Below are 288,358 nucleotides of genomic sequence, written 5' to 3' on the forward strand. Positions count from 1 at the left end.
AAGCGTGGGAACTGTTGATGTGCAATTAATTTTGTTCATAATGGGACAAAACAGAAGCCTACAGGATTGTTCCTGGGAGCTGAAGATTTCCCTTCCATTTAGTAAAATGTTATAAATATTATTTTAACACAAGCCTAAATTCGTGAAAAAGCTTTGTTTTCATATTTTAATTATTTACAGGTCGTTCTGTGCCATATAAAGAAAGGTAGAGAAGAAAAGCTGTTTTGGAATCACTGAGACACACACTTAACTGAGGTCTTTTTGCATAGTAACAAGATATACCCATCCGCTATATCTGGGGAGTTTGCTTCAGGAACTCTAATGATATAAAGTCCTCAGGACTCTAGGCTAAGATAACAGAACACTGCTTATAAGCTATGCAAGATAAGCTCTTGTATATTTTATTTATATTCATGTGTGTCTGCACACAGATCTGTACAGGTAAGTTCAGAGGCTAGGGAAGGGCATAGTATGATTTGCTCCTTCACTCCCTAATTTATCTGCTTTTGATAGGGTTTCCTGCTGAGCTAATAGTGAGGCTGGCTTTCGGGAAGTCATATTCATCTTCCTGTCTCTGCCGCTCCCAAAATCCTAAGCACTGGTGTTGTAAGTAAATGAACACAGGCATGAATTTGCCCCTGGGCCATCACCTCTGATCCTTCTTTATTTTAAATAATTTCTAGATTACTTTTGCCCTTAATGTAATGAAACTACTATACAAGGGTTTGTTATTTAGGAGATGGAAATATAAGTCGTCTGTATATGTTCAGTACAGACATTATATATTAAGAACTACATTCATTAATTCCTTGAGAAATTCATACAATGTATTTTGATGGAATTTATTTTTCAGTTCTCTTAATAACTACTCCCGGACCAAAACCAGATCCATTCCCACCTTAATCCTCCTTCCAACTTCATGTCTCCTTTTCTCCCCTTTGATACAACCCATTCAAATCAATTGTGTTGCCCATAAACTCTTGGACATGGTGCCTGGCTAACCTATAACCTTCAAAGGGCATACCTTTGATGAAAACTGACTCTCCATCTTTCATTAACTGTCCATACCTTCTCAGATGGGGATGATGGATAGTGAGAACCTACCACTCATTGATGGAAGGCAGACTGGCCTGATTTTGTGCAGATAGAGACATACAGTTTCTCAATGAGCTCTCTGCCTTACAAGATTTCCACTATCTCTTCATTGAGGGATCCTAAGACTCAGCTCCTCTACTTCTTGCCTCTTTCTGTGAGTATGTGTGTGTGTACAAGTGTGTCTATATTATAGATGTCTCATTTTACATCCAAGTCAACGCATAGTGGGGTTTGCAATCAACTGCTGGCACTATTTCACACTAGGCAATATGCTGTGATGCAGATGGTGGGACTAAATACCACACTGAAACTGGAGATGGCTAGAAATCATCACAGTTGGTTGTAGTATAGGTGAAATTTACACTTTTGACCTAAACTTCTGGGTCCAACCTATGGCTTTAAGATGGAGGGATGTGGGATCAAGAACATTAACTTGCATTGCATTTTCCTTCTTCTTGAACTCATATTTTAAAATACCTCATGGAGGTGATGATTCTGTTGTCCTGGACGTTTTGCTTTTGTAACTGCTATACAGAGATATCCTTAAAGAGACAGATAGATCCTATCACTTTTTGTAACATAAAGAATTGTGTGGTGAAATGGGTTTGCAATGTCAGTCGTGGGTTTTGATGAAGGTTTTGGCCCCAAGTACAATGTTCAAAGATAGAACACTATACACAATCTGAAAAGTGATTGGACCCTGAGGGGTTTAATCAATGAGTTAATTGATTGATGGGTGTGCATTGAAGGGGTGAGACACTTGTAAAGGAACTTGGTCATTTGGGACATGTCTTGGAAGTTATTTATTGTCTTTGGTCGCTTCCTGTGTTGATGCTTACTGGGTAATAATAAGTTGGACAACTGTTCTCCTTCATGCCCCTTTCATACTCTTGTGACTATGGACCTGTTTTCCTTGTTGCTAGGCATATCGGAACAGTGATGAAAATTATTTACATGAATGTGTCTCACTAGTGATACTGACTTTTCTGGTCCATTGTAACCATGCCTTAATTCTTTAAGCTTTTTTCTAGAAGAATCATGCTAACATTACACCGAAAGTTACTAAGTAGTTGTACCTGGAAGATTCTGCCAGTGTATCTGTTGTCTTAGTAATAAAGAACTTTGATTCTTCCCACACTGTTTTTTCCGCTGTATTCACTACTGTATTTTAATAGATTGCAATATCATATGAAGTAGCAGAAAATGAGGGGAAAATGGAAGGGAGATAAAAATGTGTTAGAATCATTAAATTACACACTTAAAAATAAAGAAATCAATGTATTTTTTATTATAGAAAGGATACTACAAAAAAAGCTGCTGAAAAGGTTTGACCAACTCATGGGAGATGGTATTTGTCATAACTCCTGTGATGTAGCTGTAAATAGTAGTGGGTTTATTACAGATGAATCAGACACCAATATAAGCATGAAGGGATAATACTCAGTTGCCTCAGGAGAAAGAAATCAAGTAAAATTCATTAGATTTCTTTATGAGGAGTTTTTTTTTGTCATAGCTTTGGTGGCATAAAATTGGACAGATTGGCAAGTCTCCCAGTAAGTGTAACACACAGTAGAATTTCGGGGTTGTGAGGCTATAGGAAATATTCAGCTCATGTCACCTATTATTGAGTATCCTTGCTGATGGAGGTAGTCACCCTTCACTTATGCCATACATGGAAGTGTGTCTATGCAGGGGCAGAATGCAATAGATGGTGTTGAGTAATGTTTTTGTAGGTTATGGTGTAAGTTAAACATTACTGTGATGGGATATTATTTTTTTTCCAATTTTGACAATCCACAGTTACCTGAGAAGAGAGAACAATTGAAGATCAGTCTCTATTCACTTACTTGTTCATTAGGTAAGTCTATGGGATATTCTCTTGGCTAATGATTGATGTGGGAGGGCCCATCACTGTGGCTAAGCTCATCAGCAGTCCTTAATAAATGGGAGCCTTTTAGGCTGTATTTTAAAAAAAAATAGCTGAACGAGCCATGGGAAAAGTGGTGGTTTGAATAATAAAGTCACCTATAGACACATATATATGAATATTTAGTCACCAGAAAGTGGCAGTGAGTTTAAATTTAGAAGGAATAAGAGAAGGTGTGGCTTCATTGGAGAAAGTGGGCGTATCAACAAGGATGGGTATGAGTTTTCAAGAAGCCAATGCAATGGCAGAATCTATCTCTTTGCCTAAGGATCAATAGTTCTCTATTGCTCCAGTGATGGGGTCCCTCTCGTGATGATTGTCCAATCATCTGAAAATGTAAGCAAGCCTCTAGTTAAATGCCCTGTTTTCTTCTTTTTCTTTTTTTTCCCATTTTTTTTATTAGGTATTTAGCTCATTTACATTTCCAATGCTATACCAAAAGTCTCCCATACCCACCCACCCCCACTCCCCTACCCGCCCACTCCCCCTTTTTGGCCCTGGCATTCCCCTGTACTGGGGCATATAAAGTTTGCTTGTCCAATGGGCCTCTCTTTCCAGTGATGGCCGACTAGGCCATCTCTTGATACATATGCAGCTAGAATCAAGAGCTCTGGTGTACTGGTTAGTTCATAATGTTGTTCCACCTATAGGGTTGCAGATCCCTTTAGCTCCCTGGGTACTTTATCTAGCTCCTCCATTGGGAGCTCTGTGATCCATCCATTAGCTGACAGTGAGCATCCACTTCTGTGTTTGCTAGGCTCCGCATAGTCTCACAAGAGACAGCTACATCTGGGTCCTTTCGATAAAATCTTGCTAGTGTATGCAATGGTGTCAGCTTTTGGATGCTGATTATGTGGAGGATCCCTGAATATGGCAGTCTCTACATGGTTCATCCTTTCATCTCAGCTCCAAACTTTGTCTCTGCAACTCCTTCCATGGGTGTTTTGTTCCCACTTCTAAGGAGAGGCATAGTGTCCACACTTCAGTCTTCATTTTTCTTGAGTTTCATGTGTTTAGGAAATTGTATCTTATATCTTGGGTATCCTAGGTTTTGGGCTAATATCCACTTATCAGTGAGTACATATTGTGTGAGTTCCTTTGTGAATGTGTTACCTCATTCAGGATGATGCCTTCCAGGTCCATCCATTTGGCTAGGAATTTCATAAATTCGTTCTTTTTAATAGCTGAGTAGTACTCCATTGTGTAGATGTACCACATTTTCTGTATCCATTCCTCTGTTGAGGGGTATCTGAGTTCTTTCCAGCTTCTGACTATTATAAATAAGGTGGCGATGAACATAGTGGAGCATGTGTCCTTCTTAGCAGTTGGGACATCTTCTGGATATATGCCCAGGAGAGGTATTGCTGGATCCTCCGGTAGTACTATGACCAATTTTCTGAGGAACCACCAGACTGATTTCCAGAGTGGTTGTACAAGCCTGCAATCCCACCAACAATGGAGGAGTGTTCCTCTTTCTCCACATCCACGCCAGCATCTGCTGTCACCTGAATTTTTGATCTTAGCCATTCTGACTGGTGTGAGGTGGAATCTCAGGGTTGTTTTGATTTGCATTTCCCTGATGATTAAGGATGTTGAACATTTTTTCAGGTGCTTCTCTGCCATTCGGTATTCCTCAGGTGAGAATTCTTTGTTCAGTTCTGAGCCCCATTTTTTAATGGGGTTATTTGATTTTCTGAAGTCCACCTTCTTGAGTTCTTTATATATGTTGGATATTAGTCCCCTATCTGATTTAGGATAGGTAAAGATCCTTTCCCAATCTGTTGGTGGTCTTTTTGTCTTATTGACGGTGCCTTTTGCCTTGCAGAAACTTTGGAGTTTCACTAGGTCCCGTTTGTCAATTTTCGATCTTACAGCACAAGCCATTGCTGTTCCGTTCAGGAATTTATCCCCTGTGCCCATATCTTCAAGGCTTTTCCCCACTTTCTCCTCTATAAGTTTCAGTGTCTCTGGTTTTATGTGAGGTTCCTTGATCCACTTAGATTTGACCTTACTACAAGGAGATATGTATGGATCGATTCACATTCTTCTACATGATAACAACCAGTTGTGCCAGCACCAATTGTTGAAAATGCTGTCTTTCTTCCACTGGATGGTTTTAGCTCTCTTGTCGAAGATCAAGTGACCATAGGTGTGTGGGTCCATTTCTGGGTCTTCAATTCTGTTCCATTGGTCTACTTGTCTGTCTCTATACCAGTATCATGCAGTTTTTATCACAATTGCTCTGTAGCTTTAGATCAGGCATGGTGATTCCACCAGAGGTTCTTTTATCCTTGAGAAGAGTTTTTGTTATCCTAGGTTTTTTGTTATTCCAGATGAATTTCCAAATTGTTCTTTCTAATTCGTTGAAGAATTGAGTTGGAATTTTGATGGGGATTGCATTGAATCTGTAGATTGATTTTGGCAAGATAGCCATTTTTACAATGTTGATCATGCCAATCCATGAGCATGGGAGATCTTTCCATCTTCTGAGATCTTCTTTAATTTCTTTCTACAGAGACTTGAAGTTTTTATCACACAGATCTTTCACTTCTTTAGTTAGAGTCACGCCGAGATATTTATTAATATTTGTGACTATTGAGAAGGGTGTTGTTTCCCTAATTTCTTTCTCATCCTGTTTATTACATAGTACTTGAAGAATGAGCCAGAGCAATTCGACAACAAAAGGAGATCAAGTGGATATAAATTGGAAAAGAGGAAGTAAAAATATCACTTTTTGCAGATGATATGATAGTATATATAAGTGACCCTAAAAATTCCTCCAGAGAACACCAAAACCTGATAAACAGCTTTGGTGAAGTAGCTGGATATAAAATTAACTCAAACAAGTCAATGGCCTTTCTCTACACAAAGAATGCCTTGTTTTCTAATAGTTGCCATCACCATATGTGTCTCTTCATAGCAATAGAACAGTGGCTAAGACAGTGGCAAGCCAATAAGCAGTGTTTGCTGTTACTGACTCAACTTCCTGTTTTGTCTTCCTCAGTGACAATCTGTATTCTTTTTATTTCCAAGTTATTTTTTATTGTAGTATTCTACATGGTGAGAAAGAAGAAAACTAGAACAATTACATCTCAGGTAGGTACATGAGTATAGCTTATCTCTAAGTAAAAATAAAATGTCTACACATTGACATTGGCACTGTTAGACATTTTTTTCCCTAAGAATACCTTACTGTTTTTTATTGTTGTAAGGATTCACCATGTCAAAGAGCAAATTCCATAGCAAAGGTTTTATTCAGCTTATACTTCCACATTGCTGTTTATCACCAAAGAAGTTGGGACAGAAACTGAAACAACACAGGATCCTGGAATCAGAGGCTCATTCATAGGCTATGGAGTGGTGATGCTTATTGTCTTGCTCCTCTAATCTTGCTTAACTTGCTTTCTTAAAGAACCCAGGACTACCACCACAAGGATGTCAACACCCACAATGGAGTGGGTGCTCTCCCATCAATTAAGAAAATTCCTAACAGCTGGATTTTATGGAGGCATCTTCTCAACTGAGGCTCCTTCTCTTTGAAGACTCTAGATCTTGTCAAGTTGCTATGAAACCAGTGTGGCATTCTAAATATAGTTGGCCTATGAGGAGGTGTGTCCTTGTAGGAATAGGTCTGGCCTTGCTGGAGGAAGCATATCACTCTGGGGCTTTAAAGCTCTACCAGTGTGGAAGAGACCCTACCTGTATGCAAAATACATAGTTTTTCCTCGAAGCATTTGGATGAAGGTGCATAATTCTAAACTTCCTCTCCACCACCATGTCTGCCTAGACAGTGCCATATTTTCTGCCTTGATGATCATGGAGTGAACCTCTGAACGTGTAATGAAATGTAGAAAAGCCCTAATGAAATGAGTCTCTTATGAGTGGCCTTGGTTATGGTGTCTTTTCACAGCAACTAATCTCTAACTAATAGAATCAGTTACTGCAGAAACTCACAGATATTAAAATAAATCAACAATCGAGATTATTATCAAGTGCTAAAGCATGCAAACTTATTCTAGAGAGAAAAACTGTTATGAATGAGTCTATGGCATGACTCTCTCAAAAAAGAAAAAGAAAAAAAAGTAAGAAGGACCATTTCACAGTCATATCATCAATATTGATTGCCTCACTGTGTGAAATAGACAAGAAATGGATTAACATTAGATGTCAACCACTGGATGAATGGCTTAAAACGAGAGCGAGACAGAGAGGGAGAGAGAGAGAGGGTGAGAGAGAGAGAGAGTGAGAGAGAGAGAGAGGGTGATAGAGAGAGAAAAAGAGAGAAAGAGAGAGAGAGAAAGAGAGAGAATGAGGAGAGAGAAAAATGAGATGAAAGAATGAGAAAGAGAAAGAAAGAATGAGAGAGAGATAGCCTGATGGGTTTTTGATACTTCAAGCCTCAGTGGCCAATATCCTCAGAAAATTACAAGCTGATAAGGAATTAGTTGAAGAACAATACCTTTTGGGTCATTTTCAAACTTCTGTATCTCCATGGAATACCCCATTTTTTTTTTTTATCAGAATGATGCATTTTCAATTAAAAGTACCTTCCTTGAAATTTTGATCTTATTTTTGGTACAAAGGACTCATAATCTAATTTTTTAAAAGAATCATATTTCCAAGTGGTGGTGGCAAACACCTTTAATCCCAGCACTCGAAAAGCAGAGACAGGTGAATTTCTAAGTTCGAGGCCAACCTGGTCTACAGGGTGATTTCCAGAACAACCATGGCTACACAGAGAAACACTGTCTTGAAAACTCAAAGAGAGAGAGAGAGAGAGAGAGAGAGAGAGAGAGAGAGAGAGAGAGAGAGAGAGAGAGAGAGAGAGAGAGAGAGAGAGAGAGAGTTTCTATACAGAGAACAAATATAAATATGAAAGGTTTTCAAACTGACTTTCATTTTCCAAGTATGGTAAGAACCCTAGAGTTAGTAACAAAGAACACAGAACACAACACATAGCAGACAAAAGTACAAAGCACACTCAAATAGAAAGAAAGGCATCAAAATAGTGAATGTGAGTACCTTTTTAATGGAGCACAAACACTCTCCCATTCTCCATGAGAACCCAATAAAATCCCTGTTGTCTCCAAAGACTTTGAGTAGGAATTCATCCAGTATCCTTTCTCTTCTATTTGGTTAGAGCTGACTCAAACCTGCAAGGTCCAGGACAGAAAAAATAGACTCCCTCATCCAATTTGGTATGTGTGTTTCCAGGTAGTGTTACAGATCCTCACATGCTTAGACCACTAAAATAGAGCACATCTATTCTACCACAGTTACGGAAGGCAACATTGTAAAAATCAAGGGGCTGGCTAGTTTTCCTAGTTGCTGGCACTGTGGTTGGCAACCTGTAGGTTGCTAGTCCTTGTGACAAATTTCACAGGAGTTGTCCTAGACTATCTGTATGTCAGAAATGTATGTTATAATTCATATCAGTAGGACATTTCAGTTATGAAGCAGCAAAAAATATTTTTACGGTTGGGGCACCACACAGCATAAGGAAGTATATATATGAAGGAACCGCAGTATTAAAAAGGTGGAGAACCACTCTCTGGAACTTTGAAAACTGAAGCATGGTGTGCCTCCCAGACTGTCTTTGACATGAGTCTGAGATATACTTCTGACTCTGATCTTCTTGTTACCTTTTGTTTCTTGTGATCATATGGGGTTAACCTAGAAAGTATATTCAAATGCCCTATGTGAGATCATGTTCAGAATTCATTTTGTGAAGCAATGTGCTCTAGTATATTTAGGACAGAGCTGTCTTTGGGACCAGTCCTCTTCTGTATGCCTGTGTGTCATTCATTTTCTCTTTGTTTATTGTTTTTTGTTTTTTCGAGGCAGGGATTCTCTGTTTAGCCCTGGTTGTCATGGAATTCAATCTGGAGTTCAGGCTGGCCTTGAACTCATAAATTTGCCTGCCCCTGCCTCTGCCTACCAAGAGCAGGGATAAAAGGTATGCACCACTACACTGTCTTCTTTTATTTATCATTCTGCTATTAACTTATTGTGTCTAGGTGGTTGTTTTCAATCTATTTTGTTTTATTTTATTTTATTTTATGAGGCATTTTCTTTATTTTCATTTCAAATGTTATCCCCTTCCCTGGTTTCCCCTCTGAAAACCCACTATGCCATCCCTCCTCTCAGTAATCAACAAAATACCCACTCCTACTTCCTAGTCCTGACATTCCCTTACACTGGGGTATAGAGCCTTCTCCTGAACAGGAGCTTCACCTCTTACTGGTGTCCAAATAGGCCATTCTCTGCTACATATGAAGCTGCAGCCATGGGCCCCGCCCTATGTGCTCTTTGGTTGGTCTTTTTTTAATTGTATATTTTCTTTATATACATTTCAAATAATGTCCGTTTTCAGTTTCCCACCCTTCCAGAAACCCTCTATCCCATCCCCTCCCCACTGCTTTCAAGAGGGTCTTCCTTCATCTGGATACCCATTCCCACATCGCATTGTGGTGGCTAGCAAGGTTACCTCTCTGTCTCCTCATCATTCTACAGCATATTGGTGATCCTGTGGATGATGGGGAAAAGAACACTGGATTCTGACCATTGCAGAGTACCATCCAGTACATCAATCTCAAGCCACACGTGGGTACATCTTCCTCAAAAGTATCTTGTCCTGTTCATAGCAGCTAGTTGGATATTTTGTGTACCTGGGCCAAGATTGAGGTGTCTGCTACCTGCACAAGCACTTCCCAATACACTTTGGGGATCATCTGTGCCAGGAAGTCAGGGTTGAACTCCACAGGGTTTTTGAGGATTTAAGTGGCCTGTAGGCTCAGACAGAACACTTGCATGCCCACACCCCACACATGTGAGTTTAGCAGGTTGTAGATTAGCAGTTTCACACTGTCACATTGGAGTTCTTGACAGGACTTATTTTTTTCATCATTAATTTAGTTATCTATTTACAATTTAAATGATAACTTCCTTCACAGTTTCCCATCAACAAATCCCCATTCCAATCCCCCTCTCCTCCCTTCTCTTTTTAAAAAGATTAGTTTGTGTTATTCTTCCACATCACACTCCATCACTCAGTGAAATCAGGGCAGGAACCCATGTAGGATTATAGGCAGGGTACATGGAGCAAGATTGCTTATTGGCTTGTTTCTCAACACAGTTTTCTCAGCTTTTCTACTTACAAAATTTAAAAATGCCTTTTAACTTTTATTTTAATAACATATATGTATATATAAAAATGTTTTGTTTGCGTGAATGCCTGTGGGCCTTTTTTGTCCAGGGTTCACAGAGTCCATAAGAGGGAGCTTGGTCCCTTGATATTGGAGCTTAATGAGGCTGTGAGCTGCCACCTGAGTTCTGTGATTCAAATCCTGACCTTCTAAGAGAGCAGCCAGTTCTCTTAAACACTGAGCCATTTTTCAAACACTACCCTCAGGTTGCTTTCTTATATATTTTATCACCATCTTTGCAGAGATAGCACCACTCAATGAGTACTGGATCCTCTCCCATCAACTGTTAATCAGCTGTCTCATGTGAGACTATGCCAGGGCCTAGCAAACACAGACGTGGATACTCACAGTCAGCTATTATATGGATCACAGGGCTCCCAATGGAGGAGATAGAGAAAGTACACAAGAAGCTAAAGGAATCTGCAACCCTACAGATGGAACCACATTATTAACTTATCAGTACCTCGGAGCTCTGGACTCTAGCTACATTTGTATCAAAAGATGACCTAGTCAGCCATCACTGGAAAGAGAGGCCCATTGGACAACCAAACTTTATATGCCCCAGTACAGGGCAATGCTAGAGCCAAAAAATAAATGGGAATTGGTGGGTAGGGAAGTGGGGAGGAGGGTATGGGGAACCTTTGGTGTAGCATTGGAAATGTAATTGAGGAAAACACGTAATAAAAATATTTTTTAAAAAAGAAGGACTGAAGTATCTAAAAAAAAAAAAGGGGGGGAAATATCCAACAGTCAAATCAGACCCAGAATGACACAATTTGGATGTTTTCACCTATGTATGGAGTTAGCTTGTAAGGTTTATATATGTTTGTTTTTCATTTAGGGTAACAGAGATGAGCTATCTAGTAAGGAACCATAAAGAAGGAGGAGTTCTTCCAAGGAAGGGGAAGTAGAATATAGTGGTATAAAGGAATGAAGAAGACACTAAAATAGGAGGGTTAAATGTGGAGGGAAATATCAGGCCAAGCATCTGAGACTAGAAAGGTCATAAAACACTAAGTGAAAATCTGCCGTCATAAATTTTGTTAAATAACCACAGCAGTAAAATGACTTCTCATGAATCCTAATGGCTCCACCCATATGTTAGTATATATGCCTCAGCCTTCATCAGAGGTGAGTTTCCTACAAAACTGGTAATAATCACAGAAAGACACAACTGGACAATGCACAGAGAGTGAGAGACTCAGAGAATTAAAGATTAAAGAGGATGCCTTTATCGAGCTCTCTCCTTCAAGAATCAGGAATCTATGCAAAGAAAAGTCAGAAAAATAATCCTGACCAGAGGTAGAGATAATGGATAGTATCAATGAATTGTATCATGGGAATTCCATGGGTTTTTTTTTGCCTAATATACACTTAAGAATGAGTGCATATTATGTGTGTTCTTGTTTTTGGGTGATGTTCTATAAGTATCTGTTAAATTCGTTTGGCCCATAACTTCTGTTAGTTTCACTGTGTCTCTGAGTTCGATGGTAGGAGGATAAACAGGGAGATGGATACTTTCAGGTCACATAAGATGGAAAATTTAAAGAAAATTTTCTAAGAAAACAAATAAACATGGCTATAGCCTCATCTAATGTAGACAGATCCAATTTGAGGTTCCCTCTTCCCAGGTGACTTTAGCTTCATGTTAAGAAGGCAAATACTTACTAGCACACACAGGTTAACATAAAAGCATTTACAGCCATGTATAAAAACATCACACAAATGAACTAAGATATTATGTGGACGTTCCATGGCATAAATTTCAGAAAGACATATTTTTTTTACAGTTTATCTCAGCTTTAAAGTGTAAATCCTCAAAGGAGGGCCATGGTCCAGTGCTGTTCTCAATAGACAGCTCCTGATTTTCTAGACTCACCTCTTATATTAATCTGTGAAGTCACCTCACAATCTCACATTTCTTCTGCACAGCATTAGAGATGCCAATTAAAACTAGACTTTGGAAGTATATTAATAAGTTGGCCTTATCTTCATATTCCCTGCCCTTAATCATGGGAAACTCGCCCAGACTAGATGTCTCAGCCATTCTCACCGACAGTTTTCCTGGTAAATAGGTGGTTGAGAGAAAGAAATTTTTTAAGACCCAACCAGTTTAGTTTATCAGGATATTGGAAATGAAGCTGACATCATTTGGCACAAAAAATAAAGAGAGTCTCCTGTTTTGTGGAGAACTGAGAGAGAATTAGGGACTGGGGCCATGAGGGTAAGTGACTATCCTTAAGGAGAGTCAGTCCAGACCTAGAGGCTGGGTCTGACAGCATGCAGAGGAGTGCAGTTCAATTCCCTGCAGCTTCCTGGAAGGAGCACTGTTTCTCTTCAAATTGTGACAGGGATGGCACCCACAAGGGGGCAGAATGCAGTGGTGTTCTAGACTTCTTTTGAGCCATCATGGTACTGATTACCACTCTTTCACTTGCTATTACAGATGAGCAAACTCAATAGGGTGACAAGTATGATCTGCTGACTTCAGAATCTCTAATTGCAAAACCCTTACAGGGCATGCCATTTTCCCTCCATGCTTGGAATAAAAAGAAAGGATTGGGCTCACAGGACTAAGCATCCTCTGACTAGCTTTTAGAGAAGAGGTTGCACTGAAGTCCAAAATTGAGACTTTGGTGTTTACTGAGAGTTTAAAAGCTAAGAACCTGTAACATTTGCTCTGTGGTACTGAAAAATATTGTTCTGAAAAGTGTATGAGAACATAAAGATGAACATGTAGCTTAAGGAGCACCATTACTCTGATAGAACATCAGGCACCTGACATTCATTTAATACATTGAAATAACCACCAAATCCCAAAAAAAACCCTCCTCAAGTGTACATTACAAGTTTCTGCTCCGGCTTAAGATACAAGTCTTCAAGAAAACACAATATGGCACTAGTCAGAAAAAGAAGTCATTTATTGATCAAGTTGCCTTATTAACAAAAAATATCAGCAATGGGTTGACGTTGCTTAGCACCTACATAAATTTGGAATAAATGGAAATAAAATTTCAGTAACAGATCAGGAGTACAATAAAAACATTATAATGTTACAGTAATATGGAGAGAAATAACTAGTGTTAAAGAATTCAAATCCCTGTCTAAGCTAGAGATGTGACTCGATGGTAGTGTTTGATTTGCATACATGCTAAACCCACCACCAGAAAAGAAAAACAAAACAGACACCAAAAAAAGAAGATACTCACAATTCAGTTTATCTGTTTGTTGTGAGTAAATCCACAGCAAATATGAATGGTTAACAACACAGGAAGGTATTATGCAAAGGAAGTCACACACACTCACCCTCATGCACACACACACACACACACACAAGGAAAAAGAACACAGAAGAAAAAAGAACAGTCCAGTCAGGAAGCTATTGAAGAGAGTCCTTTAAAACTTATGATAAAGAAGATAAAGTGTATTTCTTCACAATTGGTGGTTTCTGGTGGACAGTAATTAAGGATTCATTTTTATAGTTGGTGTTTGATATTTTCTAGGATCTTCTTTTTATAACCCCTAACGCTAGATAGGACAGAAATAAGGGTATATTAGAGAGAGGAATTAGAAAATCTCTGAATTTAATTTCTTTCCTTGTTCTTCTCCTTTAATTATGGCTACTAACAAACCACAACCAACTTGTGTAACCAACCACCAACCACCAGACTAAAAGTACCAGTTTTGACAATAAATCTTGTGCAAAGTTAATGCAGCAGGAGTTCTTCACTAATGGATGTTGTGAGTATGTAAATATAGTATTCCACCAAAGACTTACTAACTCTGATTTCTATACTTCTTGCAGTCAGCTGTTTACTATTTTAATATTAGTCATACCTGTTCTATGCAGTGCCATGTGTGTTGATGAAAATAATTTTCATCTCGGGAACACAAATGAAATGCAAATATTGTGTGTAAATCTCTGTTAGTGTTGCTTCATGAACATGATTTATCCATGGAGTTACAGTACTAATGGTCTGTGCATGCAGTATACTGTGTCTGTGATGATAAAGAGTCTCACCGGCGAGAACACACACACACAGGACACACTCAGATCCTTCTGCAGCATAGCTTTAATCCATCTCAAGAGAAAGATGATTAGCTTTTGGGCGAGGAGGCTTAGAACACAGGAAACTCGGTCCTTAAATAGACCACAAGAAGTGTTAGAGACATATTTCACCCTAAGGGCTGCTCACTATCAGCCCATATGACGCCACAGAACAGGAAGGGCACAAAGAATGGAAAAATACCCCAGCACATACACAGACTATTTCTTTACCAGTTAGAACAACGGATGTCAGCGCCATCTTGTAATGGAGATTGAAAGGGCAGCTCCTCACAGTATACATTCAGTGTACATAGCTAGATATTCCTATTTAGTATTTTATGATATACTATATATAACATACAGTGTATACTTAGAAGATGAATCCAGTACAGGATTAGGATTTTTAAAAAGTTGTGTGAGAGCTTTGTGATAATATATATATATATATATATATATATATATATATATATATATATATATATCTTAATAGACTTGGCTGAGTTTCTGGAGCCATTTATGTGTTCTTTTCCAATGAATCATAATTTCCTTTTATTCTGTGACTGGGAGAGACAGACTTATTATAAGAAAGAAAACCATTAGCCTGGGATCTCTCCTATTATAAGTATTCCTTGGGTCTGGGTGGTCAATTAGACAGAAACCATGTCTTGGTATACTGGTTGTAATCTGAGAAATTTGTTGCAACCAATCACCCCATCTCTGAGGACACTTGAGTAAATGTAACTTCCTAAAAGGTCTAAAAATTAGAAAGACACACACTAGGTACATGCACACCACACATTCTGACTCTGTCTCTGATTCTGAATCTCCCTTTGACTGTCCCTGTGACTCTGCCTGTCCTTCCTTTTCTCCTTCTTCATTCTCTATCTCAGCCTGTTTCTCAACCTCTGCATCTGTGTCTGCCTGTGTTTCTTCCTTTTCCTCTTCTTTTGCTTGTGCAGCTGCCTATTCATTAGTGCTGAGATATCATGCAGAATAATGTAGTTTTAGAACTGATCTACTGTGGAATTTGTTTTACATCAACACTAGGTGCCTGTCTACCTACTACTAAAACCATTTAATTGATTTTCAATCTTCAATATAATCAGAGATGTATCCAAATTCATAGGGCAACAATTGCTATGTAACTGTCTGATGCTCATCGGTCACTCCACTGTTTTGAACAAAGAGTTTTTTAGTCAGAAGTTTAAGCACAGGCAGATAACATTATTGCAAGCATACAGTCCTGTCTTGATTTCAATGAGATAAAAATTGGGACCCAAAACTACCAAATGATGTAATGGATTCTATCTGTTTTCAACTTTCAGGTTTTAAACTGTGTTATCTATGGAAGTCTGGACAACACCTTGATCAGAGCTGGTAAGTGGAGACAGGAACTGAAGCAAAGACTATGGAAGAACTCTGGCTTACTCTCCTCCAGGTCATTGGGATGTGGGGTCCTAGGTGGTGTAAAACAGAAAAGAAAGAAAAAATAAGTATCAAATATATCAAAATTTTTGACCTACATCCACATTTTGAGGTCCTCTCCTAATAGTATGTGTGATCATTTGGAAATCAAGTTTTATATGGCAATTGGTAAACTGTAGAATTTTCATTATTTCTATTTTATGAATGTTTTACCTGAAGGGGTGTGTCTGCTGCCTGTGCACTAAACTGGACCGTGTAGAGATCAGAAGTTAGATAGTATCAGATCCCCTGAAACAGCACTTACCTGTGGCTGTGACAAACAAGATGGGCCCTGGTAATTGAATCCTGTAACCTGTGCACAGGGGCCAATGATCTTATACTCTAAGCCATGTACCACCTCCCCATTTTCTCATGAGCGAAAAATGGTGTAGGAACACAATCTTTCTCAAAAGGTCCAAATTCATCTAAGAGTAAATTAATTCTTATAAGTCTTTCTTAAAAAATCACCACCACTACAACAAGAAAAAAATAGATAAAGAGAGAGAAATCTGAATAGGATGTTTGTGATCTGTGGTGAATTCTAACCAAGAGTAAGCTAATACACTATATAAAGCTGTACTGAGAAGCCTTAAGAAGGCAGGTATCTCACTCTGACCAGGGCTAAGGTTGTTTCGACTGTATTGGCTTTATTCTTCTGGAGATTCTTGTCAGGAATGGCGTCCTTTTACCAGACCACAACAGGAAACCTTCCATATGTCTCCTTTGGTGTCTCGGCATAGGATATGTGAGATGCATCAAGACTGATTAAAGGTCATGTTCTGGGATGTGAAACTGTTTCCAGGAATACGATGGTATACACAAGGTCAACTCCAGAATACATAGCATCAGGTCTTTCTTGGCCAATTCAAAATTGGAGCCAAAATCTCAAGAGACAATGTATGTGTTGACAGACTTGCTGCTATCACACAGGTCGTGGCTTCAATTTCCAGCAATTACATTGTGACTGTTTCTCTGTCTCTCTATCTGTCTCTCTGTCTCTCTGTCTCTCTGTCTCTCTGTCTCTCTGCCTCTCTCTCTTTCCTTCTAACTTCCCCACTCTCTGTATTGCTATCTCTCTGTATCTCAGTCTCAGTCTGTGTTTCTCTCTTTCCCTCTCACTCCCTGCCCCCCCTTTCTTTCTCATCCTCCCTGTAATTCCAGCAGCATATGCTGCTGTATCCTCTTCTGTCCTCTGATGTATTACATATAAGAAGTGTCCATGCAAACTGTAATGTTCACAAACAACCATATCTGCCTTCGCAGATTGAAAAAATAAATAAAAAAATAATGTCTAGATTAGGAGTCTCAATCATCTGTGAAAGGTAGGAGAGAGTGATCACTGTGTGTCACCTCATTTAGAAACAGAGTACCCAAGGAATAGAGCCTACTCCCCACACCCATGGAATGAACACCACATGCAAGAGGAGGGATTTTGGAAGAGGAACTCATTCCTGGTCTTTCCAAGAGGAGTGTTTTGGTGGGTGAGCACATCAACAGAACAGAATTCTCACAGCATGTAATTGCCCCCTCCCACCAGAAACCAAAGTCACCTTGGTGGGACCAGGAGCAGTTCACCTGCCTCTTCAGGTTGCTTTTGTTTAACTGCCTTTGGAGACAGCAGTTGGAGCTGCTGCTACCTGCTGGAAAGGTGGCTTCTAATGGGACAATTCATTGGTCTGTAGAATTCAAACAATTTTGGACCCTATGAAAGTAATGGATTGTCCAAATGCTCCCGGACTGAGAATCTTGGGGAAGCTCTAGGTTTTTTCTTAATCTGCAATGTCATTTAGACATTAGAGCAAGCAGAGATGATTTGCTCCTTCTCTTAGGCAATCAGATTTTATCCTGGAAGACAACCGTTGTGAGCCTTGAGAGGGTTTGCTGGAGGAGAAGGGATATTGACAGTGCTCTACCCAACCTGCAAGGCACACAGCTAGACCTTGTTCCCTCTGATGCATAGAAGTGTCTGATGGTATTAGATGGGATTCTTGATGAGGACAGAATCTGAGGAAAGGTTCCTGGTAGAGAAATGAAGTGCAGTTATACAACCTAGAAAGTATATACCATTGATCATTGTGAGCCTGAAACAGAAAGCACCCAAGCATTGGACCTAATGTATGATTGGTGAGACAGATTGAAGAGATTTTGTTTGTTTTGAATTCTCTGTATAGGTATGGATACATTGTCTCATGGGAAGGGGGAGTGTGGATTCCCTGTGGTTACTAAAATAGAAGAAGTTGTAAACAGCCTATGGAAATGTGGCAAGTCCAAGTGTATGCTGTGCATGAGCTGCCAGTGTTCAGAAATGCTGAGCCATCACTTCAGATTCAATAAGATATTTAAAGAAGAAAACCAGAAGAAAAAACTTAAGGGGACTGTTGTGAATTTTAATGAGACATTTTTAATTATTTTTACTGATTTATATAACATATGCCAAATGGTGTGTCCAGTCTTTTAAACATGGCTTGATTGTTCCTTTCAAAGTATCTTGATTATTATTCCCAGAGACAGGATTTACAATCTGTACATTCAAATTCTTACTTGTACTTCCCAATTCCTCCCTGTTTCTTTTGTTTTTCTTCTCTGGAACTGGATATTTCTGTATAGTCCTAGATTTCTGTGCTTTCCTGTGCAGATCAGCAGAGAATTCATCTCTACCTGGTTTTGATTCCCATATCCTGAGATTAAAGTCCTTTCTAAGCAGATCTCAACACCTTTTTTTAAAATTTTCTGTCTCACAGTTCTTGAAGAATAGATGGGGGAGCAGAGAAAATTTCACCCCAAAAAATTGGCAATTAGTGGCTGCAGGTGTGAGGGCCAGTTTTCTACATAGATTTGGCTCCTCAGAGGCTGCCCATGTTCCAGTGGATGTGTTTCCCTAACCCCACATATGTAGTCATCACTAAATTCACTCAGTGGTCTTTATTAAAATGTGCATGGAATTAAAGCTAAAAGTGATACAGGAGAAATGGAGAGCAATTCAAGGAGGAGAAGATGGGGATGGATTTACTCAAACTCATTATGTTTATGTACAAAGTTCTTCAGCAAAACATTTAAAACTAAGTAAGTAAGTAAATAAGTAAATAAGTAAGCAATAAGCAAGCAAGCAAGTAAGTAAAAAATAAATATATGTGTAAATAGACAAATATATTTTTATGCAATCTCACGTGCAATAGGCATGAAAGTGTGTGTGTGTATGTGTGTGTGTGTGTGTCTTTGTGTGTGTGTGCATACATGCATACAGGAGTGTTTGCAGGTATGTAGCAGTTTGATGATTAGAATACCCTTGGCCCATGGGAAGTGGCACTATTAGCAGATGTGGCCTTGATCATTGTGTAGGCTGGCTTTTATCTAGTGCTCAAACTCTGCCCAGTGATGAAGAGAGATGCTTTTCCTTGCTGCTTTGGCCACAAGCTTCCTCCTGTTTGCTTTCAGATTAAGATATAGAAAACTTCTTTCCTTCTACATCGCCCCTTTTACCTGGATGTTGCCATGCTTCCCACCATGATAATAATGTACTGACCTGACCCTCTAAAACTGTAAGAAACCTCTATTAAATTTTCCTTTATAAGAGTTGCTTGAGTCATGGTGTCTCTTCACAGCAATGAAACCCTATCAAACATAGGCAGAATCTTAGCCTGATTTTTAATGTTTTCAAGATGATTACAGCCAACATGCAAGCACAAAGTAAAGATGATGGAGTCTTATTTTCAATTGTTTCTGATGATTGTTTCTTGAATGAAAGCTGGGGATTGGAAGAATTGGAGAGTGATGGAAAGGAGAAAGTAAGAATGCAAAGACCTGTTGGGCTCCTGCCACTTGCTTTTGCATTCAATATTTCAAATTTTAAAACACAACCAACAACAATAACAAACAATGACAGGACGCCCATATAACAGACTCAGAGAGAAGAAACCAAAGGACATTACCTACTTGTACCTCACTTTCCAGCTAATGTCTGGTGTATTGAGCCGATGGATTTTGCTGTCAAACCCTGATGATTAATTCCTAGATTGGATCCACTAACACAATGATGAATGAAACTGTGGCCAATAGGGACAGACTATTGTTTTTTATCCTGTAAAATCAAACCAGTAGGAAAATAACAAGCACAACTCACATATATGTATATTTGTTTTTTCACACTTACAATTGGAATTGTTACTATATTTCCCGGTTCTTTGCATTTTATCTCCATTAGTGTGTTGTTTTCACTCCTTACTTGCTACATAGAAAACTGCTTCTTTTACACTATGTTTCATTTAGAGTGCACAATGGAAGCTAAAGACTAACTCCATCCATTACAAAGCAGGGCTCTCTGTCCTTTTTCCTGAATTGAAATGAAACTATTTTCAAAAAGTATTTTACACATGCCTGGTTCAGTTTCATTAAGATTGGGTGTGAAATTTTCCCACAGTATCAGGTGTCTCAAACTAGTGGAACAGTCTAGCAAGTTTGTGGAACATTTGGGACTGTTCCCTAGCAGAAATAGGTTACTTTGGCATAATTGAGGGAGCTGGCTATTTCTGACCTAACTCTTGGCTGCTTATTCCACAAAAGTATAAGAAGGCCCCATGCTGGCCCTCAATGAAACAGATCAACATTTTGTTTCCTGCCATGCTGTCCCAGTCATGACAGTTTGTCCCCGGTGAGTGTGTGCTCTAAATATCTCTTCTTGGACATTGATTGTATCAGGAGTTTTGACCCCTTGATATAAAAATAATTATTGTAATTGTAATCTCTGCTTGTGTGTTTTGTGACACATAGAAGGCTGTCAATTTTGCCTACATGAATTTTTACTGTGTGTTTTTTTCTTTCATATTTAAAATTGTTCTCAATTTTCATAAGAGTTTCAGCACAACCTTCACATTTATGGACACAATCTTCCAAATGGCTACTCCTCTGGATCTCAGTAAATGGGAATGTTCCATAGCTTCATGGCCTAAGTGAGAATTGTCAATTGTTTCTATTTCCATTTTTAAATCATGGATGGTTTTGTTCTGCTCCTTCACCTGTTTGATTGTGTTTTCCTGAATCTATTTAACAGATTTTTGTGTTTCCTCTTTAAGGACTTCTACATGTTTATCTGTGTTCTCCTGCATTTCGTTAAGAGAGTTACTAATGTCCTTCTTAAAGTCCTTCATCATCACTATGAGAAGTGACTTTAGATCCATGTCTTACTTTTAGGGTGTGTTGGGTTATCCACTTGATATGGTGCAAGTGTTGGGTTCTGATTATTCCAAATAACTTTGGTTTCTCCTGCTTATTAACTTATCCTTGCCTCTCACCATCTGGATATCTCAAGTGCTACATGCCCTGTCTACATCAGACTGTCCTTCCTGTGATATTGGTTGTGTCATAACTCTTCAAAGTCTAGCTGTCTCTGTGATCCTGTTATTATGGTATACTGTGATTATGAGATGCTGGGTGGGTCTGACATCCTGGGAGTCAAGCTGCTTTTGGAACCTTGAGATCCTGGTGTGACTAAGCTCCTAGGTTCCTGGGATCCTCTGACCCTGGCCATGTTAGATCTTCAGGTAGTGGAGCTTCCTCTGGGTGTTATGGGGCTGGCTGCTGAGTTTGCATCCAAGGACTGCTCAGGGCCCTGTCCCAGACAGAATGGATGCAATCCATACCACTGGTCTGGTGGAGTTCCTGCATGCCTGTGTCTTTCTGTTACCCTCTACTCAAGGTGTTGGGGAAAGATTTTGTGTCTTCCTCTTGTCTGATCATCGGATCCTATGAATGTTAGATGCCTGGCAGTGGAGTTGCCTCCGGGTGTTATAAGGCTAGCTACAGAGTTTGCATGCAAGGTCTACTCAAGGTTTTGGCTACAGAAATAAAATATTTTTTAAATGATGTTTCTTGTAAACTTACCTGTCTCCAAAAGTACCTGAAATATTTTTACAGGGATTGATTTAATCTCATAAATTGATTAAGGAAATATGACATCTTGATGATTTTGATATATCCTAACAGGAAAAAAATAATGGACATCTCCCACTAAGTAAAAAATATTTCGGAAGCCAGGTGGTGGTGGCACACACCTTTTATCTCAGTTTTTGGAAGGCAGAGGTAGGCAAATCTCAGTTTGAGGACATTCTAGTCTACAAAGTAAGTTTCAGAATTGCCATATATATTAATAATAATAAAATAAATGAAAAACAGAGTATTGAAAAGAAATGATAATTTTAAATTATGTACATATGTGCCACATGTCCCTGTGTACATATGTGAATACACTTAAGTTTTTTTTTTCAATTAGATGTTTTCTTCATTTAGATTTCAAATGCTATCCCAAAATTCCCCTGTATGTTCCCCCAACCCTTCCCCTTACCCACTCACTCTCCTGTCGTAGGCCTGGCATTCCCCTGTTCGAGAGCATCAATAATAATGGGAACAGAGAGAAGCGGCAGAGCCTGGAAACCAGAGAGGGGGCTAATCATGGCACTCAGTTAGCAGTTTAGTTTGTTTCAAGAAACAAATATACTTTCTATCAATGAGGTTTGTAAATGAACAGGAAATATTTTCATCTCTCAGACTGGAAAGTGTTTATTTTATAGTGTTTATAGATTTTTTGGGACTATTTTATTATAAGCAATTAAAGCCAGGTAAGTTTTTACATACCTGTAATGGTACTAGCATAGAATGCTGAACCTCAACACTCTAGACCTTCCTGGAGAATACAAAACATACTAACTGCCTATCTCAAAAATCAAATGAAATGAAATAAAATTAAACCAATGTACCTTTGGTATTTGTATATCATCCCTTTGGAAACTAATAAGATAATGAATCAAAAAATAAACTTCAATTATTTTATTAGTCATAAACATAATTAGAAATGATAAGAAGGTTAAAAAATCAATACAGATAGGGGAAGGGAGAGACCTGGGTGGGAAATGGGACAAGAAGGAGAATAGAGGAATTTTATCAGGTACTGTGGTTGTGGGAAACAGGACTGAATTGATGAAGACCAGCGAAAAGAATGGAAACAGGCAACTTTGTGAAGGAGGAAATGAGAAAACGCTCTAGAGTAAACCAGAGACCTGGGATGTGAGAGACTCTCAGGAATTAAAAAAATAAAAAAAAACATTAGATTAAATGCCCTCCAGTGGGGAGAGTGGAATTGTAGAGTTCTCCTCCCAGCAATCCTCTCCTGTATGTGTGTTGGAGGCCTCATATCAGCAGGTGCATTCTGTCTCTTTGTTGGGCCACAATTTCAGACATCTTGGGGGAACACTTTAATTGAGACAGGGATCCTACCACAGGGATGCCCTCTTCTTTAATATCTTTGACCTCATTAATTCAACAACAGGGGTCAGATGCTTCAATCCATTGATTGGGTGAAAATATCTGCATCTGAATCATAAAGCTGCTATTTGGGTCACTAGGAATATTTCTTAAACTTGTTGCAGTGGGTATAATAGCTAATAAATAAAAAAAAAATCTCTAAAAATATATATTGTATATTGTAACAGAGATATAATGTTGGTTCTAAGGCCCCTGTTTGCATTCAGTTCAAGATACAGGCATTAATTTGTGTTTCTCTGTATTTCTTATAATGATTGTGGGTAACCACAATAAGCTAAACCAAACCAAACCAAAAGAAACAAACGCATCTATACATTGTCTCTTCTACTGATTCACAAGTTGTTAAAGTCCATGCTCTTGGACGTAACTACAGTTTGGAATTGTCCTCCCCCTACTCTGACTCAGAATAACAGTTTGTATGAGCTCAGATACCTTACTTTGTAATCTGAGTGCATGTGTGATTTAGATATTAGTTGATTGCTAAGAGAAAGCACAAACTGTGTAGGAAAGTGAATGAATGTTGCAGATGACATGCCAATATCATCTCCATTATAGGAGAGAATATAAGAGAATTTTTATTCATACTAAGAGTTAGAGGAATATATATATTGAGAGAGAGAGAGAGAAAGAGAGAGAGAGATTTCATCACATAGAATAGAATATTGAAGAGCACTGATATCAATTTTAGTACTTATATTATATATTGCTTTTGCAGAAGACCTGCTTGCAGTACACAGCCTCTGTATGTTTCTGAATTCAGATACTTTTAATATGAATGCTAGGATGACTGTACTTATGAAGAAATAATGAGCAGGTGAAACAGTCAGATGCAGATGTATGCAAACAACCAATGGACAGAATCAACAGAACCATTGGTTTAATTTGAGAAAGACTGAAGGAGGCTGACAGGACCAGTTGTCTCAAATGCTATGGACCTAGAATTCTCCCAAATGCTAGACAACCAAACAGGCAGCATATATGAACTATCAGAAGGTCTCTAAAACATACACAGAAAAAAATCTGCTTGATCTCTATTCAATCAGAAATGATGCACCAAATTCTCAACAAACTAGAGACATCAAGGTGTTTAGAGATCCGGTAGGATGGGGACTTTCCCTTGGAGACAGGGAATGGGCAGTAGATATGGGATGTGGAACAGTAGGAAGGTGGACAATGAATGAACTAATTAATAAAAAATAATAGTGCCACATAATCAGGTCCCCTATACTCTAATTCTGCAATCGGAATCCAAGAAAACTCACATGAACCCATAATAACATACTCAAAAAAATTATATATATATAACTGAAATGTCATGATTTTCAACTTTATTTTACAAAGAAATTCACTGGAACAAAGATTTTCTTTGGTTGAACTCATTTACATGCATTTGCTCTCCTAGTGTACCGAAAATATAGGTTATTCTCAATATAAAAGGCCAAAAAATATACTAACATAGCTTTCATCTGGATACACTCCAAATTTATCTTTCATTAGAATGTAATCTGGATTCATTTGGACATAAATTAAATTTATATTTAAAATTCATTTAGTTGGTGTAAGGTGGAGGTAAGGTAAAATATCAGGGTCATGTTGGTTTTCATTTCTCTACTGATATGATCATTGATTTCAATAAACAATACCCTGCTGGGGGCTGGGAAGATGGCTCAGTGGAGTTCATGTATTCTCAGCACCTCTGTAAAATTCCAGGCATGACTATTCATATCTGCAACACTGTTGGGTGGAGACAGGTAGATATCCCAATAGTGTATTGACCAGTCAAACTAGTCAAAATGGTGAGAGGGTTTCACTCTAAGAGAGCAAGTGTTGAAGATATTCTACTCATTACTGAACATATGTGTATGTGTGACATCAGACTTGGGAACAGACACTGCACTCATATACAGACACTATTCACCCTACCATACCACCCATGAAACCTTGAGTTCCGCAGATCTATAACCCATGTGTCTCTATGAAATAGGAAATTTTATATTCTCATTGTCTTGTTAATCCTGTTTTCTGTCAAATGCTAGAAGCTAAACCAATGTATTCTCAGACTCTGGATGGTACGTCATAACTTTTGGTCTTTCTGGAATAGCAACCAACTATCAGCAGAGACACTTTTCAATTTACCCTGGCTTACAGGTTCAGAAATTCAGTCCATTATCATCAAGGTAGGAATATGGCAGGATCCTGGCAGGCATGTGCATTTGGAGCTGACAGTACTACATCTTCATCTGAAGGGTTCTAGGAAATGATTAGCTTTCAGGCACCTAGGCAGAGGGCATTAAAGTCCATGTTCACAAAGATAAATTTCTTTCAACAAGGCCAAACTTACTTCAACAAGGTTATTAGCTCCCAGTAGTGCCACTCCCTATGCCAAGAATAGTCAAAATATCAAATGTGTTTTTGAATGTTTGTGTTTGTGTTAGTTTGGGTTTTTTGCCATGAAGAGTCTACAGGATCACAGTAACTCTTGAACACTTTGTAACTTGTTTTCAGAGGTTTACTCCATTATTATCATGACTGGAAATATGGAAGCATTCAGACAGACACAATGCTAGAGAAGGTGCTGAGAGTTTTACATCTTGATACACAGGTAGAAGATAGAGACTGTGTGTCACACTGGGGACAGCTTAAGCATAGCCGACCTCAAAGTCCACAAGCACAGTATTACATTTCCTCCAACAAGGCCACATCTACTCCAACAGGGTCACACATACTTCAACAAGGCCACACCTCCTAACAGTGCCACTCCTACTGGCACTATTTGTTCAGTATCTTTAATAGTATTCTTAAAACTTTTCAATGGACAAAAGGTAACTTTAATGAAATAAATACAGAACGATTGAAAAAATTATCTGGAATATGGATGTCTTGGTTACTGTTCTAATGATGTGAGACATCATGACCACACCAAATTATAAGATGAAATATTTAATTGTGGTCTTAAAGTTTCAGAAGGCGACTCCAGGACATGATGGTAAACACCATGGCAACACTCAGGCACACATGTGTAGAGCAGTAGCTGAGAGCTCACAAGCAATACTACAGACAACAAACATAGACAGAGAAAGACAGAGAATGAAAGAGAGAGAGAGAGAGAGAGAGAGAGACAGAGATAGAGACAGAGACAGAGACAAAGAGACAGAGACAGAGAGAGAATGAGGAGAGAGTAAGAATGAGAGAGAGAGAGCCTGATGGATTTTTGATATTTCAAAGAATAGTGACAAATCTCCTTTAATAAAAATACAAATCCTAATTCTTTCTTAACATCTCACCACCTGGAAAACTAACACCTTTGAATATTTGAGCTTCTGTGGGCCACAATTTTTCAAACAACTAAAGTATGTAAAGGAAAATGAAATCTAGTAAGTGTCCATGTCACTTTGTAGTATATCTTATATCATTACTTGTCTTTTCTCAGAGGTAAGGGTTATTTGAATAACAAGAGACTAATCAGTCATCACTATCACATAAGCCAAAGGCATCCTAACCCTGCCAGATTTCTACTTGAATAATCACATTGACATTACTTATTTGTACGGAAACATAGCCCTTCTCCCTGATTTAGTTAAAAGTGTGGGACCTGTTGATGTGCAATTAATTTTGTTCACAATGGGACAAAACAGAAGCCTACAGCATTGACTGTATTGTTCCTGAGAGCTGAAGATTTCACTTCCATTTAATACAATGTTATACATATGATTTTAACACAAGCCTAAAATCTCAAAAAAAGCTTTGTTTTCATATTTTCATTATTTACAGATCATTCTATGCTATATAAAGGAACATAGAGGAGGAAAGCTGTTTGGAGTCACTGACACACACACTTAACTGAGGTTTCCTTTGCACAGTAAGAAGATATACCCATCATCTATATCTTGGGAGTTTGCTCCAGGAACTATAATGATATAAAGTCCTCAGGTTTCTAGTCTAAAACAACACTGCTTTTGAACATAAGCTATGCAAAATAACCTCTTGCATATTTTAATCATATTTATGTGAGTCTGCATAGAGAACTGTACAGGTAAGTTCAGAGGCTAGGGAAGGGTATAGTGTGGTCTACTCTTTTCCTCCATAACTTATCCCCTTGTGACTGGGTTTCTTGCTGAGCTGGTAGTGAGCCTGGCTTTCAGGAAGCCACAATCATCTTCCTGTCTCTGCCCCTCCCAAAATCTTAAGCACTGGTGTTGTAGGTGAATGTTTGAACACACTCCTGGCATTGTCTCTGGGCCATATCCCCTGATCCTTCTTTATTTTAAATAATCTCTGGATTACTTTTGCACTTAATGTAATGTAAGTGCTATAAAATGAGTTGCTATTTAGGAGATTGAAATATAAGTGGTCTGTATATGTTCAGTACAGACATTGTATATTAAGAACTACATTAATTAATTCCTTGAGAACTTCATACAATTTTTTTGATGGAATTCACTTTCCAATTCTCTTGATAACTCCTCCCAGACTAAAACCAGACCCATTCCCACCTTAATCCTCCTCCCAAGTTCAAGTCTACTTTTCTCCCCTTTGATACAACCCAATTCAAATCAATTGTGTTGCCCATAAACTCTTGGACATGGGGCTACTAGTAGAGCATGACAAACCTATCACATACAAAAGCCTTACCTTTGATGAAAACTGATTCTCTATCCTTCATCAATAGTCCATATATTCTCAGATGGGGATGATGGAAGGTGATACCATACCACTTAGGGATGCAAGGCAGACTGGCCTGATTTTGTGCAGTAGAGACATACAGTGTCTCAGTGACCTCTCTGCCTTACAAGATTTCTACCATCTCTTCCGTGAGAGTTCCTAAGACAAAGCTCCTCTACTGCTTGCCTCTTTCTGTGAGTATGTGTGTATGTACAAATATGTCTATATTATACATGTCTCATTTTACATGTAAGTCAACACATAGTGTTGTTTGCAATCAACTGCTGGCACTATTTCACACTAGGCAATATGCCTTGAGGCAGACTTGGTGGACTCCATAACAGACAGAACCTAGAGATGGCTAGAAATCATCCCAATTAGTTGTAGTATAGGTGCAATTTACACTTTTGACCTACATTTCTGTGTTCACCCTATGGTTTTAAGATGCAGAGATGGGGGACAAAGACCCTTAAATTGCATTGCAATTTCGCTCTTCTTGAACTCACATTTATAAAAGCTCCTCGAGGTGCTGATGCTGTTTAACTGAACATTTTCCTTTTGGAACTGCTTGATAGAGATACCCTTAAAGAGACAGATAGATCCTATCACTTTGTGTAGCATAAAGAATGCTGTGGTGAAATGGGTTTGAAATGTCTGTCCTGGGTCTTTGATGAAGGTTTTGGTCCGAAGTACAATGTTCATAGGTAGAACAATATACTCAATCTGAAAAGTGATTGGACACTGAGGGCTTTAATCTATGCGTTGATTGATGGGTGTGCATGGAAGGGGTGAGAAACTTGTAAAGGAACATGGTCATTGGGAACATGTCTTGGAAGGTGTTTATTGTATTTGGTCGCTTCCTGTGTTGATGTTTACTGGCTGCCAATAAGTTGGACAATTGTGCTCATTCATGCCCCTTTCATACTCTTGTGACCATGGACCTGTTTTCCTTGTTGCTAGGCATCTTGTAACAGTGATGAAAATGATTGACATGAATATGACTCATTAGTGATACTGAACTCTCTGGTCCAGAGGAACCATGGCTTAATTCTTTAAGTTTTTTTTTTCTAGAAATTTCATGCTAACAGTAGACCCAAAGTTACCAAAAAGTTGTACCTGGAATATTTAGACAGTGTATCTGTTGTTTTAGAAATAAAGAACTTTGCAGCTTCCCACACCGATCCTCCCTCTGCCTTCAGTACTGTATTTTAATAGATTGCAATATCATATGAAGAAGCAGAAAATGAGGGGAAAATGGAATGGAGGTGAAAATGTGTTAGAATCATTAAATTATACACTTAAAGAAATCAATTGATTTTTTAGTATACAAAGGAAACTTCAAAAAAGCACTGAAAAGGCTTGGCCAACTGTGCAGCTGCTCATGGGAGTTGGTATCTGTCATATCTCCTGTGATGTATCTATTAATAGTAGTGGTTTTATTACAGATGAATAAGACACCAATATATGCATGAAGGGATAACAATGAGTTGCCCCAGGAGAAAGAAATCAGGTAAAATTCATTGGATCTATTGATGAGGAGATTTTTTTTTCTCATAGCTGAGTTGGCAGGAAATTGGACAGATTGGGTTATACCCCAGTAAGTGTAACACACAGTAGAATGTGGGGGGTTGTGTGGCTATAGGACATATTCACATCATTTCACCTATTATTGAGTATCCATGCTGATGAAAGAAGTTATCCTTCACTTATGCCATGCATGGAAGTGGGTCTATGAAGGGGCAGAGAGGAGGAAATGCTGTTCAGTAATGTTTGGGTAGGTTGTTGAGTCAGTAAAATATTCCTGTAATGGGACTTTATTTTTTCCCAATCTTGACAATCAACGGATACCTGATCAGAGAGAGCAATTGAAGATCTGTCTCTATTCACTTGGTTATTAGGTAAGTCTATAGGATATTTTCTTGGGTAATGATTGATGTGGGAGGGCCCACCACTGTGGCTAAGCTCAACAGTAGTCATTTTAATTGGGAGCCTTTTAGACTGTACTAAAATAATAAAAGCTGATCAAGCCATAGAAAATTGGTAGTTTGAATAAGAAAGTTCTCTATAGACACATATATATGAATACTTAGTCACTGGGAAGTGGCAGTGAGTTTAAAGATTAGAAGGAATAAGAGAAGGTGAGGCTTCATTGGAGGATGTGGGTGTGTCAACAAGGATGGGTTTGAGTTTTCAAGAAGCCAAAGCAATGGCACAATCTCTCTCTTTGCTTAAGGATCAATAGTTCTCTATTGCTCCAGTGATGGGATCCCTCCCTTGGTGAATGACCAAACTTCTGAATATGTAAGCAAGCCTCTAGTTAAATGTTTTGTTTTCTAATAGTTGCCTTATCCATGGTATCTCTTCACATCAATAAAAGAGTGACTAAGACAGTGGCAAGCCAATAAGCAGTTTTTTGCTGTTACTGATACATCTTCCTGTTTATTCTTCCTCGGTGATAGACTATAACCCTTCTATTTCCAAGTTATTTTTGATTGTAGTATTCTACATAGTGAGAAAGAAGCAAACTAGAACATTTACATCTCAGGTAGGTACACGAGTATATCTTACCTTTAAATAAAAATAAAATGTCTACACACTATTATTTGTGGTTTTAAGATAAGTGGCATTGGCACTGTTAGACATTTTTCCGATGAAAGTCTTACTATGTTTATTGTTGTAAGGATCCACCATGTCCAAAGAGCAAATTCCATAGCAAAGGTTTTATTCAGCTTATACTTCCACATTGTTGTTAATTATCAAAGAAATTGGGACAGAAACTGAAACAACAAAGGATCCTGGAGCCAGGAGCTTATTCAGAGGCTATGGTGTGGTGATGCTTATTGTCTTGCTCCTCTATTCTTGCTTAGCTTGCTTTCTTAAAGAACCCAGGACTACTAATACAAGGATGTCAACACCCACAATGGAGTGGGTGCTCTCCCACCAATTATGAAATTTCCTAACAGCTGGATCTTGTGGAGGCATCTTCTCAACTGAGGCTCCTCCTCTTTGAAGAAGCTAGATCTTGTCAATTGCTATGAAACCAGTGTGGCATTCTAAATGTATTATGTCTATGAGGAGGTGTGGCCTTGTAGGAATAGGTCTGGCCTTGTTGGAGGAAGCATATCATTTTGGGGCTTTAAAGCTCTACCAGTGTGGAAGAGACCCTCCCTGCATACAGAATACATAGTTTTTCCTGGAAGCATTTGGATGAAGATGCATAATTCTAAACTTCCTCTCCACCACCATGTCTGCATAGACACAGCCATATTTTCTGCCTTGATGATTGTGGAGTAAATCTCTGAACGTGTAATGAAACATAGAAAAGCCCTAATGAAATGTTGTCTCTTATGAGTGGCCTTTGACATGGTGTCTTTTCACAGCAACTAATCCCTAAGAGAATCAGTTACTGCAGAAACTCTCCCAGATATTAAAATTAATCAACAATAGAGATTATTATCAAATGTTGAAGCATACAAACTTATTCTAGAGAGGAAAATTGTAATGACTGAGTCCATGGCATTCTTGCCTCAAAAAAGAAAAAAAAAAAAAAAAAAAAAACCTCTCAGAGTATAGATGGAACCCAGGCAGACATCCATGAAGTACATGGGCTCCTCAGGAAGTGACCCACAAAGTGGGCAAACTCATAACATTTGAAACCCATGACAACTGGTGTAGAAAAGAGGTCAGCATATATATGCATTGGTTACACCTTCAGTGTTTTCTGAGAATGAGGTCACATATAAGTAAAAGACTAGAATTTCCAGGCTATAGACAGGCTGAAGTTATACATAGGTATGTAGGGGGTCATGTGTTTAGAGGAGAGCTAGGTGGAACAGGCCACTGTGGGGCTTTTTATGGTTATCTGAGGATCTCATTGGAGACCTGCAAAAGATCACAGGATTCATCACAGGGAAAGAGTGCTCACGGAAGGAACTCAGGATCCATTCCAACCCAAAATTATCTCACAGCATATTCATTTTCTGTTTTACTTTACTTTTGGAACTGATTACACAAAATCAAGGTTTCTGTGATGATTTAGGGAGTCTCATAAATATAAACATTCACTAGTCTAGATTGCCTGTGTAAAAATGGACACACACACACACTCACAAACACACACACCCACACACACACACACAAACACACCCATCTGTAATGACAAGCTGGCTATTTGTTAAGAAAACAAAGAAGCCAATGTGGATATGGCCCAAGTTTGACTATTTCCTTAAAATTTCTCTTCTTCCTGTGTCTCCAGCTTAACTTTTTGAGAACTCCAACTTAGAATTCATTTGTCTCTCAGTGTCCTCTACTCCTTGTGTGTCCCTTATTACTTTTAATGGTCACCATCAATTAGAACTTTCTTATCTTCAATCTGGTCTGTTTTATGCATGTGAATTTTGGATTTCTTAAAAAAGATAACTTTGTGGGATTAGAGAGATGAATCAATGGTAACAAGCACTTTTGCACCACAAGAAAAATGGATTTGGTTTCTTGATTTCATATCCAATGGCAAATAATCATCTTTAATGGCAGCTCCAGAGGACCTGACAACGCATGTCTCTGTGTTCACCTGTACTCAAAAGCACATGCCATATCCCCACCCACATAAGTAAAGATAATAAATCTTAAAATGTGAGACAGGTTTCTTTAAGTGTCATTATTCAAAGAAAACCTGATTTTCTCTTATTTCTGAGTCTATTTCAATCAGTTTTCTGGGTTTCACCTTGTGCAACAAGGCCACATTCCTTTTAAATCTCCCACTTTCCCCAAATTTTTGTTTCTCCTTCAGTCTTCACATCAGAGGTTCTAACTATGTCCTGTCCTTCTCCCCTACTTCCTAAACATCCATCTTTTTCTGCCATCCCTGCTCCTCCAAGTTCCATCTCCAATTCCTTATTCTGCATGCAGACCAGAGAAGCTGTTCCTTTTAGCATGTATGATTTTAGGTGTATGTACTGTTCACCGCCTGAAATGAAACTTTCATCTTCATTTGATGTTCCTTCCACTGTAGGCCATCTCTTCCAGCAAATTGTTCACTTACAGCATGTCATGTCACACATTTACATTTTTAGAACAAAACACATTTTATTGGCAAAGATACTGGGATTGTCAAAGACCCTTATGTAGCTAACACAGTAAAAAAAAAAAAACTTTTTTTTTCTTCCAGTCCTATATGTTTACGTTTCTGTACTTTATGATTTTTCAACTTCAAGAATCTTTGGCACCATAGTATAGACATAGATATGGATGTCACCATGAAACTTGATAAAGTACATGGAAGGATTGGCTAGAAATTGGTAAACAACCTTTCCGAACTTTTTGGAACCATCTTTTCTGGTGTACTGCATCCAGTTACCTATCAACACATCACTGTCATCTCCTGATCTCTCCTCAGCCGGAGGAGTGTCTGGAATCATGTGGAGGTTACCTTCCTTGTAGTCATCCAGGAGCTGATAAGCATAGAGAGCTGGATCCTTCTTGTAGGTAATGTAAAACAAATCCTTCATGATTCACATGATCCTAAGACTCAGCTCCTCTACTTCTTGCCTCTTTCTGTGAGTATGTGTGTGTGTACAAGTGTGTCTATATTATAGATGTCTCCTTTTACATCCAAGTCAACACATAGTGGTTTTTGCAATAAACGGCTGGCATTATTTCACATTAGGCAATATGCCTTGATGTAGATGGTGGGACTAAATACCATACTGAAACTGGAGATGGCTAGAAATCATCACAGTTGTTTGTAGTATAGGTGAAATTTACACTTTTGACCTAAACTTCTGGGTCCACCCTATGGCTTTAAGCTGGATGGATAGGGGATCAAGACCCTTAACTTGCATTGCATTTTCCTTCTTCTTGAACTCATATTAAAAAAAAAAAAAGCTCATGGAGTTGATGATTCTGTTGGCCTGGACGTTCTGCTTTTGTAACTTCTAGACAGAGATACCCTTAAAGAGACAGATACATTCCATCACATTTTGTAACATAAAGAATTCTGTGGTGAAATGGGTTTGCAATGTCAGTCGTGGGTCTTTGATGAAGATTTTGTTCCGAAGTACAATGTTCAAAGGTAGAACAATATACACAATCTGAAAAGTGATTGGACACTGAGGGCTTTAATCAATGAGTTAATTGATTGATGGGTGTGCATGGAAGGGGTGAGGCACTTGTAAAGGAACATGGTCATTGGGAACATGTCTTGGAAGGTATTTATTGTCTTTGGTCACTTCCTGTGTTGTTGCTTACTGGCTGCTAATAAGTTGGACAACTGTGCTCCTTGATGCCTCTTTCATACTCTTGTGACCATGGACCTGTTTTCCTTGCTGCTAAGGCACATTGTAACAGTAATGAAAATGATTTACATGAATGTTTTTCACTAGTGATACTGACTTGTCTGGTCCAGAGTAACCATGGTTTAATTCTTTAAGCTTTTTTCTGGAAGAATCATGCTAACATTAGACACAAAGTTACCAAGCAGTTGTACCTGGAAGATTCTGGCAGTGTATCTGTTGTCTGAGAAATAAAGAAATTTGCTGCTTCACACACTGGTCCTTTCACTGTATTCACTACTATATTTTAATAGATTGCAATATCATATGAAGTAGCAGAAAATGATGGGAAAATGGAACGGAGGTGAAAATGTGTTAAAATCATTAAAGTACACACTTAAAAATAAAGGAATCAATGGATTTTTTAGTATAGAAAGGATACTTCAAAAAAGCTGCTGAAAAGGCTTGGCCAACTCATGGGAGATGGTATTTGTCATACCTCCTGTGATGTAGCTGTTAATAGTAGTGGGTTTATTACAGATGAATCAGACACTAATATAAGCATTAAGGGATAACTCTCAGTTGCCTCAGGAGAAAGAAATCAGGTAAAATTCATTGGATTTCCTGATGAGAATTTTTTTTTTGTCATAGCTTTGGTGGCAGGATATTGGACAGATTAGCAAGTCCCCCAATAAGTGTAACACACAGTAGAATTTGGGGGTTGTGAGGCTATAGGAAATATTCAGTTCATGGCACATATTATTGAGTATCCTTGCTGATGGAGGTAGTCACCCTTCACTTTGCCATACATGGAAAGTGTCTATGCAGGGGCAGAATGCAATAGATGGTGTTGAGTAATGTTTGTGTAGGTTATGGAGTAAGTTAAACATTACTGTGATGGAACATTATTTTTTTCCCAATCTTGACAATCTAGAGTTACCTGAGAAGAGAGAACAATTGAACATCTGTCTCCAATCACTTAGTCATTAGGTAAGTCTATGGGTTATTTTCTAGTCTAATGATTGATGTGGGAGGGCCCATCACTGTGGCTAAGCTCATAAGTAGTCCTTAATAAATAGGAGCCCTTTAGGTTATATTTTAAAAAAATAGCTGATCGAGCCATGGGAAAAGTGGTGGTTTGAATAATAAATCCCCTATAGACACATATATATGAATATTTCATTACCAGGAAGTGGCAGTGAGTTTAAAGATTAGAAGGAATACGAGAAGGTGTGGCTTCATTGGAGGATAGGTGTGTCAACAAGGATGAGTTTGAGTTTTCAAGAAGCCAATACAATGGCGGAATCTCTCTTTTTGCCTAAGGATCAATAGTTCTCTATTGCTCCAGTGATGGGGTACCTCACGTGATGATTGACCAATCTTCTGAAAATGTAACAAAGCCTCCAATTAAATGCTTTGTTTTCTAATAGTTGCCATAACAATGGTCAGGTGATTATGTTAGCCTCTATCAGCAGACCTCGGAGACTAGTTTTCTCCTGAGTTTCAGTGTTCAGAGTACTCTCTGCAGGCAAGATCTCCTCTTGCAGAGAAGGGTCCCAGATATCTGGTGTTCGAACCTTTCTCCTGGCAGATGTTGTAATCCACTCACTAGAGGTACTAAGATCCCATGGAGAGTCCTGTGGGGACCTTTGGGGTGTCCACAGACTCTGCCCCCATGGTGCCCGGTGCTGTAATGGATTGGAAGGGACTTGTGACCCTGGTCAGGCCGGTTTATCTGCTTCCCTAATAAATGCAGTCTCAGGTCCTGCATGATAGGATTGGAGCAGAAGTGGTTTTCCATTCACAAAGGTCTTAAGATCTCGTGGACGTTTCTGTGAGGACCTTGGGGCTGTCCTCAGACTCCGTCCAACAAGTTGCCCAGGTGCTGGCACAGACCAGAGGGACTTGTGACCATTGTCAGGCCAGTTTTTCTGCTTCCCTAATTAATGCAGTCTCAGATCCTGTGAGATTGGATTGGAGCAGAGGTTGTGTTCCATTCACCAGAGGTCTTATGATCCTATTGAGGGTCTTTTGGGGACGTTAAGCGTGTCTGCAGACTCAGAGCACAATATACCTTGTTGCTGGCTTGTCACTCTCTCTCTTATGGTACACTTTCTCTGACTCCTTAAACAGATGTTGTAAAGATAATATTTTCGGACTCTCTAGACACTGTAACCTTTTCCTAATGTAAGAAGGATACTGCCCAATGGAAGCCATGACACCTGTCACCTGCTGGCACGCCGAAGTAGGGTCAAAGGTAGTGTAACACCTCTATACCTTTCAGAGGTACTCTAAAAACACTGCTGGGGGCTCCTTTTTCTCTTGTAGGATCTCTCTTACCTTGGCCAAATTGGTGGGGCACCTGCCAGCTCCTTTCAGTCCTATTATCAGAGCCCAGCAGAAAATTGTAAATTGCTCCATATGGTCAGTCCTGTCAGGACATGTCAGAGGGAAGGCTGCATCCATTTCATTTAGAAGTTTTATGGGTAGTCAATTGGCCCCCAGCATGCTCTTTCTTTCCTCTCAGAATCCTCTCCTTCTCCTCTGTGGTGAAAGAATCTGTAGCTGCTGACAGTCATCCCAACTAGGCTGAAGAGAGAATATGAGAGATTCCATTAGATTAGGAGGCTAGAGGGGTTTTCAAAGAAGGGAGGTGTGATTTGCCTTCCAGTTATAGAGTTCAGAGGAGGAAAAGTGCCATTACTGAAGGGTCAGCAGTTGTCTGGGGCCTGCTGGAAGAGGGTCATAAGTACATAAAGGCAGTGCAATGGTTGAATCTGGTCACTCTGGGCTTCGAGCTCGCTGGCCTTGGGCTTTAGCAACTGGTCCCTCCCCAAATATCTAGTGGCACCCTGTTGAGAGTTCTTGGAGGGGACCAGTTGGGAATATGGGGGTGGGGTGCTATGCCATTTTGGAGGTTCTTCTAACTCTGGATAGATCTTGGGAGAAACCGAGGGCTGCAGTTCAACCTGTGGCAGTTTTAACTTTTTTTTCACCTCTGGGTGGCAGAGGGCCAGGACTGGGGAGCCTGGATTATTCTTTTTAACCCAAGGCTTTAAACAGGATGGGAGAGGGGGGATCCTGTGCTAAATTTTTCTAGATGAGAATGTAGGGCACGTAATCTGGCTGAGAACCTGGTCCCCTCTGTAAAACAACTTTAAGAGCTGAAAACAGAACCAAACAAAGAGTGCCCTCTAGTGGCCAACTATCATCAAAGATGGCCATTCTGTAGATCAGAAAGTTCTCTAAAATCTATTTCAGACATACACAGAGAGAATGTGAGTGTTAGTCTTAATTTCAGTCGAGTGATCAAGGGTCAGTCCAAGGGGCATGTTAATAGTCGGTCCCATCATCAGAGTCACATACAGGGAAAAAAATATATACACAAAATGATTACAATAACCAAGACCAGGCCCCAATAAGATGGCTGAGAGATCACACACTCACTTGGCACCCAGTAACAGAAACAGACAGCCGAGTGAGCACACTCTCACTTGGCACACTGATAGGAGATCTCCAGGTATCCCTGGAACTCCCTCAGAACTCCTGGGATGTCCCAAAGGGTGGCAGCCGGTTTCTCCTGACATGTCTGTCAGTAACCCTTTTCCATCTGAAAAAGGGAGTTCGTTGCTCTCACGAGCATTTACAACTGCACACGGAGAATAGTGAATTCAAACAGAGCTGGCACAAAAAGATAGAGACAAAGATAGAGGAAAGTTATAGAAAAAGATAGAGACAAAGATACAGACAAAGATAGAATCCTACCTCCAAGCAGGGTCTCTGAGAATTGGGGTAGGCCACAAATCATGGTGGAGAAGCCCCCAAATGTAAGACCTCAGAAGCTGGGCCTCCTCTCAAGTCCTGGAATGAGCTGGCCAGCACCCCAATGACCCAAGAGAAAACCACAACTGACGCAAACTGCAAGAGGTTTTACTATTAGCTGGCTGAGGACAAAGTCACTCTGCCTAGCAGGGCAGGGGAGTTTGACACCGAGCTGTGACAGTAAGGGGCTTTTAACAGCTAGCTGAGGAATTGGGAGGAGTTGGGAGGAGAGTTGGGAGGAGTTGGGAAATGTTTGTAGGGGAGTTCCTCTCTTCCTGGTGTTCTTGTTGAAATTTACAAGGCAGGAGTGGGGCGTGAGTCCTTTCTAAATTTTTATCACCTTGTCCTTGGCACAGGAAGGCAGGCATCTCTGGTTGAAAAGTATAGAAACAAAAAGCCTTTTTGCTGGCTATAGAGAACAAAGAGCTTCTTCCTAGCTGTATTTTCAGAGATCAGGGAAAACAAGCTTGGGGAACGTCTAGGGGATTTACCTTCCTGCGAGATACACTTTAAGTTGGAGTCTCACCATAGGACATTTTTTCTACCACACACAAAACTTTACACAGAAACTTATTTTAATTATTTTTAATAAATATATAATATTTGGTTTGAATCAAATGTCATATCCATATACAATACATGGTAGAATTCCAAAAAAAAACTTGTAATATTTACTTTAAACAATTCATACATTTACACCTCACAGCACTTCTTCATAACTGTACTACCATTGCTGAGATCCTTCTTCTTCGTAAATGGTCCTTCTCTTATTTTTATAATGGTTCTCCTTTTCTTTGTGTGTATATCTGGGAACATCTCATGCAGGTGGTTGTATTGTACTAGTTGCTATATTTTTGTGATCACAAGGTCTAAAGGACCACAATCTGGTCTTGAACTACACATATAAGAGCATCTGACCCTGAATTGCTCTTTTTCCTGAATCTACTTCTCCAGTTAAGTTTTCACAAACACTACTGTTGAAGTACTCTATCAAAATGGGAAAAAATGAAAATATTACACCGTATCTTCGTCTGTTTCTACCTGAGGTGATATATTCTCATCTTTGTCAAATGATGGGCTCTGTACTATATAGACAAAAAAAATGGAAACATAATATGCGATATTAGTAAAAGGGGATAAAGTATTAATCATTTGAATTTCTCAGGAAATACTGCCCAGGTGAATTTTTGAAACAGCTTTTAGAAATGACATAATTACGTACATGAAATCCGGCATAGGTATAGATGAGAAGTAAGGTTTCCAAATTATAGGGCTATTGAATATTTTTACCAATATTATAGAAAAAAATTCCCTAACTTAAAGAAAGATATGCTCATAAATAAACAAGGAGACTACAGAACGCCAAATTATTTGGACCGGAAAAAAAAATAATTTCTGCCATCATATAATAGTCAAAACACCAAATGCACAAAACAAAGAAAGAATATTAAAAGCAGTAAGGGAAAATGGTCAAGTAATATATAAAGCAAGATCTATCAGGATTACACATAACTTCTCCCCTGAGACTATGAAAGGAGAAAATCTAGGGCAGATGTCATACAGAATGTAAGAGAGCAGAAATGCCAGCCAAGACTACTATATGAAGCAAAACTCTTTTAACATAGCTTGGGAAAACAAGGTATTCTGTGACAAAACAATATTTACACAATATCTTCCAATGCATCCAGCACATCAAACGATAATAAAGGGAAAATTTCAATATAAAGAGGGAAATTACACTCAAGAAAAAAGAAGAAATTAAAGTTGAAGGAAACCTAAAAGAAGATAGCTACATGAACAAAATTCCAACTCTAATAACAAAAATAACAGGAAGCAACAAGAATTTTTCCTTAGTATCTCTTAATATCAGTGGACTCAGTTCACCAGTAAAAAGGCATAGAATAAAAAAAATGGATGTGTAAGCAATATTCAGCATACCAAAAACAAACACCAAGGACAAAGTCAGACATTATCTCAGACTAAAAGGCTGGAAAAGAACTTTCCAAGCAAATGATCCGAAGAAATAAGGTGGAGCAGCCATTCTAATATCAAATAAAATTGACTTTCAACCAAAAGTTATTAAAATAGGCAAGGCGGGAAACGTCATATTCATTAAAGTTAATATTTACCAAGATGGACTCCCAAATCTAAACATTTATACTCCAAATGCAATGACATCCACATTCATAAAAGAAACTTTAGTAAAGCTCAAAACTCACATTGTACCACACACAATAATATTGGAAGACTTCAACACCCCTCCCTCATTAATGGACAGATCCTGGAAACTAAAACTAAAAAGATACACGGTGAAACTTGTAGAATTTATGAATCAAATAAGTTTAGTTGATATCTATAGAATATTTTATCCTAAAACAAACGAATGTCCCTTCTTCTCAGGACTTCACGATGCCTTCTCCAAAATTGACCATACACTCAGTCACACAACATGCCTCAACAGATATAAAATTATTGAAATAATTTCCTGCTTCCTATCAGATCACCACAGACTAACTTCAACAATAATATAAATAATTGAAAACCCACATACACGTGGAATGTGTACAACAATCTAGTCAGTGACAAAACAGTCAAGGAAGAAATATAGAACTAAATTAAAGACTTTTCAGAGTTTAATGAAAATGTTGCTACAACATACTGCAAGTTATGGAACACAATGAAAATAGCCCTAAGAGGGACACTCATAGCTCTGTCTGAATGCCTCTAAAAGAAACCGGAGAGAGGATATAGGAGTAGGTTGACATCACACCTTAACACTATTTAACAAAAGGAAGCAAATTCACCCAAAAGGAGTTGAAGTCAGGAAATAATCAAACTCAGTGCTAAAATCAACCAAGTGGAAACAAAGGAACAATACAAAAATAATCAAACAAACTGGGAGCTTGTTCTTTGAGAAAATCAACAAGATAGATAAACCATTAGACAGACTAAATACAGAACACAAGAACAGTATCCAATTTAGCAAAATCAGAAATGAAAAGGGAGAAATAACACCAGAAATTTAGTAAATTTTAAATATCATCAGATCCTACTATTCAAGGCTGTACTCAACAAAACTTGAAAATCTGGATAAAATGGACACTTATTTAGACAGATATCAGGTACCAAATTCAAATCAGGATCAGAGAAACCCTGTAATTACTTCTACCACTGTGAGGAGCCGCCCTCACGGTCACCAATACAAGATGGCGCTGACAACACCATTGTCACCATTGCTCACGGTGAGTACGCTCAGGCGTCAGGGTATCTTTCCATTACCTGAGCCCTGCCTCTCCAATGGCGTCATCAGGCTGATGGTGGGCAGACAATTCCGGTGATTCACGTCTCCATCCGTATTTCTAACCATACTTTGCAACCTATATAAGGGAGGGATTTTCTGCTCTCTGGGTCTCCTGTCTTGAAGCTGTTCATCTATCTCTGGAGATGTATTAAAGCTTTACTGCAGAAAGATCTGAGTGTCCTGCATGTGTTCTTGCTGGCGAGATGGTAGCGCAGGTCATCCGGTGCCATAAACCCAGGATCAACATCACTGGCATTGACGAGAACCCCTGGAGATGGGGTGGATTCAGAACTGCAGGGAAAAGGTAAGTTTGGAGTGGTATGTCTCATCGTGACCCTCTTATCCCTATTGATTTCGGTCTTAATCTAGATGCACCCTAGGAAGGGGCAGTAGAAGCTCTAGTCTTGGTTGCCCTGGCCCTCATTCTGTTTCTTATTCTGTCCATCGAGGCTGGTGCTGAAAAATGAGGTGTTGTCAGTCCGACGTAGATAAGTGGCAACACTGAGGTATCTTCTAAGCCTTCCGTAGATAAGGGAGCAGAGCACTGTGTTTACTTTCGCTTTGCTTAAGGAGTACTATAAATGGGGTGTAGATCAAGAGCAGGGACTCACTCTATCATGGCCTCCTCAAAGTCAGTGATCACTGCATTACAGGCAGGTTGCCTCCAGTACACTGCAGAACTTTGTTAAGGAAGTGGATCGCATTTCTCCCTGGTTTTCTTGTTCGAGGTCTCTAACTGTAGCCTTATGTAGTAAGCTAGGAAGTGACCTTGACCTTAAGCATAAAGAGGGAGACTTACGCCTGGGCACCAAGGCATTTGCAAGCTAATATAAAACTGTCTAGAGGATAAAACCTGCCAAACAGCCAATGTGGAGGGACAGGGAATACTAGAAGAGGTTCAGGACAGTATGTCAGAAACCTAACAGAATGAGAGAATGGGAGCTTGAAAAAAGAAAGACATGTCTAAGAAAAAGGGCCCTCCCAGGGATTCAGAAGGAAGGGGAGAGAGAAAAGAGGGCAGTAAAACTGATCCCTCTACTAAGAAAAAGCCACACATGTAATTCAACATTGCCTTGAAGCTTGGGGACAAACCAAATTTCTTAGAACAGATAATGGACTAGCCTACACCTCTCAAAATTTTCAACAATTCTGTCTACAGAGGAATGTAACTTATTTAACTGGTTTGCCATACAGGGACAAGGCATTGTGGAACGTGCCCACCACACTGTTAAAACTTACCTTATCAAAAAGAAAGGGTGAGTCGATGAGGCTCTTACCCTTAACACTGAGAGTGGACATCTCCATGGTACTCTTTACTCTTAATTTTTTGAATATTGATGAGCAAGGCCACACTGCAACTGATCGTCACTGTTCAGAACCAAACAGATCTAGAGAAATTATCAAATGGAAAGTTGTCTTAACTGGAAAATGTAGAGGCCTGCATCCTATTTTAATAAGATCCAAAGGAGTTATTTGTGTCTTTCCACAGGAAGAAGACAATCCCCTTTGGGTTCCAGAATGCCTCATCTGAAAGATCTCCCCTTCAGAAGATGTGGACAAAAGAGGGAATTCTGGAAACAATGATGGATAATGACCCTTCTACTGGAGATCATGGTTCCTAGTATATCGGGGGAATTGTGTTGGGGTATTATGTCTAACATTCTGTTCATGCCTGTCATGCACATTGCACAAGTTTTTCCACATTTCTTTACTACTGATAGGGAGCTGGGACTTGCCTTTTTACCATTAGATGGACAAATTCAGGTTCTGATGGAAAACAGAACTTCTCCCTCAAAGGAAGCCTGTGCTTTGTAATGATCTCTGACTTGAAAGACCAACGCCAGTGTATATCCTTATAAAATCAATCAGTGGCCTGGTTGAAAGCAGCTGCTTGGGGAACCCACTCTGAAATAATAGCCAATGCCTTGATAATTCAAGGCTGGAGGCCTAGTCATAAATCCAGGAAAGCACTGCCCCAGCAACCCAGAACGGCACCCTTTTGTAAAGGAAGATCCTTAGAGGACTCCATGCTTCCTTGGACTGGGTGCCAGGCCAGAAAAACCTTTTGGGTGGTTGAAGGATTTTTTTTCCTTTTCCCCACATGTAAGTGTAGAGATTAATGAAATCCGTGCTGGACATGATTTTAACTTCATGGATTCTGATCGGGCAGATGCTAACCCTTTTGATCAATGGTTACTTTGTGGGGTTAATGAGAGCTGTACCGATCTTTCACCTATGGCAACGATTGGAGGTGGATATAGTGAAAAGGTCCAAATGGGTTTTGAGTGGTAGGGCACTTTGAGTGCTGGTTTGGGGTCTTTCGATTGGTCCTCCTCTAATACTAAATATAAATCATTTAAAAGGGTGAATTATACTGTCACCCCGGTTTGTGTTTGACCCCCTTTCTGTGGGTTGTAAGTAATAAAAGTTTAAATAATAATCAATTAGAATTAGATTGCTTGCTTAATGAAAGTTTCTATACCCTGTGTTGGGATGCTACTAAGTATTGCTTTGCTTTGGTTACTCATGTGCCTAGATTTTTTCCAGTTCCTGTGGAAGCATCTAGAATTTAAGCTTATTTAGAGAAAAGAAAGATTTTGGAATCTCTGCTATTATAGTTGGCTTGGTAGCAACAGCAGCAGTAGCTGCCTCTGTCACTGTTTCGACCCTGGCCTTGTCTGCTACGGTTCAGACAACGCAAACTATAAAATGACCTTTAGGCAAGAGTGACATTGGCCCTGAACAGCCAGGCAATGGCCAACTCCCAGATACAGAGAGGCCTCATGTTGGTAAACCAACGGATCGATCTGGTCCAAGAGCAGGTGTATATTCTTTGGCAAATGCCTCAGCTGGGTTGCAAACATAAGCTGCCTAGCGTCTGTATCACCTTACTACAATTTCAGAATTTTACAAGAGCAGCTAACCTGTAAAAGGCTTTGTCTTGTTATTTGTTACAGAATTGGACCATAGAATTTGAACAGACACTCCGGGAGCTGAGGATCACCATCTTATAAGTTGATTCGACATGTCTTGACCTGTCATTGATGGAAGGATTTTCTACCTGAATTTCTGCAGCATTCTCCTACTTCAAGCAATGGGTGGGGGTGGTTTGTTTGGAGTGGCTGTGTACAGTGGAGTACTGCTCCTACTATGGATGATCTGCAAACTTAAATCCCAAACAAGGAGGGACAGGATGGTAGTAACCCAGGCACTTGTTGTTTTGGAGCAGGGTGTTTCCCCCGATATATGAATATTGATGATGCTCAAGCAATAAGGTTGCTGGACATCCAGCTCCACAAAACCCTGAGGCGAGTCTTGCTGCATGGGTTGGAGCGGGTGTGCTTTAACAACCCAGGTGAGTTTTGTGGCTAAGCACTGCACTGGAATGGCGTTGTGGTGTAATTTGAGCTTCTTTCTGGGAGATATGTCATCTTTCAAGAAGGTTGAGTGTCCTAGTGTCCTTCCCCCCAGGAAAAACGACAGGGGAGCTGACCAAGACCCCTTTGGGTGACGAGCCTGGAAGGAGGTTTTGTGTAAGGCCCCTATGCTTGCACAGTGGGAATTTGACCTCTATCTCCACTCTCCATACTGTGTGGCCTGTTGCTTCTAACATAAAAGAAAAGGGTGAGATGTGAGGAGCCGTCCTCACGGCCACCATTACAAGATGGTGCTCACAACACCATTGTCACTATTGCTCGTGGTGAGTGTGCACAGGCATCGGGATATCTTTCCATTACCTGAGCCCTGTCTCTCCAATGGCGTCATCAGGCTGATGGTGGGCAGAAAATTCCGGTGGTGCAGGTCTCCAACCATACTTCTAACTGTACTTCACAGCCTATATAAGGGAGGGGTTTTCTGCTCTCTGGGTCTCCTGTCCTGAAGCTGATCATCTATCTCTCGAGATGCCTTAAAGCTTTACTGCAGAAGGATCCGAGTGTCCTGTGGGCATTCTTTCTGGCAAGACTGTAGTGTGGGTCATAACACCCCTAAAGAATTAGAAGCAATCGTTAATAGTCTCCCAACCAAAAATAAGCCCAGGGTCTGATGGGTTTAGTTCAGAATTCTATCAGATATTCATGGAGACCTAATACCAATACTCCTCAAACTATTATGCAAAATTAAAAGAGAAGGAACACTATTTAATATGTTCTATGAAGCAAGATTACAACTATACAAAACCTAATGAAGAAAGGAAACTTTATTACAATTTCCATTATGAATATCGATGCAAAAATACTAAATAAAATCCTTTCAAAACGAGTCCGAGAATACATCAAAAGGATAATCCATCATGACCTAGTTGGCCTCCTTCTTATGATTCAGGGAGAGTTTAATATCGAAAACCATCAATTAAATCCATTATAGAAAAAAAAAGAAAACAAAAACAAAAACAAAAAAAACTCAACTACAAAAACCACATGATTATTCGATTAGATGCATAGCAAATAGTTGGATAAATACAATGCCCATTCATAATAAGTCCAGAAAAGACCAAGAATTCAAGGCATACACCTAAAAAAAAAAAAAAAAAAAGAAGAAGAAGAAGAAAAGAAAAGAAAAGAAAAGAAAAGAAAAGAAAAGAAAAGAAAAGAAAAGAAAAGAAAAGAAAAGAAAAGAAAGCCCAGGATTTAACTTTAATCTAAATGGTCAGAAACCAGAAGGAGTCCCACTAAAATCTGGGACTGGACAAGGCTGCCCACTTTCTCCCTACCTATTCAATAGAGTACTTGAAATACTAGCCAGAGCAATTACACACATTAAAAAATAAAAAAAAACAAAAAACCAAAAACCGAAAACAGATGAATACAAATTGGAAAGGAAGAAATCAAAATTTCTCTATTTCCAGAAGATATGATAGCATGTATCTATGAACCCAAAAATTACAACAGAGAAAAGCTAATCCTGATACACATTTTCAGCTTAGGAGCTGAATTTAGAATTAATTTGAACATAACAGTGGAATTTCTCTGCAGAAAAGACAAATAGTATGAGAAAGAAATTAGGGAAAAACATGCTTCATAGTAGTCACAAATAATATAAAATTCCTTGGTGTGACTCTGAGAAAGTGAAATATGTGTATGATAAACACTTCAAGTTTCTTCAAGAAAGAAGTTAAAGAAGATCTCTGAAGATGGTAAAATCTCCCATGCTAATGATTTGGCAGGATTAATATAGTAAAAATGGCTATCTTTCAAAAAGCAATCTGATATGCATTGCAATCACCATCAAAACTCCAACTCATTTCTTCACTGAGTTAGAAAGGGCAATTTGCAAATTCATCTTGAAAAAAAAAAAACCTACTATATCCAAAACTATACTCAACAATAGAAGAATGTCTTTTGTAATCACCATGCCTGACCTCAAGCTGTACTACAGAACAATTATGATAAAAACTTCATGGTACAGGAATAGTGTTAGACAGGTAGATAAATGGAACAGAACTGAAGTCAGAGAAATGAACCCAAACTCATGAGGTCACTTGATCTTTTACAAAGGAGATAAAACCACCCAGTGGAAAGAAAATGGCATTTTCAAAAAATGGTGCTCGCTCAACTGGCAGTTAGCATATTGAAGAAAGCAAATTGATTTGTTCTCATCTCATTGTACAATGCTCAAGTCTAATTGGATCAAGGAACTGCACATAAAACCAGAGACACTGAAACTTATAGAGGAGAAAGTGTGGAAGAGCCTCGAAGACAAGGTTAAATGGGGAATATTCCTTAACAAAACAGCAATGGCTGTTATTATAAGATTAAAAATAGACAAATGGGACCTCAAAAATTGCAAAACTTCTGTAAGGCAAGGGGCACTATCATTAGAACAAAACGGGGAAAAAGTCTTTATCAATGCTAAATCAGATAAGGGACTAATATTCAATATATACAAAGAACTCAAGAAGCTGGATTCCAGAAAATTAGATAACATTATTTTAAAAAATGGGGATGGTTCTAAACAAAGAATTCCAAATTAAGAAACACTGAATGGCTGAGAAGCACCTCATAAATGTTCAAAATCCTTAATCATCAGGGAACAGAAAGTAAAAATAACCCTAAGATTCCACCTCACAGAGTCAGAATGGCTAAGATCTAAAACTCAGATGACAATAGTTGCTGGTGGGTATGTGGTGAAGAAGGAACACTCCTCCATTGCTTGTGGAATTGCAAGTTGGTACTACCACTCTGGAAAGCAGATGGGGTTTCCTCAGAAAAGTGGTAATAGTTCTACTGAAGATCCAGCAATAGTCCTCCTTGGCATATATCCAGAAGATATTCCAACTTGTAATAAGGATACATGCATCACTATGTTCATAGCATCCTTATTTATAATAGCAAGAAGCTGAAAATAAACCTGATGCCCGTCTTCAGAGGAATGAATACAGAAAATATAGTACATTTACATAATGAAATACTACATTACTATTAAAATCAATGAATTCATGAAATTCTTAGACAAATGGATGGATCTGGATGATATGTTCCTAAGTGAGATAACTCAATCACAAAAGAAAGCACATGATATATACTCACTGATAAGTGGATGTTATCCTTGAAGCTCAGAAAAAAAACAAGGTAAAATTTGCAAAACCCATGAAACTCAACAAGAAGGAAGACCAAAGTGTGGATATGTCGTTCCTTCTTAGAATTGGTAACAAAAGATCCATGGAAAGAGTTACAGAGAAAAAGTTTGGAACTAAGACTGAAGGAATCCAGACACTGCTTCATTCTGTGATCCATACCATAAACAACCACCAAACCCAGATTCTGTTGAAGAGCCAAACAAGAGCTTAGGGTCAGGAGACTGATATAGTTGTCTCCTGACACGATCTGCCATTTCCTGACAAATACAGAAGTGGATGCTCAAAGAAATCCATTGGACTGAGCACAGGGTCCCTAATTATGGAGCTAGAGAAAGTACACAAGGAACATTCTATGAGGAAAAACAACTAACAAGTACTCCCAGAGTTCCCTGAGATTAAATCTCCAATCAAAGTAAACATAAGTTGTGACTTATGCCTACAGCTGCATATGTAGCAGAGGATGGACTAGTATGTCATCAATGGGAGGAGAGACACTTGTTCTTGTAAAGTTCCTATGACCAAGTTTTGGGAATGCCTGGGCCAGGAATTGGGAGTAGGTGTGTTGGAAAGCAGGGATAAAGGGGAGAGGACTGGGATTTTTGGAGGGGAAAATAGAAAAGGGAATAACATTTGAAATGTAAAAAAAAAAAAAAAGAAAAAAAAAGAAAAGAAATAATAAAAAAGGAATGAAATAAATTATTTGTAATGTTCTTGAAATAAATTCAGGTTTTGCAAACATATTATTGGAACAATGTTCAGGTATTTTCCGGTGGCAAAATCATAACAAGTTATTTTTTATCAACATATTGTGACTACAATGTCAAGAGTAGTTATATGTGTTGCTAAAACTCGGGTATAAGAATATATAGATATAGATAGATAGGTAAAATTTCAAATGAACTATATAAAATCTCTGAGAAAAGACTTCTTCCTTTTCAGGTGACTAGGTAAAAGTCTAGTGAACTGCACAACACACAATTAATACCCAACACTGAATATGCAGTAACCTTCAGAAAGAGACTCCTCCGAAATATTTATGTCATCTTCTTCATCATCAAAGTCCAAAAGTAATAAGTAATCTTCCTTTGGAATCACCATCATTTTCTTAAGAGCCATTCTTCTCTTAAAAACTATAATGTCTTCTTAGTTAAAAAAAAAAATGGAAAAAAAGAGAAAAAAAAATATGATCTTCCTCCTTCATTTAACCCTCAGAAGCCGTAGGAAAAGGCAGATCGGGAGGTTTTTCCTCACATAGTGGCCTCTTGGGACTGAGATTTCTCTCCAGTCACACATCCTTTAACAGTCCAATAACCCTGATCAGAGCTGGTTATCTCTTCCAGGTCATTCAGAAGTGAACTCCTTCACAACCGCACCTTTCCTTGCTTGTCTGCTCAATGGGAAAAACAAACAAACAAACAAACAAACAAACAAACAAAACAAAGCAAAACAAAGACAAAAACAAAAAAAAGCAAAACAAAAACAAAGCAAAACAAAAACAAAAACCAAAAAAAAACAAAAAACAAAAATAAAACAAATAAAAAACAAAACAATAACAAAAATAAAAAACAAAACAAAATCAAACAAACAAACAAACAAATAAATAAAACGTTATCAGGAGAGACCCACATGTAATACTCTGAGGACCCTTTGTGATGCCAGATGGAGAAAACAGGTCTCATCCAGGGATTTCACCCTTTGGCTGAATATACCCTGTGTATGCTGTCATGGAGTACCAGGCACCATTGATTAGAAGGGAGGTCTCAGGAGGTGGAAATGAGCTACCATCTTTAAGACAAATGATTTCCAGTTTCTAGGTTGATAAGCATTTGCAGACTTGAAAAAACATGAACAAATGTGTAACATGAAAGTACTGGAAATGGCACTACTAATTTCAACTGTAATATTTTTTGTTATTTATTTATGTGCATAAAAATTAAAATGTGTGTACTTTTTCTGTATGTACATCCCACAACAGAACAGTCCATGCTGTCCTAATAGATCAGAAGAGAACATCCAGATTCACTACAATCCCTGGTAAACTCCCACCTCCACCTTCCTAGTACTGAGCTTGATTACAAGAGTGTGCTAGGATGTGCAGGCCCTCTCTCCCTCACTTATGTGCTTGGATGCCCAGCCCCTTTTTCTCCCTTATGTGCTAGAGTGCTCAGGAACTCTCTCTCTCACCTATGTGCTATGCCCTCTCTCACTTCTGTGCTAGTCTGCTCATGCCCTCTCTCTCTCACTTATGCCTCTATAGCCTACAGAAGCTAAAAGAGAGCAATGATTCTCTAAAACTGTAGCTGTGCATAAATTGTAAGCCACTATGTGGGTGCATTGTGCCCGGTCCTCTTCATAGAACAGGTGCTTTTTGTTTGTTTGTTTGTTTGTTTGTTTGTTTGTTTGTTTTTTGAGAGAGGGTTTCTCTGTGTAGACCTGGCTGTCTTGGAAATCACTCTGTATACCAAGCTTGTCTCAGACTCAGACATTCTTGGCCTCTGCCAACCAAGTGATGAGAATAAAGGCATAAAGCACCACTGCCCAAACAACAGTTGCTCTTATCAGCTAATTTTCCACTTTTCAACTAATCTAGTGTGTACTTCATGTATCTTTAGGGCATTTCTCCCATTTACTTTCAAGGTGGAGGGTGTTTCCACCAGAACAGGGACCCAAAGTGGGATCCGTGGCACCATGGCATGGGTGTTTATTGTTACATGCCAACATTGAGAAATCCATCAAGAATCATTGGAACAGACTTCAAATGAATCACTTGAAAGAATATAAACAAGAAAGGGGGGTAAACACAGACTGTGGGAGATGTATAATTAATCTGGTTTACCAAAGTTTTATTGAACCCAGTGATCTCTACTCTGATATTAGTATGTCCATAAGAGTCCTGGGAGGCATCATGTATTCCCCAGTGCTGAGCAAATCTTGAGATGCCAGTAAAAGAAGCCTTTACAAATGCTCCTCCCTGGATAAAAATCAAAGGATTGAAATCTGTACAATTGCCATTGACTCCCCAAAGCACCCACTTGTGAAAGGAATGCATTCTAAAGTCCTGAATGAAAAATCTCTTTTTCATAAAAAATTCATTCTTTGGGTCATCTGTCATGTTGGAAGAAAAGGAAAAAGTTTTACTCTGATCTGCCCAACAAGTGATGGAGGATCGACAATCAGACCAAGGCAGGATCAGACCTTCATCTTCCAAGACACAATGAGGGGCTATTTTTGGTTGGTGGGGACATTCTTTGTCTGAAAAGTTAGGTGGTACAAATGTACCATTAACCCAAATTGCCTCCTGCCAAAAGGTCCGGTTTGTAAAGTTATATCTACATTAGAATTATCTTGGGTTGTGTTCACCCAACCTCCTTGGTGCTCATTAAACCTCCCTAAAGCTCAGGCTGGGAGGTTGATACAATGTCCTTGTCCATTAATTTGAAAACATAAAAAACCCTGTTCTAGTAAGGAGTGATTTTCTCCTAATGATAATAACGAGTTGGATCATAGGGTAAATATGGCAAATCCACTGTTTTATTATTAGTAAAGAATTTTGGAAATTTGGAAAATTTGGAAAACTATAGTATCATGGCGAACTGACATTGGTTTAGGGAAAGTCGAGAGAATAGCACATATCTGTTCACCCATTATACTAGGAACCTGAGACAAGTTCAGCATTGTCAGGATCAGGAAAAGTCCTCAGGAGGTCAGCATTTTTGCACCATCCTTGATGAATATCCTGCGGGTGAGTCAATCCGGCAGCCAAAATGGGTTGTCTTCACTCTGTGGAAAAACACAAACAGCTCCCCGGGATCTGATTAAGATAGGATCCGGGCCTTTCCAGAGACCAGTTAAAACATCCTTCCGTTTGACCATTTCTTTTGGTCTATCAGGGTCTGAACTATGTCGCTCAGCTGCAAAACGTCCCTGCTCGTCAAGATTCAAAAAATTAAGTGTAAAGAGTGACATAGATACTGCTACTCTTGGCACTGAGGGCAGAGTCTCATCAACTCCCCCTTTTTGTTTTATAAGATAAGACTTGAGTGTGTGGTGGGCACATTCCACAATGCCTTGTCCTTGAGTATTATAAGGAAGGCCAGTCAAGTGAGTGACATCCATTTGATGACAACATTGCTAAAATTTAGTAGAAGTATATGCTACCCCATTATCCGTTTTAAGAATTGTGGCCTTGCCCCAGCACTCCACACTTCTAGGCAGTGCTGTATAACATGAGAGGTTTTTTCCCCTGTTAAAGGTGTGGCAAACATTACACCATTGCAGGTGTCAAAGGAAACATGTAAGTACTGATTTCTCCCAAAGGAGGAAATATGAGTGTCATCCATTTGCCAGACTTGTAATGGCCTGATGCCTCGAGTGTTTACCCCTACATGAGGTGTAGGCAAAAATTGACAACTACCTATGCACATAAGGCAGAGGTTCACTAGGACACTGAAGCCAACAATCCCGAGACCGAGCAGCAAGCTGGCTTTCACCAGTCGTTGTTGGACTTTTTCTGCACTGAGTAGCTTGTATTTTATCTTGCAGGTACCTTTCTCCCTTATAATGAACTGCTTCCTCCTCCAAGTCCGTTTCTTCAGAGGAGCTAAGCCCTTCATCAGATTCTGAGCTACTAAGAGCTAGCTGCTTAAACTCATCTAGTGGCAGGTAGAGGCTCCTTTCCTTATGTGCCTCTCCACCTGGATCTCCCTTCTTCTCTCCCTTTCCATCCCTTTTCTAATCTCTCCCAAGGCATTCTTTTCTTTTTATATCTTTTCCTCGGGATCAAGGCTCATGAAAAGGCCTAAATGACCCTAAGCAAGCATACCATGGTGCCACATTGTCTATCTCCCTGACAAATCCCTCTAAGGTATTAGTGGCACATTTTAGGCCACACTGCTTCTGGACCGAGTGTAAGGCCACTATTATAGAATGCGAGATTCTCATACTGCCGCTATACAGTCCTGACTGTGACTGAAAATGGATGCTGTCCAGGCACTGTCCAGTCCTGACCGTGACTGAAACTGGTCGCTGTCCAGGCGCTATCCAGGCCTGACCGTGACTAAGAACCAGTCAGCAGTGGAAGCAGTGGAAGAAAAACGAAACTGAAAGGAAAAGTGCAATCGCTGTGCAAACAATCAAAAGGGTGTCTAACTCTGGAGAAATTTCAAAACTGTATGTACCTTACAGAGCCTTTCATCCCGCAGTTCTGATTCCGCCCCGCGAACAAGGGATCTTCCTTGCACTGGTGTGATGGTATAAAGTTCCCGGGTTCCTCGGTGCCACTTATTGCATCCCACTCGACCGGCAAGAAAGATGCAACAAACCGGAATCTTCTGTGGCAAAAGATTTATTGCTTACTTATCAGGAAGACCATGATCCGGGAAAATGGCGCTGCTTATATAGCCAACAGCATGACGTTTCAGCACCTGATGTGACGTGACAGCTCCTGATTCGTTGCTTGCCCATCACCCCACTATTATGCCCCGAGAATGGACAGTGACTAGGAGTGAGTTCACTCTTGCACCTGCGTACAAGGCTTGTTTACTAGTTAGGCACAGGGGAGGCCATCACCATCTTATAATGGCGATTGCTTGTGGCACGCACGGCTCTTCTCAGTGATTGCTTGCGGCATGCACGCGATTTCTCAGGGCATGGCACTACACAGCCGTCTATATAAAAATGAAAATGTAATTAAGGATAAAAGTGATACAGGAGAAATGGGTAACAATTCAAGGAGGAGAAGATAGGGATGAATTTGCTAAAACTCATTTATGTGTATGTAGAAAGTTCTTACCCAACAAATTTAAAACAAAGTAAGTAAGTAAGTAAGTAAGTAAGTAAGTAAGTAAGTAAGTAAGTAGGTAAGTAAGTAAATAAATAGACAAATATATATGTATGCACGTGCATATCCGATTGGTGTGTGTGTGTGTGTGTGTGTGTGTGTGTGTGTGTGTGTGTGTGTGTTCATATAAGCTTGTAGGTATGTCGCACCTGTGACTAGAGGAATGCAATCATGCAGTATCTTTCTTTATGTCCTATGACGCAGTGTGTTGATTAGAATATCTTTTGCCCATGGTATGTGGCATTATTACAAGGTGTTGGCTTGTTAGAGGAAGTGTATCATTGTGTAGGCTTGCTTTTGTGTAGTGCTCAATCTCTGCTCAGAGACAAAAATCGATCCTCTTCCTTGCTACCTGTGGCCACAAGCTTCCTTCTGGTAGCCTTCAGACTAAGATATAGACCACTTAGTTCCTTCCCCAGCACCTCCTCTACCGGGGTGCTGCCATGCTTCCTACCAAGATAATAATGTACTGACCCTCTGAAACTGTAAGACAACCTCATTTAAATTTTCCTTATAAGAGTTGCCTGAGTCATGATGTCTCCTCACATCAATGAAACCCTATGGAACATAGGCAGTATGTTAGACTGATTTTTAATGCTTACAAGATAATTGCAACCAGCCTGCAAGCACAAAGTAAAGATGATGAATGAGTTGCTGTATTTTTTTTTCTCCATCTACCCAAGGGACTTCAGACACTCCCAGATATGCTGGACTGCACCTGAATCTTACTACATCACTAGAGGTGTCCCCATCATCTTTGAGATCTGAGCAAGGAACTGTGGGACCTTTCTCATCTAAAGCAACTAAATCCTAAGGAAACAACTGTAGGGTTTTCTGCATCTGCTCAGGGTACTAGGGGGCATTCCTTATCTGCACAAGACAATGTAGGAAAGCCAATGTCTGCAAAGCAGTCTGTGGGAACTTTGCCTCCCACTCCAGGACCTTTAGGGTCCACCCAAATCACTCGGATCTGATCAGAAGCCTCTGGGAATTTCTTCCTCTTCACCAGGAACTCTAGGCTCTTCTTCTTCCATAGAGCCTTCTGGACATTGCCTTTCTGACCAAGCGTCTTTAAATCTGTCCACAACTAGGCAAGGGAGTGTACAAACTGTGCCGTCTTCTCCAAAGACTGTGCAACATCCAACTTATTGCCAGAAATGTATGAGGTTTTCTCCGCTTTCTGAACCTTCTGGACAAAGATCCCCAGCTTCCTCAAGGGATATTGGGCCGTTACTACCTAGCCAGAAATCTCAAAAATCCATTTCATATTCACCAGCAGATGGGAATCACTCACCATCTGTACTAGGATCTCAGGAGCATCCTCTATCTAGTAAAGACTCTCAAGGATATGTGCTATCCTCTCAAAAGTGTAAGGACTTTTCCACAGCTGCAGAGGGGATTTTGCCTGTGCAAAGTTCTTTGTCATCCACACAAAGGAATCTAGAACCTTCCGTAGATTCCACAGGGATATTGCTCATGGGACAATGTAAACACACAGAGACTACCTCGGGTCCTTTGCCTCTAGTGAGGGAGAATACTGAATCTTCTACATATGCTTTGCCTACCCTAGGACCTTTGCCACCATCACCTCGAGAACCTGGTACACATTCATCTTTTACTCAAGGAGGTGCAGAAACATTCCCATCTAGTCCCGGGAACCTAGCACATTTGCAATCATCCCAGGGGCCTCTGACACATTCCATCTCAGCCCAGGCAATGACTCATATCTCTGGATCTGCTGAAGGGGCTCTACTGCATTCAGCTCCTTCCCCAGCAGTTTCAGAAACAAATGAATATTCTCCTTCTACCTGAGGGACTTCAGACACTTCCAGATGTGCTGAACTGCACCTGGATCATACTACATTATTACAGGTGTCACCATCATCTTTGAGATCTGAGCAAGGATCTCTGGGACCTTGCATACCTGAAGGGACTAAATCTAAGGAAACAACTGTAGGGTTTTATGCATCTTCTCAGGGCACTAGGGGTCATTCCTTATTGGCACAAGCCAAAACAGGGAAGTCCATGTCTGCAAGGTAGACAGTGGGAACTTTGCCTCCCACTCCAGGACATTTAGGGTCCACCCAAATCACTCGGGTGGTCTCAGAGTCTTTTCCATCTGATCAGAAGCCTCTGGGAATTTCTTCCTCTTTACCAGGAACTCTAAGCTCTTCATCTTCCATAGAGGCTTCTGGAAATTCCCTTTCTGACCAAGGGTCTCTAAAACTGTCCACAACTAAGCAAGGGAGTGTAAAAACTGTGCCATTTTCTCCAAAGACTGTGCAACATCCAACTTATTGCCAGAAAGGTATGAGATTTTCTCCCCTTTCTGAACCTTCTAGACAAAGATCCCAACTTTCCTCAAGGGAATTTGGGACATTACTACCTAGCCAGAAATCTCAAAAATCCATTCCATATTCACCAGCATATGTAACACATTCATCATCTGTACTAGGTTCTCAGGAGCATCCTCTATCTAGTAAAGACTCTCAAGGATATGTGCTAACCTCTCAAAAGTGTAAGGACTTTTCCACAGCTGCAGAGGGGACTTTGCCTGTGCTAAGTTCTTTGTCATCCACCCGAAGGAATCTAGAACCTTCGGCAGATTCCTCAGGAATATTGGGCTTGGGGCAATGTAATCACACAGAGACTACCTCGGGCCCTTTGCCTCTAGTGAGGGAGAATTCTGAATCTTCTACATATGTTTGTCTACTCTAGGACCTTTGCTACCATCACCTTGAGAACCTGGTACACATTCATCTTTTACTCAAGGAGGTGCAGAAACATTCCCATCTGGTCCTGGGAACCTAGCACATTTGCAATCAGCCCAGGGGCCTCTGACACTTTCAAGCTCAGCCCAGGCAATGACCCATATTCTGGATATGCTGAAGGGGCTCTACTGCAATCAACTCCTTCCCCAACAGTTTCAGAAACAAATGAATGTTCTCCATCTTCCCAAGGGACTTCAGACACTTTCAGATATGCTGAACTGCCCCTGGATCTTACTACATCACTACAGTTGTCACCATCATCTTTGAGATCTGAGCAAGGAACTCTAGGACCTTGTTCAACTGAAGAATGCCATCTAGAAGTGACTAAATCTAAAGAAACAACTCTAGGGTCTTCCACATCTGCTCAGGGCACTGAGGGGATTTTTTTATCTGCAGAAGCCACAGTAGGAAAGTCCCTGTCTGCAAAGGAGACTGTGGGAGCTTTGCTTCCCACTCCAGGACATCTGGGGTCTACCCAAAATACTCAGGTGCGACCAGAATCTGTGTCATCTGAGCAGATGTCTCTGGGAATTTGTTTATCTTCACAAGGAACCCTAGGTTCTTCATCTTTCCAAGATGCTTTCGGACATTTCTGTTTTTCCCAAGGGTATCTAAAAGCCCAATTTTAAACAGGGGAATACACAAAGTGTTTCATTTGCTCAAGATACTTTGCATCCTCCAACTTCTTGTCAGACAGAAGTAGAATTTTCTCCAACTACCCATCATTTTGCACAAAGATCCCCAGGTTTCCCAAGGGACACTCGATCTTTCCTACCTAGCCAGAAATCTCAAGAAACCTTTTATCCTACACCATCAGTACTGGGTGTTCAGGAACATCTTGTATCTACTCCAGAGGTTCTAGAAGCTTTGTCATCTTTTCAAAAACACAAGAAATTTTCCAGGGCACAAGAGGGAACTTTGCTCATGCAAAGTTCATTTTTCCCCAAACAAAGAAATCGAGAAAATTCAACAGATGCCACAGGGATATTTGCACAATATGAAGAGTCACACAGTGCTTTAGGCCTTTTTTCACAAGTGAGGCAGGCTGTAGCATCTTCTCAGTCTACTTCAGCAAATCTAGGAACATTGCCATCATCATCGCCAACACCTGGTAGACATTCCTGTTCTGACCAAGGAGGTTCAAAGACTTTCCCATTTGGTCAAGGGTATCTAGCACCTTTGCAATCTGCCCAGGGGCCTCTGAAACTTTCTATCTCAGCCCAGGCAATGATGAATACATCACAATGCTATGAATGTTCTCATAATCCTCTGGGTCTTTCATCCTCAGAACAAAGGACTCCAGGATCTTCTGATTCTGCTCAAGGAGGTGTGAGTCCCAGTCTCTGCACAAGGGGACCATACATCTGTCCACATGTCCACAAAGGTCTACCCAACATTCTACATCTTCCAAAAGGTTTTCAAGTCCTTCTTTACATACACAAGGTATAGGAACTCACTCCACATCTACACACTACACAGTAGCAGACTCACCATCTTTACCAGTGTGTCAGGGATATAACCACCCTGCTCAAAATACAGCAAGGATTTTGAGATCTGACCAGGGATCTCTGAGGATTTCAGCAAATACACAGGCTCTGTAGAAACATTGCTGCCTCCCCAGGGGGCTCTAGGATATTCATCATTTGCATGAGGAGCACAAAAATTTTCAACAGCTACCCCAGTACATGTGATATCCAATGACTCACCTCTGGAACTTGCAATTTCTGCCCAACTTAGATCCTCACTTTCTTCCCTAAGCCTTTTGGATCTTCCCTTTCCACAGAAGAGCCTTTTGACCTCTCTAAAGCTACAGAGGGACCTTTAACTTCATTCCAGGGACCAAATGAGTCTTTGAATTCTCTACAAGGGGTTCAACAAACAGATCCATCTGCTTCAGATCCTTCAGGATCTATGCATTCTTCCAAAGGACCCATGGTAATTTCTTTATCTGATCGAGGAACACTAGGATCTATATCATCTGCCCTAGAGCCTTTGACATTGTCCCTATCTGCTCAAGGGAATCCAGGACATTTGTTATCTGTTCAAGAAGCTGGAGGCTCTTGGCTGTCTTTATAGCGGAACCTGGAAGTTTGTACCTGTACACATGGCAATCCAGGAATATCCAATGCTTCATCACGAGCTTTGGAAATTTCAGCATCTACCATAGTGAGTCTAGGACCTTCTCCATCTGTCCAATTGGATTTGAAAGAGTAACATTCTGTCTTAATGTCTTGGAGACCTTCCATGTCTGCCCAAGGTGTACTAGAAACATCAATATCTTCCCAAGGGCTTACAGAAACTTCCTTGTTACCTCAAGAGCCTCCAGGACACTGGTTGGAAAAGGAGGCTTTAGGATATTTACCATCCAATCCAGAAGATCTTGGACTTTCTGATTCTTCCCAGGACACACTAGAAATATGGGCATGTATGCAAAATAGTACAGAAATACCATGTCACCCAAGAGGTCATAGAATCTTTGTCAGCCACACAAGATTCTCCCAAATTACCAGCTCCTTCACCACTTAGTCCAGAGACAGAAGAACCTCTGACATATACACAATCCATTTCTAAGAGTTCAGAATCTGTGCCAGGGACTCCAGAAGCTTTGGCATCTGTGTTAGGGTCTCTGTGTCTTTTGAAACCCAATGAAGGTGCTCTGGGCCCTTTAGTATCTGAACAAGGGATCCTGAGAACACCAGCATTTCCCCAGGAAAGTCTAGAACTTTCTCAACCTACCCAGGGGCCTCTAAAACCTGTGACATCTCACCAAGAAACCGTCGATACTTCCTTTTCAACAGAGTTTCAGGGACTGTCCCTTTGTGCAGAAGGGGATATTATTCCTACCCCTCCTCGTGAAGATGGATGGAGAAATTTCTCTTATCTCAAAAAGAACCCTAGACGTTTGAAATTTAACCAAAGGATATTGAAACATGTCCCAATTCCTGAAAGGGATATCAGATACTGCCTTTCAGAACTTGTTGCCTTAAAATGTATCTCTTCTGCCGTAAGTAGCCTCACATCTTCCAAGTATGCAGAAAAGGAATCCAGTCCTACCTCTATTCCTCAAAGGAGCATCTCCCCCTTAAAATCATCTCAATTGAGTTTCAGATCTAGTATTCTTTGTAAAAAAGGTCTCAGTCATTCTCCTCCTCCAGGAGATTGCCCCACACCTTCTAAATTGAGGAAAACAAGACCAAGCCCTTCCTCTGTAGATCAAGAGGGCCTGAAATATGAGCGCTCAAAACATGCGGGCTGGAAACACTGCCATTCTTCCAAAATTTGGGTAAGAGTTTGCAAATTTAAGAAAGAGGTGTAAAGCTTAAAACTATGACTAACATAAACTTCACCACTTCTGATTCTGCTAAAGGAGCCTGCAGATGCTCACCATCTCATGAGGTGGGCCTCAGAAGTCCCCTACCAAGCCAAGGCATTCACAGACCATCTAAGTCTCACTACACTGAATAGAATGTCAGAACTCTCCTAGGGCTAACATTGCCTTAGACCCTATTGGTCAAATGTCGCCTAAAACATGTATTATGCCTTATAAGGAATATTCCTAATCCTACCAATTGGCTCTCATATCCTGTGCCTCAAAAATGGTCATCAAAATGCACCATTCCTATCTCTTATTCACAGATGTGTGCAGCTGAACACAGCCTCGAGGAAACATCAATGCTTGCATAACTACTTATGCTGGGAGATTGTTGTGACCACTGACTGGACTCTCAGAGATGTTACACAGGGTATGCATATGGGGGAAATACTTGGAAGCTAGTGAGGCAGAGTCTGAACATTCCTCCAGTACCCAATGAAGCCTAGAAACTTACCCTGTTGACCATGGGTGAACTGGATATTTCTGACCTGCAAAATATGACTGGGGACCTCTACTTTAGGTACTAAGACATTCACGATTTCTTCTCTGTTGAAGGTGGTCTTGGAACTTACCATTCTGAGAAGAGGTTCTCATAACTCCTATGTTCCACAGATTCCTCTCACACTCCTTGTTTTTTGAAGTAGCCAAGAGAACTAACCTGGGTGAGGCTGAGTGAGGTTCAGTCTTTTCCTTCCCTCAAAATATGGCCTTGGATCTTGTCCATTTCTGCAAGGGAGGGGGGCATTAACCACTGTGTTTGACCAAAGGAAGGTCACACTATTCTTTATTCCTAAAATGCCATTAGATATGCTCTTTTGAATAATAATGCATGGTGCCTTGTATCCTCAAGCATTCACTTATGACTTTGAACTATATCAAATGTATATTCTCTAATTAAGTAAGATTCAAGCCTTTCCCTTTTATAAGGATGACAGGGGAAATATATTGTTTTTCTCTGGTTTGTGGTTCCAGGTCATATATATATATATAAGTATTGACTGGATCCTATGTTATGCTTTGCAATCCAATTGAATTGTTGTTGCCTATATATGTACATATTAAGACAAACTGAAGGTGGCAACCTAGCCAGGGACAGACATCCAGGCTGTTTGAAAAGGCTTGGAATGTTATCTGAACTCCCCCAGACTAAACACAGGATGTGGAACTTTTACCAACTAAGGAAGATTTGGAAGCTGAAGAGCAGTGGAGGGACTTCCTTTACTGATCAAGGTAAAAGGGACATTCATACATAACAGGATGTTGCATGGCACTTACCCCCTCTCCAAGGTTTTTCTAATGCATGCCATTGTACCAACCAGGTCTCATTATTTTCTCTTACTCCTAAGTGCCCAGTACTTCCTCTCTTCCCAAGTTACCTCAGTTCTTTGTTTTGTTTTGTTTTTCACTGAAGAGAATGTCAGACATTCCTCCTATGACTAAGCCTCCTGCAGACCTTCTCTATTTGCCCAAGATTGTCTAAAGTACTCATTTAGTAGAAATACCCTCAAACTTTCAGTTTCGTTGAATGTGGGACTCAGTCATTTCTCTTGTGACAAAAGATGTCCCAAACCACTGCCTGCCAAATACAAAAGTGGATGCCACAGTCATCCATTGGACAGAGCATAAGGTCCTCAATGAAGGAGCCAGAGAAATACCCAGGGACATGAAGGGGACTGAAGCCCCATAGAAGGAACATCAATATGAACTAACTAGTACCCCTCCCCCAGAGCTCCTTGGAACTATGCCACCAATCAAAGAAAACACATGGTGGAACTTGTGGCTCTAACCACAAGTGGAGCATAGGATGGCCTAGGAGTTCATCAATGGGAAGAGAGGACCTTGGTCCTGTGAAGGCTCTATTCCCCATTATAGGCAAATGCCAGGGCCAGGAAGCAGGAGTAGGTAGGTTGGGGAGCGGGGGGAGGGAGAAGGCACAGGAAATTTTCAGAAGGCAATCTAGGAAAGTAGATAATATTTGAAATGTAATTGAAAATATCTAATAAAAAAAAAAGATGCCCCAGACTAAGTAAGCTTTATGCCATTCCCACAAAAAAAGTAGAATGATGTCCACTCACATGCAGTTCATTGTAGTACAAAAGGGGGCTATAATTACCTCCTTCAACCTCAAGGAACATAGACATCTAATTGCTTGCCAAGGGTGTATGTGTCATGGAGCAATGATGACAGAGACCTCAGGTTTGGATCCTATGGCCAAGAGGGTCTCATTTATTATACCTGTAGTCATAGGAGTTTCAGATATAGCCTCTTGGGATGCCCAAGAGTATTCTTTCCAAGGGCACCTTAAACTTGACTTAAACTCATATTACCTCAGTGCCACTCTCTATTAGAAAGATTGCAAGGCAAACACAATTGCAACTTCTCAGTGGGCTCTCACATGTTTCTTAGTGTAGGGCAGAGGGCAGAACATAGAAAGAAAACTAATATGCATGTGATCTTCCTAGAGTTAGGTGTCAGAAATGGTGTGTTCCTGTCTCTCAGTTATAGATAGGTACAGACAAATACAACCTCAGGTCAGACAACCACTCTCCCTGTTGGAAGAGTGTGCTGATTGTTCCTTGTATTCTTCCCCAACAGTATATACAATATATGGATAATGGAAGGTGGGGAGACTAGATGGAAGCAAACTATGCACTACCATTCTGTTCTCCCTCTACCCAAGATAAACTAGATTTTTCCCTTTTGCACAATGTGGTGACTTGATCCTGCTACTTGGTTAATCATGGCCTGAAACTAACTAACTTACTCTCTCTCTCTCTCTCTCTCTCTCTCTCTCTCTCTCTCTCTCTCTCTCTCTCTCTCTCTCTCTCTCTCTCTCTCTCCCTTCCTTCCTTCCTTTCTTTCTTTTTCTTTCGTTCTCTCTCTCTTTCTTACTTTCTTTCTTTCTTACTTTCTTCCCTCCCTCCTTCCCTCCCTCCTTCCTTTCTTTCTTTCTTTCTTTCTTTCTTTCTTTCTTTCTTTCTTTCTTTCTTTCTTTCTTTCTTTCTTTCTTTCTTTCTTTTTTTTCACTCTCTCTTGCTTTCTGTCTCTTTCTTTCTATCTCTCTCTCTCTCTCTCTACCTCCTTCATTCTCTTTCTCTCCTTCTTTCTTTCTCTTTCTTTCTTTCTCTTTCTTTCTTTCATTCTTTCTTTCTTCCTTCCTTCATTTCTTCCCTCCTAAATTTCTTTCTCTTCTTTCCTTCTTCCTTCCTTCCTTCCTTCCTTCCTTCATTCCTTTGTTCCTTTCTTTTTTAAGTATTTATTTATTTATTATATATACAGTGTTCTCTATGCATGTGTGCCTGCACATTAGAAGATGGCACTGGATACCATTACAGATGTTTGTGAACTCAGGAGCCCTGGGAGAGCCGTCAGTGTTCTTAACCACTGAATCATCTCTCCAGCCCCAGGTTCTTTCTTTTTAAGCAAAATGGATCCGGAAGGTCATAGAAGTTGTAGGTATGAACACATGCTACTCAACCTGTTTTCAAGGTATCTCATACCATCACCTTTGGATGAAGGGTCATCAGAATTTCACTTGGGATAGGTGGCCTTCATGACCTACTGCTGTTACCAACAATACCCAAAACCTTCCATTTCTGCCCAAGGTCAGTTATAATTATGACTGTAGTTTACTATTGGAATCTCAGAATTTTCATTTTTCCCAAGGGTACCAAAATTCAGGTATCCTAAGAGCATCCTTACATACATATGAGCCTCAAATAAAACACTCCAATCATGAGCTTTAGATCATTTCCCTCCAACGATGGTCTCTAAGAAATTATACTTCACTTAATTCTGCCCTGCATTAACAGAGCCTGAAACTTAGGTCATCTATCCTTCGTACCATCCTTCATGCAAACACCCATATAACTGATGATAAGCTTCAAGAGTGCTTAGAGACTTACAGTCATGCCTGGTGCATAATACTTGTATTGCTGCCAGGCTTACCAAGGTGTATGTGAAGATGGGAATCTTCTAAGTTGTGAAGCAGTCCTACCTCTCCTGCTTAAGGTAGGCTAGGCCACTTCCTTAACCCTAAAGAGGTTGGGGACATTAAGCAGACTCTAATTCTGCTTTAATCTTCTACTCCTAAACATCAATACTTAGACCACTAATTTGTGTCCATTATATATCAAATGCACCCTCTGTATACATGAGGGTCCAATATCTGTCTTGTAAGCCTGACAGGCCTGAGATCATCTCTGCCTGCCCCAGGCCCCAAACTTCACGTCCAGTCCAAAAGGTCTTCAATAATTACCCTCTCTGATCAGAAAGAATTCCAAACTATTCTCTATCTGATGGAGGGCAAAAATTTCCATTTAACTGTGTCTCACATCGAACTCCTCATTTGAAAGGGGCACCAGAATGACTCTTTTTGTTCCAGTGGTTCTCAAATTCACATCCTCTGTCGAAGAGGTCTATAAATGTCATCCAGTCATACCAGGGCTTCAGTGCCTCTCCCTCTCCCTATGGGAGCCTCAGACACACCACATCTAGTCATAAATATTTCCTCTTCTCCCTGTGTCTATTGGGCAACAAAGCCTTCTCGAATGCCCATATTTGACTGAAATATTTCCTTTTTTTTTCAGTGGTGGACACATACCTACACTCTCTTGTAAAGTGTAAATAGATCTTGTCTTATTGACTATGTGTGCCTGCTATATTACAACTGTCTAAGATTACTTCCAAACTTTTTCCTGTTACAAATATTCGGAGACATTCCTCCATTCAAGAAAAGTGGCCTTGCTCTTATGTCATCTGACTAAAGGTTTCATAGACCAAAAATAACCATCCAACCTGTTGGAATACTGAAACAATTGCTGCCTGCTTTCCACACACTACATAAAATATGTGGATATCCTAAATTCTACAAAAAAAGATTTGTAAGCAAATCAAGCAATACTGGGACTCCCTCTTCTCCAGAAGGTATTTGCATTTTCACCAATGTGAAATGGTATTTCTTATTTATTGAAAATAGCCAGAGATTTTACCCTTCTTACAAGTAGGTTTAGAATTTCACACTTGCAAAGTGTCACAGAAATGCTGCTTATGACCAGAATGCTTCAACTTCCTTATTCTCATGAAGTTTGCCACATTACCTCTTTGATGAAGGGCACAACCATCCTACTTCTGTGCAAAACTGCCCAAGCTCCTCCCCTATCTTCCTTTAGGAAGATTTAGACATTCACAACAGAGAGTGCTCCAACCTCTGTGGAGCACAGTGTGTTTGAGGAAATCCCCCAGATTCTCCATCTTCCCAGTGTATGTCCTACGTATAACTTCTAATTTCCGTGGTCTGGGAAGCACTGTTCTGACCTAAGAGATTTCTGAACACTCTGGACTGAAATCCCAAACAGAAGAGTATCAAGGTAAGGGTAAATCAGTTTACTATCTTTGTTTTGTTACCTTAGACAGAGACATCCTGGCCTCCATGCAGAAGAATGTGTGGATGGACATATATTTAAGGAAGACACTAAACCAGAAAATACTACATTACACCCTCTTAAAAGACTTCTAAGATTGTTGTCATGCCTACCACTGACATTCAGATGATGTGTATTCTTGATTGTGATTTCATGTTTGGAGCTGATGAAGGTGTAAGTACCTGGAATGTCCTAGATTTCTCAAGGTATCAATCAGTGTTCAATTTCTGATCAATAGTGCTTCAGACATAGGAATAACAGGACAAAATTATTCTATACAATCCTATGAAGCTCCTATCACCATCCTCCTATTTTAGAGAATCTTAGATCTATCACCAATCCTGAGACGGGCAGAAACAATTCTTCTCCTGCACATAGGCATACTGCATATGTCTGTCCTTGCCCAAAGTATTCCAATTACTGTCTTTTTACTGAATTTGCTTTTAGACTATACCTGAAATATTCCACTTTTCACCAAAACATATACCAGCCCTCCCTGTTCTAATAGAGAGCTACCGTCCACCAATATCCAAAGGGTTCTCAGACATTCTAAATATGCCCCTGTGGGAGTAAACTTACTAAGTCTATTTAATTGGGCCTCAGATCCTTCTGCTTTGACCAAAAAGATTTCAATCTACTGACTCTGAGTTACCAGGGGCCTCAGATCTCATTTTCCCCAAGTGGTCATCAAATATGCCTTTCTGACCAATAATGACCTTGCAATGTTCTCCTCTAATGGAGACACTTAGTCACCCCCTCCTCTAATTTTAACTCCCAAATGGACCTCCAGACCACCCAAGCTTAAATTACCTGAGCCGAACATTAAGAAGTACAGCCCAGAACAAAAGCTCATTTCCTCAATGCAGAAACTAAAATGATGTATTCCTCACGATTCATACCTAGACCCAGGAGAAGAACATATGCCTGAGAAGAAGAACTAGTGTGGAATTGTCAGCCAGGTTTTTGGTGAGTGCTCAGACTGCTTCCTGATCCGGCACCACATTTACTACAGTGGACAGATGCTCTAGTCTCTGATGAGGAGTTGCTAGCTGTAAGGAAGTACCTGGAATGGGCTCCACTGCATGAGGTAGCCTGAGTCTTTGAGCTCATGTCAAGGAAAGAACATGCAAATTTAAACTCTACCCAACCAACATACTAGTTTACCTGTACAAAGGGGTTTTAGATTTCCAAATTCTCACAAAGATGCCCTCGTGTATTTCCCCTCTGACCATTGGGGTCCTATCTATTTTTCATGGCTCATAGGGTCTCATTTCTTCCCAATGTCCATTACCCACTCACCTCTGACCACTAGCCATACATCTCTGATTAGTGTTGGGGATGTTCTCGGTATGACAATAAGGCCTACAGTAGTGCCTACATGCCATTTTTGAATAATTGGATCTTAAATTCCACCTCTGTCCAAGGGTACTTCAGAAAGACCTTTCTCATTACATGGGGTCTCTATAGTAGCATCTTTATTCAACAGGCCTCTGGTTGTACCTTCTGGCCAAGCAGGTCTTACACTTCACTTAAAGAGATGCCACATTTACACAATGTAGACAAAAAGGATTTGAGCATTCTCATACTCATCAATATAACATTCCTCCCCTCAGGTTTGAAGTCTCCAGAGCAGCAAGGAGAGTGGGGAGTAGAACTCATCATCTTTAGGTCACTCATCCCCGATGGATTGTTCGCAACCTTAGTATACAGACATGGATAGTTGAACACAAACGTGTCAGGCTGACAACGCAATAGACATCTACTAAAGTCCTTGGAACCATGTTCAGAGTGCTGCACATCCTCCTGAAGATGCCACGGATGACATGGTTCCTTGTGATTGTTGTTCTCTTCTTGTTGTTGCTGTTTTCTTTTAACTTTTGAAGAGGATACATTATTAGTCTGTTGCTATGTTAGTCATCTCCTGGCATTAGAAACCAACATGCCACTGCTTAAATGTTTTACATTTCCTACTCTTTTTGGAAAGCACAATGTATGCACATCATTTTTTCCTATTGTTTCAAAGACATATCACTATGTAATTCAACTTTACAATTGTAATCATTTTGACCAATATTCACATGAATATAAATTTTATGTGTAAACTTCTTCCTGTGCTGTGTTATTTTCCACCAGGTGACAGTTTCATTTCAGGTCATTTGGAAGATCGTTTCTTACTATGTGTCTTTAAAAGATATATTTTGGAGCTGAGGGGTATGACTGAATATCTTCAGCACAATAAATACCTTCTGTAACGTTACTATCTAGTGGATTATAAGTATCAGGTTGTACACGGTAGTAACTAAAATAATGGACAAGTTTGAGAAAGATTTTAGGGTGTAATCTCTCATAATATACACAAAAAAGAAAATCCTAGATATTATTCAAATCTATGCACACCAAATGAACATTGTGAGTTTTGTGGATTTGTTTTTATATGTCTTTGTAGTTCGAATGTCCAACCTTTATGTCTTAATTGAGGATTGTAAATAATGCTCAGGGTGTGTGTGTGTGAGTTAAAGGGCACCATGTCTTTAGTGTTTAGATTAATATCACATATCATTATCTGTCTATCCATCATCTATATATGTATGTATGTATGTATGAAGTAATGATTGAATGTATTTATATAGATATGTATGCAACTATTTCTCTATCATCTACCAATCACTCTTTCTCTTTCTATTTCTCTCACCCTCTTTCTCTGTTTATCTCTTATGCATGAATATATGTATGCATGTAGCTAGGTAGGTGTGGTAGTTTTAATGTAATTGGTTCCCATCGGCCCATAGGCTGTATTCGGATGAGTAACCTTGTTGGACTAGGTGTTTCCTTGTTGGAGGAAGGGTGTCACTGGAAGAGGTGGGTGGTCTCATACATGTTCAAGTTATGCCCAGTAGGGTTCTGTGTGTTTGCTGTCTGTTTGCCTTTCCAAGAGTAGCTGTGATAGAGTGTTCAATGATTCAAGGAGGGGATGTTGGTTAGATGGCATATAAAGCAGGCAAGACACATTTACATACATGGTAGAAGAAGCAAGCTTTAAGAAGCACAAACTATCAGACACGCACACACACACACACACACACATTTGTTGGACAGTGCAAAGCTTCAACCACTTTCCATATATACTCACATTTGGTGGATAGAACAAAGCACCAACTTTATTTTTCTCACACTGCTTATATATCTCTGCACAATCTTTCAATTAGTATAAAATTTATACTGGTTACTTTCTATTTTCTTCTAGTGAATAATTATGAGAATATATAAGGAAAAGCATCTTCTCACTATACTTTTATGATGAGCTATTTATAAATTATGTTTATAAATATCCAATATTATCCCCAAGAACCAACACACATTTCTAACTAAAAAACTTGTTATAGATTAACAAGTTGTAAGCAAGTAAGGTATTTTTTTCAGCCAGTTTCTCTTACTGGTAGACTGAAATTTGCTGTTATACATAAAGGATTAGTTTTTATCTATCTCAAAAATTAATCCTTCAAAAATCTTAAAAGAATCACAAAACTAAACTTTTATGTAAAAACCTATCATCCCTTTCTACTTTGAATTCTCAGGGTGCACATCTGTACATTAACCATGTTTTTCTTATATCATATCAGGAATCAGAGGGAGGAAATAGGTACAAAGAAATAATAATCATCTGAACACCAGCCTGAATTTTGAAAAAAAAAAAGGCATGCTTTTTGTAGTAATTCTTTCCAAGATCGTGGTTGAAGTATTAATCTGCATCAGCTGCAATCCTTGAGAAAGTTAGATCTAACTAACACTGTGGGTGGCAATGATATTGCCCAGTGAAGGGCTGGAACCCACCTTAAATTTTCATACAATCCATAGATTATGAGGGATGTGATGTGAGGGCAGCAAGTAGAGAGAAACTCTACAACAGCATGAGTGGTAACAGAGTGGTACCAGCTTTTAAGTGTTTAAGAGTGGTAAGAGCTTTTAAGTGGTTCACCTCACCAAGAATCCATGAAACCCCAGTATTTTGGAGGTAAAATGTACATTCCTGGGATCCCCTCTGCCATGCTTAATATTCTAGTAAAATTAAAAATAATATTAACTTCTCATTTAATAGACCCTGCTTACAGTCCCCCCAAATTTTACTCCCCACGGTTCTTTCACTACCTCCCATCCTCTCCAGTTCCTACAACTTTCGGGCATCATTCACCAAATTCTTCTCTTTCAAATATCTCTTCCTGCATTTCCTTATTCAACCCCATCTCCCTCCCCTATGCCACCTGATCTTCTCTTTCTTGTCCACCTTTGTCCACTAATAAAATCCATTCTATATCCCCATACCATGGGCATCAATGTATGCACCCAAGTCCTTCCTCTATACCTAACTTCACTGGATCTACAGATTGTAGACAGGCCATCACATATGTAATGTAGAATGTGTTAATCTTTGTATTGCTGTCACCAAAAACTATAACCCAAGCACAAGTTGGGGAGGGTAGGACTTATTTGGTTTACACTTCTTCATTGCTATTCATCATCTGAAGACAGACAAAACAGGAACTGAAATGGGCCAGGTACCTAGAGGCAGGAGCTAATACAGAGACCATGGATGGGTACTGCTGCCACGCACACCAGTCGAGTCAGCTTGACAGGCCGAGAGGCATGGAAGCACTCATGAGGCAAAGAGTTTCACGGAAGCTCACCTTCTGGAGTTTTGGCCTTCTCATTAACCCATATACTCATCCCCTATTCCCGCGTTAGTCTGGTGTATGGATCTTTATGCTCTCTTTAGTGTTATCTTATTATAAGTTATTTTTAAGATTGAATTCTGATATAGCTAAGCTTTCGCCAGTGTTCCAATATCCTAGAAAGTCCTTGAGCTGACCATGGGCTTGGAATTCAGTAAGAATGTTGCCTATTCAGTGGCATTCAGAATTGCCTCTGATATTATACTACCACTTTGAATAAAAGCTAAGTCACTGCCCTACACAAGAATTTATCATCATCTAGGATGAAGGAAGTTTGAGACCTAAGGAGGAAGCAGAGTACATACTTAGAACTATAGATAGCTGAGTTCCACCCATATACACGTATTTACAATGGCCTAGGGGGAAGGTGGTCTATACAATAGACTAAAATAGGAACTATAGCAAGGGCACGAAGCCCTTGACCCTGGCTTCTAAGATTATGTGGATATTTGGTGGAGCTCTTTTTGATCCCAGTTGTTAACAGTGAATTTTATCCCAGGTGTTTCCTGTGAGAACTTCTGAGTTTGTATTCCTCCGTTTTCTGTAAGAATCCAGTAACCTCTTTGTACCTTGCTTGTGTGTCACCCAACTTTCCTATTCTCTTCTGTATAAAAAGTTTGATACTCAATTTGACACATTACATTCAGATTCTACACAACCTCTTCTCTGTGTATCTATCTATCATTTCATCCAACGCTTTGCCCACCTGTGACTAGAGATCCGTTCCACGCAGACAAAGGGGCCCAGAGTGTCTGCAGCATTCTGCTTAGTGGTTAGTTCCCCATGGTTTCATGCTTTCTCATAGAGAACTCAGAACCACAAGCACATGGATGGCAGTATCAACAATTGGCAGAAATCCTACCCATCAATCATTAATTAAGAAACTGCCCTGCAGTCCTGCCTGCACAGACCAATCTTATGGAGACATTTTCTCAATTGAGATTCCCTACTCTCAGGGGACTTTACTTTGTGACAAGTTGACAAAAAACTATCCAGCCCAGTCAATATCAACATATAAATCAACACATAGCATATTTATCTTCCTGGGACTGGGATACGTTATTCAGGTTATGTTTTTGTTTTTAGTTTTTTTTTTTCTGTTTCCATCCATTTCATAACAGCTGAGTAATGTTCCATTGTATAAATATAACATATATGTTATACATTCTTCAGTTTATGGACATGTAGGTTGTTTCCAGTTGCAGATAATTATGAATACAGCAGCAATTAATATGGTTGAGCAAGTGTGCTTCTAGGAGGAAGAAGCACTTTGCGAAACATTCTGACCTATCAGGTGTCTGTTGTTATGTCCCCCCATTTAATATCTGATTTTGCTAATTTGGATATTATCTTTTTTATTTTAGTTAACTTGAATAATAGTTTGTTTATCTTAGTGATCTTGTCAAAGAACCAATATTTGTTCCAAAAATTTATTTGTATTTTTCTTTCTATTTTTTTTCCACCCTGAGTTTTACTATTTCCTGCCACCACATCTTTTGGGTGTCATTTCTTCTTTGTGTTTGAGATCTTTAGGATGTGCTGTTAACGTGCTAATATAAGGTTTTGCTAATATTTTTAACTCATTTTTTATTAGATATTTTTCTTCATTTACATTTCAAATGCTATCCTGAACGTTTCCTATACCTTCCCCTACCCTGCTTGCCAACTCACCCACTCCTGCTTCCTGGCCCTGGCATTCCCCTGTACTTGGGTATATAATCTTCACAAGACCAAGTGACTCTCCTCTCTTTGATGGCTGACTAGGCCATCCTCTGGCACATATGCAACTAGATACATAGTTCAGGGGGTTACTGGTTAGTCCATATTGTTGATCCTCCTTTAAGGTTGCAGACCCTTTAGCTCCTTGGGTACTTTCTCTAGATTCCACATTAAGGGCCTTGTGTACCATCCAATAGATGACTGTGAGTATCTAATTCTGTATTTGCCAGGAACTGGCATAGCCTCACAAGAGATAGCTATTCCAGTGTCCTGTCAAAAAATTTTGCTGGCATATGCAATATTGTCTGGGTTTGGTGGTTGTCTATGGGATGAATCACCAGGTGGAGCAGTCTCTGGATGGTCGTTTCTTTTTTCTCACCTCCAAAAAGTCTCTGTAACTCCTTCCATGGGTATTTTGTTCCCATTATAAGAACCAATGAAGTATCCACACTTTGGTCTTCCTTCATCTCGAGTTTCATGCGTTTTGGAAATTGTATCTTGAGTAGTCTGTTTGGGGGCTAATATTGGCTTATAAGTTAGTACATATCATATGTGTTCTTTTGTGATTGGATTACCATACTCAGGATGATATCCTCCAGATACATGCTTTTGCCTAAGAAATTCATAAGTTCATTGTTTTTAACTGCTGAATAGTACTCCATTGTTTAAATGTACCAGAATTTCTGTATCCATTCTGTATCATATATTCTTCTGTTGAGCAACATCTGAGTTTTTTCGAGCAAATGGCTATTATAAATAATGCTGGTGACTGCTTCCAATTCTAAGAAGGGGCAAAGTGTCCACAATTTGGTCTTCATTCTTCAGTTTCATGTGTTTTGCAAATTGTATCTTATATCTCGGGTATGCTAAGTTTCCGGGCTAATATCCACTTATCAGTGTGTAAATACCATTTGAGTTCTTTTGTGATTGTGTTACCTCACTCAGGATGATGGCCTCCACATCCATCCATTTGCCTAGGAATTTCATAAATTCATTTTTTAATAGCTAAGTAGTACTCCACTGTGTAAATGTACCACATTTTTTGTATCCATTCCAATGTTGAGGGGCATCTGAGTTCTTTCCAGCCTCTGGCTATTATAAATAAGGCTGTTATGAACATAGTGGAGAAGGTTTCCTTCTTGCTGGTTGGGACATCTTCTGGATATATGCCCAGGAGAGGTATTGTGGGATCCTCTAGCAGTACCATGTCCAATTTTCTGAGGAACCGCCAGACTGTTACAGAGACAAAGTTTGGAGCTGAGACAAAAGGATGGACCATCTAGAGACTGCCATGTCCAGAGATCCATCCCATAATTAGCCTCCAAACGATGAAACCGTTGCATAAACTAGCAAGATTTTGCTGAAAAGACCCGGATATAGCTGTCTCTTGTGAGACAAGGCTGGGGCATAGCAAATACTTAAGTAGATGCTCAAAGTCAGCTATTGGATGGAGCACAGGATTCTCAATGGAAGAGCTAGAGAAAGTATCCAAGGAGCTAAAGAGATCTGCAACGCTGTAGGTCCAATAACATTATGAACTAACCAGTACCCCGGAATTCTTGACTGCATATGTATCAAAAGATGGCCTAGTAGGCCATCACAGGAAAGAGAGGCCCGTTGGACATGCAAACTTTATATGCCACAGTACAGGGGAATGCCAGAGACAAGAAATGGAAATGCGTGGTTAGGGAAGTGGGGGGTACGGTATGGGGGATTTTCTAAATGTACATTCTAAATGTAATTGAGGAAAATACGTAATAATAAAAAATATTAACAAAATAAATAAATAAGGCTGGTATGAACATCATAGAGAATGAATCCTTATTACACATCGGAACATCTTCTGAGTATTTGCCCAGGAGAAGTGTTGCTGGATCTTCTGGTAGTACTATGTCAATTTTCTGAAGAAGCACAAGACTGGTCCAGGTCCCTGCCAAGTGTATTCTGCAAAGGCCCCAGACATCGGGACACTTTCCGTACCAGAGTAAAGGGGGTCCGCCTGGTGCAGAAGTGCTTTGCCTGAGCATCAGCAACAGACATCTTGGTTCTAGGACCCCACCGGGTGTATTCTGCACAGGTGAGAGTACGGAATACAGAAGCCAAAAGCTTCTGGGAGAGGTGGGAGCCAAAGAGCTTCTAAGGAAGCCCACTTTTCGGGCCCAGACAACTGGCAAATGTCCAGGCCAGAGGAAAGGGGTCTGACCAGTGCGGGACTGCTTTGAGTGAGCATCGGCAGCAGATATCTTGGTTCCTGGACCCAGCCGAGAGTATTCTGCACAGGCTTCAGACATCTGGCCACTTTCCCAGCCAGAGGAAAGGGGTCTGCCCAGTGCAGGAGTGCTTTGCCTGAGCATCAGCTGCAGACATCTTGGTTCCAGGATTCCACAGAGTGTATTCTGGACGTGTGAGAGTGTAGAATACAGAAGCTAACACCTTCTGGGACAGGCCAAAGCAACTCAGCTTCAGGACAGGTCCTGTTTTGGGCCTTCTTCTTCGGCCAGGAGGGGGGTCTTAAGGCTATATATCTGTGCACCTTTCCCGTGAGAGGAGAGCTCGCCTGCAGAGAGTCCTCTGACAACTGAAACTCAGAGCAGAGATGTAGTCTACCAGGTCTGCTGATAGAGGCTAACAGAATCACCTGAGGAACAAGCTCTAACCAGAGACAACTATAACAACTAGCTCCAGAGATTACCAGATGGCCAAAGGCAAATGTAAGAATTGTACTAACAGAAATCAAGAACACAGCACTCCCACTCCACCTAGTCATGTGCACCCCAACAAAACCGAAAAGCTAGACCCGGATTTAAAAGCATATCTCATGAAGATGGTAGAAGACATCAAGAAGGACTTTAATAATTCACTTAAAGAAATACAGGAGAACACTGCTAAAGTGTTACAAGTCCTTAAAGAAAAACAGGAAAACACAACCAAACAGGTAGAATTCCTTAAAGAAAAACAGGAAAACACATCCGAACAGGTGATGGAAATGAACAAAACCATACTAGACCTAAAAATGGAAGTAGACACAATAAAGAAAACCCAAAGTGAGGCAACGCTGGAGATAGAAACCCTAGGAAAGATATCTGGAACCATAGATGCAAGCATCAGCAACAGAATACAAGTGATGGAAGAGAGAATGTCAGGTGTAGAAGATTCCATAGAGAACATCAGCACAACAATCAAAGAAAATGCAAAATGCAAAAGGATCCTAACTCAAAACATCCAGGAAATACAGGACACAATGAGAAGACCAAACCTACAGATAATAGGAGTTGATGAGAATGAAGATTTTCAACTTAAAGGGGCAGCAAATATCTTCAAAATAATTATAGAAGAAAACTTTTCAAACCTAAAGAAAGAGATGCCCATGAACATAAAAAAAAGCCTACAGAACTCCAAATAGACTTGACCAGAAAAGAAATTCCTCCCAACACATAATAATCAGAAAAACACATTCACTAAAAAAAGATAGAACATTATAAGCAGTAAGGGAGAATGGTCAAGTAACATATAAAGGCAGGCCTATCAGAATTACACCAGACTTTTCACCAGAGACTAGGAAAGCCAGAAGAGCCTGAACAGATGTTATACAGACACTAAGAGAACTCAAATGCCAACCCAGGCTACTATACCTGGCCAAAATCTCAATAACTATATGTGGAGAAATCGATGTATTCTATTTCTCCTTCCCTGTGTAATTTGTTGACAACTTTCTGAAGTATTATAACTATCTATCCTAAAATTTAACATTTTTTGTTTCATATTATTAATCAGTAGTTTGAAATATGAACTTATTATGGCACTACCCAATGCAGGTAGAAAATATTCATAATTATTATTTTTTAAACAATATTGTGTATTTATGTTTAGGTAGGCATGAAATTATTAAGACAAAGTATTCTGTCCTCGTTCTAAAATCAGTTCTAGGTAACAGTAAAATAGTTCCTATGATCTAGAAGTAAACACAGAAAAATAGACAACAGGAATATATTACTTTAAACCTAGATGATATATATATGTACACAGTATAATTCAAATGAGTCACTAATCTTGTTGTCAGGGATCACAGATGTGTAATATGCTTGATTAATTTCTCTGCTTGTAGCATAAACAGAACATTCTGCCACTATATAACAGCAAGCCCTAAGAATTAAATTTCAAGATTGTTTATAACTTTATTTATTCATGTTCTATTACTCGAGTATGTGGTTTCTTCAGAAAGTGTTGTAGTATCAAGTTTTGGACTGTAACCAAGAGTAATGCCACTTAAATGTAATATTTTAAATAAAATTCCTACAATGTGGCATTCCGTATGGGAATAACAGACATAATCCTATACTCATGCTTACCTAAACTTGTAATCTCTAATGTTTCCTCCTACTACTATGTTGCATGTGTTCTGTCATTCCCTCCTTCCATAAAGGCTTCATCCTTTATTCCATGCCATGTGCCACTTTGGGGTTCCTTATCTCCACAGATACTCCAAGTTAAACATAAAATCTAATAGTTGAAGCTAGACCAAATGTGATTACAGACTCGTAGCATTTCTCTTTATAGGCCTGACTTAACGCATTTACTATATAGTATTTTCAAATTCCATATACTCTCTAGCAAATTTAGTTAGAGCTGATTGCATCTCCTTTTTTGAAAACAAAATCAACAAAAATGACTGAGCAAGTATCAATAGATAACCATGCTATCTTTTCTACACTCAAGTGTGATATAGGTGAGTCACCAGTTAGTTCTATTTTTAGATATTTTTAGCAAATTCCACACTGATTTTATCCTGGATGTACCAACTTAAGCACCCACCAGCAGAACAGCTGTACTTTATTCCCACATCGCTAATGCTTCTTGACTTTTGTTTTCCTGATTGTACTCATTCTTTAAGGGATGAGCTAGAATTTAAGTTTGGAGAAAAAAAGAGCACCAGAAAATTTTTTTGTGGGAGCCATAGCTAGTGTTGAAAGATATAAGGAGTAATGTAATAAAGGGAATTGTTTCCTCGAGGTGAGTATCCACCAAGCTAATCCTGCAACTTGTGCAAAGAAATGTACCAAGGATTGATCTGTTTATAGCAGAAAAACAACATATCAAATTTATGAAAAAATATTCAAGGAAGCAGGCAGGTTCTATCTAAAGCAGGCAAAAGAACTTGGCAACATCCACCATGTAGTTCTTTCATCAGATTAATGAAGGATACAGAAGGAAAAGAGCCATGGAGTCTTCCTAAGTGGTTATGGAAAGCCACTGAGGGCATCCAGGTTGCAGCGAAGTCCCTGAATAGATGTCTAGAGAGGCTTTTTGTGAAGGTATGAAAGGGAAGCCTATATTGTGTTATAGCAATCAGGATGTAAGAAGGTCCACAGCTGTGCGATATCTCTCAAAGAAAGCTACACACAAAGAATGGAACCAGCCCAAGACAGAGAAATATATTGTAGTCATGAAACTAGATAGGAAGAGCTTTTTAAGCCACAATGTACATAAATTTAGGATTTGGGGTTTGTCTAGCTAGATTTGATCTTGATTTTCCCAATATTTCCTGTTTATGTTTCTTTTCCTCTTATTTTGAATGAGAATGTATAATCATGTCAGTGTACTTTGAAAGTAAACAATGCTTTGAATTTGATTTTATATGGTGTTACAATTAAGAAATTGTAATCTGTTCTAAAAGATTAAATATGATTGTAGTTGTATATGGAATTTTATCTCATGTTAAGCATGATTCTGCCCTGGAAATTCATATACTTTATTTGCAGTTGTATATTAGATATAGGATACTGTGCTAGGCATAACTATTGCTTTCCTTTGGAAATTAATATAATATAAGGAGATATGATTGTATGTCTTATTGACAAGAGGTATACTTATGAAGGCTAGTCTTGGTTGTAACCCTGATAATATTAGGAATTCACTAAAACTCTGGGAATTTGGGGCACCTGTGAGGAATTTTTTTTCCTGATTTGATTATGTGAAATAGGAAGACCAACCCCAAATGTAGATCGTTTGTTCTGTTGTAGAAACAACTGTAAAATATAAATTTCATTGATGTCAGTTTTTTTAATAAAAGTGTGTAGCTAGGACTAAATTCTAGTAGTTACAATCAAGATAGTTTTTATGATCCTACACTGTTTCTGTCTTTTATTACAGTGTTTCCTGAACACTGAGGTGGAGATTTGATGGTGACCTCCCTTGTAGGACTGAATGTTAGAAGGTCCCTCAGGCTTTGCATATTATCTGGCTGGTAGATTAGAAAGGAGATGGTTACAAGCAAAATTGGATGGATGAGCAGTTAGGCATTCCAAAGAGCAAATGGTGCTTGACTAACCTCGTAAGCTATCTCCCTCTATTCTCTGGGACTGGTTGTTGCTAGTCTATTTCTGTTTTTCCTTATATATCAGATTGATATTTCACAAGTGTTGTTCCTCCATGCCCAGAACCCTTATTTTTAGTCTTATACCTGAACAAGCTTCCTTTCATTTTCAGCTGATCTGCTCAGGTTTCAGTATTAGAGAGCATCTCAGCAGAGCTTGCAGCTCTATAACCCTGCCACTCCCACTGCTGCTGCTTTCCAACTAGCATTTCTGGACCCATCACGTGTTCACCTGCAACTTTACTCCAAGATGATTTGGCGGGAATCAGGTCCCTACCCCTGCTTCATAAATGAGTTTCAGAAATAGTAAAATTGAGCTTTGTTCAGAATTTTGCCTTAGCTACATCTTTCTCTTCTCTGCCTAGCTCCCTATTCTCTTCCAGGTTTCCAAGATTCCTTTCCAGATTAGAACCCAGACATGTGAGCTGCTGGCCAGACACAACACATTTGAATTGGTACTTGTGTGTGACTTACACATCTACATGCTCCTGAGGCTGTCAGGAGTATACTCTGTTTCACACTCAGCAACACTGAGTCTAGGAGGCTAAAGGCAAGGTAATGGTTAACAGAAAGAAGGTATTGAAACAAAGTTGCAGAGTGTTGAGTCCTGAAACAATGAAAGGCAGAGATGACCCTGCCTTAAGTGCTTCTCTCTCTGACAGGCAAATGCCAAACAAAAGTCAATTTATTTCTTGATCTCTTGAGGTTCTATGCCCCTTCAGGGTTCTCATTCTCTAAGCTCTGCATGCATGCCCGACATGACTAGGTCATGTTATATCTTCTGCTGATCAGAGGAAGGATTTGTCCTGCTTTAGAGCCCGGCCCCAGGAAGTTAGAACCCAATAAAAGCAGACTTAATGATTTATATGAACTCAGGCTGTGTCCTTTATTATCATAGCACAAGGAATGCTAAAATATGGATAGTTATGGTGAATTTGATCCTGGCTCATTGCCACAAGACTCTAGGTGTCTGTGTAAAGGTTTCTCTTGGCTGCATGAGCTTTGCCAATTTAGATATCTGAAGCCTTATGTCATGGACCTTGGCCCACAAAAATCCTGATTTCTTTTCTCCAGTTTTTTCCAGCATGAATCCTAGATACTGCTGAAATATTACTTCTGAGTCAGACATTGAGCAAAATTTTGTGTATGAGATCTTACAAGAGAGCTTTATACAATGCCCAAGTCTGCCTTCAAGATAAACAAGCCAGTTCAGAACTACCTTTACTGGGATGCTCCATATTCTCTACCCAGAAATCACTGTATTTTCCCCAGGACCACTTTTTCTTTTCTCAACTTGAAGTCTAGATTACTTCTGCCTCTCTCTGATTTCTATGCTCCCCATTCTCTCTCCCATGTAGATGCTTCAGGGATGAATCATCTCTATAGAAAGGGACTGACTGGTTTAAGAGAAGTTCAAGTTGCTACAACAGTAGTGGTATCAGAGTGGATGACCAGAATTCTCCAGGTTACAACAGACTATTCATAGAAGGGACTGCAGATATCGTGGTGAATTGTGGAGAGCCGGTACGTGCTGCAAGCAATTACGTGCGTGCCGCCAGTAATCTCTGAGAAGAGCCATGTGTGCCGTGAGCAATCACCATTATAAGATGGTGCGGGCCTCCACAGTGCCTAACTAGTAAACAAGCCTTGTACGCAGGTGCGAGAGTGAATTCACTCCTAGTCACTCCCATTCTCGGGGTGTAATAGTGGGGTGATGGGCAAGCAATGAATCAGGAGCTGTCATGCCATATCAGGTGCTGAAACGTCACACTGCTGGTTATAAAAGCAGTGCCATTTTCCCGGATCGGGATCTTCCTGAGAAGCAAGCAATAAAGCTCTTGCTGAGGAAGATTCTGGTTTGTTGCATCTTTCTTGCTGGTCGAGCTGGACGCAATAAGTGGTGCCAAAACCCGGGAACTGTCATCACACCAGCGCAAGGAAGATCCCTCATTCACGGGGCAGAATCAGAACTGTGGGACAAAAGGCTCTACAAGGTACGTACAATCTTGAAATTTCTCCAGAGTTAGAAGCCCTTTTGATTGTTTGCATGGCGATTACACTTTTCCTTTTGGTTTCGTTTTGTTTCCACCACTGGAACTGTTGACTGGTTCTTAGTCGCAGTCAGGCCTGGACAGCGCCTGGACAGCAACCAATTTCAGGCCCGGTCAGGCCTGGACAGCGGCAGTATGGGAATCTCCCATTCTATAGTAGTGGGCTTACGCTCAGTCCTGAAGCAGTGTGGCCAAAAAATCGCCACTAAGACCTAAGAGGGATTTGTCAGAGAGATAGACCGTGTTGCACCATGGTATGCTTGCTCATTGTCATTAACTGTCGCCTCTTGGGACAAACTGAAAGGAGATCTAGTTAGGGAACAGCAGAAAGGCAAACTTAAAGCAGGGATTATGCTGCTATGAAATTGGTGAAATCATGTTTAACAGATGAGGATTGTCAGCAAATGGTAGAAGCAGGGCAGAAAGTTCTGGACGAAATTCAAGAAAGTCTATCAGAGGTAGATCAGGGAGAGAGAGTAAAAATAGAGAGGAAACAAAGTGCACTGAAGAATTTAGGCCTTTCCATGAGCCTTGAGACCGAGGAAAAGAGAATGTCAGGGAAAATACCTGGGGAGAGATTAGAAAAAGGGATGGAAAGGGAGAGAAGAAGGGAGATCGAGCTGGAGAGGCACATAAGGAAATAAGCCTCTACCCACCACTAGATGAGTTTAAGCAGCTAGCTGTCAGTAGCTCAGAATCAGATAAGGAACCTAGCTCCTATGAGGAAACAGACTTAGAGAAGAAAGCGACAGGTTGTGAGGGAGAAAGATACCAGTCAGATGAAAGACGAGTTAATCAGTTACAGAATAACATGAAAGCAGCTAGAGACAAATGTCAAATCATTGCGCAGTCTTCGGATATGCAAATTCAGGGTTCTAGTGCACCTCCGCCTTATGTGCAGAGGCACCATTCTGAGCCTTATGTGCAGAGGTATCATTCAGACTCATTTATACCAAAAGAGGAACAGAGGAAGATACAACAGGCATTTCCAGTTTTTGAAAGAGCTGAGGGAGGGCGTGTTCACGCTCCAGTAGAATATATACAGATTAAGGAGCTTGCAGAAACAGTCCGTGATATGGAGTCAGAGCTAATTTCACTGTAGCACAAGTTGAAAGGCTTGCAACTCACACTATGTCTCCTGGTGATTGCCAGACTGTAGTAAAAGCTGCAGCCCCCAGTATGGGGATGTATCTTGAATGGAAAGTTTTGTGGCAGGACTCCTGTCAGACGCAGGCAAGGGCCAATGCCACCATGGAAGGAAACCAAAGGACATGGACATTTGAATTGCTTACAGGTCAGGGACAGCATGCTGCTAACCAAACAGATTATTATTGGGGAGCATACGCCCAGATCTCAGCTGCCGCTGTTAAGGCATATAAGGCACTCTCTAAGAAGGGAGAGGCAAGTGGGCATTTGACCAAGATCACTCAGGTCTACCAGGAGTCATACTCAATTTTTGTGGCTAGAATGACAGAGGCAGCAGGGAGAATATTTTGAGATACAAAAGCAGCTATGCCTTTAATTGAACAGTTGATATATGAACAGGCTACCTAGGAATGCAGGGCAGCTATTACACCTGGAAAAAGCAAGGGACTGCAGGACTGGTCGAAGGTTTGCCGTGAACTTGGTGGGCCACTCACTAATGCAGGTTTAGCAGCTGCCATTCTACAAGTGCAAAAATCCCCTGACATGGCTGAGCTCAAACTCTGCTATAATCGTGGCAAACCGGGACACTTAAAAAAGGACTGTAGAGCCCTTGATAAAAGGAGAGCACCAGGATTGTGCACTAAGTGTGGAAAAGGATATCATTGGGCTAGCGCTTGTCGTTCAATCAGGGACATTCGAGGCAGGCTCCTGCAGCCAGGATTCCCTCAAGCAGTAGATAATGACACCATTTCAAAAAACCAGTACAGGGCCCTCAGGTCTTAGGGCCCGAAGACATACGGGACCACGACAGGCGAAAGGTGGACCCCACAGTCCGCAGGGCAACAGAAGGCTCAGCTGGATTGGACCTCCGTACCACCACCCAATTCATGCTGATCCCTCAAATGGGAGAACAGCCTATTCCTACTGACTATAAAGGACCTCTGCCATCTGGGAGTGTCAGCCTAATATTGGGCAGGGCTTCCCTTACACTACAAGGTCTTATTGTTCACCCTGGAGATGTAGGTCAAGATTATGAAGGGGGACTTCAAGTTCTCTGTTCCTGTCCTCAGGGTGTCGTTTCTATTTCACAAGGAAATAGAATAGCTCAGTTAGTAATTCAGCCAAGCCTACATGGCTGTTTTCCCTCTTCTGGTGTCCCTCAAGCTACCAGAGGGATTGGTTCTACTGGAAATGATTCACTTATTTAATAATGCCTTTAGATTCCAGGCCTTCTTTAGAGTTAGTTATAGAAGGGAAACAATTTAAGGGGATTTTAGACACAGCAGCAGACAAAAGTATTATTTCTTCTCACTGGTGGCCGAAAACTTGGCCAGTTATTCAGTCATCACATTCTTTGCTAGGTTTCGGTTATCAGTCCTGTCCCACTATTAGTTCCCGTTCTTTGAGCTGGACAGCGCCTGAAGGTCAAATGGGACGATTCACTCCTTATGTCTTACCACTCCCAGTAAATCTCTGGGGGAAAGACATCTTACAGGCACTAGGACTGACCTTAACTAATGCATGCTCGCCACAAGCTGTTGGAATGTTTAAGAAAATATGCTATAAAGAAGGAAGGGGATTAGGAAAAGGAGAGCAGGGTAAACTTGAACCTATCCCTCAAAAAGGTAATAATGGGAGACAAGGTTTGGATTTTTTCTAGAGACAGCTGTTGAGGGTTCCATGCCCATACCATGGCTTACAGAGGAAGTTGTATGGGTTCCCCAATGGCCTCTCTCCTCTGAAAAATTAGAAGCAGCCACAAAACTAATTTCTGAACAGATACACTTGGGGCATTTAGAGCCTTCTAACTCACCCTGGAATACACCTATTTTCGTAATTAAGAAAAAATCTGGCAAATGGCGCTTATTACATGATCTTAGAGCAATTAATGCGCAAATGCATCTGTTTGGACCAGTTCAGCAAGGGCTACCATTACTTTCTGCCTTACCCAAAAATTGGGAAATTATAATCCTAGACATTAAAAATTGCTTTTTCTCTATACCTTTATGCCCTCAAGATAGGCAAAGATTTGCATTTACGATCCCAGCCATTAATTACTTAGAGCCAGATCAAAAATACCAATGGAAGGTCCTACCTCAGGGGATGGCGAATAGCCCCACCATGTGTCAACTGTATGTACAATTGGCACTTAAGTCAGTTAGAGAACATTTTCCATCATTACAGGTGATAATTTATATGGATGACATGTTGATTTGCCATAAAAATTCAGAGTTAATGCAAGATGCATACCTTATATTAATAAAAACATTAGGGCAATGGGGATTGCAGGTAGCCACCGAAAAGGTGCAAGTTGCTCGAATGGGAGCCTTCCTAGGGTCACTTATTTATCCTGACAAAATTGTTCCTCAAAAATTAGAGATTCGCAAAGATCAACTACATACCTTGAATGATTTTCAAAAATTGTTAGGAGATATTAATTGGCTGAGACTTTTTTTGAAAATTCCATCAGCAGAATTAAAGCCCTTATTTGACATATTAGAGGGAGATACCCATATCTCCTCCCACAGAGCACTTACCCCAGCTGCATGTCAAGCTTTACAAATTGTAGAAAAGGCCCTACAAGATGCTCAATTACAACGCATTGACGAGTCAAAGTCATTTGAATTGTGCATATTAAAAACTGCACAGTTACCAACAGTGGTCTTATGGCAAAATGGGCCCTTGTTGTGGGTCCATCCTAATGCTTCCCCTGCAAAAATCATTGAGTGGTATCCTAATGCAGTTGCTCAACTTGCACTTAGGGGGATAAAAGCAGCCATTACTTATTTCGGGTAAGAACCTTATATAGTAAGTGTACCTTATACTTCTGCTCAAGTTCAAACCCTGGCAGCAACAACCAACGATTGGGCAGTCTTGGTTGCCTCCTATTCAGGACAAATTGATAACCATTATCCAAAACATACAATTTTACAATTTGCCTTAAGCCAAGCTATAGTGTTTCCAATAATAACAGTCAAACACCCACTTCCGGATGGGGTAGTAGTGTATACAGATGGATCCAAATCTGGTATAGGTGCATATGTAGTAAATGGCCAAGTAAAATCTAAACAATATAATGATTCATCACCCCATGTTGTAGAGTGTTTGGTAGTTCTAGAAGTCCTTGAAACTTTCCTGGGACCGCTCAATATTGTATCTGATTCCTTATATGTGTTCAATGCAGTTAATATGCTTGAAGTTGCAGGCTTAATTAAACCAACTAGGAAGCTTGCTCACATTTTTCAAATGATTCAGTCAGCCTTGTTATACAGAAGACATCTTGTCTATATTACTCATGTTTGAGCTCATTCTGGCCTTCCTGGCCTCATGTCTCATGGAAATGACTTAGCAGACAAAGCCACTAGAATCGTGGCTGCTGCTTTGTCCTCACAGGCAGAGGCTGCAAGAGAATTTCATGAATGCTTTCATGTGACACCTGAGACATTACACCACCGTTTTACTTTAACCAGGAAAGAATCTCGTGACATTGTCACCCAATGTCAAAACTGTTGTCAATTTTTACCTACTCCTCATGTAGGGGTAAATCCTCGTGGCGTCAGGACATTACAGGTCTGGCAAATGGATGTCAGTCATATTTCCTCCTTTGGGAGAAATCAATATTTACATGTTTCTATTGACACCTGCTCTGGTGTAATATTTGCCACACCTTTAACAGGTGAAAAAGCCTCTCATGTTATACAGCACGGCCTAGAAGCGTGGAGTGTGTGGGGCAAGCCCACAATTCTATAAACAGATAATGGGTCAGCATATAATTCTACTTAATTTCAACAATTTTGTCATCAAATGGATGTCACTCACTTGACTGGCCTTCCTTATAATACTCAAGGACAAGGCATTGTGGAACGTGCCCACCCCAAACTCAAATCTTATAAAACAGAAAGGGGGAGTTGATGAGACTCTGACCTCAGTGCCAAGAGTAGCAGTATCTATGGCACTCTTTACACTTAATTTTTTGAATCTCGACGAGCAGGGACACTCTGCAGCTGAGCGACATAGCTCAGACCCTGATAGACCAAAAGAAATGGTCAAAGGGAAGGATGTTTTAACTGGTCAGTGGAAAGGCCCGGATCCTATCTTAATCAGATCCTGGGGAGCTGTTTGTGTTTTTTCACAGAGTGAAGACAACCCATTTTGGCTACCGGAATGACTCATCCCCAGGATATTCATCAAGGATGGTGCAGAAGATGCTGACCTCCCGAGGACTGTTCCTGATCCTGACAATGCTGAACTTGTCTCAGGTTCCTAGTATAATGGGCCAGCAGAGATGGGCTATTCTCTCAACTTTCCCTAAACCAATGCCAGTTCGCTATGATGCTATAGTTTTTCCAAAATTCTTTACTACTGATAAAACAGTGGATTTGCCATATTTACCCTATGATCCCAACCCGAGCACCATTAGGAGAAAATCGCACTTTACTAGAACAGGGTTCTTTATGTTTTCGAATTAATGGACCAGGAAATTGTATCAACCTCACAGCCCGAGCTTTGGGGAAGTTTAATGAGCATAGAGGAGGTTGCATGAGCACAACCCAAGATACTTCCAATGTAGAGATAACCTTTACAAATCGGACCTTTTGGCACGAGGTAAATTGGGTTAATGGTACATTTCTACCACCTAACTTTTCAGACAAAAAACGTCCACACCAACCAAAAATAGCCCCTCATTGTAGTTTGGAAGATGAAGGGCTGATCCTGCCTTGGTCTGATTGTCAATCCTCCATCACTCATTGGGCAGATCAGAGTAAAACCTTTTCCTTTTCTCCCAACATGATAGATAACCCAGAGAAGGAATTTGTTATGAAAAAGGGACTTTTCATACAGGACATTAGAATGCATCCCTTTCACAAGTGGGTGCTTTGTGGAGTCAATGGCAGTTGTACAGAACTCAATCCTTTGATCTTTATCCAGGGAGGAGCAGTTGGAAAGGCTTCTTTTACTGGCATCTCAAGATTTGCTCAGTATTGGGGAATACATGATGCCTCCCTGGACTCTTATGGATATAGTAATACCAGTGCAGAGATCACTGGGTTTAATAAAACTTTGGTAAACCAGATTAATTGTCCATCTACCACAGTCTGTGTTTACCCCGCTTTCTTGTTTATTCTTTCAAATGATTCATTTGAAATCTGTTCCAATGATAATTGTTGGATTTCTCAATGTTGGGATGTAACAAAGAACACCCGTGCCATGGTGGCACGGATCCCACGTTGGATCCCTGTTCTGGTGGATACACCCTCCATCTTATCTATGTTTTGAAAAAAGAGAGATTTTGGCATTACTGCTGCCGTGATCATAGCAATTTCAGCCAGTGCAGCTGCTGCTACAGCTGCAGGGTATGCTATGGTTAGTGCGGTTCAATCAGGCACAAAATTAAATCAGCTTTCAGCAGATCTGGCTGATGCCATCACTGTCCAAACTTCTGCTAGTACCAAGTTAAAGGGAGGGCTGATGACTTTGAATCAGTGCCTTGACCTGGCGGAAGAACAGATAGGTGTTCTATACCAGATGGCCCAGTTGGGTTGTGAAAGAAAACTGGAAGCTCTGTGCATTACCAGTGTCCAATATGAAATTTTACTTATGCAGCTAATTTGTCTAGACAGGTTTCTTTATATCTTGCAGGAAACTGGTCTGAAAAGATTCGATGAGACCCTTGAGGTCCTTAGAGTGGCCGTTCTAAAGATCAACTCAACACGAGTGGACCTGTCATTGACAGAGGTCCTCTCCTCCTGGATTTCATCTGCCTTTTCTTATTTTAAGGAATGGGTGGGGGTATGTTTATTTGGTGTTGCCACCTGCTGTGGACTTGTGGTCATGCTCTGGTTGGTTTGCAAGCTCAGAACCCAACAAACACGTGACAAGATTTTGATAACCCAAGCACTTGCTGCCATCAAGCAAGGGGCCTTCCCTGAAATCTGGCTATCTATGCTCAAAAATTAATTGACATTGGTGGCTGTCCTCTTTTATAGAGTTCGCCCTAGTTTATTTAGTAGTTAATGTCACATAGCACTGTGGTATCCAGGGACGGGCAACTTTCCTCATGCACAGATCAACCTAAGACATGGGGCCCGGTGGCGATAGGGTTACCCTATGACAGGAAAGGCTGTGACATTGGAGGAATGACCTAAGACAGGAGCCACAGTGGATGGGCAAAGTTACACAGGCCTAGACCAGCCTCAAGTTTTAATAAAATAAAAAGGGGAAGATGTGGAGAGCAGGTACGTACTGCGAGCAATCTCGTGCATGCCACCAGTAATCTCTGAGGAGAGCCGTGTGTGCCATGAGCAATCGCCATTATAAGATGGCTCGGGCCTCCGCTGTGGCTAACTAGTAAAGAAGCCTTGTACGAAGGTGCGAGAGTGAATTCACTCCTAGTCACTCCCATTCTCGGGGTGAAATATTCAGGTGATGGGCAAGCAATGAATCAGGAGCTGTCATGCCATATCAGGTGCTGAAATGTCACGCTGCAGGTTATAAAAGCAGCGCCATTTTCCCGGTTCGGGATCTTCCTGATAAGCAAGCAATAAAGCTCTTGCTGTGGAAGATTCTAGTTTGTTGTATCTTTCTTGCCGGTCGAGCGGGACGCAATAGTGAATAGCTTTTACCTCCCTGCTGTTGCTCTCCTAGTACTGACCAGAAACTGAGGTGCCATTTACAGCAGACTGTGCTAGGACATAGTCATAGAACACATCTTCCTTCGAAAGCAGCCTATAGGCTTCATTGGAAAAAACTTAAATCTGTGAATATTGGGAACAGAGTCTGTACATAGCTCAGTTGACAGAGTGACTGCCTAGCATTTAGGATGCCTAGGACTCAGTGATTAGTGCTGTCTTTACTTTATTGCCTTTAGTGGGTCTACTTATTATATTGTAATACACTTGGGATCATAGAAAGGGATATCATGATGACCTAAGACCAAGACTGTCAATGATGTTGGTTAGAGTCTTCTCTTGTATCCTCAGGCTAAAGAGACCTGATACCAGAGTGACTCACATTACTGAGAAACTCAAGTTTCTATTTCATTTCTTTTTAAGGCCTCTTAATTCAAAGAGTCATTGCCATTACAAGGTGTAACCATCACACACTTTATCTCTTTTATCTAGGTGATTTCCCAGTGTTCTTTACTTGGTTCATCAGTTCTAGGATTCAATGCAAAATAGCAACCAATAGTATTAAAATCTTGGATAGAACAGATATATAACAGTAATTACTTTGCTTGAATATATTAGTACAAAATCTGACATAACTGAACAAATGGAAACTAGGCTTGTGTCATGGATTAGAGGGCCTAGATCTTTTTCACAGCAGGTTATGCACCCTTTAGGATCCTCTGTAGAAACAATGAGGTACAATGGTCACTGATCATTCTTAACAGAGAGGCCCTTCTCTACAGGTAACAGATTCCTAGATCCACATTAAGTTGATTCCTGCTAAGACGGTCTATAGTGTATGACCATGTTAAATTCATTCAGGAAGCTACTGAAAAACAAAGCATTGTTCCAATCAGCAACAGACAGGACACAGAGCTCTGAGTATACAGCCAAGGGGAAATTTAAGTCATAGGGGTTAGGCTAATATCCTCTGATCTAAATTGTTCTGATCATGTCTTAATAGCTATGTATCTTAGTACCTGAAAACTATTTCCCTACATTCATTTGCTTATTCATGATTGGAATATATATTGTACGCTTTCTCATTTCGTGGTATGTTAAATTTGGAACTTGGTATAAAACTGTTAATAATCCGAATGTGCAGTATTCAATTGCATTATATATGCCTTAAACACCATGAGAAGAAAGGAAATGAATATAATAAATCTTTTTTTTTTGCCATGTAATACAAACTTATTCAGAAAACCTACTGAAAGACCCCCGTGGGGAGTCCCTTCTCGGGCAAGCGCGTACCCAGTAGGACACTGAGACCGAACTCACTGTAATTATACAAGGCTTTAATGGCATACAAACACACAAACAACAAAGGTTCGCTCAAGCCAGAATGCTGAGGACGAAACTCATGCACCGCGCAGGGGGCAGGGGAGTTCAACCCCAGCCCAAACTTTTTACAGGCTTATAAAGGCAAAAACCACAAACCAAAAACAGGGGAGCCAAAAGAATTTGCGCCATTACACATAATTGGCTTATTTAAATGGCGGCAGGATGATTACAAATTAGCAGGGTTATATGTACCTGCTAAAATGGAGAAAGACACAAGGGCTTGGGACTTCTCGAGGTCAGCAGGACACCTGGTCAATGTATGATTTATGGGGTCTATAGGGATGTGCCATCCTGCCAGATGGCCATTTGGTCCGCCCTGATAGCAGTGGCTAGTTCCTGCATTCTCTTTTTAATCTTTTATGGCCGGAAATTCTTAGCTACAGGGTGAGTATGGCTGTGCCTGGACCCGCCTGGGTCTATTCTTCAGCCCTGAGTTTCTTGAACTTACATACCACAATGCTATAAGACCCAAAATTATAAGTTTTTGCTGTTCATTACCCACTTCTTTTAGTGGATAGCTCTAATCTTAGAACGACCTTTCTTCTTGTTGATATTGCTGTCTGAGGACCATGACTTGTATGGTGTTTATTTTATCTTTAACAAAAGCAACCAGCTTATTTAAAATACATGGCCCAAAAGAAAGCAGGAGGAAAAAAATAATCAGAGGGCCTGCCAGGGTGGAATCAGTGTCATAAAACAGGGAGACCTGTTAAACCAATTTTACCATCCTTAATACGCTTCTCTTTCTTTGCTTCATTTTTCTAACCTTTTTCTGAGCTTAGCCATGGAGTCCCTGATAAGACCAGAACGGTCTACATAAAAACAACACTCTTCTTTTAGTGCGGCACAGAGTCCACCTTCTTTGAGAAAAAGTAGATCAAGCCCCCTCCTGTTCTGTAGAGAGGTCAAAGATTCTTCAAGTTTGGTGATGGACTGCTCTAGTGCTCCTAGGTCTGCATCCATAGCGGTTGTGCAATTCATGAAAATAGTGGGGGGTCTGTATCAAGGCAGTTGTGCCTTTGCCGACCCCAGCTGCTGTTCCTAGACCCAAAAGCACTGCTAAGGTCATGGTAATGGGTTCCCTTTTATACCGGGTCCAGTGGTTGAATCCATTGACAAAAATCTGTCATCATGATACAGAAGCCTAGGAACCCTCTGAACTAAACGACAATAATCTTTAGAAGTATTAAAAACAGAAGTAAATACACAGGGAGTGAGTCCAGTGTTGCAAGCCCATACTGTGTCTAAGGGAGGGACTAAGTACTGACCTCTATTATTGGAAGACTGGAGATGATGAGTCTGATTACAGAGTTACCATTTGTCATGTGGGACTTGTTCCAGGCAAAGTCCATTTCCCGAGACAGCTGCTAATGTTAGTTTTCTGTTTTCTCCCCAAGGACACTGAGAATTGTCCTCAGCCTTATTGTTTGTCTTGACTTGAGCAACTCCCTCATAATATGAGGGATTGGAGGCATAACAGAGCCAACAAGACTTAGTGATGTTGGGATTGGTACAATTGCGTACCAAAAAGCCCCCTGTACCATACTAAACAGACGGTTTTCAGTATCTGGGGGAGTAGGGGCAATGTAAGTTTCAGGTCTGAGGAAGGGGTATAGACTTCTGTTGGAATAGCTGGACCAACTAGGGTATGTCCGGGAAAAGTAGGTCTGGGAAGGGGCATTGGAGGTTTTTTTTAACAAGAACGGGGGTAGGTCCTACTGCCTGGGTTGGGGGATACTTCATCTTTAGCCGTATCTTAAATGTGAATCCAGGGCCCGTCCCTGTCACATAAAATGTTAGGCCCCACAGTCTTCCCTTTATCCAATCTTTTTTGTCTCTTTTGCTTTTTGAGTAAAAGTGATGTTTAAGGAATCATGGCCCTTATTTCATCTGGATACTATAATAATATCAAGCTAGAGGAAGGGTCCCAATGAGTGGTACCAGTGGTTTCACATCTCCACTGACTACAGAAGTTGCCCTCTATTCCCCCACACCAGCGAGCCTCTTTTTTATTTGCCTATCCCTGGGACAGACATAAAAGGGCTCCTGACAAAGTCTCCTCTGTTGAGACCTGCTACTACAGCCTGGTATATCTGCAATGTACTTTCCTTGGGAACTTAACCCCTGGTGATATGGCTGCTTGTGATAGATTACCTCATCTTGGGGCACCGTTTCATGTGACTCTTCAGGGATATCCCAGGCATCTAATCCATCTATCAGGGCACAGATTTCAGGAAACAGAGGGGGACACCATGTATAAGTTGGCGGGGCCTTTGAAGTACTCCATACAGTATCTCCAGCTTGAGAGATGGCCTCCCATGTCAGGGTCATAAGAGTGTGAGGATTATTACCCAAGGTTGGTGTACAGCGAAGGCACAGTTTAAGAGAATTATCAGTAGCGGCCACTGTCCAATTTTCTCTGAGGTCGTCTTCATCCTGGTTGGGTGCCTTTTTTTTATGTGGGATGCGTAGATCCAGGCAGCGATCCTGTCTACCTTTGCGACCCTGGCGCTGGTCAGCAGCACTACATAAGGTCCCTTCCACTGTGGCTCAAGCATGCCAGCTCGATGTTGTCAGACCAGAACTGAGTCCCCGACCTGGAACCTGTGGGGCACTGCACTGCTCCCTGGTGTGTAGGCTTCTTTAATCTGGTCCCAGATCTGTGTTCTGACAACTTCTAAGGCTTTTAAATGGGTAAACAGAGAAGAGGGTGAGGAAGAGTCAGCACTGGAATTCAATATCCCATCAGACTCGGTCAAGGGGGGTGGTCCCCCATGTAGAATTTCATAAGGAGTAATGCCGAAACACCCAGGTGTGTTTCGGGCCCTAAGGAGCACAAAGGGAAGGAGGGTCACCCAGTCTTTACCACTGGTCTCAAAAGCTAATTTAGTTAGGGTTTCTTTTAGAGTCCTGTTCATTCCTTCTACCTATACTGATCTCTGGGGTTTATAAGCACAATATAACTTCCAATTGTTCCCCAAATGTGTGGCTAATTCCTGACTTACCTGGGCAACAAATGCAGGCCCATTATCCAAGCATATTACCCTGGGGATCCCAAACTGGGGTAGGATCTCTTCAACGATCTTCTTGGTCACCACCTGAGCAGTTTCAGACTTGGTGAGGAAGGCTTCTACCCATCCTGAGAAAGTGTCTATGAAAACTAGTAACTATTTATTACCATATTTTCCTGGTTTGATCTCAGTGAAGTTTACTTCCCAGTAAACTCCAGGTCTATCCCCCAGTTGTCGTTTTTCTTGTTCATTAAAGGGGCGTGCAGCATTAATTAGGGAACACACTTGCAGGATTTAGTTACTTGTTCGTCTAGTAGCCTGAGCACATAATAGTTTGAGGACTGGATTAAATCACACAATTTCTTTGCTCCCAGATGTGTCAGGGGATGGATGCGTTTTACATATGCCTTTCCTTCTCTATAGGGTAAAATAATTTTTCCTTCTTTTGTTCTTGCTATCCCATGGTAGCTAAATCCTTTGGACTTCCCTTGTTCTTCAAGATCTTCAATCATCTCATAATCTTTGGAGGTGTATTCAAAACTGATCTCTGGGGTCCCTTTTGGTTCTTCTATACTCTCTACAGGCAGCGCAGGGATGCCTTGTACCACCTGTTTGGCCACCCAACCTGCCATCTGATTTCCCTGGGCTACAGCACCTTGCCCCTTTTGATGGCCAAGGCAGAGGATGATGGCCACTTTCTTGGGCATGTGTATAGCCTCTAGGAGGGCCAAGATTTCTTCTTTATTTTTGATTTCCTTGCCTGCCGAAGTAAGTAGCCCCCTTTGTCTATAGATGGCCCCATGAATGTGGGCTGTGGCAAAAGCATAGTGGCTGTCAGTGTAAATATTGATTGCCTTACCTTCTGCCAGCCGCAGAGCTTTAGTTAGCGTCAGGAGCTCAGCCTTCTGAGCCGAAGTTCCTTCTGGAAGTTAACTTGCCCAAATTACATGTTTTCTGTCAACCACTGCCTCTCCTGCTCTTTATTTTCCCTCCACCACAAAGCTTCTACCATCTGTGTACCAGTCAGGCACACCTGGCCAAGTTCGGTCAGTCAGATCCTTTCTCGATCCAGTTTCTTCAGCCAGGATATCAGCACATTGGTGTACCCAGGTAGAGGCATCCGTCTTGGGGAGGAGGGTGGTAGGATTGTGGATGGCAGGTAGGGCAAAAGTCACTCGGTCATTTAGCAACAGGCTCTGGTAGTGGGTCATCCGGGCATTTGTCATCCAATGGTCAGGGGGCTGTCATACAATACTCTTTAACGCATGGGGAGTGATTAAACTCACATGCTGACCTAGAGTAAACTTGCCAGTATCTTTAACAAGGAGGGCTACTACAGCGATGGCTTTTAGGCAGGAGGGCCATTCACTGGCAACTGGGTCCAATTTTTTAGACAGGTAGGCCACTGGCCTCTTCCAGGGCCCCAGAGTCTGAGTCAGGACTCTGCGGGCTACTCCAGCTGGCTCATCAACGTATATGGTGAAAGGCTTAGTCAAATCTGGCAGGGCCAAAGCCTGGGCTGCAAGCAGAGCAGCCTTTATGCTGTTAAAGGCTTTTTGGTGTTCCTCTGTCCAGGTGAACGGGACTTTTTCTTTAGTGAGTGGGTACAGAGGTGCCGCCAACATTGTGGACCCTGGTATTCAGAGTCTACAAAAGCCTGCCGTTCCCAGAAACTCACGTACTTGTCACAGAGTGGTGGGGGTTGGGATCTGCATCACAGTCTTCTTTCGAGCTTCGGTGAACCACTGCTTTCCTTCTCGGAGGGAGTATCCTAGGTAGGTCAAGTCCAAATGGCATAGCTGAGCTTTCTTAGTGGTACACCAATTCACTTTTTTCATTTAGAAGCTTCTTGATCCTGTCAAGGCACAGTTCCTGGGTTGAAGCTGCAAGGATTAAATCATCTCCATACTCCAGGAGAGAAATTTGGAGGTTCTGTTCCCTAAAGGGCATAAGGTTGTGGTGGACCACTTCATCAAAAACAGTGGGTGAATTTTTGAACCTCTGTCGCAGCCTAGTCAAAATTAGCTGACCCGTATATCCTCCTTCAGGGACTTGCCACTCAAAAGCACACAGAAGTTGACAGTTCAGGTGTAATCTGAGACAGAAAAAGGCATCTTTCAAATCCAGGACAGTGTACCAGGACCGTTCAGGTGGTAAGGAACTCAGCAAGTTGTGAGGGTTGGGCACAGTTGAGTGAATGTCCTGTACCCGCTTATTGACTTTTCTTAAGTCCTGGACAGGCACATAGTCATTTGTCCCAGGTTTACACACTGGCAGGAAGGGGGTATTCCAATGGGACTGCCACGGGACCAATATACCCTGTTATAGCAGTCTCTGGATATGTGGTTGAATGCTGTTTTTAGCCCCTTGACTCATGGGGTATTGCCTGACTGAAATGGGTTTGGCAGCCATTTTTAGCTCGACTATGTTGGGTGGCACTTGCCTAGCTAATTCCATCCCAGCCTGCTCTGCCCAAACCTCTGGAAAACTTGTCAATCGTTCTTAAAAGGGTAAAGTCTCAGACTTCTGTTCGTGGAGGTGATATTGTTCTTCTAAATTTAAAACTAAGCATGCCACTGGATTCTTCTTCCATGATACCTCAGGTCCGTCAGAAGTAAACTGGACTTGTGCTTTCAATTTTTTCCAAAGGTCCCAGCCTAGCAGGGGTGCTGGGCACTCAGGTATCACAAGAAAAGAATGTGTCACTTTATTTTTTCCTATGTCTAAAATCCATTTGGTTGTCCAGGGATAAAGCTTGCTACCAGTGGCTCCCATAACTAAAATCTTCTTTGATCCTAATTGTCCTAAAGGTTCAGTCAAGACTGAATATTCAGCTCCTGTGTCTATTAGAAAATTAACGGGGGTCCCCTCCACAGAGTGAGTTACCCTAGGCTTGGGGAGGGGGACCGAGCCCCGACTTCCCTTGTCTTCTTCAAGGGCAGATACTTTGGGGCGACTCTGCTTCTTTTTTGGGCAGTCTCTGGCCCAATATTCTTTTTTCTTGCAGTATGTGCAGTGGTCTTTCTCAAGTGGAGGTCTCTGTTCTCCTGGGGGTCTTCTTGCCCTGTTGCGCAGGTACCCTGACTGACCCTTCTCTGAACTGTCTCCACCTACCACTGTGGCCAAAATCTTAGTCAAGTTCCTATCCTGCTGGCCTTCATGCCGGTTTTCTCTTTCCTCTACCTCTTTCTCTTCTCTCTCTTGCTTTTCTTCCTCAGTTTCTCTCTTGTGGTACACTTTCTCAGCTTCTTTTACTAAATCTTGCAGAGTATAATCTTGGAGACCCTCTAACCTCTGTAACTTTCTCATAATATCAGAGTCAGACTGACCAATGAAATCTATGGCTACAGCTGCATGCTGTCCCTCCTAAGAGGGATCAAATGGGGCTATCTCCTATAAGACTCCATTAGTCGTGCTAAGAAAACGGAGGGCAGCTCCATTGAACCCTGAAGGACTTCTCTTACCTTGGCCAAATTGGTGGGTCACCATGCAGCCCGCTCTATCCCTGCCACTAGAGTCCATCAGTAGACTGTGAGACGCTCCCTATCTTTCACAGTATTGAACTCTAAGGCAGAACGGGCCAAGGGGAAAGCTGCATTTATAAGGTTGGGGAGATTAGTGGGGGTCCCATCTGGTCCTGGGACGTTTTTTTCTGGCTTCTACCAGGATCCTCTCTCTCTCTTCAGTTCTAAAGGGGACCTGCAAAAGTTGCTGGCAGTCATCCCAAGTGGGCTGGTAGGAGAACATTAGGAACTCAAGGAGTCCTGTTAAGCCTGAGGGATTCTATGACAAAGAGGAGTGATTAGTTATACATATCTGTTATACATATCTGCCAACATATCTATCAATGAAAATGGCCAGTACTGCAATGGGACTAACTGCCCCGGGGCATGGGAAGGTCCTCCTACATAAGCTCTTAAAGGCAAAGCAACAGTGGATCTGGTTTAGATTCACTTCCCTCTGAACTATGGCCTTTGCAGCTAGGAGTCCCTCCCAACGGTCCTGTCACAGAGGCCACCCTGGGGTCTGCTGGGGTGGGCAGTTGTGAGGGATCAGGATTAGAAGTTCTTTGGGGGTAAGGGGGTGGGAAGGAGTCAATGAAAAAGGCATCATCAATTTCAGGATAGATCCTCAGTGGGGCCGATGGAACGTGCTCTGGCAGACCCGCATGCATCATTTTCGGTTTCATGGCTACTGCCACCATCGCTGCCTCAGCTCCGGAAGTCCAGGAACCCAGTCAGGGTGGCAGATTTTGTACCAGATCCTGCCACACAATTATATAAGGTACCGGATCAGGATGCCCTCCTGCAGTCTGAAAAATAACTTGACACCTAGAATAACAGGCAGGCTAAAATTTCCCTGCGAAGGCCAGCCCACACCAAAAGCTGGCCATTTAGAGGAGCAAAAAGTTTGCCAAGGTCCCTTCTTGACATCAAAGAAAAGATTGTTGGCCCTAGTCATAACGTCTGTTCAATGGTTCTGAGTAAGTGTTAGTGGGGTCGTCACAGTCTTTCCCATGTTAAGCTCTGTCACACACATGTTAAAAACGATTACAAAGGCTACAAGACTCAAAAGCAAAACCGGTTGCCTACTCTGTGTCAACCAGAGTTCCTGAAAAGAATCAGACGGCCTAGTAACAGGTCTCAGAAACAGATCGTCAAGGAGAAAATTTATCCCTGACTTTTCCCGAGGAGGTTCACTAGGCATCCCTGGCCCTCCCCCTGACTTCCCTGAAAGTCTCCCAGGGCGAACAAATGGTGGACACCTAGACACATCTGTCCTTATCCACTTTGGTCTCCCTTCGAAGCACTGTCTCATAAGAGAGTTTGCAAAACTGAAACTGTGATCTCACAAGATTTTCAGACAGAATATAGAGACAAAAACAAGACAAGATAGAGGGCCTTACGTCCAAGTGGGTCTAGGACCCCTCGGTGGTCACGCATCTCCCAGCCAATGCACCACATGAAAGACCCCTTCAGTGAGTCCCTCTTCAGGGAGGTGCGCACCCAGTAGGACACTGAGGCGGAACTCGCTGTAACTATACAAGCTTTAATCTCACACAAACACACAAACAAAAAAGGAGCGCCCAAGCCAGCATGCTGGGGTCGAATCTCATGCACTGCGCAGGGGGCAGGGAAGTTCAACCCCGGCCCAAACTTTTTACAGGCATATAAAGGCAAAAACCACAAACCAAAAACAGGGGAGCCAAAAGAATTTGGGCCATTACACATGATAGGCTTATTTAAATGTTGGCGGGATGATTACAAATTAACAGGGTAATATGTGCATGCTAAGGTGTAGGGAGGCACAAGGGCTTGGGACTTCTCGAGGTCAGCAGGACACCTGGTCAATGTATGATTTATGGGGATCTATAGGGAGGTGCCATCCTGCCAGATGGCCATTTGGTCTGCCCTGATAGCAGTGGCTAGTTCCTGCATTCTCTTTTTTATCTTTTATGGCTGGACATTCTTAGCTACAGGGTGGGTTTGGCTGTGCCTGGACCCGCCTTGGTCTATTCTTCAGCCCTGTATTTCTTGAACTTACATACCACAATGCTATAAGACCCAAAATTATAAGTTTTTGCTCTTCACTACAACATCCAAGATTTTACCTCTTAATCAGATCTCTAACTTTTTAGCTCCAAGTTAATTTGGGTTTTGCAATTTTCACAGGGTGTCTGACAATCTCAAACACTACAGCCTGCTGCTGTTCTTCAACAATTTTCTGACTGGCAACCAAGCTCCTGCTGTTTCTATCAAAGAATGTCCCACCCATTCCTCTTGTTCAAAAGTGCGGCTGGACAGGCACTCTCAGGCCAAGGAGACCTCAGTAAACTTTATCTGAACATTCAGGTGCTCTCAGGCACTCCTTTGTTGAGCCATGCCAAGGCTTTGAAAAAAAAAAAACAGCCCAGTGGATAAAAGTCATTTCATTTGTACCTGGCTGTCCACTTTGAACAAATGAGCAATAATTCTGTTTTTGTGAAATATAACAGGTAATGAATATTTTAGTTTCAGTCAGTGGAAACTAACGGCTGTTCCCATTAACTCTTTCACACCAATTAACATTTTTGCTTCACGGTTCCTTTAACATTTTCGATTTCTACAGTATTCACACCAGGATGAATACTGAGACATTATGACCAGGGACATCATTAGAGCAAAGGTAAACAAATCTCTCTCAACATATGTTCTTTCACAATGGAATCAGACCAGAGACCATGGGGATGCACAACTCTGAATAGTTTATAAAGGGCCCTGTAGATATCTGTTCTTGTATATTGAGGGGTGTGTTTAAGTGGAAAAAAACTTACAGCTGTCATTTGAGAATAACACATATAAACCTCAAGTGTTTTTTTTTTAATGAGAAATGTTGACAATTATGGTTCTTATACATAGGGAATATCTGGATTAAGAACTAGTCCTTACCCAGACTTCACACTTCCTCTGACCCTGACTCTGTACCTTCCAGGCTAAGAATAATCTTGATGGCCTGATTTTCCCAGTAACAGGCTATCCAGCAGAAAAGAACAACAACCTTCTCAAGATTCAACCAGTATACTAAGACATGGTTCATGTCTAATTGTTTACACAGACAGGCAGAATACAGTACCACTACCAAGATTTGGGAATAAGAAGCCAGTGTCTATGAAAATCAAAGAAACCTTCTGCAGCATCATGATCAGGAGCAGTGGAAACTGCAAGCTTTGTGGCTGCAGTGGTGAATAATTCTTCACCTGACAGCTCATCCCAGATTTATCACACTAACCTCACAGGCCACTGTGAAGAATACAAACACTTTGGATGTGGACAGCTTAAGACAGAATGCTACCCAACAGGATGCCTTACATAGGCTCTATATGGTAAGGTTGCTACAGAAAGTTAGAAGTGTCTGAAGGCATTACTTGGGACCTGTGATGAGGACATCTTCTAAAGAAGTATTGTGAGACAGAAAATTTAAAAAAATGTTGATGTCTGCTTAGAAAGGGGTTTAATCTCAGGATTTGGTGATAAAATCCAGTAGATTTGAATTCAGGACTGAAATGCACAAGAAGGCCCAGAATTGCTAGGACTATACAGAAAAATCCATTTCCAGATAAGTTAAACAGAAAAAAAGGAGAGGAATGAAATGAAAAAGAAGAATGTCAGTGTCCTGATGTTAAATCCTGTATTTGTGAGCAATAATCAACAAACTTTGAAAGGAATAATGCAACAACGTGAAAAAAAAATGGACACACCATTTAAAATATCTTACATAAATCAGTAAAAAAACATTAAAAATATCTCACTAAAAATGGCAATATTTGCAGGGTGTTGGTGGTGCACAGCTTTAATCCCAGCACGTGGGAGGCAGACGTAGGCAGATTTCTGAGTACAAGGCCAGCATGGTCTACAGAGTGAGTTCCAGGACAGCCAGGGGCATATAGAGAATTCCTGTCTCGAAAAAATCCAAAAATCAGACCATACACACAAATAAGAAAACAAACAAACAAACAAACAAAATCAAAAAACAAAACACACACACAACACACACAAAACAGAAATACAACAACATAAGGCAATATTCCCTTTCCGTTTTGTCTTGTGGTTTTCTTTTTTAAATGTGTTATTGCATCTCAGAGATGCCTCCTCCTTTATAAATACTGACATCACAAACACATCATAGATATGAACTTGCATCATCGCCACAGGTGTTTTACAACTCCTACTTCAGTGACACAAGGGACTCCACACACATACTCCTTCCATAGAGTAAATGTATCCAATATCATACAGATTATTCAAAACAATGGAAATATCTTCAAATTATCTCAACACTTATGCCCAGTGATCGGGTGTCTCAGCTTGAGGCTCCCAATGATCAATTGTTTATAAGTACTAGCTTGTAAAACTGTAAATGAGTTGTCTATCTGGAACCCTTTATAAGATCCTGTCCTCAGCAAGGATCCTGTTCAAAGCCATTAGCCACTTTTTTTTTTTAATGTGCACATTTAATGGGATAAAGTAATGAGACTTTTCCTAATTGTAGAAACGACCTAGTCTCTTTACTTTCCCCCACATTTTTTTATTACATATGTTCTTCTTTTACCTTTCAAATTCTATCCCAAAAGTCCCCTATATCTCCTGCCCCCTGCTCACCTACCCACTCACTCCCACTTCTTGGCCTTGGCATTCCCCTGAACTGTGGAATATAAATTTTGCTAGACCAAGGGCCTCTCTTCCCAATGATAGCTGACTAGGTAATATTCTGCTACATATGCAGCTAGAGGAACAAGTTCTGTGGGTACTGGTTAGTTCATATTGTTGTTCAACCTATAGGGTTGCAGACCCCTTCAGTTTTTGGGTACTTTCTTTAGCTCCTATATTGGGGGCCCTGTATTCCATCCTATAGATGACTGTGAGCACCCACTTCAGTATTTGCAAGGCACACTATTTCATACACTAGCAAGATTTTACTTAAGGGACGCTGATATAGTTGTCTCCTGTGGTGTTTTGCCCTCAGTCACTTCTATGCTTCATAAGAAAGAAAGCTCTAGTTGTGTGCCATGCAGATCGTGTAGAGGGCTGTCAATATCCCCTCTCCTCCAGCAAAGCCTCACAAACAGTCACAACGATTGTCTTCCAGGACAACTTTGAGTGCCTAAGATAAGGATCAAAGCACCTCTGCTTGCTCCAATGTCTAAATGTCACTGTAGATTAAGAAATTCCCTAGCAAGACCCTAAGATTCACAGTCCAGGACCATTTCAGCAACCCATTACTTTTCTAGGGTCCAAACTTGTTGCAATTCTACAGACCTATACATTGTACCCTTAGAGCCCTTCTCAAGAGCAGGCAGCAACTGCTCCAAATGCTTTCTCCAAATGCAGCTAAACAGAAACAACCTGCAGAGGCAGGTGATCTGCTCCTGGTTCGACCAAGGTGACTTTGCCTTTGTGTGGGGTGGTGGTGGGAGTTTACCTGCTGTGAGACCCTTTTCCTGTAGTTGTGCTCATCCACCAAAGCACTTGGAAAGACAAGGAAAGAGTTCCTCATTCAAAATCCCTCCTCCTGCCTGTGGTGTTTGTGTTTCTAAGGAGTGGTAAATTGGATCTATTTGGGGGGTTCTTTGTGTCTTTGTGAGTCCACACACAGTGATTCCTCTCTCCTATACTACCTTTCCCAGAAAAATTAGAATCATAGTCTACACATCATTTCTTTTATTTTATAAACTTTGATGGTGGGTATGGTTGTTTGTGTACATGTCATTTTGCTTGGATACTTCATGTGTAAAATACCTGCAGAGGCAAGAAGACTGCTGCTGGAAATGGAGGAAGTGAGAAAGAGAAAGGAAGAGGGGGACTATTAATACATTTTAAAGCTTTCTAGTTAAATCCGCTCTTCAAGATAAACAATTGAAAGTGTAATTAGTCGCTGGCCTTGTTATATTAATACTGACTATAACAGTAAAGCATTTGAAATGTTTTGTAAACAATTTATTAATTTATCTAATACAGGGTAATGTGGAACTTTAAAAAACTCTTCTTTTTAAAAAAACAAAGGACAAGATAAATTATATCCCCATGCACATTATTTAAATCACACTTTAAGAACTTTGAAATTTGGATGTCAAAGAACTTAAAAATGCCTGATAGTATCTTAAATAGGAGACATAATCATGTCTAGGTCAAATGAAAAAAATCTACTTATTGGTATATGGCTTGATCCTAAGTAGCTACTTTATAGGGAAAGGGACAAGAATAGCTTCTCTTCACAGAATGCTGCATATATAAGAAGGCTAATTTTTGTGACAAACTAACAAGTGTGTTTGCTTAGTGCCCTGACTGTAGTGACAAGAAAGCTGAATTGGGTATATGTTTTTGACCTACCTTTGTTTATCATTTTCCCAGTTTGGACAAGCTAAGATGCTTTACTTCAAGGTTTTTAAGAATTATGGGATATAGAACAGTAGAGACTGTGTAATCTGATTTAGAAAGATTAGTCTCAAGATAGAGTTATAGTGATTCATCTTCTAACTTCACTGTGACCAGGTATCCTAATTCAATATTGGACTGGTCTATTAATAATTCCAGTATTAGAAGAATTAGGGAAGATAGCTAAAATCTTAATTAGCTAGCAAATTTAATTTGGAGGACAGCCTCCACTCCCAGAGAGGCTGCAGCCTTTCTGCAATTCTCAAAGCCACCTCCCCACACCAGAATCTCTAAGACTAAGCTTGATCATTGCTAATTTGTAACTGAATGGGGTACCTGGACTTCTCCAAAGAAACTTTCATACTGTTGCTTATCACTGTCCCACCTTTGTTTCTCAAGCAGGTCATCCAAGTCCTTCAGCCTGACTGTAGCAGATGTACAGCCTTGCCTCCAACAGTGAAGGTGGCAGTTATTGATCTTCATTCTAGTACATATTATGACTTTGGTCTGAATTGGGAATAAGGTGTGATAATGAGGGCTGGACATTCAATGACAGACATCCAGATCTCAGAACCATACCAATCTAAGACAGAGGTACATGCCAAAATCAATGACTGTTGATAACACAACACAGAGCCATGTTTTGTGTGATATATAACACAAACTAGTTGCATGTAGCATCCATAATGGAATTTGATGCTTCAGGAAGATCTAAGATTTCCTAAGGGAGGTGTGGCCTGCAGTCACCATAACTCCCAGGCAAGACTATAAAGCATAAATACATTTTATGCCTCAGTTTAGCACTTTTTAAAATATTATTAACGGGGGGGAGTATAACCTCCTCCAACCTATGCAGGTTCAGACCTTATGCCATTGAGGCAGGGCCACCTGCAGTGCAGCTCCTCAGCTAGTTTCCTTTGATGTGAAACTACCTGCCATCTGCCATGAGGCCAAATTGGTTCTCCAAGATTTTCTGTAGTTAACTGCAATCTGTGAATTTGGTGACTTAGTGCTAAAAGGCTGTGCTGACAACTTGGTATCAGGAAAGCAAGAAACTTGGCATGGCAGAGAATGGGTTTCCCCCTTTATAAGTGCAAACTCTTATTAAATATTTGAGCCTAGATCAGAAAATTGTCTTGGCTCCATTTTTCTCTCACCTATATAGTTCCTCTCTCTTTTCAGCCTCTGTTTGCCTCCCAGGTGAAACACAGTTCAAGTTAGGTAAGGCCTGGTTTCCAACAGTTTTGGTCCTGATCTTTATCACATTGAACACAAGACAGAATTTTACACTAACACTAAAGATATCTGCCTGTGCTTAAAATTCTGATTACAAAACACTTCCTTTAGAAGAGTGGAGTGGTTGATGAACACCAGACCCTTACTTAGCAATAGTTGGCCTATGAATTTTGAATAAATTTCTTATTATGTGGAAGATTCAAATTGAATTAAATAGTTTTAAACAAGCTAGGAAGGAAGTAGACATGAAGGAAAAAAATTCTAGAGTAGATCAGTACTAAAACTGAAATAATCTGAGGGTTATCTGTGTGCTAGTGGGGAGGCTAGAGGGAGAGGGAGATGGAGAGGGAGAGAGAGAAGGACAGGGACAGGGACAGGGACAGGGAGAAAGACAGGGACAGGGAGAGGGACTAGGACAGGGACAGGGATATGGACAAGGAAAGGGGGAAGAAGGAGGAGGCAGAGGTAGAGCAGAGGCGGAAATGGAGGTGGAGGTGGAGGCAGTGGCAGACTGAGGACCTAGAATTGCAAGCCACAGAAAGGAGTGTAATTGAGGCATTGTATCCATAACAACTGAAAGCAACATAACCTAAGGGCATCTGTCAATTTCCTGGACAACTATTCACAAAGCTAATCTTTCAAATTCCAACCAAAATTTTCATAGAATGAGAGGATTGGGATTTCGAAATCAGGTGAACATATTTCTTATTATTCATTAGTATTTTTTACTTAAACTAGCAAAATATATGTATTCATTTTTTTTAATTTCTAATGTATTTCATTACTATTTTTATTATTATTATTATTATCATTATTTTTGTTATTTTTATTACTAAAAATCAGTTTTTCAGTACAGTTCTTATTTTCCTCCTGGTTCAATTTGGTTAGAATAGTCTCTAATTTTCTCTCATTAATTAAATAGGTTGTAACTTCTTTTGCTTTTATGTTGTGAATATAAGTTATGATTGTTAAAAGCCTGTTAAATATACATGATATTTTCTAAAGCTAAAATTCATATATGTTAAAACTGTATTTAAAATCTATTTGTATTATTAACCATGGTAGAAGCAAAAAATAATCTCAAACAAAGTCCTGTATGAAAGGAAGAAGTGACCAGTTCCTCATTAGGCAGTGACCATTCCATCTCCACAGGAGAATATGCAGTGTAACAGTGGCTTCATAGAATGAATTGGGTAGTGTTACTTCTGTTTCTAATTTGTGGAACACTTTCATGAGAATTGGTATTAGTTCTTCTTTGATGGTCTGATAGAATTCTGCACTACAGCCATCTAGTCCCAGGGTTGTTTTGGTGGGAGATTATCATGATTGGTTCTATTTCTTAAGGTGTTAAGGTGCTGTTTAGATGGTTTATCTTATGGATTTGGTATATGTCTAGATAATTGCATATTTCACTCGTCTTTCGCAGCGTTTTTTTTTTAATTATTCATTACTTAACTATGAAGTTTATTCATTTCAAGTTTTTTTTTCCAGGCTGCATTCCATGGAATATCTTTGGCTGAACTGGAATTTGCTCTATAGACGAGACTGACAAGGAATTTAGAGATTTTCCTGCCTCAGCATAATAAGTCCTGGGATTAAATGTGTGTTTGCCCCCATTCCCTGGCACCTAGGAATTAATTTTGAAGACTATTTACATACCTTCATATAGTTCAAACCTTATAATATTACAAAATGGAAGCCTATCACAGTGATTCCTGCTTTAACCAGAGGACTATGGGTCTTATGAAATCATATCTCTTTTGACTTCTAAGAAAGCCATACATACATAGCCAATTTGAGGCCAGCCAGTGCTAATCAATACAATTTGGCCAAAATGGAAAGAAAAAAAAAACACAAAGTGAAAGTGCCTTTCTTATTTTAAGAATGGGCTACATTATAATAACACACACACTCAATCACATTCAGACTCACAGAAACAGACAGACACACACAGAAACACACACAGACACAATCAGACAGAAACAGAGAGTGAGACAGAGAGAGAGAGAGAGAGAGAGAGAGAGAGAGAGAGAGAGAGAGAGAGAGAGAGAGAGAGAGAGAGATCCACAGTGTTGGTGTTGGGAATCATAGCCACCTCCTATTTGGTAGCAGCAAATTTGTGTAACAGATAAGTCATCTTTTTAGATATTGGCTCTAATTTTGAATTGGCCAAGAAAAACCTGATACTCTGCAGTCTGGAGCTGACATTTGGATTTCATAGGATCCCTGAAAATGGTTTCTGAGCAAGAGAACATAAAGTTTAATCATTCCTGGTGCATCTCACATATCTTCTGCCCAGTCTCCAATTGAGACACACAGAATTTACTGTTGGGGATTTGATAAAGGGGGTTTATTTTTGACAAGAAGCCCCTGAAGGATTACATAAATACAGTTGAAACAACCTTAGTACATGTCAGAGTGTGGTACCTCCCTTCTTTATGCTTCTCAGTGCAGCTTCATTTAGTGTGTTCATTTAGTCCTGGTCAGAACACACAACAGAGCAGAAACAAACATTCTTTTCAATTTTTACACACCTTCTAATTTTTTCTTGTTTTTGTTGTGTATCTTGACAGACCCTTGCAAGCATTAATTTATTCTTAGATGAATTTGGACATTTTGAGTAATGTTCTCTTCCTACACCTTCCTTCTCTCTCCAGAAATGTGGAGAACTTTACATGACTCAGAGTATAAGATCATTGGCTGCTCTTGCAGAGGGTCTGGGATTCAATTCCCAGTGATCATCCTGTGTGTCACAGCCACATGTAAGTCCTGTTCCAGGGGACCTTATACAAGCTAACTTAGGACCTCCATGTAGTCCAGGAATGTTCACATCCAACAAATACACTGCTTCAGGTAAAAATGTCCATCCAATAGAAATAATGAAAAGTATGCTGTTTACCAATTGTCATGTAGAACTTGATTTCCAAATGAACACAAATATTATCAAGAGCAGACTTTAAAGTATGCATGTAGGTCAACCATTGTGATATGTTTGGTACTTATTTTTTCTTTCTTTTCTGTTTTGCATCCCCTAGGACCTCGCATACCTATGACTTGGAGGAAAGTAATCCAGAGTTCTTCCATAGTCTCTGCTTCAGTTTCTGCCTCTACTTACCAGCTCTGAATCAAGTTCTGTCCTGACTTTCCTAGGTCATGCAATTTACAAGCTGAGACTTGTAAACAGAAAGAAACCATTACCTCCTTTTGTAGTTTTGGGCCCCGATCTTTATCACATTGAAATCAAGACAGGCTTGCATACTTACACTTATGCTATCTGCCTGTGCTTAAACTACTGGTTACAAACAGTTTGTTCAGAACAGTGGAGTGACTGTTCAATGCCAGACAGTTACCTAGACATTGTTGCCCTATGAATTTGGGTTACATCTCTCATTATACTGAAGATTCAAATTCAATCAAATGGTTTTAGTACAAGGTAGAGAGGCAACTTAATGTTCATAGAAAACCAATTCCACAGTAGATCAATTCTAAAACTAAACTAACCTGTATGTTATCTCAGCACTAATAAGTAGCAGTGGGACAATCAAAGGCATAGGAAGGTGCAGAGGCAGAGGTTCAGATACAGGCTGAGGTAGAGAATGTAGAGGCAGAAAAAGAAGGAGAGGCAGAGTCACAAGGACAGTCATAGGAAGATTCAGAATCAGAGAATGAGTCAGAATTTGTGGTGTGCATGTACCTGGTGTGTGTCTTTGTAATTCTTGGACATTTTAGGAAGTTACATTAATTCAAGTCCTGAGAGGTGGGGTGATTGGTTACGACAAAGCTATCAGATTGCAACAAGTATACCAAGACATGGTTTCTGTCTAATTGGCCACCCAGACATTTATATACTTATAGGAGTACTTATAAAATGAGAGATTCCAAGATAATGGCTTTCTTTCTACTGATAAGCCTGCCTCCCCGAGTCTCAGCATAAACGTTAATTATGATTCATTAGAAAAGAGCACACACAAGACTGCAGAATCTCAGCCAATACTATTGAGAACACTTTTTTTTTTAATCACAAAGCCCTCACACAACATTTTAAAAATCCTTTACTGGATTCATCTTCTAAGTATACACTATATGTTATATTTAGTGTATCATAAAATACTAAAGTGGAGTATCTACTTATGCACACTGAAAGTGTACTTCAAACAGAAAGCATTAATACTGTTACTCCATAGATGAAACATGTTTATGAAGTAACACTAAGGAAGATTTACACACAATATTTGCATTTCATATGAGGTCCCCAGATGAAACTTAATTGCATCAAAACACATGGCACAGCATGGAATAGGTATGACTAATATTAAAATAGTGAACAGCTGAATGCAGGAAGTATGGAATACAGAGTTACTAAGTTTGGTGGAATACTATATTTACATACAACATACATTAGTGAAAAACTCCTGCTGCATTACTTTGCACAAGATTGAGTGTCAAAGCTAGTACATTTTGTCTGGTGTTTGGTGGTTGGTTAAGCAAGTTGCTTGTGGTTTTTTCATATCCATAGTTAAAGAAAAAGCACTAGGAAAAAAATTAGATTCAGAGATTTTCTAATTCCTCTCTCTACCTTTATTTCTGTCCTATCTAGTGTTTTGGAGTATAAAAAGAAGAACCTAGAAAATATCAAACACAAGCTCTAAAAATGAATCTTCCTTGCCCTCCACCAGAAATCATCAACTGTGAAGAAATACACTTCATCTTCTTTATCATAAATTTTAAAGGACTCTCTTCAATAGCTTCTTGACTGGACTGTTTCTTTTTACTTTTGTGTGTGTGTGTGTGTGTGTGTGTGTGTGTGTGTGTGTGTGTGTGCCTTGCTGTGCATAATTCCTTCCTGTGTTGCTATCCATTCATGTTTGTGGATTTACTCACAACAAAGAAGATACACTGCATTGGAGTATCTTTTGCTTTGTTTGCTTGCTTGTTTGTTTGTTTGTTTTTGTTTTGTTTTGTATTGTTTTTTTTTTAATTTTCTGGTGGTGGGGAGTGCATCTATGCTTTTTGTTGGGAGCTATTACTGCAATGCTATTGTCCTGATCTCTGAATTGGGTCTCTCCACCTCCCCCGCCCCCATAAGAAAAGAGGGTCAAAAGCAGGCCACAGACTCACTGCTCTGAGAACAACTACAGATTGTTCCAACCCTAAGTCAGTGCTGGATGTCCTGACCTAAAGATGTACCCTGATAACGCCAAGTTCCTGCTTCCACCAGTAGTCACCAAAAGAAAAATTTCCGCTGCCCCTTCCTTCCTGCTGAGAAGTACTTCCTCTCCCCCCCACCCTGCTGTCCCATCCCTCCTGCTGAGGTGCATTGCTTCTGCCCCATTTCTCCTGCTGAAAGGCACTTCCCCTTTTGCTTGTGCATTTAAACCTTGGTCATGGCTAATACATTGGGGTCCTGATGTAATTCAGAACATTTCCATATCCTTGTTCGCACAATATCCTCATCTCTCTCTACACCCCATTTATTTCTTAGGAGAAAGTCCTGTCGAGACCCTCGAATAACTGGACCTGCTGGACGGGTCAGCTTTTGAAGTTACAAATCAAATACTACCATTGAGTGACAAATCTACCTTAGACAGGGTTTTGAATACTTTAACAGAAAGTGTTTCTCTCTTTATTACTAAGAAATTATAATCTTGTTTTTCTTGTACTCATGAACTGTTACAGAACTTTTAGGTCCATTTATACCAATTTTATGCAGACACTAAGCAATGTCAACCCATTGCTGACATTTTTTTATTGATAATGCAATTTGATCAATACATGAGTTCTTGTTTCTGCCTTGTGTCTGATTGTGTTTTCTTGAAGACTTGTATCTTATGGGCTATAACAAAAACTTGTAATGCTTGTAATGTACAGTTGAGGAGGGTGGTCTGGAGACTCGGGGGGTATTTCTGTGTATAGAATGAATGCCAAGTGCCTGGTGTTAAATCAGGGAAATGTTGCTCCTTAGGCTACATGCTCACCGTTTGGTGTTCATACATTTGGGGACAATATTTTTCAGTACCACAGAGCAAACGTTACAGGTACTTACTTTTTAAACTGTCAGTAATCACCAAATCTGAAATCTGGGCCTTGGACCACGCTGTTCTCTCAAAGCTAGTCAGAAAATGCTTAGCCATATGAGCCCAATCCTTGCTTATTATCCTTAGAGTGGAGGAAAACTGGTCTTTCCTGTAAGGGTTTTGCAATTAGAGATTCTGGTGTCAGCAGAGCTTACATGACCCCTATTGAGGTTGATCATTTGTAATAGCAAGGGAAATGTGGGAGGATCATTACCCTGATGGCTCAAAATAAGTCTAGAACACACTGCATTCTTCCCCCTTGTGGGTGCCATCCCTGTCACATTTTGAAGAGAAACAGTGCTCCTCCAGGAAGCTGGAGGAAATTGGCCTGTATTCCTTTGGATGCTGTTAGACCCAGCCTCCAGGTCTGGACTGACTATCATTAAGGCCCCTGTCCCTGCTGTTCTCTCAGTTCTCCACAAAACAAGAGACTCTCTTTAGCTTTTGTGCTGAGTGATGTCAGCCCTGCTTCTCATATACTGATTAACTAGGCTATTTGGGCCTTAGAAGAATGTCTTTTTCTCAACTATCTATTTACCAGGTAAACTGTCAGTGAGAATGGTGAGACATCTATTCTTGGCAAGGTTACCATATTTAAGGGCAGGGAATATGAAGATAATGCAGACTTATTGATATATTCCCAAAGTCTAGATTTAATTGACACTCTAATGACTTGCACAAGAAACATGAGATTGTGGGTTGACTTCAAAGTGTAACATATGAGGTCCATATAGAAAATCAGGAGATGACTGTTGAGAACAGCACTGGGCTTTAAAGAATTTGTTCTACCATGACTTTCCCAATATTTCACCATCTTAATAAGTATGTTGTGAAGGCAGTAGATGGTGTAAGAGTGTTCTCATCAGCATCTAGGTCCCATGGATGCTTGTACACTCTGTCACTTCAAGATATCTATGGCACAGTGGTACCTGATTAACGAAGAAGCCTTTGTAGTGCCACAGAGCAGCAAATAGTGGCCTAGAAGCAGGAAGTAGGAAGTTGACCATGGCCCTCCTTTCAGGATTTACACTTTAAAGCTGAGACACACTGTAAAACACACATGTTTCTGACATTTAGCCCATGGAATGTACAGAGAATATCTCGGTCGATTGGTATAATGGTTTTAGACATGACTGAAAATGTGTTTATGTTAATCTGAGTGTGCTAGTAATCTTATGCCAACTTGTGAAAATCTAGAGTCACCTACGAAGAGGAAACATCAAATAGAATCTCCCTACATTAGATGGGTCTATAGGCATGCTTTTTGGATTAAAAAAAGTATATATTAATTTAATTTTTTTCATGTAATATGGGTTGAACAAATTCTTTCCCTACTTTATATCCCTACCATTCAACTCAGAGACACTGTGAAACTTATAGAAGTCATGGACCAAATGGATTTAACAGATACATTTGGAACATCTCTCCCTAAGACAAGAACACACATGGTATGCACTCACTGCTACGTGGATATTAGACAAAGAACACGGAATACCCATGATATTATACAGTAAATATCTGCACCGAAGCTGTACCCATACTGTATTCATATCATCACGAATCAGTATGCACAGTTCTCAGTACTGTGCATCTCCTAAAGGAGTATTGCCAACAGCAGATTTAGCAAGGCCTCAACAAGAATTATACCACTGGTAACATCACAATTTGTGGCTTTTAGGCTATATTAGGAGCTGGAGGTCATCCTCCTCATCTCTGTTATTCCAACAGCCTGAGGAAATTAGGGGAGCTTGCAATAACAGCAAGGATGGAGAGCCAGAGACCAGCAAAGGGACTAAGACCATCTATCAGAATAAAAACCAATCTCTTCTAATATTTGAAATATCTGCCTTCCTAGCCCTTCTAATAAACCTATTTTTCAAATCAGACCTAAAGCCAAAATGCATGGTAGAATGTCTTTAGAATGAAAATAGCAGTTGCCACCTTAAGCCTTTGTTTGCAGGGATGCACTCCCCCTGCAGTCTGATTGGAGGATGTTGATTGACCTGCTTAAGAAAAAGAGACCCAGACAATGAGAAAGTAGCAATGCAAAGCTTCTTTTGGGGAAGTCCAGATACTTTATTCAGTTGCAAATTGCAAAGCTCTGAGAGTAGCAAGAAAACAGCTTTTCTGGGAGGCTGAGTCCCCAACTAAATTCTATGCAAAAGAGGAATTTTAGTTCTCAGAGTGATACTTATAAGATGATTCAGGATCTGTGTTCAGCTAACAAATTAATCTCTTGGGCAGCCTCTGTGCTCCATCTTCACATGAAAAAACGCAAACCGAGCTCCTTCCCCAGATTCGAATCGGATCTGGACCCTTACATTCCTTAGTTAGTGTGTCCTTTCATTTTATCAATGCATAAGAATTAGAAGTAACTGGATGCCAGTGGTGATCTGCTGCAGACTGACCTTTAATATCAGTTTGCAAAAAATTTAGATCAAATAAAGTAAAGGCAAGATGCGCCTTTGGTGACCTTGGGGGATATAACTGCCACTGTTTTGCCATAAAAGGCCAATTCTTTAAGATGTGATGAGCACATTGAACTATTCCGTTTCCATGGGCTTATAAGGAATTCAAGTTTTATGTTTGATTCCAAATTCCTTACAGAATGAAATAAAATTTTTACTAGAATAGGATAGCCCATTTTCTGTTTTGATATGTTTAGGCAATCCTATTGCATTAAATGCTTGTGGGCAATGATCAATTACGTTTTTAGAAACCTTTCCTTTATGGAGAGAAGCAGAAAAAAGCAAAAATAAATCCTGAACAAGTATCGATACAAACATGTTCATATTTTAGTTTTCCAAATTCTGCATAATGGGTTATATCCATTTGCCAAATATGATTAGACATAAGGCCTCTAGAATTGACTTATAAATGTGGCACTGGAGATAATGAAATACATTTAGGACATTGCTTTACAATCATTTCGCTTGTTCTTTAGTGATCTTATGTCTTGTGTGTGTGTGTGTGTGTGTGTGTGTGTGTGTGTGTGTGTGTGTGTGTTTGTGGGTATGTTATTAAAATAAAAGTTAAAAAAAAAGCTTTCAAATTTTGTAAGAAAAAAAGCTGAGAAAACTGTGCTGAGAAAGCAATCCAATAAGCAGCCTTTCTCCATGTACCCTGCCTATACTCCTACATGTGTCCTGTCTTGATTTCACTCAGTGATGGAGTGCAATATAGAAATATAATACAAACTAAGCCTTTTTTCAAAGGGAAGGGAGGAGATGGTGGATGGGATGGGGATTTGTTGAATGGAAAATGGGAAAGGAGCTATCATTTAAAATGTAAATAAATCCCAAAATTAATGAAAGACAATATGTCCTATGCAGAAATCCAAAATGACAACATAAAACTGCTCACATACTATCTCCTAAGCTCAAATGTGTAAGGCTTGGACATGCATGACTTCCATCTGTGCCTGCAGGCCACTGAAATCCGCATCAACTATGTGGATATCTACCCTGACTTCCTGGCACAGATGCTCCCCAAAATGAAGTGGGCAGTGATTATGCAGGGAGCAGTCACCTCAATCTTGGCTCAGGTACTTAAAGATCCAACTGAAAGCTATTAACAGGACGACACGTTTTTTAGGAAGATGTACCCACATGTGGCTTGAGATTGATGTATTGGATGGTACCCTGCAGTTCTCAGAATCTGGACATCTTTTCCCTATAAGATGCAGGATCCCCAATATGGTGTTGAATGATAAGGATACAGAGATATAAACTTGTTAGCCACCACACTGTGAGGTGGGAGAAGGTGCACAGGTGAAGGAACACCCTCATTGAAGCAGGGGGACAGAGGATGTGATAGGGGGTTTCTGGATGAGTGGGAAACTGGGAAAGAATACAACATTTGAAATGTAAGTTAAAATATATGTAATTAAAAAAAAAGACCAACCAAATAATGCAAAGTGAGGGGCCCATCGCTGCCACCGAATATGTAGCAAATGATGGACTAGATGGACACAGTGAGAGGAGGGGATCCTGGTCCTGAGAGACTCTATACCTCAGTGTAAGAGAATGGCAGGACAGGGAAGCAGGAGTGCTTAGGTTGGTCAGTAGGGGGAGGAGGGACATGTTATTGGGTTTTTAGAGGGGAAAACTTGAAATGGGATAACATTTAAAATGTCAATATAGAAAATATCTAATAAAATAAAATAATAAAATAAACAACCTTGGGAACAATAAGTTAATAGCAGAATAAAAAAAATCAAAGAAGCTGGGTGTGGTGTTGCAAGCCTTTATTCCCTGGCCTTGGTAGGAAGAGGCAGGCAAATTTATGAGTTCAAGGCCAGCCAGGTTTTCAGAATGAGTTCTACAACAGCCAGGCCTACACAGAGAAAACCTGCCTCAAAAAAAAAAATAAAATAAAATAAGAAAGAAAGATAGTAAGAAAGAAAGAAAGAAAGAAAGAAAGAAAGAAAGAAAGAAAGAAAGAAAGAAAGAAAGAAAGAAAGAAAGAAAGAAAGAAAGAAAGAAAGAAAGAAAGAAAGAAAGAGCAAAGCACCAAAGCACTCATGTGCATGCACTGGTTCCAAAGACAGCCCTTTCCAAATGATACAACAGCACATGTTTTCACAAAATGGATTCTGAACATGTCCTCAGATTTTTCCTTTGACTATACTATCTAGGTTATTCCCCTCATGGTGACAAGAAACAAAAGGAAGCAAGATATTAGTCTGAAGCAGATATCAGACTGATGCCAAGACCAGCCTATGACTCCATTATGCTTTCTGTTTTCAAGCATCCAGAGAGTGGTTCTCAACCTTTCTAATGCTACAGTTCCTTCATATATATTCTTCCTCATGCTTGGTGAGCCCTTACATAGAATTATTTTTTTTCCTACTTCATAACTATAATTTCCTACTGTTATAAATCCTAACATAAATACCTGACATAAAGATAGTCCTAGACAACTCCCACGAAAGTGTCACAAGGACTTAGAACTTATAGGTTGCCATTCACAGTGCCAGGAAATACTAGTAAGACTAGCCAGCTCCTTGATTTTTACACTTTCTGCCTTCCAGAACTGTACTAGGATAGATGTGATCTATTTTAGTTGTCTAATCATGTGATCATCTGGAGTTGTCTAAGACTATCTTTATGTCAGGTATGTATGTTAGGATTTATAACAGTAGGAAATTATAGTTATGAAGTAGGTAAAAATAATTTAATATAGGGGTTCACCAAGCATAAGGAAGAATATATATGAAGGAACTTGGAAACACACATACCCAAGAGGATGATGGAGTCTATTTTTCCTGTCCTGGAATCTTAGCAGGGATGAGTCAGCTCTAATGAAATAGATGAGAAAGGTTACTGGATGAATTCCTACTCAAAGTCATTGGAGACAACAGCAAATCTGTTTTGTCCGAATGGAGAATGGATGAGGATTTGTGCTCCATTAAAAAGGTCAATAAATTGACTAATTGATTCCTGCCTGTATATTTGTGTGTGCTTTGTACTTTTTTCTGCTTTGTGTTGTGCTCTGTGTTCTTGATTATTAACTCTAGGGTCCTTACCATACTTGCAAAATGAAATATTTCTCAGTTGGAAAAGCTCTCATTTTTTTCCTCTGTATACAATATGATTCTTTAAAAAATGAGTTTTTGATACCTTTGTACTAATAGTAAGATCAAAATTTCTGGGAAGACACTTTTCATTGAAAATACAGTTTTTCATTCAATAGATTCAGATTACTGTCCCCCCAAATCCTTCTACAACCTCTCCACTTCTCGACCCACCCAAATTCACACTTTTTCTTTCTCCCTTTATTAAAATACAAACAGGCATCTAAATAATAATGATACTATTAATGATACTAATAACAATAATAATGAAGATTAAGATACAAAATAAACAAATGAACCAGAACAGAACAAAGCAAACATAATAAAAAAGAGGCAAAGAAAAAGCACAAGAAATATACATGTAGACACAGAGATATATATGTTCACAAACACTCAGAAATCCCATAAAAACAAAAAAAAAACTGCAAACCATAATATATAAACAAAGGACCCTTAAGGTATTCTTTAAAGAACCCTGCCAATACCTTATTATATAAAGGACCTCCAAGATTATTATCCAGTTTGATTTTCATTTGCCAGGCAATGCTGAACTAGAGACTTAGATTTAAGCATGGTTTGCATACCCAGTGATACCCTAGTGGAAATTTGAATGTTTTCCTTTCCAAGCTACAAACTAGAAATAACTTCTGAGATAAAGATAGTGGCATGCACGCCCTTCCCTCTCATTGCTTGGGCTCTTTCTATTTCAGACCTTGCAGGCGCTGTGCATACAGATACTGCTACAGACACTTTTAGTTCAATGCAACTGATAGTAGAAGGCCTTGGGTGAGAGTTTTAACCACTTCGACCTATGGGAGTGATAGGATGATAAGAAATATCAATGGCTCATTTAAACTTGGTTGCTTCATTTTCTATACTCATGCTGGTTTGCAGCATGACCACCTTCATAGTCTCTGTGGGTTTTGACATGATGAATGAACAGGCAATCTTCAGAGGATGTAAAGAATTAAAGCTCAAGGAATGTATGAGGTGGCCCACTAGCCACTCAAGTAAGGTTACTAGCCACTCAAGACCGCGTACCTGAACTTCATCTCTGAAATAATATACATGGTAGAAGAAGAGGATTGTCTCTTCCACAATGTCCTGCAATCTCTACACATGTGCAGTGGTTTGTGCACAGTTACACACATATGTACTTAATCAAACACATGTACCCTTAATGTAAGTACATTAAAATGTATAAAATCATATAAAAACAAATAGACCTTCTACTGGAAGTTTCAGAGAGACTACATTTATAGGATTTGGAGCTTGTTTGTTTCCTACAAACCTCCCATGCAGAAGGGAGGTTTTACATCTACTTTCGCTCGACTAAGACTTCGCTTGAAGCACTTGCCTGGGATTCCTGTAGATTTGGTTTTTCTCGCCACATATGAAGAAATCTCTGTGTATTCTGAGTGCCCTAGATGCTGCTGAACTGAAAAATGCACATGCAACACAGACTTCCCACAATTGCTGAAGGCAGGCACTCCTTTCTTTCTTTTACTGTAGAAGTAACTTTTCCATTTTCTAAACAACAGACAGTAGTAGTTTCCTTCCTAACACAAATGTCTCTGGTTTAGTTAAATAGATTTATTAGCTTCAAATCAGAAAATACCATGCAAGTTCATTTTCAGAAGGGTTAAGTGGAATTGAATTTGTGTTGTGTATTACTAACTGAGAGGCCAATTTATAACCACAGAGCACTTTGAGTTGAGTGGAAATAATATTTTTACAATTATAAAATGCATAAAATTCCGTACCAAATTTTTATCAAACTTGCTTTATATGTAAGATAAATCAAAAATTAACAGACAACTACCAAACAGTTAAAGCATACAACATGGCAATAAATTAAACGGAAATGCTAATTTAGAAGTGGGAGAAGATAAGCTTTTATGGAATCTGTTTAATTGTATAAGAAAGAGAAACATTACTTTTCTTCACATGCTCAGAATTTAAGAGGGGGAAAAGATCCATGTGATAATCCAGTTCTATGTACACAAAATTAAGCAAGATCCTCATAATTAATGTGTGAGTACACAATGCCTGACTCAAATTCTATCATAGACGCTCAAGTCCTGTCACTGCAGGCTCATCAGTCTCACTGTATTATTGTTTTTATTATTATTATTATTATTATTATTATTTATTAATTGCTGTTGTTTTTCTTTTTGTTATAATTACATAATTTAAATTTAAAATTTATTAAATTTCAGTAGATGATATTCAAGAAATGTTTAAAACTTTTAATATTGACCAGGGACAAATGACTCTGCACTAAAAAACTAGATCTCATTCCCCATATTATTATCTGTTAACAGTGTGCACAAGAAGACCCGAGACCTAACAAAGTTGTCCTTTAGTTCCTCATTTTGCTCACATCAGCATCTGTAAACCATTGCCAAGTTCAGAGGCTAAGAATCTGCATAGTATCTTTCACAGACCAAGTCCTCATCGATGACAGAAACTGTGGCTATGTACTGTGTTTATACTTTATTCCTCATGATGAAGGAAGAGCTGAAAGCAAGAAACTGATGCTCTAAAGGGCTTACCAAGAAACTTCCCTGGACAATATTGGTATGAATTAGTACAATTTGACTAAAAGAGCACTTTGTCCACCAGGCTTGGAAGATGTAGAAAATGTAAAAATATTAAAGAGAAAAATGTAAAGCTGTACTTGTAATATAGTTAAAACACCCATGGAAGGAGTTACAGAGACAAAATTTGGAGCTGTAACGAAAAGATGGAGCATCTAGTGATTGCCATATCCAGGGATACATCCCATAATCAGCTTCCAAACGCTGACACCATTGCATACACTAGCAAGATTTTGCTGAAAGGATCCAGATATAGCTGTCTTTTGTGAGACTATGCTGAGGCCTAGCAAACACAGAAGAGGATGCTCACAGTTACCTATTGGAATGGGTCAAATGGCCCCCAATGCAGGAGCTAGAGAAAGTACCCAAGGGGCTAAAGGGAACTGCAACCCTATAGGTGGAACAACAATATGAACTAATCAGTACCCCAGAGCTCTTGTCTCTAGCTGCATATGTATCAAACGATGGCCTAGTGAGCCATCACAGGAAAGAGAGGCCCTTTGGACTTGCAAACTTTATATGCTCCAGTACAGGGGGACGCCAGGGCCAAAAAGGGGGAGTGGGTGGGTAGGGGAGTGGGGGGATGGGTATGGGCAACTTTTGGGATAGCATTGGAAATGTAAACGAGGAAAATACCTAATTAATTAAAAGAGAAACAAAAAAGAGTTTATGGTTAATGAGGGTAAATTTTTGTTAAGATTTGTTCACATAGCCTGTCTTCCACTTAGCTCTATTTCCATAGCCAATGGAATGAAATTCTGCCAGGCCTTGTCTATCATCAATATGAGTCGATGTGCAACTACAATAGCCAAAACTAGAAGTTATCATGGAAGATCTCTTTTCTGAAGAAAAATTGAGGAAGAGTGGATTGGGGTAGCAGAAGTGGAGGAGAAGTCAGGGAGCAGAGAAGAGAAGGAATACTAGGTTTGGGATGTTGATTGATTAACTAATTTAAAAAAATCAGCTCCAGGACAGTTTATTTTCTGGTGTTAGAGAAAACTCATCTCAACAATTATTATTAAGGAGAATTTTATTATCTGAGATCCTACAGTGAATTTGTATTGGTGTTTGTGTCTGTGTCTGTGTGTCTTGGTGTGTGAACCTACTATGTTGCTTAAAGTAGCTAGCAAAATATAATTTGTCTTTCATGAACTCACAAGCCAGGATTCACTTCTCTGACTACATGGCCATCTTAAGAAGTATCCTCCTGACCAAGCAGTTGTTATTTCAACATAAACCTGGGATTCAATCTACCCTGCTTCTAATTGGGACCAAATGTATAAGCCACATGTCTTTCTCTGCCAGACTACTAGTGGATGAGACCCTCGAGTATCAGATGCATACCATGTTGGAGAGGGTACATAAGCTCCCATGCACTGACCTTATCAATAAATTAATGCTCAAACTTTTCTATAGAGAAAACTGCTATACTCATTTAAAATTAAGAAATCACAAATTGTACATCCCTTTAGGCACAGGAGTGGTATGCAATCATTTAAAAATTCCAGTGTGTGTAATAAAAGCCAAAATAATCAAAGTCACTTTACTGCTCTCTTTTACTTCCACAGAGATGGATAACTAGTATGGACAGTGAGATCTGTAAGTGGACTTCAAATGCTTACAAGTTTCTTAGGTTTGTGTTGGCTTTCTGGTCTTGTGTTCCCCAAGCTTCCATGAAAATAGACAATGTCAAGGGAGAGACTGAAGTGACAACTACCATGGTAACACTGAAGGAAGACACAGTCTTGTCATCTTGTTCATAAATTTACCTGAATCTTTGTTTTGGTATTGTATGACAGTCAACATTATAGCCACTGAATCTATGCCATGAATATTAATTCTTTCTGACTTCAAGGGCCCTAATTGCATTTTACATCTCTTCTGAGAAAAGTGAAGAATTAAATCATAGTCCATGGTACCTGAAACCAGATGATAGTGTCTAAGAAAACATTGCTATGGACACAGATGTCAAACAAAAACATAGGTTGGATACAAATGTCAAACAAATACTCATTTCTTTTATTCCTAATACAAAAAAAAATTGTGTGGATAACACAGATAATGAAAGACAGTGGGAAGCAACTTATTATTCTATTTTATCTTTTTTTTTATATGAAACATAACTCTGCCAAATTTTCTAGATTTTAAACATTCTTTACATTCTGTCCCTGCAATATGCTAATTTTCCTTAGCTTGGCAATTCTGTCTGAGTTTTTTGACTAAGTGAGGGTGCATGTGTGTGTGTGTGTGTGTGTGTGTGTGTGTGTGTGTGTGTGTGTGTGTGTGTGTGTGTGATATGTATTCAGGGTCCAAAGAGACCAGAAGACCTAGAGATACAAGTAAGTTTTTATTCTTGTTTTCTGACACGTTCTGGTGTCTTAGAAGCCTTGATTGTCTGTTAAACATTTTCTCACACAGGTTACATGTATAGGGATGGTCAGCAATGTGGGTCAGCTGGTGCTTAATGAGGTGACATTTCTGAAGGAATGGCCTCCCACATTCAATACAGTTAAACAGGATTCTCTCCTGTATAAAATCATTGATGTTCAACTAAATTTGTATTATGATTAAAGGTTTCTGGCACCAGGAACACTGATGTAGTTTTATTTCTTAGTGAGTCAGATAATGTATTTTAAAATCTGAACGGTGTTTTTCTGCGTGTGAGGGTGCGTGTGTGTGTGTGTGTGTGTGTGTGTGTGTGTGTGTGTGTGTGTGTGTGTGTGTGTGTGATATGTATTCAGGGTCTAAAGAGACCGGAAGACCTAGAGATACAAGTAAGTTTTTATTCTTGTTTTTTTGATCTTTTTTTTTTTTTGTTTTGTTTTCTAGACAAAGTTTGTTTGTTTACCCCTGGCTTTCCCAAAACTCACTCTGTAGATCATGGTGTCCTCAAACTCAGAAATTCGCCTGCCTATGCCCCCAACCCCCAAATGCTGAGATTGAAGACCTGTTCCCTCACTGCCTGGCATTAGACAGTTTTTTTGTTAAACTATATTTGGTGCTATAAACAGAACGGGAAGTTTAACATGTACTGTTCAAGAATTGAGCCATCTCTTTCTTCACAATGCAAAGAATAACAAGAATGAATAAAGTAGAAAAAATATTGTGTAATAGATATGAGGGCTTATCTATAATTGTTTAAGAGTTAAATAATAACAACAAAAAGTCAAACAGCTCAGTCTGTACATATGTATACAAATTGCAAAGTAACTTTCAACAAAATACACAAGCAATTCAATGAAGGAAGGCTATAAATGTCAATAAATTATGGGGAGCCAATTGGACAATGTGATGAGTGTTCTTGGTTTTGAACTTTACTGCATCAAGAATTAATTAAAATCCAACTGACTGAGCAAGACGTTAAAGGATTTTTTTTCTTAATACTTTGAAATGGCAAGCTCCATTTTGAATCTGAATCTTTCAAGTGGGAAAAGTCACCTTAAACCTGGCACACACTTATATAAATGTTCTGCAACCTATATGAAAGACGTGGAAGAAGAAAGTTTGTTTTCTTTGCCTGTTTGCCCTCATTGGGAAGCCCATTCCTTCACTGTCAATACAGGCCATTTTCAGTATTCCATAATACACTGGAGACTACCTGAGACAATCCACCTCATTGACTGAATAACTATTATGTTCTTAGAATATCAGTTGGTAGACAGCTATTGTTGGATCACACCCTGTAATTCACTTTAAAGTCTATTTAAACTACATTTAAAGTATATTATATAACAAAATATTATAAATGATAAAATATATTACATATAAAATAAATTATATATAATATATACACCATAGTTTTATAACATTATGCATATATGTAATTTGTGCTGTATGTTTTGTTTCTCTCGAGAGCAGTGACACATAATAGGTAAAAGAGTAAGCCTCACACTCAATCTCAACTTCATACTGTATGTAAAATAATTCACAAGGGCATGGACTTAATGTAAGAACAAAATAAAAGATTTAGGAAAATTGGAGTATATGTATGATTAATAGAGTTAAGAGTTCTAGATTTCATGGAAGAAATATTCATTCTAAGAGAAATAATTGATCCTCACTAAAATTAAGAACTTTCACACTGAGCTGGATGATGGTGGTGCATGTTTTAAACCCAGAACTTGGGAGACAAAGGCAGGTGAGTTTGTGGTAAACCTGCTGTACAGATTGATCTTGAAGACAGCCAGGGTTATGCAGAGAAATTGTATCTTTAAAAAACAAAGAAAACAAATAACCCAAAAAAAATAACATAGAAATTTTTTTTTCTGTAGCAGTTCCTGCTTCAACAGTGAAGAAGCAATCTAAATCAATTATAACCCAAAAGGTAATATCTCCCAGGGTGTATTTTTCACCATTACAGTCCAGGTTACACAATGTATACACAAAGGAAATGAGTTATAGTTAATCAGTTAACCTAGACAGGTGGTTAGCTTGTAGATGACGAGAATTACAACACTGTAGAGTGTCTTCTTCGATGGGTTAGCATAGGCCATTCTTTCTCAGATAAATGCATTTGTATATAGTCAAATATTAACATTCCTGAAGAAGAGAAAGGACTTGAATTTAATACTGAGGCAGAAGCAGTTGTTGTACCTGTCTGTGAATCATGGCAGGCTGCATGCTGAGGAAATTATCAGTAAGGAATTTAGGTAAAGAAACTGAGGTGACCAGTGGTAGGCAAGTGGCCCAGATAATTGGTTGTAAAATATCCAGTTTCCACTCTGACCCTGACAAGTCTAGTCGCCTGGAGATCAGTAAGGTTGAATGTACCAGAGAACACTAGTGGTCTTAGCAGCAGGAAAAATCTAAAATGAGACTGGCTGAATTCAAAAGGGAAATGTTAAAATAAAATAAAACAATAACAAAAAGCAATCTGACTTTCTCCAGCCCCTCTATGGTCCAGTAGCCTCCTTGGCTATTTAACACCAACAAACCACTAGTAAACACTAGTGTTGGGCAGATTTGTGTGTTGCTGTAAAGCTGCCTTGATCATTTGCTTTCTTGGGTGTTATCCTTCATGAAGTTATTTCTCTCTTTTCCTTCTCTGTAAAATATATAAGACTAAGCTTAAAAGCATTTTCTGAAGTGATACATGAGTCCCACCCTCTCTATATAAGATCTGGTTACCATGAGTCAGCCAAAATAAACTCTGCCTGACATTCTTAGGTATGATTCTGAAAGAGGTGTTTTCTGTTGTCACTGGGGTGTCACTTAGTTCCCTATTCACTAGCAGCACCTAGAACATGGCACTAGGGTACAAAGGCCAGTGGAAGTCCTCCTCTCTCAACTCATGGATGTATTTTCATAAAAAGATATTAATACCAGCATCTATTCCACCTCTAGAGAACATGAATGCTAGCCTAGGCTCCTATACCTAACAAAACTCTCAATCACCATAGACGGAGAAAACAATATATTCCACGACAAAGCCAATTTTACACATAATCTTTCCTTAAATCCACCCCTACAAAGAATAATAGGTGAAAAACAACAACACAAGGAGTGAAACTACACCATAGAAGAAACAAGAAAGTAATCTTACAACAAATCCACAAACACATGCTTCCACCTCTAAGAATAAAACTAATAGAAACTAACAATCACTTTACCTTAATAAAAAAAAAACTAAAACAATAAAGCAAAACCTAAAACCCTAAAAAAAAAAAAATTATTAAACAAACACTAAATGACCCAAAAAGCTATTTTTTTAATTCTTAATAAATATTTTTAAAACCATAAAATTCTATAAATAAGAAAACACAAGAACTCTAAAAAGACCTTAAAAAATTATAAAACTGTTTCTTTCTGCACAAAATCAGGCCATTCTGTCTTCCATCACTGAATGGGGAGGGCTCACTATCCCTCATCACTATCTAATAAGGTATAGACAGTTGATGAGGGATGAACAGTCAGTTTTCATCAGAGGTATTGCCTTTGAAGGTGATAGATTGGCCATGCTCTAGTGGAAGCCAGATGTCCAAGAGTTTATGGGAAACACAAATGATTTTGAATGGGTTGTAACAAAAGAGAGAAGATAAGATATGAAGTTGGCAGGAGGAGTTAGGTGGGAATGGGCCGTATTTTGTTCTGGGAGGAGTTACTAAAAGGATTGGAAAGTAAATTACATCAAAATATTTGTATGCAATTCTCAAGGTATTAAGGAAAGTAGTTCTTAATATACCATGTGTGTACTGAACACATACAGACCACTTATATTGCCATCTTCTAAATAACAACTTCTTATACAGCAGTTTCATTACATTGAGAGCAAAAGTAATCCATAGGTTATTTAAAATAAAGAAGAATCTGGGGAGATGGCCCAGGGTTAAAGCCAAGTGTTTGGTCAAACTTTCACCTGCAACACTGGTGCTTAGGAATGGGAGTGGAAGAGACAGAAGGATGACTGAATGTCAGCCTCACTCCTAGTTCAGCAAGAAACCCTATGACGAGGGGAAAATTAGGGACTGAAGTAACAGAAAACAGTATACCCTTCCCAATCCTCTGCACTTACCTGTATATTTCGGTATGCATACACACATCAATATGATTACTGTATAAAAGAGGTTACTTTGCATAAATATAGGCAAAAGCAATGTTGTTTTAGCCTAGATACTTGAAGACTTTTATATCATTAGGGTCCTAGAGAAACTCTCCAGATATAGAGGATGGGTATATCTTCTTCCTGTGCAAAGGAAACCTCAGTTAAGTGTGTGTGTCAGTGACTCTAAACATCTTTCCTCCTCTAGATTTCTATTTATAACACACAATGGTCTGTAAATAATGAAAATATGAAAATAAGACTTTTGATTTGCATTTCCCTGATGATTAAAGATGTTGAACATTTTTTCAGGTGCTTCTATGCCATTTGGTATTCCTCGGGGGAGAAATCTTTGTTCAGTTCTGAGGCCTATATTTTAATGGGGTTATTTGATTTTATGGAGTCTACCTTCTTGAGTTCTTTATACATATTGGATATTAGTCCCCTGTCCGATTTGGGATAGGTAAAGATCCTTTCCCAATCTGTTGGTGGTCTTTTTGTCTTATTGACTCAGAGCCACTAGTCAAATAAACTACACCCTATAAAATCAAATTTGCTTGGAAAACAATTTTCCAAGCAAATAGTCTGAAGAAACAAGCTGGAGTAGCCATTCTAATATCAGATAAAATCGACTTCCAACCCAAAGTTATCAAAAAAGACAAGGAGGGAGACTTCATACTCATCAAAGGTAAAAATCCTCCAAGAGGAACTCTCAATTCTGAATATCTACGCTCCAAATTCAAGGGCAGCCACATTCATTAAATACACTTTAGTAAAGCTCAAAGCACACATTGCACCTCACACAATAATAGTGGGAGACTTCAACACACCACTTTCATCAATGGACAGATCGTGGAAACAGAAACTAAACAGGGACACAGTGAAACTAACAGAAGTTATGGAACAAGTAGGCCTGACAGATATCTACAGAACATTTTATCCTAAAACAAAAGGATATACCTTCTTCTCAGCACCTCATGGTATCTTCTCCAAATTTGACCACATAATTAGTCACAAAACAAGCCTCAACACATACAAAAATATTGAAATTGTCCCATGCATCCTATCAGACTACCAAGGACTAAGGCTGATCTTCAATAACAAAATAAATTATAGAAAGCCAACATTCACGTGGAAACTGAACAACACTCTTCTCAATGATATCTTGGTCAAGGAAGGAATAAAGAAAGAAATTAAAGACTTTTTAGAGTTTAATGAAAATGAAGCCACAACGTACCCAAACCAATGGGACAAAATGAAAGCATTTCTAAGAGGGAAACACATAGCTCTGAGTGACTCCAAGAAGAAACGGGAGAGAGCACATACGAGCAGCTTGACAACACATCTAAAAGCTCTAGAAAAAAAGGAAGCAAATTCACCCAAGAGGAGTAGATGGCAGGAAATAATCAAACTCAGGGGTGAAATCAACCAAGTGGAATTAAGAAGAACTATTCAAAGAATTAACCAAACGAGGAGTTGGTTCTTTGAGAAAATCAACAAGATAGATAAACCTTTTCTAGACTCACTAGAGGGCACAGGAAGAAAATCCTAATTAACAAAATCAGAAATGAAAAGGGAGACATAACAACAGATCCTGAAGAAATCCAAAACACCATCAGATCCTTCTACAAAAGGCTATACTCAACAAAACTGGAAAACCTGGACGAAATGGACAAATTTCTGGACAGATACCAGGTACCAAAGTTGAATCAGGATCATGTTGACCATCTAAACAGTCCCATATCCCCTAAAGAAATAGAAGCAGTTATTAATAGTCTCCCAGCCAAAAAAAGCCCAGGACCAGATGGGTTTAGTGCAGAGTTCTATCAGACCTTCAAAGAAGATCTAATTCCAGTTCTGCACAAACTATTTCACAAAATAGAAGTAGAAGTTACTCTACCCAACTCATTTTATGAAGCCACTATTCCTCTGATACCTAAACCACAGAAAGATCCAACAAAGATAGAGAACTTCAGACCAATTTCTCTTATGAATATCGATGCAAAAATCCTCAATAAAATTCTCACTAACCGAATCCAAGAACACATTAAAGCACTCATCCATCCTGACCAAGTAGGTTTTATTCCAGGGATGCACGGATGGTTTAATATACGAAAATCCATCAATGTAATCCATTATATAAACAAACTCAAAGACAAAAACCACATGATCATCTCATTAGATGCAGAAAAAGCATTTGGCAATATCCAACACCCATTCATGATAAAAGTCTTGGAAAGATCAGGAATTCAAGGCCCATACCTAAACATGATAAAAGCAATCTACAGCAAACCAGTAGCCAACATCAAAGTAAATGGAGAGAAGCTGGAAGCAATCCCACTAAAATCAGGGACTAGACAAGGCTGCCCACTTTCTCCCTACCTTTTCAACATAGTACTTGAAGTATTAGGCAGAACAATTCGACAACAAAAGGAGATCAAGGGGATACAAATTGGAAAAGAGGAAGTCAAAATATCACTTTTTCCAGATGATATTATAGTATATATAAGTGACACTAAAAATTCCACCAGAGAACACCTAAACCTGATAAACAGCTTCGGTGAAGTAGCTGGATATAAAATTAACTCAATCCAGTCAATGGTTTTTCTCTACACAAAGAATAAATAGGCTGAGAAAGAAGTTAGGGAAACAACACCCTTCTCTATAGTCACAAATAATATAAAATATCTCGGCGTGACTCTAACTAAGAAAGTGAATGATCTGTATGATAAAAACTTCAAGTCTCTGAAGAAAGAAATAAAAGAAGATCTCAGAAGATGGAAAGATCTCCCATGCTCATGGATTGGCAGGATCAACATTGTAAAAATGGCTATCTTGCCAAAAGCAATCTACAGATTCAATGCAATCCCCATCAAAATTCCAACTCAATTCTTCAACGAATTAGAAGGAGAAATTTGCAAATTTATCTAGAATAACAAAAAATTCTAGGATTGTAAAAACTCTTCTCAAGGATAACAGAACATCTGGTGGAATCACCATGCCTAACCTAAGCTTTACTACAGAGCAATTGTGATAAAAACTGCATGGTACTGGTATAGAGACAGACACGTAGACCAATGGAACAGAATTGAAGACCCAGAAATGAACCCACACACCTATGGTCACTTGATATTCGACAAGGGAGCTAAAACCTTGCAGTGGAAGAAAGACAGCATTTTCAACAATTGGTTCTGGCACAACTAGTTGTAATCATGTAGAAGAATGCGAATCGATCCATGCTTATCTCCTTGTAATATGGTCAAATCTAAGTGGATCAAGGAACTTCACATAAAACCAGAGACACTGAAATTTATAGAGGAGAAAGGGGGGAAAAGCCTTGAAGATATGGGCACAGGGGAAAAATTCCTGAACAGAACAGAAATGGCTTGTGCTGTAAGATCGAGAATTGACAAATGGGACCTAATGAAACTCCAAAGTTTCTGCAAGGCAAAAGACACCATCAATAAGACAAAAAGACCACCAACAGATCGGGAAAGGATCTTTACCTATCCTAAATCAGATAGGGGACTAATATCCAACATATATAAAGAACTCAAGAAGGTGGACTTCAGAAAATCAAATAACCCCCATACAAAAATGTGGCTCAGAACTGAACAAAGAATTCTCACCTGAGGAATACCGAATGACAGAGAAGCACCTGAAAAAAAAAAATGTCCAACATCCTTAATCATCAGGGAATTGCAAATCAAAACAACCCTGAGATTCCACCTCACACCAGTCAGAATGGCTAAGATCAAAAATTCAGGTGACAGCAGATGCTGGCGTGGATGTGGAGAAAGAGGAACACTCCTCCATTGTTGGTGGGATGGCAGGCTTATACAACCACTCTGGAAATCAGTCTGGCAGTTCATCAGAAAATTGTACATAGTAATACCGGAGGATCCAGCAATACATCTCCTGGGCATATATCCAGAAGATACCCCAACTGGTAAGAAGGACACATGCTCCACTATGTTCATAGCATCCTTATTTATAATAGCCAGGGCTGGAAAGAACCCAGATGCCCCTCAACAGAGAAATGGATACAGAAAATATGGTACATCTACACAATGGAGTACTACTCAGCTATTAAAAAGAATGAATTTATGAAATTCCTAGCCAAATGGATGGACCTGGAATGCATCATCCTGAGTGAGGTAACACATTCACAAAGTAACTCACACAATATGTACTCACTGATAAGTGGATATTAATCCAAAACCTAGGATACCTAAGATATAAGATACAATTTTCTAAACACATGAAGCTCAAGAAAAATGAGGACTGAAGTGTGGACACTATGCCCCTCCTTAGAAGTGGGAACAAAACTCCCTTGGAAGGAGTTACAGAAACAAAGTTTAGAGCTGAGATAAAAGGATGGACCATGTAGAGACTGCCATATCCAGGGATCCACCCCATAATCAGCATCCAAACTTTGACACCATTGCGTACACTAGCAAGATTTTATCGAAAGGACCCAGATGTACCTGTGACTTGTGAGACTATGCCGGGGCCTAGCAAACACTGAAGAGGATGCCCACAGTCAGCTAATGGATGGATCACAGGGCTCCCAATGTAGGAGCTAGAGAAAGTACCCAAGGATCTGCAACCCTATAGGTGGAACAACATTATGAACTCAACAGTTCCCCGGAGCTCTTGACTCTATCTGCATATGTATCAAAAGATGGCCTAGTCGGCCATCACTGGAAAGAGAGGCTCATTGGACATGCAAACTTTATATGCCCCAGTACAGGGAAACGCCAGGGCCAAAAAGGGGGAGTGGGTGTATAAGGGATTGGGGGTGGGTGGCTATGGGGGACTTTTGGTATAGCATTGGAAATGTAAATGAGCTAAATACATAATAAAAATGAAAAAGAAAAAAAAAGAAGAGATGTATATGGCAAACAGTTACAGGGGACAGACTGTCATGATAAGGACAGCATTGGAGGAAACAACAAGTTGATCTGTGGCATTGAGAGCCTGAATGGGCCCTTCTCACATTTGGTTGGATTTAGAAGCCAAGATTTAGTTCAGAACCACCCAGCTCCCTCCATCTTGTCCCAGTGATCTACTTCTGCTAGGGCACAGTCACAAAGATTCCACAACATTTCTAGACAGTTTTCCCAGTTTGAGACAACTGAGAATGTGGGAGATATAACCCCCCCAATCTTAATTAAACTAAGCCACACAAGTGCAAAATATTTTTGAAAACTATTTAATTGCAATTTTGTAAAGAGAACAGAGAGCTCTACTTGAAATGGACTGAATTAGTCTTTAGGTTCCATTGTGCACCCTAAATAAAATATAGTGTAAAAGAATCCATTTTCTATGTAGCAAGTGAGGGCTGAAAACAACACAGTAATGGAGATAAAATGCAAAAAAAAAAACTGGGATATATAGTAACAATTCAAACTGACAGTGTGAAAAACGATGTATTTATACATGTTAACTGTCCTTTTGACCACAGTGTCATTCATCATTGTGTTAGGGGATCCAATCTAGTGATTAATCATCAGGGTTTGACAGTAAAATCTTTAGGCTCAATACACCAGACATTAGCTGGAAAATGATTTACAAGAATGTAATGCCCTTTGGTGACTTCTCTGTGAATCTGTTGTATGGATGCCTTGTCATTGGTTGTTTTAGTTGTTGGTGTTGTTTTAAAATAGAAATATTGAATGCAAAAGCAAGTGGCAGGAGCCCAAAAGGTCTTTGCATCCTCTTTTTCTCCTTCCCATAACTTTCTAATTTTCCCAATCCCCACATTCATTCAAAAATTCAGAAGTTCAAAAAATACAGAGACTCATTCATCATCTTTACTTTGTGCTTCCATGCTGTTTGCAATTATCTTGTAATCATTAAAATTCAGGCTAACATACTGCCCATGTTCAATAGGGTTTCATTGATGTGAAGAGATATCATGACTCAGGAAACTCTTATAGAGTCAGTACATTATTATATTGGTAGGAAGCATGGCAGCATCCAGGTAGAGGAGGTACTGAGGAAGGAACTAATTGGTCTATATCTTAGACTGAAGGCAACCAGGAGGAAGCTTGTGGCCACAGGTAGCAAGGAAGAGGATCGATTTTTGTCACTGGGCAGACATTGTGCACTACATAAAAGCAAGCCTAAACAATGATACACTTCCTCAAACAAGCCATCACCTTGCAATAGTGCCACATCCCATGGGCAAAAGATATTCTAATAAACACACTGCATCATAGGAAAATGGCAGAGAGACATAAAGAAAGATACTGCATGATTGCATTCCTCTGGTCACAAGTGCTACATACCTACATGCTTATATGCACACACAAACACACACATACACACACAAACACACACACACACATGCCTATCTGATATGCATAATAATAATATGCAGTCTAGGGTCCTGCGCGATTGGATTGGACCAGGCGCTGTGTTCCACTCACCAGAGGGCTTAGGATCCCATGGAGTATCCTGTATGGGTCCTTGCGGGTGTCCGAAGAATCCCCCGGGCCAGGGACCATGGTGTCCCTTGATCTACTTCTGTTGTCCAATTGCTCTGGCTAGGATTTCAAGTGCTATATTGAATAGATAGGAAGAAAGTGGGCAGCCTTGTCTAGTCCCTGATTTTAGTGGGATTGGTTTTAGTTTCTCTCCATTTAGTTTGATGTTGACTACTGTTTTGCTATATACTGCTTTTATTATGTTTAAGTATGGGCCTTGAATTCCTGGTCTTTCCATGACTTTTATCATGAATGGGTGTTGGATTTCCTTAAATGATTTCTCAGCATCTAAGGAGATGATCATGTGGTTTTTGTTTTTGAGTTTGCTTATATATAGTGGATTATGTTGATGTGTTTCCTTATATTAAAGCATCCCTGCATCCCTGGGATGAAGCCTACTTGATCATTATTGATGATCTTTGTGATATGTTCTTGGATTCAGTTTGCATGGACTTTATTGAATATTTTTTGCATCGGTATTCAGAAGGGAAATTGGTCTGAAGTCCTCTATTTTGTTGGGACTTTATATGTTTAGTTATCAGAGTAATTGTGGCTTCTATAGAATGAATTGAATAGAGTACGTTCTGTTTCTAATTTGTGAAATAGTCTGAGAACAGTTGGAATTAGTTCTTTTTTGAAGGTCTGATAGAACTCTACACTAAACCCATGTGGGTGTTCCTGGGCATTATTTGGTTGGGAGAGTATTAGTGACTGCTTCTAATTCTTTAGGGGATATGGGGCTGTTTAGATCTTTATTCTGATCTGTATTTAACTTTGGTACTTGATTTCTGTCTAGAAAATTGTCCATTTTGTCCAAGTTTTCCAGTTTTGTTTAGTATAGCCTTTTGTAGTAGGATGTGATGATGCCTAGGATTTCCTCAGGTTCTGGTCTTATGTCTCCCTTTTCATTTATGATTTTGTTAATTAGCATACTATCCCTGTGCACTCCAGTTCATCATTCTAAGGGTTTATCTATCTTGATACTATTTTCAAAGAACAGGATCCTGGATTGTTTGATACTTTGAATAGTTCTTTTTGTGCCCACTTGTTTGATTCAAGCCCTGAGTTTGATGATTTTCTGCTATCTACTCACCCTTGTAAATTTGCCTCCTTTTGCTCTAGAGCTTTTAGGTGTGCTGTCAAGCTCTTAGTGTGTGCTCTCTCTGGTTTCTTTTTGGTCGCACTCAGAGCTTTTGGTTTTCTTTGTGGGACTACATTCATTTTGTCCCATAAGTTTGGGTATATTGTACCTTCATTTTCATTAAACTCTAAAAAGTGTTTAATTTCTTCTTTATTTCTTCCTTGACCAAGTTATCATTGAGTAGAGGGTTGTTTAGCTTTCACGTGAATGTTGGCTTTCTCTTATTTATGTTGTTATTGAAGATCAGCCTTCGTCCATGGTGATGTGATAGGGTGTATGGGATACTTTCAATATTTTTGTTGAGTCCTGTTTTATGACTGATTGTGGTCTATTGTGGAGAAGGGACCATGAGGTGCTAAGAGGAAGTTATAACCTTTTGTTTTAGGGTAAAATGTTCTGTAGATATCTATCAAATCCATTTGTTTCATAAATTCTGTTATCTTCAATGTGTCTCTGTTTAGTTTCTATTTCCAGGATCTTTCTATTGATAAGAGCGGGTTGTTGAAGTCTCCCACTATTATGGTGTGCAGTGCAATGAGTGATTTGAGTTTTACTAAAGTTTCTTTAATGAATGTGGATGCCTGTGCATTTGGAGCATAGATATTCAGAATTGAGGGTTCATCTTGGAAGAGTTTACCTTTCATGAGCCTTAACTGTCCCTTCTTGTCTTTTTTGATAACTTTGGGTTGGAAATTGATTTTATTCTATATTAGAATGGCTACTCCAGCTTATTTCTTCAGACCATTTGCTTGGAAATTTTTTTTCCAGCCTTTTACTATGAGGTAGTATCTGGTTTTGTCCCTGAGGTGGGTTTCTTTTATGCAGCAAAATATTGTGTATTGTTTATATAGTCAGTCTGTTAGTCTATTTGTTTTTAATGGTGAATTGATTCCAGATTAAGGCAACTTCAGACCAACTTCTCTTATGTATATCAATGCAAAAATACTCAATAAAATTCTCCCCAAACTAAAAGGGCTATTAGGTCATTTTCTGATAGTCAAAACTACAATGAGAACTGCCAGTTTTCCAAGTGTCACTGGATAATTGCTCTTAGATAGTAACCAGACTTTCTCCTACTCAGAGCACATTCCAAGAGGTTGTATAACAATTAACCAAAGGTCATCAGAAGGGAACTAAAGATTTATTATAGGTTCTAGGGTAAAAGATAAAATATTGATTGGGTTTACCTATACAAAACTTCACTAATATCTTAGTTATGGTTTGATACCTTCAGTGAACTTGTTGATCTGAGACAGTTGATGAACTTTGTAGCATGTGGTCATGTATTCTGAAATATGTATAAGTGCTGAGGACAAAGAGACGAGGAAAATCAAGAGAGAAGTTTTTTTTTTCTTTTCTCCACTTAGACTTTTTTTTTTTATTTTTTTTTTCCTTTTCCCCACTTAGAAGAATTTTTCCCTTTCCGCACTTAGGATCTTTCTGCTTTTGCCCTTATATAACTTTCATAGGAAATTTTTTATAACTTAGTAATAACTTCTATAATGACTTCTCTAAATTCCTTCTCTTCCAGTGACATCTGGCTAGTAAGCTCAAAATTAAAGCCCAGTAATTCCTGCTGAGCTGGAAAAAAGTCTGCTTTCCTTAATCCTCCTCTGTTAGGCTACAGGTGTTAATCACCTAAGCCAGCCTACCCTCAGAAAGACAAAGTACTTTTTAGAAGTTATCATCAGCATTTCAGTACAATGAGAGAGCTAGAAAGCCCTGGGACACTTAGATTTTAAAGACATTGCCAGGGTTCTACTCTGTGACTCCACTGTTATCCTGCCTCAGTGCAATCCTGGCCCTCAAACTCTACTATAGAGCAAAAGTGATTAAAACAAAACAAAACAAAACAAAACAAAACAAAAAAAAAACTACATGGTATTGATACAGAGACTGACAGATGGATCAGTGGACTAGAACAGAAGAACCAGAAAGAAAACCACACATTTATGGATACTTGATATTTGACAAAGAAGCAAAATATATATGTATATATATACGATGGAATAAAGAAAGGATTTTCAATAAATTGTGCGGTTCTAATTTGCAGTCTGTATGTTGAAAAAAAAATCCATATTGATCACCTTGCACAAAGCTCAGTTTCAAGTTGAACACGATTATCAACATAAAATAAGATACACTGAATCTAATAGAAGATGAACTCATTGACACAGAGAGGGAATTGTCCTAAAAACCTCTCCCGTGATTCATGCTCTAAGATCAACAATTCATAAATGTGACCTCATGAAACTGGAAAGCTTCTGTAAGCAAAGCATATAGGCAATGAGACTAATCATCAACCTACAGACTGGAGAAAAAAATCTTAACTAACCTCACATCCAATAAACGGCTAATATCCAAAATATATAAAGAACTCAAGAAACGAAATAAACCAATCAAATATGGGGTATATATCTAAATAGAGATGTCAAGTCAGAAGAGTCTAAAATGGCTAAGGAGCACTTAAAGATAATAATAGTGCCACTTAAAGATCATAATAGTGCCACATCCCATGGTCAAAAGATATTCTAATCAACACACTGCATCATAGAACATAAAGAAAGATAATGCATGATTGCATTCCTCTAGTCACAGGTGCTACATACCTACACCCTTATATGCACACACACACACACACACACACACACACACACACACACACACACACACACACACGCACACACGCCTATCGGATATGCATGTGCATACAAATATATTTTTTTTATTTATTTGCTTACATACTTACTTACTTTGTTTTAAATTTGTTGGGTAAGAACATTCTGCATACATATAAATGAGTTTTAGCAAATTCATCCCTATCTTCTCCTCCTTGAATTGTTCCCCATTTCTCCTGTATCACTTTTATCCTTAATTACATTTTCATTTTTATATAGACAGCTGTGTAGTGCCATGTCCCAAGCAATCGTGTGCGTGCCACAAGCAATTGCTGAGAAGAGCTTGCGTGCCACGTGCAATCGCCATTATAAATCAGTATTTACATATTTCCATTGACACCTGCAATGGTGTAATGTTTGCCATACCTTTAACAGGGGAAAAAGCCTCTCATGTTATACAGCACTGCCTAGAAGAGTGGAGTGCTTTGGACAAGCCCACAATTCTTAAAACGGATAACGGGGCAGCATATACTTCTACTAAATTTCAACAATTTTGTCATCAAATGGATGTCAGTCACTTGACTGGCCTTCCTTATAAACCTCAAGGACAAGGCATTGTGGAATGTGACCACCACACACTCAAGTCTTATCTTATAAAACAAAAAGGGAGAGTTGATGAGACTCTGCCCTCAGTGCCAAGAGTATTGGTATCTATGTCACTCTTTACACTTAATTTTTTGAATCACGACGAGCAGGGATGTTCTGCAGCTGAGCGACATAACTCAGACCCTGATAGACCAAAAGAAATGGTCAAACAGAAGGATGTTTTAACTGGTCTGTGGAAAGGCCCAGATCCTATCTTAATCAGATCCTGGGGAGCTGTTTGTGTTTTTCCACAGAGTGAAGACAACCCATTTTGGCTGCTGGAACGACTCACCCGCAGGATATTCATCAAGGATGGTGCAGAAGATGCTGACCTCCCCAGGACTGTTCCTGATCCTGACAATGCTGAACTTGTATCAGTTTTCTAGTATAACAGAGATGGGCTATTCTCTTGACTTTCCCTAAACCAATGTCAGTTCGTCATGATGCTATAGTTTTTCCAAAATTCTTTACTACTAATAAAACAGTGGATTTGCCATATTTAACCTATGATCCCACTCGAGCACCATTAGGAGAAAATCACTCCTTACTAGAACAGGGGTCTTTATGTTTTCAAATTAATGGACCAGAAATTGTATCAACCTCCCAGCCCGAGCTTTAGGGAAGTTTAATGAGCACCGAGGAGGTTGGGTGAGCACAAGCCAAGATACTTCCAATGTAGATATAACCTTTATAAATCGGACCTTTTGGCAAGAGGCAATTTGGGTTAATGGTACAATTCTACAACCTAACTTTTCAGAAAAAGAACATCCCCACCAAACAAAAATAGCCCCTCATTGTATCTTGGAAGATGAAAGGCTGATCCTGCCTTGATCTGATTGTCGATCCTCCATCATTTGTTGGGCAGATCAGAGTAAAACTTTTTCCTTTTCTTCCAACATGACAGATGACCCAGAGAAGGAATTTGTTATGAAAAAGAGATTTGTCATACAGGACTTTAGAATGCATCCCTTTCACAAGTGGTTGCTTTGTGGAGTCAATGGCAGTTGTACAGAACTAAATCCTTTGAATTTTATCCAGGGAGGAACAGTTGTAAAGGCTTCTTTTACAGGCATCTCAAGATTTGCTCAGCATTGGGGAATATATGATGCCTCCCAGGACTCTTATGGACATACTAATATCAGTGTAGAGATCACTGGGTTCAATAAAACTTTGGTAAACCAGATTAATTATACATCTCCCCCAGTCTGTGTTTACCCCCCTTTCTTGTTTATATTCTTTCAAGTGATTCATTTGAAGTCTGTTCCAATGATTCTTGTTGGATTTCTCAATGTTGGGATGTAACAAAGAACACCCATGCCATGGTGGCTCGGATCCCACTTTGGATCACTGTTCCGGTGGAAACACCCTCCACCTTGAAAGTAAATGGGAGAAATGCAGTAAAGATACATGAAGTACACACTAGATTAGTTGAAAAATGGAAAAATTAGCTGATAAGAGCAACTGCTGTTTGGGCAGTGGTGGTTTATGCCTTTAATCCCATCACTTGGGTGGCAGAGGCCAAGATTTTGGGAGTCCGAGACCAGCTTGGTATACAGAGTGAGTTCCAGGACAGCCAGGTCTACACAGAGTAACCCTCTCTCAAAAAATAATAAAACAAACAAACAAACAAACAAACAAACAAAAAGCACCTGTTCTATGAAGAGGACCGGGCACAATGCTCCCACATAGTGGCTTACAATTTATGCACAGCCACAGTTTTAGAGAATCACTGCTCTCTTTCAGCCTCTGTAGGCCATAGAGGCATAAGTGAGAGAATAGGCATGAGCACTCTAGCACATAAGGGAGAAAAAGGGGCTGGGCAGCTTAGCACATAATTGAGGGAGAGAGGGCCTGCACATCCTAGCACACTATTGTAAACAAGCTCAGTACTAGGAAGGTGGAGGTGGGAGTTTACCAGGGATTGTAGTGAATCTGGATGTTCTCTTCTGATCTATTAGGACAGCATGGACTCTTCTGTTGTGGGAATGTACATACAGAAAAAGTGCACACATTTTAATTTTTATGCACATAAATAAATAACAAAAAATATTACAGTTGAAATTAGTAGTGCCATTTCCAGTGCTTTCATATGTTACACATTTGTACATGTTTTTCAAGTCTGCAAATGCTTTTCAACCTAGAAATTCGAAATCATTTGTCTTAAAGATGGTAGCTCTTTTCCACCTCCTGAGAACTCCCTTCCAATCAATGGTGCCTGGTACTCCATGACAGCATACACAGGGTATATTAAGCCAAATAGTGAAATCCCTGGAAGAGACCTGTTTTCTCCATCTGGCATCACAAAGGCTCCTCAGAGTACTCCATCTGGGTCTCTCCTGATAACGTTTTGTTTGTTTGTTTGTTTGATTGTTTGTTTGTTTCTTTTTGTTTTGTTTTGTTTTTATTTTTCTTTTTGTTTTGTTTTTGTTTTTCTTTTTGTTTTTTGTTTTGTTTTTATCTGTTTTGATTTTGATTTTTTTGTTTTGTTTTGTTTTTTGTTTTGTTTTTTGCTTAGTTTTTTTTTTGTTTGTTTGTTTTGTTTTGCTTTGGTTTTTTTTTTTGTTGTTGTTGTTTTTGTTTTTTTTTTTTTTTTTTTTTTTTCATTGAGCAGCCAAGCAAGAAAGGGTTCAGTTGTGAAGGTGTTCACTTTTGAATGACCTGCTACTGATAACCAGCTCTGATCAGGGTAATTGGACTATTAACAGATGTGTGACTGGTGGGAAATCTCAGTCTCAGGAGGCCACTCTGTGAGGAAAAGCCTCCCGATCGGCATTTCCTATGGCTTCTGAGGGTAAAATGAAGGAGGAGGATCATATTCATTGCATAGGATTGAACAGGACAGGGGCTTAGAGGATTGAAAACCCTTGGAGGACACAAGCTTGGGGCCTAGGGAGAGGATCAGAGAGCCGGCTGCAGGACTGGGGGTCAGGGGATCAGGGTGCCATTGGTGAGGAGTCTTGGCGATTGTCCTATGTGCTGAAAGAGACCTTAGGGTTGAAATTGGCACTTGTCCTGTGTGTAGTCCAAAATCTATTAGAGACACACTGAGGATTCCTCTACCCTCACTGTCTTCTCTAGTGTGTATTTCTTTGGTAGAGACTGTATGGATACTACAGAAAGGGGAGTGGCATAGGAAGAATAAATGAAAAGAATAAGAGCAGACAATGCAGAAGATTCATAAGTCTTCTAAGATGGATTCTGAGCACAGATCCTCCCCTCTCATTCCCCAAGTATTTCTATTAAAGACTTGCACCACGGAGATCAGCCTTTTCTCTCCGTTTTCCTTCTGTAGGATGGGTTCTTCGTTTGTAGCTCAGGCTGTCTTGGTTTGGGCTGGCCTTGGACTTACAATATCCAGATATTTGAAAACCAAGTCTTCCCCAAATCCCTGCTTTCTCCAATAGAAGGTCTTTCTGTGTGGGTGCTGGTGCTGTTGGGTGTTTATTGTAGAGGGAGCTTTGGGTCTTCTCAAATGAATATACAGTTACCATATTCATTATCTATCTTGATAGCAGTGTGAGTTTATTTAAAGACAGAGACACACTGATAAACAAAATTGCTAATGTTTTGTTTAAAAAGAATCTGTGGGAAATAGGAACAAGAATCAGATGACTCAGAAATTAAATGCAAATACATTTTCCTCATCGTCTTTGGGTAGTTAAGAAGTCTCACATATTCAAGGCTGGCCTTTTTCCCCTTATTTAAACTGGGATCTGACATATTGTTAACTCTGGTTCTAAAGGAGTTTTTTATAGAAGTAAGTTAAAGAAGATTTTAAAACAATGTTGTGAGGGAGAGGGACATAATAAATGGGACACATGGAGGAACTGGAAAGAGGAAGTGCATATAATTATTTCATTTTTGATATTTTTAACTACTTAAATGATACCTTTGGATTCAGATTACTAAGATTTTTTTTCCTTGTTTTCCATTTTTTTTTAACTAAGAAGACATTACAGTTTTTAAGAGAAGAATGGCTGTTAAGAAAATGATGGTGATTCCAAAGGAGATTACTTATTACTTTTGGACTTTGATGATGAAGAAGATGACATAAATATTTCGGAGGAGTCTCTTTCTGAAGGTTATTGCATATTCAGGGTTGGGTATTAATTGCGTGTCTTGCAGTTCACTAGACTTTTACCTAGTCAGCTGAATTGGAAGAAGTCTTTTCTAAGAGATTTTGTATAATTCATTTGAAATTTTACCTATATCTATATATTCCTATACCAGAGTTTTAGCAACTAATATATAACTATTCTTGGCACTGCAGTCACAATATGTTGATAAAAAATAACTTGTTATTATTTTGCCAACGAAAAATACCTGAACATTGTTCCAATGATATGTTTGTAAAACTTGAATTTATTTCAAGAATACTACGAATAATTTATTTCATTCTTTTTTTATTATTTATTTTCTTTTTTCTTTTTTTTTTTTTACATTTCAAATGTTATTCCCTTTACTATTTTCCCCTCCAAAAATCCCAGTCCTCTCCCCTCTCGCCCTGCTCTCCTACACACCCACTCCCAATTCCTGGCCCAGGCATTCCCAAAACTTGGTCATAGGAACTTTACAAGAACAAGTGTCTCTCCTGCTATTGATGACTTACTAGTCCATCCTCTGCTACATATGCAACTTTTGAGGGAAAAGTTCTGTTTTCCATCAGAGCCTGAATTTGCCCATCTAATGGTAAAAAGGCAAGTTGAAGCTCCCTATCAGTAGTAAAGAAATGTGGAAACACTTGTGCACTGTGCATGACAGGCATGGGCAGAGGAAAGGTGGACATAATACCCCAACACAATTTCCCCTATATACTAGGAACCAGGATCTCCAGTAGAAGGGTCAGTAGCCTTCTTTGTTTCAGTATTCCCTCTTTTGTCCACATCTTCTGAAGGGGAGATCCTTTAGATGAGGCATCCCGGAACGCAAAGAGGATTGTCTTCTTCCTGTGGAAAGACACAAATAACTACCCTGGATCTTATTAAAATAGGATCCGGGCCTCTCCATTTTCCGGTTAAGATATCTTTCCATTTGATCATTTCTCTAGATCTATTTGGTTCTGAACAGTGATGATCAGCCACAGTGTGGCCTTGTTCATCAATATTCAAAAAATTAAGAGTAAAGAGTACCATGGAGATGGCCACTCTCAGTGTTAAGGGCAGGCCCTCATCGACTCACCCTTTTAGTTTGATAAGGTAGGTTATAAGAGTGTGGTGGGCATGTTCCACAATGCTTTGTCCCTGTATGGCAAACCAGTTAAATAAGATACATTCATCTGGAGACAGAACTGTTGAAATTTTTGAGAGGTGTAGGCCAGTCCATTATCTGTTCTAAGAAATTTGGGTTGTCCCCAAGCACTCCAAGCTTCAAGGTAATGTTGAATTACATGTGAGGCTTTTTCTTAGTAGAGGGATCAATTTTGCTGCCCTCTTTTCTCCATCCCTTCTTTCTGAATCCTGGGGAGGGCCCTTTTTCGTGACGTGTCTTTCTTTTTTCGAGCTCCCTTTCTCTCATTCTGTTAGGTTTCTGACATACTGTCCTGAACCTCTTCTAATATTCCCTGTCCCTCCACATTGGCTGGTCGGCAGGTTTCATCCTCTAGACAGTTTTTTATCAGCTTCCAAATTGCCTTGGTGCCCAGGCATAAGTCTTCCTCTTCATGCTTATGGTCAAGGTCCCTTCCTAGCTTATTCTATAAGGCTACAGTTAGAGACCCCGAATAGGCATACCAGGGAGAAATGTGATCCACCTCCTTAACAAAGTTCTGCAGCATACGGGAGGCAACCTGCAGGTCACGTTGCTTTAGCACTGACTGTAATGTGGTGATCACTGACTGTGAGGAGCCCATGATAGAGTGAGTGCCTGCGGCTGATCTACACCCGACTTATAGTATTCCTTTTGCAAAGTGAAAGTAAACACAGCACTTTGCTCCCTTATCTATGGAAAGCTTAGAAGATACCTCAGTGCTGCCACTTATCTACATTGGACTGACAACACCTCATTTTTCAGCACCAGCCGCGATTTACCTCAAATTTCAGCACCAGCCTCGATGGACAGAATAAGAAACAGAATGAGGGCCAGGGCAACCAAAACAAGAGCTTCTACTGCCCCTTCCTAAGTTGCATCTAGATTAAGACCGAAATCAAAAGGGATAAGAGGTTCATGATCAGACATACTTCTCCGAACTTACCTTTTCCATGCAGTTCTGAATCCATCCCTTCTTCAGGGGTTCCCCTCAATGCCAGCAATGTTGATCCTGGGTTTCTGGCACCAGATGACCCACGCTACCATCTTGCCAGCAAGAACGCATCTAGGACACTCGGATCTTTCTGTAGTAAAGCTGTAATACATCTCGAGATATAGATGAACAGCTTCAGGACAGGAGACTTAGAAAGCAGAAAACTCCTCCCTTATATTGGCTGCGAAGTATGGTTAGAAGTAAGGTTGGGGACGTGCACCATGGGATTGGCTGCCCACTATCAGCCTGATGATGCCATGGGAGAGGCAGGGCTCAGGTAATGGAAAGATATTCTGACACCCGCGCGCACTCACCATGAGCAATGGTGAAAATGGTGTTGTCAGCACCATATTGTAATGGCGACCATGAGGGCGGCTTTTCACAGTGGTAGAAGTAATTACAGGGTTTATCTGATCCTGATTTGAATTTGGTACCTGATATCTGTCTAGATAAGTGTCAATTTTATCCAGAATTTTCAGTTTTGTTGAGTACAGCCTTGTATAGTAGGATCTGATGATATTTCAAATTTACTAAATTTCTGTTGTTATTTCTCCCTTTTGATTTCTGGTTTTACTAAATTGGATACTGTTCTTGTGTTCTGTATTCATTCTGTCTAATGGTTTGTCTATCTTGTTGATTGTCTCAAAGAACAAGCTCCCAGTTTGTTTGATTATTTTTGTATTGTTCCTTTGTTTCCACTTGGTTGATTTTAGCACTGAATTTGATTACTTCCTGATTTCAACTCCTTTTGGGTGAATTTGCTTCCTTTTGTTTTATAGTGTTAAAGTGTGATATCAACCTACTCCTATATCCTCTCTCCAGTTTCTTTTTTAGAGGCATTCAGAGAGAGCTATGAGAGTCCATCTTAGGGCTATTTTCATTGTGTCCCATAACTTGCAGTATGTTGTAGCTACATTTTCATTAAACTCTAAAAAGTCTTTAATTTAGTTCTAGATTACTTCCTTGACTGTTTTGTCACTGACTAGATTTTTATACACATTCCACGTGTATGTGGGTTTTCAATTATTCATATTATTGTTGAAGATCAGCCTTAGTCTGTGGTGATCTGTTAGGAAGCATGACATTATTTCAATAATTTTATATCTGTTGAGGCATGTTTTGTGACTGAGTGTATGGTCAATTTTGGAGAAGGCATTGTGAGGTGATGAGAAGAAGGGACATTCGTTTGTTTTAGGATAAAATGTTCTATAGATATGAACTAAATGTATTTGTTTCATAAATTCTGTGAGTTTCACCATGTATCTTTTTAGTTTTAGTTTCCAGGATCTGTCCATTAATGAAGAAAGGGTGTTGAAGTCTTCCAATATTATTGTGTGTAGTACAATGTGTGTTTTGAGTTTACTAAAGTTTCTTTTATCAATGTGGATGTCATTGCATTTGGAGTATAAATGTTTAGATTTGGGAGTCCATTTTGGTAAATATTAACTTTAATGAATATGAAGTTTCCTTCCTTGACTTTTTTTTATAACTTTGGGTTGAAAGTCAATTTTATTTGATATTAGAATGGCTGCTCCACCTTATTTCTTCGGATCATTTGCTTGGAAAGTTCTTTTCCAGCCTTTTAGTCTGAGGTAATGTCTGACTTTGTCCTTGGTGTTTGTTTCTGGTGTGCTGAATATTGCTTACACATCCATTTTGTTATTCTATGCCTTTTTACTGGTGAACTGAGTCCACTGATATTAAGAGATACTAAGGAAAAATTCTTGTTGCTTCCTGTTATTTTTGTTATTAGAGTTGGAATTTTGTTCATGTAGCTATCTTCTTTTAGGTTTCCTTCAAGTTTAATTTCTTGCTTTTTCTTGAATGTAATTTCCCTCGTTATATTGGAATTGTCTCTTTATTATCGTTTGAAGTGCTGGATGCATTGGAAGATATTTTGTAAATATTGTTTTGTCACAGAATACCTTGTTGTCTCAAGCTATGTTAAAAGAGTTTTGCTTCATATAGTAGTCTTGGCTGGCATTTCTGCTCTCTTACATTCTGTATGACATCTGCCCTAGATTTTCTGGCTTTCTTAGTCTAAGGGAAAAGTTATGTGTAATCCTGATAGATCTTGCTTTATATATTACTTGACCATTTTCCCTTACTGCTTTTAATATTCTTTCTTTGTTTTGTGCATTTGGTGTTTTGACTATTATATGATGGCAAGATTTTTTTTTTTCTGGTCCAAATAATTTGGCGTTCTGTAGGCTTCTTGTATATTCATGAACATATCTTTATTTAAGTTAGGGAGGTTTTTTTTTTCTATAATATTGGTAAAGATATTCAATGGCCCTATAATTTGGAAAACTTACTTCTCATCTATACCTATACCGAATATCATGTATGTAATTACGTCATTTCTCAAAGCTGTTTAAAAAATTCACATGGGCAGTATTTCCTGAGAAATTCAAATCATTAAAACTTTATTCCCTTTTACTAATATAGCATATTATGTTTCCATTTTCTGTTGTCCATATAGTACAGAGCCCAGCATTTGACAAAGATGAGAATATATCACCTCAGGTAGAAACAGATGAAGATACAGTACAATATTTTCAATTTTTTCCCATTTCAATAGAGTACTTCAAAAGTGGTGTTTGTGATCCCTTGACTGGAGAAGTCGATTCAGGAAAAAGAGCAATTCAGGGTCAGATGCTCTTATATGTGTAGTTGAAGACCAGATTGTGGTCCTTTAGACCTTGTGATCACAAAAAAATAGCAATGAGTACAATACAACCACCTTCATGAGATGTTTCCATATATACACACAAAGAAAAGGAGAACCATTATAAAAATAAGAGAGGGACCATTTGGGAAGAAGAAGGATCTCAGCAAGGGTAGTACAGTTATGAAGAAGTGCTGTGGGGTGTAAATGTATAAATTGTTTAAAGTAAATATTACAAGTTTTTTTGGAATACTACCATGTATTTTATATGGATTTAACATTTGGTTCAAACCAAATATTATATATTTATTATAAATAATTGAAATAATTTTCTGTGTAAAGTTTTGTGTGTTGTAGAAAAAATATCCTACTGGGAGATTCTAACTTAAAGTATATCTCCCAGTAAGGTAAAGCCCCTAGACATTCCCCAAGATTGTTTTCCCTGATCTATTTAAATACAGCTAGGAAGAAGCTCTTTGTTCTCTATAGCCAGCAATAAAGCATTTTTTTTTATACTTTACAACCAGAGATGCCTGCCTTCCTTTGCCACGGACAAGGAGATAAAAATTCAGAAAGAAGTCACTCCCCAGTTCTGAGGAAGTTCCAGGGATACCTGGAGATCTCCTATCAGGGTGCCAAGTGAGAGTGTGCTCACTCGGCTGTCTGTTTCTGTTACTGGGTGCCAAGTGAGTGTGTGCTCTCTCGGCCATCTTATTGGGGCCTGTTCTTGGTTATTGTAATCTTTTTGTGTGTATATATTGGTTTTTCCCCTGTATGTAACTCTGATGATGGGACCGACTATTAGCATGCCCCTTGGACTGACCCTAGTGCACAGTACTGAAATTAAGACTAAGACTCACATTTTCTCAGTGGATGTCTGAAATAGATTTTAGAGAACTTTGTGCTCTACAGAATGGCCAGCTTTGATGTTAGTTGGCCACTAGAGGGCACCCTTAGTTTGGTTCTGTTTTCAGCTCTTAAAGTTGTTTTACAGAGGGGACCAGGGTCTCAGCCAGATTGAGTGCCCTACATTCTCATCTAGAAAAAATTAGCACAGGATCCCCCCTCTCCTATCGTGTTTAAAGCCTTGGGTTCAAAAGAATAGTCCAGGCTCCCCAGTCCTGGCCCTCTGCCATCCAGAGAGGGAAAATAAAAAGGTAAATCTGGCACCGGTTAAACTGCAGCCATCGGTTTCTCCCAAGATCTATCCAGAGTTAGAAGAACCTCCAAAATGGCACTGCACCCCACCCGCATTGTCCCAACTGGTCCCCCCAAGAACTCTCAACAGGGTGCCACTAGATATTTGGGGAGGGACCAGTTGCTAAAGCCCAAGACCAGCGAGCTCAAAGCCCAGAGGGACCAGAATCAACCATCGCACTGCCTTTGTGTACTTATGACCCTCATCCAGCGGACCCCAGACAACTGCAGCCCCTTCAGTAATGGCCTTTTTCCTCCTCTGATCTCTATAACTGGAAGGCAAATCACAATCCCCTTCGTTGAAAACCCCTCTAGCCTTGCTAATCTAAAGGAATCTCTCATATTCTCTCTTCAGCCTATTTGGGATGACTGTCAGCAGCTTTTACAGGTTCTTTCACCACAGAGGAGAAGGAGAGGATTCTGAGAGGAAAGAAAGAGCATACTGGGGGCCAATTGACTACTAATAAAACTTCTGAATGAAATAGATGCAGCCTTCCCTCTGACATGTCCTGATAGGACTGACCATATGGAGCAATTGACAATTTTCTGCTGGGCTCTGATAATAGGACTGAAAGGGGCTGGCAGGTGCCCCACCAATTTGACCAAGGTAAGAGAGATCCTACAAGAGAAAAAGGAGCCCCCAGCAGTGTTTTTAGAGTACCTCTTAAAGGTATAGAAGTGTTACACTACCTTTGACCCTACTTCAGTGTGCCAGCAGGTGACAGGTGTCATGGCTTCTATAGGGCAGTCCTCTTCTGAAATTAGGAAAAGGTTACTGGGTCTAGAGAGTCTGAAAACATTATCTTTACAACATCTGTTTAAGGAGGCAGAGAAAGTGTACCATAAGAGAGAGACTGACAAGCCAGCACAAGGGCACATTGGGCTCGGAGTCTGCAGACACCCCTAAGGTCCCCACAAGACCCTCAATAGGATCATAAGACCTCTGTTGAATGTAACACAACCTCTGCTCCAATCCAATCTCACAGGATCTGAGACTGCATTAATTAGGGAAGCAGAAAAACTGGCCTGACAATGGTCTCAAGTCCCTCTGATCTGTGCCAGCACCTGGGCAACATATTGGGCAGAGTCTGAGGACAGCCCCAAGGTCCTCACAGAAACATCCATGAGATCTTAAGACCTTTGGTGAGTGGAAAACAACTTCCGCTCCAATCCTATCATGCAGGACTTGTGACTGCATTCATTAGGGAAGCAGAGAAACCGGTATGATCAGGGTCACAAGTCCCTTCCAGTCCATGACAGCATCGGGCACCTTGTGGGCAGAGTCTGTGGACACCCCAAAGGTCCCCACAGGACTCTCCATGGGAACTTAGTACCTCTAGTGAGTGGATCACAACATCTGCCAGGAGGAAGGTTCGAACACCAGATATCTGAGTCCCTTCTCTGCAAGTGGAGATCTTGCCTGCATAGAGTACTCTGAACACTGAAACTCAGGAGAAAACTAGTCTCCCAGGTCTACTGATAGAGGATTACATAATCATCTGAGGAACAAGATATAACCAGAGACAATTATAACAACTAACTCCAGAGATTACCAGATGATGAAAGGCAAACATAAGAATCTTACTAACAGAAACCAAGACCACTCACCATCATAAGAATTACAGCACTCCCACCTCATCCAGTCCCGGAAACTCAAAAACACCCGAAAAGGTAGTCCCATATTTAAAAGCATATCTCAGGTTGAAGGTAGAGGACATCAAGAAGGACTTTAAAAACTCACTTAAAGAAATACAGGAGAACACTGCTAAATAGGTAGAACCTTAAGAGGAAGCACAAAAAAAAAAAAAAAAAAAAAAAAAACTTAAAGAATTGAAGGAAAACACGACCAAACAGGTGATGGAATTGAGTAAAACCATCCAAGACCTAAAAAGTGAAGTAGACACAATAAAGAAAACCCAAAGTAAGGCAACACTGGAGATAGAATACCTAGGCAAGAAATCTGGAACCATAGATGCGAGCATCAGCACCAGAATACAAGACATGGAAGAGAGAATGACAGATGCAGAAGATTCCATAGAGAATATTGGAACAACAATCAAATAAAATACAAAATGCAAAAGATGTTATCTCAAATATCCAGGAAATCCAGGACACAATGTGAAATCCAAACCTACTGGTAATAGGAGTAGATGAGAATGAAGATTTTCAAGTTAAAGGGCCAGCACATATCTTCAAAAATATTATAGAAGAAAACTTGTCAAACCTAAAGAAACACATGCCCATGAATATAAAAAAGCCTACAGAATTCCATATAGACTGGACCAGAAAAGAAATTCCTCCTGACACATAATAATCAGAAGAAGAAATGCACTAAATAGAGATATACTGTTAAAAGTAGTAAGGGAAAAAGGTCAGGTAACATATAAAGGCAGGCCTATCAGAATTACACCAGACTTTTCACCAGAGACTATGAAAGACAGAATATCCTGGACAGATGTTATACAGATACTAAGAGAACACAAATGCCAGCCCAGGCTATTAAACCCAGCCAAACTCTCAATTACCACAGATGGAGAAACCAAAGTATTTCACGATAAAAAACAAATTCACACATTAACTTTCCATGAATCCAGCCTTTCAAAGAATAATAACAGAAAAAAAAAAAAAAACCAATACAAGGACAGGAACAACGCCCTAGAAAAAGCAAGAAAGTAATCCCTCAACAAACCAAAAAGAAGACAGCCACAAGAACAGAATGCAAACTCTAACAACAAAAATAATCGAAGCAACAATTACATTTCCTTAATATCTCTTCATATCAATGGATTCAGTTCCCCAATAAAAAGATATAGACTGGCTATAAAAACAGGATCCAATAGTCTGCTGCTTACAGGAAACCCATCTCAGGGAAAAAGACAGACACTGTCTCAGAGTGAAAGGCTAGAAAATAATTTTCCAAGCAAATGGTCTGAAGAAATCAGCTGGAGTAACCATTCAAATATCGATTAAAATTGATTTCCAACCTAAAGTTATCAAAAAAGACAAAGAAGGACACATACTCATCAAAGTTAAAATCTTCCAAGAGGAACTCTCAATTCTGAATATCTATGCTCCAAATGAAAAGGCAGTCCCATTCATTAAAGAAAGCTCAAAGCACACATTGCAGCTCACACAATAATAGTGGGAGACTTAAAAAACCACTTTTATCAATGGACATACCTTGGAAACAGAAACTAAACAGGGACACAGTGAAACTAAAAGAAGTTATTAAACAAATGGACTTAATAGATATCTACAGAACGTTTTATCCTGAAACAAAAGGATATAACTTTTTCTCAGCACATCATGGTACCTTCTCCAAAATTGACCATATAATTGATCATAAAACAGACCTCAACTGATAAAAAATATTGCAATTGTCCAAAACATCCTATCAGACCACCAAAGACTAAGGATGATTGATCTTCAATAACAACATAAATAATGGAAAGCCAACGTTTACGTTGATAATGAACAATAGTCTTATCAGTGATACCTTGGTCAAGGAGGAATAAAGAAGGAAATTAAAGACATATTAGAGTTTAATGAAAATAAAGCCACAACATTCCCTAACTTATGAGACTCAATGAAATCATTACTAAGAGGGAAACTCACAGATTTGAGTGCCTCAAAAAAGAAACCAGAGAGAGCACATACAAGCAGCTTGAAATCACATAAAAAATCTCCAGAATTAAGGAAGCAAATTCACTCAAGAGGAGAAGATGTAAGGAAATAATAAAACTCAGTGGTGAAATTAACCAAGTGGAAACAAGAACTACTTAAAGAATCAACCAAAGAGGAGCTGGTTCTTTGAGAAAATCAACAAGATAGATAAACCCTTAGCTAGCATCCCTTAAGGCACAGAGACAGCATCCTAATTAACAAAATCAGAATTGAAAAGAGAGACATAAAAACAGATCCTGACGAAATCCAAAACACCATCAGATCCTTCTACCACAGGCTATACTCAACAGAACAGGATAACATGGACAAAATGGACACATTTCTAGACAGATACCAGGTAACAAAGTTAAAACAGGATCAAGTTAACGACATATACAGTCCCATATACCCTAAAGAAATAGAAGGAGGAATTAATAGTCCCCCAATCAAAAAAAAAAAAAAAGCCCAGGAACAGATGGGTTTAATGCAGAGTTCTGTCAGACCTTCAAAGAATATTTAATTCCAGTTCTGCATGAACAATTCCACAAAATAGCAGTAGAAGATGCACTACCCAACTCATTCTATGAAACCACATTACTCTGATACCTAAACCACAGAAAGATCCAACAAAGATAAAGAACTTCAGAACAATGGCCCTTATGAATATCGAAACAAAAATACTCAGTAAAATTATCCCTAATCATATCCAAGACCACATTAAAAATTTCATTCATCCTTACCAAGTAGGTTTTATACCAGGGATACAGGGATGGTTTAATATATGGCAATCCATCAACATAATCCATTATATAAACAACCTCAAAGACAAAACCACATGATCATCTCATTAGATGCAAATAAATCATTTAAATATATCCAAAACCCGTTCATGATAAAAGTCTTGGAAGGATCAGGAATACAAGGTCCATACATAAACAGGATAAAAGCAATTTACAGTAAACCAGTACCCAACATCAAATGAAATGGTATGAAGCTGGAAGCAATCCCACTAAAATCAGTGACTAGACAAGGCTGCCCACTTTCTCCGACCTATTCAACATTGTTCTTGAAGTCCTAGGCAGAGCAATTTGACAACGAAAGGAGTCCAAGGGGATACAAATTGGAAAAGAAGAAATCAAAATATCACTTTTTTGCAGATGATATGATAGTATATATAAATGAACCTAAACATTCCACCACAGAACTCCTAAACTTGAAAAACAACGTCAGTGAAATAGCTGGATATAAAATTAATCAAACATATCAATGACCTTTCTCTTCACAAAGAATAAACAGGCTGAAAATGAAATAAGAGAAGCATCACCCTTCTCAATAGTCACAAATAATATAAAATACTTTGGAGTGACTTTAACTAAGGAAGGGAAAGATCTCTATGATAAGAACTTCAAGTCTCTAAAGAAAGAAATTAGAGAATATCTCAGAAGATGGAAAGATCGTCCATTATCATGGATTGGCAGTATCAACATTGTAAAAATGGCCATCTTGCGAAAAGAAATCTACAGATTCAATAAAATCTCCATTAAAATTCCAAATCAATTCTTCAATGAATTAGAAAGGGCAATCTGCAAATACATTGGGAATAAACAAAACCTAGGATAGCAAAAACTCTTCTCATGGATAAAAGAACCTCTGGTGCAATCACCATACCTGACCCAAACCTATACTACAAAGCAATTGTGATAAAAACTGCATGGTACTGATATAGTGACAGACAAGTAGACCAATGAAATATGATTGAAAACCCAGAAATGATCCAACACACCTATTGTCAATTGATCATCTACACGGGAGCTAAAACCATCTAGTGGAAAAAAGACTGCATTTTCAACAAATGGTGCTGGTACAATTGGTGGTTATCATGTAGAAGAATGTGAATCAATCCATTCCTATCTCCTTGTACTAAGGTCAAATGTAAGTGGATCAAGGAGCTCCACATAAAATCATACTGAAACTTGTAGAGGAGAAAATGAGGAAAAGCCTCAAAGATATGGGAACAGGGGAAAAATTCCTGAATAAAAGACAAATGGCTTGTATTGTAAGATTTAGAATTGACAAATGGGACCTCATAAACCTGCAAATCTTTTGTAAGGCAAAAGACACCTTCAATAAGACAAAAAGGTCACCAACAGATTGTGAAAGGATCTTTCACTATCCTAAATTAGATAGGGGAGTAATATCAAATATATATAAAGAACTCAGAAGGTGGACTCCAGAAAATCAAATAACTCCATTTAAAAATGGGGCTCAGAGCTAAAGAAAGAATTCTCACCTGAGGAATACCAAATGGCTAAGAAGCACCTGAAACAATGTTCACCATCCTTAATCAGCAGTGAAATGTAAATCAAAACAACCCTGAGATTCCATCTCACACCAGACAGAATGGCTAAGATCAAATATTCAGATGACAGCAGATGCTGGCAAGGATGTGGAGAAAGCAGAAAACTCCTCCATTGTTGTTGGAATTGCAAGTTTTAAATCAACTCTGGAAATCAGAAAATTGGAAATTGTACTACCATAGGCTCACACAATACCTGTCCTGGGCATATATCCAGAAGCTGTTCCAACTAGTAAGACACATGCTCCACTATGTTCAGAGCAGCCTTATTTATAGTAGCCAGAAGCTGGAAAGAATCCAGATGCCTGTCAACAGAAAATGTTTACAAAATTGTGGTACATTTACACAATGGAGTACTACTACTAATAGTACAGCTATTGAAAAGAATGAGTTTATGAAATTTATAGGCAAATGGTTGGACCTGGAGAGCATCATCCTGAGTGAGGTAACTCAATCACAAAAGAATGCTAATGATATGTACTCACTAATAAGTGGATATTAGCCCTGAAACCTAGAATAACCCCAAGGTATAAGACACAATTTGCCAAATACATGAAACTCAAGAAGAATGAAAACCAAAGTGTGGACACTTGCCCCTTCTTAGAATTGGAAACAAAACACCCATGGAAGTAGTTACAGAGACAAAGTTTGGAGCATAGACAAAAGGATGGACCTTCGAGAGATTGCCATATGCAGGGATCCATCCACTAATCAGTCTCCAAACACTGACACCACTCCATACACTTGCAAGGTTTTGCTGAGTGGACCCTGATATAGCTGTCTCTTGTGAGATTATACCGGGGCCTAGCAAAGAAGTGGATGCTCACAGTAATCTATTGGATGGATCACATGGCCCCAATGGAGGAGCTAGAGAAAATATCCAAGCAGCTAAAGGGATCTGCAATCCTCTAGGTAAAAAAACATTATGAACTAACCAGTACCCCAAAGCTCTTGACTGTAGCTGCATATGTATCAAAAGATTGCCTAGTAGGCCATCCCTGGAAAGAGAGCCCGATTGGGCATGCACACTAATTATGCCCCAGTACAGGGGAACGCCAGTGTCAAAAAGTGGTAGTGAGTGGGTAAGGGAGTGGGGGAGGGGGAGGGTATGCGAGACTTTTGGGATAGTGTTGGAAATTTAGATGAAAAAAATACATAATAAAATATATTAAAAAGAGATTGAGACTGAAAAAGAAAAAAGACAAATAAAAAAGAGAGAGGCTGAGGAAAGAGAAAATTGACGAGATAGAAGCCTTGAAAAAAATGTAACTAGGTTTGCGGCTGTATTCACAGGTGATAAAGAAGTTTATAGAAAAGGTAGATATCCTTGGTCTGTCTGATCTTCTGGGAGTCAAGTTGCCTTTTGGACCATGAAATCCTGGTGGGACCAAGATCCTGGGATCCTGAGATCCTCTGCACCTGGCCATGTTAGAACTCTGGGTGTTATGGGGCTGGCTGCTGAGTTTTCTTCCAAGGACTGTTCAGGGCCTTGGCCAAGACAGAATAGAAATAACCCATGCCACTTGTCCGGCACAGTTCCTGCATGTCTGGATCCTTCTGATTACAGCTACTCCATGTGTTGATGACAGATGTTCTTCCTCCTGTCTGATTATCTGATCCTTAGAATGTTGGAGTACCTTGGATTGAAGCAGCCTCTCGGTGTTGTGGGGCTGCCTTCAGAGTTTGCATGCATGGCCTGATCAAGGCACTGGCTCCAGAAGTATTTTTAAATGATGCTTCTTGCAAACTTGCCTGTCTCCAAAAATATCTGACATATTTTTATAGGAATGGATTTAATCTTATAAATATATTAAGGAAAAATGACATCTTGATGATTTTAAAATATCCTAACAAGAAAAAATAATGGACCTTCTCCACTAAGTCTAAAATAATTTTGAAGCCACGTGGTGGGGGCACACACATATTTCGAAGTTTTTGGAGGGAGAAGTAGGCAGATCTCAAATTGAGACCAGTCTAGTTTACAAAGTAATTTCCAGGACTAATAGATATACAAAAAAAAAAATACTTATAATAAAAAACAAACAATACAAAACAAACAAACAAAACAAAAAACAAACAATCAAACAAAAAAGACAGTCCTGGAAAGGAATGATAATTTTATTTTATGTGGTTGTTAGCCACATATCCCTGTGCACATATGTAAATACACTTATGTTTTTTTAATTTTTTTTTTAATTTTAGTAGTTATTTTCTCCATTTACATTTCAAATGCTATCATAACAGTCACCTTTAGCCTTTCCCCTCCCTTCCCCCTGCCCTGATCCCCTACCCACTCACTCCCATTTCTTTGTCCTGGAATTCCACTGTACTGGAGCATCAAGTACAATGGGAACAGAGAGTAGGGGCTGGTCCTGGGAAAGAGAAAGGGGCCAATCAGTCATTTTATCCTTCCTCTCAGGTAGCATTTTATTTTGGTTCAAGAAACAAATATACTTTCTTTCAATGAATTTTATAAGTGAACAGGAAATATTTCCATCTCTCAGAACTGCCTGTGGAAATTTTATTGTGGTTATAGGAGTTTTTTTGGGTCTATTTTCCGAAGAACAATTAAAGCCAGGTATGTTTAAACATACCTGTATTAGCACCAACACGGAATGCTGAACCGCAACACTCTATCACTTCCTAGAGAATACATAACATACTAAGTGCCTACCTCAACACTAAAATGAAGTGAAATAAAATCAAACAAATGTACCTTCGATAATTGTATCTAGTGCATTGGGAAGTTTATAAGATAATGAATCAAAAAATTCAATTATCTTTATGATAAAAATAATTAGAAATGTTAAGAAGGTTAAACAATTACTACAAGAAGGGGGAGGGAGAGACCTGGGTGAGAAACCACACACAGAGGGGAAGAGATGAACTTGATCAAGTACTGTGGGGGGTTGTGAAACAGGAGTGCATTGATGAAGATCAGCAAAAAGAATGGAAACAGGCAACTTTGTGAGGTAGGAGGTGAGAAAACCCTCTAGAATGTACCAGAGACCTGGGAGCTGAGAGACTCCCAGGACTCAAAGGGAGTGACCTTAGATGAAATGCCCTCCTGTTGGGAAAGGGGACTTGTAGAGTTCTCCCAGCAGTCCTCTTCTGTATGTGTATTGGAGGCCTCATATGAGCAGGTGAATTCTGTATCTTTGAAGGGTCAGAGTTTCAGACTTCATGGTTGAACAGTTTAAATGAGACTGTGGGTCTTCCTAGAGGGATACCCTTGTTTTTAACATTTTTTAAACTTTGTTAATTCAACAACAAGCGTCAGATGCTCCAGTCCATTAGTTGGTTGCAAATATCTGCAGCTGAATCCTTCACCTGCTAGTTCCTAATGAGGTACATGTCTTAAACTTGTTGTAGTGTATGTACTAGATAATGAATCAAAATAATATCAAAAATATATTGCATATTGTAACTGAGAAATATAACGTTGGTTCTAAGGGACCTATTCACATTCAGTTCAAGATATAGGTAATAAACAGTGTTTCTCAATGTTTCTTAAAATGACTGTGGGTAACCTAAAGAAACAAAGCTAAACCAAACTAAACCAAAACAAACACCCTCTTCTATACATTGTCTCATCTTCTTCCAATTGACCAGTTCTTAAAAGCCATGCTCTTGAGTGAAACTACACATTGGAAGTGCCCTTCCCCTACTCTGATTCAGAATATCACTTTACATGAGCTCAGATATCTTATTTTGTAATCTGAGTGAATGTGTGACTTTGATATTAGTTGATTGTTAATAGAAAGCACAAATTGTGTAGGAATGTGAATGAATGTTAGAGATGCCATTCCAATATCATTCCCATTGGAGGGAATAAGATAAAAGAATCATAATTCATAATAAGTATTAGAGAAGTAGAAATTGAGAGAGAGAGAGAAAGAGAGACACAAACAGACAGACAGACATAGAGATAGAGACAGAGACACAGACACAGAGACAGAGAGAAAGAGAAATTTCATCACCTAGAATATAATATTGTAGAGCACTGATAGATATTTCAGTACTTTTATCATCTATTGCTTTTGCAGAATACCTTCTTGCAGTAAGCAACCTCTGCAGTTTTCTGAATTCACACATTTGTAATATTAATACTACCATGACTGTACTTCTTAAGAACTAACAAGTAGGTGAAACAATCAGATGAAGTTGTATGCAACCAACCAACGGACAGAATATGTTGAACCATTGGTTTAATTGGAGAAAAACTGAAGGAGACTGAGGAGGAGATCAACCCTGTAGGAGGACTAGATGTCTCCATTAATATGGACCCAGAATTCTCCCAAATGCTAGACAACCAAAATGGCAGCTTACACCAACTATAGTTAGAAGGTCCCCAAAACATACACAGAAAAAAAAATTCTTGGTCTCTGTTCAATCAGAAATGATGCAATGATTCTCAAGAACCTAGAGACCCCAGGGTGTTTAGAAATCAGATGGAATGGGTACATGCTCTTGGAGACAGGGGCCAGTTGATATGGCATGTGGAACAGTAGGAGGGTGGACAGGGTTCAATGAATGAATGAATTAATAAATAAAAAAGAATACTGCCAAGTAACCACGCCCCATATACTCTAATTCTTTAATCATAATCCAAGAAAACTCACATGTTCACATAACAGCACACTCAAAAATATAACTAAAAAATACACACACACATATAACTGAAATTCCATGATTTTGAAGTTCATTTTACAAAGAAATACAGTGGAACAGAGTTTTTCTTTTGTTCCATTAATTTACATACATTTGTTCTCCTAATCTACCCAAAATATGGATTGTTCTCCATATAAAAGGCCAAAATCTCCTAACATAGTTTTTATCTGGGAAAATCTCCCAACATAATTTTATCTAGATCCACACCAATTATACCTTTCATTAGAATATAATCTGGATTCAGTTAGATATACATTAAATTTATATTTAAATTTCAGTTATTTGTTGTAACATGGATGTAAAGTAGAATATCAGGGTAATGTCTTTTTCATTTCTCTACTGATATGGGCATTGGTTTAAAAGAACAATAACCTGCTGGGCACTGGAAAGAAGGCTCCATGTAGAGAATATATTCTTGGCACCTCTGTAAAATTCCAGGCATTTCTATTCATGTCTGCAACACTGTGGGTGGGAACAGGTAGATATCCCAATAGTGTACTGGCTATTCAAACTCGTCAAAATGGTGGGTGTAATACACTCTGAGAGACCAAACGGTGAGGACATTCTACTCATATCTGAACATATGTGTATGTTCATGGTGTGACCTCACAATTGGGAACAGACACTCCACTCATATGAAGCCAGGAAACCCTCTTGCATACCACACATGAAACCTTGAGTTCAGCAGTTCCATAACCTATGTGTCTCTAAGTATGAAATGGGAAGATTTATATTCTCATTGTCTTGTTAATCCTGTTTTCTCTTAAATTCCAGAAATTAAACCAATGTATTCTCAGATTCAGGATGGTAGAACACAACATTTTGTCTTTCTGGAATAGCATCCAACTATCATCAGAAAGACTTTTCAACTTACCCTCAGGACAATAAGTATCCATTTAGAGGGTTTTAACAGGATAACAAATGTATTTAGTTTTCTATTTGAGAAATAGACTGTCTAGAATGTACAACAATGTACAGGTAAAAAATGAACTTACCTTGGAGCCTGGCAACAGTGAACTGAAAATAATTGTCAGTGGTGTTCTCTGTATATGGAATATGTCAAGGGAATAGATCTTAGAGTGACAGAGACAGAGTGGATATGGACAGAGACAGAGACATAGAGAAATAGAATGGGGTGATGAGATGATGGATGGTCTTGATTTTAAAACGTAAATGAAGAAAATATCTAATGTAATATTGAAAGAAAGAAAAAAAGAATCATTTTTACAATATTTCTTTTCTTCAGAACCCCATGCCTCATACACCAAATTCATACAGTTTCCGTTTGTGAAGCACGCTTGATACATCTAAAAAGAAAATGTGACAAAGAGTTGCAACAGAGAGTTTTGGAAGGGGCTAGACTGAAAGCCTAGCAGTTAATCACTTGCTCCCTACAAAACTAACATAAATGCCCTGTGGATGTAGAAATCATCTATTAGAGGATCACAGAATGCAGGGGAAGGATGCCCAGAGAAACCTGTCTAGAAAGATGACCCATACCAAGAAGCTTTTCCTCTAATTAAGAGACCTTGCCTCCGTGAAAAGATAGACAACACATTAGGGTCATTTCCTGAATCCACTTTGGGCTTCAACAAGTGTCTGCATGCACATGTAGAGGAAAAACCTTCATATATACTGTTCTTTCTCTTATAATTGCCAACACGCATGGTATCTCTTAAACACACACACACACACACACACACACACACACACACACACACACACATAAACACATGCAGAAAAGAAAAAAAGTTCTGGAATAGGGAAGACTAGACAGAATGGCTAAAATAAGAAATAACAAAAGCCAATGCCACTGTTGCAGATTCTTGAAGCCACAACCAAAGCTTAGGTACTGCTTTTAATGGATGGCCTGCTGCAGACTGGCCTCAATCAGCCCTCCTCAATCTCTGGGAGAAATCGTTGTCCTGGTATAGGTGGGCAGGAAGCTGACATTTAAGTGTCAATCAGATACAAACACAGAGGGGGTGCTGTATCTGAATGTAATTTCTCAAAGAAATCATCAGATTATTAATATAGAAACAAATAGGGAAGTTGGTTTTCAAATCAGCCAGGTAAATGAGGTTACTGAATTCTTAAAGACTCATGTCCAAAATAGAGCAATAAAAACATAATGACTGGCAGGGACTGAGCAATAAAATAACTGAAATGAATTCTTCTCTAAAGTCAGCTATATTCTTTGAAGCTAGGTTTGAACACTTTATGATCACACCATGCAAATGGATTTCACACTCAAGCCATGGTTCTAATTAGGGAGTTTCTTTCTAGCTAATCTTCTCATGAATAATTCAAAACTGTTGTTCCCCCTCAAACCACAGCACAAGTTATTTCCTAAACCATTGTAAATTCCTGTATATGAGAGGGATTGTATGGGGGAATCTTTCTACTAACAACTAATGTAGCCTGCCATGCATAAGTATAACAAATATTCTAAACATACTTTCCTAAAGTTGTCCTGAGATTTCTAACTCTATGTAGTATATAGCAATGGCTGTCACAATCTCTCTTATAATACTAGAGGTAACTCTGGTTGTTACAGCTAACATTCTTACTGAATTCCAAGCCCAGGATCTGCTCAAGGACTACCTAGAATATTGGTGAAGGACAGGGAACAAAGTTGGATATTGCTTAGATATTTGCCAAGTCATTACTTGGAGGCACTTATAATAAAACAACATTGAAAGAAGTCACAAAGATTCAATCACTTACTAATGTAAGGACAAGTTTGATGCATTTTTTCCAGGATGGTTCCTGAAGACTTAGTTTCCATGAACTTTTTGACTAGGGACTGTGTCTAAATATTTAGAACTGTCACGGGAGTCACTACTGGGGTTTGTGTTCCAATGGCTGGTGTGCGTTTGTGTGTGTGTGTGTGGGTGTGTGAGTGCGTGTGTGTTTGTGTGAGTGTTGTGTGTGTTTATGTGTGTGTGTATGTTTGTGTGTGTTTATGTATGTGTGAGTGTGGGTGAATATGACAACAAGCTAATGTTCATCTCTTAGTGATACTGTGAGCACTCTGCTGCCTATCTTAAATCATCACAGCTGTCAGTGTCTAAAGCTAACTGAATTCCAGAAAGTAATTTAGTAGATTTGATTAATGTCTCCTTACATCACATAGATATTTTCTACAGTGCATATAAGCACATATATTTTAGAATATACTGAAACTTAAAAATGTAAATTAAAAAAAAAACAAAAACCTCTACCAACTTCAAATTAAAAAAACACACTTATTTTAGAATTCTCTAGGATACTCGCAATTTCCTGTATTCCCTACTCATGATGTCCATATGTTAGCATCTTACAAATTTGTATGACAATAATGAGGAGAAAATAAAATTTGTAAGGAAAAAAAAAGACAGTTTTGTCTTAGACTACTTATTAACAAATGCCTGGGCCACAAACTGTGGCTTATTCCCAGAATAACGTATTTAACACATTCAAAATATTTTATGTTTTGTACATTTTTAGTTACCCCTTTATCTATTTACTTAGCATCTTCCTAAATATCTCCCTTAGCATATGTGCCAGCATCTGTCCCTGAATCTGTTTATTCTCCTAATATTTCATAGAATACTCTCTTTTTGAAAAGTCTCACCTCATATTTTCTTCCTCAGCTCATTTGTCATACACATTATTTAATTGACAGATGATGTTTATAAGAGAGTCTCAAAATGTGGGGCACTAATAACAACTAAATATCTCATTTAAAATATATAAAGTAGGTTTTGTGTATGCCACATGGCTGCAGTACCTGGAATGGCCAGAAGAAGAAGTCAGATCTCCCAGACTTAGAGACAGATGGGAGGATGCAAAGGGTTCTGAGCCATCTCTCCAGCCCCTCAATAACAAAGTTTTGTCACAGAAAAGATAAAAACGGACATTGCCATTTCTAAATTCTTTCACACTGTAGATTTCAGTCCACATTCCTTTTAGTAGTCAAGAGACCTGGAGTATATTAAAGTTTTCTTACTCCCACTTTTGAGGGTACTTACACCTGAATTTTCCCTAGTATAAGATTGTGAAGGAATGAATGGCAGATTTTCCAGGCTATTTGCTAACGGTATACCTGTTTTGGTCTACAGAGCTTCCATACACTATCCTGCATGCCCTTAATCTCTGACAACCCCCTTACCTTGTGGATTCTTACCTTTGGACACTGATTTACACTTTTTTTTTTGTGCAGCCATCAGTGTTTTGGCACTAACGGATTTTGTTCAATAGGTGCTATTTAACACATAAAGATCCACTGAATTTTAAAATATTCATTGTTATAATCTAATTTTATACAGATAGTATTAAGATCTCGTATGGAATTCAAATGTTTCAACAAAAATGAATTGAATTTTGGACGTTGTGTAAACTTTTAAACAATCCTCTGGTTTTAAAATTTGGTGTGTATGTGTGTGTGTGTGTGTGTGTGTGTGTGTGTGTGTGTGTGTGTGTGTGTGTGTGTGTGTGTTTGTGTGTTACTCACCGTGGCTAAGTTTCCATCAACAAAATTTTCACAGACAAATCCAAGAATAGATTGGGGAGACTCAGAAACTTTCACCCCCAACAAAGGAGTTATTGGAAATTAATGGCTTCAGGTGAGAGGGCCAGTTTTCTTCATGGATTTGGCTAGTGAAAGGTTGCCCGTGTTCCAGTATATATTTGTCCCTACCCACACATATGTAGTCAGGACTAAATGGACTCAGCTATCTATATAAAAATGCATATGGACTTAAGGATAAGAGTGATACAGGAGAAGTGGGGAACATTTCAAGGAGGAGAAGATAGTGATGGATTTGCTCAAACTCATTTACATGTATGTAGAAAGTTCTTCACAAACAAATTTAAAACAAAGTAAGTAAGTAAGTAATTAAATAAATAGACAAATATATTTGGATGGACATACATATCAGATAGGATATGTGTGTGTGTGTGTGTGTGTGTGCACATGTGTGTGCATATAAGCATGTAGATATGTAGCACCTGTGACTAGAGGAATGCAATCATGCAGTATCTTTCTTTATGTCTCTCTGCCAATTTTCTATGATGAAGTGTGTTGATTAGAATATCTTTTGCCCATGGGATGTGGCACTATTACAAGGTGTTGGCTTGTTTTAGGAAGTGCATCATTGTGTAGGCTTGCTTTTATGTAGTGCACAATCTCTACCCAGTGACAAAAATCGATCCTCTTCTTTGCTACCTATGGCCACAAGATTCCACCTGGTTGCCTTCAGACTAAGATATAGACCAATCAGTTCCTTCCCCAGCACCTCCTCTACCTGGATGCTGCCATGCTTCCTACCAAGATCAAAATGTACTGACCCTCTGAAACTGTAAGACAACCTCAATTAAATTTTCCCTATAAGAGTTTCTTTCCTGAGTCATGATGTCTCTTCACATCAATGAAACCCTGTAGAACATACGCAGTATGTTAGCCTGATTTTAATGCTTACAAGATGATTGCAACCAGCATGCAAAGACAAAGTAAAGATGACAAATGAGTTTCTGTATTTTTTGAACTTCTGAATTTTTGAATGAATATGGGGATTGGGAAAATTAAAAAGTTATGGGAAGGAGAAAGAGAGGATGCAAAGACCTATTGGGCACCTGTCACTTGCTTTTGCAATCAATATTTTTATTTTAAAACAACACCAACAACTAAAACAACCAACAACAGGGCATCCATACAACAGATTCACAGAGAAGACACCAAAGGGCATTACATTCTTGTAAATCATTTTCCAGCTAATGTCTGGTGTATTGAGCCTAAGGATTTTACTGTCAAACCCTGATGATTAATCACTAGATTGTATCCCCTAACACAATGATGAATGACACTGTGGTCAACAGGACAGTTAAGTAAATAGATTGTTTTTCACACTGTCAGTTTGAATTGTTACTATATATCCCAGTTTTTTTTGCATTTTATCTCCATAAGTGTGTTCTTTTCAGCCCCATTTGCTACATAGAAAACGGAATCTTTTACATTGTATTTCATTTAGTGTGCACAATGGAACCTAAAGACTAATTTAGTCCATTTCAAAGTAGAGCTCTCTGTTCTCTTTTCAAAATTGAAATTAAACTGTTTTCAAAATGTTTTGCACTTGCCTGACTTAGTTTAATTAAGATTGTGGGGTGGGAGGGATTTCTCCCACATTCTCAGTTGTCTCAAACTGGAAAAACTCTCTAGAAAGGTTGTGGAACCTTTGTGACTGTGCCCTAGCAGAAGGAGGTCACTGGCGCAAGAAGGAGGGAACTGGCTAGTTCTGACCTAAATCTTGGCTTCTAAATCCAACCAAATGTGAGAAGGGCCCATTCAGGCTCTTAATGCCACAGATGAACTTGTTGTTTCCTACTATGCTGTCCTTATCATGCCAGTCTTTCCCTGGTGAGTTTTTGCCATATACATCTCTTCCTGTACATTCATTGTGTCAGGAGTTTTGACAAATTAACTTAAAAATAATTATTGTAAGTGTACATCTGTCTCTCCACCTCTTCCCCTACCCATACCCCTCTCCCCTCCTTCCTTCCTTCCTTCCTTCCCTCCTTCACTTCCTCTCTCTCTCTCTCTCTCTCTCTCTCTCTCTCTCTCTCTCTCTCTCTCTCTCTCTCTCTCTCTCTCTCTGTGTGTGTGTGTGGGTGTGTGGGTGGGTGTTGTGTCAAATAGATTGCTGTCAATTTTGCCTACATGTATTTTTTTAATGTGTGTGTGTGGAATGATTTTTCACGTTTAAAATTATTCTCACATTTCATAAATTTCAGTGCAATCTTTACTTTTATGGAGATAAGCTTCCAAATGGCTTTTTTTCTGGAACTCAAGAAATTGGAATGCTCCATAGTTTTATGACCTGAGTGAGAATTGTCAATAGATTCCCAGTGATGCTGTGGGGCCATACTTAAGATCTGTGTAGCAGCTAGAGGAGCCTCTGTGTTCTTTGAGCCCTGCATTTAGAGAATAACTACGAATTGTTTGTACAGTTGGCTCTAGCATAGAGACTCTTTTTTTAAATTGTTTTCTCTTTGTCACTAGATGACATGCTTTGGAAAGTCCTTCCACATGGAAACTACTGACCATATTGAATGGTGGAGAAAGGAGATTCACAGTAAATTATAAATGAAGAAAACAAAAGTCACAGCCCTATAACTGATACTCCCACAGCTTAAGCTGTGTGGAAGCATGGAGAATGTTGGAGGACTTGCAAAATTTATTTTGGATCTCATTCCTCCTCATTGCTCACATAATTTAGTACTTAATATCCTCGTGATTTCATAGATATATTTTTCTAAATACTTCTTAATTAAGTTGTGTGAATGTGTGTAACTCTGTGAATGTCTCTGTGCATGTCTCTCTTTCTATGTATATTTTTCTCTGTCTCTGTGCCTACTTGTGTTTCTCTGTGTGAATGTTTATGTGCATGTCTCACTCTGTATGTCTAAGTTTCTCTGTCTTTCTGTCTCTGTCTGTCTATCTATGCCTCTCATCTTTTCTCATTTCTTCTCCTTGTTTACCTTCTTCTTCTATTGTTTCTCCTTCTTTGCCTTATCCTTCTCCTCCTTATTCTTTTCTCCTTCTGCTTCTCCTTTTCCTTCGCCTTCTCCTCCTACTCCTGTTTCTTCTTCTTCTTCTTCTTCTTCTTCTTCTTCTTCTTCTTCTTCTTCTTCTTCTTCTTCTTCTTCTTCTTCTTCTTCTTCCTTATTCTTCTTCCTTATTCTTCTTCCTTATTCTTCTTCCTTCTTTGTTCTTGTTCTTGTTCTTCTTGTTCTTCTTGATATTGTCTTTGGTCTCCTTCTCCTCCTCATTCTTCTTCTTCTTCTTCTTCTTCTTCTTCTTCTTCTTCTTCTTCTTCTTCTTCTTCTTCTTCTTCTTCTTCTTCTTCTTCTTCTTCTTCTTCTTCTTCTTCTATGCCTTTGACTTCTCCTTCTCTTCCTCCTTCTCTTATTCTCCTTCTCTCCTTCTCTCCTCCTTATTTAACCTTCTCCTTTTCTACTTCTCCAAGTCCTCCTCCTTCTTTTTGCTCTTCCTCTTCTTTTGTTCTTCTTCCTTCTCCTTCTCCTTGTCGTTCTGCTCCACCCATTCCTCTTCCTTTCCTTCTTCTCTCTTCCTCTCCATATTCTTCTCCTTCACTTTCTTTTTCTTCTTCTACATTTTTCTCTATCTCACCCTCCCTGACTCCCTCCTACCCTTACCCTACCCTCCCTGATGCATTCACAGACTCTCCTCCAGTACTAATGGTCATTTGAATTTTGTCTTGCCAAGCTATGAAAACAAGGATGGTCTCCTGAGGCATCCCCTGTTACTGGTCTTTTCCATATGTCTTTTCAATTGTCCTTTCACTGTTTTACAGATTTCTTCTAAGATCATTTTACCCCACCCCACCTCCATGCCTTGATTTCTTATGGTGGGAGTGTCCAGAGTTTCAAACTCACATCCTCTTTCCTGGTGTTCTGCCTGAGAAACCACAAAATCTAGGGGCTAGAGTTAAATTTGATCATTGAGCTTGGGGCATTGTGCTATGTACAAAATGCCTGGTCTCCAGTCATGCTGAAGTCCTTAAACCTGATGAAGCCTAATGGGTCGTAATTTTCACCTACATGGGAAGGAAGGCATTTACTCAGTGTTTCTGAAACCCTGGCTCCTGGTAAAGTTACCAAACCCACAAGCACTCCCGCCCAGCAGTGGCTAATGGCTAGCAGTCACATACAAAATGACCAAAGGTTCTGATCTTCGGGTTAGATAACTTCTAGTTACCTAGCAACAGCAAGATAACAAGCCCAATATATGAGAGGCTACTTAGCCCTACATCAGTCTCTCCCTCTCTCTCTCTCTCTCTCTCTCTCTCTCTCTCTCTCTAACTTTTACAATCCTTACTCTTTGTAAACTTTTACCTCTTTCTCTAAGTGTTCACCTTTCTTACTCTCTAACTTGCTTTCTGTCCTTCCTTCTATGTCTTTCCCCATCTCTCCTTTTGGCCATGGCATGTCTAACAATCTTTTTACCCTTTGTTTTTCTCACTGCTGTCTAAAATAAAGCTCTAAAACATTAGACTGTCTATGTTTTTTTAAGGCCCAATATGGGATGCCAGAGACTAAGAATCTGGTACCATTGCCTTCCCCTAGTTCACCCCCATTCGTGTAGTGTCAGTGGATTTACACAACCAGATGCACAACCAGGGATGCATGGTAATTATCCTTCACTCCTCCCATGTCAGCCTTCACAGAGCACAGAACCTTCTGCTGGCCATATTCTCTCTCACTTCATAAACTTCCCCTAAACCCACAGTTTCACACTGGACACTTAACATTACTACGAATTATTAAAATGTAACTGCATTTAAATTTAAAAATCATCTCCTCATTTGTTTTGGTAACAATCCAATGCTTAACAGATATTTGTTAGTAGTGCTTACCTGTTGACATTGATACCATGAACTTCTTATTACTTCTGGTGCTTGTGATTTTTTTTCCAAGCAAGATGAGGACTTGAACAATTTATGAAGTCATGTCTTTAGACTCACAGCACTTACATGATGTAGTTCTAGTTTCCCAGAGACTTCCAGTATCTGTGATGAGCCATAAACTTGGGACATCTGCAGCATGACCCAGAGTTTCATTGTGCTGAGCAGAGAGATCCCAAGATTTGATTGCTTTCTCTGTCCAAAGTATATATATGCGATTAAATTACAATTGCATAGTGGTTTTTATTACTCTGTGTTATTATCATTTCAAATCCTCTTATTTCTTGGCTGAGTTGCTAAATGATACCTTGTTCTGTGAACCAGCTGCCACTTTTGTTCTAAAGCGATTGGATGAATCTTTTCAGCTTTCCTAGTTCCATTTACTGAGAAAGGTAGCTTCCCTCTGAGGTTATGGTCTCAGAAGTTGTTGGATGTTTCAAACCCTTCCCTGGAATGTCTGGGACTCTGCAGAAAAGGAACGAAGACTTTTGAAACAAAAGCGAGAAACTACTTGGTGACTTCTTCTTGTCTTGTGAAAATTCTGAGATCCATTCTTGCAACTGGAAATTTTCAAACACATTAAAATTATTCTACAATGAGAAAATCAACTGCATTATAATTCTGATACTTACTGACACATGAGTTATAAGGATGTTCTTTATTAAAAAAATCAATTAGTTCTTACACTCTTTATTTCGTTCTAGAACACATTTTCCCCCTTTTAACAGCTAAAAAAATCTATTTTAATTCAATTTCATTTTTAAAAATCCATATTATTTTAAAAACTTTAGTGGTAATTGTAATAAGTATCTATAAAGTGTTGCAGATGGATCATGCCCCCTCTTTCTGAGGCTAATGGAAGGTTATTAAAAAAATTCTTTCTAATGAACATCTATTCTTGTTGTTGTTTTTGTTGTTGTTGTTATTGATGTTGTTAGAGGTTATTACTTGACTTCAGGAATGTTAAATGCTAATGAGGGTCTTATTGTTCTCCAGATGTCTTCTTTCACCCCCCCAATATATATATATATATATATATATGTATATATATATATATATATATATATATATATATATATATATATATATATATATTTGTAAAAATGTGGTGAGTCCCTGAATGCACAATATCAAATGTTTCTGATTCAACTTGTGCACAATGCAATCTAGATTCTGTCTTTTTACATTGGTTTTCCTTTGCAGGGAAATGAAATACCAAAGCCTATCTGAAATTAAGGATTTTTCAAAAGTCTCATTTCCTTGGGAATTCTAAATAAAAGTTTATATTCATTATGGAGAATGTATTATGAGCTTGTCAAGGGCATTTTAATATGAATTTCTTTCCTGTTATGTTTATTTTTCCTTGGTGATTTGAAGTCGAAGCTGCTCAAATGAAAAAAAAAAGAGGTATCTAAAACTACTTCTCATTATCTCACTTTCTTTAAATTGAGATTTCTGATGTTGAGGAGGAATGAAGTGAGTGTGCAGATTTTGTCCACATAATTCCTAAAAGAAAGAGCAATAGTCATGTTCCACAAACACCTGTATTCGACACCCCAATTAAATTGCATGGGTACTGGCTGAATCTAAAGTCCCTGTAAATGAATGTGTTTGTGTGTGTGTGTGTGTGTGTGTGTGTGTGTGTGTGTGTGTGTGTGTGTGTGTGTGTGTGTGAATATTTCCATGTGTGTGTGTCTGTGACTCAGTATATCTAGGTGAATATGTACATGTGTGTGTTAGGATTTTATTGCTGTAAACAGACACACTTATCAATGCATGTTTTATTAGAAAACCATTTAATTGGGGCTGGCTTACAGGTTCAGAAGTTCAGTCCATTATCATCAAGTTAAGAATATGTCAGGATCCAGGCAGTCATGGTTCATTTGGAGCTGAGAGTTCTACATCTTCATCTGATAGTTGCTTGGAAATGAATAGCTTCCTGGCAGTAGGCAGAGGGCATTAAAGTCTGTTCCCACTCAACATCAAATGTGTTTTTGAGTGTTTATGTGAGTATTAGTATGGGTTCTATTGACATGAAGTGTCACCAGGATCATAGTAAATTTTGAACACTTTGTAACTTCTTTTCAGATGTTTACTCCATTATTTTCATGGCTGGAAACATGGTTGCCTTCAGACAGACACAGTGTTGGAGAAGGAGATGAGTTTTAGGTCTTGATATACAGGAAGCAGATGGAGACTGTGTCAAACTGGAGATTGCTTAAGGACAGCAGACATCCAAGCCTACCACCAAATTGTTACATTTCTTCCAACAAGATCACACCAACTCAACAAAGACACATCTCCATCATTGTCCCAACTACTCCACCAATGTCACACCTCCTGAAACTATTCCACACCTCCTGAGAGTGCCACACCTATTGGCACTATTTATATGGGCCCATTAACATTATTCTTAAAACTGTTCAATGGACCTTTCATTAAAGGTAACTTTAATGAAAGAAATAAAGAATGTTTCAAAAAATAAACAGGAGTATGTATGTCTTGGTTACTGTTCTCTTGCTGTGAGAGACATCATGACCAAACCAACTTATAAGAGGAAACATTTAATTGTGGTCTTAGAGTTCCAGAGGGCAAGTCCAGGATATCATGGTAGACACCATGGCAACACAGAGGCAAAACATGTAGAGCAGTAGTTGAGAGCGAACATCTTATGATGGAGATGGCAGAGAGTAATGAAAGAGGGAGAGAGAGAGAGAGAGAGAGAGAGAGAGAGAGAGAGAGAGAGAGAGAGAGAGTTAGAGAGAGAGAGAGAGAGGAGAGAGAGAGAGAGAGAGAGAGAGAGAGAGAGAGAGAGAGAGAGAGTTAGAGAGAGAGAGAGAGCCTGATGGGTTTTGATATTTCAAGGCTCTGTGACAAGTCTCCTTTAATAATAAAACAAATTCTAATTCATTCTAAACAGCCCATCACCTGGAAAACTAACACATTTGAACGTGTGATCATCTTTGGCACACATTTATTCAAAAGAATAAAGGAATGAAAAAGAAAATGAAATCAACTAATAAGTGGCCATGACACTTGGTAGTATAGTTTATATCATTACTTTTCATTTCTCACAGTTTAGGGTTATTTGCATAACATATTTCTGATCAGCCATCATTCTCAAACAATCCAAAGGCATCCTAACCCCACCCCACACCCACACACACATTTCTACTTGATTAACCATATTAGCATTACTTATTTTCATGGAAACATATCCCTTATTCCTGATTTAGTTCAAATCGTGAGAAATGTTGATGTATAATTAATTCCTATTCATAATGGGATAAAACAGAAGTCAACAGGATTGAATCCATTGTTCCTTGGAGCAGAAGATTTCCCATCGATTTAGTAAAATATTATAAATATGATTTTAAAAGAAGGCAACACCCTGAAAAAGTCTTATTTTCATATTTTCATTATTTACAGACCATTCTGTGGTATAAATAGGAATCTAGAGGAAGAAAGGTGTTTAAAGTCACTGACACACACACTTAACTGAGGTTTCCTTAGCACAGGAAGAAGATATATCAATCCTCTATATCTGGAGAGTTTCTCCAGGACCCTAATGATATAAAAGTCTTCAGGTCTCTAGGTTAAAACAACATTGCTTTTGCCTATAATTTATGGAAAGTAACCTCTTTTATACAGTAATCATATTGATGTGTGTATGCATACAGAAATATACAGGTAAGTCCAGAGGATAGGGAAGGGTATACTGTTTTCTGCTACTTCACTCCCTAATTTTCCCCTTGTGACAGGGTTTCTTGCTGAGCTAGGAGTGAGGCTGACATTCAGGAAGCCACAGTCATCCTTCTGTCTCTGCCACTCCAATTCCTAAGCACTGGTGTTGTAGGTGAATGTTTGACCAAACACTTGGCTTTACCCCTGGGACATCTCCCCAGATTCTTCTTTATTTTAAATAACCTCTGGATTACTTTTGCCCTCAATGTAATGAAACTGCTGTATAAGAATTTGTTATTTAGAAGATGGACATATAAGTGGTCTGTGTGTGTTCAGTACAGACATGGTATATTAAGAACTACTTTCCTTAATTCCTTGAGAATTTCATACACTATATTTTGATGGAATTTACATTCCAATTCTTTTAGTAACTCCTCCCAGAACAAAACCTGGCCCACTCCCACCTAACTCCTCCTGCCAACTTCATATCTCGTCTTCTCCCCTTTGTTACAACCCATTCAAATCATTTGTGTTTCCCATAAACTCTTGGACATCTGGCTTCCAGTAGAGAATGAACAATCTATCACCTTCAAAGTCAATACCTTTGATGAAAACTGACTATTCATCCTTCATCAACTGTCTATACCTTATCAGATAGCGATAAGTGATAGTGAGCCTTCCCGTTCAGTGATGGAAGACAGAATGGCCTGATTTTGTGCAGAAAGACACAGTTTTTCTCTTACCTCTGTGCCTTACAAGATTTTCATTCTCTTCCTTGAGGATTTCTAAGATTCAGCTCCTCTACTTCTTGCCTCTTTCTGTGAGTATTTGTGAATATGCATGTGTGTCTATATTACAGATGTCTGAGTTTACATACAACTCAACTCAGAGTGGGATTTTGCAATTAACTGCTGGCACTATCTCACACTAGACTATATTCCTTAATGCAGACTTGGTGTGGGTAAGTATCAGAAAGGAACTGGAAATTGCTAGATATCTTCAGAGTTAGTTGTAGTATAGGTGAAGTTTAGACTTCTGACCTTACATTCTGGCTAGAACCTATGGGTTTAAGATGCATAGATAGGTGATCAATATCCTGAACTTGCATTGCATTTTTGTTCTTTTTGAACAAAACGGAGATATCCTTGAAGAGATAGATGGATCCTATCACTTTGTTTCAAATAAAGATTTCTGTGGTTAAATTGTTTTGAAATGTCAGTCATGGGTCTTTGATGAAGGCTTTGTTCCACAGTACAATGTTCATAGGTAGTACAATATGCTCTCTGAAAAGTGATTGGAACCTGAGGGCTTTAATCAATGAGTTAATCAATCAATAAATGTGCATGGAATGGGTAAAAAACTTGTAAATGAACGTGGTCATTTGGACATGTCTTCAAAGCTGTTTATTGTCTTTGTCCCTTCTTGTGTTAATGCTGACTAGCTGCCAATAAGTTGAACAATTTTGCTGCTTCATGACCCTTTCATATTCATGTGATCATGGATCCTTCTTTCATTTGTGATAGTAACATGTCAGGTTCAGAGGAAACATGGCTTAATTCTTTAATTTTTTTTTCTAGAAACGGCATGCTAAGTGTAGAACCAATGTTACCTAGTTGTTGTAGTTGGAATATTCAGCCACGGTATCTGTTGTCTTTGAGACTCAAGAACTTTGCTGCTACCCACACCACTGGTCTTTTTTCTGAATCCACTATTGTATTTTAGTAGATTTCAATATCATATGAAGTACCAGAAAAATGAGTGAAAAATGACAGTGGTGAGATGTGTTTAGAATTATTAAATTACACACTTAAAAATAAATAAATCAATGGATTTATATAGTACATAAATAAAACTCCAATAAAACTTCTGAAAAGGCTTAACTAAATGTGATGCTTCTCATGTGAGTTGTTATTTGTCATAGCACCTGTGATTTAGCTGTTAATAGTAGTGGGTTTTATTACTTATGAATCAGACACCAATACATCCATGAAGGGGTAACACTCCATTCCCTCAGGAGAAATAAATCAATTAAAAGTCATTGGATTAATTGATGAGAATTTTTTCTGGTTAAAGCTGACTTGGCAGGAAGTTGGACAGATTGGAGTGTCTCCCAGAAAGTGTAACACACATTAGAATGTAGGTGTTGTGAGGCTATAAGACATATTCACTACTTGTCACCTATCATTGAGTATTCTTGCTGTTGGAGGTACTTACCCTTCACTTCTGCCATGGAGGGAAGTGGGTCTATACCTAGTCAGAAGGAGGAGATTGGGATGAATAATGTTTGTGTGGGTTATGGAGCAGGATAAACCTTAATGTGCTGGGATTTTTTTTATCTCCAACTTGACAATCTAGCATCACCTTAGGAGAGAGAACAATTGAAGAATTGTCTCTATTCACTTGGTTTTTGGGTAAGTCTATGGGACATTTTCTTCCTTGATGGTCGATGTGTGAGGGTAGGCAACTGTGGGTAAGCTCATCAGTAGTCATTTATAAAAGGGAGGCTTTTACTCTGTATTTAAAATAAAATATTTGATCAAGCCACATGATTTTTGGTGGTTTGAATAAGAATATCCCCTATAGATTCATATATATGGATATTTAGTCACCAGGGATTGGCAGTGTGTTTAAGGATTAGAAGGAATGAGAGAAGATGTGGCTTCATTGGAGGAAGTGGTAGTGTCAATAAGGGTGGTCTTTGAGTTTTCAAGAAACCAATGTAATGGCAGAATATCTGTCTCTGTCTAAGGATCAATAGTTCTATTGCTCCAGTGCTGCGGTCACTAACTTGATGTTGGACTAAACTTCTGTAAGTGTATTCAAGCCCCCAGTTAATGCTTTGTTTCATAATAGTTGTTTTATCCATGATGTCTCTTCACAGCAATAGAACAATCACTAAGATAGGGTCAAGCAATAAGCACTCTTTCCTGGAAATGCTTCAAGTTCCTGTTTTGCCTTCCTTGGTAATAGTCTGTAACATGTAAGCTAATAACCCTTATATTCCCAAGTTATGTTTGATGTTAGTATTCATCAGTGTGAGAAAGATGCAAACTAGAACAATTGCATGTCATTATATACATGAGAATATCTTACCTTTAAATTAAAATAAAACACCTACACATTATTTGTCCTTATAGGATAAGTGACAGTGGTACTATTAGATATTTTGTTTCTCTAAGAAATTGTCTTACTTAAAATTTCTATTGTTGTAAGGACATACCATGTCCAAAGAGCTATTTCCATAGCAAAAGTTTTATTCAGCTTATATTCCACATTGCTGTTCATCATCAAAGTAGTTGGGAAAGAAACTGAAACAACACAGGTTCTTGGATCCAGAAGCTCATGCATAGGCCATGGAGTGGTGATGCTTATTGACATGCTCCTTAAGTCTTGCTTCCATAAGGAGCTCAAGACTACCACCACAAGGATGTCACCACCCACAATGAACTGGGTCCTCTCCCACCAATTAAGAAAATTCCTTACAGCTTGATCTTAAAGAGGCATTTTCTCAACTGAGGCTCCTCCTCTTTCAAGACTCTAGATCTTGTCAAGTTTCTATGAAACCAGTATGGCACTCTGAATGTAGTTGGACTACGAGGAGGTGTGGCCTTATAGGTGTAGGTGTAGCCTCTTTGGAGGAAGCATATCACTGTGAGGCTTTAAAGCTCTGCTCAGTGTGGAAGACACCATCCCTGCATGCAGAAGACTCTAAGCTTCCTCTCCACCACCACATATTCCCAGCCACTTGCATGTTTACTTCCTTGATGATAGTGGACTGAACCTTTGAAACTGCAATGAAATGTTGAAAAGCCCTAATGAAATGTTTCTAATGAGTTGCCTTAGTCATAGTGATTTTTCACAGCATTGGAACCCTAATTAAGACATCCAGCTAGCACAAAAACTCTCTTAAATACCAAAATTAATCAACAATAGAGAGTATTTTCAAGTCATTTGGCATTTAAACTTATTCTAGAGAAAAAACACAAATGATTGAGTCCATGACAAGCCTGACTAAAAACAAAAAAAAAAAAACAAAAAAAAATAATACAAAAACAAAAACAAACAAAAAAAACCAAAGAAAACAAAAACAAAAACAAAACTACAACAACAATAAAAACAAACAAACAAAAGAAACACTCAGAGTGCATATGGGACCCAGTAAGACCCCCATGAAGCACAGGGGCTACTCAGGAGTAGTGACCAACTTATTGGGCAACCTCATAGAGTTTGAAACCCATGAGAACTGGCATAGAAAAGAGGTCAGCACATATGCATTGAGTACACCTTCACTGTTTTATGAGAATGAGGTCACACATAAATTTAAGACTGGAATTTCCAGGGAATAGACAGGCTGAAATGGTACATAGGTATGTTGGGAGTCAGATGTTTGGAGGAGAGCCAGGGGAACAGGCCATGGGGAACATTTTGATGGTCATCTGGGGCACTCCACAGAGACATCCAAAAGATCACAGGATTCATCCCAGGCAAAGAGTGCTCAGGGAAAGCACTCAGGATCCATGCCCCACCATATATTATCTCACCGTATACTCATTTTCTCTTTTAAATTACTATTTGACCTGATCGGCTGGCTATTTGTTAAGAAACCAAAGAACCTAATGTGGATATGTCCAATTTTAACTACTTGCAGAAAATTGCTATTCTTCCTGGGTCTCCTGCTTCACATTTTGAGAACTTCATCTTAGAATATTTTTGTTCCTCAGTGTCCTCTACTCCTTTGTGTGTCCTTTATTGTTTTTAAAGGTCACCATCAATTTAATCTTTCTTAACTTCTTCCTGGTCTCTTTTCTGCATGTTAATATTGGATTTCTTAAAAAGATATCTTAATGGGAATTGAGAGATGACCATGTTGTCAAGAGCACTTTTGTACCGCAAAAAAACTGGATTTGTTTTCTTGAATTCATATCCAATGGTTAACAATCAGCTTTAATGCCAGCTCCATGGGATCTGACAACTCATGTCTCTGTGGTCACCTATACTCTCAAGCTACTACCCACCCATATAAATAAAGATAATAAATCTTAAAATGAGAGACAAGTTTCATTTGGTTTCATTATTCAAATGAACCTGATTTTGTCTGATTTCTGAGTCTCTTTGGATCAGTTTTCTGGGTTGCACTTTGTGTAACAAGGTCACATTCCTTTTATCTATCACTCTTTCCCCCAACTTGTTGTTTCTCCCTCAGACTTCATTCCAGAGATTCTATCTATGTCCTGTCTTTCTCCCCTTCTTCCTAAAAATCCATCTATTGCTGCCATCCCTGCTCCTCTAAGTCATATCTCCAATTCCTTGCTCACTATGCAGACCACAGAATCTAAGTCCTGTCCATTTTAGCCTGTGTAATATTAGATGTATGCACTGTTCACAGCCTGAGTTGCAACTTTCATCTTGCTTTGATGTTCTTTCCACCATAGTCCATCTCTTCCAACAATGTGTTCACTAAAAGCATGCCATGTCACACGTATTAATTTTTAGAACAAAACAAATTTTATTGACAAAGATACTGAGGTTGTCAAAGACCCATAGGTACCCAACACAGGAAAATAAACATTTTTTTCAATCCTATAAGTTTACATTTCTGTACTTTGTGATTTTTTTTTAATTTAAGTGATATTTGACACCAGAATATAGACATAGATATGTAGGTCACCAAGAAATTTGATAAAGTACACAGTAGAATTGGCTAGAACTTTGTAAACAACCTTTCCGAACTTTTTGGATCCATCATCTCTGGTGTACTGCACCCAGGAACCTATTAAGAAGTCATTGTCATCACCTGATCTCGCCTCAGCCAGAGGGGTCTCTGGAATGATGTGGAGGTTACCTTCCTTGTAGTCATCCAGGAGCTGATAGACATAGAGGACCGGATCCTTCTTGTAGGAAATGTAAAAATAGTCCTGTAAGAATGGCACCTGGGCTAGCACCATCCCACTCCAGTTGTCCTCAGAGCCATCTTTCCCCTCAAATTTGTGTTGTACCTCTCTGCAAACCAGGGCGCTGGCGAGGTGGACATCCCTCACCTGAAGAAAAACTACTTTGTGAGGCAAGACCTTAAGATTTAAAATCCTCTCATCGCTGTGGAGCTCCTGTCCGTAGACACTGTCAATTCCGTCATACTTCACCAAATAAAGAGAAGGGTTTGTTGGCAGTTGACCTAGAATGATGGCCTTCCAATGGGTGACAGGCTCATTACCTTCCTTCCACCCGTGAGAAATTCTGCAGCCAACAATATTCCCCAGGGCCTGGGAAGAAGGCTTCCTCCTACTCTTCTTCTTGAGTGATGTCATGCTCAGACTCTTCAGAGGTATTGTCTTCTACCTGGCTGTAGACCTGTTGTGCTAGATCACACTGTCTAAGTGGCTTCCATTCTCTTCAAATATCATACTTGCCCATTGCCTGGGACTGAAGATCTTGCCCGTTTACGCCAGACACAATGCTGCTGCCTCTGTCATATATATGAATTCCTTATGGGCAATGGTTATGGGTTGGGAGTGAATGCTGGACCAAGACTCTTCTCTACGAGAACTTCTGAGCATGTGAAGAAGACTATGCTAAACAGATTTGAGCTCCTAAAATTAATTTTATAAAAATAAGAAGTTAATAAGTCAGCCATGGTGGTACACGCATTTAATCCCAGAACTCAGAAGGCAAGGACAGGCAGATTTCTAAATTAGAGACCAGCCTGGTCTACAAAGTGAGTTCCACGGAAGCCAGTGCTATAGAGAGGAACCCTGTCTCAACAACAACAACAACAACAACAAGTAAAAGAAAACAGAAGAAAATCAAACGAAAAACAAACAAAAGAGAAATTCAAACAAAAAATAACAAAACAAACAATCAAATGGAGAAGTTAATAGGAAGTGGTGGTGACCCATAACTTTAATCATAGTACTCAAGAGGCAGAGTGAGGCAGACCTTAGTGAGATAAAGGCTAGTCTGGTCTACACAGTGAGTTTCCTGACAGCCAAATCTAAACATACAGAAACTCAAATAAAATTAACCAAGCAGGCAAACAAACAAACAAAGAAACAAAGAAACAAAAAAACAAGGAAATAAAAATAGTGTAATTAACAAGTAATTCTCTAGAGCTCAGAAGAATATACTCAGATCAACATTTATTTCTTCAGCCCTGAGTTAATTTGTCTCTGATGAGGATCATCTCCTTGAAATTCTATGTCAATTTAGGTTGTGCTATGACTATTACACCCAATGATCAAGAAGAAGAGAAAAAAAAAATAAAAGGGCCAGAAGGGTCACCATGACTCTCTTGTAAGTGTAAGGTCTGAGCTAAGTGCCTGCATTCACAAATATCTTCCCAGGGACACAGCACACCACTGTTTTTCTTTATTGTTTCTCCTGACCCAGCTTCAGAATTATTTGATGAAGCCATTGCATCAGTGAACTCAAGAACAACTCAACAATTTGAGGCAATATCAGCCATTTAGAACTAATATCTTCTAACATGCACTTGGACAAAGAGGAGATTTGGCATTTTAGTGGAATTGTGATCTAGATATTGTTAGCAAGGATAATAAATTCAGGAGATAAACTAACCTAGACCATTCATCTCCCTAGCTAATAAACATGGAGAAAGTAAATTGTACAGTAACTCTCTGTAGGAGAGAAAATTTTTAGCTTTCTGTAGCTATGAGGGTCCTAATTACTACATAAATATACTTACCCATAGAAAAATATCCTAGTTGTCAAGATTCTGTCTCCTGATACAGACCAGGCACCAAAAGCCTGTGGGAAAAAATGACCTGGCTTTGACACACCACTGTGAAGATAGTGAACTCACCTTCAATGGATTCTAGCGCCTCCAAGTGGAATAGATGCGCAACCTCCAGCCAGTGCTCTGTGACATCACCCTAGTTCAGCTTACATCATAGAACCCCTCTCAGGCTGGTTCCTTCCCTAGTTACACTCAGAAACGTTCAGCATCTCGAATTTACCTTTTCATATGGCCTCCTAGAAATAATAAATAAATCCCAACTGAAAGGCCTGATGATCTGAGTAATATTCTGCCAAAGAATTTCACCCTTGCATTGTTTTTATTGTTTGGTTGTTGGATTTTTATTTATTTGTTTGGTTTGTGTTTTGTTTTGTTTCATTTTTGTTTTATTTTCGTTCTGAGAAAGTCTTCGGTTTCTGACTTGACAACATCCATGGTGGTTATTTTTCATGTTCCAACCTTTCCCTTGGTTATCTTTAAGCTGTGCTTCTTATCATAAATATTGCCAGACTCTTTGAGGCAGCACACTGGATAGCACACCAATTTTCACTTTATGAAAACCCACAGTTAGAGGAGGACTATTTTTATGCAAACAAACCTGGAATTTGACAGGGTTAAATGACATATATTGAAACCAATGGCAATCATGAATTATGGATTCTTTGGAAAGTAAGAGGAAAACATAGATCTTGGGCATGCTTACAAAGTTGTGATAATATTAAAACAAACCTGATATCTCCCAGTCATATTTTAAAGGTTTTTAAAATTTACCAGCACTTCTGATTACAAGGAATTTCAGAGATTAAATGCAGTAAAACAGGATGAAATAGATGAGGTAATTTTAGTTTTGAAATATGTGTAGACAGAATACTGGACACAGGTATGTATAAAATTTACTTACAAATTAGAGGACACTTTAATTGTTCATGCCACATAGATCTTCAGTTCTTCAAAAAAAAATCGTTTTCAGTACATTCCATGGTCCCCACCACACCCTGTACATCATCTTCATAGAATATGACACTATCCATAGAGAGCTAGATCCTTCAACAACAGTCATAAAAAAAAATCATTCCTTAAGGTGTGGCCACAGGCCAATGTGATGGAGGATCTTTATCTGAGATTCTATCTTCCCAGGTTGATTTAAGTTCAAAAAAAAAATCTAAGAAGGACCACTACATATCCATATCATCAATATTGATTGCCTCACTGTATGAAACATACATGCTATGGAGTGATTTTAGATGTCAACTACTGGATGAATGCCTTAAAAAGGAGAGACAGAGAGAAAGAGAGAGAGAGAGAGAGAGAGAGAGAGAGAGAGAGAGAGAGAGAGAGAGAGAGAGAGAGAGAGAGAGAGAAATATATTTCTCATCTATGTGTATTAGTGCAGGGCTTTGTTTTCAAAAAAATGGATGGAACGTTAAAATACTATATATTAGGTTAGACAAGTAAAACTCAAAATGACAATTGTGAAAATATAAATTTAATAAGAGGCATTAAAAAATAGGAGGTATTTTGGAAGAGTAAGCGCAGCAGCAGGGGGAGATTTGATACCAATGGAGGATAGTGGGGAGGATGAAGATGGTAAAAGGACACTATAAACCTGTGCAAAGGGTCACAGAAAAGGCCTGCGACTTGTACACTTAAAAAACACTGGTATAAAATAACAGAGTCCAAATAATATTTTGATTAATTTGGGGATTTTAGCTTCAAGACACTATAAAATATATTTGTATTTTTCAACTCAAGTGTGGTTCTTGCTATGTTGTACATGATATGGGTGACAGGATATGGTAAGGTGCTTCAATGTTTGTGTATCATTTATCATCAAATGCACATGTCACTCAGTGAGCTGCAAGGCTATCACAGGGAAGGAGGTATCTAAAGATATTAAGTGTACATGACGTAGGGAGAATAATGCCCCCACACTACTATAGATGTTGAAATAATCACATGTGTTTCCCAAGAATAATTTTCTGAAGATTAATCCCCAGGTGTGAATATATTTGGAAGAAATTGAATGGGTCAGGAGGGATATGACTTACATATAAAAATAATTTAATAATGCTGTTATAGAAAAGGTTTAATTATGAAAGGGAGTTTGGCTCTCTCTTTTCTCTTTTTAGCCCATTGGTTCCCACTGTGATGACATCATCTCACAAGAATTCACTCATTTGCTGATGGTGTGTTCATCATTGAATATACAGACTCCTGAAAAGAGTCATACAAAATATGCTTCATTATATACTAGACAATTAGTGTCATTTTGTTTGGCACTACAACATGTATGATTATGCCTCAGAATCATGAGCAACTGGGCCATATGGGAAATATAATTAGTATATTTCTGCTGACTGAAGATCAGATGTGTTGAGTGTTATCATGTGTGCTGTTCATGAGAGGAAGCTGCATAGATGGTGAGTATAGATCAGAGAGGAACATCCAAGGAGGACACTATGTAAGGAACCCTAGGAAGAGCACCATCACTGCTTTTAGCTAGTACACATATTTTTAGAATCCCCACTTTCTAGGGTGGAAAAGAAAACTGTATTACTCTAATTTACTAAGTATGGTCATTTGATACATCAGTGATCATCATCAATGTGAACAGGTGTTGACAGAAGTTTGGGGACTCAGAAGAAGCCTGTTCTAGGAAAACCCATTGCCTTCAAAGAACGGAGATTTCTGACCAGCAACACTGGATAAACAGTCTACATTGGCAGCAGTAGCCCCATTGTGTCCAAATTAGTGGTTTTCAATCCACTAATCCATCCATAAGCAGCCTCCAAACACTGACACCATTGTATACACTGGCAAGATTTTGCTGGAAGGACCCAGATTTAGCTGTCTCTTGTGAGGCTTTGCCATGGCCTAGCAAACACAGAAGTGGATGCTCACAGTCATCTATTGGATGAATCACAGGGACCGAAATGGAGGAGGTAGAGAAGGTACCCAAGGAGCTTAAGGGGTCTGCAATCCCATAAGTGGAACAACAATATGAACTAAAGAAACCCCCCAGAGCTCATTTTTCTAGCAGCATATCAGAGCTCATGTTTCTAGCTGCAGTTGTATCAGAAGATGGACTAGTTGGTTATCATTGGAAAGAGAGCCCCATCAGTCTTGCAAACTTTATATGCCTTAATTCAGGGGTATGCCAGGGACAAGATGTGGTGGTGGTGGTGGGGGTGTGGTTGAGGTGGGTATGTGGGGACTTTTGAGATAGTATTGGAAATGTAAATGAAAAAATACCTAATTTTTTAAAAAATGAGGAAACCATTGTCAGAATCACCAGCAAGAATTTTAAATAACTGCCCTAAAATCTGGATTTAGGATTCCTTGAGAATCTTCCAAAACAAAAGGAAATGCAGAATCTTGGTGCTGTAATTGGAGAAGCAAGAGAAAAGCAAACAAGAATTCATCACAGAAAAAAAGACAGAAGAAGTAAGAATTAAAGACATATTTGGGCAAGATGAATAGTGAAGTAGAGATTAGAGCAAGCAGAAAGGACTGAGGAGATAGCTCACTGCTTAGGCCCACTGATTGCTTTTGCACAGGACCAGGGTTCAATTTCTAACACCCACATGGTTGTTCACAACCACCTGCAATTCTAGTTCTAGACGATCTGATGACCTCTTTGGACAACACACACACACACAGACACACACACACGCACACACACACACACACACACACACACACACACACACACACACACACACACATATACTCACCCACAGAGAAAAAAATATTTTAGAAAACAATTATACAAACAAAAAGGAGTCAAGTATAGTTTTATTCCCCTTTAATACCAGCACTCAGAAGCAGGCTAAAATATGTAAGTTGAATGACTGCCTAGCTGATAGGTGTGTTTTCAGAATTTTCTTTTTCTTTTTCTTTTCTTTTTCTTTTATTTTCTTTTCTTTTCTTTTTTTTTTTTTTTTTTTTTTGATTTTAGGACTATTTCAGTATTTGTTTAAAGATTCTAGATTTTTTTTTCTATTTACTTCTTCTAATGTTTTAGGCTTTTTTTTCGGGCTTTTTAGTATTTTACAGTTTTCGGGTTTTTTTTTTTTTGGGGGGGGGTGCAGGAGGGTAAAGCCCTTTGGGTTATTTAGAGTTTTAGGGTTTTAATGGTTTTAAATTTGGGAGGTTGTTTTGTCCTTACAAGTTTTTTGTTTGTTTGTTTGTTTGTTTGTTTGTTTGTTTGTTTTTGGTAGGGTTGAGGTTTGTTTGTTTATTTATGTATTTATTTATGTGTTTATTTATGTATTTATTTATTTATTTTAGATCTTGATTTCTCCTAGAAATTTAAGGTATTTCAGGGTTTTAGGGCTTTTTAGGGTTTATGAATAATTTTAGGATAATTGTAGTTTTTTGTGTGTTTTTGATCTTCTTGTTGTTTTGTTTTGTTTTGTTTTTGTTTCTTTTTATACTTTTAGTGTTTTATAGGGTTTTAGAATTTTGTAAAGGTTTTTTGTTTTCTTGTGTGTGTGTTTGCTTTTTTTTTATGGGTTTAGGATTATTTTTGTATCTTAGGAATTTAGTTAATGTTTCAGGGTTTTGTAAGCCTTTTGGGGGGTAGGGTTGTTTTTATAGTCTCAGGATTTTAGTTAGGGTTTCAGGGTTTTTTTTTTTTAGGTGTTTTGTTGTTGTTGTTTTTTGTTTGTTTATTTGTTTGTTTTTGCTGTTTTGCTTTTTTAAGCGGGTTTTCAAGTTTTTTTTTTTTTTTGAGTTTCAGAGTTTTGATGTGTTTTTAGAACTTTTTAAAAAAACTTTTTTTAGGGTTTTACAGTTCTTTTGGGTCTTTTTACTGTTGTTGAGATTGTTTTAGAATTTTAGGGTTTTTCTTTATTTTTTAGTTTTGTTTTGTTTTTTAATTTAATTAAGGAATTTTTAAAATTTGTTTTAAGCATTTTTTTAATAAGGTTTGTAAAATGATTTTCTTTTCCAGTGTTTTTGGCGATTTTTTAAGGCAGAAGAATTTGTAGTTGTTGGGGTGGTGGTTTTGTATCTTTTCATTATCTTTTTTTTTTTTAATTTTTTTTTTTTATTGTCTCATTAGGGATCTAGACTTGTAGAGTTTTGGATTTTTTTTTAGGGTTTTATAATTTTTTTAGGGTCTCTTTAGAGTTCTTGTGTTTTCTTATTTATAGAATTGTAGGGTATTAAAAATGTTTATTAAGATTAAAAAATAGCTTTTTTCGGTCATTTAGTGTTTGTTTAATAATTTTAGCGTTTTTAAGGTTTCAGGTTTTGCTTTATTGTTTTAGGGTTTTTTTTTACGTTTTTTTAAATGATTTTAGGGTTGTTCTCAGTGTATTTGGCGAGATTTTTTTTTTTAAGGCTTAGTGTGGTTATTGTTCTTTCCTTGTTTGTTTGTTTGTTTGTGGTAATGATTTTTTGTTTTTTTGGGTCTTTGTAGATATCTAGATTTTTTTTTTTTTTGTTTGTTTGTTTGTTTTTTTAGGGTTTTAGGTTCTTTTAGTTTTATTTTTTCAAAAAAATATGTTTTTTTATTGTTTGTTTGTTTGTTTGTTTTTAGGGTTTTTGTTGTTTATTTAAAGCTTCAAGTTTATTTTCTTTTCTCTTCTTTTTTCTTTTTTTTTATTTTTTAGAGTTTTTAGGGTCTTTAAGGTTCTATCTCTAAGAACATAGAAACTGAACCTATTGCTTTTAGATTATTTATAAAATGTATTCCATTCTGAAAACAAGAAACACTATAAAGTCATGTTTGTTCATTTGCGTGTATGTCCCCAGGAGCTATAGATTATGTGTGCCTAATGCAGAGCTCTACAATATGTCCTGATCATACAGATTTAATTGTCACATCATGAAAGTTCAAGAACTATAATATAAAGTTATATCTATGTATCCTAGTTCATTCATCCTTCAAACAAATATAGTAGAAATGTCACAGAGGGCAGAATTTATTGATCATGATTTCGAAAAAGGACCTCAAAAGTCATTAAATCAAGTATCTTATACTAGCCAAACTCTACCCATCTATCCAGTTCACTCCTGTAAGAATAATTGCACCTGGGTTTTGGTTAATTCTTATTAAATTCTCCAGTTAAAAAAGGTCTTTATTAGCCCCCTTCCAGCTTAGTGAAAAACTCCATTCACTCTCCTTCTGAAAGCAAAAGCATTTTTCTTTCACAGACTATGTTAATTTTACAACATTTGCCCCTGGATGGTTTCCATTTCCACAGTTTTGTTTGCCATGACTCAATATTTCATCTCTATTCAGACAACTCCTCTCATATATCACAGGTTAATACACAATGCTCATTTGTGAGTCATGCCAAGAAAGCGGAATGAACTTGTGGGATACAGAAGAGGGAAAGACACAAGAGCAACAGAAGTATCATTAAGCTGGATACTACTCTAGAATACTGCATGCTATTCATGTATCCTGGGGATCCAGAAATTCATCTAGACTGGACCCTAGTTATCCATTGGAAAGATGTAGTCTGAAGCTTAGCCTATTAACTGGCAGCTCCCATAGCTTTGAACCGATCCAATGATTTTTATCTTCCACACACCAACCAGTAGTTTCCAAGCTACATTCCCTCTCAAAGGCAAAAGCCCGGAAAAAGAATAGAAAGCACTGTACTGTGTGCTAGGGTAGTGCTCATAGAAGGTATTGGCAATCTGCACTGAATCTATTAGCACAACTGCAAAGGTATGTGGCACAGGCAATCCAAGGATCACCATGCTTCCCATTTTATCTCTCCAGTCTATATATCCTCTCCCAACTCTACACACTATGCTCCTATTCCTAGGGATCATTTAGAGGTCTCATAAATACCACCATGTATAACCCCGGAAGATGAGAGATGTTTGAAGCACATCAATAGATTTTAAGTCTGACAATTGTTGATGTCATCAAAACAATTTTCTGAGGTGTGCTGTGCTTTTGTCAAACGATGGGGCTAGAATGGCCCTGCCAAGATCTAAAGCAGAAATACTAGTTTTTTGTTTGTTTGTTTGTTTTTCTATTATTATATTGGAACATGTCATCATCAATTGCACTTCCTCAGTCTAAAATAACAGGTGATACTTATAGTTATTTGCTGCCATCTCTAAAGTCTGGGCAAGGCAACTCCTGTGATTCTCCAAGCCTTGCTTCTTACCAGTTCTGGGCTATATGCTGTCAGGATAATGTTCTAAACAGGGAACTCTATGGATATCCAGATTTCAATAATTTTCCCTTCAAAATTATAGTAAAAAAATTCCAATTGTACATTTATTTTAGTATTTCTGGTCAACAATTTCCTACTGAAGTGACAGCAATATTTACTATTTTTATATCTTTATACTAACATTATATTTCTGTTTGATTTGTAGGGGACAGGTTTATTTGAGACAGTCCTACATTACTCATGCTGACCTCAAACTTGCTATATAGCTATGGACAGTCAAAGGCCTTGATCCTCTTGCATTCAACTGCCAAGTGCTGGGATTACAGATTACAGTATCATAGCTATTAAAAGATTTTCTATGACTGATAAAAGAGGTGAGGATTTGACTTTAGGATTTCAGTATTTTTCTAATTGTAGTCATAGTTTACATTGAATAGAGTCATTATGTGAAAGGCAACAGAGATTCTGGTCTTTCAGATTTCTACTCATTAGTAGATCAGTTAATACATTTAAATATCTGCTAAAAATGTCATGGCCTACAGGAGAACAGTAGTTTAAGATCTTGCCTAGCGAGGTTTCTGATTTTAAGAGATTCAGAAAATAGGAGTAGATTTATGAGTTTAACATGAATGAGCATGTCTTATCTAATTTGCCAATGTTATACATAATAATACAAAACATGCATTTTAAGTTTTTAGAATTATTTTCCTAAAAACATATATATTTATGACCAAATGAGCTAGAATTACTCATAACAAATATTTAATATTATAAAAAGCCTAAATTTTTTTGAAATAAAATGAAACTGATTCTCTTGAATTTATTGTAGTCTGTTATTTTGATAAGTTTTTCTGAGGTTTTTAGAGATCTAAAGACAAAATATTCAGTGTATGTTTTTATGATAATTTTCAAGTAAGTTAGTATACTGAGACTAGGATGGTAAGCCCAATGCCAACACTACAAAGAGGTTCTAGCTTTTGGTATGTAAATGACTACAGTGTTTTTTGCCATGCTATGAAAGGTTTAAAAATTGCCTTCATTTGGAGTATTTATTTATTTTTTATCTTTAGTCCCTATCTGTTTCCTGAACTGACTCAAAATGGCAGCTCCCTCCACGTTGTTCTCATGCAGGAAATGATCTCCTGTTTATTTCAAATTGAATACCCCCCAAACAATTAACCAACCAAAAAAAAATGGTTAATATGGTAATTGCCTCAGATCTTACTTGGAAACCATTTGATGACTACAATGATTGTTACATTTACGGGGAGACGATCTAAAATAGTTTGGTGATATTATTACACAGGATTATTTTGCCATGGTTGTTAGGAAAGTTGTTTCCATACACTTTTTTTTTTTTTTTTTTTTTTTTTTTTTTTTTTTTTTTACTAAATAGGGACTAAGTTTAGGATTTTAAAACTACTTTGCTAGTTTGATTTGGTTTTCTAAAATTAACGACAGAGTCCAGATGACAACAGTAAGTAATCTTTCTCTATCTTTCAACTATACCTGAGGCTGACATATTGTAAAAACTGGTAATCCTCTCTTCATCTCTCAGCAAATGTCTGTCTCTTGGAAATTTATGATCTCGTCTCCATTAAAATTCTTAGTGGTTTTCATTGGTATAGTATGTGACCATACCTCTCTGATTTACAATTCAGTAGGACTTGAACAGAACCAAGGATAGTTAGATAATGAGACTTAATTTAGTTTCAAGTGTCGAACACAAGGTTAGTTTCTCCATTCCTAATTGATACATAGGTATACGAGGTTAATTATAAAGTTACTTACTATACCAACCACTTGTTTTTCTTGTTCTTTATCGAATTTCTCTACACCCACATACAACTTCTGAAACATATTTTTATACTGCTCATATAATTTGTTGTTGATCATGACCCTGTAAAGCAAAGTAATGAAAGCAGTCAAATTTATACAAATAGGAAAAGAACGCTCAAAAAAATTAAATTGTTCTTTTCATACTATAAAAAGAAAAATAGCAGTAAAAAATCATCTAATGGGAAGTAATTGCAGATTTTTTTTCTAAGAGATTATCAGAGAAGTTTTATTTTATGTTTTAGATTTTCAAAATTAAAGTTTACAGACAGACAGATAGATAAATAGATAGATGATAGATAGATAGAAAATAGAGAGGTAGATAGATGATAGATAGATAGATAGATAGATAGATAGATAGATAGATAGATAGATAGATAGATAGATAGATAGATAGATAGATAGGTAATCTTTTTTAGTAAATTAATTGTATTTCAAAGTAGGGTTTTATTCTGTTCTACCAAATAGAAAGTCTAATTTTTTTTTCCTATATTGACTCAGTTAAGACTTAGTGTAAAACATAATTCAATTAAAATATACAAATTGCCTGATTATGTAACTGATTTTTTCTATACTGTTAAACATAATAAACCATAAAGTACATTTCTAAAACTTTGTGCAATACTTCCGTATTTCCACAACAAATGTAAATCAAAATTTAAAGTCTCATTAACATTTACTTAAAGTAGAAAATACTTTTCTGTTACTCGCACCAAGCAAGTGAAAGATCTGTGTGACAAGAACTTCAAGTCTCTGAAGAAAGAAATTGAAAATCTCAGAAAATGGAAAGACCTACCATGCTCATAGATTGGCACGATTAATTCAGTAAAAATGGTGATCTTACCAAAAGCAATCTATAAATTCAGTGAAATCACAATCAAAATTCAAGCTCAATTATTCATAAAGATAGAAAGAACAATTTACAAAATCATCTGAAATAAAAAAAAATCCAGGATATTGAAAAACTATTCTCAACAATAAAAGAAGTACAGGGGGAAACATCCTCGACCTCAAGCTGTAGAATAGAGCAATAGAGATAAAAATATATGCAAATGATACAAAGACAATGACTTTATTAAATACACAGGCAAATGGAAGGATATAAAATATATCATCCTGTGTGAGGTAACCCAATCCCCAAATTACAAACATGGTACACACTCACTGATAAAGGGATACTATTCTAAAAATTCAGAATATCCAAAATGTAATTCACAGACCACATGAAGCTCAAGCAGAAGGAAGATGAGAGTGTGGGTGTTTCAATCCCTCTTAGAATGGGGAACAAAATACTCCTTGGAAAATAATATGGAGACAAAGTGCAGAGCAGAGACTGAAGGAATAACTATCCATTGTTTGCCCAACCTGTGGATCCATCCCATATACAGACACCAAACCCAGTCACTATTGTGGATACCAACACTTGCTTGCTGACAGGAGCCAAATATGGCTATCTCCTGAGAAGCTCAGCCATTTCTTGGCAAGAAAAGAGGCTGATGCTCACAGACAAATATCAGACTGATCATGGGGTTCCCAGTAGATAAGATACAGGAAGAACTGAAGGAGCTGAATGGGTTTGCAACCTTATAGGAATAACAACAATATGAACCAACCAGACTGTCCAGAGCACCCAGGGACTAAGCACCAACCCATGGTTCCAGCTGCATATATAGCAGAGTATGACCTTGTCAGACATCTGTGGGAGGAGAGGTTCTTGGTCCTGTGAAGGCTTGAGTCCCCAGTGTAGGCATGTACCAGGGTGGGGAGGGTAAAATTGAAAGATGGAGGAGACCCTCATAAAAACACAGAGAGGGTAAATGGAATAGGGATTATCTGGGGTGAAACAAAGAAATGACTAATATTTGAAATGTAAAGAAACATAATATCTAGTAAAAATAAATAAATAAATAGATAGATAGATAAATAAATAAAAATAAAAATAGTTACAAAATACTACATATAAAAAGAATAATTCACTATGATGTCATACAGTATATTAACTAATATTTCCTAATATAGAAATTATGCTAATACTATATAGTTTAAAAAATTATATATCCAAAAATGTACCTTCAAATTTTCCCTGAAGATTTTGTACTGGAAATCTATAAAGAAATTAATGTTTTAAAAAGTACAGATGCAGATCTTAGAGTTTGATGGCTCAGCTTTTGACATACAGGCATGACAATGAGAGTTTGACCCACAACACTATACCCTCCAAGAAAACCATTAAAATTAAAGATTAATCATACAGAATTATTGTTTGGAATATACATCATATACAAAATGTTAACATAGATTACTTGCTATACAATCAATTATACTTTCATTGAAATACTTACACTAAGAAGGAAATAATAAGTTTGAACATAATACACTGTATCTCCAATTACTTCTTCAGAATTTGCATTTTAATTATCATTAGTTACTGAAGATTCTGTTCTTGTTTGGTAATACAACAAGATATATAAACAATTATTATTATTATTATTATTTTTGCAAATATTAATGAAATACTTTTCGCCTGACTGGACTTATATTTTAATGCTACACAAAGAAGCTCTGGATTCAATCTTCAACAATGAAAAAATAAATAAATAAAAAATAAAATTTAATTATAAAAAATATAGAAGACATGTTTCCTTAGGCCCCAGTAAATTTGTAAGGCTGAGTACTTCATTTTCAAGGCCAGTCCAAACTGCACATGTGCTAAGATAATACTGAGATACAGAGTTAGAGCTTACCTTCCTATACCAAAACAACACATACATAAACACAGCCTTCCCTGAATCATGTCTGAAGTACCAGCTCTTCTGAGGTTGAGAGGAGCCTCTGGATTTGGAAGCACTTTGGCGCCTATATACGCAAATTTTGGAAATCTGGCCTTTCAAAACCAGGTAAAGGAAAATGAAGACTGGTCTTCAGTTTGTTTTTTGAATTCCTGGTGGGCAGCAGCAGTACAGAAAAGGATCTAGTCTGTTTCCACCAGTAACTGACCGCCAGTTTACTCACAACTCACATCCCCAGGCCCCAAGAATACTTTTAGGGTCTCCAATTCCCTAGCCTTCCTGGTTTCAGCTAGGTGATAATTTGTTCAATCTCCTGCCCATAGCGAAAAAGTTCTCTGTTTTTCTTGGGTAAAGTGGATTGTGAACCCAGAAGCATTAACCACAGGAGTCCAATGAGGGTCACCTGCTCTCCTTTCTCCTTTAGTAACACCTCCATCCCTCCACCATCATCCCACTGGTACCCCCAGCTGAACCAGGATTAACCATCTTTCAACAGTTCACTGACTCCCTCCACAGAGACTTCTGCCTACCATGCTTCCTCCAGAACTTTACTTCCTCAGGAACTCAGCTTCCTGGCCACCACAAAGCATACTGAGTAACAGGGTTTGGACAGCAGGAAAACAATCTTAGCCAAACCCATTGCTGATTGTTCCTTTTTTACACATTCCTACAAAGAGTGAGAGAGGATTTATCAGTCATCTGTCATCACAGTAGCAAAAAGGTGGTTGTATTTTAGCTTCCACTTCTACTCTGAGTTTTTCCATTTTTCAAGTTTGCAATAAAGTTACTATTATTCTGAGATGAATGCTTTTGCAAAAAACATCACATCCAATGAAACTGAATTCTATCATCAACTAACGTCTGTGACTCTCTCGAAGCAGAACAATTCTTCATTGAAACTGTTGATCAATGACATCATGGATAGACCATCTTAATAAACACCCATTCCTTAAGTGAATGTACCCTGTTACCTGTGGCCTGAGAATGACAACAATCACTCAAATCAAATAGCTTTGTACATAGCAGGAAATTAGTATCCAAAAATAATGCCTACAGTTCATTCCTTGCTGCAGCAGATATGTCAACTCTTCCCTTAGCTACTATGGAGGTAAAATACTTTGGTGATGTGAGGGACATTCAAGTACAGCCTTATTACAATGAAATCCAGTGTCCATAAACTGTTCTTCTTTTTTTCTTTTTTTTTTGTATCACAGTAAGCCAAGATTTTATATTAATTTTATATTTATTAGATACTTTCTTCATTTACATTCCAAAAGTCCCCTCCCGCCTCCCCTCTCCCCCCTCCTTGATCCCCAAAATACCTATTCCCACCTCCAGGCCCTAGTAGTACCTTGAGCTGAGGCATATAACCTTCACAAAACCATAGGCCTCTCCCCCCACACATGGCCTACCAGGCCATCCCCTGCTACACATTCAACTAGAGACATGAGCTCTGGAGGTACTGGTTAGTTAATATTGTTGTTCTTATTTAGGGTTTCAAACAACCTCAGTTCCTAGGGTACTTTCTCTAGCTCCTCCATTGGGGGTCCTGTGTTCCATCCAATAGATGATTGTGAGCATCCACTTCTGTATTTGCCAGTCACTGGACTATCCTCACACAAGACAACTTCAGGGTCCTGTTAGCATAATCTGTAAGTCAAGAATTTTAAGATCTCCTAAAAACAAAACAAACAAACAACAAACAAACCAAAAGACTATTTATGTTCACCAAAAAAACTAATAGTGATATATTATTTTAATATATCATACAGTTAATATATTTGGAGTTATTTAAAATTTATGAGAGAAATGTATTTTCAGTATTGCTGCAGACAAACATATCAATAAGACTATTCAATTGATTGTTGTTTTATATCAAACAACTTTTTTAATATTCATTTTTATTGTTAAATATTTTATAAATATTAAGGAACATGATAAAAATGAAAGGTTTGATAGGTTTTGAGTGGGCATCAGCTGGAGGAGTTGGGGTACAAAATAAAAAGAAGAATGTGATGTAAGTCTGTTTACTCAAAATATGTTTTTAGTTGTTAACAAATTCAGATAAATTGAAATTATGTATATTTTCTTATCATAATGCAATAAAAATTAAATCAAAACATATTTCTAGAACTGGTGGGATTGCTTAGCAGTTATGAGAAGGGGCTGTTATTTTACAGTTGCTGATTTCAATTCCCAGCAATAACATGGTGGCTTACTACCATATATAAAGTGATCTGATGTCCCCTTCTTTCATGAAGGTGAACCCATAAACAGAGCACTCATACATTTTAAAAATGATAGACTTAAACACATTAAAATGTTTCTATTATTATTATTATTATTATTATTATTATTATTATTATTATTATTATTAAAGTGCCTAACTACTTCCTTTCATTTCTTTTCACCAAACCAGCCTTGAAAATCTAATGCACAAGTAGGAAAACACTGCAAGTAAATGGGCGGAATGCTCTAGGATACATGAAATACACACTAGACTAGTTGAAAAAATGGAAAAACTAGCTGTTAAGAGCAACTGTTGGTTGGGCAGTGGTGGTTCATGCCTTCAATCACAGCACTTGGGAAGCAGAGGACAAGGATTTTTGAGTTCAAAGCCAGCCTGGTGTAAGTTCCAGGAAAGACAGTGCTACACTGAGAATCCCTGTCTTGAAATTTAATAATAATAATAACAACAACAATAATAATAATAATAATAATAATAATAATAATAATAATAATAATAATAATAAAAATAAAAACAAAAAAAAAGAAAAGCACCTGTTCTATGTAGAGGACCAGGCACAAAGCACCCACATTGTGGCTCATAACATATGCACAATCACAGTTTCAGAGAATCAGTGCTCTCTTGCGGCATAAGTGAGAGAGAGGGGCTTCTCAGCCTAGCACATAAGTGAGAGAGGTGACCTGGGCAGCTAGCACATAAGTGAGAGAGAGGCCCTGCCCAGCCTAGCACATAAGTGAGAAAGAGGGCCTGCAAGGACTAACATCTAAGTGAGAGAGAGGTCCTGGGAAGCCTAGCATATAAGAGAGAGAGGGGCCCTGGGCAGTCTAGCACATAAGAGAGAGAGAGAGGACATGTGCAGCCTAGCACTTAAGTGAGAGAGAGTGAGAGAGAGAGAGAGAGAGAGAGAGAGAGAGAGAGAGACAGAGACAGAGACAGAGACAGAGACAGAGACAGAGACAGAGAGACAAAGAGACAAAGAGACAAAGAGAGAGACAGAGAGAGAGACAGAGAGAGACAGAGAGAGAAAGAGAGAGACAGAGAGTGCCTGCCCAGCCTAATGCCTAAGTGAGAGAGTGGGCCTGAGTGGCCAAGCACATAAGTGAGAGAGAGAGGGCCTGCACTGCATAGCACACTCTTCTAATCAAGCTGAGGACTAGGAAAGTAGAGACAGGAGAGTACCAGGGGTTGAAGGAAATGTGTATGCTCCCTTCTGAACTCTTAGGGCAGCATAGACTCTTCTGGTGTGCGTGTGTACATGCAGAAGTCCACATTATTAAATGTTTATGCACATAAATAAATAAAAAACCAAAAATGCGTACAAGAGCCTCTACAGCTGAAATTAAGTAGAGCCATTTGCTGTATTTCATATGTTTCATATTTGTTCTGGATTTTCAAGTTTGTAAGCAATTATCAACCAACAAACTGGAAATCATTTGCCTTAAATCAGTGGCTTATTCCCACCTTCTAAAATCTCCCTTCAAAGTGTTGGTACTTGGTATTCCATGAACGCATGTGCAGGGGGTATTTAGCCAATCAGCACAGTCCTTTGGTGAGACCTGTTTGCTCCAGCTGGCATCACAAAGGATCCTCTTAGGCTTCTGTCCGGGTCTGGCTCCTGACAACTTTTTTTTTTTTTTTTTTTTTTTTTTTTTTTTTGCCATTGAGGAGCTAAGCACAGAAGGGTGCAGTTGTGAAGGTGTTCTCCTCATACATGACCTGTAAGTGATAATCTGCCCTGATCAGGGTTGTTGTACAGTTAATCGAGGTGTGACAGGGTGGGGAATCTCAGGCCCAGGAGGCCACTAAGTGAGGAAAAGCCTCCTGATCGCCATTTCCTGTGGAATCTGAGGGTGAATGGAAGGTGGAGGACCGTATTCATGGAAGAGGATTGAACAGGTCAGGGCCATAGAGAATTCGGAACCCTTGGAAGAGAAAAGCTTTGGGCCTGGAGATAGGATCAGAGAACCAGCTGCAGGACTGTGGGTCAGGGAACAGGGAGCCATGGATGAGATGCCTTGGCGCTTGTCCTGTGTGCTGTACAGGATCCCTTAGAAACACACTGAGGATTCGTCCCTCCTCATTGTGTTCTCTATGGAGTGTTCCTTTGGTATAGACTGTATGAACATTGCAGACAGTAGAATGGCATAGGAAGATGAATGAAAAGAAGAAGAGGAGATATTGTAAGAGATTCATAAGTCATTGGGGATGGATTCTGACCACAGATCCTTCTGTCCCAATCTCCCATGTATTGGGATTAAAGACTTGCACCACCAAGTTCAGCTTTTTCTCTCAGTTTAGGTTCTGTAGGATGGGATCTATCTTTGTAGTTTCAGCTGGCCCAGCTTGGTCTGGCCTTTAACTTACAATCTTCAGATGTTTGAAATCCTCGGCTTCCCCAAATCCCTAATTTCTCCAATATAAGGTCTTTCTGTGTGGGTGGTGGTGGTAGTTCATGTTTTTTTGTAGACTTAGTGGTGGATCTTTTTGATATGAATATACAGTTACCATGTTCTTTATCTTTCTGGATAGAACTGTGAGTATACCTTAGACTGAGATAAACTGTTAAACAGAATTGCTGATGTTTTGTTTAAAAAGAATCTGTGGGAGATAGGACCAAAATTCAGATGCCTCAAAGGTTAAAGGATGTTGCTCATTGTTTATTGGGAGGAGGGGAGGACTCACATGTTGAAGGTTGGCCAGTTTTTGTTTTGTTTTTTTTTTTTAAACTGAGAAATGGCAGATTGATAACTTTGGTTCTAAAGGAGGTTTTTAAAGAAGTGAGTTAAAGAAGTTTTTAAAACAAGTTGTGAGGGAGAGGGACATGATAAATGGGATACATGGAGAAAATGGTACGGGTAAGTATATATATATGCATCACCATATTGAATATGTATACAGAACTCTCTGATAAAGGCAATTGATTAAAAATATACATGTTAAGTAACAAAAGAAATTATCTTTCATTGAGCTAAAATAATTATTTGATGTTTTGTTATTTTTAATTATTTAAATGATAATTTTTAGTCAGGTAACTAAGTTCTTTTTTTTCCTTTTTATTTTAATTGTTTGTTTTTTAACTAAGACTACTGAGTTCTTAAGAGAAGAATGGCACTTAAGAAATTGATGGTGATACCAAAGGAAGGTTACTTATTACACTTGGACTTTGATGATGAGCACGATGACATAAAAGTTTCAGAGGAGGCTCTTTTGGAAGGTATAGCATTTCCAGTGTCAGGTATTAATTGTGTCCTGCAGTTCATTAGATTTTACCTAGTCACCTGAAATGGAGGAAGTCTTGTTAAGTTTACATATACTTCATTTCTAATTTTACCTATATTTATCTATTCTTATATACAAGGTTTAGCAGCACATATACCTACTCTTGGAACTATATCACCATATTTTGAGAAAGAAGAACTTTTTTGATTTTGCCTCAACAAAAGACCTGAACATTGTTCGTATAATATGTTTGCCAAACATGAATTTATCTCATAAAACCTTCAAATAAATTATTTCCTTTCTTTTTCTATTGTATATTTTCCTTATTTACATTTCAAATATTATCCACGTTTCTAGTTTACACTCCAAAAATCTCCTGTCCTCTCCCTTCTCCCCCATCTCCCCAACACACCATCTAACAATTCCAGCCCAGGTATTCCCCCATACTGGGGCATAGGATCTTTACAGGAAAAAGTGTCTCTCCTCTCATTGATGCCTGACTAGTCCATCCTCTGCTACATAGAAAGCTGGAATCATATGTCCCATTGTTTGTTTTCATTGATTGGTGGTTTAGTCCCAGGGAATTGTGGGGTACTTATACACACTTTGGTCTATCTTCTTCAGTTTCATGGGTTTTGCATATTTTACCTTGGTTATTCTGAGCTTCAGGGATAATATCCACTCACCAATGAGTGAATATCATGTGTGATTTTTGTGATTGGGTTATCTCACTTAGAAAGATATCATACAGATCCATCCATTTGTATAAAAATTTCATGAATTCATTGTTTTTAATAGCTGTGTAGTAATTCATTAAATAAATGTACCATATTTTCTATATACATTCCTCTAAAGAGAGTCATCAGGGTTCATTTCAGCTTCTTGTTATTATACATAAGGACATAGTGAAGCATGTATCCTTATTACAAGTTTGAACTTCTGGGTATAATCTTATCAATTTTATGAGGTCCCATTTGTCCATTTTTAATCTTATAGCACAAGATATTGCTGGTATTTTTTTTTCAAGAATATTCCCCCTTTGCCCATGTATTCCAGGCTATTCCCCACTTTCTCTTCTATAAGTTTCAGTGTCTCTGGTTTTATGTGCAGTTCCTTGATCGACTTAGACTTGAGCATTGTACAGGGGATGAGAATAGATCAATTTACATTCTACTACATGCTAACTGCCAATTAAGCCAGCACCATTTGTTGAAAATGCTGTCTTCTTTCCACTAGATGGTTTTAGCTCCTTTGTCAAAGATCAAGTGACTATAGGTGTGTGGGTTTATTTTTCTGACTTCAGTTCTATTTCATTTATATACCTGCCTACCACTAAACCTGTACCATGTAGTTTTTATCACAATTGCTTTGTAGTGCAGCTTGAGTTCAGGCATGGTGATTCCACAAGAGGTTCTTTTATTGTTGGGAATAGTTTTCTTATACTAGGTTTTTTTTGTTGTTGTTGTTGTTGGGTTTTTTTTTTAAATTCCAGGTGAATTTGTAAATTGCCTTTTCTAACTCAGTAAAGAATTGAGTTGGAATTTTGATGGGGATTGCATTGAATCTTTAAACTACTTTTGGCAGAACACACATTTTTACTATATTAATCCTTCCAATCCATGAGCATGGGAGATCTTTCCATGTTCTGAGATCTTGTTTCATTTCTTTCTTCAGAGACTTGAAGTTTTTATCATATGTATCTTTCACTTTCTAAGTTAGAATCACACAAAGCTTTTTTATATTATTTGTGAGTATTGTGAAGGGTGTTTTTTCCCTAATTTCTTTCTCATCCTCCTTTTCCTTTGTGTAGGGAAAGCCCACTGATATGTTTGAGTTAATTTTATATTCACCTACTGCACTGAAGTCGTATATAAGGTTTATGATTTCTCTTTTTTGCATTTTTGGGTCACTGATACATACTATCATATATTCTGGAAATAGTGATATTTTGACTTCTTCCTTTCCAATTTGTATTCATTTGTTTTCCTTTTGTTGTCTAATTGCTCTGGTTAGGACTTCAACTACTATATTCAATAGGTATGAAGAAAGTGGGCAGTCTTGTCTCGTCCCTGATTTTAATGCGATTGTTTCTTTTAGTTTAATGTTTCCTACTGGTTTGCTGACTTTTTTTTTATATATATTAGGTATGGGCCTTGAATTCCTGACCTTTCCTGGACTTTTATTATGAATGGGTGTTGTATTTTGTCAAATACTTTCTCAGCATCTAATGAGGTGATCATGTTGTTTTCGTCTTTGAGTTTGTTTCTATAGTGGATTAAGTTGACAAATTTCCATATATTAAACCATCCCTGCATCACAGGGATGAAGCCTACTTGACCATGATGGATGATCGTTTTGATGTATTCTTTTATTTGGTTTGCAGTGATTTTATTGAGTATTATTGCTTCGATATTCATAAGGGAAAATGATCTGAAGTTTCCTTTCTTCATTGAGTTTTTGTATGGTTTGAATATAATTGTAATCTGGCTTCATAGAACAAATTCAATAGTGTTCCTTCTCTTTTGATTTTGCATAATAGTTTGAAGAATTTTGGTCTTAGGTCTCCATGTGTAAGACCCAGAAGATGGACCTCCTCTCAAGTCCATTAAAGTCCTCAGATGAGATGGCCAGCACCCAAATGACTTGAGAGAAATCCACACCTGATGCAAACTGTAAGAGGTTTTATTATCAGCTAGCTAAGGACAAACTCCTTCCACTGTGCAGGGCAGGGGCGTATGACTCTGAGATGTGACAGAAGAGGGTTTTTATTAGCTACCTGAGGAATTGAGATGAGTTGGGAGGAGAGTTTGGAGAGTTGGGAAGAGTCGGGAGGAGTGTTCTTCTCTGCCCACAAGTCCTTGGCAAAACTCCAATTTTCGAATCTCTAGCTGTAAGGCTCAGAAACCAAAATGCTTTTTGGTGGCTGTAGAGAACATAGAGCTTCATTCTGGCTGTATTTTTAGAGCTCAGGGAATAAAAGCTTGGAGAATGTCCAGGGGCTTCACCTTCCAGGGAGAAATGCTCTAAGTTGGGTTCTCACATTTCCCACTCCTTCTAGTACATAGTTCTAATTTTATAAGTTAGAAAATTAAACCTCTGGCCCAGCTGCCAAATAAAGCCAACCTGAGGTCACAGCTTTAGGATTTGTAAGATTGAGAACCTCAGAAGCCCCTTGAATGAGACGAAAGAGACTCTTGCCAGTGGGAGGAGGGAAGAAGGGGGGATCCTGTGCAGTGCCAGGCCAGTGGGCCATGGCAGGCCAGAAGCGGTTACATGCTGGAGGTGCGGCAGCAGGGCTTGTCAGAAGCACCAGGGAGCATCCTTTTGATCTGAGTTCAAGTTTCCCAGAATGGTGGCACCGGACCCGGACAGGATCTTCTGTTTGAAATTTATGTGGCACGAAGATGGTTCCTGGTTAGTATGTTTTTTTGTTTTTTTGTTTTTGTTTTTGTTTTTTATTGTGTTTCAGCATTTCCAAGGCATCTTTTCTGACCAATTGTAGGGCCTTCAAGTGAGCTAGAGGGGGTTCTGAAAAAGAAATATCAAGTTCAAACATTGCACCTGCTTCTGTTAAAGGGAGGGGCGTCCCAAGTTGAGGAGTTTGAATGGTGTAAGTTTAAATTTCCCTGTGGTGTTCCATACTCAGAACAAGGCAAAGGGAAAAAGAGCTGCATAATCTTTTCTGTAGGTCTCTAAAACCAATTTAGTCAAGGTTTCTTTTAATGCTCTATTCATCCACTCTACCTGTCCTGAAGTCTGGAATCTGTAAGAACAATGTATCTTCCAATGAATCCCCCATTGTCTGGCTAACCCTTGGCTTACCTGGACAATGAAGGAGGGGCCATTGTCTGATGAAAGTACCTTAGAGATGCCAAATCTTGGGAAATTTTCCTCTAATATCTTCTTTCCCATGGCATGGGTGTTCTTGTTATTAGTGGGGAAGGCTTCGACCAAGCCTGAAAAGGTGTTTACAAAAAAACAAATAGATATTTATTACTGTATTTGGCTGGTTTAACTTCAGTAAAGTCTACTTTTCAGTATGCTCATAGCCAGTCAACTCTTATCCACCTTCTGGGGGGGGGGTGTTCTTGTGGTGCCCAGCAATGGTGAGGGCACATGCTTGGCATTCATTAACAATCCCCTGGGCAACATCTGGCAATCTTATAACATTGCAGTTTTAGCTCTCAACATTTTCTTTGACCTTCTCAATTTCCAAGTGCATGAGGTGGTTTAGATTGGAGACATATTGTTACCTTTCTATTGTGGGCAGGACAGAGCAACCATCTTGGTCCTAGAGACTCCCTGGGTAGTACACCCACATATATCAGGTATTTTGCCTGTTAATTTCTGATCTTCTGGAGTATAGTCAAAGCCTGCATCTTTGAGTTTATAATGGTCTTCACGTTCTTTATTTTATTCATTTATTTTTTTTAGGCCAGTCAGTTCAGGCATCAGATTTCCCTTCACTATGGCCTCATGGACTTTGTGGTGACAATGGCAATGTATGATGTCCAGTTTTTTGCAAAGTGTATGGCTTCTAATAGTCTCAAGGTTTCCTTTTTATTTTTAATATCTTCCCCAGTAGAAGTGAGTAGCATCCTTTTTCTACAGATACTACCATGCGTGTGGCAAAGGCATACATGCTGTCTGTTTAGATATTGATGTTCTTTTCTATGGCCAGCTGCAAGGCTTGGGTATGTGTGATTAGCTCTTCTCCCTGGACTGTCATTTCTTCAGTAAAGCTGCTTACACGGATGGTTTCTTTTCTGTTGACCACTGCTGGCACCACTTTTCTTTTACCTTCAATCAAAAAGCTGATACCATCTGTGTACCAATTGGGGCAACCTGACCATGGCTGGTCAATGACTTCTTTCTTAGTTTTGGTTTCTTCTGCCAGGATGTCTATACACCTTCACTGGTAGGGAGTTGTCAGCTTCAGGCAGCAAGGTGGAAGGATTCAGGATAGCAGGGGTGCAAATTACACTCTCTCTACACTCTCTCAGTCAGAAAGAGGCTCTGATAATGGGTCCTGTGAGCATTAGTCATCCAGCAATCTGGCAGCTGCCTAACAATGCTTTCTAAGGCATGGGGGCAGAGGGGGGCTACTACTATAGTTCCTTGACCTAGAGTCAGTTTGTCAGCATCTTTGAGAAGTATTGATATCTTTTAAGAAAGACGGCCATCCACTGGGCATTGGGTCTATTTTTTTTTTTACAAGTAGGCCACAAGTCTTTTCTATGTCCCCAGAGCTTAGTTCAGGACCTATCTCACTATTTCTGCTCTTTTATCTAAATAGAGAGTGAATGGCTCGGTCACATCTGTCAGGACTAGGGCTGAGGCACTAAGCACGATTTTTTAATCTTTTTAAAGGCCTCCCCATATATTGGGTCCATGAGAAAGTCCCATTCTCTTTAGTAAGGGGGGATTATTAGGGAGTGCCAGGTGGCAAAGCCTTGCTTTTTAACTGGTAGCAACAGAGTATTCCAGGAAGACTGACAAAGGACCAAACACGCCTAGTTCTAAGAGCCCTTGAAGGTGAGGTCTGATGCCCTCACTGGCCTCTTTGCTCATGGTGTATTGTTGTACCCCTAAAGGAATCTCACCAGATTTCAATGTCACAATGATGGGGGGGACACCATTTTTGTCTCAATTATACCACCAGTCTCTGCCCAGGCTGTTGGATATCTCTCTAAATAGGTCCATTCTAGTACTTTTCTTGACGGGGCTTGAGACTCATGTAATCTATATTCTTCTTCTAATTTTAAAGTTAAATTTATAGGGACAGGCTTGCCAAGGGATTGAAGTTCCTTCCAAAGAGCAGCTTATTTGGGATTTTAAATATGCTAGTATGTCTCTCCACAACAATGTGGTGGGGCTTGAGGAATGATGAGGGAGGAATGAGTTACTTGGCTTATTCATAGATTAACTTTCTTATCAGTGGTCTAAGAGTATGGTTTCTGACCAGTAGCCCCGAATACTAAGGATTTCTGGGTCCTCAATTTCTCCAGTGGCTCTGTCAGGACTAAAAACTCTGCTCTGATATCATGAAGGGAAGCCATAAGGGTCTCTTCCACAGCTGGGGTTACCCTAGTGTCACGTAGGGTGTCTGTTCCCCATATCATGTAGTCATCATCCTCTGAGAAAAGGACTTAGGTGGTCTGGTATCTGTCTCTTTCTTGGGGCAGTCTCTTGCTCAGTGTCTCTTTTCTTTACAGTACCCACATTGCAAATAAGTCCTACCCTCCCCAACTTGTGCTTGGGTTATAGTTTTTGGTGACAGCAATAGAAACATTAAGACATTCAACATTACATATGTGATGGCCTGTCTACAATCTGTAGATCCAGTGAAGTTAGGTATAGAGGAAGGACTTGGGTGCATACATGGATGCCCATGGTATGGAGAAATAGAATGGATTTATTAGTGTACAAAGGTGGACAAGAAGGAGAAGATCAGGTGGCATGGTGGAGGGAGATGGGGTTGAATAAGGAAATGCAGGAAGAGATATTTGAAAGAGAAGTATTTGATGAATGATGACCGAAAGGGGGAGGAACTGGAGAGGATGGGAGGTAGTAAAAGAACCGTGGGGAGTAAAATTTGGGGGGACTGTAAGCAGGGTCTATTAAATGAGAAATTAATATTATTTTTAATTTTATTAGAATATTAAGCATGGCAGAGGGGCTCCCCAGAATGTACATTTTACCTCCAAAATACAGGGCTTTGATGGATTCTTGGTGAGGTGAACCACTTAAAACTCTTACCACTCTTAAACACTTAAAAGCTGGTACCACTCTGTTACCACTCATGCTGTTGTAGAGTTTCTCCCTACTTGCTGCCCTCACATCACATTCCTCATAATCTATGGATTGTATGAAAATTTAAGGTGGGTTCCAGCCCCTCACTGGGCAATATCATTGCCACACACAGTGTTATTTAGATCGAACTTTCTCAAGGATTGCAGCTGATGCGATTAATACTTCAACCACAATCTTGGAAAGAATTACTACAAAAAACATGCCTTTTTTTTTTCAAAGTCAGGCTGGTGTTCAGATGATTATTATTTCCTTGTACCTATTTCCTCATTCTGATTCCTGATATGATTTAAGAAAAACATGGTTAATGAACAGATGTGCACCCTGAGGATTCAAAGTAGAAAGGGATGATAGGTTTTTATATATAAGTTTAGTTTTGTGATTCTTTTAAGATTTTTGAAGGATTAATTTTTGAGATAGATAAAAACTAATCCTTTCTGTATAACGGCAAATTTCAGTCTACCAGTAAGAGAAACTGGCTGAAATAAAAATTACCCTACTTGCTTACAACTTGTTAATCTATAACAAGTTTTTTAGTTAGAAATGCGTGTTGGTTCTTGGGAATAATATTGGATATTTATAAACATAATTTATAAATAGCTCATCATAAAAGTATAGTGAGAAGATGCTTCTCCTTATACATACTCATAATTATTCACTAGAAGAAAATAGAAAGTAACCAGTATAAATTTTATACTAATTGAAAGATTGTGCAGAGATATATAAGCAGTGTGAGAAAAATAAAGTTAGTGCTTTGTTCCATCCACCAAATGTGAGTATATATTTAAAGTGGTTGAAGCTTTGCACTGTCCAACAAATGTGTGTGTGTGTGTGTGTGTGTGTGATTGTTTGTGCTTCTTAAAGCTTGCTTCTTCTAACATGTATGTAAATGTGTCTTGCCTGCTTTATATGCCATCTAACCAACATCCCCTCCTTGAATCACTGAACACTCTATCACAGCTACTCTTGGAAAGACAGAGAGACAGCAAACACACAGAGCCCTACTGGGCATAACTAACTTGAACATGTGTGAGACCACCCACCTCCTCCAGTGACACCCTTCCTCCAACAAGGAAACACCTAGTCCAACAAGGTTAATCATCCTAATACAGCCTATGGGCCGATGGGAACCAATTACATTAAAAATACCACACCTACCTAGCTACATGCATGCATATATTCATGCATAAGAGATAAACAGAGAAAGAGGGTGAGAGAAATAGAAAGAGAGAGAGATAGGTAGATGATAGAGAAATAGTTGCATACATATCTATATAAATACATTCAATCATTACTTCATACATACATACATACATACATACATAGATGACAGATAGACAGATAATTATATGTGAAATTAATCTAAACACTAAAGACATGGTGCCCTTTAATTCACATGCACACACTCTGAGCACTGTTTACAATCATCAATTAAGACATAAAGGTTGGACATTCGAACTACAAAGACATATACAAACAAACCCACAAAACCCACAATGTTCATTTGGTGTGCATAGATTTGATTAATATCTAGGATTTCCTTTTTTTCTGTATATTATGAGAGATTTCACCCTAAAATCTTTCTCAAATTGTCCATTATTTTAGTTACTACTGTGTACAATCTGATACTTATAATCCACTAGATAGTAATGTTATAGAAGGTGTTTATTGTGCTGAAGGTATTCAGCCATACCCCTCAGCTCCAAAATATATCTTTTAAAGACACATAGTAAGGAACGATCTTTCAAATGACCTCAAATGAAACTGTCATCTGGTGAAAAATAACACAGCACAGGAAGAAGTTTACACATAAAATTTATATTCATGTGAATATTGGTCAAATGTTTACAATTGTAAAGTTGAATTACATAGTGGTATGTCTTTGAAACAATAGGAAAAAATGATGTGCATACGTTGTGTTTTCCAAAAAGAGTAGGAAATGTAAAACATTTAAACAGTGGGATGTTGGTTTCTAATGCCAGGAGATGACTAACATAGCAACAGACTAATAAAGTATCCTCTTCAAAAGTTAAAAGAAAACAACAACAACAAGAAGAGAACAACAATCACAAGGAACCATGTCATCTGTGGCATCTTCAGGAGGATGTGCAGCAATCTGAACATGGTTCCAAGGACGTTAGTAGATGTCTAGTTCTTTATCAGCCTGACAGGTTTGTGTTCAACCATCCATGTCTGTATACTAAGGTTGCAAACAACCCATCGATGCTGAGTGACCTAAAGATGATGAGTTCTACTCCCCACTCTCTTTGCTGCTCTGGAGACTTCAAACCTGAGGGGAGGAATGTTATATTAATGAGTATGAGAATGCTCAATGCATCTTTGTCTACATTGTGTAAATTTGGCATCTCTTTAAGTGAAGTATAAGACCTGCTTAGGCCAGAAGGTACAACTAGAGGCCTGATGAACAAAGATGCTACTGTAGAGACCCCATGTAATGAGAAAAGTCTTTCAGAAGTACACTTGGACAATGGTGGAATTTAAGATCCAATTATTCAGAAATGGCATGTAGGCACTATTGTTGGCCTTAGTGTCATACCGAGAACACCCCCAACACTAATCAGAGATGTATGGCTAGTGGTCAGAAGTGAGCCAGTAATGGACATTGGGAAGAAATGAGACCCTATGAGCCATGAAAAATAGATAGGAACTCAATGGTAAGAGGGGTATCTTTGTGAGAAATTGGAAATCTAAATCCCCTTTGTACAGGTAAACTAGTATGTTTGGTTGGGTAGAGTTCAAATTTGCATGTTCTTTCCTTGACGTGAGATCAAAGACACAGCTTACCTCATGCAGTGGAGCCCATTCCAGGTTTTTCCTAACAGCTAGCAACTCCTCATCAGAGACTAGAGCATCTGTCCACTATAGTAAATGTGGTGCCGGATCAGGAAGCAGTCTGAGCACTCATCAAAAACCTGGCTGACAGTTCCACACTAGTTCTTCTTCTCAGGCATATGTTCATCTCCTGGGTCTAGGTATGAATGGTGAGGAGAACATCATTTTAGTTTCTGCCTTGAGGAAATGAGCTTTTGTTCTGGGCTGTACTTCTTAATGTTCGGCTCAGGTACTTTAAGCTTGGGTGGTCTGGAGGTCCATTTGGGAGTTAAAATTGGAGGGGGGGTGTCTAAGTGTCTGCATCAGAGGAGAACATTGCAAGGTCATTATTGGTCAGAAAGGGACATCTGATGACCACTTGGGGAAAATGAGATCTGAGGCCCCTGGTAACTCAGAGTCAGTAGATTGAAATCCTTTTGGTCAAAGCAGAAGGATCTGAGGCCCAATTAAATAGACTTAGTAAGTTTACTCCCACAGGGGCATATTTAGAATGTCTGAGAACCCTTTGGATATTGGTGGACTGTAGCTCTCTATTAGAACAGGGAGGGCTGGTAGATCCTTTGGTGAAAAGTGGAATATTTCAGGTATAGTCTAAAAGCCAATTCAGTAAAAGACAGTAAGTTGAATACTTTGGGTAAGGGGAGACATATGCAGTACCCCTATGTGCAGGAGAAGAATTGTTTCTGCCTGTCTCAGGATTAGTGATAGATCTAAGATTCTCTAAAATAGGAGGATGGTGATAGGAGCTTCATAGGATTGTATAGAATAGTTTTATCCTGTTATTCCTATGTCTGCAGCACTATTGAGCAGAAATTGAACACTGATTGATACCTTGAGAATTCTAGGACATTCCAGGTACTTTCTCCTTCATCAGCTAGAAAAATGAAATCACAATCAAGAATACACATCATCTGAATGTCTGTGGTAGGCATGACAACAATCTTAGAAGTCTTTTAAGAGGGTGTAATGTGGTATTTTCTGGTTTAGTGTCTTCCTTAAATATATGTCCATCCACACATTCCTCTGCATGGAGGCCATGATGTCTCTGTCTAAGGTAACAAAACAAAGATAGTAATCTGATTTACCCTTACCTTGATACTCTTCTGTTTGGGATTTCAGTCCAGAGTGTTCAGAAATATCTTAGGTCAGAACAGTGCTTCCCAGACCACGGAAATTAGAAGTTATAGGTAGGACATACACTGGGAAGATGGTGAATCTGGGGGATTTCCTCAAACACACTGTGCTCAACACAGGTTGGAGTACTCTCTGTTGTGAATGTCTAAATCTTCCTAAAGTAAGATAGGGGAGGAGCTTGGGCAATTTTGCACAGAAGTAGGATGGTTGTGCCCTTCATCAAGGAGGTAATGTGACAAACTTCATGAGAATAAGGAAGTTTAAGCACTCTGGTCATAAGCAGCATTTCTGTGACACTTTGCAAATGTGAAATTGAATGTGAAGGATTGGCTAGAATTTGGTAAACAACCTTTCTGAACTATTTGGAACCACCTTTTCTGGTGTACTGCACCCAGTTACCTATCAACACATCACTGTCATCTCCTGATCTCTCCTCAGCCAGAGGAGTGTCTGGAATGATGTGGAGGTTCCCTTTCTTGTAGTCATCCAGGAGCTGATAGAAGTAGAGAGCTGGATCCTTCTTGTAGGTACTGTAAAACAAATCCTTCATGATTGGCACCTGGGCTAGCACAACCTTCCTCCAGTTGTCCTCAGAGCCAACTTCACCCTTAAATTTGTGTTTTACCGCTCTGCCAACCAGGGCTCTGGCGAGGTGGGCATCCCTTACCTGAGGAAATCTTACTTTGGGAGGCAAAACCTTAAGGTTTAAAATCCTGTCATCATTGTAGAGCTCCTGTCCATAGACGCTGTCATTTCCATCATACTTCACCAAATAAAGAGAAGGGTTTGTTGGCAGTTGACCTAGAACTATGGTCTTCCATTGAGTGACAGGCTCATTACCTTCCTTCCAACCTTGAGAAATTCTGCAGCCAACAATATTCCTCAAGACGTTGGAAGAAGACATCCTCCTCTTTTTCTTCATGAGGGATGTCATGCTAAGACTCTTCAGAGGTATTGTCTTCTACATGGCTGTAGCCCTGGTGTGGTAGACCACACCAACCCTGGGCAGATGTCTTGTGGTTATCATTCTGTGTTCAAATATCATACTTGCCCATTGCCTAGGATTGAAGATATTGCCTGTTTACACCAGACACAATGCTGTTGCTACTGTCATATATATGAGTTACTGAAAGGCAATGAGTGTAGGATGGGAGAGAATGCTGGAGAAATGCTCTTCTCTAATGGAATTTTTGAGTAGGTCAAGAAGGCTATGCTAAACATGTTTGGGCTTCTAAACTTAATTTGATCCAAATAAGAAGTTCATAATCCAGCTATGGTGGCACAAGCATTTAAACTCAGCATTCAGAAGGCAGGATATTGCAGATTTCTGACTTAGAGACCAGCCTGGTCTACAAAGTGAGTTCCAGGGCAGCCAGTGTTAGACAAAGGAACCATGTCTCCAAATCAGCAACAACATTAACAACTTAAACAAAACAACAACAACAACAACAAACAAACAAACAAACAAAACAAAAAAAAAATGAAAAACAAACAAAAAACAAAACAAACAATCAAATCAGAAGTTAATAGGAGGTGTTAGTGACCCAAGTCTTAAATCCTAGTACTCAAGAGGCAGAGGGAGGCAAACCTTAGTGAGATAAAGGCTAGTCTATTCTACAGAGTGATTTTCCTAACAGCCAAAGCTACACAAAAACACACTCAAATTAAAATTAATCACCCATCCAAAGAAAAAATGAACAAACAAAACAAAAAATAAATAAATAAATAAATAAATAAATAAATAAATAAATAAATAAGGGAAACAAGGAAATTATCGAAGGGAAATTAACAAGTAATTCTTGAGAGCTCAGAATAACATACTCAGATGAATATGTCTTCAGCCCTGAGCTAATTTGCCTCTGCTGAGGAACATCTCCTTGCATGTCTATGTCAATGTGGAAGTTGGTATGCCTTTTACAAAATGATCAAGGATTAAAGAATAAAGAAAATGAGTCAGAGTTGTCACCTACCCTCTCTTGTACCTGCAAGCTCTGAATTAGGTGGCAATATTCACAAATATCCCAGGGACACAGCACACCACTGGCCTTCTGTATTATGTCACCTGACCCAGCCTCAGGATTATTTGGTGATTATTTGCCACTGCAACTCTGGCCTAAACAAGTCCAGGCAATATCAGCCATTTAGAACTAACATTTTCTAAAATACATACGGACAAAGAAGAGCTTTGACATTTTAATGGAATTGTGAAGGAGATATTGTTAGCAAGGATAATAAATTCAGGAGATCAACTAAACTGTATCAACCATGCCCCTGGCCCCAAACATGGGAGAATTTAGAATGTACAGTTACTCAGTGTGGGAGGGAAAACTTTCAGCTTTCTATAGCTATGAGGGTCCCATTCACTTCATAAATGTACTTACCCAAAGAAAATGTCTTAGTCATCAAGATTCTGTCTTTTGATACAGACCAGGCAAAAAAAACTTGAGGAACAACGTTGGGGTTCAGGAGCTGGCCTGCCTTTCATACACCACTGGGAAAATAGTGGACACACCTTCTAGGGATTCTAGTGCCTCCAAGTGGAATAGATGTGCAATCTATGGCCAGTGCTCTGTGACATCACCTAGTTCAGCTTGCATGATAGAACACCACTCATGCTGGTTCCTTCCCTAATTACACCAGAGACATTAACCATCTAGGCTTTACCTTTTCATATGGCCTTCTCGAAATACAAAATATAATCCCTACTGAAATGTCCTGATGACTTGAGTCACATTCTGCCCAAGTAATTCACTCCTGTATTGTTTTTATCATTTTGGTGGTTGGGTTTCTGTTTATTCATTTGTTGATTGTTTGTTTTGTTTTTGTTTTTATTTTCCTCCTGTGAAAGCCTTCAGTTTCTGACTCACCAACATCCTTGGTGGTTATTTTCCCTGTTCCAACCTTTCCCTGGTTATCTTTAAACTGTTCTTAGTGTCAGAAATTGTGCCAGACTCTTTGAGGCAGCACATTGGATAGCACATCAAAATTCTGTTTATGAAAACCCAAAGTTAGAGCAATAAATATTTTATTCAAACAAAGCAGGAATTTTACAGGGTTAAGTACCTTGTATTGAAGCTATTTGCAACCGTGAATCATGGATTCTTTGGAAAATGAGAAGGCAATCTAGCTCTTGTTCCTGCTTACAAAGTTGTGATGAAGTTAAACACAATATCAACCAGTCATGTTTTAAAGGCCTTTAAAAATTATTAGTATTTCTGGTTACAAGTAATTTAATAGATTAAATGCAGTAAAACAGGGTGAAATAGATTTGATAATTTTACTTTTGAAATATGGGTAGACAAAATATTGAATGCTGGTAAGTATGGAATTTACTTACAAATTATCAGGCACTTTAATTTTTCATGCCATATAGATCTTTAGTTCTTCCAGAAAAATTAATTTCAGGCCCTTACACGATAACCACCACACCTTGTATATTTTTTTCATAGATGTTGACACTACCCATAGTGGGCTAGACCCTTCAACATCAGCCATCCAAAAAAGATCATTCCTTACAGGTGTGGCAACTGACCAATGTGATGGAGGCAGTTCTTTATCTGCGGTTCTATATTCCCAGGTTGAGTTAACTAAAAAAAAAAAAAAATGCAAGAAGGACCATTTCACATCCATATCATAAATGTTGATTGCCTTACTGTGTGCAATAAACATGCGATGGATTAGTACTAGATGTCAACCACTGGATGGATGGCTTAAAACATGAGAGAGAGAGAGAGAGTGACAGAGAGAGAGAGAGAGAGAAAGAAAGAATGAGAGAGAGTTTTTGATATGCCAAAGGGTGTTTGATATTTCAAGCCCAGTGCCAAATCACTTTTAATGAAAACACAAATCCTAATTCTTTCTAAACATCCCACCACCTAGAAAACTAACTCCTTTGAATATTTGATCTTCTGTGAGCCACAATTATTCAAACTAATAAAGTATGTAAAAGAAATTGAAATCAAGTAATAATTGTCCATGCCACTTCTTGGAATATTCTATATCATTACTTTTCTTTTCTTAGAGGTTAGGGTTATTTGCATAACAAGAGACTAATCAGTCATCATTGTCACATCAGCCAAAGGCATCCTAACCCTGCCACATTTCTACTTGATTAATCACATTGGCATTACTTATTTGTATGGAAACATATCCCTTCATCCTGATTTAGTTAAAACCGTGGGAATTTTCAATGTGCAATTAATTTTGTTCATAATGGGACAAAACAGAAGCCTACAGGATTGTTCCTGGGAGCTGAAGATTTCCCTTCCATTTAGTAAAATGTTATAAATATTATTTTAACACAAGCCTAAATTCGTGAAAAAGCTTTGTTTTCATATTTTAATTATTTACAGGTCGTTCTGTGCCATATAAAGAAAGGTAGAGAAGAAAAGCTGTTTTGGAGTCACTGACATACATTTAACTGAGGTCTCTTTGCATAGTACAAGATATACCCATCGCTATATCTGGGGAGTTTGCTTCAGGAACTCTAATGATATAAAGTCCTCAGGATTCTAGGCTAAGATAACAGAACACTGCTTATAAGCTATGAAAGATAAGCTCTTGTATATTTTATTTATATTCATGTGTGTCTGCACACAGATCTGTACAGGTAAGTTCAAAGGTAGCGAAGGGTATAGTGTGATTTGCTCCTTCACTCCCTAATTTATCCCCTTTCTACAGGGTTTCTTGCTGAGCTAATATTGAGGCTGGCTTTCAGGAAGCTACAGTCATCTTCCTGTCTCTGCCGCTCCCAAAATCCTAAGCACTGGTGTTGTAAGTAAATAAACACAGGCATGAATTTGCCCCTGGGCCATAACCTCTGATCCTTCTTTATTTTAAATAATCTCTGGATTACTTTTGCCCTTAATGTAATGAAACTGCTACACAAGGGTTTGTTATTTAGGAAATGGAAATATAAGTCGTCTGTATATGTTCAGTACAGACATTATATATTAAGAACTACATTCATTAATTCCTTGAGAAATTCATACAATGTATTTTGATGGAATTTATTTTCCAGTTCTCTTAATAACTCCTCCCGGACCAAAACCAGATCCATTCCCACCTTAATCCTCCTTCCAACTTCATGTCTCCTTTTCTCCCTTTTGATAAAACCCATTCAAATCAATTGTGTTGCCCATAAACTCTTGGACATGGAGCTACCAGTAGTGCCTGGCCAACCTATAACCTTCAAAGGGCATACCTTTGATGAAAACTGACTCTCCATCTTTCATTAACTGTCCATACATTCTCAGATGGGGATGATTGATAGTGAGAACCTACCACTTATTGATGGAAGGCAGACTGGCCTGATTTTGTGCAGATAGAGACATACAGTTTCTCAATGACCTCTCTACCTTACAAGATTTCCACTATCTCTTCATTGAGGGATCCTAAGACTCAGCTCCTCTACTTCTTGCCTCTTTCTGTGAGTATGTGTGTGTGTACAAGTGTGTCTATATTATAGATGTCTCATTTTACATCCAAGTCAACGCATAGTGGGGTTTGCAATCAACTGCTGGCACTATTTCACACTAGGCAATATGCTGTGATGCAGATGGTGGGACTAAATACCACACTGAAACTGGAGATGGCTAGAAATCATCACAGTTGGTTGTAGTATAGGTGAAATTTACACTTTTGACCTAAACTTCTGGGTCCACCCTATGGCTTTAAAATAGAGGGATGTGGGATCAAGAACCTTAACTTTCATTGCACTTTCCTTCTTCTTGAACTCATATTTTAAAATACCTCATGGAGGTGATGATTCTGTTGGCCTGGACGTTTTGCTTTTGTAACTGCTATACAGAGATATCCTCAAAGAGACAGATAGATCCTATCACTTTTTGTAACATAAAGAATTGTGTGGTGAAATGGGTTTGCAATGTCAGTCGTGGTTCTTTGATGAAGGTTTTGGCCCCAAGTACAATGTTCAAAGATAGAACACTATACACAATCTGAAAAGTGATTGGACCCTGAGGGCTTTAATCAATGAGTTAATTGATTGATGGGTGTGCATTGAAGGGGTGAGACACTTGTAAAGGAACTTGGATATTGGGAACATGTCTTGGAAGTTATTTATTGTCTTTGGTCACTTCCTGTGTTGATGCTTACTGGGTAATAATAAGTTGGACAACTGTTCTGCTTCATGTCCCTTTCATACTCTTGTGACTATGGACCTGTTTTCCTTGTTGCTAGGCATATCGGAACAGTGATGAAAATTATTTACATGAGTGTGTCTCACTAGTGATACTGACTTTTCTGGTCCATTGTAACCATGCCTTAATTCTTTAAGCTTTTTTCTAGAAGAATCATGCTAACATTAGACCGAAAGTTACCAAATAGTTGTACCTGGAAGATTCTGCCAGTGTATCTGTTGTCTTTGTAATAAAGAACTTTGATTCTTCCCACACTGTTTTTTCCACTGTATTCATTACTGTATTTTAATAGATTGCAATATCATATGAAGTAGCAGAAAATGAGGGGAAATGGAAGGAGATGAAAATGTGTTAGAATCATTAAATTACACACTTAAAAATAAAGAAATCAATGTATTTTTTATTATAGAAAGGATACTACAAAAAAAGCTGCTGAAAAGGTTTGGCCAACTCATGTGAGATGGTATTTGTCATACCTCCTGTGATGTAGCTGTAAATAGTAGTGGGTTTATTACAGATGAATCAAACACCAATATAAGCATGAAGGGATAATACTCAGTTGCCTCAGGAGAAAGAAATCAGGTAAAATTCATTAGATTTCTTGATGAGGAGTCTTTTTGTCATAGCTTTGGTGGCATAAAATTGGACAGATTGGCAAGTCCCCCAGTAAGTGTAATACACAGTAGAATTTCGGGGTTGTGAGGCTATAGGAAATATTCAGCTCATGTGACCTATTATTGAGTATCCTTGCTGATGGAGGTAGTCACCCTTCACTTATGCCATACATGGAAGTGTGTCTATGCAGGGGCAGAATGCAATAGATGGTGTTGAGTAATGTTTTTGTAGGTTATGGTGTAAGTTAAACATTACTGTGATGGGATATTATTTTTTTTTCCAATTTTGACAATCCACAGTTACCTAAGAAGAGAGAACAATTGAAGATCAGTCTCTATTCACTTACTTGTTCATTAGGTAAGTCTATGGGATATTCTATTCGCTAATGATTGATGTGGGAGGGCCCATCACTGTGGCTAAGCTCATCAGTAGTCCTTAGTAAATGGGAGCCTTTTAGGCTGTATTTTAAAAAAAATAGCTGAACGAGCCAAGGGAAAAGTGGTGGTTTGAATAATAAAGTCACGTATAGACACATATATATGAATATTTAGTCACCAGGAAGTGGCAGTGAGTTTAAATTTAGAAGGAATAAGAGAAGGTGTGGCTTCATTGGAGAAAGTGGGCGTATCAACAAGGATGGGTTTGAGTTTTCAAGAAGCCAATGCAATGGCAGAATCTATCTCTTTGCCTAAGGATCAATAGTTCTCTATTGCTCCAGTGATGGGGTCCCTCTCGTGATGATTGTACAATCTTCTGAAAATGTAAGCAAGCCTCCAGTTAAATGCCGTGTTTTCTTCTTTTTCTTTTTTTTTCCCATTTTTTTATTAGGTATTTAGCTCATTTACATTTCAAATGCTATACCAAAAGTCCCCCATACCCACCCACCCCTACTCCCCTAACCACCCACTCCCCCTTTTTGGCTCTGGCATTCCTCTGTACTGGGGCATATAAAGTTTGCTTGTCCAATGGGCCTCTCTTTCCAGTGATGGCTGACTAGGCCATCTTTTGATACATATGCAGCTAGAGTCAAGAGCTCCGGGGTACTGGTTAGTTCATAATGTTGTTCCACCTATAGGGTTGCAGATCCCTTTAGCTCCCTGGGTACTTTATCTAACTCCTCCATTGGGAGCTCTGTGATCCATCCATTAGCTGACTGTGAGCATCCACATCTGTGTTTGCTAGGCCCCGCATAGTCTCACAAGAGACAGCTACATCTGGGTCCTTTCGATAAAATCTTGCTAGTGTATGCAATGGTGTCAGCTTTTGGATGCTGATTATGGGGTGAATCCCTGGATATGGCAGTCTCTACATGGTCCATCCTTTCATCTCAGCTCCAAACTTTGTAACTCCTTCCATGGGAGTTTTGTTCCCACTTCTAAGGAGAAGAATAGTGTCCACACTTCAGTCTTCATTTTTCTTGAGTTTCATGTGTTTAGGAAATTGTATCTTATATCTTGGGTATCCTAGGTTTTGGGCTAATATCCACTTATCAGTGAGTACATATTGTGTGAGTTCCTTTGTGAATGTGTTACCTCACTCAGGATGATGCCCTCCAGGTCCATCCATTTGGCTAGGAATTTCATAAATTCATTCTTTTTAATAGCTGAGTAGTACTCCATTGTGTAGATGTACCACATTTTCTGTATCCATTCCTCTGTTGAGGGGTATCTGAGTTCTTTCCAGCTTCTGACTATTATAAATAAGGTGGCGATGAACATAGTGGAGCATGTGTCCTTCTTACCAGTTGGGGCATCTTCTGGATATATGCCCTGGAGAGGTATTGCTGGATCCTCTGGTAGTACTATGACCAATTTTCTGAGGAACCGCCAGACTGATTTCCAGAGTGGTTGTACAAGCCTGCAATCCCACCAACAATGGAGGAGTGTTCCTCTTTCTCCACATCCACGCCAGCATCTGCTGTCACCTGAATTTTTGATCTTAGCCATTCTGACTGGTGTAAGTTGGAATCTCAGGGTTGTTTTGATTTGCATTTCCCTGATGATTAAGGATGTTGAACATTTTTTCAGGTGCTTCTCTGCCATTCGGTATTCCTCAGGTGAGAAATCTTTGTTCAGTTCTGAGCCCCATTTTTTAATGGGGTTATTTGATTTTCTGAAGTCCACCTTCTTGAGTTCTTTATATATGTTGGATATTAGTCCCCTATCTGATTTAGGATAGGTAAAGATCCTTTCCCAATCTGTTGGTGGTCTTTTTGTCTTATTGACGGTGCCTTTTGCCTTGCAGAAAATTTGGAGTTTCATTAGGTCCCGTTTGTCAATTTTCGATCTTACAGCACAAGCCATTGCTGTTCCGTTCAGGAATTTTTCCCCTGTGCCCATATCTTCAAGGCTTTTCCCCACTTTCTCCTCTATAAGTTTCAGTGTCTCTGGTTTTATGTGAAGTTCCTTGATCCACTTAGATTTGACCTTACTACAAGGAGATATGTATGGATCGATTCGCATTCTTCTACATGATAACAACCAGTTGTGCCAGCACCAATTGTTGAAAATGCTGTCTTTCTTCCACTGGATGGTTTTAGCTCTCTTGTCGAAGATCAAGTGACCATAGGTGTGTGGGTTCATTTCTGGATCTTCAATTCTGTTCCATTGGTGTACTTGTCTGTCTCTATACCAGTATCATGCAGTTTTTATCACAATTGCTCTGTAGTAAAGCTTTAGATCAGGCATGGTGATTCCACCAGAGGTTCTTTTATCCTTGAGATGAGTTTTTGCTATCCTAGGTTTTTTGTTATTCCAGATGAATTTGCAAATTGCTCCTTCTAATTCGTTGAAGAATTGAGTTGGAATTTTGATGGGGATTGCATTGAAACTGTAGATTGCTTTTGGCATGATAGCCATTTTTACAATGTTGATCCTGCCAATCCATGAGCATGGGAGATCTTTCCATCTTCTGAGATCTTCTTTAATTTCTTTCTTCAGAGACTTGAAGATTTTATCACACAGATCTTTCACTTCTTTAGTTAGAGTCACGCTGAGATATTTTTTATTATTTGTGAGTATTGAGAAGGGTGTTGTTTCCCTAATTTCTTTCTCATCCTGTTTATTATATAGTACTTGAAGAATGAGCAGAGCAATTTGACAACAAAAGGAGATCAAGTGGATATAAATTGGAAAAGAGGAAGTAAAAATATCACTTTTTGCAGATGATATGATAGTATATATAAGTGACCCTAAAAATTCCACCAGAGAACACCAAAACCTGATAAACAGTTTCGGTGAAGTAGCTGGATATAAAATTAACTCAAACAAGTCAATGGCCTTTCTCTACACAAAGAATGCCTTGTTTTCTAATAGTTGCCGTCACCAAATGTGTCTCTTCATAGCAATAGAACAGTGGCTAAGACAGTGGCAAGCCAATAAGCAGTGTTTGCTGTTACTGACTCAACTTTCTGTTTTGTCTTCCTCAGTTACAATCTGTATCATTTTTATTTCCAAGTTATTTTTTTATTGTAGTATTCTACATGGTGAGAAAGAAGAAAACTAGAACAATTACATCTCAGGTAGGTACATGAGTATAGCTTATCTCTAAGTAAAAATAAAATGTCTACACATTATTATTTGTGGTTATAAGACAAGTGACATTGGCACTGTTAGACATTTTTTCCCTAAGAATACCTTACTGTTTTTTATTGTTGTAAGGATTCACCATGTCCAAAGAGCAAATTCCATAGCAAAGGTTTTATTCAGCTTATACTTCCACATTGCTGTTTATCACCAAATAAGTTGGGACAGAAACTGAAACAACACAGGATCCTGGAATCAGAGGCTCATTCATAGGCTATGGATTGGTGATGCTTATTGTCTTGCTCCTCTAATCTTGCTTAGCTTGCTTTCTTAAAGAACCCAGGACTACCACCACAAGGATGTCAACACCCACAATGGAGTGGGTGCTCTCCCATCAATTAAGAAAATTCCTAACAGCTGGATCTTATGGAGGCATCTTCTCAACTGAGTCTCCTTCTCTTTGAAGACTCTAGATCTTGTCAAGTTGCTATTAAACCAGTGTGGCATTCTAAATATAGTTGGCCTATGAGGAGGTGTGGCTTTGTAGGAGTAGGTCTGGCCTTGCTGGAGGAAGCATATCACTCTGGGGCTTTAAAGCTCTACCAGTGTGGAAGAGACCCTCCCTGTTTGCAAAATACATAGTTTTTCCTCGAAGCATTTGGATGAAGGTGCATAATCGAAACTTCCGCTCCACCACCATGTCTGCCTAGACAGTGCCATATTTTTTGCCTTGATGATCATGGAGTGAACCTCTGAACGTGTAATGAAATGTAGAAAAGCCCTAATGAAATGAGTCTCTTATGAGTGGCCTTGGTCATGGTGTCTTTTCACAGCAACTAATCACTAACTAATAGAATCAGTTACTGCAGAAACTCACAGATATTAAAATAAATCAACAATCGAGATTATTATCAAGTGCTAAAGCATGCAAACTTATTCTAGAGAGAAAAACTGTTATGAATGAGTCCATGGCATGCCTGTCTCAAAAAAGCAAAAGAAAAAAAAAGTAAGAAGGACCATTTCACAGTCATATCATCAATATTGATTGCCTCACTGTGTGAAATAGACAAGAAATGGATTAACATTAGATGCCAACCACTGGATGAATGGCTTAAAACGAGAGAGAGAGAGAGAGAGAGAGAGAGAGAGAGAGAGAGAGAGAGAGAGAGAGAGAGAGAGAGAGAAAGAGAGAGAAAGAGAGAGAAAGAGAGAGAAAGAGAGAGAAAGAGAGAGAGAAAGAGAGAGAGAATGAGGAGAGAGAAAAAATGAGAGAGAGTGAAAGAATGAGAAAGAGAGAGAAAGAATGAGAGAGAGATAGCCTGATGGGTTTTTGATACTTCAAGCCTCAGTGGCCAATATCCTCAGAAAATTACAAGCTGATAAGGAATTAGTTGAAGAACAATACCTTTTGGGTCATTTTCAACCTTCTGTATCTCCATGGAATACCCCATTTTTTTTATCAGAAAGATGCATTTTCAATTAAAAGTACCTTCCTTGAAATTTTGATCTCATTTTTGGTACAAAGGACTCATAATCTAATTTTTTAAAAGAATCATATTTCCAAGTGGTGGTGGCAAACAACTTTAACCCCAGCACTCGAAAAGCAGAGACAGGTGAATTTCTAAGTTCGAGGCCAACCTGGTCTACAGGGTGATTTCCAGAACAACATGGCTACACAGAGAAACACTGTCTTGAAAACTCAAAGAGAGAGAGAGAGAGAGAGAGAGAGAGAGAGAGAGAGAGAGAGAGAGAGAGAGAGAGAGAGAGAGAGAGAGAGAGAGAGAGAGAGTTTCTATACAGAGAACAAATATGAAAGGTTTTCAAACTGACTTTCATTTTCCAAGTATGGGAAGAACCCTAGAGTTAGTAACAAAGAACACAGAACACAACACATAGCAGACAAAAGTACAAAGCACACTCAAATAGAAAGAAAGGCATCAAAATAGTGAATGTGAGTACCTTTTTAATGGAGCACACACACTCTCCCATTCTCCATGAGAACCCAATAAAATCCCTGTTGTCTCCAAAGACTTTGAGTAGGAATTCATCCAGTATCCTTTCTCTTCTATTTCGTTAGAACTGACTCAAACCTGCAAGGTCCAGGACAGAAAAAATAGACTCCCTCATCCAATTTGGTATGTGTGTTTCCAGGTAGTGTTACAGATCCTAACATGCTTAGACCACTAAAATAGAGCACATCTATTCTACCACAGTTACGGAAGGCAACATTGTAAAAATCAAGGGGCTGGCTAGTTTTCCTAGTTGCTGGCACTGTGGTTGGCAACCTGTAGGTTGCTAGTCCTTGTGACAAATTTCACAGGAGTTGTCTAAGACTATCTGTATGTCAGAAATGTATGTTACAATTCATATCAGTAGGACATTTCAGTTATGAAGCAGCAAAAAATATTTTTACGGTTGGGGCACCACACAGCATAAGGAAGTATATATATGAAGGAACCGCAGTATTAAAAAGGTGGAGAACCACTCTATTGAACTTTGAAAACCGAAGCATGGTGTGCCTCCCAGACTGTCTTTGACATGAGTCTGAGATATACTTCTGACTCTGATCTTCTTGTTACCTTTTGTTTCTTGTGATCATATGGGGTTAACCTAGAAAGTATATTCAAATGCACTATGTGAGAGCATGTTCAGAATTCATTTTGTGAAGCAATGTGCTCTAGTATATTTAGGACAGAGCTGTCTTTGGGACCAGTCCTCTTCTGTATGCCTGTGTGTCATTCATTTTCTCTTTATTTGTTTATTGTTTTTTGTTTTTTCGAGGCAGGGATTCTCTGTTTAGCCCTGGTTGTCATGGAATTCAATCTGGAGTTCAGGCTGGCCTTGAACTCATAAATTTGCCTGCCCCTGCCTCTGCCTACCAAGAGCAGGGATAAAAGGTATGCACCACTACACTGTCTTATTTATCATTCTGCTATTAACTTATTGTGTCTAGGTGGTTGTTTTCAATCTATTTTGTTTTATTTTATTTTATTTTATGAGGCATTTTCTTTATTTTCATTTCAAATGTTATCCCCTTCCCTGGTTTCCCCTCTGAAAACCCACTATGCCATCCCTCCTCTCAGTAATCAACAAAATACCCACTCCTACTTCCTAGACCTGATATTCCCTTACACTGGGGTATAGAGCCTTCTCTTGAACAGGAGCTTCACCTCTCACTGGTGTCCAAATAGGCCATTCTCTGCTACATATGAAGCTGCAGCCATGGGCCCCGCCCTATGTACTCTTTGGTTGGTCTTTTTTTAATTGTATATTTTCTTTATATACATTTCAAATGATGTCCGTTTTCAGTTTCCCACCCTTCCAGAAACCCTCTATCCCATCCCCTCCCCACTGTTTCATGAGGGTCTTCCTCCATCTGGATACCCATTCCCACATCGCATTGTGGTGGCTAGCAAGGTTACCTCTCTGTCTCCTCATCATTCTACAGCATATTGGTGATCCTGTGGATGATGGGGAAAAGAACACTGGATTCTGACCATTGCAGAGTACCATCCAGTACATCAATCTCAAGCCACACGTGGGTACATCTTCCTCAAAAGTATCTTGTCCTGTTCATAGCAGCTAGTTGGCTATTTGTGTACCTGGGCCAAGATTGAGGTGTCTGCTACCTGCACAAGCACTTCCCAATACACTTTGGGGATCATCTGTGCCAGGAAGTCAGGGTTGAACTCCACAGGGTTTTTGAGGATTTAAGTGGCCTGCAGGCTCAGACAGAACACTTGCATGCCCACACCCCGCACATGTGAGTTTAGCAGGTTGTAGATAAGCAGTTTCACACTGTCACATTGGAGTTCTTGACAGGACTTATTTTTTTCATCATTAATTTAGTTATCTATTTACAATTTAAATGATAACTTCCTTCACAGTTTCCCATCAACAAATCCCCATTCCAATCCCCCTCTCCTCCCTTCTCTTTTGAACAAGATTAGTTTGTGTTATTCTTCCACATCACACTCCATCACTGAGTGAAATCAGGGCAGGAACCCATGTAGGATTATAGGCAGGGTACATGGAGCAAGGCTGCTTATTGGCTTGTTTCTCAACACAGTTTTCTCAGCTTTTCTACTTACAAAATTTAAAAATGCCTTTTAACTTTTATTTTAATATCATATATGTATATATAAAAATGTTTTGTTTGCGTGAATGTCTGTGGGCCTTTTTTGTCCAGGGTTCACAGAGTCCATAAGAGGGAGCTTGGTCCCTTGATATTGGAGCTTCATGAGGCTGTGAGCTGCCACCTGAGTTCTGTGATTCTAATCCTGTCCTTCTAAGAGAGCAGCCAGTTCTCTTAAACACTGACTCATTTTTCAAACACTACCCTCAGGTTGCTTTCTTATATATTTTATCACCATCTTTGCAGAGATAGCACCACTCACTGAGTACTGGATCCTCTCCCATCAACTGTTAATCAGCTGTCTCATGTGAGACTATGCCAGGGCCTAGCAAACACAGACGTGGATACTCACAGTCAGCTATTATATGGATCACAGGGCTCCCAATGGAGGACTAGAGAAAGTACACAAGAAGCTAAAGGAATCTGCAACCCTACAGATGGAACCACATTATTAACTTATCAGTACCACGGAGCTCTGGACTCTAGCTACATTTGTATCAAAAGGTGACCTAGTCAGCCATCACTGAAAGAGAGGCCCATTGGACAACCAAACTTTATATGCCCCAGTACAGGGCAACGCCAGAGCCAAAAAATAAATGGGAATTGGTGGGTAGGGAACTGGGGAGGAGGGTATGGGGAACTTTTGGTGTAGCATTGGAAATGTAATTGAGGAAAATACGTAATAAAAATATTTTTTTAAAAAAGAAGGATTGAAGTATCAAAAAAAAAACAAAAACAAAAACAAAAAAAAAACCAAAAAAACAAAAAAAGGGAAAATATCCAACAGTCAAATCAGACCCAGAACGACACAAATGGAATGTTTTCACCTATGTATGGAGTTAGCTTGTAAGGTTTATATATGTTTGTTTTTCATTTAGGGTAACAGAGATGAGCTATCTAGTAAGGAACCATAAAGAAGGAGGAGCTCTTCCAAGGAAGGGGAAGTAGAATATAGTGGTATAAAGGAATGAAGAAGACACTAAAATAGGAGGGTTAAATGTGGAGGGAAATATCAGGCCAAGATCTGAGACTAGAAAGGTCATAAAACACTAAGTGAAAATCTGCCATCATAAATTTTGTTAAATAACCACAGCAGTAAAATGACTTCTCATGAATCCTAATGGCTCCACCCATATGTTAGTATATATGCCTCAGCCTTCATCAGAGGTGAGTTTCCTACAAAACTGGTAATAATCACAGAAAGACACAACTGGACAATGCACAGAGAGTGAGAGACTCAGAGAATTAAAGATTAAAGAGGATGCCTTTATCGAGCTCTCTCCTTCAAGAATCAGGAATCTATACAAAGAAAAATCAGAAAAATAATCCTGACCATAGGTAGAGATAATGGATAGTATCAATGAATTGTATCATGGGTATTCCATGTTTTTTTTTTTTTGCCTAATATACACTTAAGAATGAGTGCATATTATGTGTGTTCTTGTTTTTGGGTGATGTTCTATAGGTATCTGTTAAATTCATTTGGCCCATAACTTCTGTTAGTTTCACTGTGTCTCTGAGTTCGATGGTAGGAGGATAAACAGGGAGATGGATACTTTCAGGTCACATAAGATGGAAAATTTAAAGAAAAATTTCTAAGAAAACAAATAAACATGGCTATAGCCTCATCTAATGTAGACAGATCCAATTTGAGGTTCCCTCTTCCCAGGTGACTTTAGCTTCATGTTAAGAAGGCAAACACTTACTAGCACACACAGGTTAACATAAAAGCATTTACAGCCATGTATAAAAACATCACACAAATGAACTAAGATATTATGTGGACGTTCCATGGCATAAATTTCAGAAAGACATAATTTTTTTACAGTTTATCTCAGCTTTAAAGTGTAAATCCTCAAAGGAGGGCCATGGTCCAGTGCTGTTCTCAATAGACAGCTCCTGATTTTCTAGACTCACCTCTTATATTAATCTGTGAAGTCACCTCACAATCTCACATTTCTTCTGCACAGCATTAGAGATGCCAATTAAAACTAGACTTTGGAAGTATATTAATAAGTTGGCCTTATCTTCATATTCCCTGCCCTTAATCATGGGAAACTCGCCCAGACTAGATGTCTCAGCCATTCTCACTGACAGTTTTCCTGATAAATAGGTGTTTGAGAGAGAGAAATTATTTTAAGACCCAACCAGTTTAGTTTATCAGGATATTTGAAATGAAGCTGGCATCATTTGGCACAAAAAATAAAGAGAGTCTCCTGTTTTGTGGAGAACTGAGAGAGAATTAGGGACTGGGGCCAGGAGGGTAAGTGACTATCCTTAAGGAGAGTCAGTCCAGACCTGGAGGCTGGGTCTGACAGCATGCAGAGGAGTGCAGTTCAATTCCCAGCAGCTTCCTGGAAGGAGCACTGTTTCTCTTCAAAATGTGACAGGGATGGCACCCACAAGGGGGCAGAATGCAGTGGTGTTCTAGACTTCTTTTGAGCCATCATGGTACTGATTACCACTCTTTCACTTGCTATTACAAATGAGCAAACTCAATAGGGTGACAAGTAAGATCTGCTGACACCAGAATCTCTAATTGCAAAACCCTTACAGGGAATGCCAGCTTCCCTCCATGCTTGGAATAAAAAGAAAGGATTGGGCTCACAGGACTAAGCATCCTCTGACTAGCTTTTAGAGAAGAGGCTGCACTGAAGTCCAAAATTGAGACTTTGGTGTTTACTGAGAGTTTAAAAGCTAAGAACCTGTAACATTTGCTCTGTGGTACTGAAAAATATTGTTATGAAAAGTGTAGGAGAAAATAAAGATGAACATGTAGCTTAAGGAGCACCATTACCCTGATAGAACATCAGGCACCTGACATTCATTTAATACACTGAAGTACCCTCCAAATCCCAAAAAAACCCTCCTCAAGTGTACATTACAAGTTTCTGCTCCGGCTCATAAGATACAAGTCTTCAAGAAAACACAATATGGTACTAGTCAGAAAAAAAAAGTCATTTATTGATCAACTTGCCTTATTGACAAAAAATATCAGCAATGGGTTGACGTTGCTTAGCACCTACATAAATTTGGAGTAAATAGAAATAAAATTTCAGTAACAGATCAGGAGTACAATAAAAACATTATAATGTTACAGTAATATGGAGAGAAATAACTAGTGTTAAAGAATTCAAAACCCTGTCTAAGCTAGAGATGTGACTCGATGGTAGTGTTTGATTTACATACATGCTAAACCCACCACCAGAAAAGAAAAACAAAACAGACACAAAAAAAAAGATACTCACAATTCACTTTATCTGTTTGTTGTGAGTAAATCCACAGCAAATATGAATGGTTAACAACACAGGAAGGTATTATGCAAAGGAAGTCACACACACTCACCCTCATGCACACACACACACACACACACACACACACACACACACACACACAAGGAAAAAGAACACAGAAGAAAAAAGAACAGTCCAGTCAGGAAGCTATTGAAGAGAGTCCTTTAAAACTTATGATAAAGAAGATAAAGTGTATTTCTTCACAATTGGTGGTTTCTGGTGGACAGTAATTAAGGATTCATTTTTATAGTTGGTGTTTGATATTTTCTAGGATCTTCTTTTTATAACCCCTAAAGCTAGATAGAACAGAAATAAGGGTATATTAGAGAGAGGAATTAGAAAATCTCTGAATTTAATTTTTTTCCTTGTTCTTCTCCTTTAATTATGGCTACTAACAAACCACAACCAACTTGTGTAACCAACCACCAACCACCAGACTAAAAGTACAAGTTTTGACAATAAATCTTGTGCAAAGTTAATGCAGCAGGAGTTCTTCACTAATGGATGTTGTGAGTATGTAAATATAGTATTCCACCAAAGTCTTACTAACTCTGATTTCTATACTTCTTGCAGTCAGCTGTTTACTATTTTAATATTAGTCATACCTGTTCTATGCAGTGCCATGTGTGTTGATGAAAATAATTTTCATCTCGGGAACACAAATGAAATGCAAATATTGTGTGTAAATCTCTGTTAGTGTTACTTCATGAACATGATTTATCCATGGAGTTACAGTACTAATGCTTTGTGCATTCAGTATACTGTGTTTGTGATGATAAAGAGTCTCACCGTCGATAACACACACACACAGGACACACTCAGATCTTTCTGCAGCATAGCTTTAATCCATCTCAAGAGAAAGATGATTAGCTTTTGGGCGAGGAGGCTTAGAACACAGGAAACTCGGTCCTTAAATAGACCACAAGAAGTGTTAGAGACATATTTCACCCTAAGGGCTGCTCACTATCAGCCCATATGACGCCACAGAACAGGAAGGGCACAAAGAATGGAAAAATACCCCAGCACATACACAGACTATTTCTTTACCAGTTAGAACAACGGATGTCAGCGCCATCTTGTAATGGAGATTGAAAGGGCAGCTCCTCACAGTATACATTCAGTGTACATAGCTAGATATTCCTATTTAGTATTTTATGATATACTATACATAACATACAGTGTATACTTAGAAGATGAATCCAGTAGAGGATTTTTAAAAAGTTGTGTGAGAGCTTTGTGATAATATATATATCTTAATAGACTTGGCTGAGTTTCTGGAGCCATTTATGTGTTCTTTTCCAATGAATCATAATTTCCTTTTATTCTGTGACTGGGAGAAGCAGACTTATTATAAGAAAGAAAACCATTAGCCTGGGATCTCTCCTATTATAAGTATTCCTTGGGTCTGGGTGGCCAATTAGACAGAAACCATGTCTTGGTATACTGGTTGTAATCTGAGAAATTTGTTGCAACCAATCACTCCATCTCTCAGGACACTTGAGTTAATGTAACTTCCTAAAAGGTCTAAAAATTAGAAAGACACACACTAGGTACATGCACACCACACATTCTGACTCTGTCTCTGATTCTGAATCTCCCTTTGACTGTCCCTGTGACTCTGCCTGCCCTTCCTTTTCTCCTTCTTCATTCTCTATCTCAGCCTGTTTCTCAACCTCTGCATCTGTGTCTGCCTGTGTTTCTTCCTTTTCCTCTTCTTTTGCTTGTGCAGCTGCCTATTCATTAGTGCTGAGATATCATGCAGAATAATGTAGTTTTAGAACTGATCTACTGTGGAATTTGTTTTACCTCAACACTAGGTGCCTGTCTACCTACTACTAAAACCATTTAATTGAATTTGAACTTCAATATAATCAGAGATGTATCCAAATTCATAGGGCAACAATTGCTATGTAACTGTCTGATGCTCATCAGTCACTGCACTGTTTTGAACAAAGAGTTTTTTAGTCAGAAGTTTAAGCACAGGCAGATAACATTATTGCAAGCATACAGTCCTGTCTTGATTTCAATGAGGTAAAAATTGGGACCCAAATCTACCAAATGATGTAATGGATTCTTTCTGTTTTCAACTTTCAGGTTTTAAACTGTGTTATCTAGGGAAGTCTGGACAACACCTTAATTAGAGCTGGTAAGTGGAGACAGGAACTGAAGCAAAGACTATGGAAGAACTCTGGCTTACTCTCCTCCAGGTCATTGGGATGTGGGGTCCTAGGTGGTGTAAAACAGAAAAGAAAGAAAAAATAAGTATCAAATATATCAAAATTTTTGACCTACATCCACATTTTGAGGTCCTCTCCTAATAGTATGTGTGATCATTTGGAAATCAAGTTTTATATGGCAATTGTTAAACTGTAGAATTTTCATTATTTCTATTTTATGAATGTTTTACCTGAAGGGGTGTGTCTGCTGCCTGTGCACTAAACTGGACCGTGTAGAGATCAGAAGTTAGATAGTATTAGATCCCCTGCAACAGCACTTACCTGTGGCTGTGACAAACAAGATGGGCCCTGGTAATTGAATCCTGTAACCTGTGCACAGGGGCCAATGATCTTATACTCTAAGCCATGTACCACCTCCCCATTTTCTCATGAGCGAAAAATGGTGTAGGAATACAATCTTTCTCAAAAGGTCCAAATTCATCTAAGAGTAAATTAATTCTTATAAGGCTCTCTTAAAAAATCACCACCACTACAGCAAGAAAAAATTGATAAAGAGAGAGAAATCTGAATAGGATGTTTGTGATCTATGGTGAATTCTGACCAAGAGTAAGCTAATACACTATATATAGCTGTACTGAGAAGCATTAAGAAGGCAGGTATCTCACTCTGACCAGGGCTAAGGTTGTTTCGACTGTATTGGCTTTATTCTTCTGGAGATTCTTGTCAGGAATTGCGAGCATTTACCAGACCACAACAGGAAACCTTCTATATGTCTCCTTTGGTGTCTGGGCATAGGATATGTGAGATGCATCAAGACTGATTAAAGGTCATGTTCCCTAGATGTGAAACTGTTTCCAGGAATACGATGATATACAAAAGGTCAGCTCCAGAATACATAGCATCAGGTCTTTCTTGGCCAATTAAAATTGGAGCCAAAATCTCAAGAGACAATGTATGTATTGGACAGACTTGCTGCTATCACACAGGTCGTGGCTTCAATTTCCAGCAATTACATTGTGACTGTTTCTCTGTCTCTCTATCTGTCTCTCTGTCTCTCTGTCTCTCTGCCTCTCTCTCTTTCCTTCTAACTTTCCCACTCTCTGTATTGCTATCTCCATGTATCTCAGTCTCAGTCTGTGTTTCTCTCTTTCCCTCTCACTCCCTGCCCCCCCTTTCTTTCTCATCCTCCCTGTAATTCCAGCAGCATATGCTGCTGTATCCTCTTCTGTCCTCTGATGTATTACATATATGAAGTGTCCATGCAAACTGTAATGTTAGCAAACAACCATATCTGCCTTCGCAGATTGAAAAAATAAATAAATAAATAATGTCTAGATTAGGAGTCTCAATCATCTGTGAAAGATAGGAGAGAGTGATCACTGTGTGTCACCTCATTTAGAAACAGAGTACCCAAGGAATAGAGCCTACTCCCCACACCCATGGAATGAACACCACATGCAAGAGGAGGGATTTTGGAAGAGGAACTCATTCCTGGTCTTTCCAAGAGGAGTGTTTTGGTGGGTGAGCACATCAACAGAACAGAGTTCTCACAGCATTTAATTGCCCCCTCCCACCAGAAACCAAAGTCACCTTGGTGGGACCAGGAGCAGTTCACCTGCCTCTTCAGGTTGCTTTTGTTTAACTGCCTTTGGAGACAAGAGTTGGAGCTGCTGCTACCTGCTGGAAAGTTGGCTTCTAATGGGACAATACATTGGTCTGTAGAATTCAAACAATTTTGGACCCTATGAAAGTAATGGATTGTCCAAATGCTTCCGGACTGAGAATCTTAGGGAAGCTCCATGTTTTTTCTTAATCTGCAATGTCATTTAGACATTAGAGCAAGCAGAGATGATTTGCTCCTTCTCTTAGGCAATCAGATTTTATTCTGGAAGACAACCGTTGTGAGCCTTGAGAGGGTTTGCTGGAGGAGAAGGGATATTGACAGTGCTCTACCCAACCTGCAAGGCACACAGCTAGACCTTGTTCCCTCTGATACATAGAAGTATCTGATGGTATTAGATGGGATTCTTGATGAGGACAGAATCTGAGGAAAGGTTCCTGTAGAGAAATGAAGTGCAGTTATACAACCTAGAAAGTATATACCATTGATCATTGTGAGCCTGAAACAGAAAGCACCCAAGCATTGGACCTAATGTATGATTGGTGAGACAGATTGAAGAGATTTTGTTTATTTTGAATTCTCTGTATAGGTATGGATACATTGTCTCATGGGAAGGGGGAGTGTGGATTCCCTGTGGTTACTAAAATAGAAGAAGTTGTAAACAGCCAATGGAAATGTGGCAAGTCCAAGTGTATGCTGTGCATGAGCTGCCAGTGTTCAGAAATGCTGAGCCATCACTTCAGATTCAATAAGATATTTGAAGAAGAAAACCACAAGAAAAAACTTAAGGGGACTGTTGTGAATTTTAATGAGACATTTTTAATTATTTTTACTGATTTATATAACATATGCCAAATGGTGTGTCCAGTCTTTTAAACATGGCTTGATTGTTCCTTTCAAAGTATCTTGATTATTACTCTCAGAGACAGGATTTACAATCTGTACATTCAAATTCTTATTTGTACTTTCCAATTCCTCCCTGTTTCTTCCCTGAATTCATCTCTACCTGGTTTTGATTCCCATATCCTGAGATTAAAGTCCTTTCTAAGCAGATCTCAACACCTTTTTTTAAAATTTTCTGTCTCACAGTTCTTGAAGAATAGATGGGGGAGCAGAGAAAATTTCACCCCAAAAAATTGGCAATTAGTGGCTGCAGGTGTGAGGGCCAGTTTTCTTCATAGATTTGGCTCCTCAGAGGCTGCCCATGTTCCAGTGGATGTGTTTCCCTAACCCCACATATGTAGTCAGCACTAAATTCACTCAGTGGTCTTTATTAAAATGTGCATGGAATTAAAGCTAAAAGTGATACAGGAGAAATGGAGAGCAATTCAAGGAGGAGAAGATGGGGATGGATTTACTCAAACTCATTATGTTTATGTACAAAGTTCTTCAGCAAAACATTTAAAACTAAGTAAGTAAGTAAATAAGTAAATAAGTAAGTAATAAGCAAGCAAGCAAGTAAGTAAAAAATAAATATATGAGTAAATAAACAAATATATTTTTATGCAATATCACGTGCAATAGGCATGAAAGTGTGTGTGTGTGTTTGTGTGTGTGTGTCTTTGTGTGTGTGTGCATACATGCATACAGGAGTGTTTGCAGGTATGTAGCAGTTTGATGATTAGAATATCCTTGGCCCATGGGAAGTGGCACTATTAGCAGATGTGGCCTTGATCATTGTGTAGGCTGGCTTTTATCTAGTGCTCAAACTCTGCCCAGTGATGAAGAGAGATTCTTTTCCTTGCTGCTTTGGCCACAAGCTTCCTCCTGTATGCTTTCAGATTAAGATATAGAAAACTTCTTTCCTTCTACATCACCCCTTCTACCTGGATGTTGCCATGCTTCCCACCATGATAATAATGTACTGACCTGACCCTCTAAAACTGTAAGACAACCTCTATTAAATTTTCCTTTATAAGAGTTGCCTGAGTCATGGTGTCTCTTCACAGCAATGAAACCCTATCAAACATAGGCAGAATCTTAGCCTGATTTTTAATGTTTTCAAGATGATTACAGCCAACATGCAAGCACAAAGTAAAGATGATGAAGGAGTCTTATTTTCACATTGTTTCTTTATGTTTGAATGAAAGCTGGGGATTGGAAGAATTGGAGAGTGATGGAAAGGAGAAAGTAAGAATGCAAAGACCTGTTGGGCTCCTGCCACTTGCTTTTGCATTCAATATTTCAAATTTTAAAACAACAACCAACAACAATAACAAACAATGACAGGACGCCCATATAACAGACTCAGAGAGAAGAAACCAAAGGACATGACCTACTTGTACCTCACTTTCCAGCTAATGTCTGGTGTATTGATCCGATGGATTTTGCTGTCAAACCCTGATGATTAATTCCTAGATTGGGTCCACTAACACAATGATGAATGAAACTGTGGCCAATACGGACAGACTATTGTTTTTTTTATCCTGTACAATCAAACCAGTAGGAAAATAACAAGCACAACTCACATATATGTATATTTGTTTTTTCACACTTACAATTGGAATTGTTACTATATATCCCGGTTCTTTGCATTTTATCTCCATTAGTGTGTTGTTTTCACTCTTTACTTGCTGCATAGAAAACTGCTTCGTTTACACTATGTTTCATTTAGGGTGCACAATGGAAGCTAAAGACTAACTCCATCCATTACAAAGCAGGGCTCTCTGTCCTTTTTCCTGAATTGAAATGAAACTATTTTCAAAAAGTATTTTACACATGCCTGGTTCAGTTTCATTAAGATTGGGTGTGAAATTTTCCCACAGTCTCAGGTGTCTCAAACTAGTGGAACAGTCTAGCAAGTTTGTGGAACATTTGGGACTGTTCCCTAGCAGAAATAGGTTACTTTGGCATAATTGAGGGCGCTGGCTATTTCTGACCTAACTCTTGGCTGCTTATTCCACAAAAGTGTAAGAAGGCCCCATGCTGGCCCTCAATGAAACAGATCAACATTTTGTTTCCTGCCATGCTGTCCCAGTCATGACAGTTTGTCCCCGGTGAGTGTGTGCTCTAAATATCTCTTCTTGGACATTGATTGTATCAGGAGTTTTGACCCCTTGATATAAAAATAATTATTGTAATTGTAATCTCTGCTTGTGTGTTTTGTGACATATAGAAGGCTGTCAATTTTGCCTACATGAATTTTTAATGTGTGTTTTTTCTTTCATATTTAAAATTGTTCTCAATTTTCATAAGAGTTTCAGCACAACCTTCACATTTAGGGACACAATCTTCCAAATGGCTACTCCTCTGGATCTCAGTAAATGGGAATATTCCATAGCTTCATGGCCTGAGTGAGAATTGTCAATTGTTTCTATTTCCATTTTTAGATTATGGATGGTTTTGTTCTGCTCCTTCACCTGTTTGATTGTGTTTTCCTGAATCTATTTAACAGATTTTTGTGTATCCTCTTTAAGGACTTCTACATGTTTATCTGTGTTCTCCTGCATTTCGTTAAGAGAGTTACTAATGTCCTTCTTAAAGTCCTTCATCATCACTATGAGAAGTGACTTTAGATCCATGTCTTACTTTTAGGGTGTGTTGGGGTATCCACTTGATATGGTGCAAGTGTTGGGTGCTGATTATTCCAAATAACTTTGGTTTCTCTTGCTTATTAACTTATCCTTGCCTCTCACCATCTGGATATCTCAAGTGCTACATGCCCTGGCTACATCAGACTGTCCTTCCTGTGATATTGGTTGTGTCATAACTCTTCAAAGTCTAGCTGTCTCTGTGATCCTGTTATTACGGTATACTGTGATTATGAGATGCTGGGTGGGTCTGACATCCTGGGAGTCAAGCTGCCCTTGGAACCTTGAGATCCTGGTGTGACTAAGCTCCTAGGATCCTGGGATCCTCTGACCCTGGCCATATTAGATCTTCAGGTAGTGGAGCTTCCTCTGGGTGTTATGGGGCTGGCTGCTGAGTTTGCATCCAAGGACTGCTCAGGGCGCTGTCCCAGACAGAATGGATGCAATCCATACCACTGGTCTGGTGGAGTTCCTGCATGCCTGTGTCTTTCTGGTACCCTCTACTCCAGGTGTTGGGGAATGATGTTGTGTCTTCCTCTTGTCTGATCATCGGATCCTATGAATGTTAGATGATTGGCAGTGGAGTTGCCTCCGGGTGTTATAAGGCTAGCTACAGAGTTTGCATGCAAGGTCTACTCAAGGTTTTGGCTCCAGAAATAAAATATTTTTTAAATGATGTTTCTTGTAAACTTACCTGTCTCCAAAAGTACCTGAAATATTTTTACAGGATTGATTTAATCTCATAAATTGATAAAGGAAAAATGACATCTTGATGATTTTGATATATCCGAACAGGAAAAAAATAATGGACATCTCCCACTAAGTAAAAAATATTTCGGAAGCCAGGTGGTGGTGGCACACACCTTTTATCTCAGTTTTTGGAAGGTAGAGGTAGGCAAATCTCAGTTTGAGGACATTCTAGTCTACAAAGTAAGTTTCAGAATTGCCATATATATTAATAATAATAATAAAATAAATGAAAAACAGAGTATTGAAAAGGAATGATAATTTTAAATTATGTACATATGTGCCACATGTCCCTGTGTACATATGTGAATACACTTAAGTTTGTTTTTTCAATTAGATGTTTTCTTCATTTAGATTTCAAATGCTATCCCAAAATTCCCCTGTATGTTCCCCCAACCCTTCCCCTTACCCACTCACTCTCATGTCGTAGGCCTGGCATTCCCCTGTTCGAGAGCATCAATAATAATGGGAACAGAGAGAAGCGGCTGAGCCTGGAAACCAGAGAGGGGGCTAATCATGGCACTCAGTTTGCAGTTTAGTTTGTTTCAAGAAACAAATATACTTTCTATCAATGAGGTTTGTAAATGAAGAGGAAATATTTTCATCTCTCAGACTGGAAGGTGTTTATTTTATAGTGTTTATAGATATTTTGGGACTATTTTGTTATAAGCAATTAAAGCCAGGTAAGTTTTTACATACCTGTAATGGTACTAGCATGGAATGCTGAACCTCAACACTCTAGACCTTCCTGGAGAATACAAAACATACTAACTGCCTATCTCAAAAATCAAATGAAATGAAATAAAATTAAACCAATGTACCTTTGGTATTTGTATATCATCCCTTTGGAAACTAATAAGATAATGAATCAAAAAAATAAACTTCAATTATTTTATTAGTCATAAACATAATTAGAAATGATAAGAAGGTTAAAAAATCAATACAGATAGGGGAAGGGAGAGACCTGGGTGGGAAATGGGACAAGAAGGAGAATAGAGGAATTTTATCAGGTACTGTGGTTGTGGGAAACAGGACTGAATTGATGAAGACCAGCGAAAAGAATGGAAACAGGCAACTTTGTGAAGGAGGAAATGAGAAAACACTCTAGAGTATACCAGAGACCTGGGATGTGAGAGACTCTCAGGAATTAAAAAAAAAAAAAAAAAAAAAAAAAAACATTAGATGAAATGCCCTCCAGTGGGGAGAGTGGAATTGTAGAGTTCTCCTCCCAGCAATCCTCTCCTGTATGTGTGTTGGAGGCCTCATATCAGCAGGTGCATTCTGTCTCTTTGTTGGGCCACAATTTCAGACATCTTGGGGGAACACTTCAATTGAGACAGGTATCCTACCACAGGGATGCCCTCTTCTTTAATATCTTTGACCTCATTAATTCAACAACAGGGGTCAGATGCTTCAATCCATTGATTGGGTGAAAATATCTGCATCTGAATCATAAAGCTGCTATTTGGGTCACTAGGAATATTTCTTAAACTTGTTGCAGTGGGTATAATAGCTAATAAATAAAAAAAATCTCTAAAAATATATATTGTATATTGTAACAGAAATAAAATGTTGGTTCTAAGGCCCCTGTTTGCATTCAGTTCAAGATACAGGCATTAATCTGTGTTTCTCTGTGTTTCTTATAATGATTGTGGGTAACTGAAATAAGCAAAGCTAAACCAAACCAAACCAAAAGAAACAACCGTGTCTATACATTGTCTTTTCTTCTACTGATTCACAAGTTGTTAAAGTCCATGCTCTTGGATGTAACTACAGTTTGGAATTGTCCTCCCCCTACTCTGACTCAGAATAACAGTTTGCATGAGCTCAGATACCTTACTTTGTAATCTGAGTGCATGTGTGATTTAGATATTAGTTGATTGCTAAGAGAAAGCACAAACTGTGTAGGAAAGTGAATGAATGTTGCAGATGACATGCCAATATCATCCCCTTTGTAGGAGAGAATATAAGAGAATCTTTATTCATACTAAGTGTTAGAGGAATATATATATTGAGAGAGAGAGAGAAAGAGAGAGAGAGATATTTCATCACATAGAATAGAATATTGTAGAGCACTGATATCAATTTTAGTACTTATATTATATATTGCTTTTGCAGAAGACCTGCTTGCAGTACACAGCCTCTGTATGTTTCTGAATTCAGATACTTGTAATATTAATGCTAGGATGACTGTACTTATGAAGAAATAATGAGCAGGTGAAACAGTGAGATGCAGATGTATGCAAACAACCAATGGACAGAATCTGCAGAACCATTGGTTTAATTTGAGAAAGACTGAAGGAGGCTGACAGGACCAGTTGTCTCAAATACTATGGACCTAGAATTCTCCCAAATGCTAGACAACCAAACAGGCAGCATATATGAACTATCAGAAGGTCTCTAAAACATACACAGAAAAAAATCTGCTTGATCTCTATTCAATCAGAAATGATGTACCAAATTCTCAACAAACTAGAGACATCAAGGTGTTTAGAGATCCGGTAGGATGGGGACTTGCCCTTGGAGACAGGGGATGGGCAGTAGATATGGGATGTGGAACAGTAGGAAGGTGGACAATGAATGAACTAATTAATAAAAAATAATAGTGCCACATAATCAGGTCCCCTATACTCTAATTCTGCAATCGGAATCCAAGAAAACTCACATGTTCCCATAATAACATACTCAAAATAATTAAATATATATAACTGAAATGGCATGATTTTCAACGTTATTTTACAAAGAAATTCACTGGAACAAAGATTTTCTTTGGTTGAACTCATTTACATGCATTTGCTCTCCTAGTGTACTGAAAATATAGGTTATTCTCCATATAAATGGCCAAAAATATACTAACATAGCTTTCATCTGGATACACTCCAATTTTATCTTTCATTAGAATGTAATCTGATTCATTTGGACATAAATTAAATTTATATTTAAAATTCATTTAGTTGGTGTAAGGTGGAGGTAAGATAAAATATCAGGGTCATGTTGGTTTTCATTTCTCTACTGATATGATCATTGATTTCAATAAACAATACCCTGCTGGGGGCTGAGAAGATGGCTCAGTGGAGTTCATGTATTCTCAGCACCTCTGTAAAATTCCAGGCATGTCTATTCATATCTGCAACACTGTGGGGTGGAGACAGGTAGATATCCCAATAGTGTATTGGACAGTCAAACTAGTCAAAATGGTGAGAGGGTTTCACTCTAAGAGAGCAAGTGTTGAAGATATTCTACTCATTACTGAACATATGTGTATGTGTGACATCAGACTTGGGAACAGAAACTGCACTCATATACAGACACTAATCACTCTACCATACCACCCATAAAACCTTGAGTTCCGCAGATCTATAACCCATGTGTCTCTAAGTATGAAATACGAAGTTTTATATTCTCATTGTCTTGTTAATTCTGTTTTCTGTCAAATGCTAGAAGCTAAACCAATGTATTCTCAGACTCTGGATGGTACGTCATAACTTTTGGTCTTTCTGGAATAGCAACCAACTATCAGCAGAGACACTTTTCAATTTACCCTGGCTTACAGGTTCAGAAATTCAGTCCATTATCATCAAGGTAGGAATATGGCAGGATCCTGGCAGGCACGTGCATTTGGAGCTGAGAGTTCTACATCTTCATCTGAAGGGTGCTAGGAAATGATTAGCTTTCAGGCAGCTAGGCAGAGGGCATTAAAGTCCATGTTCACAAAGATAAATTTCTTTCAACAAGGCCAAACTTACTTCAACAAGGTTATTAGCTCCCAGTAGTGCCACTCCCTAGGCCAAGAATAGTCAAAATATCAAATGTGTTTTTGAATGTTTGTGTTTGTGTTAGTTTGGGTTTTATTGCCATGAAGAGTCTCCAGGATCACAGTAACTCTTGAACACTTTGTAACTTGTTTTCAGAGGTTTACTCCATTATTATCATGACTGGAAATATGGAAGCATTCAGACAGACACAATGCTAGAGAAGGAGCTGAGAGTTTTACATCTTGATACACAGGTAGAAGATGGAGACTGTGTGTCACACTGGGGACAGCTTAAGCATAGCCGACCTCAAAGTCCACAAGCACAGTATTACATTTCCTCCAACAAGGCCACATCTACTCCAACAGGGTCACACATACTTCAACAAGGCCACACCTCCTAACAGTGCCACTCCTACTGGCACTATTTGTTCAGGACCTTTAAAAGTATTCTTAAAACTTTTCAATGGACAAAAGGTAACTTTAATGAAATAAATACAGAACGATTGAAAAAATTAACTGGAATATGGAAGTCTTGGTTACTGTTCTAATGATGTGAGACATCATGACCACACCAAATTATAAGATGAAATATTTAATTGTGGTCTTAAAGTTTCAGAAGGCGACTCCAGGACATCATGGTAAACACCATGGCAACACTCAGGCACACATGTGTAGAGCAGTAGCTGAGAGCTCACAAGCAATACTACAGACAACAAACAGAGACAGAGAAAGACAGAGAATGAAAGAGAGAGAGAGAGAGAGACAGAGATAGAGACAGAGACAGAGACAAAGAGACAGAGACAGAGAGAGAATGAGGAGAGAGTAAGAATGAGAGAGAGAGAGCCTGATGGATTTTTGATATTTCAAAGAATAGTGACAAATCTCCTTTAATAAAAATACAAATCCTAAATCTTTCTTAACATCTCACCACCTGGTAAACTAACACCTTTGAATATTTGAGTTTCTGTGGGCCACAATTTTTCAAACAACTAAAGTATGTAAAGGAAAATGAAATCTAGTAAGTGTCCATGTCACTTCGTAGTATATCTTATATCATTACTTGTCTTTTCTCAGAGGTAAGGGTTATTTGAATAACAAGAGACTAATCAGTCATCACTATCACATAAGCCAAACGCATCCTAACCCTGCCAGATTTCTACTTGAATAATCACATTGACATTACTTATTTGTACGGAAACATAGCCCTTCTCCCTGATTTAGTTAAAAGTGTGGGACCTGTTGATGTGCAATTAATTTTGTTCACAATGGGACAAAACAGAAGCCTACAGCATTGACTGTATTGTTCCTGAGAGCTGAAGATTTCACTTCCATTTAATACAATGTTATACATATGATTTTAACACAAGCCTAAAATCTCAAAAAAAGCTTTGTTTTCATATTTTCATTATTTACAGATCATTCTATGCTATATAAAGTAACATAGAGGAGGAAAGCTGTTTGGAGTTACTGACACACACACTTAACTGAGGTTTCCTTTGCACAGTAAGAAGATATACCCATCATCTATAACTTGGGAGTTTGCTCCAGGAACTATAATGATATAAAGTCCTCAGGTTTCTAGTCTAAAACAACACTGCTTTTGAACATAAGCTATGCAAAATAACCTCTTGCATATTTTAATCATATTTATGTGAGTCTGCATAGAGAACTGTACAGGTAAGTTCAGAGGCTAGGGAAGGGTATAGTGTGATCTACTCTTTTCCTCCATAACTTATCCCCTTGTGACTGGGTTTCTTGCTGAGCTGGTAGTGAGCCTGGCTTTCAGGAAGCCACAATCATCTTCCTGTCTCTGCCCCTCCCAAAATCTTAAGCACTGTTGTTGTAGGTGAATGTTTGAACACACTCCTGGCATTGTCTCTGGGCCATATCCCCTGATCCTTCTTTATTTTAAATAATCTCTGGATTACTTTTGCACTTAATGTAATGTAAGTGCTATAAAATGAGTTGCTATTTAGGAGATTGAAATATAAGTGGTCTGTATATGTTCAGTACAGACATTGTATATTAAGAACTACATTAATTAATTCCTTGAGAACTTCATACAATTTTTTTGATGGAATTCACTTTCCAATTCTCTTGATAACTCCTCCCAGACTAAAACCAGACCCATTCCCACCTTAATCCTCCTCCCAAGTTCAAGTCTACTTTTCTCCCCTTTGATACAACCCAATTCAAATCAATTGTGTTGCCCATAAACTCTTGGACATGGGGCTACTAGTAGAGCATGACAAACCTATCACATACAAAAGCCTTACCTTTGATGAAAACTGATTCTCTATCCTTCATCAATAGTCCATATATTCTCAGATGGGGATGATGGATGGTGATACCATACCACTTAGGGATGCAAGGCAGACTGGCCTGATTTTGTGCAGTAGAGACATACAGTGTCTCAGTGACCTCTCTGCCTTACAAGATTTCTACCATCTCTTCCGTGAGAGTTCCTAAGACAAAGCTCCTCTACTGCTTGCCTCTTTCTGTGAGTATGTGTGTATGTACAAATATGTCTATATTATACATGTCTCATTTTACATGTAAGTCAACACATAGTGTTGTTTGCAATCAACTGCTGGCACTATTTCACACTAGGCAATATGCCTTGAGGCAGACTTGGTGGACTCCATAACAGACAGAACCTAGAGATGGCTAGAAATCATCCCAATTAGTTGTAGTATAGGTGCAATTTACACTTTTGACCTACATTTCTGTGTTCACCCTATGGTTTTAAGATGCAGAGATGGGGGACAAAGACCCTTAAATTGCATTGCAATTTCGCTCTTCTTGAACTCACATTTATAAAAGCTCCTGGAGGTGCTGATGCTGTTTAACTGAACATTTTCCTTTTGGAACTGTTTGATAGAGATACCCTTAAAGAGACAGATAGATCCTATCACTTTGTGTAGCATAAAGAATGCTGTGGTGAAATGGGTTTGAAATGTCTGTCCTGGGTCTTTGATGAAGGTTTTGGTCCGAAGTACAATGTTCATAGGTAGAACAATATACTCAATCTGAAAAGTGATTGGACACTGAGGGCTTTAATCTATGCGTTGATTGATGGGTGTGCATGGAAGGGGTGAGAAACTTGTAAAGGAACATGGTCATTGGGAACATGTCTTGGAAGGTGTTTATTGTATTTGGTCGCTTCCTGTGTTGATGTTTACTGGCTGCCAATAAGTTGGACAATTGTGCTCATTCATGCCCCTTTCATACTCTTGTGACCATGGACCTGTTTTCCTTGTTGCTAGGCATCTTGTAACAGTGATGAAAATGATTGACATGAATATGACTCATTAGTGATACTGAACTCTCTGGTCCAGAGGAACCATGGCTTAATTCTTTAAGTTTTTTTTTCTAGAAATTTCATGCTAACAGTAGACCCAAAGTTACCAAAAAGTTGTATCTGGAATATTTAGACAGTGTATCTGTTGTTTTAGAAATAAAAAACTTTGCAGCTTCCCACACTGATCCTCCCTCTGCCTTCAGTACTGTATTTTAATAGATTGCAATATCATATGAAGAAGCAGAAAATGAGGGGAAAATGGAATGGAGGTGAAAATGTGTTAGAATCATTAAATTATACACTTAAAGAAATCAATTGACTTTTTAGTATACAAAGGAAACTTCAAAAAAGCACTGAAAAGGCATGGCCAACTGTGCAGCTGCTCATGGGAGTTGGTATTTGTCATATCTCCTGTGATGTATTTATTAATAGTATTGGTTTTATTACAGATGAATAAGACATCAATATATGCATGAAGGGATAACACTGAGTTGCCCCAGGAGAAAGAAATAAGGTAAAATTCATTGGATCTATTGATGAGGAGATTTTTTTTCTCATAGCTGAGTTGGCAGGAAATTGGACAGATTGGGTTGTACCCCAGTAAGTGTAACACACAGTAGAATGTGGGGGGTTGTGTGGCTATAGGACATATTCACATCATTTCACCTATTATTGAGTATCCATGCTGATGAAAGAAGTTATCCTTCACTTATGCCATGCATGGAAGTGGGTCTATGAAGGGGCTGAGAGGAGGAAATGCTGTTCAGTAATGTTTGGGTAGGTTGTGGAGTCAGTAAAATATTCCTGTAATGGAACTTTATTTTTTCCCAATCTTGACAATCAACGGATACCTGAGAAGAGAGAGCAATTGAAGATCTGTCTCTATTCACTTGGTTATTAGGTAAGTCTATAGGATATTTTCTTGGGTAATGATTGATGTGGGAGGGCCCACCACTGTGGCTAAGCTCAACAGTAGTCATTTTAATTGGGAGCCTTTTAGACTGTACTAAAATAATAAAAGCTGATCAAGCCATAGAAAATTGGTAGTTTGAATAAGAAAGTTCTCTATAGACACATATATATGAATACTTAGTCACTGGGAAGTGGCAGTGAGTTTAAAGATTAGAAGGAATAAGAGAAGGTGAGGCTTCATTGGAGGATGTGGGTGTGTCAACAAGGATGGGTTTGAGTTTTCAAGAAGACAAAGCAATGGCAGAATCTCTCTCTTTGCTTAAGGATCAATAGTTCTCTATTGCTCCAGTGATGGGATCCCTCCCTTGGTGAATGACCAAACTTCTGAATATGTAAGCAAGCCTCTAGTTAAATGTTTTGTTTTCTAATAGTTGCCTTATCCATGGTATCTCTTCACATCAATAAAAGAGTGACTAAGACAGTGGCAAGCCAATAAGCAGTTTTTTGCTGTTACTGATACAACTTCCTGTTTATTCTTCCTCGGTGATAGACTATAACCCTTCTATTTCCAAGTTATTTTTGATTGTAGTATTCTACATAGTGAAAAAGAAGCAAACTAGAACATTTACATTTCAGGTAGGTACACGAGTATATCTTACCTTTAAATAAAAATAAAATGTCTACACACTATTATTCGTGGTTTTAAGATAAGTGGCATTGGCACTGTTAGACATTTTTCCGATGAAAGTCTTACTATGTTTATTGTTGTAAGGATCCACCATGTCCAAAGAGCAAATTCCATAGCAAAGGTTTTATTCAGCTTATACTTCCACATTGTTGTTAATTATCAAAGACGTTGGGACAGAAACTGAAACAACAAAGGATCCTGGAGCCAGGAGCTTATTCAGAGGCTATGGTGTGGTGATGCTTATTGTCTTGCTCCTCTAGTCTTGCTTAGCTTGCTTTCTTAAAGAACCCAGGACTACTAATACAAGGATGTCAACACCCACAAAGGAGTGGGTGCTCTCCCACCAATTATGAAATTTCCTAACAGCTGGATCTTGTGGAGGCATCTTCTCAACTGAGGCTCCTCCTCTTTGAAGAAGCTAGATCTTGTCAATTGCTATGAAACCAGTGTGGCATTCTAAATGTATTATGTCTATGAGGAGGTGTGGCCTTGTAGGAATAGGTCTGGCCTTGCTGGAGGAAGCATATCATTTTTTGGCTTTAAAGCTCTACCAGTGTGGAAGAGACCCTCCCTGCATACAGAATACATAGTTTTTCCTGGAAGCATTTGGATGAAGATGCATAATTCTAAACTTCCTCTCCACCACCATGTCTGCATAGACACAGCCATATTTTCTGCCTTGAGATTGTGGAGTAAATCTCTGAACGTGTAATGAAACGTAGAAAAGCCCTAATGAAATGTTGTCTCTTATGAGTGGCCTTTGACATGGTGTCTTTTCACAGCAACTAATCCCTAAGAGAATCAGTTACTGCAGAAACTCTCCCAGATATTAAAATTAATCAACAATAGAGATTATTATCAAATGTTGAAGCATACAAAATTATTCTAGAGAGGAAAATTGTAATGACTGAGTCCATGGCATTCCTGCCTCAAAAAAGAAAAAAAAAAAAAAAAAACCTCTCAGAGTATAGATGGAACCCAGGCAGACCTCCATGAAGTACATGGGCTCCTCAGGAAGTGACCCACAAAGTGGGCAAACTCATAATATTTGAAACCCATGACAAATGGCGTAGAAAAGAGGTCAGCATATATGCATTGGTTACACCTTCAGTGTTTTCTGAGAATGAGGTCACATATAAGTAAAAGACTAGAATTTCCAGGCTATAGACAGGCTGAAGTTATACATAGGTATGTAGGGGGTCATGTGTTTAGAGGAGAGCTAGGTGGAACAGGCCACTGTGGGGCTTTTTATGGTTATCTGAGGATCTCATTGGAGACCTGCAAAAGATCACAGGATTCATCACAGGGAAAGAGTGCTCACGGAAGGAACTCAGGATCCATTCCAACCCAAAATTATCTCACAGCATATTCATTTTCTGTTTTACTTTACTTTTGGAACTGATTACACAAAATCAAGGTTTCTGTGATGATTTAGGGAGTCTCATAAATATAAACATTCACTAGTCTAGTTTGCCTGTGTAAAAATGGACACACACGCACACTCACAAACACACACCCCCCCACACACACACACAAACACACCCATCTGTAATGACAGGCTGGCTATTTGTTAAGAAAACAAAGAAGCCAATGTGGATATGGCCCAAGTTTGACTATTTCCTTAAAATTTCTCTTCTTCCTGTGTCTCCAGCTTAACTTTTTGAGAACTCCAACTTAGAATTCATTTGTCTCTCAGTGTCCTCTACTCCTTGTGTGTCCCTTATTACTTTTAATGGTCACCATCAAATAGAACTTTCTTATCTTGAATCTGGTCTGTTTTATGCATGTGAATTTTGGATTTCTTAAAAAAGATATCTTTGTGGGATTAGAGAGATGAATCAATGGTAACAAGCACTTTTGCACCACAAGAAAAATGGATTTGGTTTCTTGATTTCATATCCAATGGCAAATAATCACCTTTAATGGCAGCTCCAGAGGACCTGACAACGCATGTCTCTGTGTTCACCTGTACTCAAAAGCACATGCCATATCCCCACCCACATAAGTAAAGATAATAAATCTTAAAATGTGAGACAGGTTTCTTTAAGTGTCATTATTCAAAGAAAACCTGATTTTCTCTGATTTCTGAGTCTATTTCAATCAGTTTTCTGGGTTTCACCTTGTGCAACAAGGCCACATTTCTTTTAAATCTCCCACTTTACCCAAATTTTTGTTTCTCCTTCAGTCTTCACATCAGAGGTTCTAACTATGTCCTGTCCTTCTCCCCTACTTCCTAAACATCCATCTTTTTCTGCCATCCCTGCTCCTCCAAGTTCCATCTCCAATTCCTTATTCTGCATGCAGACCAGAGAAGCTGTTCCTTTTAGCATGTATGATTTTAGGTGTATGTACTGTTCACCGCCTGAAATGAAACTTTCATCTTCATTTGATGTTCCTTCCACTGTAGGCCATCTCTTCCAGCAAATTGTTCACTTACAGCATGTCATGTCACACATTTACATTTTTAGAACAAAACACATTTTATTGGCAAAGATACTGGGATTGTCAAAGACCCTTATGTAGCTAACACAGTAAAAAAAAAACTTTTTTTTTCTTCCAGTCCTATATTTTTACGTTTCTGTACTTTATGATTTTTCAACTTCAAGAATCTTTGGCACCATAGTATAGACATAGATATGGATGTCACCATGAAACTTGATAAAGTACATGGAAGGATTGGCTAGAAATTGGTAAACAACCTTTCCGAACTTTTTGGAACCATCTTTTCTGGTGTACTGCATCCAGTTACCTATCAACACATCACTGTCATCTCCTGATCTCTCCTCAGCCGGAGGAGTGTCTGGAATCATGTAGAGGTTACCTTCCTTGTAGTCATCCAGGAGCTGATAAGCATAGAGAGCTGGATCCTTCTTGTTGGTAATGTAAAACAAATCCTTCATGATTCACATGATCCTAAGACTCAGCTCCTCTACTTCTTGCCTCTTTCTGTGAGTATGTGTGTGTGTACAAGTCTGTCTATATTATAGATGTCTCCTTTTACATCCAAGTCAACACATAGTGGTTTTTGCAATAAACGGCTGGCATTATTTCACATTAGGCAATATGCCTTGATGTAGATGGTGGGACTAAATACCACACTGAAACTGGAGATGGCTAGAAATCATCACAGTTGTTTGTAGTATAGGTGAAATTTACACTTTTGACCTAAACTTCTGGGTCCACCCTATGGCATTAAGCTGGATGGATAGGGGATCAAGACCCTTAACTTGCATTGCATTTTCCTTCTTCTTGATCTCATATTAAAAAAAAAAAAAAAAGCTCATGGAGTTGATGATTCTGTTGGCCTGGACGTTCTGCTTTTGTAACTTCTAGACAGAGATACCCTTAAAGAGACAGATACATTCCATCACATTTTGTAACATAAAGAATTCTGTGGTGAAATGGGTTTGCAATGTCAGTCGTGGGTCTTTGATGAAGATTTTGTTCCGAAGTACAATGTTCAAAGGTAGAACAATATACACAATCTGAAAAGTGATTGGACCCTGAGGGCTTTAATCAATGAGTTAATTGATTGATGGGTGTGCATGGAAGGGGTGAGGCACTTGTAAAGGAACATGGTCATTGGGAACATGTCTTGGAAGGTATTTATTGTCTTTGGTCGCTTCCTGTGTTGATGCTTACTGGCTGCTAATAAGTTGGACAACTGTGCTCCTTGATGCCTCTTTCATACTCTTGTGACCATGGACCTGTTTTCCTTGCTGCTAAGGCACATTGTAACAGTAATGAAAATGATTTACATGAATGTTTTTCACTAGTGATACTGACTTGTCTGGTGCAGAGTAACCATGGTTTAATTCTTTAAGCTTTTTTCTGGAAGAATCATGCTAACATTAGACACAAAGTTACCAAGCAGTTGTACCTGGAAGATTCTGGCAGTGTATCTGTTGTCTGAGAAATAAAGAAATTTGCTGCTTCATACACTGGTCCTTTCACTGTATTCACTACTATATTTTAATAGATTGCAATATCATATGAAGTAGCAGAAAATGATGGGAAAATGGAACGGAGGTGAAAATGTGTTAAAATCATTAAATTACACACTTAAAAATAAAGGAATCAATGGATTTTTTAGTATAGAAAGGATACTTCAAAAAAGCTGCTGAAAAGGCTTGGCCAACTCATGGGAGATGGTATTTGTCATACCTCCTGTGATGTAGCTGTTAATAGTAGTGGGTTTATTACAGATGAATCAGACACTAATATAAGCATTAAGGGATAACTCTCATTTGCCTCAGGAGAAAGAAATCAGGTAAAATTCATTGGATTTCCTGATGAGGATTTTTTTTTGTCATAGCTTTGGTGGCAGGATATTGGACAGATTAGCAAGTCCCCCAATAAGTGTAACACACAGTAGAATGTGGGGGTTGTGAGGCTATAGGAAATATTCAGTTCATGGCACATATTATTGAGTATCCTTGCTGATGGAGGTAGTCACCCTTCACTTATGCCATACATGGAAAGTGTCTATGCAGGGGCAGAATGCAATAGATGGTGTTGAGTAATGTTTGTGTAGGTTATGGAGTAAGTTAAACATTACTGTGATGGAACATTATTTTTTTTCCCAATCTTGACAATCTACAGTTACCTGAGAAGAGAGAACAATTGAACATCTGTCTCCAATCACTTAGTCATTAGGTAAGTCTATGGGTTATTTTCTAGTCTAATGATTGATGTGGGAGGGCCCATCACTGTGGCTAAGCTCATAAGTAGTCCTTAATAAATGGGAGCCCTTTAGGTTATATTTGAAAAAAAATAGCTGATCGAGCCATGGGAAAAGTGGTGGTTTGAATAATAAATCCCCTATAGACACATATATATGAATATTTCATTACCAGGAAGTGGCAGTGAGTTTAAAGATTAGAAGGAATACGAGAAGGTGTGGCTTCATTGGAGGATAGGTGTGTCAACAAGGATGAGTTTGAGTTTTCAAGAAGCCAATACAATGGCTTAATCTCTCTTTTTGCCTAAGGATCAATAGTTCTCTATTGCTCCAGTGATGGGGTACCTCACGTGATGATTGACCAATCTTCTGAAAATGTAACAAAGCCTCCAATTAAATGCTTTGTTTTCTAATAGTTGCCATAACAATGGTCAGGTGATTATGTTAGCCTCTATCAGCAGACCTCGGAGACTAGTTTTCTCCTGAGTTTCAGTGTTCAGAGTACTCTCTGCAGGCAAGATCTCCTCTTGCAGAGAAGGGTCCCAGATATCTGGTGTTCGAACCTTTCTCCTGGCAGATGTTGTAATCCACTCACTAGAGGTACTAAGATCCCATGGAGAGTCCTGTGGGGACCTTTGGGGTGTCCACAGACTCTGCCCCCAAGGTGCCCGGTGCTGTAATGGATTGGAAGGGACTTGTGACCCTGGTCAGGCCGGTTTATCTGCTTCCCTAATGAATGCAGTCTCAGGTCCTGCATGATAGGATTGGAGCAGAAGTGGTTTTCCATTCACAAAGGTCTTAAGATCTCGTGGATGTTTCTGTGAGGACCTTGGGGCTGTCCTCAGACTCCGTCCAACAAGTTGCCCAGGTGCTGGCACAGACCAGAGGGACTTGTGACCATTGTCAGGCCAATTTTTCTGCTTCCCTAATTAATGCAGTCTCAGATCCTGTGAGATTGGATTGGAGCAGAGGTTGTGTTCCATTCACCAGAGGTATTATGATCCTATTGAGGGTTTTTGGGGACGTTAAGCATGTCTGCAGACTCAGAGCACAATATACCCTGGTGCTGGCTTGTCTCTCTCTCTCTTATGGTACACTTTCTCTGACTCCTTAAACAGATGTTGTAAAGATAATATTTTCGGACTCTCTAGACGCTGTAACCCTTTCCTAATGTCAGAAGGATACTGCCCAATTGAAGCCATGACACCTGTCACCTGCTGCCACGCCGAAGTAGGGTCAAAGGTAGTGTAACACCTCTATACCTTTCAGAGGTATTCTAAAAACACTGCTGGGGGCTCCTTTTTCTCTTGTAGGATCTCTCTTACCTTGGCCAAATTGGTGGGGCCCCTGCCAGCTCCTTTCAGTCCTATTATCAGAGCCCAGCAGAAAATTGTAAATTGCTCCATATGGTCAGTCCTGTCAGGACATGTCAGAGGGAAGGCTGCATCCATTTCATTTAGAAGTTTTATGGGTAGTCAATTGGCCCCCAGCATGCTCTTTCTTTCCTCTCAGAATCCTCTCCTTCTCTTCTGTGGTGAAAGAATCTGTAGCTGCTGACAGTCATCCCAAGTAGGCTGAAGAGAGAATATGAGAGATTCCATTAGATTAGGAGGCTAGAGGAGTTTTCAAAGAAGGGAGGTGTGATTTGCCTTCCAGTTATAGCGTTCAGAGGAGAAAAAGGGCCATTACTGAAGGGTCAGCAGTTGTCTGGGGCCTGCTGGAAGAGGGTCATAAGTACATAAATGCAGTGCAATGGTTGAATCTGGTCACTCTGGGCTTCGAGCTCGCTGGCCTTGGGCTTTAGCAACTGGTCCCTCCCCAAATATCTAGTGGCACCCTGTTGAGAGTTCTTGGAGGGGACCAGTAGGGAATATGGGGGTGGGGTGCTATGCCATTTTTGAGGTTCTTCTAACTCTGGATAGATCTTGGGAGAAACCGAGGGCTGCAGTTCAACCTGTGCCAGTTTTAACTTTTTTTTCACCTCTGGGTGGCAGAGGGCCAGGACTGGGGAGCCTGGATTATTCTTTTTAACCCAAGGCTTTAAACAGGATGGGAGAGGGGGGATCCTGTGCTAAATTTTTCTAGATGAGAATGTAGGGCACGTAATCTAGCTGAGACCCTGGTCCCCTCTGTAAAACAACTTTAAGAGCTGAAAACAGAACCAAACAAAGAGTGCCCTCTAGTGTCCAACTATCATCAAAGATGGCCATTCTGTAGATCAGAAAGTTCTCTAAAATCTATTTCAGACATACACAGAGAGAATGTGAGTGTTAGTCTTAATTTCAGTCGAGTGATCAAGGGTCAGTCCAAGGGGCATGTTAATAGTCGGTCCCATCATCAGAGTCACATACAGGGAAAAAAATATATACACAAAAAGATTACAATAACCAAGACCAGGCCCCAATAAGATGGCCGAGAGATCACACACTCACTTGGCACCCAGTAACAGAAACAGACAGCCGAGTGAGCACACTCTCACTTGGCACACTGATAGGAGATCTCCAGGTATCCCTGGAACTCCCTCAGAACTCCTGGGATGTCCCAAAGGGTGGCAGCCGGTTTCTCCTGACATGTCTGTCAGTAACCCTTTTCCATCTGAAAAAGGGAGTTCGTTGCTCTCACGAGCATTTACAACTGCAAACGGAGAATAGTGAATTCAAACAGAGCTGGCACAAAAAGATAGAGACAAAGATAGAGGAAAGTTATAGAAAAAGATAGAGACAAAGATACAGACAAAGATAGAATCCTACCTCCAAGCAGGGTCTCTGAGAATTGGGGTAGGCCACAAATCATGGTGGAGAAGCCCCCAAATGTAAGACCTCAGAAGCTGGGCCTCCTCTCAAGTCCTGGAATGAGCTGGCCAGCACCCCAATGACCCAAGAGAAAACCACAACTGACGCAAACTGCAAGAGTTTTTACTATTAGCTGGCTGAGGACAAAGTCACTCTGCCTAGCAGGGCAGGGGAGTTTGACACCGAGCTGTGACAGTAAGGGGCTTTTAACAGCTAGCTGAGGAATTGGGAGGAGTTGGGAGGAGAGTTGGGAGGAGTTGGGAAATGTTTGTAGGGGAGTTCCTCTCTTCCTAGTGTTCTTGTTGAAATTTACAAGGCAGGAGTGGGGCGTGAGTCCTTTCTAAATTTTTATCACCTTGTCCTTGGCACAGGAAGGCAGGCATCTCTGGTTGAAAAGTATAGAAACAAAAAGCCTTTTTGCTGGCTATAGAGAACAAAGAGCTTCTTCCTAGCTGTATTTTCAGAGATCAGGGAAAACAAGCTTGGGGAACGTCTAGGGGATTTACCTTCCTGCGAGATACACTTTAAGTTGGAGTCTCACCATAGGACATTTTTTCTACCACACACAAAACTTTACACAGAAAATTATTTTAATTATTTTTAATAAATATATAATATTTGGTTTGAATCAAATGTCATATCCATATACAATACATGGTAGAATTCCAAAAAAAAACTTCTAATATTTACTTTAAACAATTCATACATTCACACCTCACAGCACTTCTTCATAACTGTACTACCATTGCTGAGATCCTTCTTCTTCGTAAATGGTCCTTCTCTTATTTTTATAATGGTTCTCTTTTTCTTTGTGTGTATATCTGGGAACATCTCATGCAGGTTGTTGTATTGTACTAGTTGCTATATTGTCGTGATCACAAGGTCTAAAGGACCACAATCTGGTCTTGAACTACACATATAAGAGCATCTGACCCTGAATTGCTCTTTTTCCTGAATCTACTTCTCCAGTTAAGGTTTCACAAACACTACTGTTGAAGTACTCTATCAAAATGGGAAAAAATGAAAATATTACACCGTATCTTCATCTGTTTCTACCTGAGGTGGTATATTCTCATCTTTGTCAAATGATGGGCTCTGTACTATATAGACAAAAAAATGGAAACATAATATGCTATATTAGTAAAAGTTGATAAAGTATTAATGATTTGAATTTCTCAGGAAATACTGCCCAGGTGAATTTTTGAAACAGCTTTTAGAAATGACATAATTACGTACATGAAATCCGGCATAGGTATAGATGAGAAGTAAGGTTTCCAAATTATAGGCCTATTGAATATTTTTACCAATATTATAGAAAAAAAATTCCCTAACTTAAAGAAAGATATGCTCATGAATAAACAAGGAGACTACAGAACGCCAAATTATTTGGACCGGAAAAAAAATAATTTCTGCCATCATATAATAGTCAAAACACCAAATGCACAAAACAAAGAAAGAATATTAAAAGCAGTAAGGGAAAATTGTCAAGTAATATATAAAGCAAGATCTATCAGGATTACACATAACTTCTCCCCTGAGACTATGAAAGGAGAAAATCTAGGGCAGATGTCATACAGAATGTAAGAGAGCAGAAATGCCAGCCAAGACTACTATATGAAGCAAAACTCTTTTAACATAGCTTGGGAAAACAAGGTATTCTGTGACAAAACAATATTTACACAATATCTTCCAATGCATCCAGCACATCAAACGATAATAAAGGGACAATTTCAATATAAAGAGGGAAATTACACTCAAGAAAAAAGAAGAAATTAAAGTTGAAGGAAACCTAAAAGAAGATAGCTACATGAACAAAATTCCAACTCTAATAACAAAAATAACAGGAAGCAACAAGGACTTTTCTTAGTATCTCTTAATATCAGTGGACTCAGTTCACCAGTAAAAAGGCATAGAATAAAAAAATGGATGTGTAAGCAATATTCAGCATACCAAAAACAAACACCAAGGACAAAGTCAAACATTACCTCAGACTAAAAGGCTGGAAAAGAACTTTCCAAGCAAATGATCCGAAGAAATAAGGTGGAGCAGCCATTCTAATATCAAATAAAATTGACTTTCAACCAAAAGTTATTAAAATAGGCAAGGCGGGAAACGTCATATTCATTAAAGTTAATATTTACCAAGATGGACTCCCAAATCTAAACATTTATACTCCAAATGCAATGACATCCACATTCATAAAAGAAACCTTAGTAAAGCTCAAAACTCACATTGTACCACACACAATAATATTGGAAGACTTCAACACCCCTCCCTCATTAATGGACAGATCCTGGAAACTAAAACTAAAAAGATACACGGTGAAACTTGTAGAATTTATGAAGCAAATACGTTTAGTTGATATCTATAGAACATTTTATCCTAAAACAAACGAATGTCCCTTCTTCTCAAGACTTTACGATGCCTTCTCCAAAATTGACCATACACTCAGTCACACCACATGCCTCAACAGATATAAAATTATTGAAATAATTTCCTGCTTCCTATCAGATCACCACAGACTAACTTCAACAATAATATAAATAATTGAAAACCCACATACACGTGGAATGTGTACAACAATCTAGTCAGTGACAAAACAGTCAAGGAAGAAATATAGAACTAAATTAAAGACTTTTCAGAGTTTAATGAAAATGTAGCTACAACATACTGCAAGTTATGGAACACAATGAAAATAGCCCTAAGAGGGACACTCATAGCTCTCTCTGAATGCCTCTAAAAAAACCGGAGAGAGGATATAGGAGTAGGTTGACATCACACCTTAACACTATAGAACAAAAGGAAGCAAATTCACCCAAAAGGAGTTGAAGTCAGGAAATAATCAAACTCAGTGCTAAAATCATCCAAGTGGAAACAAAGGAACAATACAAAAATAATCAAACAAACTGGGAGCTTGTTCTTTGAGAAAATCAACAAGATAGATAAACCATTAGACAGACTAAATACAGAACACAAGAACAGTATCCAATTTAGCAAAATCAGAAATGAAAAGGGAGAAATAACACCAGAAATTTAGTAAATTTTAAATATCATCAGATCCTACTATTCAAGGCTGTACTCAACAAAACTTGAAAATCTGGATAAAATGGACACTTATTTAGACAGATATCAGGTACCAAATTCAAATCAGGATCAGAGAAACCCTGTAATTACTTCTACCACTGTGAGGAGCCGCCCTCACGGTCACCAATACAAGATGGCACTGACAACACCATTGTCACCATTGCTCATGGTGAGTACGCTCAGGCGTCAGGGTATCTTTCCATTACCTGAGCCCTGCCTCTCCAATGGCGTCATCAGGCTGATGGTGGGCAGACAATTCCGGTGATTCACGTCTCCAACCGTATTTCTAACCATACTTTGCAACCTATATAAGGGAGGGGTTTTCTGCTCTCTGGGTCTCCTGTCTTGAAGCTGTTCATCTATCTCTGGAGATGTATTAAGGCTTTACTGCAGAAAGATCTGAGTGTCCTGCATGTGTTCTTGCTGGCGAGATGGTAGCGCAGGTCATCCGGTGCCATAAACCCAGGATCAACATCGCTGGCATTGAGGAGAACCCCTGGAGATGGGGTGGATTCAAAACTGCAGGGAAAAGGTAAGTTTGGAGTGGTATGTCTCATCGTGACCCTCTTATCCCTATTGATTTCGGTCTTAATCTAGATGCACCCTAGGAAGGGGCAGTAGAAGCTCTAGTCTTGGTTGCCCTGGCCCTCATTCTGTTTCTTATTCTGTCCATCGAGGCTGGTGCTGAAAAATGAGGTGTTGTCAGTCCGACGTAGATAAGTGGCAACACTGAGGTATCTTCTAAGCCTTCCGTAGATAAGGGAGCAGAGCACTGTGTTTACTTTCGCTTTGCTTAAGGAGTACTATAAATGGGGTGTAGATCAAGAGCAGGGACTCACTCTATCATGGCCTCCTCAAAGTCAGTGATCACTGCATTACAGGCAGGTTGCCTCCAGTACTCTGCAGAACTTTGTTAAGGAAGTGGATCGCATTTCTCCCTGGTATTCTTGTTCGGGGTCTCTAACTGTAGCCTTATGTAGTAAGCTAGGAAGTGACCTTGACCTTAAGCATAAAGAGGGAGACTTACGCCTGGGCACCAAGGCATTTGCAAGCTAATATAAAACTGTCTAGAGGATGAAACCTGTCAAACAGCCAATGTGGAGGGACAGGGAATACTAGAAGAGGTTCAGGACACTATGTCAGAAACCTAACAGAATGAGAGAATGGGAGCTTGAAATAAGAAAGACATGTCTAAGAAAAAGGGCCCTCCCAGGGATTCAGAAGGAAGGGGAGAGAGAAAAGAGGGCAGTAAAACTGATCCCTCTACTAAGAAAAAGCCACACATGTAATTCAACATTGCCTTGAAGCTCGGGGACAAACCAAATTTCTTAGAACCGATAATGGACTGGCCTACACCTCTCAAAATTTTCAACAATTCTGTCTACAGAGGAATGTAACTTATTTAACTGGTTTGCCATACAGGGACAAGGCATTGTGGAACGTGCCCACCACACTGTTAAAACTTACCTTATCAAAAAGAAAGGGTGAGTCGATGAGGCTCTTACCCTTAACACTGAGAGTGGACATCTCCATGCTACTCTTTACTCTTAATTTTTTGAATATTGATGAGCAAGGCCACACTGCAACTGATCGTCACTGTTCAGAACCAAACAGATCTAGAGAAATTATCAAATGGAAAGTTGTCTTAACTGGAAAATGTAGAGGCCTGCATCCTATTTTAATAAGATCCAAAGGAGTTATTTGTGTCTTTCCACAGGAAGAAGACAATCCCCTTTGGGTTCCAGAATGCCTCATCTGAAGGATCTCCCCTTCAGAAGATGTGGACAAAAGAGGGAATTCTGGAAACAACGATGGATAATGACCCTTCTACTGGAGATCATGGTTCCTAGTATATCAGGGGAATTGTGTTGGGGTATTATGTCTAACATTCTGTTCATGCCTGTCATGCACAGTGCACAAGTTTTTCCACATTTCTTTACTACTGATAGGGACCTGGGACTTGCCTTTTTACCATTAGATGGACAAATTCAGGTTCTGATGGAAAATAGAACTTCTACCTCAAAGGAAGCCTGTGCTTTGTAATGATCTCTGACTTGAAAGACCAACGCCAGTGTATATCCTTATAAAATCAATCAGTGGCCTGGTTGAAAGCAGCTGCTTGGAGAACCCACTCTGAAATAATAGCCAATGCCTTGATAATTCAAGGCTGGAGGCCTAGTCATAAATCCAGGAAAGCACTGCCCCAGCAACCCAGAACGGCACCCTTTTGTAAAGGAAGATCCTCAGAGGACTCCATGCTTCCTTGGACTGGGTGCCAGGCCAGAAAAACCTTTTGGGTGGTTGAAGGATTTTTTTTCCTTTTCCCCACATGTAAGTGTAGAGATTAATGAAATCCTTGCTGGACATGATTTTAACTTCATGGATCCTGATCGGGCAGATGCTAACCCTTTTGATCAATGGTTACTTTGTGGGGTTAATGAGAGCTGTACAGATCTTTCACCTATGGCAACGATTGGAGGTGGATATAGTGAAAAGGTCCAAATGGGTTTTGAGTGGTAGGGCACTTTGAGTGCTGGTTTGGGGGTCTTTCGATTGGTCCTCCTCTAATACTAAATATAAATCATTTAAAAGGGTGAATTATACTGTCACCCCGGTTTGTGTTTGACCCCCTTTCTGTGGGTTGTAAGTAATAAAAGTTTAAATAATAATCAATTAGAATTAGATTGCTTGCTTAATGAAAGTTTCTATACCCTGTGTTGGGATGCTACTAAGTATTGCTTTGCTTTGGTTACTCATGTGCCTAGATTTTTTCCAGTTCCTGTGGAAGCCTCTAGAATTTAAGCTTATTTAGAGAAAAGAGAGATTTTGGAATCTCTGCTATTATAGTTGGCTTGGTAGCAACAGCAGCAGTAGCTGCCTCTGTCACTGTTTCGGCCCTGGCCTTGTCTGCTACGGTTCAGACAACACAAACTATAAAATGACCTTTAGGCAAGAGTGACATTGGCCCTGAACAGCCAGGCAATGGCCAACTCCCAGATACAGAGAGGCCTCATGTTGGTAAACCAACGGATCGATCTGGTCCAAGAGCAGGTGTATATTCTTTGGCAAATGCCTCAGCTGGGTTGCAAACATAAGCTGCCTAGCGTCTGTATCACCTTACTACAATTTCAGAATTTTACAAGAGCAGCTAACCTGTAAAAGGCTTTGTCTTGTTATTTGTTACAGAATTGGACCATAGAATTTGAACAGACACTCCGGGAGCTGAGGATCACCATCTTATAAGTTGATTCGACATGTCTTGACCTTTCATTGATGGAAGGATTTTCTACCTGAATTTCTGCAGCATTCTCCTACTTCAAGCAATGGGTGGGGGTGGTTTGTTTGGAGTGGCTGTGTACAGTGGAGTACTGCTCCTACTATGGATGATCTGCAAACTTAAATCCCAAACAAGGAGGGACAGGATGGTAGTAACCCAGGCACTTGTTGCTTTGGAGCAGGGTGTTTCCCCCGATATATGAATATTGATGATGCTCAAGCAATAAGGTTGCTGGACATCCAGGTCCACAAAACCCTGAGGCGAGTCTTGCTGCATGGGTTGGAGCGGGTGTGCTTTAACAACCCAGGTGAGTTTTGTGGCTAAGCACTGCACTGGAATGGCGTTGTGGTGTAATTTGAGCTTCTTTCTGGGAGATATGTCATCTTTCAAGAAGGTTGAGTGTCCTAGTGTCCTTCCCTCCAGGAAAAACGACAGGGGAGCTGACCAAGACCCCTCTGGGTGACGAGCCTGGAAGGAGGTTTTGTGTAAGGCCCCTATGCTTGCACCGTGGGAATTTGACCTCTATCTCCACTCACCATACTGTGTGGCCTATTGCTTCTAACATAAAAGAAAAGGGTGAGATGTGAGGAGCCGTCCTCACGGCCACCATTACAAGATGGTGCTCACAACACCATTGTCACTATTGCTCGTGGTGAGTGTGCACAGGCATCGGGGTATCTTTCCATTACCTGAGCCCTGTCTCTCCAATGGCGTCATCAGGCTGATGGTGGGCAGACAATTCCGGTGGTGCACGTCTCCAACCATACTTCTAACTGTACTTCACAGCCTATATAAGGGAGGGGTTTTCTGCTCTCTGGGTCTCCTGTCCTGAAGCTGATCATCTATCTCTCGAGATGCATTAAAGCTTTACTGCAGAAGGATCCGAGTGTCCTGTGGGAATTCTTTCTGGCAAGACTGTAGTGTGGGTCATAACACCCCTAAAGAATTAGAAGCAATCGTTAATAGTCTCCCAACCAAAAATAAGCCCAGGGTCTGATGGGTTTAGTTCAGAATTCTATCAGATATTCATGGAGACCTAATACCAATACTCCTCAAACTATTATGCAAAATTAAAAGAGAAGGAACACTATTTAATATGTTCTATGAAGCAAGATTACAACTATACAAAACCTAATGAAGAAAGGAAACTTTATTCCAATTTCCATTATGAATATCGATGCAAAAATACTAAATAAAATCCTTTCAAAACGAGTCCGAGAATACATCAAAAGGATAATCCATCATGACCTAGTTGGCCTCCTTCTTATGATTCAGGGAGAGTTTAATATCGAAAACCATCAATTAAATCCATTATAGAAAAAAAAAGAAAACAAAAACAAAAACAAAAAAAAACTCAACTACAAAAACCACATGATTATTCGATTAGATGCATAGCAAATAGTTGGATAAATACAATGCCCATTCACAATAAGTCCAGGAAAGACCAGGAATTCAAGGCATACACCTAAAAAAAAAGAAGAAGAAGAAGAAGAAGAAGAAGAAGAAGAAGAAGAAGAAGAAGAAGAAGAAGAAGAAGAAGAAGAAAAGAAAAGAAAAGAAAAGAAAAGAAAAGAAAAGAAAAGAAAAGAAAAGAAAAGAAAAGAAAAGAAAAGAAAAGAAAAGAAAAGAAAAGAAAAGAAAGCCCAGGATTTAACTTTAATCTAAATGGTCAGAAACCAGAAGGAGTCCCACTAAAATCTGGGACTGGACACTTTCTCCCTACCTATTCAATAGAGTACTTGAAATACTAGCCAGAGCAATTACACACATTTAAAAAAAAAAAAAAAAAAAACAAAAACCGAAAACAGATGAATACAAATTGGAAAGGAAGAAGTCAAAATTTCTCTATTTCCAGAAGATATGATAGCATGTATCTATGACCCCAAAAATTACAACAGAGAAAAGCTAATCCTGATACACATTTTCAGCTTAGGAGCTGAATTTAGAATTAATTTGAACATAACAGTGGAATTTCTCTGCAGAAAAGACAAATAGTATGAGAAAGAAATTAGGGAAAAACATGCTTCATAGTAGTCACAAATAATATAAAATTCCTTGGTGTGACTCTGAGAAAGTGAAATATATGTATGATAAACACTTCAAGTTTCTTCAAGAAAGAAGTCAAAGAAGATCTCTGAAGATGGTAAAATCTCCCATGCTAATGATTTGGCAGGATTAATATAGTAAAAATGGCTATCTTTCAAAAAGCAATCTGATATGCATTGCAATCACCATCAAAACTCCAACTCATTTCTTCACTGAGTTAGAAAGGGCAATTTGCAAATTCATCTTGAAAAAAAAACCTACTATATCCAAAACTATACTCAACAATAGAAGAATGTCTTTTGTAATCACCATGCCTGACCTCAAGCTGTACTACAGAACAATTATGATAAAAACTTCATGGTACAGGAATAGTGTTAGACAGGTAGATAAATGGAACAGAACTGAAGACAGAGAAATGAACCCAAACTCATGAGGTCACTTGATCTTTTACAAAGGAGATAAAACCACCCAGTGGAAAGAAAATGGCATTTTCAAAAAATGGTGCTCGCTCAACTGGCAGTTAGCATATTGAAGAAAGCAAATTGATTTGTTCTCATCTCATTGTACAATGCTCAAGTCTAATTGGATCAAGGAACTGCACATAAAACCAGAGACACTGAAACTTATAGAGGAGAAAGTGTGGAAGAGCCTCGAAGACAAGGTTAAATCGGGAATATTCCTGAACAAAACAGCAATGGCTGTTATTATAAGATTAAAAATAGACAAATGGGACCTCAAAAATTGCAAAACTTCTGTAAGGCAAGGGGCACTATCATTAGAACAAAACGGGGAAAAAGTCTTTATCAATGCTAAATCAGATAAGGGACTAATATTCAATATATACAAAGAAGTCAAGAAGCTGGATTCCAGAAAATCAGATAACATTATTTTAAAAAATGGGGATGGTTCTAAACAAAGAATTCCAAATTAAGAAACACTGAATGGCTGAGAAGCACCTCATAAATGTTCAAAATCCTTAATCATCAGGGAACAGAAAGTCAAAATAACCCTAAGATTCCACCTCACAGAGACAGAATGGCTAAGATCTAAAACTCAGATGACAATAGTTGCTGGTGGGTATGTGGTGAAGTAGGAACACTCCTCCATTGCTTGTGGAATTGCAAGTTGGTACTACCACTCTGGAAAGCAGATGGGGTTTCCTCAGAAAAGTGGTAATAGTTCTACTGAAGATCCAGCAATAGTCCTCCTTGGCATATATCCAGAAGATATTCCAACTTGTAATAAGGATACATGCATCACTATGTTCATAGCATCCTTATTTATAATAGCAAGAAGCTGAAAATAAACCTGATGCCCGTCTTCAGAGGAATGAATACAGAAAATATAGTACATTTACATAATGAAATACTACATTACTATTAAAATCAATGAATTCATGAAATTCTTAGACAAATGGATGGATCTGGATGATATGTTCCTAAGTGAGATAACTCAATCACAAAAGAAAGCACATGATATATACTCACTGATAAGTGGATGTTATCCTTGAAGCTCAGAAAAAAACAAGGTAAAATTTGCAAAACCCATGAAACTCAACAAGAAGGAAGACCAAAGTGTGGATATGTCGTTCCTTCTTAGAATTGGTAACAAAAGATCCATGGAAAGAGTTACAGAGAAAAAGTTTGGAACTAAGACTGAAGGAATCCAGACACTGCTTCATTCTGTGATCCATACCATAAACAACCACCAAACCCAGATTCTGTTGAAGAGCCAAACAAGAGCTTAGGGACAGGAGACTGATATAGTTGTCTCCTGACACGATCTGCCATTTCCTGACAAATACAGAAGTGGATGCTCAAAGAAATCCATTGTACTGAGCACAGGGTCCCTAATTATGGAGCTAGAGAAAGTACACAAGGAACATTCTATGAGGAAAAACAACTAACAAGTACTCCCAGAGTTCCCTGAGATTAAATCTCCAATCAAAGTAAACATAAGTTGTGACTTATGCCTACAGCTGCATATGTAGCAGAGGATGGACTAGTATGTCATCAATGGGAGGAGAGACACTTGTTCTTGTAAAGTTCCTATGACCAAGTTTTGGGAATGCCTGGGCCAGGAATTGGGAGTAGGTGTGTTGGAAAGCAGGGATAGAGGGGAGAGGACTGGGATTTTTGGAGGGGAAAATAGAAAAGGGAATAACATTTGAAATGTAAAAAAAAAAAGAAAAAAAAGAAAAGAAATAATAAAAAAGGAATGAAATAAATTATTTGTAATGTTCTTGAAATAAATTCAGGTTTTGCAAACATATTATTGGAACAATGTTCAGGTATTTTCCGGTGGCAAAATCATAACAAGTTATTTTTTATCAACATATTGTGAATACAATGTCAAGAGTAGTTATATGTGTTGCTAAAACTCGGGTATAAGAATATATAGATATAGATAGATAGGTAAAATTTCAAATGAACTATATAAAATCTCTGAGAAAAGACTTCTTCCATTTCAGGTGACTAGGTAAAAGTCTAGTGAACTGCACAACACACAATTAATACCCAACACTGAATATGCAGTAACCTTCAGAAAGAGACTCCTCCGAAATATTTATGTCATCTTCTTCTTCATCAAAGTCCAAAAGTAATAAGTAATCTTCCTTTGGAATCACCATCATTTTCTTAAGAGCCATTCTTCTCTTAAAAACTATAATGTCTTCTTAGTTAAAAAAAAAATGGAAAAAAAGAGAAAAAAAAATATGATCTTCCTCCTTCATTTAACCCTCAGAAGCCGTAGGAAAAGGCAGATCGGGAGGTTTTTCCTCACATAGTGGCCTCTTGGGACTGAGATTTCTCTCCAGTCACACATCCTTTAACAGTCCAATAACCCTGATCAGAGCTGGTTATCTCTTCCAGGTCATTCAGAAGTGAACTCCTTCACAACCGCACCTTTCCTTGCTTGTCTGCTCAATGGGAAAAACAAACAAACAAACAAACAAACAAAACAAAGCAAAACAAAGACAAAAACAAAAAAAAGCAAAACAAAAACAAAGCAAAACAAAAACCAAAAAAAAAACAAAAAACAAAAATAAAACAAATAAAAAACAAAACAATAACAAAAATAAAAAACAAAACAAAATCAAACAAACAAACAAACAAATAAATAAAACGTTATCAGGAGAGACCCACATGTAGTACTCTGAGGACCCTTTGTGATGCCAGATGGAGAAAACAGGTCTCATCCAGGGATTTCACCCTTTGGCTGAATATACCCTGTGTATGCTGTCATGGAGTACCAGGCACCATTGATTAGAAGGGAGGTCTCAGGAGGTGGAAATGAGCTACCATCTTTAAGACAAATGATTTCCAGTTTCTAGGTTGATAAGCATTTGCAGACTTGAAAAAACATGAACAAATGTGTAACATGAAAGTACTGGAAATGGCACTACTAATTTCAACTGTAATATTTTTTGTTATTTATTTATGTGCATAAAAATTAAAATGTGTGTACTTTTTCTGTATGTACATACCCACAACAGAACAGTCCATGCTGTCCTAATAGATCAGAAGAGAACATCCAGATTCACTACAATCCCTGGTAAACTCCCACCTCCACCTTCCTAGTACTGAGCTTGATTACAAGAGTGTGCTAGGATGTGCAGGCCCTCTCTCCCTCACTTATGTGCTTGGATGCCCAGCCCCTTTTTCTCCCTTATGTGCTAGAGTGCTCAGGAACTCTCTCTCACCTATGTGCTATGCCCTCTCTCACTTCTGTGCTAGTCTGCTCATGCCCTCTCTCTCACTTATGCCTCTATAGCCTACAGAAGCTAAAAGAGAGCAGTGATTCTCTAAAACTGTAGCTGTGCATAAATTGTAAGCCACTATGTGGGTGCATTGTGCCCGGTCCTCTTCATAGAACAGGTGCTTTTTGTTTGTTTGTTTGCTTGTTTGTTTGTTTGTTTGTTTTTTGAGAGAGGGTTTCTCTGTGTAGACCTGGCTGTCTTGGAAATCACTCTGTATACCAAGCTGGTCTCAGACTCAGACATTCTTGGCCTCTGCCAACCAAGTGATGAGAATAAAGGCATAAAGCACCACTGCCCAAACAACAGTTGCTCTTATCAGCTAATTTTCCACTTTTCAACTAATCTAGTGTGTACTTCATGTATCTTTAGGGCATTTCTCCCATTTACTTTCAAGGTGGAGGGTGTTTCCACCAGAACAGGGACCCAAAGTGGGATCCGTGGCACCATGGCATGGGTGTTTATTGTTACATGCCAACATTGAGAAATCCATCAAGAATCATTGGAACAGACTTCAAATGAATCACTTGAAAGAATATAAACAAGAAAGGGGGGTAAACACAGACTGTGGGAGATGTATAAATAATCTGGTTTACCAAAGTTTTATTGAACCCAGTGATCTCTACTCTGATATTAGTATGTCCATAAGAGTCCTGGGAGGCATCATGTATTCCCCAGTGCTGAGCAAATCTTGAGATGCCAGTAAAAGAAGCCTTTACAACTGCTCCTCCCTGGATAAAAATCAAAGGATTGAAATCTGTACAATTGCCATTGACTCCCCAAAGCACCCACTTGTGAAAGGAATGCATTCTAAAGTCCTGGATGAAAAATCACTTTTTCATAAAAAATTCATTCTTTGGGTCATCTGTCATGTTGGAAGAAAAGGAAAAAGTTTTACTCTGATCTGCCCAACAAGTGATGGAGGATCGACAATCAGACCAAGGCAGGATCAGACCTTCATCTTCCAAGACACAATGAGGGGCTATTTTTGGTTGGTGGGGACATTCTTTGTCTGAAAAGTTAGGTGGTACAAATGTACCATTAACCCAAATTGCCTCCTGCCAAAAGGTCCGATTTGTAAAGGTTATATCTACATTAGAATTATCTTGGGTTGTGGTCACCCAACCTCCTTGGTGCTCATTAAACCTCCCTAAAGCTCAGGCTGGGAGGTTGATACAATGTCCTTGTCCATTAATTTGAAAACATAAAAAACCCTGTTCTAGTAAGGAGTGATTTTCTCCTAATGATAATAACGAGTTGGATCATAGGGTAAATATGGCAAATCCACTGTTTTATTATTAGTAAAGAATTTTGGAAATTTGGAAAATTTGGAAAACTATAGTATCATGGCGAACTGACATTGGTTTAGGGAAAGTCGAGAGTATAGCACATATCTGTTCACCCATTATACTAGGAACCTGAGACAAGTTCAGCATTGTCAGGATCAGGAACAGTCCTCAGGAGGTCAGCATTTTTGCACCATTCTTGATGAATATCCTGCGGGTGAGTCAATCCGGCGGCCAAAATGGGTTGTCTTCACTCTGTGGAAAAACACAAACAGCTCCCCGGGATCTGATTAAGATAGGATCCGGGCCTTTCCAGAGACCAGTTAAAACATCCTTCCGTTTGACCATTTCTTTTGGTCTATCAGGGTCTGAACTATGTCGCTCAGCTGCAGAACGTCCCTGCTCGTCAAGATTCAAAAAATTAAGTGTAAAGAGTGACATAGATACTGCTACTCTTGGCACTGAGGGCAGAGTCTCATCAACTCCCCCTTTTTGTTTTATAAGATAAGACTTGAGTGTGTGGTGGGCACATTCCACAATGCCTTGTCCTTGAGGATTATAAGGAAGGCCAGTCAAGTGAGTGACATCCATTTGATGACAACATTGCTGAAATTTAGTAGAAGTATATGCTACCCCATTATCCGTTTTAAGAATTGTGGCCTTGCCCCAGCACTCCACACTTCTAGGCAGTGCTGTATAACATGAGAGGTTTTTTCCCCTGTTAAAGGTGTGGCAAACATTACACCATTGCAGGTGTCAAAGGAAACATGTAAGTACTGATTTCTCCCAAAGGAGGAAATATGAGTGTCATCCATTTGCCAGACTTCTAATGGCCTGATGCCTCGAGGGTTTACCCCTACATGAGGTTTAGGCAAAAATTGACAACTACCTATGCACATAAGGCAGAGGTTCACTAGGACACTGAAGCCAACAATCCCGAGGCCGAGCAGCAAGCTGGCTTTCACCAGTCGTTGTTGGACTTTTTCTGCACTGAGTAGCTTGCATTTTATCTTGCAGGTACCTTTCTCCCTTATAATGAACTGCTTCCTCCTCCAAGTCAGTTTCTTCAGAGGAGCTAAGCCCTTCATCAGATTCTGAGCTACTAAGAGCTAGCTGCTTAAACTCATCTAGTGGCACGTAGAGGCTCCTTTCCTTATGTGCCTCTCCAGCTGGATCTCCCTTCTTCTCTCCCTTTCCATCCCTTTTCTAATCTCTCCCAAGGCATTATTTTCTTTTTATATCTTTTCCTCGGGATCAAGGCCCATGAAAAGGCCTAAATGACCCTAAGCAAGCATACCATGGTGCCACATTGTCTATCTCCCTGACAAATCCCTCTAAGGTATTAGTGGCACATTTTAGGCCACAGTGCTTCAGGACCGAGTGTAAGGCCACTATTATAGAATGCGAGATTCTCATACTGCCGCTGTACAGTCCTGACTGTGACTGAAAATGGACGCTGTCCAGGCACTGTCCAGTCCTGACCGTGACTGAAACTGTTCGCTGTCCAGGCACTATCCAGGCCTGACCGTGACTAAGAACCAGTCAGCAGTGGAAGCAGTGGAAGAAAAACGAAACTGAAAGGAAAAGTGCAATCGCTGTGCAAACAATCAAAAGGGTGTCTAACTCTGGAGAAATTTCAAAACTGTATGTACCTTACAGAGCCTTTCATCCCGCAGTTCTGATTCCGCCCCGCGAACAAGGGATCTTCCTTGCACTGGTGTGATGGTATAAAGTTCCCGGGTTCCTCGGTGCCACTTATTGCATCCCACTCGACCGGCAAGAAAGAAGCAACAAACCGGAATCTTCTGTGGCAAAAGATTTATTGCTTACTTATCAGGAAGACCATGATCCGGGAAAATGGCGCTGCTTATATAGCCAACAGCATGACGTTTCAGCACCTGATGTGACGTGACAGCTCCTGATTCGTTGCTTGCCCATCACCCCACTATTATGCCCCGAGAATGGACAGTGACTAGGAGTGAGTTCACTCTTGCACCTGCGTACAAGGCTTGTTTACTAGTTAGGCACAGGGGAGGCCATCACCATCTTATAATGGCGAATGCTTGTGGCACGCACGGCTCTTCTCAGTGATTGCTTGCGGCATGCACGCGATTTCTCAGGGCATGGCACTACACAGCTGTCTATATAAAAATGAAAATGTAATTAAGGATAAAAGTGATACAGGAGAAATGGGTAACAATTCAAGGAGGAGAAGATAGGGATGAATTTGCTAAAACTCATTTATGTGTATGTAGAAAGTTCTTACCCAACAAATTTAAAACAAAGTAAGTAAGTAAGTAAGTAAGTAAGTAGGTAAGTAAGTAAATAAATAGACAAATATATATGTATGCACGTGCATATCCGATTGGTGTGTGTGTGTGTGTGTGTGTGTGTTCATATAAGCTTGTAGGTATGTCGCACCTGTGACTAGAGGAATGCAATCATGCAGTATCTTTCTTTATGTCCTATGACGCAGTGTGTTGATTAGAATATCTTTTGCCCATGGTATGTGGCATTATTACAAGGTGTTGGCTTGTTAGAGGAAGTGTATCATTGTGTAGGCTTGCTTATGTGTAGTGCTCAATCTCTGCTCAGAGACAAAAATCAATCCTCTTCCTTGCTACCTGTGGCCACAAGCTTCCTTCTGGTAGCCTTCAGACTAAGATATAGACCACTTAGTTCCTTCCCCAGCACCTCCTCTACCGGGGTGCTGCCATGCTTCCTACCAAGATAATAATGTACTGACCCTCTGAAACTGTAAGACAACCTCATTTAAATTTTCCTTATAAGAGTTGCCTGAGTCATGATGTCTCCTCACATCAATGAAACCCTATGGAACATAGGCAGTATGTTAGACTGATTTTTAATGCTTACAAGATAATTGCAACCAGCCTGCAAGCACAAAGTAAAGATGATGAATGAGTTGCTGTATTTTTTTTCTCCATCTACCCAAGGGACTTCAGACACTCCCAGATATGCTGGACTGCACCTGAATATTACTACATCACTAGAGGTGTCCCCATCATCTTTGAGATCTGAGCAAGGAACTGTGGGACCTTTCTCATCTAAAGCAACTAAATCTAAGGAAACAACTGTAGTGTTTTCTGCATCTGCTCAGGGTACTAGGGGGCATTCCTTATCTGCACAAGCCACAGTAGGAAAGCCAATGTCTGCAAAGCAGTCTGTGGGAACTTTGCCTCCCACTCCAGGACCTTTAGGGTCCACCCAAATCACTCGGATCTGATCAGAAGCCTCTGGGAATTTCTTCCTCTTCACCAGGAACTCTAGGCTCTTCTTCTTCCATAGAGCATTCTGGACATTGCCTTTCTGACCAAGCGTCTTTAAATCTGTCCACAACTAGGCAAGGGAGTGTACAAACTGTGCCGTCTTCTCCAAAGACTGTGCAACATCCAACTTATTGCCAGAAATGTATGAGGTTTTCTCCGCTTTCTGAACCTTCTGGACAAAGATCCCCAGCTTCCTCAAGGGATATTGGGCCGTTACTACCTAGCCAGAAATCTCAAAAATCCATTTCATATTCACCAGCAGATGGGAATCACTCACCATCTGTACTAGGATCTCAGGAGCATCCTCTATCTAGTAAAGACTCTCAAGGATATGTGCTATCCTCTGAAAAGTGTAAGGACTTTTCCACAGCTGCAGAGGGGATTTTGCCTGTGCAAAGTTCTTTGTCATCCACACAAAGGAATCTAGAACCATCCGTAGATTCCACAGGGATATTGCTCATGGGACAATGTAAACACACAGAGACTACCTCGGGTCCTTTGCCTCTAGTGAGGGAGAATACTGAATCTTCTAAATATGCTTTGCCTACCCTAGGACCTTTGCCACCATCACCTCGAGAACCTGGTACACATTCATATTTTACTCAAGGAGGTGCAGAAACATTCCCATCTAGTCCCGGGAACCTAGCACATTTGCAATCATCCCAGGGGCCTCTGACACATTCCATCTCAGCCCAGGCAATGACTCATATCTCTGGATCTGCTGAAGGGGCTCTACTGCATTCAGCTCCTTCCCCAGCAGTTTCAGAAACAAATGAATATTCTCCTTCTACCTGAGGGACTTCAGACACTTCCAGATGTGCTGAACTGCACCTGGATCATACTACATTATTACAGGTGTCACCATCATCTTTGAGATCTGAGCAAGGATCTCTGGGACCTTGCATACCTGAAGGGACTAAATCTAAGGAAACAACTGTAGGGTTTTATGCATCTGCTCAGGGCACTAGGGGTCATTCCTTATTGGCACAAGCCAAAACAGGAAAGTCCATGTCTGCAAGGTAGACAGTGGGAACTTTGCCTCCCACTCCAGGACCTTTAGGGTCCACCCAAATCACTCGGGTGGTCTCAGAGTCTTTTCCATCTGATCAGAAGCCTCTGGGAATTTCTTCCTCTTTACCAGGAACTCTAAGCTCTTCATCTTCCATAGAGGCTTCTGGAAATTCCCTTTCTGACCAAGGGTCTCTAAAACTGTCCACAACTAAGCAAGGGAGTGTAAAAACTGTGCCATTTTCTCCAAAGACTGTGCAACATCCAACTTATTGCCAGAAAGGTATGAGATTTTCTCCCCTTTCTGAACCTTCTAGACAAAGATCCCAACTTTCCTCAAGGGAATTTGGGCCATTACTACCTAGCCAGAAATCTCAAAAATCCATTCCATATTCACCAGCATATGTAACACATTCATCATCTGTACTAGGTTCTCAGGAGCATCCTCTATCTAGTAAAGACTCTCAAGGATATGTGCTAACCTCTCAAAAGTGTAAGGACTTTTCCACAGCTGCAGAGGGGACTTTGCCTGTGCTAAGTTCTTTGTCATCCACCCGAAGGAATCTAGAACCTTCGGCAGATTCCTCAGGAATATTGGGCTTGGGGCAATGTAATCACACAGAGACTACCTCGGGCCCTTTGCCTCTAGTGAGGGAGAATTCTGAATCTTCTACATATGCTTTGTCTACTCTAGGACCTTTGCTACCATCACCTTGAGAACCTGGTACACATTCATCTTTTACTCAAGGAGGTGCAGAAACATTCCCATCTAGTCCTGGGACCCTAGCACATTTGCAATCAGCCCAGGGGCCTCTGACACTTTCAAGCTCAGCCCAGGCAATGACCCATATTCTGGATATGCTGAAGGGGCTCTACTGCATTCAACTCCTTCCCCAACAGTTTCAGAAACAAATGAATGTTCTCCATCTACCCAAGGGACTTCAGACACTTTCAGATGTGCTGAACTGCCCCTGGATCTTACTACATCACTACAGTTGTCACCATCATCTTTGAGATCTGAGCAAGGAACTCTAGGACCTTGTTCAACTGAAGAATGCCATCTAGAAGTGACTAAATCTAAAGAAACAACTCTAGGGTCTTCCACATCTGCTCAGGGCACTGAGGGGATTTTTTTATCTGCACAAGCCACAGTAGGAAAGTCCCTGTCTGCAAAGGAGACTGTGGGAGCTTTGCTTCCCACTCCAGGACATCTGGGGTCTACCCAAAATACTCAGGTGCGACCAGAATCTGTGTCATCTGAGCAGATGTCTCTGGGAATTTGTTTATCTTCACAAGGAACCCTAGGTTCTTCATCTTTCCAAGAGGCTTTCGGACATTTCTGTTTTTCCCAAGGGTATCTAAAAGCCCAATTTTAAACAGGGGAATACACAAAGTGTTTCATTTGCTCAAGATACTTTGCATCCTCCAACTTCTTGTCAGACAGAAGTAGGATTTTCTCCAACTGCCCATCATTTTGCACAAAGATCCCCAGGTTTCCCAAGGGACACTCGAACTTTCCTACCTAGCCAGAAATCTCAAGAAACCTTTTATCCTACACCATCAGTACTGGGTGTTCAGGAGCATCTTGTATCTACTCCAGAGGTTCTAGAAGCTTTGTCATCTTTTCAAAAGCACAAGAAATTTTCCAGGGCACAAGAGGGAACTTTGCTCATGCAAAGTTCTTTTTTCCCCAAACAAAGAAATCGAGAAAATTCAACAGATGCCACAGGGATATTTGCACAATATGAAGAGTCACACAGTGCTTTAGGCCTTTTTTCACAAGTGAGGCAGGCTGTAGCATCTTCCCAGTCTACTTCAGCAAATCTAGGAACATTGCCACCATCATCGCCAAAACCTGGTAGACATTCCTGTTCTGACCAAGGAGGTGCAAAGACTTTCCCATTTGGTCAAGGGTATCTAGCACCTTTGCAATCTGCCCCGGGGCCTCTGAAACTTTCTATCTCAGCCCAGGCAATGATGAATACATCACAATGCTATGAATGTTCTCATAATCCTCTGGGTCTTTCATCCTCAGAACAAAGGACTCCAGGATCTTCTGATTCTGCTCAAGGAGGTGTGAGTCCCAGTCTCTGCACAAGGGGACCATACATCTGTCCACATGTCCACAAAGGTCTACCCAACATTCTACATCTTCCAAAAGGTTTTCAAGTCCTTCTTTACATATACAAGGTATAGGAACTCACTCCACATCTACACACTACACAGTAGCAGTCTCACCATCTTTACCAGTGTGTCAGGGATATAACCACCCTGCTCAAAATACAGCAAGGATTTTGAGATCTGACCAGGGATCTCTGAGGATTTCAGCAAATACACAGGCTCTGTAGAAACATTGCTGCCTCCCCATGGGGGCTCTAGGATATTCATCATTTGCATGAGGAACACAAAAATTTTCAACAGCTACCCCAGGACATGTGATATCCAATGACTCACCTCTGGAACTTGCATTTTCTGCCCAACTTAGTTCCTCACTTTCTTCCCTAAGCCTTTTGGATCTTCCCTTTCCACAGAAGAGCCTTTTGACCTCTCTAAACCTACAGAGGGACCTTTAACTTCATTCCAGGGACCAAATGAGTCTTTGAATTCTCTACAAGGGGTTCAACAAACAGATCCATCTGCTTCAGATCCTTCAGGATCTATGCATTCTTCCAAAGGACCCATGTTAATTTCTTTATCTGATTGAGGAACACTAGGATCTATATCATCTGCCCTAGAGCCTTTGACATTGTCCCTATCTGCTCAAGGGAATCCAGGACATTTGTCATCTGTTCAAGAAGCTGGAGGCCCTTGGCTGTCTTTATAGGGGAACCTGGAAGTTTGTACCTGTACACATGGCAATCCAGGAATATCCAATGCTTCATCACGAGCTTTGGAAATTTCAGCATCTACCATAGTGAGTCTAGGACCTTCTCCATCTGTCCAATTGGATTTGAAAGAGTAACATTCTGTCTTAATGTCTTGGAGACCTTCCATGTCTGCCCAAGGTGTACTAGAAACATCAATATCTTCCCAAGGGCTTACAGAAACTTCCTTGTTACCTCAAGAGCCTCCAGGACACTGGTTGGAAAAGGAGGCTTTAGGATATTTACCATCCAATCCTGAAGATCTTGGACTTTCTGATTCTTCCCAGGACACACTAGAAATATGGGCATGTATGCAAAATAGTACAGAAATACCATCTGTCACCCAAGAGGTCATAGAATCTTTGTCAACCACACAAGATTCTCCCAAATTACCAGCTCCTTCACCACTTAGCCCAGAGACAGAAGAACCTCTGACATATAAACAATCCATTTCTAAGAGTTCAGAATCTGTGCCAGGGACTCCAGAAGCTTTGGCATCTGTGTTAGGGTCTCTGTGTCTTTTGAAACCCAATGAAGGTGCTCTGGGCCCTTTAGTATCTGAACAAGGGATCCTGAGAACACCAGCATTTCCCCAGGAAAGTCTAGAACTTTCTCAACCTGCCCAGGGGCCTCTAAAACCTGTGACATCTCACCAAGAAACCGTCGATACTTCCTCTTCAACAGAGTTTCAGGGACTGTCCCTTTGTGCAGAAGGGGACATTATTCCTACCCCTCCTCGTGAAGATGGATGGAGAAATTTCTCTTATCTCAAAAAGAACCCTAGACGTTTGAAATTTAACCAAAGGATATTGAAACATGTCCCAATTCCTGAAAGGGATATCAGATACTGCCTTTCAGAACTTGTTGCCTTAAAATGTATCTCTTCTGCCGTAAGTAGCCTCACATCTTCCAAGTATGCAGAAAAGGAATCCAGTCCTACCTCTACTCCTCAAAGGAGCATCTCCTCCTTAAAATCATCTCAATTGAGTTTCAGATCTAGTATTCTTTGTAAAAAAGTTCTCAGTCATTCTCCTCTTCCAGGAGATTGCCCCACACCTTCTAAATTGAGGAAAACAAGACCAAGCCCTTCCTCTGTAGTTCAAGAGGGCCTGAAATATGTGCGCTCAAAACATGCGGGCTGGAAACACTGCCATTCTTCCAAAATTTGGGTAAGAGTTTGCAAATTTAAGAAAGAGGTGTAAAGCTTAAAACTATGACTAACATAAACTTCACCACTTCTGATTCTGCTAAAGGAGCCTGCAGATGCTCACCATCTCATGAGGTGGGCCTCAGAAGTCCCCTACCAAGCCAAGGCATTCACAGACCATCTAAGTCTACTGAAACCCCATCAGAAAAAGCCCCTTCTGACCAATGGGACACCAAAGCTTCCAATTCAGAGCATGAGGTTGATAAGCCATCCTCCATCCTTACAGAAGTGTGCATGCGAACCACTCTTTCTCATGAAGACAGCCTCAGGCATCCCACCTTCCTCATGAGATTCCCAGACACGCTACTTCTACCAAGAGAAAACAGAGGAAAGCCTATGTTACCCAAGGAGCCCTGCAAGCTTCCCCTACAGATCAAGAATGCATTGAGTCATCTCCAGATGGAGACAGTCCCCATAGAGGTGTGCAACACTCATCATCACCCCAAGAGGATATCAGCCTTTCTTTTTCTACTAAGGAGGACTCAAAACATATTCCTAATGTCCAAGAGGGAGAGAAAACTTCCAGAATTGCCAAACGGGAGCCCATAGCTTTTGTGCCTATCCTATGGGCATTCATACCTCCAAAAGGGAGTACCACATTCCCTTTTGGAACATTCCCTGTTATGCGAAGATATGACAAACATACAATATCTCAAGCAGAGGATGTGGTACCTGCTCTCTCCTGTTCTTGGAGAGACCCATCATTACAATATGAATTTGGGTTCCCCCTTTGTGACCTAGGAGGCCACAAATATACACATCATTTGAAAATCAATCTCAACAGGATCGCACTGCAAAAGGGGAGTTGTAGTTCTTTCCTCTTCCCTAAAGGAGGTGTCGGACCTTCTCAATCAGACCAATGTGGACTCAGACTTTCCAGTTCTCACCAAAGGGACACTGGCTTTGTGATCCCTGTTTCAGAAAGGCTCAGAATGCTTCAGGCTGAAATAGGTGGCCCCTCAAATGCTCCATCTAAGAAACTGGGCCTCACCGGTGCTTTTTATGACAAAAGAGATATCGAAAATGCTCTAGGAGGCTTACGACTTACTCCTTGCTTCTGACTTCCTCCTTCTGCCCAGGGACACACCTGAGCTCCCCAGCCTGCCAAACGGAACCTGTAAGGCAGTCCATTTCAAGAGGGTGGCCTGGGCCCTACTCTCTCTTACTCTGGCATTTTCAGTTCTTTTTTGATACAGAAGCTGCCCTCATATTTTCCCTTTCTATGCCCCTTATGAACAACATGAATTTAGAACTTTTTCTTTTCATCAACTGTATATCAAACTTACAATTTCCACTCCTAGCTGCCTCAGATGCACATTGAAGCCTCATCTATGCCCCTGTGACTAAAAGCAGGACAAGAATCCCCTTTCTGATTAAGATTAGCTCACAATTGTATCCAGAAGAATGTGCTATATAATTTTCACCTCATGGAGAGTATTATGTGATTCTCCTGAACATTGAGGACCTAGACCTACCTACTAGATCTGATCTAGTCCATGAAAAATCCACTCCCTTGATCTAAGGTGCACCAAGTGCTTCTTATTCTGATCCTCTGACCTAATTACCCCTGTCCAAGGATCAGGACCCGGGTTCCTGAAGTCTCAGAGCTTAAGAGTAGCCAGCACGTTAATGAACCCAGGACATAGACATTAAGCTGACCAGCAAAAATGAGAAAGCCTTGCCATTTTTAGAAGTAGGCAGCAGATTTATCAGGAGAACTAGCTGGGAAATGTCTCCTAGCACACTGGAGATTGATTAAGCTGTTGCATGGCCTGCAGGATTTGTGTGTTCTAGCTTCCCAGGAAGTCTCAATCATGAAATATTCAGGCCTTCTCTCCTCTCCACATCGACCCTTGATCTTGTACAGATACAATAGTCTTTGGCATTTCTACTTTCCCCAACATGGTGTGAACCTTTCTGCCTCTAAAGGATGGCATCCTTTATAGATTGTTTGTGGATACATCAACATTATCACTCTGTCAATGGGTCCTCCAAGTCCTGTTTCTGACACACAAACCTCAGAATTATCCCTTCAGCACCAAGAAGACTCACACTGTCCCCCCATGCTTGAAGTGGAGCTTAAATCACTCTCAGTGGCTCAAGGAGTCATCAGGTACACTTTGTCTAAATTAGGAATTCAAAAACACTCCAGGCATTCTTCTCTGGTAAGGTTCAGACCTACAGCTTAAGAACCACAGATCTTCTAAACTACTGTATGGACCAAGGGAACTTCTGATATGCCCATTCTGAACCAGGGATCCTCAGATCATCCCCAATAGCCTAAGTGACCTTCATCTTACCTGTCTAGAACCAATGTGCTGGGGCTGGAGAGATGGCTCAGCAGTTAAAAGCACTGACTTCTCTTCCACAGGTCCTGAGTTCAATTCTCAGCAATCACTTCTTGTACTACAACCATCTGTCATGGGACCTGATGCCACCTTATGGTGTGTCTGAAGACAATGACAGTATACCCACATACATGAAATAGAACCTATGTGACTCACAACTTACACCAATAACTCAAGGGGGATTCAGATGTAACCCCCGAAATCAAATATGTTAGAAACTCCCCAGTATTGAAGGCAGCATTATCATATGAGAACCAGAAACCTCAGAATTTCGTTAATTTCCCTCAGAATTACCACTTCAGAACAAAGGTGTCACATAGGTCCTCAATAACTGAAGATGCCCTGATACATATGACATGATAAGCAAAGGACTTATCAACAGACCCCAACAACATTTTAAGAAAGCCACAAAGTTGGCTCTTTTACTATCAGCATGCAATAGCATTGATGAAGTTACAATGGGGACTCAGATGTACCCTTCTAGACCCAGGATAATTTATACCTCCAGCATAAATATCAACTCCATCACGTCAGGCCCCCTCAGATGTAAAGTATCCCATAACTTCAAGGGGGCTGACACCCAGTTGGTTTATCTTTTGAAGAGCACCTAAACCTTGCTTCCTCTAATCATAGTATCCCCTGACATTATGTGTGTGCCAAAGGGGTCAGCTGACCTTGAGTAAAACTCTTTATTCTTCCTCCTTCTGCACTGGAAGGGTCTGAGACATGCCTCTCTGATGAAGCAAGGTATAGAACTGACCTTGTGAGTGAGAAGTTTTTCTCAAATATTCAGGCTCAGCTCTAGTGTGCTTCAGGCTGAATCTTTGGTACCAAGAATACACAAGAGTTTCAGTCTTTGTTCATGGTGGAATCAGGTCTACCACTCAACTAAGAGCTTCTTCCTCAGACCTTATTGTTTAGGGAATACACTTTTGACCACCAAAAACAAACAAACAAACAAAACAAACCTCACAGAACTCCAGAGTCAAGTCCCATGGCCAATGTATAAAAACCTCAGCCTGGATTCAAGGCTCTCTTTAAGCTGGTCATCAGAAAGGTAACTGTACACTACACCCACACCTGTGTGCTTTGTTGTAAGTTTAATAGACAACAAATCCAGGGACTTTGAGCCAACTTGTCAGAAGAAACCTCAGATTGCTGTCAAATCTTCATGGAGTCCTAAGAGATAAGAATTTTTTAGAGTTCTCTGAAGATGTGGAGGCCTGGAGTGCCTGGAACAAACTCCTCTACAGAAGGTGAACAGGGCAACTCCCCTACTGTCCAACAGGGTTGAGGGACTTTCTACTTTCGAAACCTATAGTATTTTCCTTCCTGTGATGATCAAGGTCATAAAATGTACACCTTTGATGCAATGGGCAATCATAAAAATCCCTTCCGTTCAGGAACCCATGGGATATTTTACCTCTGACCAAGGAGAATTGCTCCCTCTGCTCAAAGTTCACAGAAATCAAGAGGAGGAGGCCAATCCTGGAACCTTATGCCACTTTCTTGAGTATAGTCACATGACATTGTGTGAAATCATCATTATAACTCAGTTCTGGTTGGTTGAACATAATTCTTAGGAGGCAATCATGCTGAGGATACAATCCGAAGCTTTTCATGAATCATGGTATCTATATTTGGTGCCTTGCTAATTCAGCTAAGGATATGGATACCCCAGGCTGTGAAGAACTGTCAGAAGTTGTGGCAATGCTAGGACCTCATGAGCTAAGGTAAGCAATTTAATTTTTGCTCAAAATATTATGGGGAATTTTATACTCTGATCATCTCTCCTGTTACAAGGATATCAGCAACTCCTTTCTCCCCAGGGCTACTCACTCCTTCTACCTTTACTTAAGGAGGCATCACATATTCCCACTGAAGCAAAGGGAGCCTCAGATCATACCAGTTTGTCCAAAGCAGGCTTGGACATACATTTAGGTTGAGGAATCCCACAGAGCTTGCTGATATTATGGACTGAACCTTAGATGTTTTTCCTAATGTTTCTGAGACTTTTCCTTCAGTTCAAGGTAAACTCTAGATTCAAAAAGGTTTCAATGAAGAATCTTTGACATAGATACCCTGTCAAGGAAGAATCTTTGATTTTATCTTTGAATTAGGGAAATATAGACTCACCCTTAAATTTGACCGGGGATTAATACAAATTCTGCTGCTTATGGAGCCTACAGAAAAGCCACTGACATGAAAAACTCAAGCCAATGTTCTTTTTTATTTTTTTTCCTCAAGGAAACTTTAAATCAACTTCTCTTGACTATGCTTACCTCAGAAAATCCACTTTTATCCATAGAACCATGAGGTCTATTCCTCTAGGAGGTCCTAAAGTTTCCCTTCAGACCTGGATGGCCAGGCATGCTCAAATAAAAGAAGGGATGCCAAACACTCTGAAATGATGTCCTGGGACATGACAGTAATTATATGAACCCTAATCTAATTTTTAATTTTAAGCCTGTCACTTGAAATGGATCAATTCCATTTTGGTGCCTATGCCTGGGATGCTGCTGTACAGCTTATGGAGAACATAGAGCTAGAGTTTACCAAACAATTTGAAAGAAAACTGCTCTGATTGTTGGCAAGCAAAACTCAAAGTCTCAGAACACATGGGTATTCTGGACTATGAGGACATTTGCACTTGATAAGTTATTTTTGACATCTTCCAATTCCCAAGGTAAACTTTTGTCTGAGGGATTCTGTGACCTTCCTTCTCTTCCTTATCCACCCAACACGTTCTCTTTCTCAAAAATGTCATTCAAATATATGAAGTATATATGTGAATGTATACTTCAAAGTAGTTTTATACCTAGCTGGTCAGCCATATTTCCAAAAGTGACTCCTTCTGTAAACAATGTACCCTAGACCATTCTGGTTTGAGGTCCCATAGTCCAAGTTACAAATCAGAGCAAAGTACCTGTGCCATCTGCCTTTAGGCAAGTCAATAGAAATGTAATAACTTCATTAATTCTGCCTAGACCTGGATAGATGAACAAAGTCGAAGAAGTATACTAGCCAGCAACAGTCATTGAAAGCCTTTGGAAGAAAAAAAAATATGTTGCTGCCATGTCTCTTCTGAATGAACACAAACTATGAAAATACAAACTCTGAATAAGAATTGGAAACTTATGATCATGCCTGGAAACATTCTCCACTCTATAATGTACCAGAGACCATTACTTTTGACAGAGGTGTATATGGCAGTTTCACATTCTGCCTCAAGAGGAGTCTGCCCTCCTCTTTCAGTAGGGCCTTCGAGATTTCCTCTTTTACATGGGGCCCACATTTCCCCATGGTAACTCATTTTTTTCTCACTACACTGAATAGAATGTCAGAACTCTCCTAGGGCTAACATTGCCTTAGACCCTATTGGTCAAATGTCGCCTAAAACATGTATTATGCCTTATAAGGAATATTCCTAATCCTACCAAGTAGCTTTGAATCATTTTTCCTTAAAGGGATGTCAGACCATAAGAGACTTATACCACTCATTCTACATAAAAGAGAATCTAACATTCCCTGTCTTCCCAGTAGGAATCTGGGCCTATTGTCTACTTCAATTCACCAAGTGGATTTTAGAACTTCAGTTTCTACAAAGGGGGTCCTGGGAAATCAAAGACTATTGAAAGGGCTCTCAGAACTAGCTCCTGTGTCAAAGGGGTGTTTCATACATCTACTCTCTGTACTAGGACACTTCAGGTCCATCTGTGCAATTATTGAACCACCAGAGATTCTCTTCTGGCTGTGCCTCGCAAATACCCCTATTAACTAAGTTTGCTTTTAACATATCCATACAATACATACACGACCAATGACACCTCACATTTTCTATCCTTTTAGATCATAGGACAGAAAATAGAAATCTGAAATTGGCTCTCGTATCCTGTGCTTCAAAAATGGTCATCAAAATGCACCATTCCTATCTCTTATTCACAGATGTGTGCAGCTGAACACAGCCTCGAGGAAACATCAATGCTTGCATAACTACTTATGCTGGGAGATTGTTGTGACCACTGACTGGACTCTCAAAGATGTTACACAGGGTATGCATATGGGGGAAATACTTGGAAGCTAGTGAGGCAGAGTCTGAACATTCCTCCAGTACCCAGTGAAGCCTAGAAACTTACCCTGTTGACCATGGGTGAACTGGATATTTCTGACCTGCAAAATATGACTGGGGACCTCTACTTTAGGAACTAAGACATTCACGATTTTTTCTCTGTTGAAGGTGGTCTTGGAACTTACCATTCTGAGAAGAGGTTCTCATAACTCCTATGTTCCCAGGATTCCTCTCACACTCCTTGTTTTTTGAAGTAGCCAAGAGAACTAACCTGGGTGAGGCTGAGTGAGGCTCAGTCTTTTCCTTCCCCCAAAATATGGCCTTGGATCTTGTCCATTTCTGCAAGGGAAGGGGGCATTAACCACTGTGTTTGACCAAAGGAAGGTCCCACTATTCTTTATTCCTAAAATGCTATTAGATATGCTCTTTTGAATAGTAGTGCATGATGCCTTGTATCCTCAAGCATTCACTTATGACTTTGAACTATATCAAATGTATATTCTCTAATTAAGTAAGATTCAAGCCTTTCCCTTTTATAAGGATGACAGGGGAAATATATTGTTTTTCTCTGGTTTGTGGTCCCAGGTCATTCATATATATAGAGAGAGAGAATTATTGAATGGATCCTATGTTATGCTTTGCAATCCAATTGAATTGTTGTTGCCTATATATGTACATATTAAGACAAACTGAAGGCGGCAACCTAGCCAGGGACAGACATCCAGGCTGCTTGAAAAGGCTTGGAATGTTCTCTGAACTCCCTCAGACTAAACACAGGATGTGAAACTTTTACCAACTAAGGAAGATTTGGAAGCTGAAGAGCAGTGGAGGGACTTCCTTTACTAATCAAGTTAAAAGGGACATTCATACATAACAGGATGTTGCATGGCACTTACCCCCTCTCCAAGGTTTTTCTAATGCATACCATTGTACCAACCAGGTCTCATTATTTTTCTTACTCCTAAGTGCCCAGTACTTCCTCTCTTCCCAAGTTACCTCAGTTCTTTGTTTTGTTTTGTTTTTCACTGAAGAGAATGTCAGACATTCCTCCTATGACTAAGCCTTCTGCAGACCTTCTCTGTTTGCCCAAGATTGTCTAAAGTACTCATTTAGTAGAAATACCCTCAAACTTTCAGTTTCGTTGAAAGTGGGACTCAGTCATATCTCTTGTGACAAAAGATGTCCCAAACCACTGCCTGCCAAATACAAAAGTGGATGCTCACAGTCATCCATTGGACAGAGCATAAGGTCCTCAATGAAGGAGCCAGAGAAATACCCAGGGACATGAAAGGGACTGAAGCCCCATAGAAGGAACATCAATATGAACTAACTAGTACCCCTCCCCCAGAGCTCCTTGGAACTATGCCACCAATCAAAGAAAACACATGGTGGAACTTGTGGCTCTAACCACAAGTGTAGCATAGGATGGCCTAGGAGGTCATCAATGGGAAGAGAGGGCCTTGGTCCTGTGAAGGCTCTATTCCCCATTATAGGCAAATGCCAGGGCCAGGAAGCAGGAGTTGGTAGGTTGGGGAGCGGGGGGAGGGAGAAGGCATAGGAGATTTTCAGAAGGCAATCTAGGAAAGTAGATAATATTTGAAATGTAATTAAAGAAAATATCTAATTAAAAAAAGATGCCCCAGACTAAGTAAGCTTTATGCCATTCCCACTGAAAAAGGTAGAATGATGTCCACTCACATGCAGTTCATTGTAGTACAAAAGGGGGCTATAATTACCTCCTTCAACCTCAAGGAACATAGACATCTAATTGCTTGCCAAGGGTGTATGTGTCATGGAGCAATGATGACAGAGACCTCAGGTTTGGATCCTATGGCCAACAGGGTTTCATTTATTATACCTGTAGTCATAGGAGTTTCAGATATAGCCTCTTGGGATGCCCAAGAGTATTCTTTCCAAGGGCACCTTAAACTTGACTTAAACTCATATTACCTCAGTGCCACTCTCTATTAGAAAGATTGCAAGGCAAACACAATTGCAACTTCACAGTGGGCTCTCACATGTTTCTGAGTGTAGGGCAGAGGGCAGAACATAGAAAGAAAACTAATATGCATGTGATCTTCCTAGAGTTAGGTGTCAGAAATGGTGTGTTCCTGTCTCTCACTTATAGATAGGTACAGACAAATACAACCTCAGGTCAGACAGCCACTCTCCCTGTTGGAAGAGTGTGCTGATTGTTCCTTGTATTCTTCCCAACAGTATATACAATATATGGATAATGGAAGGTGGGGAGACTAGATGGAAGCAAACTATGCACTACCATTCTGTTCTCCCTCTACCCAAGATAAACTAGATTTTTCCCTTTTGCACAATGTGGTGACTTGACCCTGCTACTTGGTTAATCATGGCCTGAAACTAACTAACTTACTTTCTCTCTCTCTCTCTCTCTCTCTCTCTCTCTCTCTCTCTCTCTCTCTCTCTCTCTCTCTCTCTCTCTCTCTCTCTTTCTCCCTTCCTTCCTTCCTTTCTTTTTCTTTCGTTCTCTCTCTCTTTCTTACTTTCTTTCTTTCTTACTTTCTTCCCTCCCTCTTTCCTTCCTTCTTCCTTCCTTTCTTTCTTTCTTTCTTTCTTTCTTTCTTTCTTTCTTTCTTTCTTTCTTTCTTTCTTTCTTTCTTTCTTTCTTTCTTTCTTTCTTTCTTTCTCTTTCCTTCCTTCTTTCTTTCTTTTTTTTTCTCTCTCTTGCTTTCTCTCTCTTGCTTTCTATCTCTCTCTCTTTCTCTCTCTCTCCCTCCTTCATTCTCTTCCTCTCCTTTCTTTCTCTTTCTTTCTTTCTTTCTCTCTTTCTTTCTTTCATTCTTTCTTTCTTCCTTCCTTCTTTCTTCCCTCCTAAATTTCTTTCTCTTCTTTCCTTCTTTCCTTCCTTCCTTCCATCCTTCCTTCATTCATTTGTTCCTTTCTTTTTTAAGTATTTAGTTATTTATTATATATACAGTGTTCTCTATGCATGTGTGCCTGCACATTAGAAGACGGCACTGGATACCATTACAGATGTTTGTGAACTCAGGAGCCCTGGGAGAGCCGTCAGTGTTCTTAACCACTGAATCATCTCTCCAGCCCCAGGTTCTTTCTTTTTAAGCAAAATGGGTCCGGAAGGTCATAGAAGTTGTAGGTATGAACACATGCTACTCAACCTGTTTTCAAGGTATCTCATACCATCACCTTTGGATGAAGGGTCATCAGAATTTCACTTGGGATAGGTGGCCTTCATGACCTACTGCTGTTACCAACAATACCCAAAACCTTCCATTTCTGCCCAAGGTCAGTTATAATTATGACTGGAGTTTACTATTGGAATCTCAGAATTTTCATTTTTCCCAAGGGTACCAAAATCCAGGTATCCTAAGAGCATCCTTACATACATATGAGCCTCAAATATAACACTCCAATCATGAGCTTTAGATCATTTCCCTCCAAGGATGGTCTCTAGGAAATTATACTTCACTTAATTCTGCCCTGCATTAACAGAGCCTGAAACTTAGGTCATCTATCCTTCGTACCATCCGTCATGAAAACACCCATATAACTGATGATAAGCTTCAAGAGTGCTTAGAGACTTACAGTCATGCCTGGTGCATAATACTTGTATTGCTGCCAGGCTTACCAAGGTGTATGTGAAGATGGGAATCTTCTAAGTTGTGAAGCAGTCCTACCTCTCCTGCTTAAGGTAGGCTAGGTCACTTCCTTAACCCTAAAGAGGTTGGGGACATTAAGCAGACTCTAATTCTGCTTTAATCTTCTACATCAATACTTAGACCACTAATTTGTGTCCATTATATATCAAATGTACCCTCTGTATACATGAGGGTCCAATATCTGTCTTGTAAGCCTGACAGGCCTGAGATCATCTCTACCTGCCCCAGGCCCCAAACTTCACTTCCAGTCCAAAAGGTCTTCAATAATTACCCTCTCTGATCAGAAAGAATTCCAAACAATTCTCTATCTGATGGAGGGCAAAAATTTCCATTTAACTGTGTCTCACATCGAACTCCTCATTTGAAAGGGGCACCAGAATGACTCTTTTTGTTCCAGTGGTTCTCAAATTCACATCCTCTGTCGAAGAGGTCTATAAATGTCATCCAGTCATACCAGGGCTTCAGTGCCTCTCCCTCTCCCTATGGGAGCCTCAGACACACCACATCTAGTCATAAATATTTCCTCTTCTCCCTGTGTCTATTGGGCAACAAAGCCTTCTCGAATGCCCATATTGGACTGAAATATTTCCTTTTTTTTTTTCAGTGGTGGACACATACCTACCCTCTCTTGTAAAGTGTAAATAGATCTTGTCTTATTGACTATGTGTGCCTGCTATATTACAACTGTCTAAGATTACTTCCAAACTTCTTCCTGTTACAAATATTCGGAGACATTCCTTCATTCAAGAAAAGTGGCCTTGCTCTTATGTCATCTGACTAAAAGTTTCATAGACCAAAGATAACCATCCAACCTGTTGGAATACTGAAACAATTGCTGCCTGCTTTCCACACACTACATAAAATATGTGGATATCCTAAATTCTACAAAAAAGATTTGTAAGCAGATCAAGCAATACTGGGACTCCCTCTTCTCCAGAAGGTATTTGCATTTTCACCAATGTGAAATGGTATTTCTTATTTATTGAAAATAGCCAGAGATTTTACACTTCTTACAAGTAGGTTTAGAATTTCACACTTGCAAAGTGTCACAGAAATGCTGCTTATGACCAGAATGCTTCAACTTCCTTATTCTCATGAAGTTTGCCACATTACCTCTTTGATGAAGGGCACAACCATCCTACTTCTGTGCAAAACTGCCCAAGCTCCTCCCCTATCTTACTTTAGGAATATTTAGACATTCACAACAGAGAGTGCTCCAACCTCTGTGGAGCACAGTGTGTTTGAGGAAATCCCCCAGATTCTCCATCTTCCCAGTGTATGTCCTACGTATAACTTCTAATTTCCGTGGTCTGGGAAGCACTGTTCTGACCTAAGAGATTTCTGAACACTCTGGACTGAAATCCCAAACAGAAGAGTATCAAGGTAAGGGTAAATCAGTTTACTATCTTTGTTTTGTTACCTTAGACAGAGACATCCTGGCCTCCATGCAGAGGAATGTGTGGATGGACATATATTTAAGGAAGACACTAAACCAGAAAATACTACATTACACCCTCTTAAAAGACTTCTAAGATTGTTGTCATGCCTACCACTGACATTCAGATGATGTGTATTCTTGATTGTGATTTCATGTTTGGAGCTGATGAAGGAGTAAGTACCTGGAATGTCCTAGAATTCTCAAGGTATCAATCAGTGTTCAATTTCTGATCAATAGTGCTTCAGACATAGGAATAACAGGACAAAATTATTCTATACAATCCTATGAAGCTCCTATCACCATCCTCCTATTTTAGAGAATCTTAGATCTATCACCAATCCTGAGACGGGCAGAAACAATTCTTCTCCTGCACATAGGGATACTGCATATGTCTCTCCTTGCCCAAAGTATTCCAATTACTGTCTTTTTACTGAATTTGCTTTTAGACTATACCTGAAATATTCCACTTTTCACCAAAAGATATACCAGCCCTCCCTGTTCTAATAGAGAGCTACCGTCCACCAATATCCAAAGGGTTCTCAGACATTCTAAATATGCCCCTGTGGGAGTAAACTTACTAAGTCTATTTAATTGGGCTTCAGATCCTTCTGCTTTGACCAAAAAGATTTCAATCTACTGACTCTGAGTTACCAGGGGCCTCAGATCTCATTTTCCCCAAGTGGTCATCAAATATGCCTTTCTGACCAATAATGACCTTGCAATGTTCTCCTCTGATGGAGACACTTAGTCACCCCCTCCTCTAATTTTAACTCCCAAATGGACCTCCAGACCACCCAAGCTTAAATTACCTGAGCCGAACATTAAGAAGTACAGCCCAGAACAAAACCTCATTTCCTCAATGCAGAAACTAAAATGATGTATTCCTCACGATTCATACCTAGACCCAGGAGAAGAACATATGCCTGAGAAGAAGAACTAGTGTGGAATTGTCAGCCAGGTTTTTGGTGAGTGCTCAGACTGCTTCCTGATCCGGCACCACATTTACTACAGTGGACAGATGCTCTAGTCTCTGATGAGGAGTTGCTAGCTGTAAGGAAGTACCTGGAATGGGCTCCACTGCATGAGGTAGGCTGAGTCTTTGAGCTCATGTCAAGGAAAGAACATGCAAATTTAAACTCTACCCAACCAACATACTAGTTTACCTGTACAAAGGGGTTTTAGATTTCCAAATTCTCACAAAGATGCCCTCGTGTATTTCCCCTCTGACCATTGGGGTCCTATCTATTTTTCATGGCTCATAGGGTCTCATTTCTTCCCAATGTCCATTACCCACTCACCTCTGACCACTAGCCATACATCTCTGATTAGTGTTGGGGATGTTCTCGGTATGACAATAAGGCCTACAGTAGTGCCTACATGCCATTTTTGAATAATTGGATCGTAAATTCCACCTCTGTCCAAGGGTACTTCAGAAAGACCTTTCTCATTACATGGGGTCTCTATAGTAGCATCTTTATTCAACAGGCCTCTGGTTGTACCTTCTGGCCAAGCAGGTCTTACACTTCACTTAAAGAGATGCCACATTTACACAATGTAGACAAAAAGGATTTGAGCATTCTCATACTCATCAATATAACATTCCTCCCCTCAGGTTTGAAGTCTCCAGAGCAGCAAGGAGAGTGGGGAGTAGAACTCATCATCTTTAGGTCACTCATCCCCGATGGATTGTTCCCAACCTTAGTATACAGACATGGATGGTTGAACACAAACCTGTCAGGCTGACAACGCAATAGACATCTACTAAAGTCCTTGGAACCATGTTCAGAGTGCTGCACATCGTCCTAAAGATGCCACGGATGACATGGTTCCTTGTGATTGTTGTTCTCTTCTTGTTGTTGCTGTTTTCTTTTAACTTTTGAAGAGGATACATTATTAGTCTGTTGCTATGTTAGTCATCTCCTGGCATTAGAAACCAACATGCCACTGCTTAAATGTTTTACATTTCCTACTCTTTTTGGAAAACACAATGTATGCACATCATTTTTTCCTATTGTTTCAAAGACATACCACTATGTAATTCAACTTTACAATTGGAATCATTTTGACCAATATTCACATGAATATAAATTTTATGTGTAAACTTCTTCCTGTGCTGTGTTATTTTCCACCAGGTGACAGTTTCATTTCAGGTCATTTGGAAGATCGTTCCTTACTATGTGTCTTTAAAAGATATATTTTGGAGCTGAGGGGTATGACTGAATATCTTCAGCACAATAAATACCTTCTGTAACGTTACTATCTAGTGGATTATAAGTATCAGGTTGTACACGGTAGTAACTAAAATAATGGACAAGTTTGAGAAAGATTTTAGGGTGTAATCTCTCATAATATACACAAAAAAGAAAATCCTAGATATTAATCAAATCTATGCACACCAAATGAACATTGTGAGTTTTGTGGATTTGTTTTTATATGTCTTTGTAGTTCGAATGTCCAACCTTTATGTCTTAATTGAGGATTGTAAACAATGCTCAGGGTGTGTGTGTGTGAGTTAAAGGGCACCATGTCTTTAGTGTTTAGATTAATATCACATATCATTATCTGTCTATCCATCATCTATATATGTATGTATGTATGTATGTATGTATGTATGTATGTATGAAGTAATGATTGAATGTATTTATATAGATATGTATGCAACTATTTCTCTATCATCTACCAATCACTCTTTCTCTTTCTATTTCTCTCACCCTCTTTCTCTGTTTATCTCTTATGCAGGAATATATGTATGCATGTAGCTAGGTAGGTGTGGTAGTTTTAATGTAATTGGTTCCCATCGGCCCATAGGCTGTATTCGGATGAGTAACCTTGTTGGACTAGGTGTTTCCTTGTTGGAGGAAGGGTGTCACTGGAAGAGGTGGGTGGTCTCATACATGTTCAAGTTAGGCCCAGTAGGGTTCTGTGTGTTTGCTGTCTGTTTGCCTTTCCAAGAGTAGCTGTGATAGAGTGTTCAATGATTCAAGGAGGGGATGTTGGTTAGATGGCATATAAAGCAGGCAAGACACATTTACATACATGGTAGAAGAAGCAAGCTTTAAGAAGCACAAACAATCACACACACACACACACACACACACACACACACACACACATTTGTTGGACAGTGCAAAGCTTCAACCACTTTCCATATATACTCACATTTGGTGGATAGAACAAAGCACCAACTTTATTTTCCTCACACTGCTTATATATCTCTGCACAATCTTTCAATTAGTATAAAATTTATACTGGTTACTTTCTATTTTCTTCTAGTGAATAATTATGAGAATATATAAGGAAAAGCATCTTCTCACTATACTTTTATGATGAGCTATTTATAAATTATGTTTATAAATATCCAATATTATCCCCAAGAACCAACACACATTTCTAACTAAAAAACTTGTTATAGATTAACAACTTGTAAGCAAGTAAGGTATTTTTTTCAGCCAGTTTCTCTTACTGGTAGACTGAAATTTGCTGTTATACATAAAGGATTAGTTTTTATCTATCTCAAAAATTAATCCTTCAAAAATATTAAAAGAATCACAAAACTAAACTTTTATGTAAAAACCTATCATCCCTTTCTACTTTGAATCCTCAGGGTGCACATCTGTACATTAACCATGTTTTTCTTATATCATATCAGGAATCAGATGGAGGAAATAGGTACAAAGAAATAATAATCATCTGAACACCAGCCTGAATTTTGAAAAAAAAAAAAGGCATGCTTTTCGTAGTAATTCTTTCCAAGATCGTGGTTGAAGTATTAATCTTCATCAGCTGCAATCCTTGAGAAAGTTAGATCTAACTAACACTGTGGGTGGCAATGATATTGCCCAGTGAGGGGCTGGAACCCACCTTAAATTTTCATACAATCCATAGATTATGAGGAATGTGATTTGAGGGCAGCAAGTAGAGAGAAACTCTACAACAGCATGAGTGGTAACAGAGTGGTACCAGCTTTTAAGTGTTTAAGAGTGGTAAGAGCTTTTAAGTGGTTCACCTTACCAAGAATCCATGAAAGCCCAGTATTTTGGAGGTAAAATGTACATTCCTGGGAGCCCCTCTGCCATGCTTAATATTCTAGTAAAATTAAAAATAATATTAACTTCTCATTTAATAGACCCTGCTTACAGTCCCCCCAAATTTTACTCCCCACGGTTCTTTCACTACCTCCCATCCTCTCCAGTTCCTACACCTTTCGGGCATCATTCACCAAATTCTTCTCTTTCAAATATCTCTTCCTGCATTTCCTTATTCAACCCCATCTCCCTCCCCTATGCCACCTGATCTTCTCTTTCTTGTCCACCTTTGTCCACTAATAAAATCCATTCTATATCCCCATACCATGGGCATCAATGTATGCACCCAAGTCCTTCCTCTATACCTAACTTCACTGGATCTACAGATTGTAGACAGGCCATCACATATGTAATGTAGAATGTGTTAATCTTTGTATTGCTGTCACCAAAAACTATAACCCAAGCACAAGTTGGGGAGGGTAGGACTTATTTGGTTTACACTTCTTCATTGCTATTCATCATCTGAAGACAGACAGAACAGGAACTGAAATGGGCCAGGTACCTAGAGGCAGGAGCTAATACAGAGACCATGGATGGGTACTGCTGCCACGCACACCAGTCGAGTCAGCTTGACAGGCCGAGAGGCCTGGAAGCACTCATGAGGCAAAGAGTTTCACGGAAGCTCACCTTCTGGAGTTTTGGCCTTCTCATTAACCCATATACTCATCCCCTATTCCCGCGTTAGTCTGGTGTATGGATCCACATGCTCTCTTTTAGTGTTATCTTATTATAAGTTATTTTTAAGATTGAATTCTGATATAGCTAAGCTTTTGCCAGTGTTCCAATATCCTAGAAAGTCCTTGAGCTGACCATGGGCTTAGAATTCAGTAAGAATGTTGTCTATTCAGTGGCATTCAGAATTGCCTCTGGTATTATACTACCACTTTGAATAAAAGCTAAGTCACTGCCCTACACAAGAATTTATCATCATCTAGGAAGAAGGAAGTTTGAGACCTAAGGAGGAATAGAGTACATACTTAGAACTATAGATAGCTGAGTTCCACCCATACACACGTATTTACAATTGCCTAGGGGGAAGGTGGTCTATACAATAGACTAAAATAGGAACTATAGCAAGGGCACGAAGCCCTTGACCCTGACTTCTAAGATTATGTGGATATTTGGTGGAGCTCTTTTTGATCCCAGTTGTTAACAGTGAATTTTATCCCAGGTGTTTCCTGTGAGAACTTCTGAGTTTGTATTCCTCCGTTTTCTGTAAGAATCCAGTAACCTCTTTGTACCTTGCTTGTGTGTCACCCAACTTTCCTATTCTCTTCTGTATAAAAAGTTTGATGCTCAATTTGACACATTACATTCAGATTCTACACAACCTCTCCTCTGTGTATCTGTCTATCATTTCATCCAACGCTTTGCCCACCTGTGACTAGAAATCCGTTCCACGCAGACAAAGGGGCCCAGAGTGTCTGCAGCATTCTGCTTAGTGGTTAGTTCCCCATGGTTTCATGCTTTCTCATAGAGAACTCAGAACCACAAGCACATGGATGGCAGTATCAACAATTGGCAGAAATCCTACCCATCAATCATTAATTAAGAAACTGCCCTGCAGTCCTGCCTGCACAGACCAATCTTATGGAGACATTTTCTCAATTGAGATTCCCTACTCTCAGGGGACTTTACTTTGTGACAAGTTGACAAAAAACTATCCAGCCCAGTTAATATCAACATATAAATCAATACATAGCATATTTATCTTCCTGGGACTGGGATACGTTATTCAGTTTATGTTTTTGTTTTTAGTTTTGTTTTTTTTTATTTTTTTCTGTTTCCATCCATTTCATAACAGCTGAGTAATGTTCCATTGTATAAATATAACATATATGTTATACATTCTTCAGTTTATGGACATGTAGGTTGTTTCCAGTTGCAGATAATTATGAATACAGCAGCAATTAATATGGTTGAGCAAGTGTGCTTCTAGGAGGAAGAAGCACTTTGCGAAACATTCTGACCTATCAGGTGTCTGTTGTTCTGTCCCCCCATTTAATATCTGATTTTGCTAATTTGGATATTATCTTTTTTATTTTAGTTAACTTGAATAATAGTTTGTTTATCTTAGTGATCTTGTCAAAGAACCAATATTTGTTTCAAAAATTTATTTGTATTTTTCTTTCTATTTTTTTTCCACCCTGAGTTTTACTATTTCCTGCCACCACATCTTTTGGGTGTCATTTCTTCTTTGTGTTTGAGATCTTTAAGATGTGCTGTTAACGTGCTAATATAAGGTTTTGCTAATATTTTTAACTCATTTTTTATTAGATATTTTTCTTCATTTACATTTCAAATGCTATCCTGAACGTTTCCTATACCTTCCCCTACCCTGCTTGCCAACTCACCCACTCCTGCTTCCTGGCCCTGGCATTCCCCTGTACTTGGGTATATAATCTTCACAAGACCAAGTGACTCTCCCCTCTTTGATGGCTGACTAGGCCATCCTCTGCCACATATGCAACTAGATATATAGTTCAGGGGGTTACTGGTTAGTCCATATTGTTGATCCTCCTTTAAGGTTGCAGACCCTTTAGCTCCTTGGGTACTTTCTCTAGATTCCACATTAAGGGCCTTGTGTACCATCCAATAGATGACTGTGAGTATCCAATTCTGTATTTGCCAGGAACTGGCATAGCCTCACAGGAGATAGCTATTCCAGTGTCCTGTCAAAAAATTTTGCTGGCATATGCAATATTGTCTGGGTTTGGTGGTTGTCTATGTGATGCATCACCAGGTGGAGCAGTCTCTGGATGGTCGTTTCTTTTTTCTCACCTCCAAAATGTCTCTGTAACTCCTTCCATGGGTATTTTGTTCCCATTATAAGAACCAATGAAGTATCCACACTTTGGTCTTCCTTCATCTCGAGTTTCATGCGTTTTGGAAATTGTATCTTGAGTAGTCTGTTTGGGGGCTAATATTGATTTATAAGTTAGTACATATCATATGTGTTCTTTTGTGATTGGATTACCATACTCAGGATGATATCCTCCAGATACATGCTTTTGCCTAAGAAATTCATAAGTTCATTGTTTTTAACTGCTGAATAGTACTCCATTGTTTAAATGTACCAGAATTTCTGTATCCATTCTGTATCATATATTCTTCTGTTGAGCAACATCTGAGTTCTTTCGAGCAAATGGCTATTATAAATAATGCTGGTGACTGCTTCCAATTCTAAGAAGGGGCAAAGTGTCCACAATTTGGTCTTCATTCTTCAGTTTCATGTGTTTTGCAAATTGTATCTTATATCTCGGGTATGCTAAGTTTCCGGGCTAATATCCACTTATCAGTGTGTAAATATCATTTGAGTTCTTTTGTGATTGTGTTACCTCACTCAGGATGATGCCCTCCACATCCATCCATTTGCCTAGGAATTTCATAAATTCATTTTTTAATAGCTGAGTAGTACTCCACTGTGTAAATGTACCACATTTTTTGTATCCATTCCAATGTTGAGGGGCATCTGAGTTCTTTCCAGCCTCTGGCTATTATAAATAAGGCTGTTATGAACATAGTGGAGCAGGTTTCCTTCTTGCTGGTTGGGACATCTTCTGGATATATGCCCAGGAGAGGTATTGTGGGATCCTCTAGCAGTACCATGTCCAATTTTCTGAGGAACCGCCAGACTGTTACAGAGACAAAGTTTGGAGCTGAGACAAAAGGATGGACCATCTAGAGACTGCCATGTCCAGAGATCCATCCCATAATTAGCCTCCAAACGATGAAACCGTTGCATAAACTAGCAAGATTTTGCTGAAAAGACCCAGATATAGCTGTCTCTTGTGAGACAAGGCTGGGGCATAGCAAATACTTAAGTAGATGCTCAAAGTCAGCTATTGGATGGAGCACAGGATTCTCAATGGAAGAGCTAGAGAAAGTATCCAAGGAGCTAAAGAGATCTGCAACGTTGTAGGTCCAATAACATTATGAACTAACCAGTACCCCGGAATTCTTGACTGCATATGTATCAAAAGATGGCCTAGTAGGCCATCACTGGAAAGAGAGGCCCGTTGGATATGCAAACTTTATATGCCACAGTACAGGGGAATGCCAGAGACAAAAAATGGAAATGCGTGGTTAGGGAAGTGGGGGGTACGGTATGGGGGACTTTCTAAATGTACATTCTAAATGTAATTGAGGAAAATACGTAATAATAAAAAATATTAACAAAATAAATAAATAAGGCTGGTATGAACATCATAGAGAATGAATCCTTATTACACATCGGAACATCTTCTGAGTATTTGCCCAGGAGAAGTGTTGCTGGATCTTCTGGTAGTACTATGTCAATTTTCTGAAGAAGCACAAGACTGGTCCAGGTCCCTGCCAAGTGTA

At 39.2% G+C, this 288,358-nt stretch overlaps 1 protein-coding gene across 1 annotated transcript; it reads right to left on the reverse strand.

Moving 5' to 3' along the window:
* Positions 1 to 174,520: 174,520 nt before the first annotated feature.
* Positions 174,521 to 175,204, reverse strand: Gm20884 (predicted gene, 20884). The gene has a single exon (XM_017318792.2). It carries the CDS (start codon positions 175,202 to 175,204, stop codon positions 174,521 to 174,523), a length of 684 nt encoding a protein of 227 aa, XP_017174281.1.
* Between the last annotated feature and the right edge of the window lie 113,154 nt (positions 175,205 to 288,358).

This window comes from Mus musculus, chromosome Y (assembly GCF_000001635.26).
Source record: "Mus musculus strain C57BL/6J chromosome Y, GRCm38.p6 C57BL/6J".
NCBI classification, from domain to species: domain Eukaryota; kingdom Metazoa; phylum Chordata; class Mammalia; order Rodentia; family Muridae; genus Mus; species Mus musculus.

What these genes read in the sequence shown, in the direction of transcription:
- Gm20884 (XM_017318792.2), bottom strand. Translation starts at nt 175,204, where the DNA reads ATGACATCACTCAAGAAGAAGAGTAGGAGGAAGCCTTCTTCCCAGGCC.